The following is a 218,816-nucleotide window of genomic DNA, read 5'->3' on the forward strand; positions in this document are numbered from 1 at the left end:
GCTCTTGCCACTTCTCAGAAAACTCAACATTGTCTCTCGCAAACTGTCCTTTCTTGCTCTAGCAACTACAACATCTTCTCAATCTAGGCTGGGCATTCAGAAACTACTTCCAGATGTTGGGGAGGTGTCTGATGCCCTCCTGTCCCTCCTCTGTCCGGTAATTGCACAGAAGAAGACCAGCTATGTTACTTAGAACATATCACGGTGGAATTAATTTAAACCATTGCTTCAGAATGAAGAAGTGGGTCTGATGGGGAGGTTAGGCTTCCAGTAATCCCACCCCTGTAACTCTGTGCTGTTTAGTCTCTTATCTTGTTTTTTTCAGAAAAGAAAAAGAAAAGGCAGGAATCAGATTAGAACTTAACAACATCTTCAGTCTATTAAATTTCCTATTATTGCTGTTGTTATTTTTAATAATAATAATAATAATAATAATAATAATAATAATAATAATGCCATGTGGTTTTTTTTTCAAAGAAAACCCAAGCAATTAGTTACTTTACTGATTTACATTCAGAATCCAAGAGGTTTTGTACAGGAGGTGGAAAAAAACAAGTTGCAGAAACATTTGAATATTACTCTAAAACCTTGGTAAAAATCAGTTCATCCCAGTCAAGGCCTTCTCACAGTTATTGCAATTGTGCAGAACTTGTGAGATTCCTAATGATTTTAGGTGAAAATTAACAATGTGCGGCCAGGTTGCACCACTCAGAGTCTGAGCAAATCTTGCTGTTGTGCATTGCTCACCGTTTGTATGGACTGGGGGATCATATTAATACTGTAAACTAAATAAATAAATCTTCCAGGTGTGCATCAGGCCTTCTGAAGACCCCCAAGGTCCATACTCCAAAGAAGACTGGACCTCAAGGTCTCTTTATTTATATATTTTCCACAATTTTTTTTATTTTGGTATCTTGTCCATTGTTTGGATGTTTTATATTCTTATTAGCAAAATTGGGGAATAACCCAGTCTCCTTATCAAAAAGAAGCTGCAGGCTCGCAGGGGTTCTTTGGTTTCATAAGTAGAGACATCGACTAGAAGAAGAGAAGGACAAAGCAGATCCATAAGCTGCCTAGAAAACTCCATGGACAGGTCTGTAAAGTCACTGAAAATCCAGCTGGCCTAGAGAAAGTCTTCTTAGCTCTCTTTTCAACGTTGTAGCTCTCTCTACTGATAGAAAATAATACAGCAACCTTTTTCTAACAGAGGAAAGGAGTGGAAGAGGAGTTTTAGGCTCTGTGGGTGTGTTTGGACTAGAGTGGGGTTTAAGAGGCAAATGGATGCCATAAACCTTGCAGAGCCATTGAATAACCACCATGCCCCTTAAAATAATCCCCCAAAGAGGGGGAAATGGCCCAATTTCTTTGAGATTTTTGTTTTTAATGTTAAACGGTATATTAGGTGTCTTAAATCTCTGCAAGTCGTATATGTCTTGAATTTATCCATTAATTAAGCATCCTTATGCCTAATGATTTTTCTTAAATAATTGTGCTGATTATGAATATCTCTGGACATAGATAAATGGAAGTCATTAAATCTTATTCTTCGGGGTAGAATAAACACTCTTAAAATGAATGTAATTTCTAGAATACTTTATACTTTGCATGGAATTCCTAAATACATATCCAGAATTTTTTTTCAAAAACTGAGTACAATGTTTCATACATTTCTCTGGGAGATCTTTGAAAAAAGATGGAATTGTTAGTTAAAGATGGAGGTCCTGGTTTTTCACTTCTTGAATTATAACACCATGCATACTTTTTGACCAGTTCTAAATTTTGGGAGCCTTCACTTAAGCCAGTGTTGTCCAAACTTGGCCACTTTAAGATGAGTGGACTTCAACTCCCAGAATTCCCCAGTCCACTCATCTTAAAGTGGCCAAGTTTGGACAACACTGACTTAAGCAAATTCTCCTTTCTGGAATGTTTTGGAACATCCATACATAACATCTTTACTTAATTGCATTGTTCAGGGTTCAAAATAGAACTGATTTGCTTTATCTTATGTTACTATCATTTTGATATGAAAACAATGGTATATTGTTTTTGGAAAAATGTATTTTGATCCTTTTTCTCAGTGGATGTTGGGATCTTTACATTAGATGAACTAAGGAATGATAAACAACAGTTTTTATCATCTTTTTTTTTTTTTAAGTTAAGAGATAAATGCCACTTGTCAGTTGCCACCCCTGGCCATCTTTACAATTACAACATTTATTTGCATTTTGATCTGGACTGATATTTTTACTCTCAGAGACGCCTAAATTATTGGATGGGATCTTTAAATCTTACGAGACAAAAAAGCCCACAATCAGTCATCTGTTATCAATAAATCAATTGCATGCTTTAAAGACTGATTAGAATAAGAACCTGGAGACCCCATTTTGCCTAAACAATGGGAAAATGTTTTACCATCAATACCAAAATCTCAATAGATCTCAGATTATGCTTCATGTAACAAAAAGTAATATTTTGGACTTATTGGACCCCACTGAGTTTGTACAGAAAAAGAATGAGTAAATCATCACAGTGCTCAAGCCTCACTTAGAACAATGCTTCATTAAAATATAGATTTTTGCAAAGGCCTAAAGTAGTGTTGTCCAAACTTGGCCACTTTAAGATGAGTGGACTTCAACTCCCAGAATTCCCCAGCCAGCCATGGGGAATTGGCTGGCTGGGGAATTCTGGGAGTTGAAGTCCACTCATCTTAAAGTGGCCAAATTTGGACAACACTGGCCTAAAGTTATTATGTTCTGGGAAGAAGTCATTACATATATTAATTTGATTCTGAAACAAAGTTTAATGTTTTCTGGATGCACATATTCATTTGTACTACATACTTACTATGTGGAAACTGAGAACTGGACAGTGGAAATAGATTCTCCATGCTCTTATTATTACCAAGTAATAGTTCCTCAACATTGGAAAGGCAATGGCCCCAGTTATCCAATGGATTGAAGACTTGATGTTATTTATGCCCTATGAACGAGTTGCCTGCAGACAAAGATTATACATCTGGACAATCACACTGAAAGATGGTTAAGTTTTATTGAAACTGTTACATTAAACATTCATACATGTACACTTATATATGTATGAGAAGCTCTGATGTATACAATTCATTTTCTTATAATTGCATTGGGTTTTTCCCCCTCTATTTTTCTTGTTTTCGTTATTCTTCATTATCCATCCATCCATCTCCAGAACTTTCTTTTGGAGAGGGGTCCTCAAAACAGCTGCCTTTCTTAAACCACCTTTCTTAAGCCACTTATCTTAAACCAGTTCTGGCCAGGCATTAGCACTCTGAACCCATTAAGGTTTCTGAAAGGATTTTATTTTATTTTTTTTAGAAAATGATTTAAGGCAGAAATCAATGCCAACATTTTACTGCTTATATGCATTCAGTGATGGGAAAGCATTATCTCTTCATCTCTGCTTTTTATGAGTTGGGGGCACTGACATTTTGCCGTGAGGTGGGAATGTAATTGAGATGGCACACATTACATGCATTTTTGCTCCACTTCTTGCTGTGGAGTTCACAGAACTATCAATCAGTTTCCCTGCTCTGTGCAGTTGATGAGAAAAAGCACCAATTTGCACCAGGAAGAAGAGACCTGATTTCTCCCCCACCTATCATTTCCTTTGCGTGGCTTTGATTTTTTTCAAGCTTCCTACACTGTAGAAAATCCAGCCCCAAGGTTTTTACCTAATCTGGTTGAGCATATTGTACAAGCTCAGTTTTCTTCTTTTCACCACTGTGGTTAAGAACGCAAGTATATCCAGACTTAATTTACACAACACACATATGCATAATGCGTTGTGTTTAGTTTTTGTTTAGTGCAAGATGTGAACCCATGGATAACCAGGGGTTATGGTTTCAGTGTTGGCCGTTGTAGCTTGTTTAGCAATTCCGGTTTAAAACAAACCATGGCTTAGCAGGGCATCTGAAAGGTTTATCTCCTAGCACCCTGTTTCTCACAATGGCAAACTAATATGGTGCTTAAGCTTCCTACCTAACAGTTCTCTTTTTAAAAGTTGGCCACCTCTCCAGTTCTGCTTTGCAGATAAAGATCCTACAGAAGAGGGAACAAGCAGAAGGGTAGAAATTGGCTGTTCATACCAAGTACCTAGACAGCAGCTCATACAGACTGGCACACAGTTGACCTGTTCAATCTTCCTCACTGAATATTCTGTTTCTCTGCTATTGATTGTCAGTACTTCTATTTCCCCCACAGTGTGTACTGTCTCCCGGCAAGAGTTATTTCTGTATAAGGCATCTTGCTGGCCAGATGCATGCTACAAAAGAAACAGATACGTTTCATCCCTGTTCTCCCACTCTTCCATGTGAATTTTCAATGCATACTGTGAAAATGTGTAGATTGTGCTATTTCTGGTCAGCTTTCCTCAGTCCTGATACAAGGGGATATATTGGCTGAGAATGCTGGGAGTTGCAGCTAATCACAAAGACCTGCAAGGGTCACCATGATTTTCATTAAGTAGCCACTAACCTCTTTAAGCTGCCTGCCTCTTTTGTGTTTCAAGAAGAGGCAAAGAAGATGAATTACCTTGGGATAATAATCACCCGTGTTTGATGGAACAGCAGGATATGTTCTCAGGACCTCTCAAACACAAGTGATTTTCAACCATTCATGTGTCTTCCCAATCTACTAAAGCCACAGCAACATCTCTCTTCCTATTTTGACATGTCTGATTGATGAACAAGACCTGGGTACCTCACAGTTTCATGATACCTTATTCTGCAAGCAGATTTTATATATTAACACTCAATAACCACCTTGGTGTGTTTCTTTGAGCATTAGCACACCAGGACCGAACCCAGACTCAAGCTGGGACAACATGATGGGTATCTCTTTTCCCCTGTGGCAATGAAACTGTGATGCAGAGAGGAAATACCATAGAAACAGAGAGTTCTCTTTTGTTCCAAGTTATAAAATAAGCATTAAAAAGTGTGGAAAATCCAGCAGGGATGCAGAACCTTGAGCCCTCCAGAACTCAATAAATGGCAGCTCTCAGCAACCACAGCCACAAAGGGTGAAAGATGGTGTGGGTGAAGAGGTAACACCAGGAACAGCTGTGCTAAAAAGAAAATGCATGGAGAGGCCAGCTGGAAGTATGAACTATGTCTTAAACCAGGGCTGATGGAATCTATGATGTTCCAGTTGTTGATGAACCAAACTCCCAGCAGCCTTATCCAACAAGGCCATTGGTATGTAAAGATGGGAATGCCACAGGTTCCCCACTATAGCGTAACATTGTATCAGTGTTCATTTTTGTTCTCTTCGGTAGAAGAGAGGCAGGATTTCAGTCCAGCAGTTGATGAGAACAACAGTGAATCCAGGCTGATTTCCAAAGGTTGGGACTGACAGTCCATATCATTCCAAAGTTCAGGAGACGCACAGAAGTCAAATGCAAAGATTGAAGGACCATGGACAGTTCATAAGGTGCTAGGAATTTGCTTCAATGAAATCCAAATTCCAAAATGACCCCTTATTATCAGCCTTTCATGACCTGGCTGCCATCCAAACAAATCAAGCTACACCTAGTGTGATCATGCTATCCAGGGATGATGAAAGTTGTAATCTAACACATCTGGAAGGCACCAGGTTAGAGAAGACTTCCTTCCCCTCCCAATTCGAGTACCCTTTCTGGAGTCTACCTTCTCCATCTTCCTCCACCTAGGGAATGGAGAATCCAAAATATGGAACAAAATCTTTAAACTGAATGTTTTGCTATACCAACTATTATTAAAAACTAGAGACCACAAGATGGACTCCACAAGAGAATAAAAAATGTTGTGAATGAGGAGCCTATTTCTGTGATGGAATGTGAGAGTGGCCTTGGAAAACAGAGAGGCAGGAGGGAGAGATGCTGACTAGGGAATGATCAGATAAGAGGGGTATGGCCCACAGCTGCATAACAAGCAGAGAAAGAAACTCAGAAAGGAATTTCCTTAACTTAACGGGCCATAAAAGAGATGGTGGGAGATTTGTACTTTCAGACTTGCAAGATTCTGTTAGTGTAGTCTTACAGTAAAGTAGAATTAGCTCATCTAATTGTGTTTCCTGTTTTCTGATCCTTTCCTTCCTTATTTCCGATGCATCCACTGCTTAAGGAGTAGGATACCCTGCACATTTAACTGTGCCCAGTTTAAGAAATGCAATATGATCAAATAAAAGGGGTTAGAATGGCAGATTCCAGTCACAAATTGGTTTCCCTGATGTAAGCCTCTTACAGTTTGCACAAGGAGTTCCATAAAATTACATTAATATCCCATCTTTCCTCTAGGATGTTAGGGTGCCATTATATTTCCCACCCTGCCATTATTTTTGTCTTCCCAACAACTCCAAGAAGTGGGTAATGCTAAGATATAGCAACTGGTCCAAAGTCACCCATGAGTTCACATTTGAATGGGGACTTGAACCTGTATTTTTCTCATCCTAGATCAACCCTCTAAACTTGGTGCCACCTTGGCTTTCCTCATATTTTTAACAAAAATTGAATATTCAGCCTCACATCCAACCATTAGATAAAGACACCCCTGAGTTGAACTTGATTCCCCATCAAGGTTATAGCCCTGGGGTTTTCTAATGGTCTTTCTCCCAACTATTAATCAGGTCCAATCCTGAGTCACATGCTATTGTCTAGTCTATACTACTTCTCACTGCAGTTATGATTGAATGCCTTGAAATTTAGAAGGAAGGAAGGAAGGAAGGAAGGAAGGAAGGAAGGAAGGAAGGAAGGAAGGAAGGAAGGAAGGAAGGAAGGAAGGAAGGAAGGAAGGTCAGTTGGACAAAGTCTGGAAATGCCAGACTCAGGCAAAGTTTGTGTAATGAGCTGTGAGAATAACCTTGGGAGACAGGAGGAAGGGTGACAACCAAGGCAACAGTCAGACAAGAGATATCTCAGCCCACAGAAGGAATGAGGGTGGAAAAAGCATCTCAGAAGGGACCCTCCCTAGTTGTCTGGAGAGTGAAGGCAAAGGAAGGGAGAAATGTTTTCAGACTTGCAAGATTCTGTTACTGTAACCTTACAAGAAAGGTAACTCATGGTTTTGGTTTCTTGTCTGGATGACCTTGAAGGGCTGACAATATGAATTGTTCTACCCTAACATCAGCTGCCAAAGAACTTTAAATCAAACTGCACAATAGATCCTTGACATAGGATTTTTCTTTTTCTTTTTTGCACTGTCTGAAAGTGGTTATCCAAGGATTCAAATGATTTTATTCTGAGTCATATCCAGAGATGTTGTATATCAATTCTGTAATGTGTGGGAAAACCTGAGTTCAACCCTGAGCTTCAACTCTTTCCCTAAAGCGAATACAATTCATCTATATCTTGACAATATTTATTTATTTAGCATATTTATATAGCTGTCCACCTTACAAAAATGTGACTCTGGGTGGCATACAAACATAGCTACAGTTAAAACTACATAACAGTCTAAAAGCAATGAAGCATAAATTAAAAAAAAAACATAAAACCCAAGACTGCGGAAGAACAACAGTCAATTGACCTCATACAGCCACCTGGCAGGCTCCCCGTGAGATCCCCAAGGCTGATAGAAAACCATGTTTTAAGGGTCTTCCAGAAGGCTAACAGAGATGGGGCTAACCTCACCTTGGGGGGAATGATGCTCCAGAGGGCAGGGGCCACAGCAGAAAAGGCACACTGCCTGGGTCCTGCCAAATGGAGCTCCTTGGGAAACAGGCAGCTATCTTAGTGGAGGATAACCTATCTGATCCCCATTTGATGCATGAGAAGGGGCACATTTCTCTGAGGAATGTGTGAAATAGTCAGCAAAAAAGGATTATCCTCCTTGCTCATTAGCCATGAAAAACAGTGGTGTATAAATGGAAGAAAGTTAGTGTTAAGCCCTTAACAGCTGCTGAGAATAAAAGGCAAGTGTATTTAGCCTCCTTATTGAAAGAAATAAGGAATTAGCTTACAGAAATCTTGGCCACTGGGTATGTTTGCTTTAGCACTCCATTACCTCTCAGTTCATTGGGGAAATTTTCTCGATCCTCTTACTAATCACCTTTGATGCACTAGAGAGGTGGCTACACATTTTCGTGATAAAGAAACAATGTGTGGTTGTAAAAGTTTGCAAGCTGCTAACAGTCTTTCTTAGGCTCCAAGAAACCCATCACAGATAGAGGTTTAATACTTCCTCAAAGACTTCTTCTGTGTAATAGGTATATGTGAGAATAATATGATCTATCGTAATTATTTCACATTAACTTCCTCAGTCTTTCAGATCTTACATGCCTTGTGGCTGACCAGTGACTAAAAAGCACAGGAGTCCCTTCCTCAAGATGAACTTTGATGGAATGGAAGATAAGACTTCAGATTTCTCTTCCATCCAACTGTCTCTAAGGAACAATGCTTTATCATCTATCTATCTGTCTGTCTGTCAAATTTATAGGGCCACCCATCTCACAAAGAGTGACTCTGGGTTGTATGCAACAATTAAATAAAACAATAAACATACAAAAACATCATTATTAAAAATATTAAGCAGTCTTTATTAAAATACAAACCAGCAGCCACAGGAGAGAGTAAATATTAACCATATGATGAAGGAAATATTAATTATATGATGGAGCCATCTTAGAACGTTGCTGCCCCCCTGGGGCCCCCAGGCCTGATGACATAGCCAAGTCTTGAGGGACTTAAATTAGCAGGGATGGAGCTAACTTTGGGGAGGGGGCAAGAATGTTCCACAAGGCAGGTGCAATGGCAGAGATCTGCCTCCAGGCACCCACCAAGTGTAAGTCCCCAGCAGACAGGACCCATAGTTTGCCTCTTCTGCTGGATCTGATGGGATGGGCAAATATAATTGGAGAGAGGCGGTCCTGCAGATAACCCGGTCCCAAGCCATGAAGGGCTTTAAAGTTTAAAACCAGCACCTTGAATTGGACCTAGAAGCAAATTGGCAACCAGTGCAGCTCATGTAGTAGAGGTGTGGCATGTGCTGTTTTGGAAGCATATATAACTGCCTGCACCACTGCATTCTGCACCAGCTGAAGCTTCCAGATATTCTTTAAGGGCAGCCCCATGTAGAGTGCATTACAGTAATCCAATCTGGAGGTGACTAGGACATGAATGACTGTGAGCAGCCACGACTGCCACCTGTTCCTTGAGCAGGAATCGTGAGTCCAGGAGATCCCCCAGATTGCACACTGGGTCTGTCTGGGGCAGTGCAACCCCATACAGCACCATAGTGCCAGAACTGGCAGGCCCCAAAGCCACCCAGTCTTGCCCGGATTCAGTGAAGCCTGTTGTTCCCCATCCAGACTCTCACACAGCCTTCAGACACTAGGATAAGATGTTCATGGCATGGCTTAATTCCCCAGGGGCAGAGATATATTAATTGGGTATCATCAGCATACTGTTAATACCTCACAAGGTATGTGAGAAAGACTTTGAGAGATGGGACAAAGAGATGCTGCCTAGGGAACAGTCACATAAGAGAGGGCACAGCCCACAGCTACATAATAGGCGGAGAAAAAGGATCAGAAGGGACCCTCCCTAACTTTTCAGACTGTAAAGGAGACAGTGGGAGATTTGTACTTTCAGACTTGCAAGATTCTGTTATTGTAGCCTTACAATAAAGTAGAATTAGCTCATCTGGTTGTCTTTCCTGTCTGGTCTACCTGGGAAGGCTGCCAATAGCAGAGGAGAGAGCACTGAACTCCTGTCTGGTCTGTAAGGTTTAGCCCATTCAGCTCCAAAGAAACTCTTGTGACATGCAAGTTCAGCAAAGACGTTTACTGGAGTGTAACGTAGGTAGGTACAGACAAAGCCAGGGTTGGCTTGGCATAACTTACATGGTGTTTTATAGTTTCCCTGTTCCCGCGCTTTACCCGTTGCTTAGTTACAGATTACCCGCAGTAATCCCCCCTTGCCCAAATGGCAGATTCAGAGTGGTTCTTTTGTCTTCTTGATTGCCGTCTATTGTTTGTGTGGTTGTTGCCTTTGTTGGGCTTTCCTGTTGTGTGTAAAGCCGGGAGTTCTCAATCATGCGCTGATCGCTGCGCTTCGGAGCTGCTGGGCTTCCCTTTGTCTGCAGCGCTCGAGGGAAGCTGGCGATGATATAATGTATCCGCTCTCGGCTGGAGTTAACTGCCGCCACCTGTCAGCAATTAGTTCACAGTTTGGCTAACTTCCCCTTTTCCGCTGCCAGCGCCTGGGTGGTGAAATTGACTAGGTGAAGCTGAGCAGCGTGTTCGCTGTGCCGCGCCGGCTGAATCTGACATGGTCTACCTGGTAAGGCTGCCAATAGCAGAGGAGAGAGCACTGTGGCACACCACATAGTAGGGGGCGAGGGCAGGACCTCTCCTCCCCAATAATCACCAACTGGAATCAACCCTGGAGAAAGGAGGCAAACCAGCACAGCATTGTGCCACCTACCCCCTGTCCTCTGAGCCAGTCCAGAAGGATACCATAGTTGATGGTATCAAAAACCATAGAGAGGTCAAGTAGGACAAGGATGGATGTACAACCCCCATCCTGCCCATGTCAAAGGTCATTGAAAAGCATGACCAATGCTGTTTCCATCCCATACCCGGGCCTGAACCCCAGCTGAAAGCGATCCAGATAATCTGCTTCATCCAAGGTCCTCTGAAGCTGCTGCGCAACCCCCTTCTCAAACCCCCTTCCCCCCAAAGGGGAAGTTAGATACTGGATGAAAATTGTCCAGTATGGTGGGGTCCAGTGATGGCTTCTTGAGGAAGGGGCGAACTCAGGCCTCAGTAAGAGGTAAAGGAACAACCCCCTCAAAGAATTCACCACTAGAACCCACTCACACGACACCCCCCAGCTCACTTTAACAAGCCAGGAGGGGCATGGATCTAAAGGGCAGGTGGCTGAGCTCACAGTCCTAAGAACCCTGTCCATTTCATCGGGTCTGCTGAAAACAGGCTGTATATTAAAAACGTGAGGCTTCAGCAGTTCATAAAAATGTTGCATGGCTTCAGGGAAAACATTACATTGGCTCAAGGAAGGAGAACATCCGCTATATTTAGTAACAGGCAGCCCATTCGTAAGTATGAATTGAATTTAAGTTGGATGTTCTTAACCCAGGGACTTCCTGTGTGTGTGTGTGTAGGGGAGAGAGAGAGAGAGAGAGAGAGAGAGATGCTTAAGGGCTTTCTTCTTTCCCTACTGAAATTTGAAGTAATCACCCACCCAATTCTTCCTACCACAAATTGGGTAGAGAATTTTAAAAAGCCTTTTGTGTACCCAGCAGTAACCTTAGCCATTCAGATGTCTTCTGAATCTCAGCAATTTCCTTTCTAGCTGGGAATTTGAGGAATTGAAGTCCAATACATCTGGATGTCGCCAAGTTGAGGAAAGCTGTAACCCTGAGCCTCTTTGGTGCACAGGAAATAGACTATGTACAGCGATTTTCAATCCACCTCCATGAAGTAATGAGATACAGGCTCTGCTCCTAATTCTAGTTTTATTCTAGCCTTGTTTTATTTGAGTTATTTCCAAAATAGCATGAATAAAATAAATGAGAAGGAGAAAATTAGTTGGATAGCTTGCTGGGGGAGAACACCCCACCTTACTTTGATTAATGGTTAAATAAATGTTGGCAGATGGTAAACTTGGCTTTTCTCAGCACAATTCCTCTGCAGCGTCATTGCAGTCATTGGTATGAAACAAAGAGAGACTTTAAAACAAGAGAGAGCTTGTTGGCTGCCTTGAGATCCCAGAAGGTATCCAGAATATAAAGGTAACTTAATTAATTCCTTTAGAAGAGCAGAATTCAGTTCTGTAGTTCCATTAAAAACAGTAACAAAAGAAACCTTTAGGTAGAGGAGGAGAAGACTAAGGTAGAATGCAAAATAGGAAGTATAAACAATTATTCATCCATTATTACCTTTAGTAGTTCAGTTTCTTTCCATTTCAAGATCTTTGTCACCCAATACATAAATATAAATCTTAGAATGTCAAGAGTTAGCTGTGGAAATCATGCCTTAAAATAGCAGAGTGACCTAAGCTGGAAAAACAACAGATATTCTTATGATGCCTTAAAGGCTAAGAAATAAATTAAATGCCACAAGATTTTATGGTCCTCTTAAAGCTATCTATAGTCAGGGAGAGACACAATTATAAACTGTAAGGGAAACTGAATGCCAAAAGGATAGATATTATTTTTCTTGGAACAGACGGATGTCGTTGCTTTTCTAGAAATTAAGAAAAAGAACCACCCTTGAAGATTTCACAATCTGCAGGAATTTCTGGGGCTGCAAAATCCTAGGGGATTCAGGATCACATGTATTCAAGGTATTCAAATCAATTTTTACAGAATGAGGGAATAGATAAACTCAAAAATAGGTTTGAAAGCTGGAACAAAAGAGAAACAATTCTTTACATATGCATTTATTAAAAAATATATATATAGTCCAATCATGTGCGGTGCTAGTTGTTGTCGGGTGTTGGTGAACACTGGTGTATCACCCAAAATGTCATGGCGTGTCATCTTTGACACACGTGTCAGGGGTTTCCCATCACTGCATTAGAACAATTGAATCAGACAACTGTTGTATAACTTTAGATCCATTCAATTGGCTGTGTGGATCATATACAACATTCAGGTCAGCATTGCTAATGGCATTTGTAATGCAGTGAAGAGTGTTCTCATTAGACAACCCCCCACCCAACACACACACACACAACATTTTACTGGTAAAGACTGTGTTAATCACAATTTTGCTGGGTTTATATACTTCGACTGAGTTCACATGTTCTTGTCTGTGACTTAGCAAGCAGTGTGAACCAAGCCATTGTGGCCTATAAATTGTGGTTTATAGTAAATCCAACCAATTGCTTTTATTCAACAAACCATGGTTGAAGAAACCTTGGCTTAATGAAATATGCAAACTTGCTTTGGGATTAGATGTCATGCTAACCTATAATGTGTGTTTTTGAATTTGAATCTTTATCAAATATGGATTTGTACATTATGGCTGATATATTTAAAGAAACTGGCTTATCACTCATATTGTGATTATGTTTAATTACTTAAAGATTTTATTTACTCCAGCTGGCAGTGACAACATAATGTTGAACATGTATCTGTTACAGGAAAAAATCTCACATTAAGTGGAATATATACCAACTGATGAATATTGCACTCCTCCTTATATATCAGTTCTGAGGGCTAAGAAACTCTCCCTCGGCCAATGGGAAGAGGTCCTATGCTCTTAAGACAACATGGACATTGGTCTTGTTATAAGCTGAAGGGCCAATGAAATGGTGGGTTCTCATTTTACCACCAATCATCTGAGAGCTGGTGTGGAGTACCTCCAACTAATGGGTGAAGCCCCTGAATAAAAGATGGGGTAGATGTCTCTCTGGATGTAGTCAAGGAAGTTGTAATTTTTGTAGAGAAGAAACCTCTTTTGTTAAGGGTAAACCCAATATGACTGGATTAATCCAATATACCAAGTTCTTATTTATGTCTTAGTGTGTTGTGTGAACCTAAGTGCTTTGAATTTAGTAGACTACCATTATGCCAACTGTAACTTGTGTAGGGTGAATTCAGCTTTTATATATAAAAATTAAGTTAGAACAAGAGTGAGAAGCTTTCTAAAATGTATCTGGGATGTTGAGAGTAAGTTTGGGGTCTGTTCTCAAAATGTCTGCTGTAATAAGGCTGGTAGGAGCACCAAATGGTCACCAGTGTGCAAAATGGATTCACAGATGAGGATGGTGAGTTGAAAACTTCTATTTACTAAATGGTGAATGTGTTTCCTGTCATTTTAGAGAATTAAAATACCCTTTTCTCTGGATTAATGGGGTTTAAAGGTGGAGAAAGTACCACTGGATAAAAAATGAAAACTTTTTAGCTTTGTTTTATTCAAATTTGGTCTGTTCTTTTAGATATATTAATGAAATAACTCTTTGGAAATTACTTCCATCTATTCAAGGGTCCTTTCAGGTAGAAATATTGAATATGGAAGTTGAAATTATGGTTTCTCTGATAGATTACAATTGTATCACATGCTAGGCCACAAACTAGTGAATCAGGGTTAACTCTAAGCAAGTTAAGTGTGTAATGCATATGAATTCCTGATCTGGTTAAGGAGGTTGTGTGAACATGCAGCAAGCTTGATCACTCAGTTACAGTTGGAGACTGGTAGTTTAAACATAAATGACAGCTGAATCAGTAAATAAATAGGAATAGATAGGAATGTGCACACCACATTCTATCAAGTGTAATCTGTTAGGAACTGAAGCTGTTAGTTGTATAGATTAAAATCTAGTTTCTGTCCCTCCCTGCTTTCTCTGTATCAATACCTGGCTTTTTACAACGATCTTGTAAATCATTTGATTTTGGCTTAGCCACTGCAGTTTGCGAACAATCATTTATCTGTTTTGTGAACTTAGTTTTCTATGATTGGACAAACCATGGCTTCATGCAGGATTGGACAAACCATGGCTTCATGCAGGAGTGGAAAACAGCCTGTGGGCCCTTTGTAGTACCCAATGCTGTATTTGGTTTTTTTAATGAATTTTTATTAGAGATGTTTTTTACAGAATAACAATATAATTTTAAAGAAAAAGGAAAGTAAACTAAAAGAAAATGATAAGCAAATAAGAAAGATGAAAGAGAAAAGAAAAAAAGAGTGGCTTCTGATCTTCTTTACAGCAGTTATAAATGCATTTATATTTTATCCTTTCTCAGGTTACATCATGGCTCCCTTCTTTCCATATTCTCCCCTTTCTAATATCAAACCCATAAATCACGAGTTTGTTTTTTCCCATTCTCACCATAAAGGGTTTCTACTTACTAACAAATGTAGTTATTGTCTTTTCCCTAATCAGACAAGTCAATTTTGCCATCTCTGCAAATGCTGTCATCTTCGTCAACCACTCCTCCATTGTGGGTATTTCAGAGCTTTTCCATCTTTGCACCCAGCACTGTATTTGCAGGATCCAAGATACGTTACTATTTTTCAGCTGTATGCGAAATCTAGACTGAAGAAATGTGTTCACTTTTAATCTTTGAACTGGCCTTTTGTAGATGTAACAGAAAGACTGATCAATATGATTTTTTCACACTGCCATGTTAAGTTGCTTGACTCCCAAACATCTGGAGATGAAGCTGGCTTGAGAAACCCCTTTCTGGATTTCAACCTCTTCCTCCATGAGGCTGGACAGAAGGAAGAAAAACTATGTTGGCTCTTTGGGAGCTTTGTTAATTTTTTCCCCCAGGGTTTTAAGAGAGGGAATGGGAGGGTGCAGCCTCTGGGACTCTGTCTCCCCTCCCTGCCAATACTCAAATGGACTAGAAAGAAGGAACAAGCTGCTTTTTCAAAAAAAAAATAAAAAATTGAAATTCAGTTGCAGGTTCCTCCCTGTATCCTAGCATAACCTTTCAATACTATTTCTCTGCTTTTATTAAAAGAGTTAAGTAACCACCCCAGTGTTGAATGCTATCTTATTACTTTTCCCTTTCTGGGTGAGCTGAAATGTGAGGAAGCAGATATTAGAGAAGTTGGGGAACTCCCTTGTAATCAGTGTCTGATCATCTGTCCTCGTGAAGTCACATGCTGCTCCTTCAGAAGGGCTGTGCATTTAACTTTCATTATGCAGTGCGATGATGCTGACAATGATTGTTGCAGTTTGGTAAGATACAAAGCTTGAACTTTTTCCCTTCTACAGTGTGGGAAAGGAAACTATGGGTTTTGTGGGTGGTAGTACCAATGCATTACTACCTGGGAGGACCTGGATGAAGGCCACTGCTGAGAAATACCAGAGAGAAAGAGAAGGATATATGAACCAGAACATAGCTGCTCTAAAGATTCAAATAAATTAAACATAGAGACAAAACAATAATTAGATTCCCAAGAAGTCCTCTGTTTTGTGTCTTGGAAAACAGGAGTGGTCACAGAGTAGATCAGATCTGCCAGTAGAATTCCGGGTAACTTTCAGGAAGCATTAGAGATCTACATTTTGATCATATAGACAGGGTTAAATTATTTGGTAGGATTTCCAAAAGAACACTATTTTCTGTTAGCTGGCCCTTGTTAGAGATGCTGAGAGTAGTACATGGGATCTTCTGAAGGCACAGCCTATGCTCCAGTCATGTATTTGTTTTGGAGAACTTGCTGAATAGCCTACAGATCATAGTTTTAGAATATCAGCTTAGGACTGGTAGCTGATCCAGATCTAGGACCCTGACCCAAATAAGCCAGATGGTTTCAGGGGTCAGAATTGAGGAGAAGGCCTTGCACTTTAGAAAACTCCCCAGTCCTTGATGTCCATTTTTCAGTGTGAAACAAAATATTCTGGGGAGTATGAATCAGAGCCACGAGCATAGAATGACTTCATCCAGGGCATGTTGGTTCCTCAATTTATTATGCATGGCTAAAAACACAGGCTGAATATGTGCGACCCTCCTTAGAGGTGGGATTTTGGAAGAGAGATTGGCTTATCCAAGTCCCCAAGCCCCAGATCAATTCCTTATTCCTTAGGCAAAGCAATAGATAATTCTGATTTCACATTCTGAGATGGGAAATGGATGGAAGGTTTGAAAGGGGAGATCCCTGAAGAGAAAGCATGGAAGAATTTCATTCAAGGTTGAGAACATGTGGCTGAATGTTCCCAGCTTTTAGCACAATGTATGACTTAGAAGAGAAACAGATGGAAGCTTTTGTCATAGGCACCTCCAACAATTCATATTAAGGATAGTTGTTTTTTTTTGGGGGGGGGGTGACCTACAACCCTGGTGTTTTCCCTGTTAAATAAATTCCTTTAACTTCCACAAACATTTATGCTATAATGTGTTTGTTAAAAGTATATCAAGAATCCTTTGTGTTTTTGATGCATCAGATTAACACAGCTACAGGAGTTTCTTGTCAGGTTCCAGGTTTTCCACCAACAGAGAAGTTAAAAGCTGAACAGAGATGGAAAAATATCTCCAGTATATGCCCTTTCCCCCAGTTTTATGGACATTTATTTTATTTTTTCTTTTCCTAAAAATTGTATACGTACAGTTAACAAAACAATCTTTAAACTGAAAAAAAAATTCACCAGAATGATAAAACAGACCACCTTGTACTAGAAATGCAAACAAGAAAAGGAAAAAAAAGCTATGTTTTATATTTATGAATAGTTACTGCTTTGCTAACAAACACATTAATATCAGTACAAAATATTATTGTAAAATATCACAGTGTCTGCTTTGATAAAACATATTGCTGCATCCTTTGATGAGAAGGACATAGTGCCTTTTATAAACAATTCACACATCCCAAATAGATGTCTACATAAACATGCAAACACCATTTGCAGCCTTTGTACAAATCTTCAACAAAAAGTTGCGCAAAGGTTTTTGTGAAACTTAAAAGACTAACACGTTTATTACAGCGTAGGTTTTTGTAAAGTATCTAAGTATTTTGTAAAGTATCTAAGTATTTTGACTGACATTTATGCCATAATAAACCTCTTGGATTTAAGATACCATGAGGCTTTGTTGTTTTTATATAAATATCATGTGCCCCATTATATACTGATACTTATCAGAATCCATCAAGCTGATAGTGGTTGAACACAGGCCAATACATCCATCCTGGGCATAGTTGAGGGGTAGACATTACATTAGTTGCATGATTAATATAATTACTGTGCAGGTTTTAACCAAGCTAAATCTGGAGAAATGGAAGAGCTGCTCTTTCTAGCTACAAGCTACCAAATCACCTCTTTGAAAGTGTGGTTGAAAGATTGTGCCCCTTCCCCCAATTAATGCAATGGGAACTCCAAGGAATTACAAATAATGTTTGAGAGGGGTTTTGTCCCCCCCCCCCCCCCGGTGATCTTCAGTTTGTTCAGGTTTCCCCATAGCATCTCTTTAAAGATGCCTATGGATTTCATTCACACAATTATCTTTATGCATTTCTCAGATTCCAGTCCCTGCTTCTACCCAAACCCTCCTGTTTCTGGTACAGTCCTCTGTTCAGAAATAAGTTTTAGATGAATGTTGTGTGGTTTGCTTTCAAGGAATTGTAGAGTTTTCTCCAATCTAATGCCCTTCAGATGTTTGTTAACAATTCTGGGAACTGTAATCCGAAACACATTTGGAGCACAACAGATTGAGGACGGCTGAGATGTAGGATGACAGTCTGAGTGAATGCGGGAGAATTTGGTGTGAGTTCAATTCCTACAGAAGATGTAAGGTGGGGAAAATCCTCTGGAAGAAACAATTATTTAACATATGCTTGTCTGCCCAATAACTGCATAAACTCTGAAATGACCTTCTGTGGAAAGCCATCTTTGATGACATAGCAAAATGATTTAGATGCATGCAACCACCCTATTCCTTTTTAGATTTTAGACATGCTTGTGTAATCTGTTTTTCTTAACTGTTTCTGTTTCTCGTGTATTTGTATTGCTTCTTTTCTTCCATTACATTTTGTTAGCATGTTAGGACGTTAGCACTTAATTGTTCTAAGGTTGTTTCAGATCCTTTCTTTGCAGTTTTTTAAATCAAGCTTTCTACAAACATATATCCTCTGAAACCATTGAAGGAATCCTCCCATTCCCTCCCACCCTGGCTTCACCCCATCTTAGGAAAGTTGTTTTGATCCTGTTATGGTTTGCCTCAAAAAAGTAGATTATTACAAGGTTTCCCAGTCTTATGAGTTTCCAGATATGTGGATTTCAATTCCTACAATTCTCAGCAATAGCATGGTTGGGAAATTCAGAAATGGGGATGCTAATAAATGATGTAACAAAATATATAGGATCTTATAGGCAGAGCAGAGACAGTCAAAGTCTTACCAAACAACACGGGAGCACAATCAGTTGTTTGCTAGCTACTTTATCAGAACATCTTCTTCAAGGTCACCCACACTTCTATTTGCAGGCACTCAAGAAAGGAAGAAAAGTAGATGAGAGAAAGAAAAAGAAGCAGGCAGGTGGATAGGAGGGCACTGGGAGATTCCAAAAAGCTCTTTTGGGGGAATCTCAGATTTTCCCACTCCATGCTTCCATCTTTTATACTATGAGCAGGTCAGGGTATCTGGGCTGGTTCTTATAGGTTTTCACAGTTGGATACATCATCCCCATTTAGTAAATTATTTCCTTCATGGTACAGAATAAAGGTGGGATCATCCAGTGTTCAACTTTCCATCTCTAGTTTACTGCTATTTTGCACATAAAGGGATTACTGTAGTCTGGAATAATCAAAGCCTATACCAATGGAAGTGAATATGTGTAGCTCAGGGTTGAACTGTGGAGTCCTTGGGGTTCGCTGAGCTTGGTTGTTTTCTTGCAAACGTTCCATTACCTGGCTAGGGAACATCTTCAGTGCTAGCAACCAAGCTCAGAGAACCCCAAGGACTCCAAAGCCCATACCCTTTGGGACTATCTGTGCTAATGACCCATGGTCTGGTTTCTGGTGGCTTGGAAAATTTCTGTGCCTTTTGATGCAGATACGGAGACATACAGATCATGTTGTCTTCTCCCTGCTTTTGCTAGACTTTCAACCCATTTTACCAGTTAACTGGATTTGGATGTTTGGTGATGTTTAATAAACATCAAGCTATGATTTTTGCTAGCTGAACTGAGTGGCATGTGGATATTTGCTCTGATCTGGATATAGGGGTTCACTGTGAATGTGCTGGGTACAACCTAAACAGGAAATTGCTCAGTCTTTTCCCAACGTTCACATTTTATTGTTGTTGGTTGGACAGTCAGCCAGATGTTTAGACTGGATCTGGCATTTTTATCCATCTACCAAGTCCTTCCCAAGGACCTGGGATAGGCAGATGTTGTTTGATGGTGTTAAAAGTATTGTTGCAGGATGATGATGATGATATTTTATTTCCTCCCTTCCTTCCTTGTACTTTTCCTCCTTGTTTTGATTGTCTCAGTTCCTTTCTCAAATAAACCAACACATGTTTATTAGTTCAGGCCATGCAATCATGACAGATAGACTTTTCTATAACTTGTTTCAGTCGATCACCTCTAAGTAGTGCCAGTTGATAGTTTAGTCTGTATTATTCTCCTTCCTTTGCCCTCCTTTCTTGTCAGCTGGTAATAGAAAGATCCATTCTGAGAACAGAATAAAGAATGAAGGTATCATGTTGCCACTATATATTTCATATTAACAGCAACTCTCCAAATCCTTCACCACGCTGATGGAATATTGTGCCTTCATAACAGTTAGAGAGCCAAGGGTTCCCCCTTTCAATTAAAGTTTCAAATGAACTTTATAAATAATAGCAATGAAATGGGACTCAGGCAGTAGTTTTCATGACAAAAAGAAAAACCCAAGAAAACTTCTTTCATTGTCTTTGTACTGCAAACAGAGGAAAGTGTTGCAATTTTTTTTTAGAAGAAAGAACATTTGTTGGCATCTCTTTTTCTCAGCAAATGCTTTTTTTAGCCCTGATCTTCATACACGTATCTGTGGGCAGGATTGGAAAAGGCATTCAAAGAAGTTGGACCTCAGTTCTCCCTTCCTGAACGTGACCAATTTTGGCTTCAAATGTATGAAAATTACAATGTGATGAATCGACTGCCTATAGGTTTTGTATGTCGTAAGTATTAGTCCTGCCTAGAGAAAAATCCTTCAGTAAGATTCTGGCAAAGTTTCAAAGAGATGTGAGTGCGTATTTTCTGTGTGGGACAGATTCCCAGTAATTTCCATGAAATGTAATTTTGGATATGACCTGTCTGTGTTAAAAAGCTTGAGAGCAGCATATATTGATTTCATAGAGCCACAGCATGACTGTATCCTTGTTTATTTCTCTTTTTCTTCCTTTTTCAGCAGTAGGCAGATTGTGTAAAGACTGATAGATTACCTCTTTTCACTGTGTTTGAAACCCTTTGCTGCAGAGTCTCCCTGAGCTTGGGAGAAACCAGAGCTCCTTTTTATCCAAGAAAAAACATTGGAGTCATCTCATTCAGCTGACCAGCTGGTAGACCACCTTGGGATCCAATGATGGTGATGATTCTGGGGCTACTGATCCTGCTGGCTGACATTTTGGGTTCCAGAGCTGCTGCTGAATCCTTGACAGCCGAAGTTCTTGACCTCATGAAGGCATCCCCGTTAATCGATGGGTATGTGGAATTCCTTGCTCCTAGGCATATAACAGCAAAGCTGTGAACTGAGCAGGGTTATATTCTAATAACTTTTCCTCTTCTCTCTTCTCTCCTCTCTCCTCTCCTCTCTTTATCTTTTTCTTTTTTGTGTGTCTTTGTATCAGTGTTGAGTAAGTCAGTGTTGACTCCTGGTGACTACCTGGATGAGTCCCTGAAGCTTTTTCAGAAGTGGTCTGCCATTGCCTCCTTCCTAGGGCTGAAAGAGAGTGACTGGCCCAAGGTCACTCAGCTGGCTACACTAAACTGGCTGTCTTTAATACTCAGCTTTTACTGAAGGCTACACATGTCAGTTTCAATAGGGTGATATAATAGCAGTAATTGTATTGAGAGTCAGTTTGGTGTAGTGGTTAAGGTACCAGGCTAGAAACTGGGAGACTGAATTTTAGTCTTACCTTAGGCACGAAGCCAGCTGGGTGACCTTGGGCCAGTCCCCCTCTCTCAGCCCTAGGAAGGAGGCAATGGCAAACCACTTCTGAAAACGCTGTCAAGAAAACTGCAGGGACTAGTCCAGGCAGTCACCAGGAGTCAACACTTAGTTACTATTTACTCAACACTGATGCAAAGAGACATATGGAATGGAATGGAATGGAATGGAATGGAATAGGAAGGAAGGAAAGAAGGAAAGAAGGAAAGGAAGAATCAGAATACAACTTGTCCAGGCAGACACCAGGAGTCAAGTCTGACTGGAAGGCCCCCCCCCCCCCAAAAAAAATTGTATTCTGCTAAGTAATACAGCTTTAAGATCTGTCTCTGGAGCTTTCCCTCTCTACTACTAAAAAATTTCTCAGTCTATATAAAGGAACATCTCAGATAATCACCTTTTTCAGAATGGTATTCTTGGCTTCCCTGAAATCAAGCCTCAACCATCATAACACACCCTACTTCCCAAATCTGAAACAATTTGTGACATGCCTTTCCCCATTTTTTGTCTTGGATATTGGAGGCTGGTGTGGGCTACAGTGTTAGTGCTGGTAAGAATCAGAAAGTATCTCCTTAATTTTTAGGGAGATGAATGAAAATGTCCAGCTTGCAGCTCTTTCACGTAACCATTTCTTGTACTATATTAAACATTCATGTGCTGTAAAAATAGCTCATCAACCCAAGGTCAGCCCTGAATTCCTTTCCAAAAGATGACATTACCCTGTCTTGCCTTTCAGACACAATGATCTGCCCCTGAAACTAAGATGGTTATACCAGAACAAGCTAAGCACAATCGATTTGAAGACACTCAGCGCTACAAACACAAACATTGAGAAGCTCCAGGCTGGCCATGTTGGGGTGCAGGTAAGTACCATCTGAGTTCCAAGCTTACCAAGGGGCCAAGAGGTAGGTACATGCCAGAATGGAGTTTGGTCAGCAGTGGTGATAGCAGTGGTGAAAAACCTTGGTGCTTCACATGTCACAAAGAAGTGAAGTGCTTGATTAAACTGATGTAGCAGTTGCCATCTTCATCTTTCCAAACTAACTTTCTGAAACCATACTGAGTCAGAAGGAGGCCATCAAGCTGAAGAAGGTTTTCCTAGGGGTCAAAGAACTGGGCAGGCAAAGTGGACATCCAGGTATTCAGTGACGTATAAATCAAGCAGAATTTTAAGTATCTAAATCTATGCTCAGGAGAGACATATATTTGAAATTCAATTTTTAAGCATATTTTCTAAATTTTTCCAGTTTTGGTCAGTGTACGTTCTCTGCGGTGCACAGGACAAAGATGCTGTCCGTTTGACACTAGAACAAATTGATGTTGTCAAACGGATGTGTGGAGACTATGAAGAATTGGAACTGGTGACATCATCTGCAGGTAAATTTTGTTTCATTTCCTCAATAAAAGAAATATTAGACAAAAGTATAAGAGGTAAGGAGCATGCATTCTTTTCCTGTGCATGAAAAACAACATATTTGACATAACAGCAAGGGGATGCATTTATCTGTAAGCTTAGGAATACTTAGCAAACTCATTCTTCTACAATTCCTTGGGTTAATCATTAAAATGGGTTTATTTACAGTAAAAAGAAAAGTATCTGCAGGCTCAGAGGAATATCAAAAGACAACTTTAGAACAAGGACAGGGAATATTTTTCCAAAAACCTCCCAGTGCGTTCACAGGTGAAACAGGTGCAGCCAGAAATTATAGCCCACAATTTTCATTTAGGGGGAAGATCAAATTGAAGGGCATTAAGCCTTGCAAAGGGCTGCAGAACAAGGCTGGGGATACACATAAGGGTCTTGCACCATGAGTTGCTTGCCCCTGCTTTAGGAGAAAAACTGTGGGGATGGAAATCATAATATCCCTTGGTTATTGTGACCATGGAGAATACTGGATGGATTTATTCATTTAGTGTGGAATGCAGACTTTTGAGAAGGGTAAACAGAAGGAGAGATGAAGCAACGTACAGGCAGTCCTCGACTTACGACAGCAATTGGGACTGGAATTTCTGTCGCTGGGTGATGGGTTGTAAAGCACAACCACATCGCTTAGCAACAGCAATCCCTGCAGTCCCAGTTGCTGTCATTAACTGAATCCCATGGTTATTAGGCAAGGCAGCTTCCTGCCAGCTTCCCACAACCAAGTCAGTGGGGAAGTCAGCAGGAAGTTATAAGTCTCAGACGGCTTGCAAGCAGGCTGGCTGGCAGGTAAGTGGCTGCTGTTGGGTGGGGGAGGGCATGAGGGGGTGCACGAGGGTGCGCCAGAGACATAGGGTTGGAGAGGGTGTGCAAGGGTGTGAGGAAGGCTCAGGGAGGGTGTGCGAAGGTGCAAGGGAGGCACAGCGAGGCTTGGGGAGAGTGTGCAGGGCTGTGCAAATGGGTGGCATGGCACAAGCACAGAGGAGCAGGTGGGGAAGACTTACCCCAGTGACTTGTGACCTTCCCTGTTGGCTTCCCCATTTACTTTCTGGGGAAGTTGGCAGGGAAGGTCACAAATGGTGGTCACATGATTGCGGGGTGCTGCAACTAGTTGTAAGTGCAAGCACCCAGATTATGATCATGTGATTGCGGGGGTTTTGATACAGCCAGAACTCAGAGGACCAGTTGTAACCATCATTCGTTCAGTACCGTCATAACTTTGAACAGTTGTTGAACAAATGGTCATAAGTCAAAGACTATCTGTATCCTGGGAAAGGGCACAGCTAGCTGCAGTTCTCAGCAAAAACACTCAAGACGGCAACGTTTTGATCAAGGTCCCGCTTGTATAGATAAAGGTTGAGATCTATTTCTGAAATCTCACCCTATTGGGATTTGTGATCAGATTCTACCTCCTGTTTGTCCATGATACAACTATGTGGTCTTCACCAATAGCATGGAATAGCGATCATACAGGATATTTGTAGCTGGGCTGGGGATACTAGATGGAGGACAGGAGTGCTGAGTGGGTAGGGAGAGCAAATCTATTCATGCTCCTTATCCATGTGATGTGTTGGAATTCTAGGGGTGATGGTGATAAATATCTTCTTATGCAGCCTTATGTTCAAATCAACACATCTGGCAATACCCATACTGAAATTGTTGTGCTAGTTTTTATAGAACAGTCCCTAAACTATAGGTTTACTCTGATGATCTGCCTTTTTAACCAGAGTGCTATCTTTCTGTTTAAAATTCAGGCATTGAGAATCTTGGCAATGGTAAGATAGCATGCTTGATTGGCATTGAAGGTGGGCATTCCATTGACAGCAGTCTGGCAACCCTGAGGATGTTCTATGATCTGGGTGTTCGGTACATGACTTTGACGCATACTTGCAACACTCCCTGGTAATCAACAAACGTTCTTTCTGAGATGGATTGTTTTGATAGTAGCCACTGTTGCTTTAAATAATACGGTGTTTACGTATTTCAAGAAAATGAATGTGATAGTGCAGTTAGGGATAACTGTACCAGGGAAGATTAGGGAATGTAGCTATTGAACAGGTGAAGAATTCAGCTTCTTAGTGGTGTTGTTCATACAACATGCTTGACCTGGTTCTTGATTTAAACCCCTTTTCTGGACTTGCAAGATACACTGAACCATAAAGTAACCCAATAGGTTCACAGTACAACAAAGCACACAGGCGGGCAGCCAGCTGGCCAACCAAGCTTGTAATGCCAGCGTAGGCCTAGGTCTTTGATTGATCTGGCTGAGCATTGGAAGAGTTTTGTCTTCTTCCCTTTCCACTATGCAAGATGAAAAGTAGAAATGGTGAATACGGCATGCCAACTGCAGTGGCCGCATAAAATTCAGTCTTTAGTAGATCTCAAGTCTTCTGGAAACTTCCTGTGTTGTTTCTTAGCATTTGTAATTTTTAAGACTTTGGCAGCTTTAGGAGATCTATTAGAGAAAACGAGGTCCAGTTTCCTGCTTAGTCAAGAAATTCACAGTTCCTCTTTGTATCATGTGCTTAATGGTTCGAAAAGCATTAAGGTTAGCAAGTCATGTCACTATTATAACCTGATTATCACTGGGGCAGAGGTGTGGGTGTTAGTCTGAATCAGCTAGTAGCATACTTGCTGTCTCCCTACCCCCACCCCGCTCCAGCTCTACAAGGTTTTCAATGAGCCTTCAGGACACGTAGTATCTATATGAGCTGAATTCACAGATGACCACAGAAAGGGCCACAGTTCTTCCCGCTGTTGGCACGATGTCCTATCAGAATGTCTCCATTTTACTTTTCTTCCCCCCTTGACCTACCAGGGATGGGGGAGAATGAGGGTGAAAGGGGTCAGAAACACTTTTTGACCATGGTATTTCATGTTGTATGCTATCAGTTATGGCCCTGTTTCCTCAGGGATAATGGGTGACTGTGTAAACCATGTAACACAACTAGTAATTTAATCCAATCCTATTTCTTCATCAGATAACATAAACCAGATCCAAAGATTTTGGATTTCTGGCTTTCCGTGATGTGGTGGATCCAATTTAAACAGTGGTCTCAAGAGCAAATAGTCTAAAAGACAAGAGACCGACATTCTTTCATTGTGCTTAAACCAACCATGACTTGAACTTGCTCTTTTTCTCATTTTTTTAAAAAAAATTTACTTTCTTATTCCGTAACTCTTTAAACCTTTCTGGGATCCTCTTTGGCTGAAGAACAGGGTATAACATTTTAGATAAGTTAAATGGAAGCTGTCTGGAGTTCTTTGGAGGAAAGATGACATAAATAAAAATATGATTAATATATTGTGACTGTTATACATGTATATTTTAAGAATACTCTTCCTGTTTAAATTTTGCAGTGTTTCCATGAGAGTTTTACAACATCCTTCATTTGAATAATATTCTGCAAATATGACAATCTCATATATTCTGCATCTTTGGTTTGTTTTCAGGGCAGAAACTTCGACAAAACACATACATAGTTTCTATCCTGATGTTAAAGGCTTGAGTCCTTTTGGCAAAGTAAGAGAAAGTTCTAAGTAAAACTTGGCAAGTGACTTGAGTTGATATTATCCTCTGAGATTCTCTTAAATAAGGGAGATCTGGGAATTAAACTACAAGGGTCTGTTCTTCTGTCTTGATGAGAATCCACCATAATCAGTGTTTAATTATGATGATGGTTACGTGCCATCAAGTTGTTGACTCTTAGAGACTACATAGATTTTCTTGATGATCTGTCCCTAACCTGGTCATTCAGCTCTTCCAACAATGCATCTATTGCCCTTGTAATTGAGCCCATCCACCTTGCTGCTGGTCGTCCTCTTCTTCTCTTTCCTTCCACCTTTCTCAGCATCAGAGCCTTCTCTAGAGAGCTAGGTTTTTGCATAATGCATCCAAAGTAGGATAATTTGAGCCTGGTCATTTGTGCCTCTAGTGAGAACTTTGGGGTGATTTGTTTGCTGATCCAGTGGTTTGTTTTCTTGGCTGTCCATGGTATTCTTGGGAGTCTTCTCCAACAAAGAGCTTAAAAAGTCATATACACATGCAGATACATTGAGCAAAACTCATTTTAAACCAATGTTTCTCAATCTGCTGGCTTCCAGAGATCTAGGATTGGGACTTCTATTAGCTCCATCCAGCACAATCTTTTGTGGTGGGAATTTTAGTCTGAAATGTCTGGAGAACTGAAGGTTGGGAAACATTGCTGTAAGCAGACAAAAAAAAGTTGTGCATTATTCTGGCTGCCATAAGCAACTATCTAAATGCTGGCTTACTGAATAAGCAAGAGTGGTTGAGTACATATAAAATGCTAAACCATAAGCTGTAGCTTATCAACCACAATGGCTGGATTCACATATCCATCATGTTGTCCCTTAGCATGATGCTTTAAGCCTGCCTCTATCTTTTGGTGCTTCAAAGAGTTAGGGGTGGAGGCCAGCCTTCTTTGATTGGCTGTTCTCCAAACAGAACTACAACTCCCAGAATTCACAGCATTTGTCTGGGAATTTCAGAGACTATAGCTTCAAGACATCTGGAAGATATCCTATTAAGGAAGACTGGGATAAGTGATCAAAGAACAGATCCCTGGCGGGGATGATAGGAAGGCAGGTGACAATTATCCAGAAATCTATTCAGACAGATCTTTCTATCCATGCAGAGTCCTTACCACCATCTGCCCAGTAGGAAACACCCTAGATATTTTTTCTTGGTTTGTGTTTAAGAATGTATGTTACACTTTTTAAGAATTGGTCCTATTGATTGAAAGTCTCTTTGGAGGGATTGTGAGCTTGAAAGGCAGGATAAAAATAATTTTAATTGAGAAATAAACAAACTCTTGCAGTATGGGTTTCATAGTTACCTAGAATTAATAGCAAAGTACTTATTCCATTTATACCTAGGAAACATTTTTTACTCTTCTCTTTAGCCAAACAAGATCAAAAACACCTCATAAATATGAGACCGTTCCTGTCATCAGGCTTACAATCTATTTCATTGTTGTTTAAGGAAGAATTAAGCCCAATCTTCCATAAGCTTGAGTTAAAGCTAAATCCATTCCCCATCAGGGAACCTTGCCTTCCTTCCCTCTGCCATCTTTCTTCTCCCACTCCTGGTTGTCAACAATTCTTCCTCCAATTTCTCCCACATCCCTTAGCAATCTTTACCCTAAGTCAGTTTTCCCCAACCTTCTACCCTTTAGATGTATTTGATTCTTTCAGCTATTCCTGCAGAAGAAGATCTGCACATTTGCAGATATACCTTGACCATCTTGTCCCCCAAAGTTAAATGAAGATTGGACACACTAAATAGTCTTAGAATTTCTTTCCAACAGAGAGCAAGATTCAAGCAGCTAGATTCTATGGTCAAATACAGATGATTCCATCAAGTGCCATATTTTGAGAGAACATGTGCTTGTGGAGCATCAGAAACAGAAGACATTGCACATGTCCTACTCAACTATCAATTATATGCTTCAGCAAGGGCTCAGTACTTACAGACACTACTTAATAGAACCATATATTGGGACTCTAACAAAAGGTTGTCTTATTTCTTTCAGGGCACAAACATATATGTAGTCACTAGAACTGCTAAGTTTATAGTCAGGGCTGTCCAACAGAGAACATGTTTTATAGAACACATGGGGGTTGCATGCAAAGGTGATGAATTCAGCTAAACATATACTGTTTTTGAATTTTAATATTTACCTTATTATATATCTCTGAATTCTATTTTATCTTATACTCTTTTATCTTTAGTTTATCTTACCTTACTATATTTTATTCTATTTTATCTCACCATAGCCTATTTTATCTCATTGTATCTCACCTTACCTCATTTTACTGTATCTTATTGTGATGTCAGTGTAGCACAAGCCACAATATCTACCATATTTTTCTTAGGAAGTGGTGAAGGAGATGAATCGCCTCGGTATGATGGTAGACTTATCTCACACTTCTGATGAGACAGCAAAAGCAGCTCTTGGGGTCTCCAAAGCACCCGTCATTTTCAGCCATTCTTCTGCCTTCTCCGTCTGTAACCATTCCAGGAACGTTCCAGATGATATTCTCCTACAGCTAGTGAGTCTTGTTTTTCAGATCATCATGCACTAAAGGAAGGTCTTCTTCAACCTGAGATCCATTCAATGTACTGGACTTCCATTATTGCCAGTCAGCATGGACTTAATTTGCATATTCCCAAACAAAACACTTGCAACCACCTGGTCGTCTTATTTTCAGATAATGCCTAAGATTGACATAAGACCAAAGTCATTCTTGGAAAGAAAGGTGATGGTAGAGAGAAGTGGTTTGCTTTGCAGCATGCTTGCTTCTCTAATCAGGTGGGACAGGGAACTTGATAGGCACCAAGAGAGGCTTCCGTAGCACATGTTGCCTAACTCTGGTTTAATGTTTTGCTGTGGATCCTGTTCCAGGTATCTTCCTTTATCTTGATCCTTTTATTTTCCCCTACCCAATTTTCCTGAGAAATGGCACAGCTATTTGAAAGAGTTCCAGACAGTTGCTATATTTGCACCCCCACGTGCTTCAAAGCAACTTTTTGGAATAAAATCTGAAGCACTGCACAGCCCCCGGAACTGGTGATCTGACTTACTTAATTTTTCTTCTGTTTTAGAAAGAGAATCGTGGAATTATAATGGTGACACTCCCTGTGAAGTTTCTGGCTTGTGGGAATGAGGCCATTAACATTTCAACTGTTGCAGGTTTGCGGATATTATGCTGTTCCTGTATATATTTCACTCTAGGAGTACTAACAGGATCACTTTTTTTCCCACAGGCTTTGAACTCTTAGTACCAGCCCAATAAATTCTCTGTTGAATCCAATGGACAAAACCTGTTTCTACAGTTCATGCTTCTCTGCATGTGTAAAATCTCCTTCACCATGTAATGCATGCATAAAATCCCAACTGGATTCAACAGAGGTGGTTCCATGGTCCTCTGAATCATTTATTGGACAAAGTTAATGGTCCATACAACTGCTGAAGCCTCCTTTGGCAGGAGGCAGTTTTGGTAGTTCCTAATTAATTAGTTTATACCAAGATCTTCCTATCCCAGGAAAACTATTGTGGTCTGTTTTACATCAGGATAACCTTTTCTTCACAGTAGAAAAAATAAATACTAGATTTACCATGAAGATCCTTTTTGTACAGTGGAGAATGGACCCTTGACTTTTCAGGGGGGGTTGTTAGTGGTTTAGTGGTGTTTTTCTCTCTTTAACATTGTCTTGGTATCTTCTTAGGATCTTCTTTGAGGTCTTTTTAGTTTGGTTTGTCATTTGCAACTAAGAGTGAGTTCTTTTTCCCACTTTGATGAGGACTGGTCATTCTAATCCTGCCTATCAAAGAAAGTGGGAGGACTAAACCCACAAAAAGAGATCCTCTTTTACTATAGAAAAGGGATCTTCATGGTAAACCTAATGGTCCACTCCAAAATATCTAGACCAGTGTTTCTCATCCTTGGGAACTTTAAGATGTGTGGACCAATTCCCAGAATTCTGGGAGCTGAAGTCCACACATCTTAAAGTTCCCGAGGTTGCAAAACACTGAACTAGACAGCACTTGGCAGGGGAAACCTACAGTGAGTAAAGTTTATGTCTTTCAGTTATGTGAATCATATGAGTAGCATTGGCTTCCACTCTTCCTAGGATCACTATCCCTGCTTTTCATTGTTGCTAGTTGTCCAATCTTTCTCCCTATGTACAAGCATTTTAGAGATTGGTACTTTTTCAGAAAGCAGGTCAGTTCAGGAAGCAGACAGACAAGAATATTGGCCTAGCAATATACAGGTCATCCTTGTTTAGCAATTACAATTGGGACTGGCTACTTGGTTGTTAAGTGAAGCAGTTGTTAAGTGAAACCATGACTGTGGTTACTATATTCCTTCAGCTTTCCTTTGCTTTACAGATGTGCAAAGGTTGTAAATGTGAGGATTGGTTGCAAAGTTACTTTTTCATCATTGTTGTAACTGTGAACAGTCACTGTATGAGGCAGTCACTAAACAAGAACTACCCATAAATGTACTTGAAATGTGAAAGTCAATAGGATTGGTCCAGTTAGACTGGAAACTAGCTGCAGTGTGAAAAATATCTTCCATGTAATGTGCAGTCTGAGCCTTTAGCTGAATTTTTAGGAGAAGGAAATATGTATGTGTTAAAACATGATACCATTATTCCAAATAAATATGGATTCCAGCAATACAATGTCCACTCACCACTTAATTTGTCCATTGAAGAGGATGTTACATATATAAATATCAAACTGCCTACATAGCATTTCCCCTTTCTTCCTGCTGTATACTTATGTTATTTCATCTTCTTTTTTTCTTGAAAAAAAAAATATTCCAGATCACTTTGATCACATAAAGAAAATTGCAGGTTCATTTTCAATAGGATTTGGCAGTGACTTTGATGGAGAAAACAGGTTAGTATGTTGGCACGGTATTATTTGGTGGTGTGCAAAACATTTCCATTTCAAACCATTTTGGGCTTGAAATGTAATTCCTATTCAAAACAGGCCATTTCAATCATTTGAGAAGTGTTTTGAACTCAAAATAATTGTGTTTTGGGCCTGAAATACTTCAAGCAACAATTGAAACAGCCCAGTTCAAAAACAAAACCATTCTTTTGAAAGGGGAAATGGAGCATTTCAAATTCAAAATGACTTACATTTGAACTTTTTTGCACCTTAGTATGTTTTTCACAAGTGCATGGTCTTGGGTTCCAGGTCTGTGGCTCCTGAAAGCCTTGAGGAGGTGTCTCAAACTGCCACTTTTAGCATGCCCAAAGAGATTTAATATTTTTAATTTGATAATTATGTGAACTGCATTTAACTGATACCCTTTTGATTAAAATTTAAGTGAAATTACATTTGAAAAGCCCACTGCTTTCTCCTGGTGCCACCCACGTTTGGAGGTTTTGCCCCATAGCCTGAAACTCCAAGGCCAAATGAAATCTTCAGTCCCCAAAAGAATGCAGATCCCCAGGGTCTCTTTGACTCTCTAGGCCAGTGTTTCTCAACCTTGGCAGCTTTAAGCTGTGTGGACTTCAACTCCCAGAATTCCCCAGCCAGCTTGCTGGCTGGGGAATTCTGGGAGTTGAAGTCCACACAGCTTAAAGCTGCCAAGGTTGAGAAACCCTGCTCTAAGAAAAGTTATGTCAAAAAGGAATGAGCTAAAAAGCCTCTAGCTTCCTTCACAGAAGGTCAAATGACTCATTTTGACCATTTCCTAATGCATTTCTCCACCACCACCAGTAGCAGTTAATTATATAGTAATGTCAGACTTCAAGGTAGATCAGCCTACCTGGTTTAGCCTGGCCATTATGAGGGGTGAGCTCATCATTTTAGGAAGCAGGTACAAAGCTCCCTGACCTCTCCCATTCTTCTGAGCCCGTAGGTTACCTTGGATTGGCTGTTTTGCCTAGTGATCTGTCCCAATTTCTTAGAAGCTCTGAAGCTGAGAAAGAGCTTTGACCAAGCAGGCAAAGAGTTGGACCAGCAGATCTAAGCTACAAAATGCCAGATTATCATTTGATGGCAGAAAGCTTTAACTCTATTGGGGTTAAACCTGGCTATCAGGTTTTTGTGGCCCAGACCTAGCTGTCCTATTAGGGAGGGAGGGAAGTATTCTTTCCTAAATTAGATAGCAAGCTTTGTGGTGCATGCTGGCATCACCTTTGAGTAAACAATGAGTAATGGCTAAGCAGAATTGCACATATATGACAATCAGCTGTTGACTATGATATTCTATGTCCTATCAGCAGTCTTGAATTAAGATTCACCTACTACTCTGATAGCTTTTTGTATCTGCAAAGGCATCTTTAGTCCTTCCCCCACAGAGTAGATATGGGGAACAAGGCTAGTTATAGCATTGCTATAACATTTTTCAGGAGAATCCTTCATTGACTGAATGATAGTTTCATGGTGTGAGAATGTCATGCAGATCTTTAAATCACTGGCCTTGTTCTACTCAGAAGGGACCCCCCCCCCGCGTTTGGCATATCATTTCTAAAAATCATTTAGATCCTATGAACCATTCTATTAAAAAAATGTCAAATAGTATAACTGGATGAAATTATTGGAGTTATTTGTAAAAAGCTTGTGAATCTCTTATGAACAGCCATTTTACTAGTAGCAAAAGATGACAATGAATTTAAGTAAAGAGAGTTAAATAGAGTTCCTATTCTGCCTGTGTTTTTACTAAGAAAGATATATTTAGTTCGTGTCAATCACGTTTTCACCCACAGATTTCCTGCGGGGCTGGAAGATGTTTCAAAATATCCAGCTTTAATTGAAGAACTGCTGAGGAGAGGTTGGACCAAGACAGAACTTCGTGGGGTTTTAAGAGAGAACTTACTTCGAGTTTTCAAGGAAGTAGAAGATGTAAGAGTTTTTCCATTGCGAGAGATATTGAGTTTTAGTTTTGCTCTTTAGTAGTGTTAATTATTGACGATCTAGGATATTGGACATCCCCAAAGATCTTTGAGTCTGTGGTAACAATCTTAAATTGTCCATCAACATCATGAAATGCAACTTCTATTAATTCAAGAATGGCAGTGAGCTTGGTGTCACATGAAAGCCCTACTTCAAAAATTGACTGAACCGGGACATATTTGAGATGGGAGCTTAGCAGTTCTAATGGATGAATTTAGACCTTTAAGCATCTGCACCCATTTTTTCTCCCCAAATGCAAAAGCGATCTCCAATTTTTAGACCTAATTATTAACAGACATTATTAATTATGTCTGAGGGCCAGAAAATGATGCTGGTGGTCTACATGGAGTCTTTGCATCTCTTAATTGATATCATCTGTCTTTAACTTGATGACCTCCATCTGTTAGGGATTTGGGGACTCATATTCCAGCACATTTGGAGGGTAATTATTATTGTTACCTACCTTTCTGCCAAAAGGATATTAAGCTAGCAAGGTTTAGGTGTAAATAATGAATGGAAATGTATGAACAATTGTGTAGATTGCTCAAAGTATATGCAGAGTATTTTGAGGAAATAAGAGGGGGAAAAAAATTGCCCTCAGTGCTCAAAGATCACAGGATTCAGAGAGAGGTATGGCTGTTAAGATCACCATCCTTTGCTGTTTGTCCCTGACAGTGGTTAATCAGTGATATACTGCCTTTGACTAGAGAGGTTCCATCTGTGACAATCCAATAGAAGAGATTATATGTAGTTCAGGATTGAACTGTGGAGTCCTTGGCGCTCTCTGAGCTCAGTTGTTTGTTTGTAGCCATTTCATTACCCAACTATGGAGCTACTGTATATAAACAGGAGCAGAACCCCACTCTTACTCGCACTGCTGATGTTACCCAGTTGGGTAATGAAATGTCTGCAAGCAGTCAAGTTCAGACAGCACCAAGGACTGCACATCTGTGACAATCTTGGCTAACAGCAGATATAACCACAATACAAATATACATTATGTTGCACAAAAAGATTCTGCAATGAAATTCTGCAGCATGACGTCCTCTTCATTATAATTCTAGTCAGGTTGTTATGCCCCTGGCCAAGCTATTCCATCCCATTCACCGCATTCCACCTACCCACCTATATACATGCACAAGTATACGTGCACGCGCGCGCACACACACACACAGATTTTCTTGGTTTCTGCCTCAAACAATCAACTAGCATGACCTGTTTTTATTAAGCTGCTCTGGCCATTTTTATTCCATTACATTTTTCTCCCTAAAGATTTTTGGAGAAAGCTTGTTGTAAGACTTGTTGCTCCAGAGTGAACTGATCCCTCTCTCTCGTGTGAAAAGGGCCACCTTGGCTGCATAAGAAGTGATACACAGAAAATGTGCTGGCTCTCTGAACAGGATCTTTTCTTTGATCATTTCGCATACTTGACATCCTGCAAGATTTTGGAGACCAAAGACATCACCCTAACCAGCTCAGCTATATTCCCCTTCCCTGGCTTGGTACCTTGGGGGTTCTAGTCCAGCACATCTGGAAGGTGTCAAGCAGGAGAAAGATGACCTAGAGTTTAGGTAGAGATCTTAATGAGCAGTAGGGCATTATCAGGTACAGTAGTAGATCTAGACATTTCAGATATTTGTATTTCATACAAAGGGATTTGTGGGTTTTGCCCTAACTCTGAACTTTCCTAGGTGAAGAAGAACTTGCAGGAGAAGGCAAGTGAAGTGGAAATCCCATTTGAGCAGCTTGATCAAACCTGTCACTTACAGCTAAGCCCCCCAGCCTCAGCAAGGAGCGGCACCTACAGAGTGCTATTTGGGGGGGTACTTGAGAGCCTCGTATTCACTATTGGAATGTGCATGATGCTACGCTGAATTTGATTCTGACAACAGCGCCGAGGACTGCTTCTTCCAAAATTAGGATAGATATTGAAGAACAATGCAACTCAGTGTGCCACTAAGTCTGGAACCATCAATGCTTCCTGTTTCATTTTCACAGAAGGCTAAAAGAATAAGATGATTTCGGGGTACCAAAGGAAACACTGCCCAAACAGAGCCTTAATTTCCATAAACACCACATGACCGCATGCATACGTACATGCTCAGCCCAGAATGAAATTTATTCACACACACATCCAATCACTAACAGCATAATCTGGTGCATATTTAATTCCTGTTAAGTTCAGTGGGACTTCCTCCAAGATTTTTCTTTGAGTAAATACGAATGGGATTGCACTGTGAATTTCTTATCCCTTGATTATTCCATATGATGGCCTAAGGAGATCCCCATGACAGAAGGTGCTGTGGAAAAAAAAAGTTTATTGCAGATATTTGAAATGAATTGATGATGGAACCCTGAAAATGGAGAGGGACAACTACAGTGATGAGAAGTCCCCCCCTGTTCACAGTTCCCAAACTAGGTGCCCCCCAGATCAGGTTTAACACTGAGGTTAGAGCATTGTCTGAAGACCTCAAGAAACTCTCAGAGATTTCTTTTAAGTAGTCTTGACTTAAAATGATACTGCAATTACACCTGTTTTTGTGAATCAGATAATCAATAGGCCAACATCTGGAGATCGCTGGGATGGAGAAGCTGGGATAAATTCTTTATAGTCCATCTTATCTCTATTTACAGAGGTGTTCTGTTAGTTTTTAAAAAACAGTGTTTTAATAGTTTGCTGCCAGCTGCTTTGGGCAATTTTAGCAGAAAGGTAAAATGAAGCACGTGTGCAATAAATGTCAGTTGAGAACTGGATTAAGAAGCAAAATTTAAGAGCATTTAAGGGAAGGAATGCAGGAACAGGTAAAGTGTGGATGCAGGATGGGAAAATGAAAGTATTTGCCTGAGCATTTTGTGATTCCATTGTTTGTGATATCTGACACACACTCCTAGCCTTTTAATAATAGTTCTAATTTTTGTATTTGTTGAATGTTTTTTAAAATAGTTTTTATGGAGGCCACCCAGAGTCGCATTCTGTGAGATGGGTGGCTGTATAAATATGATACATACATACATACATACATAAATCTTTGTTTCCTTTATACTGGAGAGAATTCTGAAAATGAGGAGCCCTAATCAACATGTGATTGTACCTATTTGTGATGCTACTCTGGCAACCAGATCCAGCATAATCTTAGCAAATTAGGAACAATTCAGGTGTCCTAATCCAGCAGCAGTGCTGTTCTAAATCTTGGGTAAAGTAACATTTTCTAGAGCTCATTCAACCTACTTAACTAGGACAATTTTAACCCTACTAGATTGTTTGTATACAACCTTTGCTTCCTGCTAACCTTATATAGTTTGGGTAGCTTGGATTGAACACTCCCTAAAGACTTCCCCCCACCCCAGTCCAGAGGCTGTATTCACACATCTCTCTAAATTATAACATGGTCTCTTTTGGTTTAGTTTAGTATGTTGTGTGAAAACAGCGATTATGATTTGTACACCATACTTTATGGGTTAATGTGATGCTTGAACCCATCCATTGTGGGTTTTTTCAACAAGCCTTGCTTAAACCATGCTTTAGCAGACTGTGTGAATACAGTGAGTGGAAAATGCCTGGGATCTTTCAGTAAAATATTTATTTTAAGTATTGCTCTGACTTCCTTTGGAATAAAGTTGGTATTATTACTTGTTATTCATCAAGGTATTACATAATACAACAAACAAAAAATCACATCTTTGACTGGAAATGCGAGTCGGAAATGTGAGTTCCAGCCAGGAACCTAGGAAATATCCAAGCGATATTGTAAGATTGCCAGCAAAATGAGTTTTGGGGTTGTTTTGGCAATAACCAAGTATTTTGTTTTTGTAAATGTGTTCAGCCTGTTATTCTGCCAAATGTACTGATAACTGTAAGGATGATTTTGCAAGATCTTTTCTGTTTTCAATCTATTTTAATAGTTAAATATCTATATTTTATAACTTTTCCCACTGCTTTTCTTTTATTTCTGTTGTTCCCAGATACAACTATAAAAAATTACTATTTTCCGTTATATCTGCTGTGTTCTTTTCCAGATAACTGTTTGTATATGAAAACCTCACAAAATGTTAACATTTTCAACAAGTTTATTTTGGGATCATACCACATTTGGGAAATGATAGTTTTACCACAAATACCAGTGGCTCATAATGGCTACTTTGCTATGACATTGTTTATAGACAGCCTGAATTAATGTTGCATCCATTAATGATGTAATCCACGGTTTTATTTTTTTTTTACAAAAAAAGTCTGCCTTTGGTGCTGATGAATCCTTGATTTCATCAAGTTTGTTTGCAATGCTTGTTCTTGTTTGCAGAAATTAAGCCATCCATTTCCTTCCCGACAGCTATTGACAATTCCTGGTCTCGCCCACTTTGTTTTCAATTTTTTTTATGCATTGGCCATGTTACAGTTTTCTTCTCCAATTTTCTAAACAGTTTTTCAACTGTTCATTTTGATGGTCCTGTTTTGCATATGCCATTTGAGGATGTTTTCTTCAGTGAGCATCTTCTCTTTGTTTGCTTGATGTAATCATTTAATCCACATTTTTCTTCTTCAACTGCCTGCTTTACCTGCAGTAAACCACAGCCTCCAATTTGTCCAGTCTACTACATCATCAGTATATCTGCTTACTGGTATCACCCATGTATTTAAGGATTTGATTGTATTTCCACTATTTAACTTTGAATTTAAAAAGTTTAGCATTCATTTTAAATGTTCTAAACTGGTTTTCTTTTGAACTTCCCCATGCAATATGTTGTTTGATCCGAGTGTTCCTAGATATTGCTAGCTTTCTTCTGTGGCAAAGGTTTAACGAGATCCCCATTTTTGAATTTTACCCTTTCATTGTGTTCAATTTTCCTTTCTTTATGCTGAGCGTTGCACATTTGTCAAATACAACTTCCATTTTGATTTCCTCAATAGATAGCCTTACATTTTAAGTAAGAATTTTATTTTTTTTTTCCCCCTAGAGCTTCGAATCACATAAGCATAACAGATGGGATTTCTTCTGTTTGCTTTGAAAGTTGATATCCAAGTTTAGTTTTATTCAGGATATGAGTAAAGGGTATCACTGAGATGGTAAAAAGCAATGGAGTCAATGAATCCCCTTGAAAAAATCTCTCCTGATGCTTACATTTCCAATTTCTTTATCATTTTACCATCAACATTGCTTTCCATTTTTTTCATTGCTGCTTTTCCAGAATTCTGGATATTTGCACTAGTGCCAACTATTTCCAAACATTTCTGTATCCAACAGAAATCTCTCTGAGAGGGAATCAGATACCTTTTTTAATCAATCCATTGGTATCTCTTCACTTGGAGTTGTTTATTACCATTTTAACATTTAGCAAATGAGCTTTTGCTCTGCATAAATATTGGCAGTTACCTTTTTGTTCAGGTGGATACAATGAAATTTTGAATATGTAACTCAGTCACATTTATTAACATACCAATTAGCAGTTTGCATGCTGGCAAGGAAGCAATTGGTCTGTAATTGCTTCCACTTACACCCTTGTCTTTTATTATTAAAAATGTTGTATTAAATTGAACATTTAATTGCATAGCCAATCTTTCATGGAGAGTCATCAGATGTTTAAGTCAAAATCCATGTATTTCATCTTGGTGCACTCCAGTTCCTCAACCTCTTTGCTTGTTTTTTAATAATTTATCATGTTACAACTTTAACATCCATTATGATGGAGCAAATGTTCTTTTTATTTTGCATCTTTATTGTGTTCTTTCTGATTATCCCAGATGTTTGTTCAAAATTTTGTTGATCCATTAATCTCTGTTCACCTTTATCATGACAAGTATCTATGTCTGTAGTATTCCTCAGTAATGCTGTATAAAACAAATGCTGGCTTGTTCAAAATGGCTAATGTTGTCAAAATTGATTCATTCTAAATTATATAATTCAGTTTTTGTTTGAAATAGGCATGACTTGCTATTTAATTCTTCTTAGATTTCTGTAATCTTCTTAGTGTCAAGATTATATCTGTAAATTTTCTTTAATCTCTTTTGTTTTACTCTTCAAATTCTTCAAATTGCTGATAATCAGCTTGCAATGTATTGAATTTTCTTTCCAATCAAATATTTCATTTTGTGATTGATTTTGTTGCTTATATTTCATAACATTGTATTCCAACTCTGATGTTATCACAGCTGCTGTGCTATGAATTTGCTGGTTCACTTCAGCCAAGGTGTATGTTTCAATATTTTCTACTGCCCAATATTTCTTCAAAAATTTTGATAGTTCTGTTTAGTCATCTTTTTCAATAGTGGAGACCTTTCCCTATGATTTGAAATGAAATAATTTTATTGGGGTCATTAATCAGCACAGGCTATGATTTTTAATTTTTCATATGTTCAATAATTTTCCTTTCAGTTCCATTGACCACCCAGAGAACAAGTATTTCTCATTCCTTTGCTCAGTGTTTTCATATCTTTCCCCATCACTGATATCCATCTCAGAAGTTAATAGAATTTGATGTTGCTCTTCAAAAATTCATTCATTTGATGACCTTGTGTTGTTGTGATCCATACTACCAGCTTTTTCAGCTAGTTTTTCCAATTCTTGCAATTCGTTATTTATAAAAGCTTTTTTCTAAGAGTAAACCCTTGTTGGCCCATGAATTGCTCCTCATAGGTTTTTGAGTCTAAGTATCTATGTTTCTAAATTTCAGACGTTCTGTTTTGAAATCTTTCATGATTGCTTGGTTTTTCAAAAGAAGCCTTTAGCTTTGCTGGATCTTCCAGCTGATTTTCAGCTGACCACCCTGGCGGCCAAGCAGGACAAGCCAAATCCTATAGCCTATTTATCAGCTGATGCCAGGAGCAATAGAACCAGATGTGGTCTTTGTTAACCTCGGTGATGACTAATCTGGTCTGGAACTTTTCTTTTCTGTGGATCTGGCCCCTCTACCAAGACCTGTCTGGTATGGTTAAAATTACCAGAAATGAAGCTGCCACCAACATAGGTCCTAGGTATCATTGAGGCACACAAGCCCCCTCACCACAGCAAGGTGGTAGTTGTTGTTACAACATCAGCTGCCATCTTGGAAATTATAATTTGATTTCTATTTAACAGGCCATTTAATTTTACCATACTAAGGTTTTTCACAGTGACATCAGCAGGGTAGCAGATGTGCAATGATGAAAAATTTATTGCACACTCATGATGGGAGCTTCACCTCTCTTGTACAAGCATGGGGCAGCAACACGCGCACCAAGGGGCCGAACTTGCATCAGTGTGGCACAATACTGCTTCAGTTGTTTTGACAAAAACTTGGGATCCTGCAGATGCCTCTGACTTCTCAGAATCCAAAACAAGTTTATGGTTTTACAGCAAGGAAAGGTGAAAGGGATTAACTCAAGCTACAACAGAAATGCAAAGACCCTTTTGGCTCAGAACAAATGCTGGTTGCAGGGAACAGTGAGATAGACCCAAGTGGTAATAAATGACAAGGAAAGAATTGTGGTTTTCATCTGTTCTTTCCAACTCCTGATGCCTGGCAATTACGTCTTCCAATGGAGGGTTATTTGGACATCTGGATCTTGTGGGGAACTTTGGGATCTCTTTAGAACAGGCTGCACCCAGGCTTGGCTAAGTGCCAGAAGATTTTTGGATTTAAGCAGCTGTGAAGTAGATGATTACAGCCATCAGCCTGACTGAGCAATCAATGCTCAGCAATGGAGGATACATTAAAAGGGCTAGAGTGACATGCAGGGTGGAATAAGGCCCTTGAGATAGGATAATGACAATTTCCTGGCATCTAACATTGGGATCATGGAACAGGTACGACTGATTCCATCTGACTCGCTCACGCTGGCAACAGAAGATTAAGGAAGCTGATATTTGTTCAGCATACTCATGCGGTTTAACTCAATCCAATTTCCTAACTTTGTACGACACAATGAACCATAAGCTCACCTCACAGACCATGTTCATACAATAAACTTGGTTCAAATGTGGTTTGCTGGTTTGTGTCTCAAAGGGTCATGTAAACTGTAAGAGACCAATGTTTCCCCTAATGGTGGCATGGATTGCTGTAGGGAATAAACCTCCCTGGGATTATGTGAAAACTTGCACATTTCCAGACCACCATCTTGCACACTACTTGAGACAGACTCTCGGCCTGCTTGTTCTCTCAGTGTCATTCCCTTTGGGAGACATGAGTTGATTTGTTTCTGACTCTCTCCCAGTTGATTGGAAACTCTGACAAAACCAACACAGAACACACTTTTCCTTTGATTTATGAAGTTTTCCGCTTTTGTGAGGAAGCTCCAGATACATTTCTGCACCCTGTGTGGATGGTCTGGGTGCCCATGGGTGGGAATCAGTCCCTTGCCTTCCTCCAGACTCTTCCACTAAAGCCATCCATTATTCTTCCTCCCCATGCCAAAGTTCGGTGTCCTCTTCCTGGAGCTTTCAATTTCTCATTCTGTATACGTTATCTTTTGTGATTCCCCACCCTACCCCTGAAGCAACATGCTACTAAAAAAACAACACCCAGTTGCAAACTTGCCCCTGCAGCTAACTTCACCTTCACAAGTTCCCAGAGCATTTTAATGCAACAGAGAAATGGCTGCATACCAAAAAGGAGGAGTTTGAAATACTTGCCTGCCTGCCTTCCCTCCCTTCCCTCCCCCTCCCTTCCTTCCCTCCCTCCCTCCTTTTCCTCTTCCTCTTCTGATGTACATCTTCTACCCATACTATTTATTACCTTTCAAATCCTATAATCCTAGATTTTAAATTATATATTGATTTCCTTCCTTCCTTCTCCCTCTCGCCTGCCTGCCTTCTTTCCCCCTCTCCTTCCTTCCTTCCTTCCTTCCTTCCTTCCTTCCTTCCTTCCTTCCTTCCTTCTTTCCCCCTCTCTCCTTCCTTCCCTCCCTCCTTTTCCTCCCTCCCTCCTTCCCTCCCTCTCTCTAGTAACTGGTATGTTTTTGCAAACCAACGGCCAAATGTACATGCTGGGAAGTATGGCTAGGGCAGGGGGTGCAGCAATTCATTTATTTCATTTTCGTATGGGGTGGGAATGGTAGTTTACTGATAGCTTAGGCAGTGGGATAATGATTAGCTTTATAGTCCCCTTTTGGCCAGCTGGAGGAAGAGAGGGTGAGTGCGGAGTGGCACGCAGTGTTGTCTCGGAGCACCGGACTCACTAATCTAGAGACCTTGCAATGCTCATGGGGTTTCAACAATGCACAAACAGGGAGGATGACCAGGGGCCAGTTTCCATTTGCTTTGTTAATGGCTGGAGGTGGAAATACTGCAGGCGTGAAAATGCCCCTAGCCAAGGCTGCCCAGTTTAAAAATGCATAAGCGATCCAGCTTCTGCAAAAAGTCACATACGCTCCTTTTGCTGATACAGTGTAATAGAGCTGAAAAAGAACATTATGATTCATTGATTTAATTAGTCTGAAGCTCATATCTAAGACGGCAGTGCCCTCTTGTGGATTTTACTAAATAATTATTTTATTTTATTCTGTAACTACTATATTATCCCAAACTCTCCCAGATGAAATGTTCATTGTACCACAGCACTGCTGCTTTCATGGAATTTTTCAAAGATATGGACATTTTTCTCTTTGTAACCTCTGCCATTTTTTGAAATAATTATATTATTTGTGCGATGTCTTACTGTATTTTTGCCTGTTGCCTATTGGAGCTTCTATGAACTATCAAGTGTGGCATGTTTCAAAGTTGAAGTACGTCTTACTGATTTTACTTGAGAGATCCTATGCTACTGGGGGGAAATCGTCCATTAGGTATATAGGAAGAGAATATCAAGGTAGAGATTGGCTGGAGGGGCATTATGAAATTGACTACCAGGGATAATGAAATTGACTAAATCAGGTATGGGAAGATCAGGTTGTGAAACTGACTGGAGAGGAATTAATGAAATCTACATAGGTAGAGGGAGGATGAATAAAGCATCTCTATTTGCTAGTTAGTCTGGGGCTGTAGTTACAACATACCTGTGAAACGTGGTTATGTACAATTTTAAAGCTGTGTTTACGCAGAAATCTCCGTAATTGCAAACAACTGACTTTAAAGAACATCACCCCGTTGTTGCAATTCCTAATCTGTTATGATTTATACTGTGCTGATTATTGCTATTAATATCTACAATGAGGCAAAAAAGTATTTAGTCAGCCACCAATTGTGCAAGTTCTCCCACTTAAAAAGATGAGAGAGGCCTGTAATTTTCATCATAGGTATACCTCAACTATGAGAGACAAAATGGGGGGGAAAATCCAGAAAATCACATTGTCTGATTTTTAAAGAATTTATTTGCAAATCATGCTGGAAAATAAGTATTTGGTCAATATCAAAAATTCATCTCAATACTTTGTTATATATCCTTTGTTGGCAATGACAGAGGTCAAACGTTTTCGGTAAGTCTTCACAAGGTTTTCACACACTGTTGCTGGTATTTTGGCCCATTCCTCCATGCAGATCTCCTCTAGAGCAGTGATGTTTTGGGGCTGTCGCTGGGCAAGACGGACTTTCAACTCCCTCCAAAGGTTTTCCATGGGGTTGAGATCTGGAGACTGGCTAGGCCGCTCCAGGACCTTGAAATGCTTCTTACGAAGCCACTCCTTCGTTGCCCGGGCGGTGTGTTTGGGATCATTGTCATGCTGAAAGACCCAGCCACGTTTCATCTTCAATGCCCTTGCTGACAGAAGGAGGTGTTCACTCAAAATCTCACGATACATGGCCCCATTCATTCTTTCCTTTACACGGATCAGTCGTCCTGGTCCCTTTGCAGAAAAACAGCCCCAAAGCGTGATGTTTCCACCCCCATGCTTCACAGTACATATGGTGTTCTTTGGATGCAACTCAGCATTTTCTCTCCTCCAAACACGATGAGTTGAGTTTAGACCAAAACGTTCTACTTTGGTTTCATCTGACCATATGACATTCTCCCAATACTCTTCTGGATCATCCAAATGCTCTCTAGCAAACTTCAGACGGGCCCGGACATGTACTGGCTTAAGCAGGGGGACACATCTGGCACTGCAGGATTTGAGTCCCTGGCGGCATAGTGTGTTACTGATGGTAGCCTTTGTTACTTTGGTCCCAGCTCTCTGCAGGTCATTCACTAGGTCCCCCCGTGTGGTTCTGGGATTTTTGCTCACCGTTCTTGTGATCATTTTGACCCCACGGGGTGAGATCTTGCGTGGAGCCCCAGATCAAGGGAGATTATCAGTGGTCTTGTATGTCTTCCATTTTCTAATTATTGCTCCCACAGTTGATTTCTTCACACCAAGCTGCTTGCCTATTGCAGATTCAGTCTTCCCAGCCTGGTGCAGGTCTACAATTTTGTTTCTGGTGTCCTTCAACAGCTCTTTGCTCTTGGCCATAGTGGAGTTTGGAGTGTGACTATTTGAGGTTGTGGACAGGGGTCTTTTATACTGATAACAAGGTCAAACAGGTGCCATAACTACAGGTAACGAGTGGAGGACAGAGGAGCCTCTTAAAGTAGTTACAGGTCTGTGAGAGCCAGACATCTTGCTTGTTTGTAGGTGACCAAATACTTATTTTCCACCATGATTTGCAAATAAATTCTTTAAAAATCAGACAATGTGATTTTCTGGATTTTTTTTCTCATTTTGTCTCTCATAGTTGAGGTATACCTATGATGAAAATTACAGGCCTCTCTCATCTTTTTAAGTGGGAAAACTTGCACAATTGGTGGCTGACTAAATACTTCTTTGCCCCACTGTATATACCACTTGGATTTTAATATTGATTGGTACTTTTGAAAGCAATGTAATATATTCAGTTATCAAATTACAGTAATGGAACATTGGGGAAAAAATACCTAATTTTATGATGCTTGCACGGTCTCTGTTTATTCAGCTTGTGTTTTCTATTTTTGCCTCTTTTTCTCTTCTTTCTCTTTTTCCTTTTTTCAATGACGCTTGATCGAATTATTATTATTACACCACAGCAACCGATGCATGCTACTTTGGCACTACAGTATAGCTCTAAGCAGACACGGGTTCTTGCACATCCTCCTTCTTCCATACTTAAAATAGCGAAGCCTCTGCATGTTTTGCTCCTACTCGGTCCTCTTTGAAATGCGCTTCAACTGCAAAGACTTTCTTGAGTTGCTCAGTTCCAGATAAATTCATGGGCACCTCTCTCTAGCACAGGCAGGCCATGATTAGTGCCTGTTTGAATAATGCCATGTTTGATTTAGCACAAACTGTAAATTAATACCAGGTCGTGTTTAAGGCAACCCCAAATTCAGTTAACGCGAGTCACACGTGGACACAGCGGAGGCTAGCACACGCGCAGCTGCAGTTGAGGGTTTAGACACTGCTAATCCTCCCATGTGCAAAATGGAGAAAAGGAAGATTCCATCACAGGAAAACAGTACTTAAGTTGTAAGTCTATTCTTTTAATCTTTTACTGTTATATCCCATTAATAAATATAGAAAATTTATGATTAAAAATTTTCATTGCCTATTTCCATTGAGTTGGAACCCATTACCCTGTTTTCTACAGAAATACCACTTCGAATAGTGCAAATTCCAATCATGTGTGACCATTTTCTGGGGTTCATTAACCGCAATCAAGACCTACCTGTATTCCTGTCAGTAATATGGAAGATTGTCTTTGCCTTTCAGCATAATCTTTTTTCCAGCTTTCCAATCTAGTCCGGACCAAAGGACTTCCTGGGGGAGTGACGTGCGTGGTCTCCTAGCCACATACTGACTAGACCCGAGACCTCAAAGAAACCCGAGACCTCAAAGAAACCCGCTTTCCTGTTTTCATTGTTGTTCAAGGAAGGTTAATCTCTTTTTTCCAAAACTGTAAAAGCTCAAAATTTGCCAGCTTCAGGGAAAAGCTGCTCTCTTTTTTTCCCAAGCTCTCTGAGGCAAGCCATGGGGACATTTTTCCCAAATAAAAGAGACCCTATTCTAGGGGGGGGGGGGGGGGCTCTATTGCAAATTTAGGCAAAATCCTTTCGCATGAGTAGGCTTTGAGGTGGGAAAGGGAGCAACAAAATATGTGTTGTGATGCAAACTCTTCTCCTTACATATTTGCATGCAACATCGCAATGCAAGTATGAAAGGGCAGAGTTCACATTGTGGTATTACAACACATGTTTCAGCATCATTGTGGTTAGGAATGGGTGCCTGACAACAGGGTTCCTCAACCGTGGCAACTTTAAGATGGATGGACTTCAACTCCCAGAATTCCCCAGCCAGCAAGGGGAGCTGGGGAATTCTGGGAGTTGAAGTCCACCCGTCTTAAAGTTGCCACGGTTGAGGAGCCCTGCCTTACATGATTGGAATTTTGCTATTGTCTATGAAATGAAACCACCTCATCTGCCAGAAGTCCAAAGCAGGAGCCCATTCTGGGGGATAAGGTTTGGCAACCACTAAACACCTGAGGTTGGTTTCATTTTTATATCGGATCTGGATAGTCCCAGCTCTCTCCAGGGTACGTACATGGGAACTGAAACCACATAATTCAGATGACCATCTTGGGAGCATTAATCAGCACCAGTATTTTCACCCTAGCCCTCAATAGAAGCCGTCTACCATGTATCAACACCTGCAGGATGAGCCCCACGGTGGTGGTGATAGCTTTTTATGTTTATCCCAGGTTCTTCCCAGCATAATAAAGGTGGTAGGAGCAGAACATTCATGGTGGAAGCACCCCTACCCCCACTTCAGTTTCTGCCAGTGCCATTGCTGTCTGGGAAGTGAATATCTTGCTCAACCCCTTCTGGGAAAGTTCCTCTTTTGGGTGATAGCAGGTGGTTGCTACATTGCAAAGCTTGTTTCTGCACTGAGTGATGGCCTCTTTTCCAGGGAAAGTGGTTTTATCTGGGACAGTCAGCTGGATTGCTGTGAAAAAACAAGCAATACGTGCACTCAAGTTCTTGTTTTCATCTCCTCCCCTAAGAAAGAAGGAACCCCCTGCATGTTTTCAATCAGAGCTTTCCATGTGGTGTTACGCAGTTCTTCATCATCTATATTGACTGTATCTCTGTTTCCAGATTCTAATCAGAGTGCTGGTTTCAACCTTAAAGCCCTAAATAGCTTGGGACCAGGTTATCTGAAGGAGCACCTTCTTTCCTAAGTACCTACCCAGATCTAAAGATCATCTAATGACATCTTCCTCCAGGTCCCCCCACCAAAGAAGGTGAGCTGTGACTCTACAAGGGGGAGAACCTTTTCTGTGGTGGTACCCCATTTACGGAATTCCTTTTCCAGAGAGGCTCAACTGGCACCCACACACTTTTGAGGTGCCCCCAAGGCATGATATCTTCCAGCCTCCTTCCCTAACTTTAATCCTGCTTGTAGGGGCCAAGAATATGGTCTTAGAAACAGGATTCTGAACACCGTGGGCCTATGATCCAATCCCCAAGGGCTTTTCTTTCCTCTTTTTAACTTACGTATTTTATTACAAGTTTGAAAAACAAAACGAAACAGAAAAATACAAAAAGCAACCAAGTCACTCCAAAGAAATACAAAAAAGCAATCGAGAAATAAAAATTAAAAATATAAGAATAAATAACAAATGGAAAAAAGAAAACTACAACAGTCTAAACGTATCACCTCTGTAACAAGCACTAAAGCAAGTGTGAAAATTTCAGATGTACAAGAAAACAAGTCTCATGGTAAAATACCATGAAATCTGGGCCAACGGGAAACATGTTGCATCATTTTATGGTGAGCAGCAAAAATTACCTTTCTGAAGGAAACAGGTGCAGAGTAGCCAATGCCATTTTAGCCTATTTGACTGGGTGAATGCAGAAAATTGGAGTAACTGAATTAACCATGGTCAGGCAACTCCCACTAAGATCTTAAGGCATGACTCATACCCAAAGTCTTCTGCACACTCTGCTTTGGCTTTTGACAAGATGAGGAAGGGAGGTTGAGTTCAACTTCCTTTTTAATTTCTTAGTAGAACCAAACAGCTGCCTCTTGAAAGAGCCCACAAACAGCTAAACAGAAATCTTGCATTGTTCTCTGCTAGGCCATCCGTCATATTCATAATAAACATTATTAATATTTATCGGATAATATATATTATTTATTAATATCTGAAAAATATTAACAGCATTTATCAGAAGCACTGTATCCCAGAAGAATGGAATAAGGGCCAGTCTGTCCCCATATTTCCCCATTCCACCCTGTCCCAAACCTGTTTGCCTCAAAGTATTAAGGAAAGGCTCCTTCAAGTTGAGTTCAATGTGATCTGCATTGATGCAGGATTTGGGGCAATACTATGGTTTGCCATTGGGTTCTTCTGGAATTGTTTTTCCTGAGCTTCCCAATCTGGTATTCCCAGCTGGTCCTCTGTCCAATACAAGCAGGGCCTCCATGCACAGCTTCCAGCGTTGGCTCCATGCTATTGCCTACTTCAACTAATGCTTGAATTATCACTAGTCAAAGAAAGTGGAAGGAGGCTGAAAAAAGACAAGAGTGTCTCGGGGGGTCAAAAAAGCCAAAAGAATGTCCACAGTCAAAGCAACTGAAATCTTGCCTCTCTTTACGTGTGTTGCAGCCATCATAGGAATTATGTTAAGATAATTAAAAGGTAGCTTATTAGTACTACATAAAATCAGTATTGAGCTTTTAAATATGGCCTGTAATCCCTCTTCTAAAACTAGGAATGGACAAGGCAGGTTATTTCTACTCCATCTCAGTTGTGCATGAATCTAGATGTTAGACTATTCAATCCAATGTCTGCATAGCATTTAAATAAAACCTGTATGAAATCCTGAATATTGTTATACTCACATTGTTAAAATCATCTTGGATTTACCATTGTAGGAGGTATGAAAGGCAGGAATAGAAAAGATTTGTGGATGTGGAAAGAGAAGAAAACCGTCCAGGGGTGCAGGACTTTAATTTCCATCAAATATATTTATGATAAAGGCTAGAATAGAAGCACAGATCAAGGAGGAAAGAGACAGAAGGGGGCAGAAGCCAGGACCGAACATAAATCAAGAGAGGCTCCCCGAAAAAGCAGCTTCAGGTTAGAAATAGTTCCATCAACTTCCAAGTTTGATCTAATTTACCATACAGCACAACAAATCAAAATTAACTTTAACTAGGAGCCGGAAATAAATCTTTAATCATGCATCTGGAAAGAGGAAGCAATTATATTCAGGAAGCCAATTTGTTTGTGGACAATGAAGGGCAAAATGAGACTGAAATCAAACGTAGTCAAATGCTCAATTTGGGCTTCCTGACTAATCTGATTTTGGACTCTGCATTTTATTTTAAGGGAATGTTCTCAAAAAGCCTGAGAAACTTCTTCATGGGACAGGATAAAGTTTCCACTATCCTTTTCCTTTTAAAGAGCATATCCCTTCCCAATTAAAATATATATATATTTTTTACTTTAGGAATGGAGCTACAGTATGCTACTTATCAATTATATAAGGGATGCCTTGCGAACGGTCACTCATGCCCTCGTTATCTCCCAGAAAGAGTACTGCAACACGCTCTACATGGGGCTACCCTTGAAGAATATCCGGAAGTTGCAGCTGGTCCAGAATGCGGCCGCGCGGGCGATTTTTGGGGCCCGAAGGACCCATATAACACCTCTGCTCCGTGAGCTGCATTGGGTACCAGTTTGCTTCCGGGTCCAATTCAAGGTGTTGGTTATCACCTTTAAAGCCCTACATGGCATGGGGCCAGGCTACCTGAAGGACCGCCTTGCCCTCACGATCTCTACCTGTCCCACCCGATCTCAGAGAGGGCATGCTTCGGATCCCCGCGGTAAAAGAACTCTGATTAGCAGGGTCCAGAAGGCGGGCCTTCTCTGCTGTGGCCCCCACCCTCTGGAACATCTTGCCCCCGGAGGTGAGACAGGCCCCCTCACTGCAGGCCTTTCGGAGGGACTTAAAGACATGGCTTTGCCATCTGGCCTGGGGCAGGGAGGGAAGAAATCAGAATTGGGGTTGGCTGGCCTCTTAGTGGTACGCTGTGGCCCCAGCGGCCTCTTGGATTTCTTAGCTTTTTTATCTTTTTAATGTTTGGTTTTATAACTTTTAACTGTATTCATGTTTTTTAGTATGTTGTAAGCCGCCCAGAGTCCCCCATTGTGGGGAGATGGGCGGGGACAAATTAATTAAATAAATAAATAAATAAGATTTGGGGGAAAGAGAGAGATTTTTAGGGAGCATTAGAGGATTTCATCAGTTTTAACCAAATTCCATGGGAAGTTGGTCAGTTTCACCGAGATCTTGTGAGTTTCACCTTCATCTAAGGAGAAGATGAAAGTCCTTCCAAAATAGCTACAATCAGATTGGGACCTTTCTGAAAATCTGTGGGCCATTCAGCATTTCTGTGTGCAAAAAAAGCCCTCATATTTTTATTATCATTTTTTCGTGTAAGGAAAACAGCAGGATGGGGGAACACAGGGGAAGAAAAGTTATTTGCTCTATATTTGTTTTTATTATGTTTTATCTGAGGAGGAATAAGTGAAGAACTTGGGTACACTGAGAATTCTTTATGGCACATGTATTGTCTTGATTTTCTATTTAATATCTAGAAACTTGCATGTTTTTAAACATCCTGCTGTATTCCACATTCCTGTTTTCTGAAATCCTTCATTTTCCCTTTCCATCCAATTTTTCACCCCCAAGTTTTCCTTTATTTATGATAAGCTTTGTTTACCAAAATAACCCAAATGTTATTGCATTTCCACAATGCATCCAAGTGACCTCATTACCTGGATTTGCACAAGAAGAACCACAATGAAACAAAACAAAGTTAAAATTACTCAAGTTTGGCCTGTTGTACAAATACACCATTGGTTGAGTCTTATCTGCATTTAGTTGTATAGGTAAGCGTTAATTCAGTAGGTATAATCAGCCACATTCATTCTCACATCTCTTCCAGGCAAGGCAAAATGTTAAACAATGGTTTCTCTTCCAAGCCAAACAGAACATTTCATCCTGCATTAATGTTTGCTATATGCACAGCAAACAACTATGACTTGTTCCATGAATCACTGATTAAAAATCTTGGCTTAGTGTTATGCACAAAATCAACCATTGTCTGGGCTCATACTTCATCCTGAATAAGCCACAATGTTCTATTACATGAACTCAGTCCGTGTCCGTCATGACGTTCTCCACATTTCCCTTCCAATCCTCTTACCAGTTTGACAGGGTGAGAGATGAGCTTTGCATTCCCCTGGGCCATTCAAGCCAAGTTTGCAGAAAGCTTAGAAGCTGAGAAGATAAAGTCAGACAAGAGTCAAGGGACTGGATTCAGCCCAAGTTGCATTCAATTACCCTTCAAATCAAATCCAATTTACAACAGCTTTTTGGGGGACGGGGGAGCATGCAAAGAAGGTACCCACTGATCTCAGTGGAATGTGAGTGCTGCTGTTTTATTCTGAAGGCAACTCAAGGATTTTAGTCTTTAAAAGATAGTTTAAAACAAATCTTACAAGGGGAGAAGCTGTCTGGCAGCCCGGTGTGGTTGATCAAGGAGCAAGTTCGCTCTCCTTGCTTTCATCAGTAATGTCACCATATGGTTCCTTCTCCTACATTCCCTCCCCATCTTCCCATTTTTCCTGGTTTTACCATTAACAAAATTTTCCCTCTTCCCTGCACGCCACTGGAGAAGCCTCAGCTTGTATTTTTTTTCCAACATTCTGGTTCTACAATCACCACACCTTCACCTTTCTCCCTTAACTGTTGAAAGGAATTTCTGCAGGAACAAAATGATCTGTGGGGCATTTTCCTGCAAATTGGGGGAGGGGGGGAAATTTTTCATTTTTTGACTCTCAGTCAAGCTGGCTAAAACTAGCCTGCATGGCTTATCAAGCAGGGTATCCCTTGCAGAGCGAGAATCATCTGCTCTATGCAAAGAATCCAGGATGAACATTCCCAGTCCAGATTCATATTACCAAACTACAATGCCCAGCTTTTATCACTGATCTCATTGCTCGAAGGGATGTTTAGAATGAGTCTAGGTGAGTGCAAACCCTTTTGCATTCCCCTCTCCAGTCCAGTTCAGACCAGAGGAGATTCTGACCTGGTTCACACATTGCACTAGATCATGGTTTATTTAGTAAACCACATTTGGCTGCTTTTGTAAATGCACAAACATGATTTACCAACTGTAGTGATTCTGCCCACAGAGGCTGCTGAGCCAAAACTATTAACCACATGAAGCCTCCATGCAACCCATCTAAGTTTGGTTTAAGAAAACACAGGTAAGCCCAGTGTGCGACTCAGCCTAAAACTAGACTGACCTTGCAATCTGATAAATATTTACCTAGTAGTCAGTGTGAAGACATGGAAATATCTGAATAAACAGAACCATGTTGCTACTGTAGCAGAATTATTGGCACCTGCACAGAGGCTGAGTTCACACTTCGGAGTAAGCCATGGTGTGCTGAATAAACCCCAGTCAGAAGAGAATATATGTAGCTCAGGGTTGAACTGTAGAGTCCTTGGTGCTCTCTGAACATGGTTAACCTAGTCGTGGAATGAAACGTCTGCAAAAAACCACCACGCTCAGAGAGCACCAAGGACTCCACAAACCCCAACCAGTTGCATTCATACAACAGGGCACACCAAACGAACCAGGGTTTGCTTTGAGGCAGGGGCGTGCAACTTCCACCCGGGGCTTTGCGTGCTAGGTTCAGGGCTGCGCTCCAAAAGCGAGCACGGTCAAGTAACGGGACGTGTGAACCCAGCGCGCAGGGATCGAGGGGGAGGCGGGGAGACCGCCCGGGGCAGCGTCGGACGGCGAAAAACTTTCTTCTGGGGCCAAAGCCGAGAGCACGTCCGCAGGGCGTGCGAAGAGCCTCCGGGCGCGCACGGGGGCTGCGCGTCGTAGCCCAGCGGGTCCCTCTCGCGCGAAGACGAGCCAAGCCCCCTCCCCAGCGCCTGGGCGCCTCCGGAACGCCGGGCAGCGCTTGCCTCCGCCTCGCTTTGCAGTCCCTCGCAGCGGGAATGGGGGGCGTCGCCGAGCCGCGCTTCCTGGGAGGAAGTGATCCAAGGCTGCTGGAATGCCAGCCTGGCTCGGCCGAGGCTGCAGCGCCGCGTCTCCCGCTCGCGCCGTCGCACCGCTCCGGCCAAGCCCCGGGCGCGGCGCGGGGAGAACCAGGCGGCGGCGGCGGCGGGCGGGGGCCGCTGCTGCTGCTGCTCCTCCGACGGCCCGCCGAGGCCATGCCGCACTTCACCGTCGTGCCGGTGGAGGATAAGCCGCGGGCCGGCTACGACGCCTTGGAAGGGCTGAGCTGGGTGGACTACAGCCAGCCCGGGGCGGACGGGGCGCCCCGCGCGTCCTGCCAGCGCGATCCCTACGACTCGGTCAGCTCCGACGGTGAGTGGCGGGGAAGCGGGCTGGGTTGGGCTGGGCTGGCTCGGTTCCCAGCGCCCGGGGGCCCCGTTCTGCTCTCGGCGGCGCAGAGGGCGCTTGGTGAGGCGCGGTTCTGCTTGGCGAGGCGCTTGGCGAGCGCTGGAAGCGCTGCCCGAGGTGGCTTTCGGGGTAGTGAGCGCTTGAGCCCGGCTGGAGACTAGGGGGCAGGGGGTCTCTGACCACGGGCAGAGTTTTCGAAGTCGCCCAGCTGCAAGGGAGGCGAGGAGGCGCTTCGTTGACTCCAGGGGTATTAATGGCCAATGCGGAGCGCGTTACACTAAGGATGGGGCAGAATTGAGACCCGCCGCCGCTGCTGCTGCTTCTAGGACAACCACGCCAGAGTTTTTCTAAGCCAGCGTCCCCACTCTTTTGCCCTGCCAATGTTCTGGACTACAGTTCCCATCGTCTGGGAGATGCTGGGTGGGTCGGTGCGCCCAATACCTGGAGGGGAAGCTGGTCTTAGGAAGCTGTTTGGAGCTAACAGAAGTTACCCTGTTTTGTTTTGTTTAAGGTTTAATGCTTATAGTTTTGATTTTAACAGTTTCGCAGAGGGAGGAGAAGGAGATAGGGAGGAAGAAAAGGGGGGGCGGCTAAGGTGGACTGCAGGCAATATAATCCTCCCTGCCCTTCTAATGCTGGCTGGGGAATTCTGGGAGTTGAACTCCACACATCTTCAAGTTGCCAAGGTTGAGAAACACTGGTTTACACCAAGGGATATGGAAAAGGCAGGGCTTACAAAACTCTACCCAAACTATACAAACTACATCGTGCGCCTTAGCGTGGATGAGTCACAAAGCTGGAAAGGCCCTTGAGTCCCCCCATCTCCCTTCCCTGCTAATAAAAGAAATTAGGGATGGGCTAAATTTGTTGATCTTGAAGTGATTCTTTTTGTTTCCAGACCATGCAATTTGGGGAGCATTTTGGCAGGTTTGGATATAAATCCTTTGAACCAGAAGCATCACCATTTCTGAATTTTACACATCTCTAAAAGAAACTCTGAGCTAGAACCTACTCAGTAGAAAGGTGGTTCGTCTTCTGCATAAAGATCTCCACTCCCAAAGGGTTCTGATGGGCAAAGTGTTCGTGTTGAACTAATGTAAAGTTAGCTTAAGGCAGTGTTTCTCAATTTTTTTGTAATCATGGACCATTAAATAAACGTTTTAAAAAATAAGTTCACTAAATAAAAACCTGCACAGGAATTCCATTTTTCATAAAATAATCACACTTGCATTCGCATATGCCTCCAGTTTTAAAGGCTGTTTAAAATTAAAGTTTGTCCCCAAAAGTTACCCCCCTTAAGTGTTTATTTGCTAATTCAGTTATGTATAGATACCCCCATGCCATCAAAGCAGCAACTCTTAGCCCAAACTTGCTTGTCCAGAATGTTCTTTGGTAGAAATCTAAGTACGAAGTAGCTTGGGGGCGAATAGCTCTCCAGTCCAATGAAATCCCATATCCACATGTCCATTGTCCTATTTCCAAGTTGCGTTTTTTGTGTGGGGTTGCATATGTGAAATCACACTCCACATAGCCCAGCACATGTGGACTTGTAGTCAGTAACTGCTTTCAGGACCGGTTTGCCCTTGTCCATTTTCTGAGTGTTAGTAGTCACATTGCTACTTGTAGTATCCCTTGTATGCTTCAGTGAATCCTTTTGGCTAGCCTTCTGTTTTATTGAAACAGCTGATTGGCAGTGAGAGTGGAAAAATGGTGGTTGAAGCAGTGGGTGGGCTTCCCATGTTTACTGCCAACAATGACTAGCAATGCCTAGCAGTAAACATGGAAAGGCTTTAGTGGACCGCCTGATGGACCTCCACGAACCACTTGATGGACCTCTGTGGACCACTGGTGCATTTTGAGACAGATAGAATGATTCTTCCAATGTTGTATAATAATTTGACTACGCCTCATGAAATGTCCTTAATTCTTGTTGTCTTGATGCATTCCAAATATTGGGGAGGGAGCCAAGAAGAACATGAGTTCTTGATAAGCGACTTAAAGTGGTTGATCACCCTGTGAATTTCAGACCAAAATGTAGCAACGGTAGGACACCACTTAATTTTTTAAAATTGTTCTTCTTTCTGCTCAACAGGCAGATAAAGGTCATTCTGGCTGCATCAAATTGGAGGTGCTGCCAAAGCAGAATTTTGCTTAAATCAAACAAGGAAACCAGTAAGCAGAACAAGAAGCAGGCGTTTTTATGTACTGTATGCCCCCAGAATTATCTGATGCTAGGAGGTATATTACTCTTGGAAGTGGAAGCTCTGTTTTCTGTTCTAGCCAAATAGAATAAGAACCTCTGAGTCCATGAATTTGTGAAAGGCAAGAGTTAGGACAATAGCCAGTATAGTTTTTCTTCATAATGAAGGTTGCTGAAGAATGACTGGAGTTTGGGAGAAATCAGGGATAGATGTGGGGTGTGGAAAGAGTTAAAAGTTTAGTTCTGGTGCCAATTTCAGATTGTTGAGGAACCTCATTTCTCAGTTCTTAGTATACAGCTGCCTGTCTAGGGTCCTTCCAGCACAGGGACTAAAGGCTTGTAGTATTAAAAATATGATTGACTCTGGAAACCTGTCTGACACATGAAATCAAGGGCTGAAGGTGACACTGGGAAATTTTTTTAAAAAATCTCAGAAGAAGGCTGTGGAAAACCAAGAAAACTACTCAGATGTTGTGGTAGACTTCCTGAACGTATCCAAGAATTGGGTTTGATTTGAAAAGTTGACTTAGCCTGTCAGGATTTTCTCATGGGAAAGAAGTTCATCCCGTTATCTGTACAACAATATTATGGCTATATGAGTCTTGTGACAAAGTTGTTATTGTTAGTGTAACTTGTGACTGGGTGTTGTGCACGTATACTGCTATTTACTGCCACCTATTGGCGTGTGTATGCTAGTTACCCAGTGGGTGGGCATGGAGTGCCAATATAACTGGAGCATTGTATGCCCAGCTTTGGCAGTTGCAGTTGTAGTTGTAGTTGCAGCCACTATGTAGATTTATGGATTATGTAGTTGTAACTAATAACCAAGTAGTGTACCTCTTCTCTGAGAGTTTTTGGCTAGAGACTTTGTTTTTGTGGATAAGTCTTGGATGCTGAATATATGAGAAGAAGTGTTTTTTTCTATATTTTGTATGCATTTTGTATTTTATGGAGTTTTGCATTTTTATCAATAAACAACCAGATAGTATATATTTTCTGGCTGAGTTTCTTTGGAGAACAAGATATGGACATTGCAGTTTGCAAACCTATCATGCTGGTATGTATTTTTTCCCTGGGCAAAGGGTTTCTGGGCGCACTGCTGTACTCTGCTCAACATAGCCCAGAGAGTTGAGACCATGTAGTTAACTTTGGCTTATCTTGAAAAAGCTAAGCAGGGTCAGACCTGTGTAGTACTTTGGTGGGAAAGCTGAGAATTTTTAGGTTGGCCTGAGAGGTAAAATAAATGAAAAATAAAACCCCCAGAAGGGAGTGCCAAACCACTTCCGTATTGTGTCCGGGAAAATGACCGTTCTAATGAAGAGGGTAAAAATGTTTTTCAGTGGCCTAGCTGATGAATGGGCTTTTAAACAGATTTTGTCAAATTGGTGTCTGCCTTTCTTCTTTCTCCAACGGTGAGCAGAATTAGGAAAGTCTACGTTCAAGTGTAGTGTGTCTCTAAAAACTAAAAGTGGGCAAGATCGGCTCATGTTGCCTTCTTGAAAGCTTTGTTTAACTCAGTGTTTTTCAAACTTGGCAACTTGAAGATGTGTGGACTTCAATTCCCAGGATTCCCCAGCCAGCATGCAGTGGCTCACTGCTGTTTTAGTTCACATCTCCATGAATGGAGAGAAGTAGGAACCCTTAATATGAGCAATGACAAAGCCCAGCTGTTCCTTTCACTGGATGAGGTGGACTTAGGAGGAATTTCTAACAAGTCATCTGTAGAAAAATGGTCCTCTTAGAGAAACAAAGCAACGCTGGAAAGTTTACATGACTGGCAGCATGTTGAATTATTAGGAGCAAGAATTACCATTTTGGGGAAGCATTTTTTTACCATGGGGTTTTGTTATACTTTTGTTAACATGCAATTAAAGTTACAGGGATTTGGGGATAAGATGATTGCGGATCATGGTTGAACAGTGGACCTGCTTTGATTCTCTAGTTAGAATCTAGAACTGGACACCAAAACGTCTTCACTGTGTTGAGGCGTGGATCAGTCTGAGGTTTGACATATAAAGGTTGGTTTTTTTATGAAGTCTGCCAAGTCTGCTAAATCAAGGTGTATAATTTCTCATTTGCACGTGATTTGCATGCCTGAAAATTTTGCTTGTACTTTGCTTGTTACCTGGTGCATACATGGCCTAAACCAGAGATGGGGAAATCTGTGACTTGTGTTTGCTGAACTACAGTTCCCAAGCTCTAGCCAGACTTGTCAGTGTTAAGGGACACTTATGGGGATCTCCTTAGCAACTTATGGGGGGGGGGGTCTCGGTTTACCTATTCCTGACATCAGTAAACACCAACTTTTCTTTTCTCTCCCATCCTTTGTCCAATTTCCAACCATTGTGCTTGACGGTGGATTCCTAGAAACTCCGAACCTTATGCAATATTTATTCAATTCATATCCTGTCATTTCATTAGTAAATTATGAATGAATGAGCTGCCTGGAGTCCCCTAAAGAAAAGGTAGAATATGAGAGCTACTGTTTTTAAAAGAGATACATATGAAAATTGAACAGAAATATGAGTTTTGATTCACAGATCACGCTAAGGCACAGCGTGGGTCAATTTAATTTAGGCTAGAATGTGTAAATCCTGTTCTTTGTTTGCAGATTATGGGTTATGAGGGTTATGCAAACCCAGCCATTAGTGATTTATTCAGCAAATCCTAGTTAACCCAGGCTTAATGTGGGATATAGCAATATATGCTCCACCAAACTGGCTTATGCTTTTTGTCAGACATTTCGTTTAGGTGAAGATCAGCATGTGTATTTACTGAAGGATGAGACGGGGGTGGGTTCTTTTTAAATAATGACATATTTTGGTCTAAATGGAAAAAGCAACATGTAATTTCCGGGCTGCAAATGCTGAGTTCTCAGTGGTTTGGTAAGTAGAGCGTGGATTCTCTTTCCACCGAGGGATCACAACAGCTTAATGTGGCTCTTTTAACGAAGAGGAAACTCCTGAGAATGGCTTCTGGAGTTAAGCACCAGTGCGCTTACTACGTTCCCCACCAAACCTGGGGGCAGGGAGATTGGGGAGCAAAATTCTGTAGAAAAGGAGAAGGAGAAACTTCGAACAGTTGGACTTGAGAAAACCCTTAGGACAGTGTTTCTCAACCTTGGGAACTGGAAGATGTGTGGACTTCAACTCCCAGAATTCCCCAGCCAGCCATGCTGGCTGGGGAATTCTGGAAGTTAAAGTCCACACATCCTACAGTTTCTAAGGCTGAGTAACACTGCCTTAGGCGTTCCCTCCTATTTTCTTTTGGGATTTCCTGGAAAAGTGGGAGGCAGCAGAAGGCTGGAAGGATTATTGCCCACAATAAAAGACTTTCACACAGCCCTTGGCCAACTCATCACAAAGTAACTGCAAGAGAAGCACACACTACTCAAGGACATTTTCTTCTCCTTTGAAACTTTTCAAAAGCAAATTCCATGTCCACTTTGAAAGAATGCTTTAGAACAGTCCAGCCAGATAATGAATGATCTGGAATTAGTTACTTTTTTTTAACTGCAGTTATTCTGAAACGACCAGCATAGTTTAGAGGAGATTCCATTTTTAAAAGTGCTTGAGAACATTCTGAGTTTGCTGGGCTGGCAGCTATTTTTAAACGTTTTGGTTCCTTTTTATTTTCCCAGAGCTTACGATTTCATTCCAAGGACAAAAAAGTCTTTATATGAAACAGTTTTATATTAGACAGGTCATTTGTTTCATGCAACTCTAAACCTAACATTCTCATCTGAAACCTGTTTTTGCAATTATCAGTGTATGCTCTTTTCTCTATTTTGCGTCATAGTTTTCTGAACTGAAAATGTACATAACGGAGGAATGTGTTTACATAGGTACTCATCCTTGTACAAACAGCATACAAAATTGTGCATTAGGAGGAAAATTGCTTGCCCAAAGAGGCATATATTAAGAAAAACAGGAAAGTGGGCATAAAACAGGGAGGATGAATGTTTATTTTGTTGTTATGAATGTGCATGAAAGTTTATTTTTTGTGTGTGTGGACTTTAAAAAAAAAAAGAATTGTAAATTGTGGCAGGAACAGGTTGGAAAGAAGTTTGAGTGAAAAAACGGAGCAGAATTATTTGCCCATCTGTATTACCTTCACTAACAGATAATGATCCAGATCAGTTTTTCCCAGCATTGTATCTTCCAGGTATCTTAGATTCCAGGCAACTGTCCTGGTGGGCAGTGCCAGTAGACTTAGCATGAGATCTGAAGAACCTGCTTAAACCATTTTGCTGTGAATCCACGAATGTGCTTGTGAAGATCTGTGGGAATTGGCTTCTTCCAACAGTGGTTGAACACTGTATTGCCATATTTAAGAACCAGATTCTACTTCCTCCTGGTTCACTATAACTAAAAACACCACGCAGGATATACACTATGTTAAAATAAAGGAATCCCCCTGCCCAAAAGGGGGTAGAAGTCATGTAAAACCTTGTACCTGGAGCATGTCATAATGGAACATCTGTGTCTCTCTACTTGGATTGCTTAAGGGATGATGGATGTATACTCCATTCTGATGGATCCTATCTCGACCAGAAAGATCTGCATTAGATGAAATTCAGAAGCCTCCTTTTGTATAAGTAGTATAATAATAGTGAGAACAATTCATTTCCAAAAACTGGGGCAGTTGAGCTCCCAAAGAGCTTTTGGAGCGGTATTTCTCAACCTTGGCAACTTTAAGATGGGTGGACTGCAATTCCCAGAATTCCATTGATGTGCTGGCTGGGGAATTCTGGGAGTTGCAGTCCATACATCTTAAAGTTGCCACGGCTGAGAAACATTGTTTTGGGGTCAGAGCTTTTAAACAGCAACAATGCTTGTGGCTTCTTAAATGTAACGTTTTGGGGGGGATCCACAGAATTTTATATGATAAATGTTAGTTTTGCTGAAAGAAAAGACGTTTCCTCTCTAGAGGTAACTACAATGTAAGAAGGAAACAAAAATAAAACAAAGTTGTTTTGTTAATAAATCTTGAGCTACTCTCTCCCGCCTGCCATCCTCCAGCAGGTCTTTCCACAACTTCCAAATATACTTTTTGGCTTGGAGGAAAGAGAATGCTAGAGAAGACGGGAGCCAAGATCTGAGAGCAGTGTGTTTGATGATTTTATTCTGGTTTAACTGCAACAAAGAGTGACTGATAATGTCAACATTTACCTAAGTGCTTTCTCTTTAAACTAGGTGTTTGCACTTAAAAAAAAGAAAACAGGCTCTGTGATCTCTGTGTGTTCGTTCTTCTTTGGCTGTTTGCAGTCTTTGAATGTCTTTCTCTGCTCTCTCTCTCCCCACCCTCCCCGTTAAGCAAATCAGGGCTTAATTTGAGGCATAAACCTAGCCAGAAGGTTGCAGTATTGTTTCCAATGGTTTTCGCCCTGGTTTCAGCCATGCAGAATCTTTAGGTCGGGATGTGTATGCTCCTCTGAGTTGTTCACAGTCAGAGTGGTCTATAAACCCCATAAAATAAATATACATGGGCAGCCTTGTTGCGTGTGGAACAGTGGGCAAGATGTCACACCTGTCATAATGTCATAGCAAATGGACACAATGATATTGTGCCGAATGTGACCTCAACGTGGGTTCTTGCAAATCCCTATGCTTTGGCATAAGTCTGTTTGATGGATGATGGAGCCAGGTCCTTATAATCTGGGTGTGCCCGTCTGGGCTGAATGTGTGTTAATGCACCCTTTTAAATTGATCCTAGGTAACCATGGTCCTATCCCAAGAAGAGAGAAGTTTTGTTTCCTGTACATATAAGCCAATAAAGATAGCTTTGTCAGGTTTCTGCACTTTATTGCTATTTTACTTTTTGTGTCCTTTTGGTTGTGATGCAAAAAGTAAAATAGCTAAACTAACTATCCCTAACTATGCTAAATCCACTTTAAGCATAGTTTAACATGTGTTAAACCGTACATCCAGTGGCCACTTTTTCTGGAGGGTTCTTGGAGACCTTCCAGTGAAAGCAGTAGGCCTAGAATTTATAGCCTGTTTGTTCGGAAGGGTTAAGGGTGAAAACAAGAATGATAAATCCTGCAATTCCCACTCTAAAACCTACTTCATCCCAAGAAATGCCCCCAATTGCACTCCCAGTGATGGCTTTGCGTTGCCAACCATCAGAATTCAGACCCCAACACCACAGTCTTATTATGAGATGATTAATTCTTCCTGCACAAGAGTTGGAGAAAGTTAAGAGTCCCTATAAACAACATTTTGGTCTCTGACAGAAAAGTAAGGCTTTTGGTGTTCTGCAGAAAATTGTGTATCTTCAGGTGATGTTTCTCTCTAAAATCACAAATGAGGCGAGATGTTGTTAATCTAGTTTGGGAGGCAGCTACTGTTGATTTTACCCTTTCTGCTTGACAGCAGCCATATAATTTGGATGATGTTTGTCAAGGTGCTGGCATGGCATAATCAGATATGCCCTGCCAAGAGACTGAAGGTTGGCATTGTCAGCATGGAGGTTAAGTGGATTCAGATTTCATTGTCCTTTAATCATTTTGGATTAGTCTGGACTACTGTTTACAAATGATTAAAAGGTACCAGTTTCTTACTCTGAGGACAGAGTTTGCAGAACCTGTCCATACACGGTGTTGGGCTGTAGATCATTGGTTTGCTCAGAACTGAAATTTAAGTGGAAGATATCTTGAGGATAGTCAGATTGAGGAAAGCTGGTTTTGTGTTCCTTTTAATATAACTGGAGTGAGATGCATCTCCTTGTACGTTGCTTGGCCCCAAACCACTGTCTGAATGCATGGGCCAAAGAGAAATTCAAACTCTGAGCCCTTGCTGTCCAGTTTGGTCTGTTGTAGCAGTAAGCAACCAGAGCTAACACTCTAAAAAAATTGCACACATAGAGGGATATGATTACTTTTTTATATATATGAATGTTATTAGTTTTAAGAAGAAAAGAAAAACAAATGCAAAGTAAAGAAAGGAAAAAAGAGAAAGAAAGGACAAAGATGCCAAAAGAGAAGATAAAAAGAAATAGAAAGAAGCAGCTTCCAATTTCCTTTGCAGCAAATACAAGTATGATTACAAAATTATCTCTTATTCTATAGCACTGTTTATCAACCTTAGCAATTTTATGATGTGTGGATTTTAACTCCCAGAATTCCCCAGCCGGCATGGCTGGCTAGGAAATTCTGGGAGTTGAAGTCCACACGTCTTAAAGTTGCTGAGGTTGACAAATACTGCTCTACAGTTACAAAAAAAGCTCTTTTTTTCTAATATCTATTATTTATTAATCATTAAGCCCCAAATCAAAAGTTCATTTTTTCTGTCTCATGCAAGTAAATGTAGATGCTGTCTTTTCTCTAATCAAAGAAGTCGATTTAGCCATCTCTGCAAGTTCCACCAGGGATGTGATTACTTTTTAATGAACAGCTTAAACCTGGATGTTTGCAGCAATAAACCCCATGCCAAGTGGAGATTAAGGCCCTTTGCCAATCTGCCAAATACGGCTGGACATACCGAAAAGTTATTCTTCTCATTTTTTTCCTCTTCCCCAGTTAATTTCCTTTTCTCCTCCCCTTTAATATTCATCATTTCCTTTAATAACTTCAATGCAGCAGAATGGGAGACCCAGAGAAGTCCTGCACAATAATTTCAAGTAGTGGTAAGTGCTCTTTATATGCTGGGATTGAGCGAACGAAGGAGAAATCTTACAACAGATTTTCAAAATGTTTTCTAGTTTTACTGCAGTAGATTGACTTGCCAATGGGGTGAAAGGGTCTGTTAGATACATGGCAGGGAGTCTGGTTCAGAATTCTTGGTCATTTCATCTTTCGATTTGGTGTGGACCCCCCTCCCCGATGTGATGGCTTCATGTGAGTTGGATCCAATGCCTTCCTTGGTGCTGGCATTTGAAGAAGAGAAACATAGATGAAGCAAAGTCCTGGTTCAATCTCTTTTTGCTCCTAAGCATGTGATATAGCTCCTTCTTTAAGGCAGGAGAACGCAGCCTCAGCCTCTAAGGCTTTCATTCATTTTACACGACTCTGTTTTATCACTGATCACCGTACCTTAGCCTTAATATCAACAGTAGGTATAATTCTTATAGTTAGTGTTGAAATGATTAACTTGTGTGCATATGTGTATTTAATCCCTGCAACTTGGATCTGCTATTCTATACTTTAAATTCTTATTCCGCCAGTGGTTGTAATTATACGTATTTTATATGGGGTTGAGGACAGAAATAAAGATAGATGACGCTGATGTTGATGACGACAATGTGTTTGGATTGACCTCCAAGATGGGTATTTTAGGTGTCGTGCATTGTGCATAGAAAGTTGTATGTTGGCAGTTTCTGCGTGGGGTGTGTGTGTTAAATATCTCAATGGAACCTAATGGTTTGGGGTAGGTGTTCAGAGGGTGACTCTGGTTTGCTAGAGCCATACCAGTTTTCAGCAGCCCCACAGAATGGCCAAGAGTCAACATGAGGATTTATGTGTGGAAATTTTGAATGCAAAGCTCATTTTTAGCTACAAGTTGTGGCAGTTCTGCTAGAAGCTCATGTGCTGGACTGATGCTATGCGGAAACTCCTGGATTCTTTGGGGGTATTCACATGAATAAACAAACAAGAGTAAACATCTGACATCAAGGTTGACACCGTTACAGTTCCTCTATGTATCAGGTGTTTTCCCCCCACCTGGTGTCCTCCAGACATGCAAAACTATAGTTCCCATCCTTGACCCAACTGGAAGAGATGGGAATTATTGTCCAGGCCAACTGGAAATGAGCAGGTTGGTCTTTGTAGGAGGACAGCTGTGTTAGTCTATGGTAGCCAAAAATCAGGAAGCGTCTGGTAGCACCTTTTCTGACTAACAAATGTTATTAAAGGGCATAAGCTTTTGTGAGCTCCAGCTCATTTCATCAGATGCATGGAATGGCTAAACCATTGTTTCTCAACCTTGGCAACTTTAAGATGTGTGGACTTCACCTCCCAGAATTCCCCAGTCAGCATGGCTGGCTGGGGAATTCTGGAGGTGAAGTCCACACATCTTAAAGTTGCCAAGGTTGAGAAACACTGGGCTAAACTGATGTTGGATTTAAATTGGATAAGGAGGGAGGGAAAAGAAGGAATGGGCATGGTAGTAATTAACATTCAATTTGTATCTGCATAACCAACCTGCCTTCCTCTCCCCTCCCACCTCCTCATCCCAATTTAAATCTTACATCAGTTTAACCACTCTAGCATCTGATGAAGTAAGCTGGAGCTCATGAAAGACGACTGTATGTCTTTTAATAAAACGTGCTACCAGACTCCTCCAGATTTTAGTCAGCAGTATGTACTGTATTTCCTTTGATCCCAATGACTAAAAAGACATTCAGTGAGAATTACTGAAATCTTAGAATGAAGGAGCAGTGAATGATTGCATATGCCCCCTTCCAAAGGTGTTTTCCAAAGCTCTCCTTTAGTTTGGTCATTGAAGGAGAGGATGAGAGATCCATGCAGCCTTTACATCTTCCCACCTTATTGGGCATGCTGGATGTTGTGAAACGGAGGGGCTAAAATGCCTAAAACAGCTTAAATCCATGTGTCATGGCAGAAGTTGAAACAATCACTCATATGCTCCTTCATTGCTGATTTATCCAGATGAATGGCCCAAGGTAATTTTTCCTTCCTTAGCAAGAACTCCAGCCTGAAGATTTTTATGTAGCCTTTCTTTGAGCTGATAAGAATAGAATGCACGTAATGTTGCATGTAGCGTTGCCTATAATGTCAAATTTTGCTTTTAGAACACAGCAGGTGGTGACTTCTGGCATCAAAATTACAATAGTTACTAGTATCGTTTTAATTATTTATCTCTTTTAGGCATATAGGTTTATAGAGATGTCGATGTTTGGTTCGTATGCCTGCTTATTCGTTTCTAAGTGTGCTAGCCTCTGTTACACACACTGCTCCCAGGTTCGGCTTATGGTCACTCACTCACACACTCACAGCCGGCTCTTGTCAGCCCCCCTTGCTTTCTACCTGGGTTTTCCAGATAGGTGCGGCTGGGGCAGACAGACACACAGCCCTGGTCAACAGCGGGGAAATAATTAGGGATACACACAAATCACTTCCAACCAAACAGTGAGGCACAAGAGGTTCTTTGTAATACACGGAGACTCAGTGAATTTAAAGTAACAGCAAAACTTTACTGGTTGCAAAGTTCATTTGCTCTTTCTCATACACACACACACTTACCCACGTCCTTCCCAACTAGGCTGCCAGGCATTAGCTAGAGGGACGGAAGCCGCCAAGTCTGGATCCAAAGGTGACTCAGACGACTCAGAGTGGGTGGGCTTTGGGACCCCTTTTATCCCCAAAAGTCCTTGCTGGGCTGATTTACAAGTTGATGGGATTGGGGTGAGGGCTTCCATGTGCTCAGGCCCAACTTCCTTTTTCTGGTTCAGGTCCTTCGTTTTTTCCCTAACGACTTGCTTACTTCTTATCTACCTCCCTGAAGGGATCTCATAGATAAGTTTCCTGGCTTTTGTCCTCTCTGCTTACCTGGCTGCTTCATCTTTAGGTTATGGCAGCTTCAGCCTAGTCTCACACCTCAAGCCATTGTTAGAATGCAAACTTACGAGGTTTATCTTGAGCTGCAGGTGGTTGCTTGAAGGAAAGAGAAGACTTTTTCGGAGAGCCAGATACACAAGTCCATCAGCTGTCAGACCACACTCAGGGCTTCCCAGGAATCTCTTTTATAGGGAAGATCCTTAAAAGGTGCAAAGGGAAATCTGCCCTCTAGGATTTCTTAGAAAAGGTAATTAGCCGGGATTCCAGGGGAGGGGGCATTAGGTGAGGGTGTAATTGACTAGATCTTTAGAAGGGGTGTTCTAAAGTCAAGCACCCTACTGCGCTCCGGTTTCCTGTGTTTTCCTTATCTGGTATTGTCTAATTCAGGGTTCCTCAACCTCAGCAACTTTAAGATGGGTGGACCTCAACTCCCAGAATTCCCCAGCCAGCATGGGAGTTGAAGTCCATCCATCTTAAAGTTGCTGAGGTTGAGGAACCCTAGTCTAATTGGAATATAAATCTCTTTTGGAAGAAATCTCTTTATGATTTGATTTTTGGGTTTAAGGAATGTTGGCCCTTCCTGCCAGATCTTTAGTTATTTAATTTTGGGGTAGGGTGGAGGACTCTTGATTCTTTCTGTTGTGTTTTAATCTTTTTAGGCGAGCCCATCCATTCTTACCATAATTTAGCCCTAGGCTTTGATTGCTGTTTAAGATAAGATAAGGGTAGGGTGAGACAAATGGGAAGTTTTAACTTCCTGCTAACATGGTGGGGGGGAGGAATTTGTTTTCTTTCTCACACCATAATAAAATTGCATTTGAATTTGAGAAACCCACATAGTCTACACACAGGGTCCTCTGCTGCAGAAAACTGAATGGTGACCGCTGGCTAATTCTGCACCGAGATGTTGCTCAGCAGACGTGCACACAGAGCAAGATAAATGCTTATGCTCCCCTCCTGATGTGGCTGAACATGTTCCCTCCACACCAGATTTGCATCTTCCTAGGAAATGTGTTCAGCATGAAGTACCCCAGAACACACATGCCCCCCCCTCCCTTTGCTGGATACAAGCTCTCAAGGATCAAAGCTTCACTTCACATTTACATTTCAAAAAGCAGGGAATTGAAGCCAATTGTTTTGCTGTGCTGTTAATTCTTTCAGAGGGCTAACTTGTTGAGACTTGCCATAGCATACTTCAAATTGCTGTTTGCTGAAATACGAGCTGAGACAGGTATCTATAAAAAAGGGTGCTGCAGTTAACTTCAGTTATCCTCTCTGACACTTAAAAAACTTTTCTACTTCCCCATAAAAACAGTGTCTTTAGTGGAGAAAAATGGAGGAGGATGTTTTAAGTAAACTAGTCCACACTGGGGTCACAAGTAGGACTTGTCTGACTTACTGTTTTTTGCTGGGGCCCTGTTCAGCTGCAATATCCTCAGATTTGTTCTGTGCTTACCCAACACTTGATTTCTCTGCTGCAATGCACTGCTTCATCAAGCAGTGATCAAGAAGATCTTCATCAAGAATGGTAGTGCAGAAGTTATATCCGGGACATCAAAACAAGGATGGCTCATTGGTTCTTGCAAGCCATGTCTTTACGTCAGGTATATTCTGGTGTGAACCTGCCTCTCCTGATCCAGACCTACAGAAGCTACTTGGGGAGAATTTTTTTTTTTAACACTATCTACTTCCATGGAATACTGAAGCCAGATGGATGGAACTATATGGACAAAGCAGACAGAACCCTTAAGAAGGTCATAGAGGGGCAGCAAATAAACCCCACAGGTAGTTAAAAAAATTAAACAATGGGTATTCCATTGTCTTGTTAGGCAGTGTTCTCATCTGCCTAGAACAAAAGACACAGTCAGCGGTGATTGTAGAGAGCATCCCAAGAAACTAGAAGCAATGATGTGGAATAGGTGTGTTGTGGTCGGTCATCACCATTTTGTGAAAGTACCCATGACTTGCTTTCAAAATTCAAAGCGTACCCATGAGCCCAAAAAGGTTACGGACTCTTCAACTAAGGCACAAAGAAGTGGTCCTCATGTCACCTTCCTTAATCTAGGAAACAAGATTCACATGGAGTTTTTTAAGACATTGTAGGAGCAGACTACAATTGTTGGTTGATCTCAAAAGGTCTCAAGAAACTCAATGCGTTTTTCACACATTACAATTGTTAATCGATAAAGCAATTGTAATCTGTCTCACAGATAACCTGCATCTGTATAACCAATCTGTCTACCTCTCTCCCCCCCACATCATCCTAATTTAAATCCTCTATCAGTCCAGCTACTCCGTGCATTTATGTTTACTGTATACCTTTTAATAAAGTCTCTTAGTTGGAAAAGGTGCTCCCATACTCCTCATTTTTTGAGGACTTTATGAGTTTTAATGCCAAGAATTAGGGATTCACAACCTTGAGAACTCGGGTAGCATCCTCCAGCCTTACTTGAGGAATGAGTTCATTAAGGTGGGGTCTTTTTGAAGCTTTTGAGTTTCTTTTTCCCAGGTTGTTTGCATGAAGGGCTAAGAATCTGTTTCTTTGATAAGCCTGTAACAACAACTCTCTCCTGCTGATAGTGTCTAGAGATATTCCTCCTCTCTCAGCCTCAGCACAATCCCAGCTCAGGTTACAGCCTTTTCACATATTAAATCACAGCCCACATATTTCTCAGCTAGCCCAACCTTTGTAGAACTTCAGCAGCCATGCAGACTTCCATTTGCACAGTGGTCTATGGTAACTCAAAGGAGACCTCCGATAACCAAACTGGAAAAGCAATTTGCAGTAACTCCAAACATTGTTTACTTAGTTTAGGTGTCAGGCATCAGAAATAGTTGGCTGTGGCCCCTTTTGGACTTTTTGCAGGAGACAGAAAAAGATGAAATTATGATTTGTGGATTTGACAATTAGTTAAAATAATAGGTTATACAAAATATGTATGTTAAGATGTAGTTTTAGAGTAAGAGGTCACTATATGATTTATTTATATCTGCTGTATAAGAAGTTGGAAGTCATTCTTTTTGTAATTTTTCTTTTTTTCTCTTTACTTTTCATCACCTTTCTTCATTTCTCTTGTTTTCTATTACTCTCTTTGATTATTAGTTCTTGTTTGCTTTTATCTGTATACTTTTTATAACTTCATAAAGTTCCTATAAAAAAAAAATACTTGGCTGTGCAAGCTGGGAACTTTTAAAAAAAATATATTTGTATTAAACATTTCAAGAAAGAATATATGAACAAGAAAGGGGAAAGAAAAAGGGATAAAAGACTAGGGTACAACTGAATAAATGGGATGTACAAGTAACCTAGAAATTAAAGTTTTTCAGTATTTCATGAATTGATTGTAAATAACTGAGTTTATTATTTATTCAATTTGTATTGTATTGCTTTAGAAACTTGAAAATAGCTATTGAACTCTAAGCAGAATATAAATGTCAGGAACAGCATCCAGTGTAGTATGAATCATAAAATGAAATTGTAAACTACAATAAATTCTGCCCATATTACCAGAAGTCTGTTCTAGTTTAAGAAATCCTATAAAGCTGAAATATTTATCACTTTATATAAAGAGCTGGGAACTTTGAGAGTTGTAGTTTCAATGCATCTGGAAGATACCCCAGGATGAAGTCCATTCTAAAATGTCCACCCTGTTGAAGAGTTTCAGTTCTCTCACCAATTATCCCCTCCAATCTTCCATGAATTTTCCTCTTGTTTAATTGACCAGAAGCAGTGCCTCTTCTCCATGCTGTTTGGCATAAAGCCCAGCCAGGGATTAGCCACAACCCCCCCCCCTTTTTTTTCCCACTTCATGCTGAAGAACAAGGAGGTCTGTAAACACATTGGTCTTCCGATTTCACCACACATATAGAAGGAAAATGGGCATCTGTGGGGCACAGAAGGATCTTGGCAGTAAATGCCATCCTATGGGGTAGTGGTCTGAACCTAGGAGGCACTGTATCCTAGGGCCTGACAATCTAGTGCCCACACGGTGTTGGAGTTCTCACTCCCATCAGCCCCACCGCTTGCACCTTGTTGCCCATAACAAACATGTCCGTGAAGTCATCAGGAGTTGAGCTGGTGACTTCACTTTAATCCTCCTGTCCTTCCCAGCTTGTATCTCCACCTTTTTACTTGGCTTTCTGGAGCTTCACCTATTTTCTGGACCGGGTACCAACCCAAAACTCCCAGAACTCTTGCTTCAGCAGTTTAGAATTTTGCAAGTAGGCTCCACACCTATTTTAGAATGGATTCCTCCACTTGGAGCAGAACAGGAAACTCCTTTTGGTTTTGACCATCTGGTTTGGGATTATGTTGGCCAGGTCTTCTGAATACATGGATCTCAGGGGAGCTCAGTAAGCAATCAGAGTTCCTAAAAACTATTTTAGTTTGCAAAAGATGATGAAGACTTTCATCCAGGAGTACAACTGGAGAAAGTTATTACACAAGCAAATATTCCACTGCAGGGGAAAGAAAAAAGAAAAACTAAAGAAGGAAAATACTTTGAAGCATACGTCTTCCTTTTTCTCTTTTGCTAAACCAGAGGTGGTCTTCTCCTTTATCTCCTCCTTCCATTAGTTATTCTAATCATCAGATTCTCTTCTCTCAGAATCTCTCCCCTCCTCCTTTTCTAGCATCTGTTGGGAAAAAAATTAATCTTGTAATGGTTAACAGACACCAGAACTCCCAGCCAGCATAGTAATGGCTAGAGAGTAAGAATTGTCCCAAAATCTCTGGAGGCCCCCAGATGGCCTTGTTCTAAGTACCATATTATGCTATAGTCATGTTTACACTCCATCTGTGCTTGGGCATTATATAATTCTTTTTTTTTTTTGTTAGCCTTTATCCCACTTTTCTTCCAGGAACTAACACATAACATCTGACAAGCTGCTCACAACAGACTACAATCCACGAGAAAGATGCCCAGTGAATATTACGTTTATTTTCCAGAAGATAAGGGTTAATATGTGGAATCTTGGATATTGGATGAGCCTATCCCTCATCTGTTAATGCATTCATTCAGACAGGGGCTCTGAGGGTTCTTTGACTCTCTTGTTCCCAGAATGCCAGACTGAAGGACTAATGGTCCTTGGTCCAGATAAGGCTGGCTCTATTCATCTGCTCCTTATTAATTATGTTTTGAGATGCTCTTCTTTCTTTCCAGCCCCAGAGATCTCATTTACACCCTACAATCACAGCCCTGTGAGCAAAGTGGGTTGAGAGAGAGCACCTGCCCCCAAATCACCCAGTGACCTTCCATGACTGAGGATGGACTTGAACCAGGGTTTCTCCAGTCCTAGTTCAGCAACTTCACTGCTGCTCCACTGCTACTCCCTCCATCACTACTCCACCCACTCCTTCTTATTGATCCCTACCATCCAAGAGCAAGAGTATGGTGCACCAAAAATCAGGACTGCAATGCTAAGTTGCCCCAGCTCTGCCTCTCTCATCCATACCTCCTCATGCCCCTCTTAAATACCAGCAGTGTGTCTTTTATGAGTAAGCTGCTCTGACATTTTATCATTTCTCGATGATAACGTATTGTAAGGATATCAAGAGTCAGCTGCCATAAATATAATGAGCGAGCAATATCTGATTTGCACTGGTACTTCCAGGACTCTGCCTTTTCATGCTTTTTATGGCATCTCTTCTCACCATCTCTTCCTGAGATGATCTGATTGTGGGGAAGAAAAGGTACTCTACTTTCCCAGCTCCATCAGCTTATATTATGTTTGCCTGTTGTATTCCCGCTTCCTGATCAATACTGTGAATCTGTGGCACCAGAGCGTGGAGTGGGTTTTCCAGAGGAAGTTTTTGTCTTGTTCTTGGAAGTAGCCAGTTACATCTGTCTTCCTTGTTCTCGGCAACGTAGCGCATTGTTCATCTCTGCATTCAGCGTGGTCTCAAGGGCTGGATGAATAAGGTAGAATGGTGAGCCACACTGCAGAGAATAGGAAAGATTTCTTATTCAAAGGTAAGCTTATTCCTTGACTTCCAATCATAATTTTGTCGGTCCCCTTTGTTTTGCCAGTTGTCAAAGCGGTGATCAGGTGCCCAGGCAACTGGTTCTCTTCGTTCTTCTAGATCCAGAGACCATGAATACACCAGTACGTAAGGAGATTTAAAGCTTTATTGTTAACTCTAGCAAACAGATTTAAACAGGAATACAAGAGCTAAGATAGAATTAAACAGAAACACATAAGCGTAGCATAAAAACAACATACCAAGCAAGATGATAATATTCTTCCCCTACTGTGGGGAGCTTCCATAAGGCGACAGTGGAGAGACCCCAAGATGGTTTAGATAGCACAGTGCCTAGCCCCAAAGCCTGTGTCCATGCTCCAAATTCCAGAAGCAATGCTAGGGCTTTCTATTAAAATCTGGCACTGCAATCCCATGACTCTGTTTTGGAGTCAGGGGCTTTGAAAGTGACCTCGACCAGATGCAATACCTGCTCATCAAAAGATTCCAGAGCCTGAGAACTGTACAGATAAGCTAGTGCTTAACCTAAACAATCCTGAAGGTTTTCCTCCCGCCCACCCCACTTCTAAGTAAAAGTAGGGGGGGAAAAGCCAGCTAAATTTTATTATGATTCAAAGTGAGCTTTCTTAACTTGTGCAGGAGAAATCAAGCTATGCCACCTAAACTCTTCGAAATAGCAATGGTCTTCTGCATTGCCACCACACCCTTGCATTTTATGTTGTTGGACAACCTATAAAGTGCAATAGACTGGACGTTCCTTTTGTTGACCTTCTGTCTTTTGGAAATGCTTAATTTCATAAAATTAGGCAGTAACAAAACAAATGAATGCTGTTCTAGGCAAAAAGGATGTTGGAATGGATGAGGTGTGAGCCAGATCTAAAATCAAAACTCTTTTTTTGAAGTGAATATTTCTGGGGAATAAGCTGAATGTGTACAGGTTTTCAGTTGAGTTAAAGGATGCTAAATTGGAAATGCCGTACGTATTTTCCCCTTAAGATACAAATATTATAAAGAAGATGCATGCTGTTAAACTGTCAAAGTATTTACAAGCACTTCAGTACAAATGATTTGAAAGAAACCCTAGTATGACATAAAATATAAGTAAAACTTTGTTTGAACATAGCATGTATGCAATAAATTCTATTGAATTAGGTGAGGACTTACTCTGAAGAAAGAAGGTAGTGATTGCAATCTGAGTTCATTTTATTATAAAGTATAAATAGTTCTGCTACTTTTGCTTTTTGGGGAGCTCAGTTGAGGTATTTTTGCAGCATCTAAAATTAACATGGCAGGCTTTTTTCAAATGTTTATGAGATGTGAGCCATTAAATATTTTAAGAAGCAGCTCCATCCGCTTAGGGCAATGGAATGTTCTCCTGTTCTGAACGTCAGGAAAATCCAAATGTGTTTGTCACAAGGGTTGAATTGGTGGTTGACAGAATAAAGGGGCATCTGCTCGTCTTAAGTTAGCCTTCGCCAACTTGGTGCCCTGTAGCTATGTTGGATTTCAACTCCATTTTTCCAGCTGCTTTGGGAAATCAAATACAACTGGTCACCAGTTGGGGAAAGGTTATAAGTAGTCCAGGAAGATGGTGAAAATAATACATGATTATAATACAACAGAAGGGCAGCAAAACTTCATGATGTTTATTTACCAGGTTTCTCAAGATTTGGAGCAAGGGCTGGAAATGGCTTTCTCTCCATCATGAATGAAATCAGTAAGCCTGTCCAAACAGGCAACATGCATTTTTTCTCTCAGCAGATATCCTGGGGGTTTTCCTTCATTTGTGAAGACTTGGCTGTTCTGGAAGACCTTTGAGATGTGATCAGCAGAGAATTGTCAGTGCCAGATATAAAACTCTCAACTGTAATACAGGGTCATTTTAGGCTCATTGTATTTCTCTTATTTGCGCTGGCTTGTCACTGTGGCTCCTTGCGCACCACCTGGAGTTTTTGGGGATTGATAAATGTATTGATAAATAAAAAATATGCACCAACTGGTATTCTAATAGGGGAGCGTTACTCCTGTGTAAGGTACAGTGGAGGCTGTATTGGTTCAGCATCAGCAAGGAGTGAGTGCTGATCCTTATCCCAAGTGAAGCCAGATTTTTTTGGTGGGGGGATTTAGAAGCCAGCATTCTTTGCTGGAACTCCTTCCTCTAAGACACCTTAGCACCAGAAATAAGACCCTTACCCTCACTTTTGATATTCATGAAAGCTGGCATTTTAAAAGAGCATTTGGGGACTGAGGTGTATCTGAAATGGTTGTTGGTGTATTGAAATGTATGCCATCAGGTCAGTCTTGACTCCTGGCAACTGCCTGGACAAGTCCTTACAGTTTTCTTGGCATGATTTTCAGAAATGGTTTGCCCTTGCCTTCTTCTTAGGGCTGAGAGAGAATGACTGCCCCAAGGTTATCCAACTAGCTTTGTACCTAAGACAGGACTAGAATTCATGGTCTCCTGGTTTCTAGCCTGATGCCTTAACCTCTACACCAAACTGGCTCTCTTGTTAGGGTGTTAAGGTGGCAGAATTTCAACTTATTACTGATTTATATGGATATATGAATATCATTGCTGTATTGGTGAGTGGCTTGTATGCTGCTTAGAGTTGAGTGATGGGAGAGGTATAAAAGCATTTATAATAACAATAATATGAAATCTACAGAATGTTAATGTGCTGGGGATTTGAGGAGGCAACTGCGAAAATAGATATGGTAGGTGACCTTCCCGGATGCAGGAAAAATTCTGGTTAGACTCTTCATTTTTTAAAAAAAATTAACTATTTACATGATAAAATGGTTAGCAGTTTTTTAAATACACAGGGCTGCTTTTGAAAATGTCTTTGGTAGTATGAAATGAACCTTGGGCTCACCAGTCCAAGTTTAACACTGCCATTGCTCCTTTCTATACCAATATATTTCATTGTGCTAAATTGATCTTACTGTGATACAGTAAGAAAATTGTTCACTGTGATGCAGCTCATGAAACCAAGATTAAACAAACTGGTTTTGAATGAACCCAGTTATGCATAGGTATGATCCAGTCAATAATTCCTTCCCCAACTTTTGTTTGGGGCAAATTGGAGCTTAGTAGGACAGCTTACTAGGACAATGTATGGCTGGTGTTTGTTTGCAGTTTGAATTTGGAAGTACTATAGTGATACGTCTGAAACTAGAGGGAGGAAGGGAGGAAGCCATGATATGTGGGAGAGGGAATATGAGGGAGGAGGAAGATGCATGTCAGAAGGTTGCTTATGACACATTATGGTTGGTGTGATATGTAAGCTATCTCTTAGTTTATGTGAAAAATTTAAGAATGTATTATGTTCCATTGTAGTAATCAATTTTTGTTAAAAACAGTGTTGGAGGGAGCAGATGATTTGTTCATGGGGTGTTAGCTGAGTTTTGACTGTGAAGTTCAGGCACAGAAGCCTGGGGCTTTGGGGAATTGATTGACCTCTTCTGGAAATAAAATTCAATATGGTTAATGACAATCAAGTTCTTGACCTCATCTGACTTCAGAGATATACAAACCTTGCTGTAGCTGTTGGAATAATTGGTCTGCAAGAAACCTAAACTGAGGGAAAGAAGAAGACATGAATTGCAAAAAAGAAGACAGGAAATTGCATTTTCTATAGCAGCAAGATGGAATATCTTATAGAAAATATCTTCACCAGTTGCTAAATTTAATTAGATTAGCCCCTCAGAAGCTCAAAGCAGTACATGGTGTTCCTACCTCCTATTTTCCCTCACAACAACCCTGTGTCATAACTGGCCCAGAGTCAGCCAGAGGCCCTTCTGTGGCTGAAAGTGGACTGAAACCTGGGTCTCCCTTAACCTTAACCACAACACCACCTTTCATTCAGGATCTCAAGTGGCACACACACCACTTCTTCCTTCTGTTTTTCCCCATGACAAACCTGGGAGGTGCATAAGAACATAAGCAGTGCCCACTGGATAGGACCCTTGGCCCATCTAGTCCAGCACACTGTTCTCACAGCGGCCAACCAGCTGCCCAAGGAAGTCCACTGGTCTCCCAGCAGATGGTCTTCAGAGACAGTCACTTTCCCATCAAGACTAATAGCCATTGATCCCCATGACTTCCACGAATTAGTCCAACCCGTTTTTGAAGCTAGTGAAGGTAGTAGCCAGGACCATATCTCATGGTAGCAAATTCCAAAGTTGAATTATGCATTGTATATATATAAAAGAACCCTTTTGCCCTGATTCTTCCAGGATTCATTTTTGTTGGATAACCTCTGGTTCTAGTAAGTTAGGAAGGGGAAAGTAACTTCTTCTTGTCTACTTTATCCACACCATGGATAATTTTGTACACTTCACATCCCCTTTCATTTGCCTCCTTTCTAGACTACAAAGCCCCAAATGTTGCAACCTTTCCTCATAGGGAAGCTGCTCCAACCCCTTGATCATCTTCCAAAGGTCTTCCAAAGATGCTCCCATCACCCTTGTAACCGAGTCCATCCTTCTTGCTGCTGGTTGTCCTCTTCTCTTTCGTTCCACTTTTCCCAGTATCAGCCTTCTCCAGAGAGCTAAGTCTTCCGATAAATTTATATTTTATTTATATAAATATCTATATACCTGCTTACAAATAATTGCATTGTGCTTATACTTTACAATTTCTACCATTTTGTGGGAAAATAAGCTTTAAAAATTAAGAGGGTTTAGAAAAGCTGGCAGGGAGAGGGGAGTCCTTAAGTCAGTTACTTTTAAAGTTATGTACAAATGATAGAAGGTAGGAATTTGGGCTCCATGGTCCTCTGCATTGGGCTGAATGTGTGTGGCCCTTGAATTGATTAGGACATCATAATTTGCAAAAATGAGAAAGTTCTAGGAACTGTTAGTTGACAGAATTCAGCTAGAAGACCATTGTAAGGATGTGTACAAATCCACAGGAACTAGGAATTCTCTGATTAAGCAAGGCCCATTTTTCAGGAGAATTTTTAATTTTATTGGCAATGGGATACAATTTTTTATAAAATTGTTTACATCTGCCCACAGGTGGCCTCTAGGCTCTGTGGCTTGGACAAGTAGATTTCCAGAGAATAGTTTTACCAATGGTTATTAATCGTAATGGCTAAACAGTCTCCAGGATTAGAAATTGTATATCAGTTGAACTCCACTGGGAGACTGTTGACTTCATATTTTGTGAGTTTTCTAGAACATCTGGTTGGTGATTGTTGGAATTATAATGTTGGGCTAGCACCCAGATTAAGAGTAAATAACCTAGTGTTCTTCAAATGTTTTCAATTACTAGTTCTATCACAGAGTGGCAGCTCTGGAATGAGATGCTTTTAGTTTCCAGAGCAGTGTTTCTCAACTTTAACAACTTTTAAGATGAGTGGACTTCAACTCCCAGAATTCCCTAGCCAGCCATGCTGGCTGGGGAATTCTGGGAGTTGAACTCCACTCAAAGTTGCTAAGGTTGAGAAACACTGCTCCAGAGACAACTTTGGCTGAGATTTGAAATTCAGGGAATGAGAGATCTTGGGTGATTGATGAGACTACAATTTCCAGCTACGATTCCTCCATTGAGGAGTCTGAATCTCTGGAAGATGTCCAGTACAGATCCTCAGACTTGGAGCTTAAGGGTCCTCTCTTCTTCTGGCTTGGCTTTCCAATTCTCCCAAGAACTAGAAGGTGTCCTACAAATAGGCTTCTTGGCCTTTACCAACAGAGTCACAAAGTGTACCTCACTAAATTTTTTTCTCCTTCTTCCAAACTCTCAGGTATGTGTTAGAATTGAACAGAAGATGCTAAAAGGTACAAATAGACACGTTTCTATTTCATTAGCCAAATGCTTTCCTGCTGGCAGTTAAATACACCTAGTCACCTAACAGTTATAAAACCCCTTTTTTTCCAAATTGCAGTTGTCCATAGCACATGAGAAAAATGAGTTGTAAAGCATAAGAGAATGCACTTGGAATACAATGAAAAGCTTGGTACCACATTTTCCCGAATCAGCATTCTCCAGATATGTAGGGATTACAACTTAAAGAATCTCCAGGCCAGCTGTTGACCATGGAGCTTGGAGTTTTGGGAGGGGCAGTGGCAGCCATCTGGAGAGTAGAGGATTGGATCAGGTTAATTTAAGGTTTATGAGCTGGAACAATATGAAGTGCCCAGATTTCTCAGAACTTTAGATGAAGGTGATCTTAGGAAAGAAATGGAGCAATGATGCTCTATTTTCACAGGGACTATAATAATGGCCAAAGCAACATATTGATGGAGATAAAAATAGAATGTCCTTGCAGTGAATTTGAATGTAAACCTTTTAGAACATCTTCTGGAGATCTTCAGGGTTCCTGGGAATAATAGGACAAGGGCACCGTGTTTGGCCTGCAGTTCTCATCATCCCTGTCACCAGGGCCTTTGGAGAATGGCTTCAGCAGCAACCCTTTGTGATATCTATTGTTTTGGGAGGTTTTATGGAATATAGTAAGGGTGAACAACATTTTTTCAATCAAGGACCAGCTGCTACAGTAGTAATCTCTTAAGAAGCTCCATCATATATCAGTGGTGGAGCAAATATTTACTGTAGTGCTTTCTATAGGTAATTGTCTACATTTCTCTCATGAAATGAGAGACTACATTCTTTGGCTGTTCAACCTTCTCCTGCTATCTTCACAATAAGAGCGATGGCGATTTTAGAAACTTGCCAACAGAATAGAAAGACAGGTTTCTTTTTAGTAGCATTTTGATAATCTGTTTGCATGGCATCTTAACATCTCTTGCTAGAAGCCTTCGGAAATAATCCTAAATAGATTAGAGAGATGTTTCTTAGTGTAAGCAAAGCTTTTTAGAACATCAAGTTCTCTTGATATTCCATTAACCAAGTAGAAAGTAAGACTGTCTGGACTGAAACAGAAGGGGACACTTTCTTCTTAATTAGCATTATTTTCCTAATTCTAGAAATAAGGACCTCTAAAGCAAAATTACTACCGTGAGAAGGTTGGTTGTGATCTGCAGTAATGATCTATAATGCAGTCGTGACTTAAAAGGAAATAGGATTTGTTTGTTCCTTTTACTTTTAACTCTTTCCATCTCAATATTGAATTTGAAATGTTGGATATATTTGAAATTTATCTGGTCCTCACTCAGGTCGTCTTTCCTTTGAACAACATCCCATCAACAAAGCTTTCTAGATGCACCTTTTGCCCTATTAAGTGGAGGAAACACAATTTTAAGTGGAGGCTGCAGGGGAAAATGTTAATTGTTCTCCTGCTGTTTCTCCACACAGATTGCCTCATCAGTATTTCACAAGGCAAAAGAGGGAGCAAGTCCTAATTCCAGACTCATATTTACTGCTTGTATTTATTTATCATTGTATGTATTGTTTTCAAGTCAAGACTGTAACAGATACAAGAAGATCTGTTTTTAAGATGAATTCCCTTCGCACCCAGAAGGGGTGATACAAAACACTTTCCTTTAATGACTGCATTTTTAGTATATCTAAAAGGATTCTTCCCATTTTAAAGGTGAATTATTTGGAATAGCCTACATTTCAGCTGAAGTACTTTTGTATTGCCCAGTAATAGGAGTACTCTGGGCAGTGTACAATCAGTTAAAACATATTGTAAAAAAAATAAATCAGCATAAAAGCCCACTTAGAGGAGAGCACAATAGATGAAGTAGGTAACAGGGCAGAATTGCAGTGCCGTGGAGATGCTACTCCAAATGCTACTCTGTACTTCAAAACACCAATGTGAGTCTTAACATGCCAAGGAAAAGGGATAGGTCATCACTTGGTGTTTTCACATTGTGTTTGGAGGAACCCAGGAGTTCTTAGAAAACTTAGCAAATGCTTGAAAACTTTGGAAATGCTTCTCAGTTGGGAGAAAGAATTTCCAAGGAAGAACTTTGGAAAAAGGCCCATCTTGTTCCTTCCCATCTTCTCTTGTCTGGGCAAGACCAAGAAGGTGAATGCCATCCTTGCAGGATATGTAGGACAGGCTACATGTTATTTCCACCTCCCATTTCCAGCCCCAAAGGCCTCCTCCAGAGTTTGGGGTTTTTTTTCCAAATATTCACACCTTTTTAAAATTTGCATTTTTGTATAGATTGGGAGGGAGGCTTTGGGAACCTTGCAGAGGTCTGAGCCAAACATTAAATGTTGAAATCTCCCCCCAAATGAGAACCATGTTTCTAAAGGGGGGGTGGGGGGCCTAAGCAGCAAAATCAACACCATAAGTCTTTCCAGAAAAGCATAGAAAATGGCCTTGCCTTTGTCCCTTGCAGCCCCCTGAGAAAATACAAGTGCAGCCCCAAAGCTGAAAAAGATTGTCCCTCTCCCCAAATAACAAATGAATAGGGAACAAACAACCTTGTACATCACCAGTTCCCTGCTGGTTGTTTTTGACCAGGGCAGCAAACTGTAAGCCTCCCTCTCAAAATTGGGCAGGAACAGGACAACAACGAAACACAAATAAGTTGAGACTTAAATGGCATTACAATTTTATTACATTGTTTAATTTCAGTGAACATTTTTATACATGCAAGATGCAATAAGGTCACCACGTCCCACTCTGACTTTAGGATGGGATGTGTCTGGAGTTGGGGCACTCTGACTGCAATGTGTTTTGCATCACTCTAGTTTTACACAACTCCCATATCTTTAAACATCTTCCCCTTTTATCCTGCTAAAACATATAATTCAACTGCAATTTTTGGTTGGCTTTTTTGGGGGGGGGGCAGGAATTTATTCACTATTGGTGTGGACATTGTCATGTGCCAATGCTGATTACATCTGCCCAGCATGGCTAATAATCAGGATCCTGTATTCCAGGCAGATGGTTCCTTAGGGAAGGCTCGTGTTCTGCAGGGACTGAAATTCTGGGGAGGAGCATCTCCAGAGCTGGTGGGGGTAGAGGGTGGGATAGGGAGGTCCTCAGCAAATAAATCAAGAGTTCCTGAAAATCCAGTAGAGGAGAATACTGATGAGGATGATGATACCTAGATCTTCAACCAAGCAACGAAACTCAGAGAGCACCAGGAACTCCACAGTTCCTGAAAATTTGCATTGTATACATTTGAGACTAGTCTGGCTGCTTGATGTTATACTACAGTATAACTTTATAATGATGTTATTGAATCAGTAGTATTTATTTTTATTTTTACTGATAAGTTTAATTTGATTAATTTTGATTTATTGCAAAGGTACGATATGCATTCAGTGTCACGCTAGTAAGCTGCTTAACTGAAGAGACCTAGAGGCATTTGTAATAAATACATTTTCTAATAGCCACTTAGTAGAAAGCCAGAAATGATTTGCTGATATAAAAGTCAGTGCTTTTATGCCACTTCAGTTGCCTGACAAGCCATGACTTAAAAGCAAGAATACAAGAAGCCACCAAGTATCCAAAAATGATCAGTAATAATCTAATTTACAGTACTGTAAAATGCAATGGAGGGTAGTTCTCTTCAATTTCTCAGGATTGCCCTGAACTTCCCTTCCTGAAATGATGTCTACCCTTCTTCTTTTTCTTTCAACAGGACATGGCAATCATAAAGAAAGTAGTCCCTTTCTCAACAGCTCGGATCCAGGCAAAGGAGATTACTATGACCGAAATTTGGCCTTATTTGAGGTAATAGAGCTTGAAATTTCATTTCCAGAATGCTCAATTTGGCCCTTGTCCAACAAGAAGAGTATTGAAAGACATCAAAGAGGTCCTGGTTCACTTTCAACCATGAATGACAAAGATCCTTGACTGTTGTTGTTTTTTAATTTCTTCAAAAAAACGTTGACTCAATACAAGGAACCCATTGCAGACCTAAGTGTACCAATTTGATGGTAATCCCTCCAAGACAGGCTAGAAAAATTTCAAAGTATACAATGTCATTTTAAAGGGGTGTAGTGTTACCTGTGAATTAGTTTTAAGGTTGCATCTGTAGGTAATTTGAAGAAGAAGGTAGACTATATCTCAGCTCTACGCTTTCTTTGTCTTGTTTTTGACTCTAGTACAGTATTTCTCAACCTTGGTAACTTGAAGATGGGTGGACTTCAGCTCCCCGAATTTCAATTCTGGGAGTTGAAATACACCCATCTTCAAGTTGCCAAGGTTGAGGAACACTGCTCTAGGGTTTCACTTGGAACTTTGGGTCGCATCATAGAAGAGAATCAGTGACCTGGGTATGAGCCCAGAAAAGAGAATAGGGCTATCCATGGGATGAGATGAGCATGTCTTATAATAACTCCTGGGAAGATGGCTGCTCACAGGTTTGGGATTCTACTCTTGATGTTATCTTGGCAGTGCAGTTCTAGCTGGCTGAGAGAGAGGGGACTAGCTTAATATGGAAGAACAGGAAGCTCCTTTTTTGTGGAAGCTGCTGTATTGGACAGGATCCATGACTCTATGGCAGGACCTTCCTTTTGTATTCAAGAAAGGCACAAGAACAGTGTTCATTTAGAAGAGAATCAGGAGTAGCCTCCAGTCAGAGCAGAGTCTACTGACTTAAATGGACCAAATGATCTAAATTGGGGGTGGGCAGGCGATGTGCTTTCCATCTTCTGAGAGGAAGTCTTCCTGAAGCAATAGAACTTACTGTTGAATAGATATAGATGGGATTGTCCTGCAAATGGATGGAGAGATTAAACTCTGCAACCCTAATTAGCATAGTTGCATTTAAGAAGGCAACTGCATAGCAAATCATGTGATGCCTTATAAGTTTCAGTGGAATTATTGAAATGGATGTAATTTTCTTTGTTTGCATTTTTGTTGATCTATGACTGAAATAAAGATTTATTGGTATTATTGTTGTTACGTTGCCCCAGAGATAGATTAGTTTATTGTCCATTGCTTTTGTGACGAACAGCAGATTTGATCTAATTGATGCAGTCACGTGTTGGATGGCCTTCTCCTTCCTCTGATATGGAGAGCTGCATTTAAAAAAAATCTAATTATTATAAGGATGTTTTCGGCAGTATGTTACCAAAATGTTTTCTATTATGTGTTTTATTTTAGAGATTTTAATGTACAGATGTGCAGCCATTTGGGGGGGAAAGAATCACACTTGAACTTTGAGTTCCATGCTGAGTACTGTACAGACAAGGATTAAAAGTAAACTGTTAGTTGATATGAAAGGCATTTACAGAAAGAAAGAAAAAAGGGCCTAGGATGAACGCTTCCAGTCACTTTTCTGGCTAGCAGCCAGGAAGCTGGAAAATGGCCAAAGTTCGGTGTAATTCTCTCTCTCTCTAGAATTGTATCACTATACCATCTCAGGGCATTGTTAAAAATGAGATGTTAGGCAGCCTGGCTTCTCCGTGGGTTGCAGCGAGGTGCTCCATTTTGTGCAACTGGTTTCCATAGAGATGGCTATAGAGACCTGCTGCCGTTACCCCAGCAAGCCTGCTCGGTTGGTTAACCTCTTCAGAAGTTGGCTTGGTTGCAACCAGGAATGTTCCCCTTGCTCTGGGAGGTCAAGCCCCCTCATCCTTTGGTTTTGTTTCTGCCCGATTTGTCGGAAATGCCAAGAAAGGGTGGTGAAATTGAGCAATAGGGGGTAGCTTGCTTTCAGGCCTCCCTTGAGAGAGCATCCTGCCAAGATCTTCCTTTGATGAAATGTCTCTTTATCTCCACCAGGTTGCTGCTCTCTGCTTCCTCCTTGACCAGTTGGAGGGCTGGGAGGATTCTCTTTCCAGAACAGCCTCTAATCCAGTGTTTCTCATCCTTAGCAACTTTAAGACGCGTGGACTTCAACTCCCAGAATTCCCCAGCCAGCCATGCTGGCTGCGCAATTCTGGGAGTTGAAGTCCACGCGTCTTAAAGTTGCCAAGATTGAGAAACACTGCTCTAATCAGACATGGAGGAGGGATGAAAAGGGAAAGATTTCACAACAGATGGAACCAAATGCAGACGACACAAGGTGGAAGTCAGAAAGATTAAATTTTAATCTTTAAATTTTAAACCACAGTTGGGACCTGTGGGTCGCATGTGGTCTCCTGGTCCTTTTTGTTTTCGCTTGGTCTTCTTTTTTAAAAAGCTACCCAATAAAAAGCATTAAGCTTCAAATTGACTCGATGCGTTTGTTTTCCTTTTTTTTTTTTTTTGGGAAATGTCCCCTCATCCTCCTAAAATTTTTTAAAAAAAGCAGAGGAGGACTGGACCAGCCCCTCTGTTGATCCTACTGCCGCAAGAGCGGAAGTCCCTGTGAGCTGAGAAAATTATAAAGTGCAGCCTAGGTTTGGGAAAATGTGGTCCTACTCTTGTGTTCCATTTAGCAAAATTAAATGGAGGCCTCCCACTTATCTGTTTTCAATCCTGTATATTTTACAGCGGCTGCAAATGGAAAACTCAAAACGCTGAAAGGATCTCAGGTTGCTTAGCCTTAGAAAGAGAGCCAATTTGGTGTAGTGGTGAAAGGTACCAGGCTAGAAACCGGGCGACTGTGAGTTGCAGTCCTGTGCTAGACGCAGAGCCAGCTGGGTGACTTTGGCTGGTCCCTCTCTGTCAGCCCTAGGAAGAAGAAGGCAAGGGCAAACCCCTTCTGAAACTCTTGCCAAGAAAACTGCAGGGACTTGTCTAGGCAGCCCTCAGGAGTCTGTGCCTGTAATGACTAGGAATTATAGGAGTTGAAAGCTAATGCATCTGGAGGGCACATAGCGAAGAGCACTACTCAAAATATCCACGGAGGGAATTTTATTTATTTATTTACGGCCAAGGGTTGACATCTGCCAATGATAAGTTTGTTAGAACCTTGAAATAGTGAAAACACAAAAGCACCAGCAGTTCTCAAAAAACAATTCACCAAAAAGCAACAGCCCACAACATTTTAGATTGTCCTTTTGGTTGTTGAATTCCAAAGGAGCAGCTCCATCTGTTTGTTTTGGCACCTGGGCAGTCTTGATTCGGCTTTGAAGTTAAACAGAGTTGGGCCTGGTTAGTATTTGGATGAGAGAGACCAGGAAATCTCAGAGCTGGAGGCTAGATTAAGATATGGAATAAGAAAGACTTGTAGAAGAGGGCAGCAGAAACTCTTTCTAGTCAAGACTACACGGATGTGTTCGTGAAGTCACCAGGAGGGTACCTCATCTTAATTTATGTCTTAGCCCTCTTGCATGAATCCAACTTAAAGATGCTAATTGTTGTATGAAAACCACACAAGAGAAGTCATTTGAGTGAGATCCTTCAGCAATATTTGCTTACCAAAAATGCTGTCAGTTTTCTAACTTAGCAGAGAGGTCAGGCAGGCATCCTCATGGTGTTGATTGGATGCAGAATAAATGTCTTCCACAGACCAGGGGTGAAGAAGGGAATATACTTGTTAGCAGGGTTTCCCATGAGAATGGAAGCATTATAGTGGCCCGCTGGTTGTATTTTGATATAATGCAGGTGAAACAATCGAAGCTTTCCAGGACATGAATGCTCAAATTTTACTGTACCTGTTGACCAATGTAATCTTGCCTATTTCCCTTTGTAGGAAGAACTGGATATTCGTCCGAAGGTGTCTTCTTTATTGGGCAAATTGGTCAGCTACACAAATCTCACTCAGGGAGCCAAGGAACACGAAGAAGCGGAAAATGCTGAAGGCTCAAGAAGTAAAGTTTCAAAAGTAAGTAGCTTTCTTCAGTTTGTGTTTTTTTTTTAATTTTCATGTGAACATGGAGCATCTGGAATATGAAGCCCACCCGTGGGATCCAAACATCAGCTTTCAAACAGTAAACAAATTCAAATTCTATCCATTCTGCAGATGATCTAGAATTGGAAGATGGAGGACATGATTGAATTATTCCTTCTGTGTGTGATATATGATGCAAAAAGGCAAGAGTACAAGACGTGTCAGAGTTAAAATAACGTGCAACCTAGACTAGAGAAGTGCATCTTCTATTGTGCACACCCTAACCCATGGATGGACAATGTCTTGCAGTTGGGGAGTGGCAAGTGACTTCATGATGTTAGATGAATGAGTGGGACCAAAAATGGCAAATTGGGAGAGTGGGTGGGGTTAAGAGGAAAAATGGATTCAGAGCCTTAAGCTCCTGTTTTGCCCTTCAGCCCCTCAAAAAGTGCGCTTTAAAATATGCCCGTGCTCTGCAGAGGCTGCAGAACAGATCCTGAGGATTGACCTGCCATCACAGACCATGAATTTTTACAACGTTCTGCTTGATACTGTGTGGCTTTCCAGAGCTGATGAGGAGAGTACAGGCAAGGTGAAATCCACATGAGCAGCTGGCACCTATTAAAAGCGCGATTTGTTTTGAGATGGACATGATTCATGTAATCTCTGGGAGTCAACACTCAGTTCAAGGCATGCTTCATTATCTGTATCTTGGAAGAATAATCTTTTTACTGTTTATCCCTAGAAAACTCAGTACATTTTAATTGCCAAGCAAAGGTGATTGATCTTGTTGTAGATAATGGAAGTTTTAGTCAATTTTGACCCCTGGGTCAAATTGGAGCCTGTGACAGATTAACTGTGACAGATTCTCCACATTAACACAGGCTGGTGTTATGACGGTTGGTAACTGTTGAACAAGAAGTCATTTCGTACTGAGAAATCAAAACACTGAAGTTGCTACCACATTTTAATAATTTTACATTTTAAAAGAAAGATGCCCCTTTCATCCCCTCTGGGTGAATGTGTATGTTTGCTTTGTTCAGAAATTCTCTTCGTTAATCCTTCTGTTCTGTTGGGTGAGGAATTTGCCGTCCTCCAGATCGTGTGGAACTACAAGTCCCAGCAGATCATACTACCGTGAGAGATTCCTGCAGCTGTAACTTGTAGTTCAGTAACATCTGGAGGTTCACAATTGCCCATTCTTCCCACAATCATTTCAATATATCAGAGGATGTGAGGAGCATATCTGGACCTTGTACCATGTTAGATAGGTGCAGATATATTTCCTTAACAACAAGAATTCTGCTTCTGAGTGCATTGGACTAAGTGTGGGTATTCTTTTTACCTTTACGAGTATAATTCTATGTGTTGTTTGAGAATGTGCAAAGTGAAAGCAATAAGGGAAGGGTTATCTGACATAAAAAATGCTATTGAGGTAAGAAAATGTCAGCGCATGAAGAAGGAAGAATTTCTGATCTACTCATCTTTCCCAACTTTGTGCTGTGATGCTCCCTAAGCCACGGAGTCCTCCATGTAAGGTTTGTAAAGCCAGCTCTGGAATGTATGGGTGGTTACCTCTTTTCCTGAAAGAACAAAATATTAGGAGTCCTTGTTTTGTGCGCCTGAGGATTAAACTTTGCAGTGCCCAGCCAGCCATTTAGATGAGCAAAAAGACAGTGATTGATTAACCCCATGAATTGTAACCAATCCCTTGGTTAAATCTTTAACCAAGCACTTTCAAGTGGCTTTTGGAAGAAAAGGACAAGGTTTGGTTTTAGATAATTAATTTTTGTCACAGGAGATGACAGCTTGGAAAAGAGGCATGCCTTGACAGAGAGCATTAGCTCTTGTCCCATGGTCTTTAACTGCTATGTCATGCTACTGTACTGAGGTAACCTCTTCTCTTTTTCAGTCTCCCAGCATGGGGACCCTGATGGGCGTCTATCTGCCATGCATGCAGAATATCTTTGGGGTCATCCTCTTCCTTCGGCTGACATGGATAGTGGGGACAGCAGGTGTTCTCCAGGCCTTCCTTATTGTCTTAATCTGCTGCTGTTGTGTGAGTACATGGCCTAGGGACAAAAACCCATTAGATGTCTCCTACTTTCCTTTCTTCCACCCATGCCATGCCTTTTTATCCAGAATCTTCCTTACTTGCATATCTCAATGCCCAAATTCATGGCTGGATGAAGATTCCGGCTGTGTGGATTTCCCCCCTATATTTTCCTTTATCATTCATTCATTCGTTCGTTCGTTCGTTTGTTTGTTTGTCTACTTATTTTTACTAGAATCCTCAAGGCTTGCCAGTTGCAAACTAGCACTCCACAGATTGGTTGGGTAAACATGTACTTAGAATTAAGGAATTCTTATTTTAGTACCAAAGTTGAATGTCACGTTCCATTGCACACTCTTCTAGTTTTGTGCTTTTTCCATTCCATTAAAGTAGCCCAGTTTGATGGGGTTGGGGGAAACTTGGCAGGTCTGTTGACCCCTAAAATTGCTAGAGTTCCCTGTAATATTGAGCAACCTGGGTTCCATTTTCATGTGTGAACTTACTTCCTTGCCAGATTTGGTGTATTTCAGTTTGCTGATTCCTATAGTCATGTTTCTTTAAACTTTGTTGTCATTCACAGACCATGCTGACGGCCATATCAATGAGTGCAATTGCAACCAATGGTGTTGTTCCAGGTACTCTGTGATTTATTTGGTATGGATGTAATTCTGAAGCTCTTGGGTCCCTGTGTGAAAGAAATGTCTGATTGATTGATTGATTGATTGATTGATTGATTGATTGATTGATTTGCCATCAAGTTTTTGTTGACTCTTAGTGACTACATAGATAGATTTTCTCCAGAACAATCTGTCCCCAGCCTGGTCCTTCAGGTCTTCCAGCAGATATTCCTATCACTGCTCTGAGTTCTTCCATCCTGTTTTTGGTCTTCCTCTTCTTCCCTTTCCTTCCACCTTTCCCAGCATTATAGAAAGCAAGTTTTCAGAGATAATCTGCTGTAGTAGCCCATCAACATCCTGACATTCAGTTTTCCGGAAAACTTTCTGCTCCTCTGCACTGTGAAAGCCTCCTTTACAAAAGAGGGTACCTTGATTTAGATTTTGCTTTTTCAAAGATCCTCATCTTGGACACTTGTTAAATTTACTTGATTAAAAAAAAATATTTCACATTTGTTTGTTTGTTTGTTTGTTTGTTTGTTTGTATGGTAGCTGGTGGTTCATACTTCATGATTTCAAGATCACTGGGTCCTGAATTTGGTGGTGCTGTGGGACTGTGTTTCTACTTAGGAACAACTTTTGCAGGTGCTATGTACATCCTGGGTGCCATTGAGATCCTACTAGTAAGTAGCAACAGACATATTTCCAGAGAAGTCACAATGTATTAGAATTACTGATGAACATGTAGAGAGATTAGTTAGGAGTATTCCAGTATTGCTTCTGGTAATTGAAGCACATTATTTTCTTAGAACTTCAAAAATGTATCTGGTCTTACATGCTGCTCTTGGAAATATTCCCAAAGCAGGGGTAGACAACTGATGATTCTTCACTTCTTGTTAGATTCCATCTCCCATCATATTTTACTCATGGCCATGCTGGATGGCACTGACTGGAATTGATGTGGAAAAGCATCTGGAGGAGAAAACTGTTGCTTGTCCTCCTCTGTTTTATGAGAATCACACATTAAAATGTTGGGATTGAGCTGAATGGAATAACATTTCTTGGTGTTTCTGCATGAGATAGACCTGGTGCCAATCATTTTAAAGGCAAAATGTCTTAGGTTTTTGTTGTGCGGACCTGAGACCAGGGAGGAGAAGTAGGAAACTGATTCTGGCTTCTGGCTTTGACCGTGGGATTTAGTGGTAGCAAAAGGATATATTTATAAATCTTACATAGAAATCCATGACTGGGAGGGAAAGAGTCATCCTCCACCACTGAAGAATCTCTTGCTATAATTTCCTCCCTATTTTCTTTTATATCATATCTACTAGATTTTGACATAATAAATGTTACAATATTATAACATTTATAATAAATGTTATAATAAATACTAAATGTCCCTCTGGAACATTCTCCCCTCAGAGATTAGGATGACCCTGACCTTTTGGCCTTTCATAAGGCCCTAAAGATCTGGTTATATGTGTGGGCCTAGGGCCCCGTGTGTGTTAAGGGTCCCGTTTCTTGGCCATTTTTATAATTATAGGATATTTGTTCTCAGCTGCCATATATATGTATTTTGTGTTGTACTGTACTTGTTTTAATTGTTTTTATGATTGTTCTCTGCCCAGAGTCACTTGGTTGGGTTGGGCGGCTATAGAAATTAAAATAAATGAATAAATGAATAAGCTGTAGCTTCTTATCTCTCAATGTCTCACACTTAGTAAAGTGTAGGCACATTGTAAGTGGTGATGATGATAATGATGATGATGATGATATCATGCCATGTGTGATATGTGTGTTTATTGAGAACTAAGACCCTCTGAGCTCAATGGGACATAATCCCAGTTCAGTTAGCATGGGTTTACAGTCCATGTTTAAGAAATAAACGTGAAATTCTATGGGATCCTTTCTCCCTAGTAGGATCTGTTGACTATGTAAAGGCATCTCAGTTGCCAGCCTTCCCTTAACCAGTAGCTTTTCAGATATGTTAGGATGACCATTCCCAGAATTCCCAGGTCCAGCAGGTTCAGAAGTCTTGGTTGAAATTCTGGGAGTTGTGTATCTCTTGAATTCCCAATGTGTGTCTTGGACAGCTTGTTTTTGTTGCCAACACTAAAGTCATGCTCTTACTCTTTCAGATATATATTGCTCCCCAGGCTGCCATTTTCCATCCAACTGGGGCCCATGATACTTCCAGTGCCACGCTGAATAACATGCGAGTCTATGGGACCTTATTTCTGACCTTCATGGCTCTTGTAGTTTTTGTAGGTGTAAAATATGTTAACAAGTTTGCTTCTCTCTTTTTGGCTTGTGTCGTCATTTCCATCTTATCCATCTATGCTGGGTCGATTAAATCCATCTTCAGTCCACCTTTTTTTCCGTAAGTAGACGTGCTTGGGAATGCCAGCTTATAATTCCAGTTGGATGTTAACTCTCATGGTAGAAGCTCCTCACGGTAGACCTATCAGTGGAATTCTAATCCCTTCGGGGTTATTTGATGGCTTTGCTTTTGTCGTCAGTGACACTGAGTTTTATTTTAGAAAACTGAGAAGTCACTGGACTCCTTGTTTCTTTGTTTTTCCTGCAGTAAATTAATATAGCAAGCCCTCTGGAATTCTTTCCAGAAGACAACCTTGTGAGTTTATTGAAGTAAAAACAACAAAGACTCTGAATCTTGAAAGTTACCAGATGATTAAGGCATCTGCTTAGAATCTGTTTCTCAGGGCAAAATGTACAAGCAGTAAAGTTCAAAAGGAACCTTTTATTATTTATGTATTTATATTTATTTATACAACACTATAAATACCACAGTACCCAGATAAGGTAACATACTACTTGTGATTTATAATAATACAATAATACAATATTAAAACGAAAAACCAAAAAGGAAGGACATATAAAGGGGGCAACATATGCCTTTGTTTCCCTTTGGCTTGATTGCTTAAGTTCTCACAAACACAAGTGTGCCATTGTGTGTTTGTGATTCTGTTAAAAAGTGCAAAAGATAGCCCATGGAATGTTTTCCCTTTGTATTTTCCCCTCTATGATTGTGCCTAAATATATGTTGTTGTATTTATATCTCTAGCCTGTAACTTTTGGAGGGGTTGGGATAGAAAACTTTTGAACTCATAATCCAGGATTAGAACCTTAATTTAAAAGAATGCAACTTATAAAGAAAGGGTGGGAAGAATTTTTTCCTCCCTCATTGCTAATATTAGAACTTGGGATCAGGCTCTGAAAAGTGATGGTGATAAATTTAGCACGGCTAAGAGAAAGGTTTCTCATCATATACCATCAAATGTTGCTGTTCTCACACTCAGCTGTTATGTGCCTGGTTACTTACTTTGGGAACCCGGATGCTGGATTTTGTCTTATCCCTGCTGCCTTTGTGGTGTTTATCAAAAGGAGGCCTAGTAATATTAGAAATAAAGACATATCCTTCCCTTTTTCTTTTAAATGAACCATTTTCGGCACCTTTTTGAGAAAAGTAAGGGTAGTGTGGGGGGGGGGGTTGTTTCTTTGAATAGAAATACGCAAATCTCAGCACGTGGTGAAAATGTTGATGTCCTTTCTCCCTAGGGTGTGCATGCTAGGCAACAGGACTCTTTCAAGGGACCAATTTGACATTTGTGCCAAAACGGTGGTGGTCAACAACGTTACGGTCCCCACCAATCTCACCGAGCTCTTTTGCCCAGGTTACAACATAACCTCTGGACTCTGTGATGATTATTTTCATTTCAATAACGTGACAGAGATTGTTGGTATACCAGGAGCTGCAAGCAGAATTTTGAAAGGTACTCTTAACACCATGGCATCACTTTGGGATTAGGAAATAAGAACATTGATCAACACAGGGTTTCCGTCTCATCAATTCCATGTGCAGTCTTGGCATCTCCATGGAGTACGGGGAAAAATAGTGTCTGAACCCCTGGAGAGCTCCTGCCAGTCAGTGTATGCTCTATTGAAGTAGATAAGGCAGGGGATGGAGTTGGTCTGTTTTCCTATTTAAATCAATCTGTTAGATAGAACCATGAGTATTCTCTTTATCTTTTAAGGAAAGAGGCTATTATTCAGGGACAGAATGCGATTTGCAGGCTGAAGGTCCCACATCCCATATCTGGCATCTCCCTCTAGGGCTAGGAAAATCCCCATTCTGAAACCTTGCACAATAATTGTCAGTCAGTTAAGGGGTGGGCCACCTCATGCTTTTTAGATGCTTTGGATTCCAACTCTCATAGTCCCTGGTCATTGGCCTTGTTGGTCAAAAACAATGTGAGGGCCCAAAGTTGTCCTCTTATAGTCCGAACGGTACAGAGCTTCTTGATCTACATTTAAAGATAATGGAGACCTTGTGCACTGTGCCTTGTATAATACAAGAGGATAGGGTCCTATTCCAAGGAGTTTATAGTCTTAGATAAACCCAGTGAAGGTGGGGGGAGGGAAGGAGGAGGAGGAAGAGGAGATGATGATGATGATGATGATGATGATGATGATGATGATGATGATGGCGGCTATATCTGTGGCTTTGTGCAACATTGATGAAATGTGGGAATACCAAAATGTCATGGATTCTTGCAAAAAAGAAAATACAGTGGCTGTGACTGTACAGTTGAAGCTCATCCCTTTTATGTAGGTCATCAGGGGTGGAACTTCATGTTGTCGTGGCTGCCGTCTTGACTGTCTTGTCTCCCCCTGCAGATGCCCTGCTTGTTGTCCAGTTGTTCATGGTTTTTAAGTATAGAATCTACCACAGCGGTTAGCATAATCATTCTGTTTGGTAAAGAATGTCCTTATTCCTGAACAACCGAAGAGGCCAACCTCTCTTGGCTATGTTCAGTCACTGTACAGAAACTATGCTTAGTGCTTAGTAAATGTTGCAAGCCATTTTTTCGTTTATTCTACATTCCTGATGATTCTTGCTTCCACCTTCCCAGATAACGTCTGGAGTAATTACTTGGAGAAAGGAGAGATCCTGGAGAGAGCGGGCTGTCCTTCTGTTGACGTAGCTGGAAATAAGAACAACCTCCACTTGTATGTTTATGCGGACATAGCAACTTCCTTCACTGTACTTGTTGGCATCTTTTTCCCTTCTGTGACCGGTGAGAAGATACAAAGGCTGAAGTCTCTGGGCATATTTTGCTGTATTGGGTTTTGGGGAAGTATTAATCCTATCTGCATTTTTGTTCTCCTTTTAAGGCATCATGGCTGGCTCCAACAGATCAGGAGACCTCAGAGATGCCCAAAAGTCTATTCCAGTGGGAACCATCCTTGCTATTGCCACCACATCTCTTGTCTGTATCCTTTAAATCAGTGTTGTCCAAACTTGGCTACTTTAAGATGAGTGGACTTCAACTCCCAGAATTCCCCAGCCAGCATGGCTGGCTGGGGAATTCTGGGAGTTGAAGTCCACTCATCTTAAAGTGGCCAAGTTTGGACAACACTGCTTTCAATGTAGGTGTGTACGTGCTATGGTTTAGTAGTTCAGAAGCTTCCTTTTTCTGGGTCAGACTGTTGCCTCTGAACCAGTAACATTTGCTCTGACCAGCAGAGATCCTATGCAACTTGGAAAGGGAAGAGACAGAACAACCATCAAGATTCCTTTGACATAAAGGATGGTGTCCCTGCTGGCTGTATATGTGCTTTCTGAAGTCCTTGGGGTTCTCTGAACTTGGTTGTTTTCTTGCAGATGTTTTGTTACCTAGTTGGGGAATGAAACATCTGCAAGAAAACAACTAAGCTCAGAGAACCCCAAGGATTCCACAATGCAACCCTGAGCTACAGAGATTCTCTTCTATTTGTACATGTGCTTTTCATTTACCTGTTTTTGCAGCTCCAAAGCATTCCTGCATAATACTGCTGATATTTGGAGGCAAAACCACTGGGTTTTGGGAACCTACTTTTTGCTGTTTCTTGCCCCTCCCAAAGGTATAAAAATAGATGTGTTAAGCACCTGTCAGGTTTTTTACACTGATTTTTCATTTTCAACCCTTTCCCAACTTCTCTCTTCCCCCCAAAACATAGAGGCAAGTCTTTTTTTGTTTGTGATCTCATTCTATTGAGGTCACATTTTTTGGCCTTTAAAAGCTAGACAAAGACAGAAACAAAGAAAGGAAGTCCACCTAGTTCTAGGTAGCCATCTCAGGTGTGACCTGGAGAACTTCTTCTGCGTTATCCCACCTGCTACGCTAGGCCAACCAGAGCATCATGTTAATTAGTGTATTATGCAAACACAGCAATGGTGTGATGTTAACTATGATGATGGCCTTTGTGTGTCAAACAGTTGTTGAACTGTGGTCCATTCTTGAAACACTGCAGTTGACTTGAAGGATCTTTTAGCTGCATGTTCTCCAGATGCAATAATTTAAATGTTGTCCATATGCTGAAGTAGAGAAACATCATTCTGACTACCATGCATTATAAATATGTATGTATTAACCCTAGGTGCTGCAGTGTATTTAATTTCTCCCACCTACTTCCAAGTGTTAAGGAAAGTATGTGACAAGAGGAATGTCACCCTCCTAGAAGATAGAGAAATGACCTTTGTGCTATCCTGTTTGTTGTGGTATTTTGCTTTGCCAATTGTATTGGTAGTGTGTGACTATTTTTGTGACTTAAGAGAAGATAAGTGGAATATTTGTGGCTGATTACTAGAAGTGTAGGAATTCGTTGTGTCAAAATTCTGGCTTCCTTAACTGGATTTGCACCTCCCAGATTTCAGCTGTGTATTGCTGTTTGGAGCTTGCATTGAAGGGGTTGTTCTTAGAGACAAGTAAGTAACTCTTCCAGATTTTCCTTTCATGGGAAGGGAGTCGCATCTTATTCTTCGATTGCTGTTGCTGCTTCCTTTCGCAGTTTAGCTGTCTGATTTTATTTTTTTCTCTCTGGCCCACTACATAAATGTATTTTTTCCTATTGAATGCTTATTATGACCAGCTCTTAACACATGGAACTATTACATGCACAATGTGATTTTGTGCAAACTTTAAAAAGTCCAAAACCCTTAGTAATGGCTACAGCTTAAGCTCTAAAACCTCACTTTCCTTTTTTTAAAAAGCAATTTTCTAGTGCTCCCTTATGTATTTATTCAGCCTTTTTAAATTAATTATGCTCTTCCTCAGAAGAAGTGTGGTGCTCACTCTACGGCAGGTGAGGCCAAGAGATACTGACTGGCCCAAAGTCACTCAAGATTCTTCAAGGATGAGGGGGGATTTGAACTTTGTTCTTCCTGACCTTAATCTGAAACTGAACCCACAACACCCTACTGTCTCCCATGGCTGGGTTGGTAGCTCATAGCAGGATAATCCATGCAAATAATTCATCCTTGTTTTGCATGCATTATTTATATCTTGCATCTGGCACTATCCAGATATCTTTCACCTGGAACTCCCAGAATTGCTTAGCCAGCATGGACGTGCACAATTACCATGCTCCTTCCAACACCTTTCTATGATTGCATGAGAAGCATTTGTATGTGCTTGAATATGCTGGTCTTTGACTGTAATAAAGATTTGATTGATATGCTTGAAAGTCTCTGAGCCATTTCACAGGGGCAGCGCTTGTATTCGTTAACCAAAGCTTTACAAAATAGTCGTAGACGTTTACGTTTCCAAAAAATTGTTGTCGGATAATATGCTTAGAAGCCAGGAAACAGATGGGAGAAAGGAAAAAAAAAACTGGCTGAGTCACATTGGGTATTATCTTACGTTCTTAGATGGAGAGAATGGGAACTCTTAGACATTACAGTGGCTATCAAATTGCCTGTAAAGACTCTAGATGCTGTCCCCTGTGAAATCTAAGAATAAAATGGTATTTATGTGGTTCTTTTTTTGGAACTTAAAGGAGAAGACTTTCTTGGAACTTAAAAAGTTGAGGCTATTTTGTAACAAATGAGTTGACCTAAAAAAAAGGATTACCTCTTCTGAATTTATTTGCTTGTGTCTTGCACTTATATTCTGCCTTTTCTCTAAGAGTTTAATACAGTATACAGCATTAGCCCTATGTGGTAGGCTGGACTGAGAGAGAGTAACTGCCCCAAGGTGAACCCTGGGGTCAAGTGGTGACTTTAACTATAATCTCTCCAATCCAAGTCCAGCACCTTAACTACTAGACCATGCTAACTTTTATACTATTTGGGTACTATTCCTTTGTATCAGGGATTTTCAAACTGATGGGGTTGATGGAGTTCTATGAGAGAATAAGGTGGTGGTGGCGACGAAGGAGAATGAGGAGGAGGAGAAGGAAAAGGAGATGGAGAAGAAGAGTTGTCCAAGTTGTTCACTTGAATGTAGCCAGTTTGATTCAGGGTTTTTGGGATTATTTTTTTTACTAACAGGTTTCATGGTCTGAAAAAGTTTGAAAACCCCTGCTTTATATGAGGAGTAAGTTAACCTGACCTTGGAAAGATAACTTAAAATCAAATGGAAATACCAAACAAAAGTCATGTCTCTTTTTAAATGGCAAATTCTGTCCTCCTCATAGGTATGGTGATGGCGTGAACAAGAACTTAGTGGTGGGCACGCTTGCCTGGCCCTCGCCATGGGTCATAGTGATTGGGTCCTTTTTCTCTACATGTGGGGCAGGTTTGCAGAGCCTCACTGGAGCTCCACGACTCCTTCAAGCAATTGCCAAAGACAACATTATTCCATTCCTCAGGGTTAGTACAGTTTTTTAAGAGCTAAAGCTGGGATAATTTGATGGGTAGAACTTGGGGATGCGGAAACTCCCTGGAAAAAAAGAGATTCCTCAGTGCATGTTTCATCTTGAGAATTTGTGCTTCCATTACTTTTGAAAAAGCAAGCATGTAATTGCCATGAAAATGGCCCAAATACTTAACAGATGGCAAACAGGGAAGCCTGTTCACAGGAATGGTGCAAGGATCGCCATTGTTTTGAACCCAAATTAATTTGCAACTAGACATCAAATACCAGATTTTACAATATAATATATTTCTGTATTATTAATTTATTGCACTATAGACTCCGCATCAAATTTTAGACTTCAATAATAATGTGATCCCCCCCCTTTCTTAGCTAATTTTAACTTTTAGCTTTCAATCTTAGTCTTCCTAGAGCAGAATGCTGCTCTTTATACTTAAGTACGTTATTCTACTGTGGCTAGATCTTTTTATACTTTCTTTCACACTGGCCATTGACCAAAGTAAAGTTCTCTATCTGTATCTCAAACATTTTGAAGTGATAACTTCTCCATTTTTATGCCAGTGTATTCTCAAGGGCTCTTTTGCTCCATTTTAACATCATTAATGGCTCAGTTTGCAAAGAATCTACAGCTATAAATGGATTCCACTAATGTCCACGAGAAAGACAGTTTGGTGTAAGACACCAGGCTGGAGACCAGGAGATCAGGAGTTCTAGTCCTGCCTTGGGCACAAAGCCAGCTGGGTGACCTTGGGCCAGTCAGTCTCTCAGCCCTAGGAAGAAGAAGGCAAGGGCAAACCACTTCCGAAAACCTCACTAAGAAAACTGCAAGGACTTGTCCAGGCAGTCACCAGGAGTCAAAAACTGACTTTGAAGGCACAGCAACAACAACATCCATAAAACTGTTATGGGTTCTATACAGTTTGTGATCTTCTGGTTTATAATAGTTTTAGTTCTGAACTTATTTTCCAGTGCTCGCCTTGACTCCCAGATATGCTTAAGCTGGCTGGGAATGAAGAATATTAGAGTCTAGTGCAATGGGAAGGCACTATGTGTATGAAGGCAGAGATTGATCTCTTGCAGTCAGAAGCTCCTTCCCTGTAATTTGGATCTATTTTATACCAAAACATAAGCAACATATGCTGGATTCCAGTGGCTTTGCTAGAATGAGTTCTCATGGAGGCTGAGCTAAAAGACTGTGAGAGAATAACTTCTGAAACTGAACCCAGGGGAAGTTTTTATACCCCTGAGTATGAAACTCATTCTCATATGCCTATAATACCAAATGAAGAATAAAGAACACAGATGTTACTCTCAGAAGTGGGGAGGAAACAACTATTTTGCCCAAGCAGGAGATTAACTTTACTGTTTCCTTATTTATTTAAAATATCTGCATCTTGCCATTCTGTGTGGCCACAGGCCCTTGAGGCAGCTGATAATAAGTAAGAACAAATGCATAATTACATATCATAGCTCATAATGTTCTTTTTAAAAGCATGTTTGATCTAGGGAAGCTCAACAAGGGTTGGACCAAGAGGGTGGGGTGGAAAATGGCTTCTCCAAACTTCACATCAGCCTTCCTGGACTTTGTATCCTTCTGATGCATTTGACTATGTCCCCTGTTACCCCAAACCAAGATAGGGATTCGTTTGGGTGTCCGCAGGGTGTCATCCCCCAGAGATCGGATTGGATGGACCCTGCTGGCCTTTCGCAAACACAGTTTGGTCATCGGACTTGGGGATCCGGGTGTGTGGCAGAGCGTGTGCAATGGTTATGTTGATTTGTTGGTGGTGGTCCTGTTTTTTTGTTTTTTGTTTACCTTGACTACTGATTGTCCATGTTGTTTTTATAGGTACGTGTTTTATGATGTTTTTAACTGTTCTTAGCTGCCCAGAGTCATGAATATCAGATGGGTGGCCATGTTAATTGAAATAATAAATAAATATTGGGTGGAGCTTTGATTGTACCATTGTGGCCACTGTCAACTTTTTTTTTACTCTACCCTGAGATATCCCTGGCTTGAGACCCACAGACTAAGCAGGCACCAGGTTGGAAAAAGCTGGTTAAGATGCTCTGGGCAATGGGGGTGTTTTAGCTGCTGCCCTGCACTCTTCCCACCATAAAGGAGAAACTAGTCTCAGTTGAGGCTTCCTAGCAGTTCTAGGTACTGAACAATTCCTGGTTCTTCCTGCTAGGAGGATAGGAACTGATGAAGATGAAAGGAAGGGACAGGTGTGGACATACTGAAAGTCCAGGCCTTAATTTCCACCATTGCACGTCATCTTTCCACAGTCTGACACTCCATCATTCTATTCATTGAATATACCTGATTGGGAAAGGCTGGTCTGCACTGTCAAGTCATCCCAAGAGGAAGCATTGGCAGGGGAGGAAGACATGGGAGGATGAGTGGTAACAATGGGAGGACTTAATGATACCTGTAAATGGGCACTGAAAAATGAAGATTAGAACATATTACTTACATCCATGGACTTAACTGAGAAAAGGTGAGCTAAGATTTTTGGATCTTGGCTAAGTATCCATGACTGTTGTTGGTGCTCTAATGGATGTTGCTTGGGGAGAGAGCAGAGAGTGTTTGTCAGAATGGCCCTTTAAGTGCACAGATCCCCCTGCCCTTGCTCGCTGTCTCTCTTACACATTCACAAATACATACAGTATACCCAGAGTTTACTTTACATAAAGAAATGCCCTAATGGGATTAGCTTCTTTTCCCCAAATATACCTTTTTGATTCTTTAAATGGTGCTCAGTGACTCATCATGAAAGGATGCATATTCAAACTATTTTTGTTCTTCAGTCTCTCTTCCCCCTTCTCTCCCCCACCTTTTGCAGGTGTTTGGCCATGGAAAGGCAAATGGAGAGCCAACATGGGCTCTTCTGCTCACAGCCCTGATTGCCGAGTTGGGCATTCTAATAGCCTCCCTTGATATGGTGGCCCCAATTCTTTCTATGTAAGTTTGCAAGATATTGTTATTAGATGTAAGGGGGATTTTGGCCTTCTGGCAAAGCACACCATGGTTGGTCCAGATTTGCACCTCCACAGCAGCCTTCCCACTTGAGTTGAGCTGGAATTTTTGAAAGTTTGTCCTGAATGATTGGGGATTCCCTGATGAAAAAGACTGAAGCAGCCTCTCTTCTCCTTCACTCTTGGAGAAGCTCAGGATGTTTTTATGTGATGATTGAGCATAGTTTTTGGAGTATGATAGGGAATTAAAGATGAGAATATGCTACCAAGAGAGCATTGGTGAGATTTCAAATCCCCCTCTCCAAAAAGACCCCTAGAAGATTGCTCATTCTTTCAGCAACTTCTTTACCATTTCTCCTCATATTGAATAGAAATTTTAGGGCTTGAACTGATATATCTGGAGGAATCTAGGTTGAAGGAAGCTGACGTAAACACTAAGAAACCTTTTAGTGTCAGGAGCCAAAAAATGAAAACTGAAATTTAGAAATGACTGAGAACTTCAGTGAAGGCCAACATTTCATTAGATTTCAGCCTTCTCACTCAAAATCTCTTGACAGCTTATGCCAGAGCTCTGATGTTTCATGAGATGTGGCAGTCTTGTGAGGTTTCAGACGCTATTAGTATATTTTGCTCTATTAAAGACCACCATTATTTAATATCCGTGGCACATAGACTGTTCCGGAAGACTCACTAGGTTCTAATGGCTGTCAAATGCAAAGAAACTATCAGTTATACTGAAGAAACTACCAGGGGCATTCTTGATAAGTTGCTGAGTGTTTCCTGGGATACACTTTAAAAGTACCACAAAGTGTTGCAGTCAAAACAAGAAGTTGATTGTGTGTTTTTATTCTTTTAGGGGCCTATTGCAGAATGTGAGTTTTGACTGCCACCTGGTGTTGATTCTGATAAACTGTTAAACAAAAGAAATCTGCCTGTATACGTGCAGTGACTACTCATTCTCTACTATTGTGACAATCTTTCAACCAAATCTAATCTTTGGTAACTAAGACTTAGACGGAAGACTTTTTCATTCTTCTGTTATTTTTTTTCCCCCTTTCCTGCATTTTCACTGCAGATCAGGCGCATCAGCAGAGTATGCTTAAAAAGATCAAGATGGGGACCACAATGATGCGATTGAAGCAACGCTTGGTTTTTATGTGCATCACACATGGAAAACCAGTGGAGCTTTTATCACACCGTTATGGCCATCCTGACATTTTTGACCACACCGTGCAGATACCCCTGCTACAAATAGTACGCAAGATGAGTTGTAACAATAAAATGCCACAGGAAGCAGAAATACGTTGAACTGAAATTCAGAATGAAGAAATGGGCAACTGCCAACTTTCATACAATGTTCCTCTCTCTCTTTTCTCTTTCTTCCCCTTTTGCCACCCAAAATTAGGTTTTTCCTGATGTGTTACCTGTTTGTCAACCTGGCTTGTGCAGTGCAGACACTCTTAAGGACTCCAAACTGGCGCCCCAGATTTAAGTATTACCACTGGTAAGAATTTTTAGAATAAATGTGCTAGGAGGACAGGGTTTCTAAAATTGTCTTCATGATCATGAGATGTTAAGCGTCAAAAGCTAAAAACACTAGAATTTGGGAACTCTGTGAAGCCAGAAGTGCTTGGAAAATGTCTTTTAGCCTACTATGCCTTCCTGTCCTGGTTCATACATTATTGTACCATGTTGATAACATCTGTAACCTGAATGTGTGAATAAACAATTGCAGAGACCACGACAATGGGCAAAATTCTTGTATTGCCACCAACACAGTCTTGTTCTGTGGAATCTTTTCATCCTTCTAGCTGCCATTCTTCAAGAAATACTTGTGTATGTATGAAACCAGCCCTAATAACCTATTGACATTTTGAGTTTTAATTTCTTCAGGGCCCTGTCCTTCTTAGGAATGAGTATCTGCCTTGCCCTGATGTTCATCTCCTCCTGGTATTACGCTTTAGTGGCAATGCTCATCGCCGGCATGATATATAAGTACATTGAATATCAGGGGTAAGTAAATTCATAATGAAAGTAACCTGATACAAGATAGCTGGAGGGATGGAATCGCAAAACTGGGCCTTTAATCCTCCATCCTGGTTCCATCTAGATGTTTTGGGACTCCAGCTTCCAGAATACCTTGCCAGCAAAAGGTAATTCTGGCAGAGCATTCTAAGAGTTATATCTAAATAGCAACACACCGGGAAGAAGACACTTGTTTTAATTGATGCTTCCCTGGAAATACTGGAATTAGATCTTCCAAAGAAAGTTTGGACAATAGCTATAATAACCATTTCCCAGTGTTTGAGAAGGTGCACCTTCCATAGTCACACACTGCTATCCACATTAGCTATGACTTAGGAGAGCCTGTAGTCTATACAATCTAGAAGACAGCTTCTCTTGAACTAGAGGTAGGACTGTGACCCAAACCAAAGCAGTTGATGTTATGAGATTTCATTTAAATGTTAGAAAGAACTTCCTGGTGGGAGGAGCTGTTTGACAAGAAGTAGTGAATTCTTCCCTATATCCCAGGGATGCTAGAGAAGTAGAGTTTCTGCACCAGAAGAATGTTGATGTTGAACTACAGGTAGTCCTCATTTAGTGACTCCCTCGTTTAGCAACCATTTGATGATGGTGATGAAAAAGTAACTTTACGACTAATCCTTGCATTTATGACCTTTGCAGGTATGAAAAGCAAAGGAAAGCTGAGTCACGGTTTCACTTCGCAACCGCTTCACTTAATGACCAAGTTGCCGGTCCCAATTATGGTTGCTAAACAAGGACTACCTGTAGATGATCTATGTGTTCCTTTCCTATTCTGAGATTCTAAACCTAATTTTCTCCTTTAATGGCAGAGAGGTTTACTTTAGATGCAATCAGCTAGTGAATAGTCTGTCACAGAGTTGTTAGTACTTAACAGTATGTGGGTTGGGATGAAATCAGTGCTTGGAAATTGCATTTAACTATAGAGGAGCTTCTGAAGTGTGAGAAGATAGAGGCATTGGCAATTCAGTGAAGTATCACAAATTAGCCATTACTGCCAGTTTATATTATGAAGCATCAAATTGACCCAAGTGTTGGGTCTCTGGAAAAGAATAGGGTTCTGAATTGACTCCATTCTGACATTCTCTTTTCTAGGGCAGAGAAGGAATGGGGTGATGGGATCCGGGGGCTGTCTCTAAGTGCTGCACGATATGCTTTGCTGAGATTGGAAGAAGGGCCTCCCCATACCAAGAACTGGAGGTGGGTTCTTTCACTTTTCACTTTACCCATTGGTTTTTTTCCCCAATGTGCATACATGGGGAAGTCAGTGCATTCCTGACTTTGCAAGCACTTCTCTGTGATTTAAAATGAGGTATTTAAACTCTTTTTGGGGGCAGGTTTTTCTGCAGTTGCTAAACTTTGAGGCACCCTGAAGTCCTAAGAATATACATATGAAAAGGAGATTCCCAGGATTACAGAATATATTTGCAGCACAAATATGATGCATCTCAGAGTACTTAAAAATAAAACTCGTGCCTTCTTTGCATCGGATTTAGCTGTGACCAAACATTCTGCGTGAAGCAAATTGCAATGAGCCAAACCCCTGGGGCAAAACATTCAAGTGACTAAAAAACTATTTGGAAAAGTAAGGCGGGAGCATAAAGCTGTCGAGTCCTCTGTAGAATTGCTTAATTTATTCCAGTTAATTGTTGGAGGGAGTGACATCGGTCTCCTCGAAATGCACGGTCTTTTCTCTCTCCTCAGACCCCAACTGTTGGTGTTGTTGAAACTGGATGAGGATTTGCATGTGAAATACCCCAGGCTCTTGACGTTCGCATCACAGCTGAAGGCTGGAAAGGGATTGACTATTGTTGGGACTGCAATACAGGGCAACTTTCTGGAAAGTTATGGAGAAGCCCAGGCAGCTGAACAGGTGAGCCATGGCAAAGCCAAGCGTAGAGGGTCCTGTCTTCTGGTATCTTTGACCAAAATGTTTACAACATTTCCCAAAAAACAAAGCAAGGACTCTTTCCAGGAAACTCTTTGGTAGATGAACAAACTCTTTTCTAGCCAATGCTTTCAGAAAATTTTAAGCTATACTTTTCCTATCTGGTACCCTCTAGGTATCTTGATAAATTCTGTCATTTCTCTCTGTGTTTTCCCCTTGTAAGTCAGCTGGTCATTCCGTCATTCGTTTATATCATCTCTATGAAGGAGAAAAATAATAGAACCCAATAAATAAGTAGCAGGGATCAGTTTCTTGTTCTTTAGCTCAATTCTGCCCAGGTTTTCTAGCATATTAGTTTAGCTAGTTTTGAACTAAAATTAAACCAACAAAACTAAATGCAAAGAAACCATCAAAAGCAAAAAAAGACCTTGGTTAAGGTAAAACATCAGAAAAGATTTAGTGTGGAACAAAGACCTTCAAGTTTAGCCAGATACAAAATGGGCCTGATTTTAAGGCAGAACCCCCTAAAAGAAAAATCATCTGTTTCTATTATAGCATTTCAGAAATTCTAACATAATCTTCCAGTTTTACTGTTTCAATCATTTTGGGCATGAATTGAACGTGGAAAGCATTTCTGGTTGGAACTGATGCCATAATTTTACTACTGATGATAACCTTGCAGCAAGAGAAACTGAACTCTGTGGCCTTGTGTATTTCTCAAAGGTGCAGAACTTCAGAAATGAACAGTCAAAGCTACTGCAAACAGATTTATTAAACCCTAAGTTGAATATTTTAAGCTCATCTGAGAACTGCCACAGATGTAAGTTTTGTGGTATAATTTCAGGGGGCAAACCGTGACTAGCTTCTATTATTATTATGAGTACAATGCACATACATGGTTGAGTAGTCTTTATGTAATCTGCATTCAATTAAGTCTCCTCCCACCCCACCCCCCAAAGCTATTACGACCAAATAAATGGCAATAGTCTTTTATACATTATACATTTTATACAATCATTGGTTTAAAATCTTTGTACCAGTAGTCACATGGACACCAATAAGTGTATGGAAAATGCAGTTTTCTTTATCATGTAAAGGGACAGATCTTTCTGTGTTTTTAATGATCTATTGACTGGCTTCCCATAATGATGACCCTTGGTTCTCCTTGGTTATCTTCCAGACCATCAAGAATATGATTGAGATTGAGAAAGTCAAAGGATTTTGCCAAGTCGTTGTGGCTAATAAAGTCCGTGATGGCATTTCCCACTTGATACAGTCTTGTGGATTGGGTGGCATGAAGCACAACACGGTGGTTTTGGGGTGGCCCTATGGCTGGAGGCAAAGTGAAGATCCTAGAGCTTGGAAGACCTTTATAGGTAAGTTCAAAGGAAGTTGGTTAGCATCCTTCTTGTTTCTTTCCAAGCATAATTCAAGCATTGTTTCCTATGGTGAATAGAGTGTGTAAAACCATCTATTTAGGGCTGTTCTGCTGCTCAAAAGAAAGACTTAGATGCTGTTCTGAGCTTGCAAGGACCTCTGGCGAAAACTCTAATTTGGATGGACTTCATCTTACTAAAATTTCCGTCTCCTGTAAAAAGAGTTTCTGCATGTTGAATCCTTCTTCTGCCCTCTATTGTTTCTCTACTTCATGATTTCTCAGTAGTTTTCCTCCAAGGAACAAGGGGATACAGTATGATCTTGGGATATTATGGCTTGAATTCAACAAAGGGCTGTTCTCATTATCATTCAGAGTTCTTACATTAATATAGATGATAATGTGGTTTATGTGAACTTTTACAATTTCATTTTTAAAACTTTGGAAACTGCCTTTTATCAAGTCTGGTTATTATTTTGAATAACTCATATTTGTCAGCATTGATTGGCTACACTGATAGATCAGAGTTTCTTTGGGGTTCCAATCGAGGACTTTGCTTAGATCTTCCTGGTAGGGCCAAAGTCTTCTGCATGCAAAACATCTCTTTTGTCCCAGAATTATACTCTTCCTGATTAACAACATTGTCAATTTGAAATTGATGAAATGCTGTTTCGGTGACTTTAATTAAAATATTATTTGAGTTTACCTACAATAGTGTTTGTTTGTTTGTTTGGAGGCGATGCACCAAAATTCTTTAATTCTTCTCCCTACTTCCTCTTCTTAACTGTTTGTAGCCAATCCTGCTTGTCTTTCTGCATCTACCATTAGCTTGGTGGTGACCATTTCCTTCCAGTTCTGTTCTTCTTCCAGTAATCTCCACCAATCAAGAATCATATATGAGATACAATTCCAGTCCTATAGCCAATTGGACTTGACTGTCAGCCACAATGTCTTTCTTTTTTTAAAATTTCAGACACTGTCCGCTGCACAACTGCAGCCCACCTTGCCTTGCTCGTGCCAAAGAATGTGTCCTTCTATCCCAGCAATCATGAGCGTTACAATGAAGGGAACATCGATGTATGGTGGATTGTGCACGATGGAGGCATGTTGATGTTGCTTCCATTTCTCCTCAAACAGCATAAAGTAAGAATGCCAGGAGCTAGCTAGAATTGACTGGGCCTGTCCTGTGCAAACTAGCTTATTCTGAGCCATTTATAGCATCTATTGATTGATCTTGCCTGATACAGTTGAGAAAATTCACAATTTCTCCAGGGTATTCCCCCCTCCCTTATTTTTTTTTTTGACATCTCTCTATGTAAGACGATGGATATAGCAGGTTAACTGTATAGTGACCTATATCAAGTAAGGAGTTGATGGGTTCTTATATGTATTTCTTGGACTATATTCCCAGAAAGAAAAGTTCATTTTTATTGTAATTAGAGGGGTTGGTGGTTTTCTCCCCACCCCCATAAAGTGACCAACCTAGTGGTCTTACTCATCCATGTGGTCCAGCAGCCCAGATGATGGAGGCAGATACCCCATGGGCAGGAGATTGGGGGGAACTATAGGTGACCCATGACCCATGCACCTGTTCAAAGAGCCAATTCATGGAAATGTTGGTGTTTCCCAAAGTTATTTATTTATTCAATTTGTATGGCCACCATCTCAAACCAGTGACTCAGGTCATTGCAGAGATGGGCAGCATTGCAGTTCTCAAATGCTGAGAATTGTGTAGTCTTATCCTTGCTTACAGACTAATATATATATATGTGTGTATAGAAACTTACCTTTTCAGAGATACATGCCGTTTATGGGCCTGCATATATTTGCACAATTGTATGGACTTGTCAGATAACCCTTCTATAAAGGTGTGCTTTACCAGATTCATTGGAATTTGTAGAGAGGACTGAAAGTTTTGAGAAAATAAATGTTTTCCCTCCGCAGGTTTGGCGAAAATGCAAAATGCGAATTTTCACTGTGGCCCAGATGGACGACAACAGCATTCAAATGAAGAAAGACTTGGCAGTCTTCCTTTACCACCTCCGAATTGAGGCTGAAGTAGAAGTGGTGGAAATGGTAATGGAGTTCTCCTGTCCTGCAGTGGCTGGTCTATATATTCTGGGCATGGTTCCAAGATTGTCTTTTTCCTTTCTTTAGCAAAACAGCGATATTTCAGCCTACACTTACGAGCGGACCTTGATGATGGAACAGAGATCTCAAATGCTGAGGCAGATGCGGTTGACCAAAACAGAAAGAGAGAGAGAGGTATGTCTTCTATTTGCCATTGCAAAATGGTGGTGGTGACCATCAGTTTGGTACCTGGACACTAGGTGGAATCCAGATTTGGTTATGATTGAAGCAAGCATGGTAAAGTGAACGGGCTACAAGATCTCTGTAGGCAGCCAGGACAAGCCACAGTGAAGTCAAAATGATGTCCTGCATTGTGTGATTTTGTAAGTCCTTGTACGAAATTGAAAATAACAATGACTTTTGCAGGTACATAATTTGTGTGGTATGCCTCAGGCATATCGTCACGTGCCCTCCCTTCCCTTTCCCCTTTAGACATCTATGAGTTAGTAATGGCTAAGTGGCCCCATTGATTTCAATAGATCTAAATTTGGGGGATGCTGGAAAGTCTGAGACACGTGTCCAAATATTATTCGTACATCTTTTCATTAAATTGTAATGTTTCCCATTATAAACTGCTAAAGGGAATTGCCAAATATTTACGTTTAAAAGAAAGACTTTTGCTTATTCAGCTGGCCAGCCTTGGCAATTGGATCATGCACACTTGCTCTGTTGTTGCAAGGGATTTTCTAAAAATTTGCTAAAAATGTGCAATGCTTTTTCATGGTCACGGCCAGATTTGAATGATGGACGGTAAGGCAAGGCGTTCCTAATGAAATCCACATCACCCATCCCGATTTTTCATTTATTTTCCATAGTAGTTTGCATTCTTGCTCCCCCCATCCCCAATTTATATTAAAAGAAATCCCTAATCTTAGGCATTATAAAATGTAAAGAAAAGGATCTAGGAGAGAATAGAAAAAAAGCACAACAGGGTGATGGTGGTTCACTTGTTCAGATGGCTGGAAAGTTCCATTTGTTGGTTTGACTGGGCTCCAGTTTGCACTGCGTTGGTTCTGTCTGTGCTCTGCTGGCCTGTTCTCCTCTCGCTTGTTCCTCTTTTTATTCTTCTCTTCCCCTTTGGCTTGCTGTTTCTGAGATCAGGCATCATCTACAATTTCTCTTTTTACCTCAAGACAAAAGAGTTCCTCAAAAGCCCCTTTGGCAGTAGTTGGGCAAAAGAAGTTTCCTCCATACAGAGTGGATGTTTTTGCTTCGCTCTTCTGGAGAAGGGGGTTTCTCAAAATTTTAAGACTGGCCAACAGTGGTCCTTCTAAAGGCTTCCATGATCTGTAACAAACAGTGAAGGAATCAGGGCTCTTTTTCTTCTTACAATTTAAGCTGTGCTGCCCTGGTTGCACTACCAGTCAATCATGATATTTTGCTCATCCAAGATACTTCCAATTTCTGTCCCACCAGTGATTCTCCAAGCAGACAACAAGCAGCACTTCACACTGGAATAGCAGAGCATTGTCCTTTGGAGATTAACCATTTTCCACCATTTGTTCTTCTAGGCTCAGCTGGTGAAAGACAGACATTCGATCATAAGGTTAGAGAGCCTTTATTCTGATGAGGAAGATGAAGGGGAAGCAGTGCCAGAAAAGATCCAGATGACTTGGACAAAGGATAAATATGACTCTGAGAATCAAGTCGGTAATAGTGCGGTGGAGAACTTCAAGGAACTTATCAGTCTTAAACCGTAAGTGTCCAAGATCTTTGCTGGAATGAAAACTTTGACCTTTTTACATTGATGCAAGTCCATCACATTTGTAGTGTTGCAGAAAATCTTGCTTGGGTTGGCTCTCTGTTCATTCTGGTGCTTTTATTTTTGCTTGACGTTATCTACAGTATTACCATTATTTTCTCCTGAACAAAAAAAGTCCAGCTGGAAGTAGCCACTGCTGCTGCCAAGAACAAAAGACAATAATTAGGGAGTGATGCATGCTGTCCTCCACTGATTAAATAGTAGGGAGTTTCCAAAAGATAGGGTGTTGCATTGTCTAATTAAGTACCACCATCCCCTTGATAAATGGAAACAGGAAATGTTTTTGTTGACAAGAGACTTGATGAGGAAGCAACTCCAAGTGAAAATTATCTCCATCCTCAGACAAGTCTTAAAGTTCCTGGTAGTAACAGAGCCACAAGCCAAGTCTTGAGTCCTTTCTTTTGGTCTACCTTGTATGCTTTGTCTTGCAAACAGAAAGCTGAGGTACCCCAAAGTAGGTAGTGTGGAGTTTCTTTAAGCTTGTTAGGATGAGTCTTTTTTCCTTGGACTTGATCCTTCATTCAGAAACCTACTAGATCTACTGTCTATCTACATCTACACTTTTATTCCGGCATCCAGAACTCTAGCTTACTGGGGAGGTTAATGCATTTATTTATCCAAACACGTACCTGCATGCTCCAGAAAAGCGAGCAGGGTGTCAGAACTTGCATCAACCAACAATTGTTAATTTACAAAGCATAGCAGTCAATGGGAGTTTGACTGATTTGCTTCTGCCAATTGTGACTAGGGAGGGGGGCTAGTAGTTAATGGTTGTAATTGGAGTAGTACTGGGAGATGGTGAGGAGCTTAACCTTATACGGGCAATGAAGCCGGACCTGATCGCAGGCAAGGCCAGTGGGGGCCTGATGGCCAGGAAGGAGCTATGGATCCCTGGGAGGAAGGAAAGAGGTCACCACCAGGTGAAGAGGAATTGAGGCGCCAGGGCAACAAGGAGAGGGGGGATAAATAGAGGGAAGTTTTTCAAGGCTTTAGTTTTAGCAATGTTTTGTTTCAAGCTGCATGTACCACCTAATAAAGGAGCATTTATCTGAACTGGGCCTGGTTTCATGAGAATTCTTCTGAATTGGGGTTTGGACTTTGTGGACTTGACACAGAGGCTGTTTCCCTGATCCAAAGAGGTCCTTAACATATGCCCTCTCCCCTGAAAAAGCATGTCCTGAATCCAGAATCTGGTTTCATGACTGGGGCAACCCTAAATGCCAATTCTGAAGTAGCGTATACCCAGCGTTGAGGTCACAGTTTCACTGTGCCTACTAGCTAAGAGCCTTTGCTAATTAGGATGATATGTTTATTCTTTAGGGCTTTGTGATCCTTCTGAGGATAATTGCTTTGTTGCACTTGCCAGTAATTGCTCCCAGAACACTATTTAGAATGCATGTGAGAGAGAGAGAGAGGCCTTCTCTAAGTAAAAGTTTCAGGCAGTCTTAAATCTGGCTTCCTCCTTCTCCTCCCCCCACTTCCCTTCCCTTCCCGAAAACTATGGAACTGAGAATCTGAAGGATGACATATAGGTAGTGAAGACTTTGTTTCTACCCCATCTCTGGAATAGATCATTATAAATCACTCCTGCTCTCTTTTGCTTTCTTTTTCATCTCTATAATCTACAGTATAAATGTTGCCTCCAAACTTCCAGTTTTCGTCAGCAACCAAGTTTAATGTTGGTACGCATATAGCATCCAATCTGTGTACATACAATATCCTGGTGCCAGCTTCCATGTCATATTTGTTAAACACTGCTTCCTTTCAGTCCTTATTTTAGAACTGGTCTGCTGGTCTTTGTGCTAGTGTGTGCATGATTTTCTGTTCTATACAATGTATGCTTTCTTGTTTACGTACCTGATATAATATTACATGCTTGTGTGTGTATGTATGTGTGTCCTCTCTTTGTGTCTCCTGTATACTTACAGGTTTATAACTTTATTAACCTATTTCTAGAGTTAAGAAGGGATATGCAAAATGTGTTGATCCAGGAATAGATCATTCCAGTTAAGCCTAGAACATTGTGTTTCCTTCTGGAGCATACTGAATCTTCTCCAGACCATGCAATTCCAAAATAATGGTTCAGCAGTCTCCAGAAGAAATCCTCCAAACCAAAACTGGAGCAAGATGTCCCAGACAGAATATTCCAGGTGAAAGAAATCTGTTTCAGGCCCAGACCATCCTCAGAGCCCTTAGGACTGCTTCTACATTTCTGGAACTGGTCCATTCCCAGATTAACAGGAGGTACAGATCTCTGGATCCACAGTACTAAAGCTCTTTTTCCCAGTTGTTTGAGTTCAATTGCTTGTTGAACTGATCCCCGTTAATTGAGAGCTATATATGCATTTGAGCTGATTTTTTTGAACTAGGTGAAATGGAAAGAGCTATTCCCTGAATGACTTTACATATGTAAATGGAGATGGAAGACATTATTGTAACTATCACTGCCATCATTTTTGGCATTTTGTTTTGAATGCACAACTGTTGAAATTTGAACAAGGACTTTTTAATGAGGGGATGGAACTCATACACATGTACACTATGCACCATTTTCAAGATGCTGAAAGGTAACCCTTTGGGCAGAGAGGTATTCCAAAACATTGTGTGTTTTTATTTTTATCTATCTATCTATCTATCTATCTATCTATCTATCTATCTATCTATCATCCATCCATCCATCATCCATCCATCCATCATCCATCCATCCATCCATCCATCCATCCATCCATCCATCCATCCATCCATCCATCCATCCATCCATCCATCCATCCATCCATCTATCTATCTATCTATCTATCTATCTATCTATCTATCTATCTATCTATCTATCTATCTATCTATCTATCTATCTATCTATCTATCTTCAGGAACTTGTCCAGGCATTTACCACCAGGAATCAAGACTGTCTTGAAGGCACCAAACAGGTGTGTACATGTGCGCGTGTGCACGTGTATGTGTGTGTATATATGTGTTTGGTGCCTTCAAGACAGTCTTGACTCCTGGTGGTGAATGCCTGGACACATTCCTGAAGTTTTCTCAGCAGCATTTTCAGAAATGGTTTGCCATTGCCTCCTTCTACCTGGGGCTGAATGAGAGTGACCAGTCCAAAGTCACCCAGCTGGCTTTGTGCCTAAGGCAGGACTAGAACTTATGGTCTCCCAGTTTCTAGCCTGGTGCCTTTAACTACTACACTAAACTGGCTCCCAACAATATTTCTGTGGGTATGCTGTTTTCCACTTGTTGATTTTTGTGTGATTTTGACCCCTCTAGCAACCAGTCAAATGTCCGAAGGATGCACACTGCTGTGAAGCTGAATGAAGTCATTGTAAATCGATCCCATGATGCCCGACTTGTTCTTCTCAACATGCCCGGTCCTCCAAAAAACATAGACGGGGATGAAAACTGTATCCTTTTCAATGAAATCCATGATTCCATGTAAAACATGTAGAACCATCTGAACTTACAGCCTTGTGATGGATTCGTCTAGATTTGGTTAGGTCTCTGCTAGCTAGTTGTTGTTGTTGTCGTTGTGTCCAACTCTTCGTGACCTCATGAACCATATCGCGCCAGGCCTTCCCGTCCTTCACTGCCTCCCTGAGTTTGCTCAGTTTCATGCTCATTGCTTCAGTGATGCTATCTAACCATCTCATCCTCTGCCGTCCCCTTCTCCTTTTGCCTTCAATCTTTCCCAGCATGAGGGTCTTCTCCAAAGAGTCCTTTCTTCGCATTAGGTGACCAAAGTATCTGAGTTTGAGCTTCATTATCAATCCTTCCAATGAGCAGTCAGGGTTGATTTCCTTTAAGATTGACTGGTTTGACCTCCTAGCAGTCCAGGGGACTCTTAAGAGTCTTCTCCAGCACCACAGTTCAAAGGCATCAATTCTTTGGCGCTCAGCCTTCTTTATGGTCCAGCTCTCACAGCCGTACATTACTACTGCTAGCTAGAAAGCAGTACAACTCCTATTTCTTGGACTGTCCAAGAGCCTGAAATAACTTTTCTAAGGAAAAGGATTAATTTTCCCATTAATACAGACCATATTTCAATGGGGTGCCGTCAGTCCTTGTGAAATATTATGTATCTCTTACAACCTGATTTACATACTTAAAACTATTCCAGGAAGCCATCACTCCAAATATAAAAATGCCATCTTGATTTGCAGTCCAATTTACGTTGCAGTTAAGTTTGTTTCTCCATTTCATGGCATGGGCATATAACCAAAGATGTATTTGAGGATCACAGGAAGAACATGTAGACTAAACTGCAGCATAAGATGTTTCTCCAAAATGAAATTCAGCCCAGAGGAAAATTTTTCAAATCTTACGGGATAGATACTGATGCCAGAATTCTGCAAATGTCGGCAGCAATAATTCTCTGGCTTTCTTGCTGCAAAACAGGCTGGTTTTCCAAGTGAATTGTTGGTTTCATCTGAGTCTTAAGGTCCATGTAGCAGTTTAGTAACAATCGATCTCACAGCTTGGAAGCACAAGTTGTCAACTGCATCAAACTGTGTGTCATCGCACTGTTGCAAAGCTTGATATTATGAAGACCATTTAACAGACTGGATCATCCTGAATTCCAAAAAGGCATGAGGCTCCCACAACCATGGCTGGCTAGGGAATTCTGGGAGTTGAAGTCCACATATCTTCAAGCTGCCAAGGTTGAGAAACGCTGGCATAGAGAACTCAACAATTAACTTGGGATTGTTTACAAAGAAGTAGATTTCTGCCCTTCAAGAAACCTCATGTTTTGTTTGATATCTTGCCAAAATAATCATGCTTCTCTTCTAGATATTTGGAGCTTATTAATTCTGTGAAGACGCAGCTGTATTTTACTTCTACTGGGGTATATTTCTGCTCATTTATTACCTCTCATTATTTGGACTGCCGTTTGCATAATGTTTTACATAACACTAATTACATTGTGGATTTCTAAAGTAAAAGGTAGATATAAATACCTTAATAAAATTAAGGTGCAGGCAGTCCTTCATTAATCCCAAGGGAAGTGGTGCAACATAATAGCCCAAACTAGGTTCCAAACCAAGGTTTAGCTTCCAATACAAGGGAATAGATCCTACAGTGCATTCATTAAACCAATTTCTTTTCTTCTCAACAGTCTCTTATACACCAGCTAAAAACCATAACCACCTACAAAAATAGTTACCCCAATTAGGGGGACTTTGCAAGAAATGGACGGACAAGACCATTCTTCATTTTCACCAGCTCATCTAATAAAAGAGCAAATGTAACCAAATGCATTTCGTCAAATGCAACCAGCAAGTCATGTTTGCAGATTATCAGTGCAAATTCTCCGGCTGCAGTTGAGTCTTCAAAACTGAGAGCCCTTAATTTTAACAGAGGAGTTAAATACATGCGTGATCCATAGCATCTCCAATGCTATGCGTGTGCTTGTTTCATGAATATATTTGCCAATGTTTTAAATGTATTTGCAGTCCTAGAACATTTGCAGTCCTACGTACATTTGATGTTCTGTAGCAGTTCCATGTCAAGCTGACGTTTCTTGTCCTTAACGCTCTGATCCAGATATGGAATTTCTTGAAGTTTTAACTGAAGGCTTGGAGCGCGTATTGCTGGTCCGAGGTGGTGGTCGAGAAGTCATAACTATTTATTCCTGATCCCAGAAGATTGGCTCTAGCTACTACTTTACCCTCTTCATGAGAAAGGACATTCCAGTTCAAGATGAAGATTTTGACTTTGCTTTTTGTTGCTATGTTTTCACAAGTGTACCCCAATACACTACAGATGTGAATGCAAGTTCCAATGAATTTTTCCATTTGCCACATATCTGTTTCAGAGTATTTCTGCCAAGGACACGTTTAATCGCAATGCTGGGATGTCAGTTTGCTTCTGCTTTTCTATACTGGCAGATGTGTGTGCAGAACATTTTCTTTTTTTTTAAAGAAAAACCAAGTACGGGATTTTAGTGAGCATACATTGCTATAGGAGGACTGAATTTGGTTATTAGATAACAGGATTTACAACAAACAATTTCTCAATTAGGATTTAAGGGGGACTTTTACAGAACAGCTAGTTTTTGCTGTTGCCTCAAGATTTTCTAAATGAAGAGAGCCCTGCATTGTTTAAAATGTGTGTGTGTATAGTTTTTGTAAACCCACCTTCACAGCCACAATTTCAGTGCGGAACACGAATTTATACTTAACAGATTTTAAATTATAACACTATGGTTTCTTGCAGTGATGCATACAGAACTCTGGGTCTCAGATTAAAATAGACCCTCCATGCCCCCTATTTATTTTTTTTTCTCTATTTATTGGTTAGAATCAGTGGCAATAAAAAGATCACCAAGAGTAATTTGTTGAGGTTATGTTGCTCCACTAAGATAGCCTTCTGGTAGCTAAATTTGCGACTAGAGGTTTTCTTAAAAGGTTATTATCTAGCTCTGTTCTCTTCCAAACTACAGGCAAATATGTAGGTCATACTTATCAAAACTTTTAAGTACACTCTTGGGCAATGTGCTGGCTACAGATTGAAGAGTGTAGACATTAAGGGAAGGGCATTTTATACTAGAAACTCCAGGCTTTTTTGCATTAGTTTTCACATCCATTCATTTGTACTTATTGTACAGGTCTGTATCTCTTTTTTCCAATAAAACATTGCATACATTTGAATCCGTATTAGGTGTCTTGAAGTGAATGAAACTATCCATCATGGTAAGGTAAGTATTTTCCCCCCATTATCTTGACCTGTTTCCCAACTAGTTTAACGACTACTCCAGAAGAGAGCCTACTGCCCAGTCTGATAACAGCTGTATGACAAACTGGGAATGCCGATCACCATTGTCCAGCTGTGGGCTTATCAATCTAAGGTAGCCTTTCTAAAATGCTTGTCCCATAACTAAACTGTTGTATAACTCCCATGATCCCTGTCCTTTGGCTAGAAGCCATGAGGACTGTACTCAAAAACATCTTCGGAGCACAAATTTGAGGAAGGTTGATAAAATTTCAATCTTTCTGCTTGGTTTGATTATTAAGAGATTATATTAGCAGTTGTCCAATGCACCCATGAGTTAGATGGTCTTCTTCAAGAATATAAGAATGTCACAAGGGGGTGTATTTAATATGAAGACTTTCATTAATATGAAGACATTCATTCATATGAAGACTTTCATATGAAGACTTTCATTTTCACCCATGAGTTAGATGGTCTTCTTCAAGAATATAAGAATGTCACAAGGGGGTGTATTTAATATGAAGACTTTCATTTCTTCATATCCTTTGATGCCATTAGAACTTGGTGCTTGAAGAAAAAGTGAATTCAATAATAAAATAGGACAATCATTTTAATGTGTGTCAAGGCCTTCAAACTCACCACAAAAATAGCCTTTTTACAAAGTCATCCAGACAAAATATATACATTTATAGTTGACACTTTTTAATCTCTTAAAATTGTACAAATCTATGTAAATTTGGTGCCATTCAGCCTTATACATACACTCATACCTTTGACATACACGTACATTTAAAAATAAATAACGCTTCAGCCTCATAAATCAGAAACTGATTTTACGACTTTTAAAAAATCTATACACACAAAAAGTTGTTTTTCTTCAGAATCTGACATTTTTCAGGCTGTTGCATAGGGAAAACCAGGCATGGTCCATAATGCAGCTGGTGGTTTAACCTCTTTTGCTCTTTAGGGTGTCATTTCAAAAACTTTTAATCCAGTTGAGGCATGCTGTAGACGTCTTCTGTTCCAGAAAATGTCAGGAGAGCAATACAGTTTCACCTAGCAAAGTCACAAGAAAGCATAAAGTTGTGTTTCTCTGGGTTTTGGAAAAGTTTAACAAAAACTGCTGGATTGGGGTCAATATCCTGTAAACAAAGGCCACAATTTAATCATTAGACTGCCCAAAAATCATACAGTATGTATAGTTAAGGTCAGGGTTCTGTAACTAGTTTTATGTTTTAAAAAGGAAGTTTGGGCCTGGCCATGGATCTGCAGTGTTCAGGTCTGATATTTTTATCTACCATGTATCTTGGTAAATGTTTTGCTTGGAACATAGGATAATACAGCTAGACTGTCTTCTCGTTGCATCTTGGAAAACCTGCTAGAAAATTATGTGCTTTTTGACAACTTCCATGCCCCAGAACTTCTAATCTAAGCAATATTTTCAGGGTAAGCTAGGGGTTCTTACCAGGTGGCTTTATAAATAACCCACCCAAGGGAACTCAGGTTTCTAGGAATAGAATTTGCTGTTGCTGACTCGTTTCTCTCTCAATCTGAAAGAAAGCAAAGGGGGGAAAACAATCAGCTACAAGCTTAAATGCATTAGTTCTCTTCTTCCCTAACATAGCCGTTTTCTTAAAATTATATTTATGCATTTAAATTCTTGCTTAAATACAAATAATTCAAAAAGAAAGGAGGTAATATTTGTAGATGGCACTGTATGCTTTGGAAGTCCCATTGCTTTCAGTGAAGTTATTTTAAGCATGCATGCATGAATTCTTTTTATATAGCCATCCACGTGACATGCAACTTAAGGTGGTGTACTCAATTAAAAAAAAAACAGCAAATAATATTTGCAATATAACAAAGCTTATTGTATCAGAGGTAGTTCAAACTGCCAAGGATAATCACTCAAGACTAGTTCACAGGACAACCTGACCCAATACTGGTGGGAGAACCACATCTTTTGAGCCTTTCATCAAGCACTGAATCCCATCCAGGAATGTGACTGGTTTTTATGATCTTTTTATTTAAATACCCCTTAACTGTATCTCAATATGGGTCGCAGTAAAAAACAAAGCTGTAAATAAGGCCTGGTGTTCTCTGGCTTTCTAAAAATAGGGATTTTCAGATGAATGTCCTCTTAAGGATGGAGCTGCAGAATTTGCTATCATCTAGTCATGTTCCAATGAAGATAGCCATTGGGACTCCATTCTATCACCTACTTCCTTCAGTTATTAATCAGTTTCTTTAAGGATTCCTTAATAGTCGGTGTGGTTCCCAGCATACCTCCGGTTGCAGGTTTCCTGATAGACCTGCAGCTGGCCCTCGTTTGCACTGAACTCTCTCAGCAAAGCATCTCGATTGGGACCCCTGGCGTTTCGCCGGGTGTCATACAACTGATTGTTCAGTTCCGCTTGGCGCTGACGCAGCTGCCGGAAAGATGAATAGAGATCTTCCTCGCTTTCCTTCAGAGGAGAAAGGAAAGGAAAGGAAAAGGGATTTTTTTAGGCAACAGTAGAACACAATTTGTAGAGAAGCAAAAATCAGATTTGATGAACCAGCCAGAGGTGATTTTAGAGTCATCTGCATGTTAACTTAAAGTAAACTTAAATCATCTAAATCTCTCCCATTAAGTGGTACCAGACATTAGCTGGATTGAGTCAGTCGTGGAAAGATAGAAGCTTTTATTTTAAACAAAAATATGAACAAGTATGGCTCGCTCTCTCACTCCATGGTGTATCACAGCAGCAAACACTAAAGCTGGCTAATGGGGCATTAGGTATTTGCACCACCTCTTTCCCAGCAGGAGAATCCTATCCTGGATCCCGTTAATTGTCCTACTTGCCTCTGTTCCACCATAGCCGAATCAGGCTAATTTTTCCCCAGATCCTCTCTTCCTATTGAATTGTACTTTGTCAGCCCAAGTACAGAGGTCTGCATCTTACTTTCACGTGCAGTGCTACCAAACCTCTCTTACAATGTGGTGGCATCAGGGGAGATGACTAATTAAAATAAAGGGCAGTGATCATGCATGTATTAAAATGTCCCGCTGCTGTCACATTTTTATTGGCAATGTGATCAGTGTTCCTCCATAGCCTAGAGGTGTCTCCAATCAGTCCCATGGAGAATTTGGAGGAGGGGAAAATTGCAATCCTGAGCTGCAGAGTCATCGCTAGTAGCAAGGTTCTGTTTTGACACACTTAAACTTCTGCTTACCAAGATCTGCTGCGTCTCGCAATATATCAGAAGAGAAGCCAGCTCTATATCTTCACTATATCCATTTTTGAGGGGGACTGACCGATAGCCTAAAGGGGCAAGATGCAAAGCGTTAATTTGCACTTCAAGGCGGTCTCGGGCTTAGACACCTGATGGAACAGAGCGAGGCTCACCTGTTCTAATCTTGAAAGAACAAAGCTTACTAGGAAGCAGCAGGCAGAGCAGGAAAGACAAGGCATCGTGAAGAATCACAAGACAATCATATGCCCCAGAGCTGGAAAAAAACCACAAGCTGCCAAAAGAGATCTGCACTTCTGCAACAGGTCAAAAAGCAAAAGAAGAATCAAAGCTAGCCAGGCATTTTTTAGCAGGAACCAAGTTCAGAGTTTGGTGGAGCCCGGGCCTGGATGGAGTCCACAGTGACCAGCTTTCTTCCTGAGGTCGTATAGATCAGCCTTATGTTGTAGACCCTATCATGCTGGCTGAGTTTTATTCAGAAGGAAGATTGTATGAGAAGACTCCAGACATTTAATTGGCATTTTCTGCCTTCCGTCATGAAGGAGTATTATGTTGCTTTGCAAAACCAGTGAATATAATCTTGCAAAATGTTTACCTAGCCAAGACAAAGACAACACTAAAACACCATTCTTCAGGATGGCAGAATGTTAATAGCAATGTGGAGGTAGGAAAAACTGAGATCAGGAGTTACTTGTAATATTCTCAGAATGGAAGACTATCATGAGTTTTAGAATAAACAAAGCCTATTAAATATTTAGGGAGATGAAAGGTAATTGGAGGAATTGAAAATATTACCGGACAAGGGATTTTAAATCGATTTTTCTATTCCGTCTAGAGCAAACGTTTTAGAATAAGAAGAGCCTTAGAAATAGCTTGGAGGTATGTGTTATCTAAGTACTGGATAGATAACTACAAATCAGGTGAGGTACAGCCAAAAAAAATAAAAATCCTCAAGTAGGATTTAATACAGCCAAGTGCAAAAACAGAACTTGGCTTGTATTAAAAACTCACAAGCAAGAACAATCAAGTTTGTACTTAGACCTATATCCTGATTAAACAGCAAGGATAAGCTGAAAAGAAAACAGTAAAAAGTTATATAAGCGTTTACTACATAGATAAAAGATTTGAGAAAGTGTTTGAGATGTCACAAATAAAACTTGAAGATCAAAGACTGCAATTTAATTCTATTATCACTTCTAGTTCCCCCATCTGAGCTAGGAGAGCAAGCTCGTTCTCCATTAGAATCACAGTACTGCATCAGTCAAACATGTTACATGAAATCTGAAGGTCACTATAATGTGCAAAATACCATGTTTGTTGTTGTATTTGATATCTACCTGATTTGACTCCTTTGATTGGAAAAGTTGCATGTGCTAAGAAGTTGGGGTCACTGAACATGTCTTCCTCATAAACAACGAAGCGCAGAAATGCTGTGTTAGGGTCATAAATTTCAAATTTCACTTGCTCCTGAAATGCCCAAACTGGATTAAGGCCATTGTCATCTGTAACAAAATGAATTTTTTAATTTAATTTTATTTATTTATTAAATTTTTCAACCGCCCATTTCCCCCCAATGGGGAACTCTGGGCGATTCACAACAAACATTAAAAACATAAATATATAAATACATAAAACCTTAATTAAAATCATTACTAAAAAGGAGGAGAGACCAAGAGGATGAAAAATCTGAGGCTGAAGGCAGAAGGCCTCTATGGGGCTAGCCATCCCCATGCTTGAGGTATTCCCACCCCACCCCAGGCCAGGTGGCAGAACCAGGTCTTCAAAGCCTTACGGAAGGCCAGGAGTGTGGGGGCCAATCGCACCTCCGAGGGCAGAATGTTCCAAAGGGCAGGGGCTACCGCAGAGAAGGCCTGCCTTCTGGACCCCGCCAGTCGAAGTTCTTTCACTGAGGGGGTCCGAAGCATGCCCTCTGTGTGTGATCGGGTGGGACGGGTTGAAGTCAGAGGGGAGAGGCAGTCCCTTAGATAACCTGGTCCCATGCCATGTAGGGCTTTAAAGGTGATAACCAACATCTTGAATTGGACCCAGAAGCAAACTGGCACCTAATGCAGCTCGCGGAGCAGAGGCATTACATGGGCCCTCCTTGGGGCTCCAACAATAGCCTGCGCGGCTGCATTCTGGACCAGCTGTAGCTTCCGGATACTCTTCAAGGGTAGCCCCATGTAGAGCGCATTGCAGTAGTCTATCTGGGAGATAACAAGGGCATGAGTGACTGTTTGAAGGGCATCCCAATCCAGGAAAGGGCGTAACTGATGCACAACCCGAAGTTGTGCAAAGGCCCTCCTTGCTATGGCTGCCACCTGCTCTTCAAGCAGGAGCCGTGAGTCTAGGAGGACCCCCAGATTACGCACTGGGTCTGTCTGGGGCAGTGCCACCCCATTGAGCACCAGAGATGACAAAGTCCCAGATACAGAGGAGCCATTAGCCCACAGCCACTCCATCTTACCAGGGTTCAGCCGAAGCCTGTTGTTCCCCATCCAGACCCTTACAGCCTCCAGGCACCGTGAAAGGGTGGCCACGGCATCACTTACTTCACCAGGGATGGAGATGTATGGCTGCATATCATCAGCATACTGATGATACCTCACCCCATGATGACGGATGATCTTGCCTAGCGGTTTCATGTAGATGTTGAAAAGGAGTGGAGAGAGAACCCTGTGGCACCCCACAAAGGAGGGGCCGAGGATGGGACCTCTCACTCCCTATCACCACCGATTGGGATTGGCCCCAGAGAAAGGAGGCGAACCAGCATAAGACCGTGCCACCCACCCCCAATTCCCTGAGGCGTCCCAACAGGATACCGTGATCGACAGTATCAAAAGCCGCTGAGAGATCAAGGAGAGCAAGGATGGTCGCACTTCCACCATCCTGCTCCCGCCAGAGGTCATTCATAAGTGCGACCAATGCTGTTTCCGTTCCATATCCAGGCCTGAAACCTGACTGGAAGGGATCCAGATAATCCGTTTCCTCCAGAACCCTTTGGAGTTGTGATGCCACCACTTTCTCAACCATCTTCCCCCAAAAGGGGAGGTGGGAGACTGGACGAAAATTGTCCAGTACGGTGGGATCCAGGGAGGGTTTCTTGAGGAGGGGGTGCACCAATGCCTCCTTAAAAGCAGCTGGAAACACTCCCTCCTGCAAGGATGTAGTAACCATCGCCTGGATCCAACCACATGTCACCTCCCGACCTGCTTTCACCAGCCAGGAGGGGCATGGGTCAAGATGGCAAGTGGTGGCCTTCACAGTCCCCAGGATCCTGTCCACTTCCTCAGGAGCAACAGGATCAAATCGTTCCCAGATAACTGGGTAAGAAGAGTCCCTCAGTGTCTCCCCAGACCCTGCCCCACGCTCAGAGTCTAACTTGGAACAAATCCGAGCGACTTTGTCCTGCAGATGCTCTGAAAATTCCTCTGCACGGCCCTGCAAATGAACCCCCACATCCCCCTTACCAAGAAGGGACCTAGTGATCCTAAACAGGGCTGCCGGGCAGCATTCTGCGGGCGCGATAAGGGCGGAGAAGTAGAGGCGCTTCGCCGCTCTTATTGCCACAAGGTAGGCCTTGATAGCGGCTCTAACCTGTGTTCGGTCGGATTCGGTCTTTGTTTTCCTCCAGCAGCGCTCTAGAAGTCTCTTAACCCTCTTCAGCACCCTCAACTCCTCCGTGAACCATGGGGAGTGTCAGGGCCGATGTGGCAAGAGAAGTCGCATAGGCGCGATCCTGTCCAAGGCCCCGGCCACTTTCCTATTCCAGGCAGCAGCCAAGGCCTCCGCTGGACCGTGCAGCAGATCCGTGGGAATATCCGCCAGCTCCTTTGAATTAGATAACAATGTTTTGTTATCTAATCGAGTCACACAGTGGTTTAAAGCAAGACCTGAAAAACTGGATATCAAATCAAGCATTGTTGTCCAGCCATGTACTGTGACCTTTCAAGAGTTTTATGTTCCTCTTATTTTTATAAAAATAATGAACAGCTTTGTGGCACTTTAAAGATTAACCAGTTTATTGTAGCATGAGACTTTGTGACCCCAGGTGCATTGAGTGCAGTCCAAAGAAAGGAGAATTCTTCCTCCTTTTGCTCTCAATAGAAAGATGGAAGAAGGGATAAGGCAGTGTTATCTGTAGATCACTATTTCTAAACCTTGGCTATCTTCAGTTGTGTGGACTTCAACTCCCAGAATTCTCAATAATGGCCATACTGGCTGAGGAATTCTAAAAGCTTACCAACCACATTGGAGGGACTGCAATCACAGACTGAGCAAATATGAGGTCTTCCTTAGCGGTTCTTCTAGTTGAGACCTGAGATGGTAATCCAAAACAGGATTTTCTGTGGAATTCTTTTCTCAGGGGAACTAAATATTTGCTTGGAAATTTTAGGTGTTTTGAGATGCTCTTTTAAATGCTTTTAAATTTTGCCTTATTTGACACTTGTTTTATTGTTTCATTATCATGTGTTACTGGTGCCTTTGTGGTTAACTTTTAAAAGTTTTTGAGCTCTGACCTATTCTGAGATCTTTCACACTGAAGAGCAGGATATAAACGTCTGAAATAAGGAAGCAAGGAATTCTGCTAGTTTGCTGAAGAGGGCAGATCCGCATATGCCCAATAAACTCTTCTGAAATAATTGGTTGGACATAACAAGCAGCATCTTACAAAGGAATACCCATGGTTTCCTGAAACACTGATGTAGAATAATGGAACTTGTGACTGGTTCAATTAGCGCTCCTTATTTTTTCACAAATAAGAGGAAGAATGTTTTAAATGGTCTTTCCCATCCCTTAGGGGATGTATAGACTTTCCTGCTGCTTTTTGTTCAGAATAATTAATTCTTTTAAATATATGTGGTCAACATTCCTCAAACCTAAGCAATCACATGCTCAGGAATCACAGATTCCTCAAATTTTTGCAGCAATTATCAAGTAGAGACAATGTGGTTAAGGTGCTGGTTCATCTCTGACACCATGAGAAGTCAGCATTCCATCTCACACTGTGCCCCCACCACCCACCCACCCTGATGCCTCTAGGAAATCCACAGATAAGTGACTAAAGCCGTCCTCCTCTCTAATAGTTGTTCCTGTATACCTACTATCTAGAGATGAACTTCTCCCATGCTTCAAGACAGTGCTCAGTTATCAAAGCTAGCAGATATTGGTAGACCTATCCTCAAGAATATGTCTAGTCTTGTTTGAAACCATCTAACATAGCAGGCAACACCATACATTGTGACAGCACACTCCACCTGTTGATTACTTGCTGTGTGAAGAAATGGCTCTTATTAGTTTTAATTCTTTTATCAGTCAGTTTCATTGGGTGACCTCTAGTTCTAGTATTATGGGAAAAACTTCTCCATGTTCACCCTTTACCATAATTTCATAAAACTCATTCATAACACCTTGTAAGTGTCTTTTGTCTAAGCTAAACAACCCAAACCATTGCATCTTATCCTCATAAAGTATTTCAGCCTCCAATCATTTTGTGACCTTTCACCTTCTCCAACTCCACAACGTCCTTCTTGAGATGTGGAAACCAGAATTGTGCACAGTATTCTAGATGTAACCCTGCCATAGATTTGTATTCAGGCATTAAAATATGCTCACTAGGTTTCTTTGGACTAATCACCATTTTAGGAGGAGAGAGGCAATGAATACTGCCTCAAGTTCCTGGCAGGAAGTTGGCATGATGCCACCGGTGAGTACCTGTTTTGAGTATTGCCATGTATTTGTTTGCAATTAATTTTCACAACCACTTAACTACTCTGCAACAGTGTAGAACAGACTTTATCCAGAGGTCATGAGGTTTGGGAACAATTAGCAATCACCAAAATGGGAAATGCTGTTGAAGTAACAACTTTAGCAACAACATGTTTTTCTACCTTAATGAGTGGCCTTGTAAGTTACTTGAGAACAGTCAAATTTCTGAATCAAGTTTGACTCTTGGCAGCAACATCCAGCGGAAAGCAGGACGTGTATTGCAGCATTCCATTTTCCATCTTGCAGATTTTGATATACCGTATTTTTCCATCAATAAGACGCCCCCATGTACAAGACGACCCCCACTTTTCCAACCCAAAATTAAGAAATCAATATTTTAAAGATAGTGCAGAACACATTTTTATTTAGTAATTAGGTAACATTTGCCCGATAGACTCGGTGGGAGGAGGTCCAAACCGTCTCTCTGCAGCTCTATTTCCATGCTCTTTTGCATAACTGATTACATTCAGTCATGAGTGAAACTGCCGATAGCTTGTCTCTGCAAACAGACTTCCTCCGATTGGTTTGTTCAGCATCAGCTGATGTCAGTTACATAAGGCTCGTGATTGGAGGAAGTCTGTTTGCAGACTCAAGCTATTTCACTCGTGATTGGAGGCTAGCAATAGGAGGAAGCCTCTTTACAGAGACAAAGTATGGGCAGTTTTGCAACCGCGCAGTTCTCTCCTCAGCTGACTTCCTTGAATAAGACGCCCTTCAATTTTTAGCGTAAGGATTTTAGAAAAAAGGATCGTCTTATAGTTGGAAAAATACGGTATACACTCTCTCTCTCTCCTGCAGCTGCCACTAACTCCTGGTGACTTTATTGACAAATCCATGAAGTTTGGAAGTGGTTTACCACTGCCTTCTTCCCCAATAGGCTTTTGACTGCAGATCTAATGTTAATCCTTAAGCTCTTTTCAATGCAGTGGTACCTACTTCTGAACAAACAGAACTTATAACTGCAGTACAAACATCCCAAATTATTCAGAGCATAGTTTAACCTATCGCTTTTTGATTTTTATTGGCATGCAAAATAACACATTTCTCCCCAGGTGCTGTTCTGAAGCATCACCCAGATTTTCAAAAGCACACAGGAACAATACTGTGGATGTTCTGATCATTGATGCACTTTCTATGTCCTTAGGCTGAAAGAGAGCAACTATTCCAAAGTTGTAACATCCGTATTACTTTACTCAGACAGCTAAGAGAAAGTGGATTGTATAGACCATTCGGATAGATTCTATATATCCTTTTCTGCAACGCAGCTGAACACCAAGATCGGGATAGCTCCTAAAGTGAATATGTCATATACTGTCACCTAAAGTGCAATGATCCAACATTACCCTGTCAGCTTTGCAGCCTGAATTTCCATGACCTAATATTCTAAATTGACATGGACAAATCCTCTGGAAGTTAATGGAGAAACTTAATGATTTTGGTGCATTAACTGGATTTAAAATTAACAAAGAGAAAGCTAAAATATTAACAAAAAATATGAGTATAGAAGATCAAAAAGAATTGACTGGGAAAACTGGCTTTCAGACTGAAAAAAAAAGTTAAATACTTGGGTATTAGTATATGTATTATGAATTGTATGTTATTTCAGAATAACTATGTGAAGGTATGGAATGAAATTAAGAAAGATTTATTAAGATGGGGAAAATCGCAACTGTCATTGGTAGAATTTCTGTGATAAAAATGAATGTATTGCCTAGAATGATGTTTTTGTTTCAACAATACCAGTCTTGAAAAATGATGCACATTTAAACAGTAGCAAAAAGATATATCCAGATTTGTGTGGCAAGGCATGAAACCAAGGATCAAATATAAAATTCTGCAGGATACGAAGGACAGAGGAGGACTAGGTTTACCTGACTTTAAACTGTATTTTGCAGCCTGCTGTTTGGTTTGGGTGAAAAAGTAGGTGTTGCTGAGAAACAGAACAATGTTAGAATTGGAGGAACATAACCTGAGGTTTGGTTGGCATAAATTTGTATGGTATGATAAAGTTAAAGTTAATGTGGATTTTAAAAATCTTTATGTGAGAAGTGCCACAATTAAAATATGGAACAAATACAAACCCAGGTTGTGCCCAAAGATACTTCCTGGGCTGAGACCAATAAAGGTATTTTATAGAAGAGAAACAGCAGATAAAGAGAAATGGCTAACATATCAAGGTTTACTAATTCAGGAAGATGGAAAACTTAATCAAAGAGAATAACTGGCTGCAAGAGGGACAGAGTTTTCAATGGTTTTCATATGCACAATTAAAAGAAAGATTTAATATAGACAAAGGGGTAATTGGAATTGAAAAATATAAAACAATGTGAAAATTAATCATGTACAAATGACAAACATGTAATTGCAAAAACATATAAACTTTTGTTAAGCTTTGAAACTGAAGAACAAGATTGTATGATAAAATGGGCTACCAATTTTGGTTATAATATATAGATGGGAGACAATGTGGGTAAATGGGATAAAATTTACATTGTCTTATAACTTAAGAGAAAGTTTTTATAAAATGATGTATTGATGTCTCTCACGACATCAGAAAAATGATCAAAAATGTAAAAAGGTATCTCAAATCAATGTTGGAAATGTGAAAAACATGAACATTTTATCATGCACGATGGACTTGTGAAAAAGCTAAGAAATTTTGGATATAAATACACACACTGATACAAAGAATTTTAAAGATTAATATTGCAAAGAAGCCAGAACTCTTTCTCTTGGGACTTATGAATAGGAAATTAGAAAAGACTCATGGAAGACTGATTTTGTATAGGGTAACCACAGCAAGACACACAATACACACAATGATGGAAGAACGCTGAAATTCTTACAATGGAGGAATAAATGGAGTGTGAAAATGTCAGAATTAGTGGAAATAGCAAAACTGACCTATTTGGTCAGGGAGAAAACAATAAGTACTTTTCTTTTGAAAGACTGGAAGCCTTTTATGGAGTTTTTGCTAAAAGAAGAAAAAAGTAAAATGATGATTTATGGATTGAATGATTGAAATGATGAGGATTAAATAAAAGGCTGAAGGAATAGTTAAGAGGGATGATAAATTTGTTAATATCTGCTGAAAAGAAGATCAGAAGTCATTTATTTTCTATAGTTATCTTTTTTCTTCTTTGTACCTTATTCTCTTTTTTCTTTTGTTTTTTAGATTCGTCTTCTACTTATGAAAAAATCTTTAATAAAAATTATATATATATAAAAATAAATTAAAAATTGCCAGGGATGCCCCTCCCCCCCCCCCCACTTGATCACTATGTGGGAGCCACTGAAAGTAAAATGTAAATATGAGCAGGGCCAACATGTTCAATATTTTTCTGCATTTCACCCATTTCGACTCTTAAACTCCCTCCAAACAGAAAAAAAAATAGCTTATTAAGAAGATGCAGATGCAACTTGTAGATTCTCAACCCATCCTCAATCATTTACACCACAATCGTTCTCTTTGACATTAAAAGGTGGAACCCAACTTTCAAGGAACAGCAAACAGTACTTACTCACAACAGTTGTCTTGAACTTATTGTTGTCATATTCAGCCCCGCAGATCTCCACCTCTACAAATGGACATGCGATGCTTCTACCCGACTTGGGAAGATGGCGAGCACCAATGACCTGTTTCAAGACAGCATCCAATATTCAAATCATTCCAAATAATACCAAGTTACTGATGCATGTATCCAGAAGCTATTACTCAAACAAGATCATAATGTAGCAGCTTCTTCCTCCAATACGTATAGCACAACTGATTCAACAACAAAGATTCAGTCACACCCATTCATTACAGTTTAGCTAAGCCCTCACCTCTGGCTATACTTTTAGTTAAAGCCAGATTTTAGTAATAATTTTAATTGTATTAACCACACTGAGCATACAGTTGAGCAGTATAGGGTACTACTATTACCCTGTAGTAGGCCAGGTAACAATTATTCAAGAAATCAAAGCAGGGAAACTTGCTTATAGCAAAGTATATCATTGTTTTAGTGGTCAGAACAATGGCAGAATCAGATGACGATGGTTTTACAAAAAGGCAACTTTGGTTTAGCAAATTTATAACCAGAAAGCAAGCTATCTGGAGCAGGCAATTCTGGGCTATCAAATTGTTGGCTTGCATTTGACCAGATCACTGGAAAGTGATGTTTTGACTACAGTGCTCCGTGAAGTACAGTTCTCATATTTGTTCACCCATATGTTAACGCTAGTATTTATTGCTATTTTGGGCAGAAAACCCACAGGCTGTTGGCAGATACTACAAAAGGTCTTCTCTTAGCCTATGAAAGGGCTCCAGTCCACAAGCCATATTCCCAAAAGCTCTCGTCTAACAACACTGCCAAGCATAATTCATATTAAACCTCTTAGGGGCCCCCCAACACTCCTTGTCTGTAATTAATATTCAGGAAAAACATTTACCCTCACTGTCAAAATCATTTGCAGTTTCTTCTTGGATTCATTTGGCACCGGGTCATAGGCCTCACTTCTCATGCTTTCTGGCTGGAGCACATACCCAGCCCAACCATTCAGTGAGAACAAAGCTTGATTCATTTGCATGTATTTATCTGAGAAGATTTGGAATGGAAAAAAGTCATTAGCTAGTTAGTTATCCAGAAAACGAATGGAAAAGACTGGCAAAAAGCAAAATCTCCTATATAAGAAAGGGATTCGAGCTTTTCTTTATCAACCTAGGACTAAAATGAGCTTGTGGAGCAATCCAACTGTGGGGGTCTTCCCAGTAGGATGCAGCCCTCTTCCTTCTCAAAGGAAATGAAACAACTATAATATAGCTACAGTACGACGTTGTTCCTGCCCTATTAATTCCAGCAACTATTTCTGATGGCAACCAAGAACGATCAGGTTTGAATTCCCCTTTAATACACCTGGAGATAAAACTGGAGGTAACGTTCTCCATTATATCCCAAAATACCAAATTCCAACGTGAAATGTGGGGGAAGTGTGTGCGTATTGAAATTGTAACAGTATTAGTTGGATTTATAGAAAACTTATTTTTTCTTTTGTTACAAAGGTGTAACAAAATACATCAGTGATGTGATAATAAAAAACTACATAGGTGTCAATGATTAAAGTAAACATTGGAGGAAAGAAGAACCTAATAAAAAGGAAAAGGAAAATATGGGAAAAGATCCATATAGTATAACATAAATTTAATTCAGTCCTTAAAGAACTTATTACACCCAGGCCACATAGATATTGCTCCAGTTTCTCATTTTGAAAATGACATTTCAAAATTGGATAGAGAAGAATCGTTTATATTTCATAGAGCACTGACTAGCTACTGGCAACTCCAAAACTAACAGACTTTCAGCATTTGCACGAGGCTTAAATTAACAAAGTGAGGTAAAACACACAAACACACACTTCTGTTTGCCTTCCAATATTAACAATATTTAGCAGGAGATCTCTCTCAACATTCAGTGGGAACATTTCAGACATTTCCTATTAAGTATGATACATTGACGAATGGTTGCTTATTTATAAAAGGAAGTGGCGAAGGGAATGAGAACTCTGTCCCTTTTTTTACCTGGTGTCTGGTAATTAAGAGCCACCATCTGTACCCCACAAAACCAGAAGCGAAAAGGTTCATAATTTGAGGAATCCACTCTTTGCCCTTTTGGATAAATTCGAGTCAGTCCCTTCTGGTTGTATTTTAGTAGGTCAACTGGTTTCTGCTTGACAATACTTTCTGCTTTGGTTTCCACAAAAGAACGAATTTCTTTGAAATCGGGATTATCTACAAAAAGGAAGTGCAGGAAGAAGCTATTTCATAAAACTATTCCACATAACTGACTGCAGAGTTGCAATTCCTTCACATCTAAAGACCATTCTCAAAGCATTAGAGATGTGACTTAAGAGCCAGCCCCACTGGTCCTGGTGCCACTTTGAGAAAGATCTGGCTGTATGATCAAAGAACACATTGAGGACAGTTAGAAATTTCCAGTTGGGAGCACAAAGGGACAAACATTCTCAGTAGGTTTGGAACAGACCATTTTCTCAAGTGTACTCTTCAGATTCTATTTCAGTCTCGTCTCTGAAAAAATTACACTACTTGTTTAAGGTTGTCTTCTATACCCATAAACGGAACTTCTCATTCGAGCAGTATATAATGTAAACAAGAGCCATTAACTGCTGTTCGTTAGAAGCTTAAGTTCAATGGACCAAGAAGAGCAACTTAAATTGAGAAGGCAATTAATAGCACAAAATGTTGCCCTTGTTCCTAAGAACAAGGGGGATGTTTGCTGGCCAGTACAACAGTATATCGCATACACACTTCACCCACCTACCCAAACCCAGTGCTGTCTACCCTAATCCATTCACTTTACACATGTCAAAAAGATCAGGAGGTGAACTCCAGTAATTTCTCTATCTGAGAAATTGACGTTATATATCTAAATTGCCTTCAGCAAAGATGATTCATCCATAGCTTAGCCACTAGCATTCCATGATATGGAATCACAATTTCTGATCTGGACCGCTAAGTGATCATTGTTACAAGGCAAATGTGGGGTCTAAATAAGTAACTATCCCGTTTTGGTGAAGGAATATGCTGGTTGCAGAAGGTTGCAAAGTAGATCACATCATACATGGGGGCAGGAAAGAGGTTTTTTTAATAGTGATAGGACTACCAGGGACTTATACAACAGCTTCCATCTGTGTCTCACTTCAAATAGAGGGAAATTGCGCTATCAGCTTTTAGCAATCGTAGAAGGGGCTTCAAAGACCCTTGTGTTGCAGATTTCCCACCTCTGCAGTATTGGCAAATATGCAAATATCAAATAAGAGTAGCTTGATTTTTTTTTTAAAGACACCTCTCTTCCCTAAAATCAACAAATGTTCTTTTTCGTTTAGCAAGCTAACTGATGGATTAAAAATGGGTTACCGAGGTTGTCCTTGGTTTTGCTTGTTGGTATGCAATAGATTACCAAGTCAGATAATTCCATGGCAATTAACTGCTTCTTTTCCAAGTATCCCTTTAAAGTTTTCTGTATTAAGATTTAATAAAAAAAGCAAAGTTCAGAGAATATATATTACATCATGGCAGTTACCCAACAGGAAAAGAAACCTCACACAATGACTCATTCGTCTTCAACTTTAGGGTAGCTCTACACAATTCCTGTCAAAACAAGACCTCCATACAGTCTAACTAGCATTCCCGACTATGAAAATTCAATGAATGCAGACTTTTTTTCAAAACAACAACAACTCCCTCCCAATTATCTCAAAACATACAGGTGTTTATGTTATTTGATCTTCAGGTAAGATAACCATAAGTTTACTGTCAAAAATGTCATGCTGTCATTGTGTGACAAGAGTGACATTTGGGAATAAAAGCTAATTTGGAAAAAGTAAAGTAATTTAAGGAACACTTGCGTGATTCTGAACCATATAAAGAAAATGCTCCAATAGAAGAGAATATCTGTAGCTCAGGGTTGACCTGAGGAGTCCTTGGTGCTCTCTGAGCTTGGTGGTTTGCTTGGAGTTGTTTCATTACTCAACTAGGTAACATCACTGATGATGCTACCTAATCAGGTAATGAAATGTCTGCAAGCAAACCACCAAGCTCAGAGAGCACCAAGGACTCCAAAGACAATGTTCTCTTCCAAGCCTTTTTGGCTACTGGCATAAGTGGTTGGAAAACTGGTCCTTTCAACCTCTGTTCAAAGACTGAAATGAATGGCTGAACAGTATTTGGAGAGGGCCAGTGCTTCTACCTCTTCAGCAGTTCTCCATGTGATTTCCCTGATGCTCTGAAACCACTCAAACCACTCTTCCACTTTATCGGTGGCAAACTCAACAGGAGGGTCGTCAGGATTCTTGGGTTCTAGGACAAAGACAAAACTCTTCCCATGGTTTCCTTGAGGCATTTTCACTATTGGAAATGAAAAAACAGAAACAGAATCAACATTCCTGGCCAAATGTTCTACAAGATGTTTCCCATCATCAGGGCTTCTCAGCAGAACTTTATCATGCCATGAAATGCAAACTCTATCATTCAAAGATTTCTCCACAGGGAGTGCATTTATTAGCTTGGAAGCATTGTTCAGCATCTGGAGCTGTGAACAGGGTAAGGAAAAGCTACAATACTGAGCTAAACAGATCAAAGATCCATGCTGAAATCTGGATGTGAAGCGGAAAAGGCGATTTTGAGTGCTGGGGTGTTTGTGCTTCACCTGTTCCCAAGTCCTTAGAGAAGCCTAAGTCTTCTCTTAGGCTCACGTAGCAGCATGGAAAGACACATCTGACTGAAGGACATGCTCCGGCTCACCTTTTCCTCTTCCTGACTGGTGCCCACCCTTACTTGATAAAATAAGTTTGTGTTGTTCCAGTGACTTAAGCAAACATGCTGGCGAACACATCCCAAGTGCTCTGCTTCAATACACATCCCTCCCGGTCTTTGCTTTTCATGTGTCATCCAGTGATTTTCCATAGCTGAGAGTTCATCTGAACGTGGGTCTCCCTAATCCCATCATTTTAGGAGTTTGTTTTTGTTGTTTTAAAACTGAGTTTGGGATTATTCCTCTCCCGTTTATTGCAGTCATACAGACTTTTAATAAAGAGTGAAGTGGAGAAACCCTAATGGAGCCACATGTAAGCAAATCCTTCCAGAAATCCTAGTTAGAAAGGAAACAACGGTATTGCCCTTCTGAAGGAGCTTACTGTATAACGACAGGAGGAGGAGGAGGAGGAGGAGGAGGAGCTGATAGAAACTGCAGAATGACGTATAAGCAGAACAAGTAGTATTCTAAGGTTTTCTAAGGGACAGATCTGCATTTTTTTTCTTCCACAACTGCTTTTAATTTAAAGAGCAAAGAAATTGGAACCCAGCATCTACATACCTACTGTATATAAATTGAGATCCAGAATACCCCGACACAGTGACCCTAAAGGATTGTCCTCAAAGATCTGGAAAGAAAAGATTTGTATTTCTTTATATTGTTTTTTTTCTAACCTTTCATCTTCAGAAGTAGAAGTACAGTAAAAAAAAAACCTGATTCCCACACGTCCATTAAAATTCCAAAAGCAACATTTTAAAATAATAAATCTTCACCAAGGAATTTGATCACTGAGAAATTATCATCAATGAGTTTAACTAAAGTTCTGGGTAATTAATAATATTTTTTCTATTAACTAGATAGCTGTAATAGGAGAGCTGGCACATATTTTAGATGGACCTCTGTTAATTTGTTAGCTGTAAGGTTTTTTAATATTTTTATTTTTTTAACAAAACAATATTTAATCTTAAAGAAAAAGAAAAAAAATTTACAGTACAAACTAAGAAAGAAAAGGAAACAAAAAGGAAAAAATCTATCTTATATTTTATACTTATCAATAGTCACTGGTTTACCTAGCTGTACATTTACTGTTATAGCATACAATTTAATATAAGAGCAATTCCTAATATATACAGTTTTTCTATTACTGAGTGGTATTAGCAAAGCAGAACAAATAATTTGGCAGAAGAAAGAAAGAAATCTCTTTACTGCCCACCTTACCCACCAGCTTGTAATTATTTAATTCCTAGTAGCTATATTTCTTTAAATTTATCAGGTAGAGCTGGGAAGTTCAATAATCAAAGTGCACAGCTATAAAATTCTAGTTACTCAAATGTTGTCTGTTAAGATTTTGCAGGTTTTTCAACAGCAAAAGTATGCATTGCTTCTCCAGTTGTGTACATGAATATTATTTCCTGGATTTGGCGTACAAAGTTGATGTGTCAATATTCATATCAATAAGCAGAAATAGCGTCCAAGCATACAGAGGGAGAGACAGAGAAATCTAACAAAGATGCTCTTCATATGGAAAAGTATTAAGAATCATAGATGGATGACTCATTCTGTATACATGTGGAGCATGATTTTGGAGGTTATCTTAAAGGTAGAATTCAGGTCTGCATGCTGATAAATCCTTTCAATGGATTTGAGGAACATCAAGAATACATTCTAGCTTGTGGATCACAACAAAAACTCTCCCCACCTGGTTCTCAAGCTCCTCCGTGCTATCGTATGACATGTCTTCAACATAATTGGATGGAAAATAATGTTGGACCTTGTACCCATAATCACCTTTCCACCTGGTTAAAAAGGAAAAAGAATTAAGGAGTGGGATTTGAATCATAAAAGTAACTACAGTAATACCTCGGTTCACGAACGCTTCTGTTCACGAACAATTCGGTTCACGAACAGCACCGTTCGCAAAATTTTGCTTCCGTTCGCGAACTCCGCATCGGGTGACGAACATGACCCGCGGCCATTTTCCCTGCTGTGACACGTGGTCAAGGCTTCCTGTAGGGAGGGGACTCTCCCTCCAAACAATAACCGCCTCCCCACCCGCCTTCCCGTCCTCCACGCCAGAAGTCGCCTCAAGCAAGGTTAGTGTTCTCTCTCTTCATACTGTACTGTACTGTACTTTGTTTCATATTTTTGTGGTTTAAAAAAAAATACATATGGTTCAGAACGGATTAACCGTATTTACATTGAACCTTATGGGAAAATTTGATTCGGTTGGCGACCAAAATCAGTTGGCGACCACATTTGTAGGGGTCAGAACGGATTAACCGTATTTACATTGAACCTTATGGGAAAATTTGATTCGGTTCACGATCAATTCGGTTTGCGACCAGAGTCGTGGAACGAATTAAGTTCGTGAACCGAGGTACCACTGTATATGCAAATTACCAATCAAATTATAATCATCAAGCAACTGCTTATTAGACCTCAATCTTTCAAAGCTGCCCACCCTCAAAAGCCCTCAAGGATGCTTTTAGCAATCATCACACCTAATCATAAAATAAAATATGCAGTCTCTAAAACATAATGCCTTCAGCCAAGCAAAGATAAGATGTTTAATATAATCAGAATAAAACAAGTGAGAAAAATTTCTGGAGAAGATAATTATCCAGAAGAACACAATTTCAATGGGGTCGTGGTTAACTGAGTAGCACTTGTGGACAGCCACCACAAATTATGCATAATTTCAACTACCGGATAACTAATTTGAAATAGTGCCATCTACATTATTTACAATGTTCTTTGGTTACTATAAAATGCTTTGAAATCCGTGAAAGCCAGAAGCATATGTAGTTTTTGACTACGTTGGGTGGGCTAGCAGAGAGGAACTGTCAGAATCCTCACAACCACCCCTTCGCACAACTGCTTCATTGGCTGTGTTTCTGCCATTCTAGCAGATTGGGGGGGGGGGGGGTCAGAGCAAGGACTGCTGGGCACTGATGAGCCATTTCCTAATCTTCCAGATTGATTAAGGGCATAGCAATGGAGGAAATCTGAGAGTCCCAACAACCTATGCGGGAAGGATTCAATGCTCATGGAGGAGGGGGTAATGAAGGGACTTTAAATTGGGGTTAGCACATGGGAAATTTAGTTCCAGCTATTTCTCTGTGCCTTAGAGCTGTGTACTACTGTTTTCTCAATAAATCTCCTTGTCTCTGACCACACACTGGTTTCGATGAGAGTTGCATTTGTTGAGGACTGAGTATAGCGGTTCTTAGAGGAACAATGAAGAGGAAGAGGGCAAAGGAATCTTTGCTGTCTGATTTTGCATGCTAAAGATGACACACAGCTACCTCTGCAGATCTTTCCCAGGCCACTCAAAACTGAACAAATTAGGCTGGACATCTTCCAACTCCAATAAAAGCATTCTGCATCATCTTAGCACCATTTTAAAGCTTTTGTTCACAAATTCTCTGTAAGTTTCGCCTTGAAAGGAAACACCACAGCATTTTGCACAAAAGCATATGAAGAAACCTATCATTAGAAAACAGCTTAAACTGGAGAAGGGGGTTTTAACTGTTTTGTGCCCTCGACCCCTTTCAGAGTCTGGTGGAACCCACGACCCCTTCTCAGAAAAATGTCCTGAAATGCATAAAATAAAATGCAGAGATATAGATTGCATTGCAAAGGAAACCAATTATGCTCCCATAAAGTTATCAAAATATCCAAAAATAATATGTAATATAGAAATATATGTGCTGCATTATCAATCCATGAAATCAATAACAACCCAATGCCGTTTTCTAGGGTATAATAATTTTAGATAGTGAGATTTACTGAAATTAACAAACATTTTTTGGAGTCTAGAGGCCATAAATTACTTTCTTGCCTACAGATGTTATGGAATGAAAAGATAAATTTCAGTTAGAGGTAGTGATAACAAAGTTGCAATTTTTTTCCCCATCCAAGTCTACAGACCCCAAGGGATCCATAGACTCCAGGTTAGTAAGGACAACCTGCGTTCCCCCAGATATTGTTGTATTTCAACTGCTAGTCACAATGATGAACATTTAGTGATGCTCGAAATGGCTGTTTATCAAATCCTGAAGGGCCACAGGGGCTGATCATTACAGTCTATATAACAGCTTCAATAAAAGTACAAAAAATTCTAAATCTTACCAGCCACCACTTTCTTTGGAGATATTATGAATTAAGGCTCCCCGACAGAACGTCAGCTCATCATCCCTCTTAGCTTGATAGTCATACAAGGCTTTAACTGTTCTCTGGGGCTTCAAGAAAGAAGCAGTGGAAAAGCGTTTCAGATCAACAAGTGAGCTGAGAAATTCTGAGAAATGCTATTAAAGCAGAAACACAACCCTGAAGCAAGCACAGACTGTTCCCCATCTCCCAACACCATTTTTCATTGAGATGGACTGTCCTAATTTTGGAATGGAAAAATTAAAGATAAAGGATATTAACTCTCCATTCTTTTCTGCTAAGATCAAGATGAACTTTGATGCAACTCACCACAGAAGGTGTTATTTCGGTGGGCTCTACATACATCTTGACTTCATATAAAGAGCTAGGATCTTTCTCCTAGATTGAAAATCAAAATAAAATAATTACCATCAACGTCTTGAGTCTTAAGCATATTATCTTGCCTACATTATCGTACAGTAACTGAATACTGTTTTACTGGATTTCCCCCCCACACACTTTTGGAATTTCCCTCTCCTCCCTCCCCCCCCAAAAGTCCAGCACTATTTTGGCAAAGTTTGGGGGATCTTTTTTAATATTTGACCTAGCTAGAAAATAGAAGCTTTCATAATGATTGATAACTTCAGTGTTTTTAAGACCTAAAAGCAGTACTTTTTTCTTCTTAGCCTTTTGTTCAAAGAAAGTACCTGATTTTATGTTCAGAACCATGCTGCCTAGACTCCCCCCTTAAGCTGAGCCATAATGTGACTGTGGGTCCTGATTTGGTGTGTTGTCTGATGGCAGCCACCGTGGTATGTAGCACACAGAATTGTAATGGTCCAAGGTAGAACCATTCATCTCCCCACACGTTTATCTTCTGATATAGCCACAAAAGATTTTGCTGTGGCTTATTTTTATCTGCTTGGGATAGAAGACAGTTGGGTCTTTTAATCAGAGTCTGAAGTTGGCTGGATTCAAATCCCCAATTCCCTCACTTTTCAATCAGGAGCCCACCAAGTGCCCTCTGTTCAATCAACAGTGTAAACACAGCTGTAGTGAACACTAAGAGGAAAAAGAGGAGGGGACTGTGCTCTCAGAATAAGCGACTATATGATTTCATGGATGTTTCTGAAGTTATGAATCGCAACTAAAGGATGCTGCATGTTTATGGCAGTTCTAGAGATTCTTACATTTTATGTATAACAAAAAGACCAACACTTTAACTGAGCTGGACAAGCATCTTTGCTATATGTTCTTCTGACCAATAAGTATGTTATATTTTTAATTATTATTATTGCTGTTACAATTATTATTATTATTATTATTATTTAAAATTCTTTATTTAACCTTATTCATAATACAACGAAGAGAATACATACAACATTAATTAGAGGGTTAATTATGTAGGAATTGGGGAGAAAATAATCATTATGCCTGTTTTCCGACATATTTGGTGGCTATACATCCTTGATTGATTATTAAGGTGCAAAAGGTTTGGTGAGAACCTATCTGATGTAGTGGTTAAGGCACCAGGCTAGAAAGCAGGAGGCCATGAGTTCTAGTCCTGCCTTAGGCATGAAAGCTGGCTGGGTGACTTTGGGCCAGTCACTCTCTCTCAGCCCTAGGAAGGAGGCAATGGCAAACCACTTCCAAAAAACCTTGCCAATATTGTATATGAAAACTGCAGCAAGATTATTGTATACAAAAAGTTGGAAAAGCAACAAAACGCCTACCGTGAAGATTGGATTATAAAATTAACTGAACTTGCAGAAATGGTGAAGCTAGCCAAAAACAACAATTTTTTTTTTTGAAAGACTGGAAACTTTATATGGACTTCTTGTTGAAAGCAGAAAAGATCAAATTGATGATTTCAGGATTCAGGGATTAAAAAGGGATGAAGAGGATGGGGAAAAAATTAAGATGATAATTAACTGACAGAAAAATGGGCAGGAGGCATAATTGTATGTTTTCTTTTTTATTTCCTTCCTTCTCCTTCTCTTCCTTTCTATCTTTTTTTGTTTGTTTTGTATACTTTTATTATATTGAAAAACTCTAATAAAAATATACATAAAATAAAAAAAACCTTGCCAAGAAAACGGCAGGGACTTGTTTGGGCAGTTGCCAGGAGTCAACATTGACTCAAAGGTGCACACACAAAGGATCTGCCCATCAAAAATTGTGTTGAATAAACTCTTGCTGAAGGAAAACATACGCACATATATAAGAGGTTTCTGAAAGTCACAGAATGGCCAATGTTAGATTTTCGTAAGGGGGTTTTAGCCCCTAGGTTAAAGAGAGAGACTTGCCATGCTATAACGCTCCAGAAGTTCCTCGGTCACCGGATAGCGCAGCTTCATCTTCCTGTACAGGGGGTGCTTCTCATAGTAGTTCACTAACTCCACTAAACTCTCAAAATAAGCAGAGGTTCCCAGGACAAAGAGACGGCCTTCTTGCTTGATTCGACAATGCTTCACTTTCCCCTCCGCTCTGGGGAAGAAACAAAGATGACCTTTTTAAAAACAATCTATTAGTGAGCAGGAACGGCCCTTGGACTTCCAGGCTATTTAGCTGAGCTTTTGCAAAAAGAGATGTTTCATTGTTTATGGATGCCCCCATTTCCTGGCATCCATTAGAAGGGGTCTTGCAATCCTTGAAAAGGAAGTATTAAAGGATCTGTCGCCCCTTGAGATAGTCCAGACAAGAAGAATAAACCATGAGTACGAACACTACCTTTATTGTAAGGTTACAGTATCTACAGTTCTTGAAACTCTGAAAGCACTTCTCCCCTCCCTAACTTTTACTTTCCAGAAAACTAGGGAGGGTCCCTTCTGAAACACTTCCCATGCCCCTTTTCCTTCTGTGGGCTGAGATATCTAGATGATGGTTGTCTAGGCTGCGGCTCTTCCTCCTGTCTCCCAAGGTCATTCCCACAGATCATTACAGGATCTGTCCTCTCCTTTAGCTTGTCTGAAGATGTTTCCAGTCCCTTTGCTCTCCAATTGCCTCCAAACCCTTTCCTACCACACTAGACACTAGGTTTGTCCCTCTGCTTTTCTCCCTGGCAGTTGGGACAAGCTGGATGGGGTAATAATCAGCCATGTTTCTCAGGTGCTGTCTTAACAGGTTTGGACTGTCCAGGGTTAAACAGAACTACTTTCAATTTTAGAGAAGAAGAGGGAATCTGCTAGGCTTAACCTGAGCATTATCCAGCTCTGCGGGTTTGGGGCTTGACAAAGGACATTCTGTAATTCAAGAATCCATGAGACATGATGCTAAAATATTGTCATCTGATTTATCTAACAAGGGGCTCTTTGGAAGCATGTGCTGTAATAGATGAATTAGCCTTCCAGATACCACAAGACTCTTTCTTGTTTTCTTCTGTGAAGACAAGCACAAGGCCCCTCTGGCAATTAATCTTTGTGCCACCTCAAGTTTGTATCTTGCCTTACCTGAAAGTCATGGCATACGAGTCTGGTTCATCTCTCTTCCTTATCAAAAACGCTCCATCCCTTGGAATGCGCATCAACATGTCTTCTGCTTCTCCACGACTCAGGTTACTGTAGTACCAACTACCAAAAAGAGAAAAAGGTGATTGCAACCTGAAAGCTAATCTCATTAATAAGGGATGAAGGTGTATTTTCAGACACCGGATGCTGAAGGAAGCACAGAATTCCTCCTTTCTGCAATAAACAAGTTATTCTTGAATGTTGATACTGTCAGGGGTTTTCCCCTTCCTGCTGGGTAAATCCAGTCCTTTAGATCTCCAAATCAGTAGCCAAATAAAGGCAGGGAGCTGGTGTAAATATAAGCTTTTCCTGCCAGTTCAGTTTAACTGACGCGGAAGAAACAATCCCACCAAAACTTACACCCTTAAGCCCAATTTCAGAAGTGAAGACAGAAGCCCTGTAAGAGTTAATTCACAGCAGTTAAATAGAGGGCCAGATGAAGATGCAACACTGGGAGACCCATGTCCATCTCCATCACCCAGAGCACAGGTCTGTGATTTAGAACGAAGAGAAGCACGGGGTGATGTAAGGCTCTGACTGCCATTCTAACCTTATAGTTTTTCCTTCAAAGCATGTTTCATTAGAGCTGAGCTGGAAAGTAAGTTCTCAGAAGATATCTGCTTGTGAATCCTCTCAAAGCCTCCAACCAAACTGTGGGCAGATAAGCTGCACCAGGATGGGGAACTTTAGAGCATTCATCCTTTCCCTAAAATCAGATTCTCTGATCTTGTTTCACACAAGACTGGAGCAACTAAAGGTTTAAATTGGGGAGGGGGGGGGGGACTGGCAAGCTGTAGACAGATTGCCTGGCCCATCGGTATAGGTCCCAGAACATGCTATAACATTCAGGTGACAAAGCTGTTAATTTTGGTAGCCCATATTATTCTGGTTTGGGCCCCCAAAAACGAACTATGTGGGCACCTCTACCTTAAGGCAACATTTCTCCACGTAAAGCCACTCCAACCAGACACTCCTTGGGCTGCTATAAAAGATGAAGTGGTTGCCTCATGGCCATAGAAATGACGAAATCACCCACTTTCCACCCTTCCTTTGAACAAAAGGAGAAGGGCGTGTTGAAAAGTTGCATCCCTCTCTCGGACCCCACTCACATACGAAAGGGAGACAGACAGACAGACAGACAGAAAAGGCTGTTGCTTCATGTGCCTAGCCAAAGAGTCAATACCAAGCTATATTTCTCAAAACACTTTTCTCAGCTAGAAAATCCAGCTAAAAAAAGACAACAACAAAATCAGCAGGATAAACTGCAACACAGATGAAATGCATCAGTGGCAAGTGCCTGCAGTTTTAAAAGTAGATAAAGCAAAGCAAGAGAACCCAGTTCAATTAAAGCCTCCCGATTCTATCTTGGACAAGCTACTATCTCAGAGCTCCTTTCTCCAAAAAGTTTCCAACTCTTTCCAGACTGCTGAGTTTGAAGGGTATATTCAAGGCATAACTGAACATTGTGGTTGGTTCAGCTGACTGTCCTTGTTGTTTTAAATCAAATTCTCCATACGCCACGGTAGCAAAGACTAACAGAAAGCTTTGGTGTTAAAAATAGCATTTCACCCCACCCTGGAATTTCCTCTTGGCTATACGTACTTCTTCGATTCATGAGGTCTGGGATTCGGTACAGCGTCGGTCAAACGCAGCTCAAACTCAGCACATCGCAAGTGTGCTTCTTTATAATGCTGGATTAGGTCACAAATGCTATCGAAGGTGAGGTTGTCAGTCAGGTAATATTTTATGTTCTCTCCATCTGAAGAAGAACGGATACGGCAGTGTTGGACTCTACCTGATCTCCTAGGACAAATGAGGGGGGGAAATGTTAATTTTTTAAAGAAAACATTAAAAAATCTTGTTCTTCTTTCCATTTGTGAAATATAACTATTTGCATGAGGAAAGGAGAAAGGAAGACCGAAGGAAACTGGGTCTGTTCAATTACACAGAATAGGGCTTAAGATTTTATGACACCCCTGCAGCATGACAACATTTGAGATCAGTCTCAGCATTTTAGCTGCCATCTGTATGGGCATTTCCGATATAACATTTTTCGGTGCAAAATCCATTCGCTTACATGTTTTATATGTTTTTGCAAGAGACTCCAGCCTTGGAAATATATAAACCTCCAACTAAGTGATGCTATTTCATCATTAATCTCAGTTATTGCTAGTTGTGAATTAAAACCCAAGATCTGAAATGGTCTGGAAACACTGGCTTGGTAAAAAGAGTCATGTGGACATAGGTGGACATAGTGTTATAGGCTGATTAAATCAAATCACAAACAGGACGAGGAAGATGGGGGAATTCTTGAATCTGTGGCAAACTTATCTCACTATGGTTGGGAAATTGGGGCCGCCTCATTTAACTGGGCCAACAGAGGACACTTGAGAGCAGTGTTTTTCAAACTTGGCAATTTTAAGAAGTGTGGACTTCAACTCCCAGCATTCCCCAGGCAGCACGCTGCCTGGGGAATGCTGGGAGTTGAAGTCCACACTTCTTAAAATTGCCAAGTTTGAAAAACACTGCTTTAGAGTGCTCCTTAAACTTTTTTTTTAAGACGGCCAAAACTTAAGAACAAATTCAGGAAACAGCTTGCTAAGTTCCTAAACAATGGACACATCTAAATCAGGACGTTTGTTTTTCCACTTCCAAATAAGCATTACATTTCATAACAGGTTCAAAGAATGAGCAGCATTAAAGCACTGGTTGGATCTTTCACGAATTATACTGTGCCAGATTCAGCCCTGCTAAATTGACTCCTGTCATCAGCAGTAGTTTTATTACGGGTTTTTTTTTGGTCTCCAAATGCAGCTTCTTCCCAAAGGCAACAAAACTTGATTCGTACACCAAAAGCTTGTTCCAAAGTAGTCCTTACCAGAACGAGAGGGTGTAATCATTCGGATAGGCTTCACTCTCCCTCACTAGGAAGGTCCCATCCTTGCCACCCATTTCAGCACAATATTCTTGCAGGAGCTTTTCTGCTGTGGTTCTCCCTTCTTTCATCTTCCCATGGAACCACTTCTCACCATAGTGCAGCTCAGTGTGTTTCACTTCCTAAAATATAACAAAGAAGACTTCATCCTTCTTCAATTTGTCACGGCTATTTGACCCCGTACTCATAGGCAGCTTGACCAGGTTCGGTAGGAACCATGGTTTGCTAGTCATTTTCAGTGCTGGCCGATATTTTACTTTACAATACTTTACTTTACAATACTTTAGCACTGGGGTAGCTGACTCTTTTAGTTTTGAGGGTCTTTCTTTTTAACTTGAAAGAAGAAGGGAAAAACAGCACTTTCTGGTGGACTAACTGGGGTCATGAGTCCCCACACTGCCCGGGTTTCCTGCCCCCCAATGCCACAGGGATGAAAATAGAGCCTGGAGCAATGGTGAGGCTGGAACAGCTCCATTTTGTGACAATCCTCGCCACCCAATTCAGCATGCTAGGCTGCGGTAAGTAGACAAAACATGGATAGAAATTGTGGTTAGATCTCTTCTCCTGAATTTTGCATGTCACACTTCTCACCAGGTGGTGACTTATTGTGGCATAATATTTGAAGGGCCCCAGAGACCTGGCTCTTTGCCCAGGCCTTTGGCAAGTGTGATCAAAGCCCCCTTTTCTTCTTTTGCTTTGTTCCCATCTAAGTTAGTTATCTTTGCCATGTTTGCTCTTTTTTGGCTTTATGTTATTTTCTTGTTTTAATTAAAAAAAAAAACATTCTGTAAACTGCCCAGAGTCACTGGGAATCAGGCAGCATATAAATTAAATAAATAAATAAATGTCAACTGAGTTTAGAGAGAGTTCATCATGATGTTCTTCTCTGAAGGAACAGTGCTGGGGGGTGGGGGGGGGTCACAAGAAGAAAAAATCTTTCGGAGCTCAAGCAACAAACCCTGCTAGACTCCACACCTTAATGCCAACCACTTATTTAAGCCGAGCTGTGCAGGGCTTCAAATTCAGCCTCCAAAGCGTTTTCAGAGCATATGCAAGTGTGAACGTAGCACATATCTTCAAGCAGCTGCATCTTCTCCTGAAATCACACAACTCCCCTCCAAAGATGCCATGTGAACCCAGGAAAAGATGCAGCTGCTTTAAAGACTAAGGTTGCTACCTCTATGCTCTGAAATTCCTTTTGGAGCCTGAATCTGACCTGAATGCATACTCTTATTTTTTTAAGGACCCTCACCATCTCTGGATGTCAAAGGATCACATATAGCCAGTGAAGCCCAGCAGAGGCTGAGTGCAAACCAGGAAAATCCTGGTTGACATCTCACCTCTGCACAAGCCTATTATGCTGCTTAATTTGAGCATTACTTTGTGGAACATAAAATTCCAACCTAATAGAAACTAATTCTGGACTTTTTTTTTAATGCTCCATTATAAGTAAGCCCATACAAGTTATATATTTCTATACTGAAAAAAGTTTTTCAAATAAAATACATAACAATACGAGTTTCAATACCTTTGATGGTTCTTCCTCGGTATTCTGTTCGATATCATCACTGAAGGAGAGTTTTCCACTGGCCACAGCACAATAATGACGAGTCCATTTCTACAATGCCAAAAATGGTTTAAAGACAACTTCACCCCCAAATCGGAGAAAGATGGTGATAACCTCCTCAGAATATCTCTTCCCCTCATTTCTCCATGATGAGCCAGCCAAACCAAAGAAGTAAAATAATTGGTTTACCTGGTCAATGGTGTCCCACATGTAGAGTTCTCCTTGTTGCTTTTTTTCTTCTTTCTTATCTTCTGTGTTCACATCTACATCACCTTTTGGCCCCAATTTTTTATGCTAATATAAACGAAGAAAGCAGTGATGAGAAATGAACACCTTGGATGAGCCTCCAACACCTTTCCAATGAGCTTCTGCTCTAAAAGACAACCTTAAAGAAGACAATGTCCCGTTCGAAGGGTATGAGCAGCATCAGGAGTCTTCTACTCCAAGTCCAAGACCAACTGCTTTCTCGCTTTACTTTCCCACGATAATGACTAACTTCTGATTATCTATGTTGCTGCTCCACTATTGACCAAGAAGGATCATGTTAGTGGCTGACCCATTTTGTAGCATAATTTAAGGGCTGGTACTAATATGTAAACACTATCTATCTTGGGATATGTGGGTCTGAAGTATCACACTGTGTGTGTGTGTGTGTGTGTGTGTGCCTTTGAGACATTCTTGACTCCTGGTGACTTTTCTTGGCTAGATTTTTGGATCAGGTTTGCCACTCTTTCTTTCTAGGGCTGAGAGAGAGGAACTGGCCCAAGGTCAACCAACTGGTTTTGTGCCTAAGGTGGGACTAGAACTCATGGTATCCCTGTTTCTAGCCTGGTGCCTTTAACCTCTACACAAAACTGGCTCTCTTATTTGAGTTAGTTTTGACTCCTGGTGACTACATGGGTGAGTTCCTGCAGTTTTCTTGGCAACCTTTTTGGAAGTGGTTTGCCCTTGCCTTCTTCCTAGGGCTGCAAGGTAGGGACTGGCCCAAAGTCACTCAGGTGGCTTCGTGCGTAAGGCAGGAGTAGAACTCATGATATGGTATTTATATATACGGTATACTCTCCTGGTGTTTAGCCTAAAATCACCACAACAAACTGGCTCTTGAAGTATTATTTACTCACACATAAGCCCACCAAGACCCATCTTCTGAGATTCAAGGCCACTTGACTTTGAGTCACGATTCTCTTAGTATGTGAGTTTATAGAAAGTCCCCAAGCAGAAGATAATAGTCTTATTTATTTTGGGATAAGGAAGGTTTCCAATATTGAATAAATTGGTTTTATCTTTGATTATATATATATACGTGTGTGTGTGTGTGTGCGCGCGCCCAGCTGTTTTAAATTGATTTTAATTGTTTAATTCTAATTACAGAAAATAACTATGAGGGGTCTAAATTGTTCAAGAAACCTACACAGATTTACTGAAAAATCAACGTCTCTGCCTAAAACCTGATTGCCTACCATGTCCTTGCTTTGGAAAATTCCAGTTTCCATTGTCTGAGGGTCTCTGACACTCTAGATTAACATTACAACAGTGTGCCATGCTCAACAATTCAACACTGAAACATGCAAATACAAAAGTCAGTTTCCTTTGCTACACCCAGGGAAATATTTTCTGTATTTCCAGGAGTTGTTCCTAAGAAAACTATCCCTGCCAAGATGTACACCTGCTGCCTTGCTTGGAATGATTAAGCACCGATGAATTGTTTTACAGTAGGCGTTGGTTAGAAATGAAATTATTCTAAAAAATGTTCAATCCTGATCTGGCTGAAAGCTGGCTTTTAACTGTGGAAAGTTTAAGGAATACTGCTTCTGTTTAATACCAATCACGGGCTATTAATATAAATTAATATCCAGATACTTAACAAAGAATGCATCTGTTTAAAAAAACATACACAGGACACTTTAACCCTAACTCTACCCACAGAGTTATCACAGCTTAATAAAGCTGCTGCACTAATTGCCAGCTGGCTTCCAAGTGTAATCCAAGGTGCTGGCTGTCACCTATAAACCCCCCTGTGTCTCAGGGCCTGGAAATCTATGGGGCCACTTGTCTCCAACTGTTCCTGCCCATCCTATAAAATCTGGCAGGGTTGGATCCTGTCAAAACAATGTCATCTTAGCAGACGCAGACACAGGCCCCTTTTGTCTCCGCCCTGACCTCTGGAACAGCATTCCCCCTAAAGTCTGCATGGTCATGCCCCGGTATCTTTCAGGAACACTTTAAAATCCCAGCTCTTCCAGCAAGGGGTGTGCGAAGCCCTGCGTCAGATATGTGATACTTTAATTCTTTCTGTAGATTCTCCCCACGGCCCACTGTTCTCTCATTAGGATGTCTGGTATCTTTCTGTTTGGTCTGAAGACGTGTTTTCAGCGTTTGGTAGGTCATCTTGAGTTGCTGTGCAACTAGATCAGCTGAATGAATGATGTGACTTGTAACATACACAATAGTTACCTTTAGACACAGATTACGGATGAACGGTTATAATGAAATACAGTTATCCTTTACTGAAACTGCTCTGTAAAACTCCACACATTCATTTATTATGAAACCAATTCATATAAATATATGAGAAGCCCTTCTGTATAATCCTTCTTTTTACGGTGTTGCTTTTTTAAAATTTTCTTTTGTTATTGTTCTATTCTTTTTCTCTTTGTTCTGTTTCATTAAATCAACTTTTAAAAGGATGGATGGATGGATGGATGGATGGATGGATGGATGGATGGACGGATGGATCGATGGACAGTAGAAAGCCAACACCATACCAAATCCAAAGCTGAAGGAGGAGAATAAAAGGCTTTCCCAGGCATTTTCTAAATGTTATACTTCCTATCATCCAGGGAGAGTCATCAAGAATAGGGAACAACTATCTCAGTTCTCTTCAAGACGGCAAGACGAAGGGAGACCTAGCATCCATACATTTTATTGTATCCTTTTACTGCCAAATCAAACTTGCCTTGATGATAAACTTTCCTTTCAACTGAGTTGGGGATGGTAGCTGATCCGCGCTGGCTTCAACGGGCTTTGTTAGAAGCTGGTCCCCAAACACGTCCCTAAACACTTTTGCAATGTGACGTTGCTGCTCCACGCTGCAGTGCTCCTCGATTGACAAAATCACTGGGTACCTTCAGAAAAAGGGAGGAATACTAATGAAGAAGGTAATAAGAATTCCTCTAGGTCCACCATGACTGTGTTGGACTAGGTTTAGCCATTACAAGAATGGGTCCCCACAAACCTTGAAACTATAGTTTAATCAACTTGGAAAGTGCAGTTAATGGATAGAGAAGCTGCAGTTCTGAAATATCTCAGAAACAGGGGCTGAGCCCAGAAAGAGGTGATGCATCTTTTACTAACCCCCAAATACGAACCAAACGATCAACAGGCTATCCAGGTCTTCAATGCACGTGTCTCATATGACCTTAAATTCACCATCCCAGTTTGACAAAGGGGGCTCCATACATGAGCTATGAACTGTTAGAAGAATCACTTTTCTTTGTCTGCCTTAAATCTACTACTAAGCAATCCAATTAGATGATCCAGACGTCTACCTGGATGAAAAGGGGAGATATTTCTTTCCATGCATCTCTTCCACGGGCATAATTGTGTAAACCCTTGCACTCAAAAACTCTAGAATGGTAACTCTGGCTCTTCCTGTAAGGAATGGGTACGTTCAGAGAGTCTACAGCCTTGGAGGCAGGAGGGAGGGAGAGAGAAATGTAAAGCTAGAATTGGATTAGTTAGAGGTAAATGTAAGGAATATAGTAGATGGCTTTGAATCTGTTTATATATCTGAGAATTCTTTACTAACAGAGCCAATTAATTGTCAAAACTGGTCACTTATCTATTTTCAATTAATCTTTAGCTGTGTGTCATATGATTCTTTCAGTAGACAATGGCAGCTCAATTTCTGAACTGGTGATCTTTATACCAATATTGCACTAAGGAAATGAAATAAAGCTTTTCTAGCAAAGCAAGTAAGTCACTTAAAGCAATTGGAAATAGCCATGAGGTCACCCTGGATCCTGCAGTAGGAATTCTGTGAAGTCTCTTCTAGTCTGTAATACAATGTTTTAAATGCCAAACACGCTTGGAGGGTTAGAAGAACAAAGAGGGGAATACGGAATTCAAAATATTATATCTATTTTTGGAGCAGAAAATTCTGAAAAAGATTACTCTTGGGGTAATTAAAAATAATGAACTCTTACTCAGATGTTACAAATGCATAGTCCTTGATTGCTTGCACAACATCATCAAATTTAATTTTGGTTGTCCGTGTCCATCCATGATAGATAATGGGCTTCCCATCAGGACCGTCCCAGCAATCCACTAATACAGGCAACAAAGGGGACATAAAGTAAAATATTTAATTGCCCGATAAGTAAGTGTCAGTGACAAATTAAATACTTATCAGCTATTAATTTGGAAAAGCAAAACAGCTCTTGAAGTAGAAGCTCTAAAGATACTAGAAAGGAAAGTCTTATCGCTTCTTTTCCGCTTCTTCATGTCAGCCTGATTTTTTTAAAAGCAGAATTTCTTATTTGAGGAACAAAAAGGCAGCTGCACAGACTGGGAATCTGGATTTGAACTACAAATTTCTGCACCTGACTTTCTGCTTTTTTGATTCACCATTTTTATAGGACTGCTTTATTAATCAAAGCAAAGAACTTCAGGGCCAGTTTCTTGATATATCAGATAAAGAAGGAGTACTCCAGTGTTGTCCAAACTTGGCCACTTTAAGATGAGTGGACTTCAACTCCCAGAATTCCCCAGCCAGCCATGCATGAAGTCCACTCATCTTAAAGTGGCCAAGTTTGGACAACACTGGAGTACATAAACATTCACTACAGTGGCTGCCACGAACAATAAAGTCCTGAGTAGCTCAACAGGAAATTCATGAGAACTGATGGTAATCATTTATTTTAATTGATGACTTTAGTATCTGTGATTTTATCTTTCCCCTCTGAACCGCAGGTGCATTTCAGCATCAAAAGTACCATTAGTTTAATAAACAAATAAAGAATAAATTATAAGGCTCCTCTAACAAATATAACTTCTCCTAAAAGGTATAATTTAAATTATTTTGTATGGAGTGAATGAAGAGAGAAAGAGCTTACTCACATTCAATACAGCGGCACCCCATTCGGAGACATCTGATGTAGGCTTCTGTGGAAGATTCGCTACGAAGCTGATCCCCTGTGAGATACCTAAGACATAAAGAACAGCATGTAAAACTGAAATGAAGCTTTCCATGTTTTCAAGGGTGAACAATAAAAGACTGATAACTTACGTATTATGAGAAGAAGAAATCCAATAATGGGACAAAGGGTTATTCATGTCTTGTGGGTCTACTGAGGCACACTTCTCATCCCAAATGCTGTTTTCTTTTGAAAAAAGGTAAGTAAGAAACTATAACACAGGAAGACAGAGAAAGAAAGAGGGAGAGAGAGAGAGAGATGTAAATAAATGGGTCAATTCAGTGTTCACCCCATCATTTCCCATTTTCGTTTGTGGATGTGTTGTTGTTCTAAGAAATAAAAAGGCAAACAGATGTCAAGGATGAAGGAATTTTGGAAGATTAGCTTGGCAAGCAGGGAGACAGAAAGACACCCCACACAAATTCATTCTATTAGATACTTGGCCAACATAATAGCTGGGAATGTTGGCAGATATAATTTAAAAATATATATAAAAATTCTGTCCTTTCTTTCATCTGATCACTCTCAAAGTAAAAGCAAGAGCATGAACTTGGCTAGTAAAAAGAAATCACTATAGCCATTCACATGTTAACGACCTAGTTAAAAATGGGTCCCAAGCATGAAAAAATTGAAGGTTTCCGTGCCCAAATATTGGAAAAGTCTTTGGGATATCTTTTCTTAAGATGCTTGCTGAAACCACTTCCTGTGATTTTTTTGGGGACACTAGTTGAAGACCTTTCAATATGCTCCAGCTTTGAAAATATTCTGATGTTGTTTTATAGTACTGCTATGGATTTTACTTCTGGGATGTCCAATGTATCGTTTCATGGATTATTGTTTAAAATTGCCATGGCTGCCCTAAAATGGCAGCAACTAAGATGATTTTAAGGGCAAATGACCAATTTACCCAGAACAACTTCAGTAAAGATTTTTACATCTTGATGACAATATATTTATGCGTACGCACACACGCACATTGTGTGTGGGTGTGTCTCTTTGTGTGCACTATGCACAGGAGTACACACAATATACCTCATGGGTGCAAACTGACAGTAGATAGGAGCTATTGTGGTGATATAATTGTTGTCTAGACTCATCAGATTGGCACTATAGAAACTGAGACACAGGCAAATTTAGGCTTCGGTTGGATTCTGGAGCCCCATAATATTTCTTATGGGAGAAATATTGCAAACAAATAACCCTATTTACCTCATCAACATAGAGGAAAGGTTCATCTGTTTCTCTCATAGTGTCATCTATAAACTTGGACATCCGTTCTCTTACTTTACTAAGATCCTGTGCCCAAGATTCCTGAAATTACAAATAGCAACATCAAACATGTCTGTTCATCTCCACAGTTGATATAATGTATCATCTTTAAAAAGAAACAGTGATGCCATAGCAGGTGAACACTGCAAATGTGGTGCAATGGTTAAGGTGCCGGACTAGGAGTGAGGAGACCCAGGTTCTAATCCCTGTTCAGTCAACAGAAGCTCCCCCTCAACCCAAGGGCCAGGGTGGTGTGGTCGTTGGTGAAGATACTGGACCAGGAACAGGGAGACCTTGTTTCTAGTCCCCCCTCTGCCATGGAGGCACTCTGGGTCAGTCCCTCCCGCCCAGCCTAAAAGCCAGGATGGTGCAGTGATTGGCAAAGGTGTTATACTAGAAGCAGGGAGACCCAGGCTCTATTCCCCTCCCCTCAACCATGGAAGCTCCCAGGGTGACTCTGACCCAGTCCTTCCATCTCTGCCCAAAAGCCAGAGCGTCAGCCTTCCCAGGTAGACCAGACAGGAAACACGACCAGATGAGCTAATTCTACCTTATTGTAAGGCTACATTAATAGAATCTTGCAAGTCTGAAAGTACAAATCTCCCGTCATTTCCTTTACATGCCTGAGAAACTAAGGAGGGTCCCTTCTGAGCCTTTTGCTCTGCCCACTGTCCACTGTGGGCTATGCTGTCTCTTATCTAACTGTTCCCTTGGCAACATCTCTTCGCCCCATCTCCCAAGGTCTTTCCCACATACCATTACACACGGTGATATAGGGGTGAAAGAGTTGGACTAGGAGTAAGGATACCCAGATCTGAGTTCCTGTTCAGCCACAGAAGCTCCCTGGGGGACTTTGGGCCAGTCATAATATTAGCAAAACCTATCTCACAAGGGAGTTGTTCTGGGAAAAATTGGAGGAAAGACTACGATACTCACACCATGAGTTCCTAGAAGAAAGGTGGGATGTAAACCCAAATTAGTTCATTAATTAAAAACATAGGCCCAAGAAAATGGTATGAGCTGGCAAGGGCTGCTATGCTGATAAGTGAGCCATGAAAGTAAATCACTTGAAGGAATTTCAGACCCACACATAACCCAACTAGGTTGTTCAGACAGATGATCAAGTATAGTCAATGTCTTCAAAATCTTCGCAGCTGCCTATATTTTTTAGTGTCAATATTTACAGTCACCCAGAACTGCAGCTACAGCTTATGAATGGTTTGAAATCCAAGCTTAATCAGTCAATATGCAAATTAGCAAAAAAGAACTAAACAGAAGGTACCATTTTAACATTATAAAGACATCAACTCTTGCACTCTGCACAAATGAATGTATTTCAAAGAAGGGTAGTGACGAAGAAAATATTAACTTCACAGAGGAGAATGCATGGAGCTTTATGTGATAAATTACAGATAAAAATAAATGTAGACATTGTAGGAGGAGAGCCATGATAGGCAAAAATCAGAAGTCTAGTAGCACTTTTGCAGACTAACAAATTGTATTTAAAGGCATACCCTATCATGAACTCATGAAAGTTTATGCCTTTTAATAAAATGTGTTAGTTTGAAAAGATGTTACCAGATTCCTTCTGAAATCTGATCTAAAAATGTGTTGTTCAAGGCCAACTTCTGGAATAAGGTGGCCGCCTAACCATTACTCTTTTGCTCTGACATGGATCCAACTGATGGGCCCTACCATAATTTACCGCGATGTCATCCATACATACACCTTGAAAAACAAGAGCTTTAGGCTCTTCTCACCTGCTGTTCATGTAGCAGAAATCTCTGAAAATCATGCAAATGTACTGCTGATGCATCTGGCCGATCTGTGTTTCTGCAACAGAAAGTTAAAGCAATTTGGAAAATGCCACACTGGAGGAAAAATGCACAACATTCAGTATGTATTCTGACAACGCTGAGACCAAGACTTGGCAAACAAGAACAGCCTTGTCTTTAACCAAAGGCAACCGCAGCAGACTATGATCTGAGCTATTTACTGCTTCAAACATTTTGAAAAAAGGATTTAATTATCATCATTTAAAAGTAACTGTCTTCTGGAGTCATTTTCCTTAATTTTTTTCCCCTCCCAAATTGTGGGGTAGGTCAAAAAGAAAAATAGTACAGTAATATCAATTGAGAGAATGGGACAGATTTAAATGAAAACACTGGACAGCAAAAGAAGATACAGAGAAAGAATTATTATTGGCTTAAAGTTCCTTTACAAATCATGGCTTATTTGGTTTCAATGAACCATAATCCTGGGTTCATGTAAGCTATATCAATATGAATAGGATGCATACTCCAGGAGGACGTTTGCTCACAGTGTGGTTTACTAAACCAGGATTCCTTAAAATAATACACAAACAGAGTCAAACTTGCCTTGTTAGTTAATCTACTGTGACAAACAGGAACATGCAACATGATTACATCTCAGAGAAGATTCTTATCAAAGAACTTTAGATACAGATGTGAATAAAATTGCTTCATACAATATCTCACCCTAAAAGGAACATAGTAGAATCCTTTTTGAATTCATCAAGTATCTGGGAAGAGAAAAGTGACAAAAAGAGGTCAAATAATGTTTTCCCCATAAAACAGTTATTGCCTGGGGAAGAATATATGGTCAAACAACTGAAAATCATCAAAAGCTTTTGTTTACGTCTTTCCTATTTTTGAAAACATGCTCCTTACCTCTTCTCCCAAGCGACTCTAACCTTATTTTTTTAATAACAGTCTCTTATAGTTCTGAATCTACCCAACTAAAAGTAGGGAACTTTGGTATCTTGCTTGCATAAAGCACAAGACTGAAAACATGCATTCTAGCCCAGTGCTATATTCAGGTTACAACACATAATGACACTCTACATATTAAGAGGAAGTAAGATAAGAGCAGAACATTTACCGATTTCTGTTGCTCAAACATAATCTTCTTGTAGAAAAGATGAAATTGCTCAAAGCTAAGTTCTTCTTTAGCAGCTTTTATTTCCTGTGAAAAAACAAACAAACCATAAGTAATGAGGCAGCATTTGGATTTCCCCAAAGCTACATCCACCCCAAAGCCATCTATCCTGTCCCAGAGAGAAGGAAAGGTAGGTAGTACTCATGAACCTAGCAGAATGACTGCCCTGCACCAAAATTACAGAGATGAAGATTTTGTGTATGTGCACAACTGGGGAACATGGCTACTATTTATTTATTTGTATAAATGTGTAGGCTGTCTGGTTTCTAAGCCTCAGAACAGCTTACAGTACTCACAGATGAGAATCCGTACGAACTCAACAACCCAGATAAAAGATATCAGAATGCAAGGAGGACTAAATAAATAAATAAAAATGGCAGGCCGGCCTCACCTTAAAAAACAAGAGGAAGCCAATATCAAAACTCCCACCAATCCAACTATCATCTTGACCATCCTATGAAAGGCTAGTAACAAAACTTCCTGGCGAATCTTGGGGCAGAAGGTGCTTTCTAACATTGGGGCCATCACAGAGAAGGACCACCTCCGGGCACATGTCCCCTTGATCTCTCCCAGGGAAAGGACCCTAAGCAACTCCTCCTTAAAAGTGTGGATTGGAGAAGCAGACTTGATTAGAAGGAGTCAGTCTATAAAGTACCCTGGAGCAAATCTGTAACAGCTAGGTTGGCCAAAACCAACATTTTGAACTGGAAACCTATTGGTAGCCCACAGTTGTTACGTTACAACACTGGCTCTCATCTGCTCTCATCCTTGCCACTACATTTTGCACCAACTGCTGCTTCTGGGTCATCTTCAAGGACAGCCAGAGATAGAATGCATGACAGTAATCTAACCACAAGATGATGTGGGCATGAGTCACTACGGCCGGGCCTCTTAATCTAAATGGGGTTACGACTAGTGCACCAACCACAGAGGGCAACCCTTCTCCTGCTGTTCCTAGCGTTAGCCAGGAAGAAAACAGCACACAAACACTTACTGTTTCCTAAAGATGCCATATGAGTTGAGTAGGAAGGCTCTCTGAAGGTCATGGTGATTGCAGTGTACATATTGAAAAACTCAATTTACTCACCTTCCCCGCACCCTTTGAACAGCAAAGGGGGGAAGGGGCCCTACCCTCTGCCACTAACAAGATCCCAAGAGGAAAAAAAATCTGTGCTCCAATGAAACACATTCTAAGTCTTTCCAAGAAAAGGAGCTTCTCTTGTATTCGGTAACTTGTAACGCAAAGGAAATCTAGTTTACAAAAAGTAATCTCTGCCCAAGAGAGAATGCTTACCGTACTTATCTAGCAGGACCCCAGTTTTTAATTTTTGGATACGGTCACCCACGAAAATTGATTATTTTGGAACACTGTAAAGTGTATGGTAATATGTGAGTCTAAACAAATACTTACTGCAAACTTATCTTTCAAGTACTTCACACTGTTCACTTTGAAGTTTACTGATGGAAGTATCGTTTTCAACTCTCTAAGGCTGATGCTGAATTTAAGAGAAAAGAATAACAAGATCATTTTTACAGACTTGTATTTCACCAGCAGGAACCTAAAAGTTCAGGAAAACCAACATGAGCTCAGGAAGAAGGCCTGGCTCAGAGGCTGAATGGGATACGCACGTTCTATTTTACAAAGAATGCCATCTCTATTTGAATGCTGATGAATCTAAGTCCAATTTAAAGATCGCCAACCCTTAGAAAGTAGAACAAGGGCAAGGAAGTTGCTTGTCAACAGATCATACATAGACAGGATATGTCTATGGATAGACACCAGGATATAACTGGTGTAATGGTATGTGGGAATGATCTTGGGAGACAGTAGGGGGAACCCCAGATGGGACTCCAGCATGTAAAAGATGTCTCAGTCCACAGAAGGAGGGAGGGTGTGGGAGACGTTTCAGAAGGGACCCTCCCTAGTTTTCCAGAGAGTAAAAGGAGAGGAGGAGAGAAAAACTTTCACTCTTCCAAGATTCAGTGTAACCTTACAATAAAGACAGAGCTCGTACTCCTGGTTGTGCTTCTTGTCTGGACTACCTCACAGGGCTAACAATAGTTCACTGGTCACTGTCTTCTCCATTAACATAAGAAAACCTGTATGTCTATTTGTATTACAATACATATGCTAAAATATGTGTTTATTGCTATCAATTAACACATGCAAGACACTCTGCTCTTTTTCAAAATGCATTTCCTCAACTTTTGGGAAGGTGGAAGTGTCCCATTGTAGAACACACAGAGTTTACACGCAAAAAGACGTTCAGCCTTTTGCATCTCCACCTGAAAAATTATGGGATAAGAGCCACTACCAGGATATAGTAGGCTGAAAGGATTGATAATCAGATTGGACATGATGCAATTGTATTCATTACCTGACTTATAAAACGCAAGCTGTAAGAGATGTACATGTTCAAATATAAGTAAGTACTCATATAAAGGAATTAAAGTAAACGAAACACAAAACCAGAATAAAGAAAAAAAATACAGCAACACAGCATGCATACAGCCTCAATAGAGACAGCTAGTACAGGTAGTCCTCACTTAGCGACTGCTTCATACAGCGACCATTCACAGTTATGACAGTGATGAGAAACTAATTTTACGACCAATCCCTACATTTACGATCTTCACAGTTCTGTCAAGCAAAGGAAAGGTGAGGTAAGATCATAAGCACCGTTGTGGTTTCACGTAGCGACCACTTTGCTCAACATCTGAGTTCCCAGTCCCAATTATGGTTGCTAAACAAAGACTACCTGTGAAATGACGTGCATATGTCACTAAAAAAAACTCAGGAAGCCAAAGGACTTTGAGACAGGCGTCAGAAAGAGTCTTCCCAAATCAGGTTGGTGAAGAGTACATTTCAGAAATGAGGGATCACTACTGAAAATATAGACTCCTTTACAACCCTCAGACCTTCAGAGTGAAAAGCCATAGAGAACAGCTTTCTGCTGACGATTCTGAGTGAATACATCTGCTTCAGGCCCAAATTAAATAAAGCAGAAGAACCACCTGGAACTTTTGCGTGTTCAGAAACAGCAAAACACAACACCAATGAAACCAGCCCAGAGGTTCATGATGCTGGTCAGAAGCAGTGGTGAGAGAGCTCCATGACTTCCACCTGCCCTGGCAAAGCGGCTGTAGCGTTTCGTGGCTAGAAAAACAATCTATGGAAAAATCCCCGCTTAAATGAAAGCTTTGGTTATGTAAGACAGGAAGCGTTTGTGTGCTTCTCTGATCTCACTCTGTGAAGGAAAAACATGCGTAATGAACGAAAAAGTCTAAAGGCCATGCTTAATTACAACATTGTCAACACTCTGCACAGTGAGAAACGATGGATGGTGCCTTGAACTCACACAGTGACTACATTTGACAGAAATGATGAAGTACACTCTAACATACAGGAAAGGTACACTTTACTAATTCACTCGTGTCAGTTGCTACATTAATAAACTGTCTTTTCATTATACGACGTCGTATTTTAGGAGGAAAACAGTCACTTGTTATTCCGTTGCTTAATTCTTTCCATCTTGGAAGCGTACTGCAAAAACAACTTCATACCATTCTTTCAAAATGGTATTTTCCAAAAAGATCTGCCCAAATATCTATCTATCTATCTATCTATCTATCTATCTATCTATCTATCTATCTATCTATCTATCTATCTATCTATCTATCAAATTTGCATGCCGCCCATCTCATTGAGGTAGAATACCTAAAGCAAAGATTCCCAACCGTTCTGCAAAGCACAATATCCAAAGCTTTTGCCAACCTGCACGCAAACTGTCGTTTTGGATTCCTGGATTGTAACTGCTGAATATGCCAAGAATACAAGTTCCCACTGTCACGTAAAAAAGCAACTATTTAAATTCAGATAATTGGGGGGCAGGGGGATGCCTTCAAGTCAGTCTTGATTCCTGGCGACTAGCCCCCGCAGTTTTCTTGGCAAGGTTTTTCAGAACTGGTTGGCCCTTGCCACCTTCTTCCCAGGGCTGAGAGAGAGGGACTGGCCCAAGGTCCCCCAGCTGGCTTTGTGCCTGCAGCAGGACTAGAACGCACAGTCTCCTGGCTTCTAGTCGAACACCTTCACCACTACACCAAACTAGTTCTCTTGTTTCAGTTAGTCTTGACTCCTGGTGACTACATGGGTGAGTCGCTGCAGAGTTTGGAAGTGGGTGGCCCTGGCCTTCATCTTCCCAGGGCTGAGAGAGAGGGACTGGCCCAAGGTCCCCCAGCTGGCTTTGTGCCTACAGCAGGACTAGAACTCATGGTCTCCCAGTTTCTAGCCTGGTGCCTTAGCCACTACACCAAATTGGCTCTCCAGATAATGTTATTTTATACAAATATTGGTGAAGTTCCATTGCAAATAACAATGGCATGTTGAGTACGGTAGATGAGAGGGAATATTTTATCTTGTTTTAGGGATGCGCAGCGCTTCTCATCCGAAGCTGAAAAGCGGCTTCTAAGAAGGAAAGGGTTAGGGTTATCAACGCTTCCAAGAAGCAGGAACTTTCTTTGGGTTGCCCAGGAGCTGCACAATCCCAGGAAAATACATGCACGCTCAAGCCGACTCCAAAGCACTTTGTTGCACTCTGTTGGTGCTTCCTGATCTCAAAGATGTATTTCCCTGGGGATCCCTTCCATGTCAGCCCTGGAAAATAAGCCGTTTCTTTAACCACATGACTAAGCAGGATGCAGGTGCTCAACCCTGCCCTGAAGCACCTTTTCACTTCGGATGCAAAGTGCTGCAGATCCCTAATAGTTGTTTCCCACAGGAGCCACAAAGACGACAAGTGGGGAAATCACAACACCGTCAGACTGCCAGGAGAGGGAAGGGCAAGTAAAATTGTCAGCTCTGGTTTGAAATTTTCTCATGTGATTAGCTAAAGGAATTAACTGCAGCTAGAAAGTCCTTAAAATCGCTGGGAAAGATGTTTTTGAACCTCACTGATGAAGATACTTCATTTGTGAAGGTCAAAAGTTGAACCTGGGTTATGTTTTTTTACACACACAACACATGTGCATGAAACCTACCCTTCTCCTTCCAAGATTCTCAAGAGGGTCAACTCTCCCCACTCCAACAATTCTACTGAATTTGGAAAGTTAGAAGCAGCACCCTCTCACTTCCTTAATCTTGAGATAACACCAGCTGTGTTACTATTTGGTGTTATGAACACAGTCGAGAGGCAGCCAAGGTCCGATGGGGCACAGTTAGGGCAGCAACAAAGGTTCTGCTGCCCCATGGATCTCCCATTCATCACACTCTTTCTTTATTGTACTGTTTCTTATCTAAACACAGGTGCGAGCATAATGTTGTGAGCTAGGATCAAATAACAGGATGGGCTGGGCCTTTCACCCTTCTCCTGAGACTCAAAACTCAGTCTAGGTCACACCAGTTCAGCTCCTGGGGAAGCTAATCCAGTTCTTGACCTGGCATCTTATGACTTGATACGCAACAATAACACAGGCTGAAGAACCATTTCCACAGACATGGTTCCTTGCCTTTTTCAACCAGTTTCTTTGTCACAATCAAAATTTGCCTTCAGGCTTTCTATAGCCAGCTTGGAACTAGAATAACTGCACTGAGCCAATTAAGAATGAACATGAATATAAAACGAGGTGCTTTGGGATTAAATGCTACATGATAAGCAGCAACTTTCCATAGGAAGCAGTTTTCAGTTTCACTGAATTGGTTCGCAAAAATAAAACAGTGGTAGGCCACAGCAGAATATGGAAACCCTGGATTAAAAAAAGGTGTGCTAATGCTATTGTCATGCTCTGCTTCAAGATGGCCCTGAGCTAAGCCATTTGCCATCAGATACAATCATGAAATATGTATGACTTTCAGAAGTGTACCTCCAGGATGACATCAGCCACCTAAATGAGACTCCTGGAAAAGTTTTCCCTGGATATGGAGATTTATGCCAACTCCATTACACGTAACACTTTTGAGGGGCAACCTGCTTGACAGAGTAACTTCTGTGCATGCAAATATTCTTGGAGAACGTTGATTATCCCGACCCCTTTCCACCTGGGTTGAGGACTGGTTTGTCACCCCAATGTCACCTCTTGCAAGGAGAGAGTACTTCTCCACAGATTTTATTTGATCTTGCAATCATTTTAAGACTCAATGTTTTTTAAGGGAAGGGTTTTAGTGAAAAAGATGTTCATTACATCTTGCAAAAGGTTTAGATACTTATCTCTCCCTTTCTTCCCATAAACTCTTTAAAAATGCAGTGTAGTAAATCAATAACTTTTTTGCCAATTATTGGTGGCATTATTTTCAACATTTCTTAGGGGTTTGCAAAAGTGGGCCTTAGTTGTCATTTGTTGAATCCCATTCCATTCGTTTTTATTATACTATATTGTGGAGGCATTCAGATTGTGCGTTGTGACCCGTCCCCACCCCCACCCCTGGGGAGATTGCTAGAAACTTAAAGGAAGATTACTTTAGATTGAAACTTAAGCAAATCTATATAGCAAAGCAGGAGTACCATCAGAACTCATTCCTGCTTTGCCTGGCCAAACCCACAGTGGGCAGATTGAGAATTTCTATGATATATACAGGAAAAGCCAAATATTACAAGTGGTATATTTCTTTCTTGTCCAAACACAGTCCAAAGAAACCATTACTTTTATCCATGGGGGAAGTCATGAAAATTCATTCATCATTTAAAGAATGACAGAATTGCAGTTTGAAAATCCCAGCTGCATTGGGCTGACAAACCACAATGCTAGCTTCAGACATCATGGTAAGCTGAAACCAGACAAGCCACATTATGGTTTAGTGCAATGTTTAAATCCAGACAGAGAACCTGTGACAACCTATCAGCAGAATATTATGGGATAAACTTTCAAAACTCTATGGCACAGTGGGCACCACAAAATTCCTTTGGTGATCGTATCTTCATGACCTTTGCCAAGAGCCTGGAGTGTATGTGTTTCTTTCCCTCCCTCCCTCCCTCCCCCCCCTCACACACACACACACACACACACACACACACAGAGGGTATATCAAAAAGTCAGGCTCCAGGGATAATTTATTATATAAATTACATTAAATGTTCAAATTGGTTTCCATTTTCTTCTAAGCACTTCCTTACTTAGTTGATGCATGACCTGTGAATACTACTAAGTACAGTAACATTTTCTCTGAAAAAAATCATTAATTAAATTAATAAAACATTGTGATTAGCCTATGGGGCCTGACTTTTGGTACACCCTGTGTGCAAGTGTGTGTGTGTGTGTGCACACGCATCCCCCCCTTCTGATATTTATTCCAATCCTGCTTGCACAGTTGAGCTTCAACCTCAGTTCTTTTTTTTTTAGTATAACTTTTATTAAAGCTTTTAAACAAGAAGATAAAAACTAACACAACTAATATAAAGTAAGGAAGAAATATAAAGAAATCAAAGAAAAGCAAAAAGTGCAAGTAAAGAAAAAAGTTGAGGAAAAATAGAAAAGAAAGAAAAAAGGTATAAAAGGCTTCTGATATTCATCATAGCAGTTATAAGTACAAAATATTTAACCTCTCTCTACTCTAATTACATCGTATTACTCTTCTTTCTATAATCCATCCTGTATAATCATCAAAACCATAAATCACATGTTCATTTTTTTCATTTTTACTCAAAAAGTCCATAAGAGGCTTCCAGTCACCAATAAATGTAGATGGTGTCTTTTCTCTAATCAAAAAAAGTCCATTTATCAATTTCAGCACAATCTGTCAACTTCACCAACCGTTCTTCCATATGGTTAGTGTCAAATCGTTCCACTTCTATGAGCATCATCATTAGTTCTGAACACCAAAGCTCCTGACAAACTCTAGGTTAGGCTTGGAAATTACTGTCAGGGTTCCCAATACTGTCTCAAGCTTTATTTGCCTCACCTACATTCGTGTAGTTTTTAAATCAGAAAAAAATTGATCCAGTTTATGAACCAATATAGAAACTGCTCCTGACTCAACCAAACTTTTCAAATCACAAACTCACAGAAGGCATAAATAAAGGATTTATCTAAAAGTAAACGTAGGCCTATTCACATCGGGTTTTAGGAGAGGTTTTTTTAAAAAGTTCTGATGACTTTATTGCAACAAAAACACACATAGAGAAAAAGAGAGCACAACTCTGAAACCTGAAATGAACATGTACCTGTTTCTTCTGGATTGATCCACCGAGTAAATCAGCTTTCTGAGCCAGCTTTAAAGAACAAATAAAAATACAGCATGGATTAGTTTTGTAAACAGATGACTAGACTTAATGATATGTTGTAATTTCAACACATAAAACGTAAAAACAGAAATAAATGCTTCTGCTTCAATACATAATATTTTATGAAGAGCAAAGAGCACCAAAGTATCTTTTTCATGTTTCCATGACTGTGGGACAGATTCTGAAGAGTATACCTTACATTGAAGCATCAAACGGGATAAAGTATGAGTGTGAAAAATGCACCTTTTATGACTACAGAGATCATTCTGGTCACTTTTAGCGTGGAGCTAAGACTAGTGTATCATCAACAGCATGCTCAGAATTGCCTCTGGCAATCAGTCATGGATTTGGGGCAAAATGCCCTTGCTGAAAAAACCATAAGTCCACCAGCAACAAATCAATGATACAACCTGTGTTCATCCAAAGGTTATTAAAGACATTTGGGGTGGGGGGGTGCCTTCAAATCAGTGTTGACTCCTGGCCACTGACTGGACAAGTCACAGTGGTTTGCCCTTGCCTCCTTCCCAGGGCTGAGAGAGAGGGACTGGCCCAAGGTCACCCAGCTGGCTTTGTGCCTAAGGTGGTGCTAGAACTCAGAGTCTCCCAGTTTTGGGCCTGGAGCCTTAACCACTACACCAAACTGGCTCTCAAAGACATAGTAACACCCAACTATTCCAGATCTCAATGGAAATGGCCACAGCCCAATAGACATACACATTCTGCATGCCAAAGATCCCAGATTCAGTCTTGGGCAACTTCAGATAAGATTGGTAGTCTCCTCTTAGAAGCTACTGCCATTAGCCACTGGAGGCAGTAGTGAGCAAAGCACAACTTCACTTCTCAGTACAGGTCTGACCGTGAGCCACAATCGGCAGCCCATCAACACAACTGCTTCTTTCATAGCTCTTTTCATGGCCCAGGGACATGGCACTGGGTCTGCCATTCTCGCAAATGCTGTTCAGTTGTAGACTGCACTGCTGCTCTTTGGGGACAAAGACAAGGGGACACTTATGTTGCGATTAAGGAAGAGAACCCTTTCCAATGAAAAGCATTTTAGGTAGCTCAGGCAGCAATAAGAAACTTCATTTGTTACTCCAGAGCCACTGGCAGTCCTGGAATACAAAATATTTATCTATCTATTAGTGTCAATTAAAGTTATTTCTCGAAGCTGAACTGCGATATAAGGTGGTGATTTTCATAGAGAGAAGAAAGAGCCAGTCCTTACTGTAAGTTATAACTCATCTCCATATCCCCTTTCAGGAAGGTTTATTCAGATTTCTCAGGAAGGAAGAAAGAAAGAACGAGAGAAAAGGAAGAAGAAAAGGTGAAGAAGATAGAAAAAGATGGAAGCTGGGAGGAGGAGGAGGAGGAGGAGGAGGAGATGGAGATGGAGATGATGATAAGTGTGCATTCAAGTCCAAAGTGGATGAAGGTACTTCAGATCCATTAAGGGCACATCACTCTACCTATCAGCAACTCTTTGAACCTTTCCCTAGATTTGCAAAGTAGATGCACGAGCTCTGAAATATATGTGTTTGAGTTAAGGTGGTTAAGGAGGCAATGATCCTGACTGAACAGTTAAATGATCTGAGTAGGAGGGCCTTCTCTTGGTTGCACAGTAGTTCCTGGCTTTTGATGGAGAGAACAGTGTCTCCCTGCTCCATGCTATGGCTCATGAAAAGATGTTACTCAGAGAAAACCTCCTCCTCTGCTATGGTTCTGAGGGAAGAGCAGGAGAGGCAACCACAGTTCCATGGGGAGTCTAATCCTGGCTCCTTTCTCTTTCCCAGCTTTCTCTGACTCTTTCAAGCTGCCTTGCTTCATCTCCCCCTCCCCAGCATCTCTACTGACAAATCTGCCTATTCTTTCTTCATTCCATGCAACTTATCCTCTCCCTCCTCTTCACTCCTCTTGAGCTCCTATTCCTGCCACCAGCCACCAATTAACCCTTCCGAAACTGAATCACAATCTCAGCAGGTACCAGCACCTAGACAACCTTCTCAGGGTTCAAAGCTAAGCAGGGTCGTGCTTGGTTAGCATTTGGATGGGAGACTCCCAAGGTATACCATGGCTGTAAGCAGGGGTGTCAGCAAGGAGAGGGTCCTCCTTGTGTGGCTTTGATCACATGGTACGGCCACTATCTTGACTTTTTCAACCCCCCTGTTTTTTATGAGTGTCACATTGTTGTGGCTGCCACCTTGACCTTTTTTAGCATAACCTGTAGCTACCTTTTTTTTTTTTTTTTTATCTTGTGAGGTTCTGCTGATTTAGAGGGATTAGGGGCAAAGTAATTGAAGTAACTTATCTGGATATATGATTTGGATAGGAAACTAATGGGTTAGCAAGCATTTCCTTCTCCGTACTTTAGACTATGCCAATTCCATGTAGTTTTTTTAATCCTACAACCATTTGCTTTGCCTACCAACGTCACTGCATTTGATCAGTGTCTCAGCCTGCTGTAGAATTCCTTCCAATACGCATAACGCTGAGGGAAAAGATGCCCTTAGACCAAGAGTCCCCAAACTCTTCAGCTCCTTCATGAAGTTTCAGATAGTTCATCAACCCCCAAAAGTTTATTATGTGAAAATAACTTAATACATACGACTTTAATAGTACTATGAACAATAATAACAACAGCAACAACAACACTGTCCCCTTGGATAGCCCCATCAAACCTTGGGAGTCAATATTGACTACTTTGGAGATCTTTGCCTTAGATCAACTGGAGAAACTCATTTAAAAAGATAAACCAGCCAATCCTATATAGGGAGTAAGGGCAGCAGTGACTGTAGACATCTGGTCGAAGTCACAATGACATCAAAATGACCTCATCATATTGATGACATCACACTGTGCATGTAAACCACCTGACCTCCTGCCCCAAAGGATACTTATGGTATTACATATCAGCCTTTAGAGGACCTCAAATTACCATGAGTAATTAACCCTACTTAAACCCAAAATTTCTCACAGGCTATCGTAAAAAAGAAAAAAATATATATATACAAAAATACAAAACAGTTCTTCCACATACCTCTCTGTAACTGCTGGGGTGCCTGCATTTATAGCTTCTTGATGCAAAATACTCAACCCACAAAGCCATTTGTCAGCCTCATCCTTTGAGTCAGCTGCAAAGGGAAGGAAATGTAAAGTTACAAATTAAGAAGCTGCCTGATGCAAAAAAAAAAAACCAGTGTGAAACATCTGTTATCCCATGGCATAGCTTCACAATGCCAAGAAATAAACTGCATACTTCTGAAGGAAAGCAAAATGCCTTAAAGGAATTCCTTGAATTAAAAAAAAAGGCATTTTAAAGCTTTAGACCAGTGTTTTTCAAACTTGGCTACTTTAAGGGGTGTGGACTTGAACTCCCAGAATTCCCCAGCCAGCCATGCTGGCTGGGGAATTCTGGGAGTTGAAGTCCACCTGTCTTAAAGTGCCAAGTTTGAAAAACACTGCATTAAACAAACCAATTTATTGGTTTGAAAAACACTGCTTTAGAGGAGGCAATAATAGAGATGCACAAATACTTATAATCCTATATCAGAAATTATACCTATATCCTCTCTTCTTTCTAGCTCTTCCACATACCTATCTGATCCATTTGTTACCCTTTCAGGTCGCACCAGTCTCCTTGTATTAACTTTAAAAATATTTGCAGTTGGGAATAAGGATTAAGAAGATGTCAAGAAGCATTTGGAACAGTGTTTCTCAACCATGGCAACTTTAAGATGTCTGGACTTCAACTCCCAGAATTCCCCAGCCAGCCAGAATTCTGGGAGTTGAAGTCCAGAAATCTTAAAATTGCCACCGTTGAGAAACACTGATTTGGAAGGAATAAGGGTGCAATCCCAGTTTTTAAAGAAGAAGTTTAAATATAATATGTTTACCTGCTAGACTTAAAGTGTTGAGAACAAACTGAGTACCATATAAAATGGTGAAACAATGTTCCTCTTTTTGACGCGTGGCCTTTCCGCGCTCAAAATCCTTTGCATTTTTCCCCGGTCGGATTTCCTTTATTTCCATTAAATCCACTGCAAAGAAAAATGAAAGAAATCCAAAATGTAAAGGTTATTTCAACATAAACCCATTGCTACAGGATGGCGATTGTATGATGTTTCATAAGCAGACTGAAGTGTATAATTGATATAGCAAACTCATTTGGGGCTGTAGCAACAGCACAAAAACATTACCATCTAACAAACAAAAAACTAGAACAAGTTAATTGGTAGTAATTCTCACTTGGTCACTAGGGTGCAACTAGAAGTTTGCATTTGTTGTTAAGGATCGTTTTCATACCTGCAACTCAGAGCGTCTTCCCAGAATCACTCAACCATCATTGAAGTGATATAAAGCCTATCCTCATTATTATTTTGGCACAAGATGGTTGAATGACTCTAGAAGTCCTCTCTGAGATGCCACCAGTCTGCTGGAATAGCCTTCATGCTGAAATAGAGACCACCCCAACCCTGCTGGCCTTCTGAAAGGCCACGAGGAGCTGGTGCTGGGGCCAGGATGTTAATGGAGCTCTGGTGTGGGTGTGAGGGAGTCTGGATGTGTTAGCATGGAGAGTTCTTAGGGGGCAATCTAGTTTTTGACTGTTTGTAAGTCTGAATTTTGTTTTTATCTTTGTTTGGTGTCCAGAGTTCCTATGATGGATGGATAGCTATATAAATTTGTTTAATAAGTAAACAAGCAAACAAGCAAGCAAACAAGCAGCAATAAGTAAGTCACTAGGTGTAATGGTACGTGAGAATGACCTTGGGAGACAGGAGGAAGAGCCACAGATTAGGCAACAGTAGGACAAGCAGCAGCTGAGCCCGTAGAATTAATGGGGCATGGCAAATGTCTCAGAAGGGACCCCCCCCTAGTTTCTTGGACTGCAAAGGTGAAGGGAGAGAGATGGACTTTCAGACTTGCAAGATTCTGTTAATGTAACCTTACGTTAAAATTAGAGCTAGTACTTCTGGTTGTGCTTTTTGTCTGGGCTACCTCGCAAGGCTGCCACCATGCTAGATGTGACCAAGAGGCACAAGTATCATGGATGTCTATCTCTGCACCTTTCAAAAAGCATCAATTTGATCACAGGTAGTCCTTTTGCAGTAGCCCTGTTCCAATAAACCAGGGAGTTCATTCTCATCCACCAGCTATTCTACATCTCAAAAAACCAGTATTTGCAAACACAAAAGAGCTTTTTCTAACAGACGGTGACGATTGCTACTCCAACAAGGGCAAACAGGTCACAGCATTAGAAGAAAGGCTGAAGCTTCAACCTTGCTAAGTGATGTTAAAAAGGGTGGCAACTCATCATAGTCCCCCCAAATTAGCTGAATCAAACCCCACCGATATATTTACCAGTTAAGCGAAGGGCAATAATGCTTTCATGTCTGACTAAAAACCTTTTCATTTGAGTAAATTACATTCAGGTAATCTTGTTTTCATTTGGAACAACTCTTCATGAACTTCTTCTAAAGACGTTCTTTGAAGTGGAGACCATATATAGTGAAATGACCCTTGTAGGACTGATGCTTCTGTGAAGATCTCGGTGTTCAAAATGATCCTTGGCCTGATAGTGGCCAAGGGAGGCATCTGCTTTGTCTGGTTTATATTTTTCAAAGGTTTTGGGGGGGTTTTCCCCCATAAAAAATAAATGGGAAGTTAACATGCTGTAAGCAAAGCACCAGTTTCAAGTATCAAGTTTATTTCCAACCATGCTTCTGAGCCAATATCGACCACATGCACATTCTTAGAAAATGGGGAGTGGTTGCAACCCAGCGTTTTGTCTGAAAGTGTGCTCAATTTTTCCTTTTTCATTTGAGAATTGTGGCTCTATCTTCCCTGCCTGTGTTTGAAAATGCTTCCTCATGCTCAGGTTTTATGAACACAATTATGCTGCATGGAACACAAGGGAGGAAAAAAATCAACTCTATCTGAAACGCAAGTAATGTGCATTCTTTTGATAAAACACTGACTCAAAAAGAGAGGAAGTGGTTTCATTCCACTATGCAAACTGGATGTAAGAACAGACAGATCTTCCTGCAGGTCAAGGGTTAGAGTTTGAGCAGCAATCAATAAAAGAATATTTCAGTCTGTAATCTGAATTACCTTCCATGCTGTTTACATGATATGGTCATAAGCAATTTACTGATAGTAAACAAGTGTTATGTGTTTGTGTGTGTATAAGTATACAAATGCACATGCACGCTCACACAAAAATACATACATCCATGGATGGATGTATATAAAAACCCCTTGTCAACTTTTAATGGGAAATCTGCAAACTGTAATACTGGGATACTGCTGATATTATGAAGAGGAGAAGGGAGAAGACAAATACCTGTTTGCAATGCTGATCTCCTTTTTTCTAGACCAGTGTTATTCAAACTTGGCAACTTTAAGATGCATGGACTTCAACTCCCAGAGTTGAAGTCCACCCATCTTAAAGTTGCCAAGTTTGAAAAACACTGCTCTAGACCCTCCTCCTCATGTCAGAAATAAATGGAATAAGATCAAGTTGCTACCTCTGGGAAAATTCGGGTGACGGTGGAAGACCTTTGTGTATAGGAAGCAAACTGTGTTTCCCTTGGAGCGTCTTCTAGAACAGAAGTTCAACACTCTTAATTTCAGAGATACCAGTTAATGGAAGGGTCTTTTCCAGTAGCCAAATTGAAGCACTCTCCATTTATCCATGCATTGAAGAGAACACTACACTAGCATGATATTTGCTGTCCTTCATTGTTGATCCCTAGCCTGTCTCTATTGTATTTATTCTGAGTCAGTGTCAAGTGATATTCTCCTGATTACGTGCACTCAGGGTAAGATGACTGATTCCTCCATTGTCCTCTCTATCTTAACTGGAGGACAGGATATCAAAATGACAAATTAATTTTGATGTCAGCGATTGCGAAAGGATGTGTACCAGGGAAACAAAAACCATTCTGATTTAATCTCTGTGTTAATGGAATATGAGCTGTTAATGATTAACAACAACACGAAAAGGGATCAAATGATTGTGGTGCATATGTCAGGATAAATACTGGCCCAATATGCAACTCATGAAAATGAAAAAAATATCCATGTTTAAGAATCCTTAAGAATTTGAAAATAAAACTGCTACCACTACGAATATCCTTCGTACCTCAAAAAAGATATTGGACCGGTGAAAAGCTTGCAGAAGAGTTAGAACAACTTACCAATAGGGAATGTTAGGACTCTGAAGCTTATACAAAAAGGCTAAGTAAACAGAGGGGCATGTACAAAATTCTGTATGGTGTGGAAAAAGTGGATGGGATAGGATACTTCCATCTCTTGTGTAATATAGAAGTTCATCCAAAAAACCTAAAGGATAGGAGATGCAGCAGAAGAGATTAACTTCTTCTGGCAGTAATCAGTTCAAACTACAGACTTCACAAGCAAGCAATGTACCAATGGCCATAGTTTGGACTACTTTTGGAAAGAATTAGACAAACTCATGAAAAACAAAGATAAGAATAACTTAGAAGCCAGAGGACTATTTTTTGTTTGTGGATATCCTACAAAGACACATAAAATGCCATTCAGTCATCTAGGAAATCATCTTGTCCCACTCTCTCTGTCAAGGGATAAGAAAGTTCAAGAATATCTCTGCCTGGTTAAATTCATGAGGAAGGAGAAAGAGCAATGGAAATTTAAGATATCCATGTAAACGTATCTTGGTCTTAGTTAACAGAAGGCACAATTAATTCTGCATTTGTGGTCTGATCCAAGCTTTTCTTATGTTTTTAAAATATGTTCATAACAGGGCCTGTCCTAACTCCAGAAATGTCTCCAAAAACCCCAAGCACCAATACAATAGCCACCATTACTACTACTGTGCCTAGAAAGTCTGTACAGAAAGTCTGTAGAAACAGGGAGGGGATATACACCAAATCTCTTACAATACCCCTTTCCATCTCCAAGCATCTCCAGACTTGAGCATTTACGTAAAAGGCAAAGCAGGGAGGTAGAATGGGTTCATTAGATGTTTATTTGTAAAGGAAAATTGGCCCAACGTTCAATGATTAACAAGGAGAAAGGAAGGGGAAGGAGAAAAATTGGCTCAAGATATAGCTGAGGAATTTACATTAAGACTATAAATGAGAAGAGGGTGTAGGCATTCAAATTAGTCTCTACCCATTTTTTTCTCCTTTATAGCATTTAGGGAAAAGCCTAAGTGCCACACAGAGTCAATATTGATTGCAGCAAGATATAAACACTATTAAATAAATAAAACAGGTGCAAACTGAAACAAAGGATGGCTGATTCCATATTTTGGAAAATACAAAAGACAGCTATTGTCCGAACTCTTTCCATCCGTATGCAAAATACAGGGGGAAAACAGAAGAACTGAATGCAAATATAGACAATGGGATTTTGTTCTTTTTGGAACGTCAACATGACCAGTATTTTCACTAATCAGCCTCTGATATGAGAAACAGAAAATTTAAAAAGCCATTGTTTCTTTTGCAAATTTGCCTCACTGACCCTAAACGGTGAAACAATAGCTTAATTTTTGTTTCACCTTGCTTGGCATTGTGCTACATATCGCCGAAAATGCAGCTGAGAATTTAGTACATCAGTCTGAAAAAGCTTTAAGGTCCGAGGATCAGCTTCATTATTTTTGCATATCTTACTCCAACTCAGTAAATTAAAAGCTAAAAGGGATACATCTCTAAACCATAGACATTTGGCTGGAGGAATTTCACAGATCGCAAATACGTTCCACAGCTGTAATTTTTCTATCATACTTTAAAATTGAAGATCTTTTTTTTTTTTTTTGGCTTTACTAAATATTTATATTTATTGATTCCATGGTCTTCATCTGCATGGAATCAATGAATATAAATTTTGGCTCAAGGACAGTGAAGTCTTTAAACTACCATTATACAATGCTGTTTTAGTTTTCCGTTAAGATCATGACTTACCTTCTTTATACAGATCAATGTAGGAGAGCCTTTTTTAAAAAATTTGCACCTGCAAAGATCTGCATTGGTAGCAAAAGTCTCTAAAACTCAACCTATCAGACTGTATTACTGTTGCTCAGCATTACTAAGAAAACATTAGCAAAGAAGAAGGAAGAAACTTCAGTATAAACTGCACGAAACAGAGATAGGTAGAACACCCTTGTTTTTCTCATAATGACAATAGAAGGTAACAACAGAACCCACTGTTGATATTTGAACTAAACTGGTTTTCTCTTCTGCTGTATTTTAGCATCTGCCATCAAAACACCCCCTACTGTCAGGTTCACCAATAGTTTATTTATTTGCAATATTTCAGCACAAAGGCCTGTATTCCTTATGGTTGTGTAAAAGGCTTTTAAGAGGGAGTATCTGGAAGGAAGCATTATCTCGTGCTTATGGAAACATAACCAACATGGCAGATATTCCTCCTTAAGGACTGTAGATATTCCATATCATTTGTACTACAGTATTCCTTTCACAGAGAACACTATTAAGATTAAAACCACATTTTATAAAAACGAGGATGACTTCTTCAAGATTGCCCACCATCTCATATACATGACTCTGAGGGGCTAACCATTAAAAACAGAATAAAAACAGCATAAAAACAATAACCAATGATCCTTCTCCAACCTGACTGCCCACCAGATGTGTGGATTAGCTCCCAGAATACTCAGCCAGGTTGGTCACCATTGAGAAATCTGGGAGTTGAGGCCCACATGCATGGAAAGAGCTCAGGATGGTGAAGTCTGATTTTACGCCACTTCTACTAATATTTTCTTTAAAAAATATATGAAAATTATATTTTATATTTTATAAAACTAATAAAATTAAAATTAAGCCCTTAGTAATATGGCAAGAGATCATAGCTGGGCCAGGAGAGCTTCAGCCATTTCAACCCAATCATGCTATAAAGAAAACATTTTCACAGGAAATATATTTGAATATAAACTCTGACTAAGAAAAAGATTTAGAATTCCCTCTCACTACATGTCAGCTTTTAAAGAGAATAACAGCTCTCCAAGGAGAACTTCACCCCAAGAAAATTATTTCTCAAACCTATGGTGGTAGAAGAAGGCTATTAAAAAAAATATTGAGAAAATCCTAATATGTAAAATTACTATGTCAATGGGGAGATAGCTTCCCTAACCTTACGTAGTAGGTAGGGAACAGCTTTTGGAAATGGGCTCTTTCCTCTTTCCAGGGTAAATCCTCCCCCAGTGGACCATAGTACATAATACAATACAATACAATCTCTGTAAACATACTTCAAATTCTAGTTTCAAATACTGCCTGGTCAAGAAGGGAACCTCAAGCACAACCCAAATTATGGATGAAGCCTACAGAAGAATTGTGGAAGAATACACCATCCTACTGTCCATAAACATGGTTAATTAAATGCCTGGCAGGTGGTCGTCAAAAGACAGGGGTATGAATTTTGTAAATATAAAAAAACAAGCTGCAGTGCAAAGTACATTCAGAATAACAGCTTGGTTAATTTTGTCCTTTCTCTGAATGGCCTTAAACAGGATGTCTGGCCTAGTTAAGTTACAGTAGTATTAAATGCAGAGGAAGTGAAGAGCTGAAAAGACCAGAGACCAGTCAGAAGGCCACATAGATACTGAGCCTTTACTATGACCACAGAAAGGAAATTCTCAATACTCAGCTGAAAAAATACAGAATAGTGCACCTAAGATATCCCACAGGTCAGAACTAAAACATGTATGCTTTGGAGCTGAAAACAGAAGCTTATTAATGTATCTTTGCAAGGATAGCTTTACTCAAATAAAATAACTGATATTTGGGGCATATGAAGAACAGATCCCGGATCCCAGTGATTTAACAAACTGCTAAGAAGACATGATTTGTTGGGTTAGAACCTAAAAGCTTCTGTGTCTTAATAGCTGAACTATATCTTTATAAATAACAGGCTTCTGTACCCACCATGAGAATAAGAACTGGAAAAGTGCTTCCAGGACCAGGAATTTGCACAGATATCAAGCAACATGATCTTGAAAAGCAGAACGCATAAGATACTCAATTTTGTGGTTAACAGCTATGATGTACCAATTTCTAGTCCTCATGCCATTTCCCATTCTCCATTCCTTAAAATGATCTTGTATCATCCAGGAGAGACTTCTGCAATGGGCTTTAGCAAATTTAAATTTAAGCCACTGGGCTAAATTAGATTACATTCAGACCTCTGCACATTAAACACTGGACACTTCCCTTCCTAATCAAAAGGATATAAGATTTTAGAAATAAAAGGGAAATGCTGGTAAGGTTTACAGTATCTTCATTCCATCAATGCTTCACCTCCAGCCTTGTTCTCAAACTCCTAGAGCTTCAGGGGATAGAGCAGAAAAGATGGCATTTTTCACTCAGTTTTTTAGTTTTCAAAGCTCAGACCCCATCACCTTCTTTCTATACAACTGCTGCAGTTTCATGTTTGAATATATTAATCTGCCATTACTTTGTCTCTTCCGGCTCTCTGTCAATTTATGCAGATGTAAATACAGATCAATTTCCATGTTCTTTTCCCTGTCACATATTCCATCTAGAAATTAACTGATTTGAACAGATATGGAGTGCTGTTGCAGGATCTCAAGATATCTTGCTCATTCTTCAAAAAACTATACTCCATTCTTATTTTCGAGGCCTTCAATAACAAGTTATTTACAAAATGTTAGGGATGGTAGCTAAGCATCTTTTGATAGGCTTCTGTATGCAAATACTGTAGTTGTAACATGTGAATTTTAATTGAGGATGACTGATGAAATTTTCTACTGATAATGAAGCACCACTCTACTATTTAAATATGGATTCTTGTTAGAAACAGGAGAGATGATTATTGGGATAAAACAGAGAAAACATTTGTATCCAGATCTACAGTAAATAATTGAAAGGGGAAGGTAGAATTAGGTTAAGTAAACTAAACCAATTACCATACTTTGGACACATTATGAGAAGACCTAGCTCTCTGGAGAAGTCTATAATGCTTGGAAAGTTAGAAAAAAAGAGAAGAAGAGAATGACCAGCAGCAAGACGGATGGACTCAGTTACCACAGCAATTGATGCACCATTAGAAGACCTGAAGGACCAGGTTAGGGATGGATTGTCTTGGAGAAAGACTATTATGTGGTCACTAGGAGTTGACACAGACGTGACAGCATATGATTAAATCACATCAAACTGGAACCAAGGATGAAGCTTTGGGACTGGCTGGCAATAGCCACTCACTCAATGAGAATCAAGTGAAATATTAATGGTTAGGTTAGACAGCAACAAGATCATCCAATGTTTTTACAGTCAAAGGAAAGGCAGTGGGGTACTACCTCAGTACATTTCCAGTTCCCAGTGACATCCACTGTATATTAGAAAGGCCAGAGTGAAACTACTGTTTCTGGGCTAAATTTAGGAATACTGACTGACACAGAAATCTGTAACAAAAACCAACACTGCTATGAAAGATAAGGGGGTTAAAGATGACAGAGGAGCACCAAATTTATTTTTCTTTTCTTTTTTCTTTTCTTTGCACCTTAATTTGAAGTGGTGGCCTATGAAGTAAAAGTGAGAAGATCATCTAACATTCGTATAGGATGAAGAGTTTAGAGTTTTTGTGCACACTGCATGAAAAAGGATGTTGAACAGGATGACCTTTTAGATGAATCCATCCCCATTCCGCAACTGTTTTCTTTTCTTCCTCCTCCTGAGACAATTGATTCTCAACAGGTTTAACTCCCTCCCTAGAGGGTAGCATCTAAATTAGACAGGTGCGTGAGGGGAGATAAATTGGTAAAAATAGGCAGTCAGATGACCGTGGAAGAGGACTTGTGACTTCCTGCGTCATGCAGCCCAATTATGCAAATATTCACCTGTGTTTCCATATAGGTGAAAGTAACTAATTTTAGTCTTTCACTTTGGCGTAGGAGAGAAAATCAAAGAGTGGGCCACAACTCCAAGGTCTACTTAACAAAACTACATTTTCTTCAAAGGGGCAACAGCAATGCAAGATTGACCGAAATGAAAGCGGCTGAAAACATCTTGCCTATTCATGTTGGGCATCCTAAGGTTAAATTGAGATAACTGAAATTCCACCGAGTTGAGAGTAAGCCCCGTTAAAATCAACAACTGAAACACCGGTATAAGATGCAAGAAAGCATAATGTGTGGCACTTAACCTAAATGTTGGCAAAGGTTTCTAAATGATCCCCCTGTTTGTTATGTCACTAGGGCCTTGGAACAGCTAATGTATAATAAGCAGTCCCCAAAGGTAGGGCTAAACAGAGGGCCCCAATGGAGGAGGACTCTACCAGAATCGGAAAACACATCTGAATTTGCTACTGCAGTGTTTTACAACGTGGCCCAGAGAGCAGCAAATACTCAGTCACATCTGCAGTGCACTGCAGGGGTACTGTGTGGAAAAAAGAGGAAATGGATGCTTTGTGCTATGTTAGCACATAACATTAAATATAGTCCAGCTGTCTGCAAAAGTTAAACTGCCCATCCAAAGGGCACCCAGCAAATAACACATCTGGTGCAACAGCTGGTTGCATGGCTTATTTCCAAACAGATACACCAAAAAAGAGAGAGAGAGAGAGAGATGGGTGGTGACCCTCTGTTGCCCACTTCATGACACAGTCATGACGTTAATTTTAAGCAGTTAATGACACCGCAGATGAATAGCAACTGAAAGAAGCGGGGGGGAAGCATGCTTGCGTTTAAGAACTGTAAAAGCTGCGATTCTCTTTGAAATGTCTTTTAGACTAGCATCATTAGAATATGTTTGTTTGGGTGGGTAAAACAGAGGTGGGAAGGAGCCCCTCCCAACCTTGGCTGACTTTCTAGCTAATTGAACCAAACGTTGCCGCTCTTATAATGGAAGAGGTAAAAGGGCTTTTGCAAAGTTGCTAATCCTGACCAAAGAGGAAGTGCCAGTGAATCAAATAAGGGCAAGTCTGCTCTGTCATGAATCACCCATTAAGGCAGAAGTGACTGTTCAGTGATAGTGCAGGAAAATCAACAGCTTTCTCCTTCTTGCCAACCAGCAACAATTTTATTGTGGACCTGTCTTGGGTAGAGATAAGGAACACAGAGGGTTGCCTTTGGCTGAAATCCACGGCATGGACTTCATAACGAGTCAGCCAGAAGTCACGATTTGGAGTGGCAAATGAATCTCTTCCCTTTGTGTGCTGTCGGGAGGCTGGAAAAAAAGACAAATTGTCTTTGAATTGCAAAAAGTACAATTCAACCTCTAATATTGCCAGCGTGGGATAGCAATTATTACAGGTTGAATGCCCCTTTCTGCAATATAAAGACAGTTGGTCTCTTTTCGATAGAAAAGATGGCCTCTTTGGGAGGCGAGACATTTTTAATATAATCACTTATGCAATAAGGTATTTAATTTATTCCTGTTTAGTTTCCAATTATCTTTATACCGTTATTTTATTGTTGTGTTTTTAAAATGATGCAAATTGCCAGGAGTCATGAGAACTGGTGATAAATAAACTTCGTAAAAAAATAACGTAAAATAAACCTAAGTCAGTCCTTCGATTACTGTAGTATATAAGCAATTATGCATAACAAGGACCTTCCATGCATAGTGTGTTCACACAATGCAGCAACAGATGAAAGTGAAAGAAGAGAAGCACTGTTCCCTCTCATTTTCCTGCAACTTCTAAAATCAGACTTGTGGACACATTTCAAATCTGAGAATCTGCTCTTTTAAAATTCCCCACTGTCTTTATAAGAAGGACAAGGTGGATTGTATTGCTTGGCAAACCAACTAAGATTATTTTATCAGTTTACCTCACTTAGGGCACTTCCATACAGCTAATTTTCACACACACACACTCACACACACTTCAGAAACCTTTTCAAAATGGATTGCAATTGTCCTCAACACAGGGAAAACCCTAAATCAGCTAACCAACACTTCTTCTATCTGACCAAGAGGGGAGTGCAAAACTTAAGACTCCTTGTCTCATCACATCACTGTTGTCTTGTCTTAGCTCATACTTTGCAGTTTACCAAAACACACACAAACACTGAGATTGATCACTGCAACAGTAAGCTGCAAAGCATTCTCTACTTCAATGTTTCTCAGCTTTGGTGACTTTCAGATGGGTGGACTTCAACTCCCAGAATCCTGGGAGGTGAAGTCCACCCATCTAAAAGTCACCAAGGTTGAGAAATACGGCTCTACTTTGTCCACAAATTACTGATTAGAGCTGCGATACCAAGCATTCTGTATACAACAGACTCATGTAGCCAGTATCACAGATGAGGCTTTTCCTAGCTGTTCTGCTGTTCTGCCTCTTCAAGAAATACCTCTTCATGCTGCATCAGGACTGAAAATGCTACAGAGGTCACCTTCTTAGAAACAGAGGCCATTCAGAATCATGGTGGTTTGGACCACCATAGGCTACAGAGCTCTGCAGCAGAATCAGAAGGAACATAGGCTTTGCATGTTTCATCCCAAAGTCCCAGTTTGAGATCTCAAAGTCCAAGGACAAAGCTTCTGTGGGGACTGCCTGCAAACAAATGTTTGTTAAAATCATGGAAAAGACCTGAAATGGAAAACAGAGGAGTCTGAATGGAGAATAGCTAAACCTTCTCCATGAGTTTGATTCACGTATAAGGGAAGCTTTAACACATCAGCAGATGTTTCAAAGACAAGACACGCAACTGTCAAATCATGCAAACTAGAAAGCATTAAGATATGAAGCAAGTTCCCTACTATTGGAAAGATTAATAATATTGGGCAAGTAACTCATCCAGCAGTAGAAACCCAACAGTGGATGGGTTAAAATAAATAAATAAAGCAGAGAAGGGGGAGCAATGATGAGTAAAGACTTTTTTCCCAACCTTTACTCTACCATAATGTTACTATACTTACTCAACTCAGAGGAGGCACATGATCTCTCTTGCATTTATAATTCAAACTATATCAGCAGCATCACAGCCAACCACAGAGCTATAAAAATATTGGCTGGAAAGCTCAGATGACAAGATGCAAAATATAGACTTGTCTCTTGCTTTCTCACCATAGTTTTGCTTGCTTTGAATACACAAGGGAAGACTGTGTTTTATGGAAGACAACTATGGGGAAAGAATACATACACCCAGAGTTGGTCCTAAAATTGTAACCGAGGAAGGAAAAGCAGATCCCTAACCCTTCGCTTTTCAAATTCAGAACTGCCTTCAGGACTCAACAGCAACCCTTGACAAAAAGCCAATTCACCAGTAGCAAAGAAGTGTATTTTAAGTGTGATCCCTCCTGGCACTCACTATTACCACCACCAGCCCCAACCTCACCCAACTTGTAACAACATGGAAAAAGGGAGGACCTTCCACTTGCAGGTAAGTGCTCTGTTAATACATAGCCTTCTATTCCTGCAAACATTGGCCAAAGACTCAGAATCCTTCTGCTTTCTGTAAGTGTAGCCTCTGCACACAGAGCAGAACAATCAGCATGACAGCAAGGAATCCACTCCAATGTTCTCCTATGGAAGGGCAGCAGCCTCTTAACCCTTTCCTCCTCACCAAGGTTGAAAGATAAGTACAGAATGAAAACTCACTTGGCAGGATGCTTGGTCCATCATTCACAAACATCTCCCGAACACCTAAAGCTAAGCATCTGGGGCCCAACTTAACCTGTTATGAATTCAGTTTATTTGTTCTTCTAATTTATACATGCTGCCCATCTCACTGACACTCTGTTCTGGTGTCAAGTAGCTCTCTTCAGGCAGCTCTCAAAAAATGGCAGTTCTAAATTGGGAATTAAAGTTATAGAGTTGGGAGGTTCCACTGGGGCCACCAATCCAATTTATAGCACTCCAGACAGATGGCTGCCAAGCTTCCATCTAAGCATATCCAATGAAGGAGAACCCACCAACTCTCTGAGTTGTTTCACTGTCAAATTGCTCTTAGCAAGTTTTGCTACTATTCCATTAGAATCTCCCTAATATTCAACCAGAATTGGATTCTATTATTCCAAGTCTTGCACTTGGAATGAGAGAGACAAGGTCTTGATCATATTTTATGTGATAGTCTTTCAGGTATTTGCTTTTATATCCCCAATCAGCCATCTTTTCTCAAGACTAAACATACCCAACTCTTTCCATTTTTCTTCGCTGGACTTAAGTTTCTAGTCTTCTCATCATCTTTGTAGACGTTCTCTGAACTTCTTCCAATTTCTCTAAATCCTTCTGAAAGTGTAATGCCCAAAACTGGACACAATCTGACAGTTGTAGACCCAACACATTGCAAGTACACTAGGTTGTTGTAATAAAGATTACAGCAAGGTCAACACTTTCTACCAATAAGTTAGGGAATATGGGGAGAATAGCCAAGATTCCTCCTGCCATAAACTTACTAGAAGACATTCAGCAAGTTTCTCTTTCTCTCAGCCACAAAGAGATCATTAAGATCTGAAACACTTATAAACAATATTTAAGTGTTAAATATTTTGATCATTTGGTGAAGACATGACCAGCATGAGCATCGTGTGATGGGATATACGAAGCTTGAGGGGCTGCTTTCTTTCATGCAATTTTCAAACACATAGCATAGTATATAATCCTATTTAGCTATTGTTTCCCCAATACATTCCATTTTAAAGACTGCTCAAGAAAAGCTTTCACGTGACCACAGGGTTCCCCTCTTTGTTAGTATAATTAACAAAGAAGAATTGATTCCCCTCTTCCTTGGTTCCAAATCCTGGTTCTTGGTCACCTCAGCAGGCTTTAACAGGTCTCGCTTGTTGTCCCATTGCAGTTTTCTTCCAGTGACCTAACAGCTGTGGCTTCTATAAGCATGTAATTTTGGCTTCCTTTGCTTGTCCTTGATCTTCCCTTTCATGCCTGGAGAAAGGCTGTCTTCTCTCCTTCAGACCGAGCTTTCCCCGGATCTGGACTGGATCTCTTGTTACCAAGGTTGCTACTTGGGTATCTTGCCATGCCCCCATTCTTCTTCCTCTTCCGTAGAGTTGTCAAAAGGAAAATTATTAGCTATGGGAGCCCCTGAAGTTTATAGGGCTTACTGGAGGTGCTCCATTTCTCATCTTTTCTTGCTGGTGTTACAACTGTTTACTCAGTAGAAGGACTACTGGTGACTTGGTGGTGTGAGTAAGGCCATTCTTTGCATTGACAAGTCCCTACAGAGGTAACTCTGGGGAATGCTGGAATGTATTAGTGACATCATCGCAGACACTGAGAAAGCAGTAAGTGGAGTTCCCAGATGCTCAGACACCTGTCCTTAGAGGTGTGCAAAATGCTTCTTTCCAAAACATTTCATGTGCAAAACTTGAAGCACACCCAAAAGTTTGAGAAGGAACATCCTTCCCCCCTTCCCTGGCATTTTTGTCTTTGCCTCACTTTTTCGGCGTTACGCTAACACAAACTAGTCATGACACAGCAAGGCCATGAGACTGCCTGATAATTCTGCATTTCAAAGTGCTCTGTTACATCAGATCCCACAAAACAGATGGCTAGGAGAGCAGCAGCAGCAGCAACAACCTGACACTGGATTCAACAAAAATGCTTACCCGAGAGGAAAAAATGAGACAGTAAAAACAGAAGTTACGGTGGACTTAGAAATTCTGAGCAAATTTAGAAACAGTTTAGATGCAAGACTTGCATCTAAGACAAAAGGGAAAGGGAAGAATCTACAACTTTATTCCATAAGCCATCCAAAAACATAATGATGTTTTGGAAATACAGATAATCCCCTACTTACGAACAGGTTACATTCTAAGAGGCTGTTTGTAAGTCCGTTTTGTTCGTAAGTCCAAAAAGAAAAAAGAAAAAAGAAAAGAGGTAGAGGCAGGAGGCAGGAGGCAAGGCCGGTGGGGCATGGCGTGCTCCGTTGCCAGGCAAGGCAGGAGACCTCCGCCCTCTCTCCCCTGTCCTCTGCCACCACCTCCTCTCCTGCCTTACCCGGCACACCGTGTAAACTAACCCTTTCTGGGAACTCCAACTTCAATGCAAACCTCAAATGCAAATGGAAGGCTGGAGAAGGTGGGAAAGGGTAGGTTTGCAGTGCACTGGAAACTAACCCTTTGCGGCCTTCTCCCAACTTCCAGCTCCAATTTTTGGCTTGACTTCCAGTTCTGACTTCCAGGTCCATCCTGTTCATATCAGTGAAAGTTTGCAACATGAAAATTCGCAAGTAGGGGATTGTCTATACTGGAAAGCAGTAAAATGTATACTTAACCATCGTTAAAGGAAATCATGCAGCTTCTCTTGAAACCTAAGAACAATGAACCATCAATGTTTTCTTTCGTGTGGCATAATTCAGGACTACGGTCACAAGTGCAGTGGTACCTTCTGAATGGATCCAACACAATAGCTATTTGTCATAAACAGTTTTATTAACTACAGCAAACAGTTACGTTTTGTCTGGGGGAAAAAAAGACAAGCTGAAATTTGCACTGAACCAGTTAACAGTCTGCCTTGAAAAAAAAAATGGCATGATTCGACCCTATATTTGTGGCAGGAAGGCAAAACCACAAACTGGAATGGTACAAGTTTTGCACATTTTTCAGAATGCTGGGCCTCTGGACATCAGCCCTGAAAGAGATGGAACATCTGAAAGAAGTCTAGGCTGCAATGCTAGGTCCCATTTCTTGGGAGTAAGAGCCGATCCATTCAATTGACTATTAAGCAGTAGCAGTTTATTTCAATCAAAGATCGGATCGTATAGAAAAATCAGGTTACAAAAAAGAATAAAATTAAATCAAAGGAAGGACAAAGAACATCAAGCAGCAATAAGCAAGAGCACAAACTAAATATGCTTTGCTCTAATAAGTTATAATGCAATCTTATAATATATCAAAGAGCTTAAAGTAATGATGCCAATACAGTAGACCAGTCTTTCTCAAACGTGGCCACTTTAAGATGTGTGGACTTCAACTCCCAGAATTCCCCAGCCAGCTGGTTGGGGAATTCTGGGAGATGAAGTCCACACATCTTAAAATGGCCAAGTTTGAGAAACACGGTAGTAGCAATCAATTTAAGACTAATAAAGGCGAAGGAGTTCTATTAAATAGAATGCCCATAAAATGCAAATGAGATTTTATACATATTTAAGTTCAATTATTTTAGACACGTGCAAAATGGGAATGGGATTATACATATGTATATTTTACACGTTACTCTTGCCTGTTGGGTTATAAAGGTTTCTTTCTTCTTCTATTGACACCTGTTCAAAGGTGTGTTAAACTTTTATTAGTCTTCTATATAATTTTTGTAACTTGGGAACTTTCATTTTGACTTGTAAAGTATATGATTTGTAACACGCTGCTTTCACTATGAAAACTGCAAATTTTTCAGCCACAAAGCTTACTGTAATTAGTTTAAGCTTTTACTCCTAATAATTTGAAATTACCTAAATGAAAGCCAACCACTTCCAATAGATTTATACTGATACAGTACACAGGATAAAAATGTAAAACTCCATACATTTTTCCACAAGCGGTCTAGAAAAATTCAAAATAAAAGTAAAAATAAAAACTTTTCCTAACAGGCAATAAAAATGTTTTTTATTCCTGCCAGAAAAGATAACAAAATTCTTGCAATATAACTTATATAATACTAGGTTCAAAATAGCTATTTTAAAATCAACATAAGCACATTTGCAACAATTGCAAAAGAAAATTCACTCTTACTAGTATGTTAACACTGAAAAGTTATTTTAAGCTACAGTTGTACATGAAACCAAGGAAACTTTACCTTCCTGCTTGCTCATGAAGTTACAAAAAAAAAAAAAAAATTCTGGTTCAATATAAAATCCCTCTTTGGGATCCACTTAAATTCCAGGCCATTTGACTCAAAAAGAAATATATTCATTTAGAAATGGTAGAGGTAGTCCTCGGGTTACAGCAGCAACTGGGACTGATTGCCGTCGCTAAGCAATACAGTCTTAAAGTGCGATGTCATGTAATCGCATCGCTTAGCGACGACAATCCCAGCAGTCCCAGTTGCCATTGTTACCCCAAGAAGCGTAGGTCATTAAGTGGGAAGCAGTGGGAGTCCCAGGTAAGGAGCGTGGGGGTGCCGTGGGGAGTGGGGGAGGCCCTGGGAGGCACTGTGCAGGCCACATGTGAGTTGGGAGAAGCCGGGGGAGCAGGGTGCTGCAGCACTCTGTGAATGCAGGAAGGCTGTGAGTGGAGGGCACAACGCAGCACGAGTGCAGGAAGGCCAAAGGATGGAGGGCGCAGTGCCGCACAAGTGCAGGGAGGTCATGGGTGGAGGGCGCAGACAAGTACAGAAAGGTTGACGGGTAGAGGGCACGGCGCAAGCGCAGGAGAGCCAGGGCAACTTTCCAGAGCTACTTGCTGGCTTCCCTGCTGGCTTCCCCATTGACTTTGCTTGCCTACAGCTCTCTGCAACATCATAATCATGAGCTGGGCACCCAAATGCCCGGCTCGCAATCATGTGACGGCAGGGGTGCTACGAGGGCCTGAATTTTGAGGGTCAGTTGTACATCCATTTTTTCAGTGCGCCATAATTTTGAACAGTCACTGAACAAATGGATGTAAGCCAAGGGCTACCTGTAACACATAATTCCTTAGCTACCATTTTAAAAACACACTGGACATAACCTCTAGTCTCCAATTAACACACTTCCATGCTGTTGTGGCAGGTTAAAAATTGAATGGAATGAATGGATGGATGAATAAGCAAGCCAGCTATATACAAATGTCATCTGATTTTGAGACATTTGTGCAAATATGGTGAACATCTTATCAGTGTGTCATTATTCTGATCTTCTTGAGATATTAACAGCTGTGCTAGTAATTGTGAAAAAGGAAGTTCTTCTTTACTGCTTTCTATTCTATTGCCTTTCCAGTTCATATAGTAAAACAACTAACACACCCATGCAAAATACGTTTTACATCTATAGCCACTGATTAATCATTATTCCCACCAGTTAAAGGAAGCATTAACATCATAGGCTTCCTTTATGGAGATTAACTATGTGATGCATTGAACACTAAAAATGTAAATGGACAGCTTTACTTAGTAAAGCTCACTACTACATAAGTTTAACAAACACACAATTGGTTTACTAACCTCAAAACATGGCACAAATATCTTAGTAGCAAGCAAAACAATGAAGCAGTTCCATTCAGATGCCACACTAAACTATGATTTGCAATAGCTATGGTTTAAATGCCAAACTATGATCTGAACTTCCAAATGAACTCCAGGAGAACTATGATTTAGCCCTCCTTTTCCATTTCCTATTTTCCTCTTTCGGGCCTGGTTTGTACCTCACACTCAGATATGGATTGTTCAACCACAGCTTGACTGAATAAATCACAATCTCTCAAGATATGCAGTTTTGGAGGCAGTTATGATTTCTCAATTTAGATTTCAACCCAAACCATAAATAAACCTACTTAACCATGGTGTGGTGCAATAGCTGGGCTGCACTAGTGCATTAAGCCACTTTTCATAACACATTTGTTATCACACTAGCATGAACATACTGTATTTCAGTCTATTATTTATTAGGGCTGCACAATGCTTTCAGTTTGATTCAGAAAAGGTGCTCTGGAACCCACAGAAGCATGAACACAGAATTCAGAAAGCTGCAAATGCACAACAGTGTCAATTCTGGAAACAGATGTATAATGAGAGACCTGATCTTGGGGAAAATTCACTTTCTTGCTACCTGCTACCATACCTCTATGCTAAAGGACAGGTAGCTTAGGAGCATGAGGCTGGAGACCACAGAGTAACATCTAGGGTCTTCCTCTCATCATTTCCAAGAATGCTTGCAAGTGATCAATTCCAATATTTGCAATGATGCCATTAAGCAGATACTCACAAAATCCTTCTATCTTGTCCGCTGTTTTACTCCAAGCTACCTGCCTGGTTTCCATAATGACCTGAATTGTTCTTCTCTCTGGATTACTTTTTTTGAGGCTGTACACGGTCATAACAGTCCCCAGCTCCAAGGTCCTTTTAATCTGGCTTTTCTCATATTCCGGGAGCTGTCCATACTCAAGATTTCTGCTGGACATTTTCAGGTTGAAGAAAGCAGGTCTTCAGAAGCCTGGAAGAGAAGCAGGGAGGAAGAGAGATGTATTATTTTAAACCTGGCCCTCTTTTGTTAAAAATGATTTTGCTGTAGTTTCCTTTTAAAGACAAAAGAATTTCAAGAAGTGAAACTAGGCTAGCGTGAACCAACTGCTTCTGAGGTCAAGGTACACAGATCTCCACTAGTCCCTGGTTACTTCAACAAATCATTTTACCTAAATTCAGTGGTATAGAAAACACACCACACCAACACCTTGCTGTTGTAGAAGCAGTAGTGAGCAAATCACTAGCTAACATAAAATAATTATAATCCTGATTAACAAGGCCTAGTGTGAAAGAGAAGCAGCCTGGTCATTGACAACAAGCTGAACATGAGCCAGCAGTGTGAGACAGCTTCTAGAACAGCTAACACAATCCTGGAATGAATCTGAAGAAGCATTGTATCAAAGACACAGTTCTTATTCCTCTATACTCTCCACTGGTGAGACCAAAACTGGAAAACTGGATACTATTCTGGGCACCCCATTTCCAGAAGGATACTGACCGGTAGAACAGGTCCAGAAGAAACCAACAAAGATGATCCTGGGATTTCAGGACATGCCCTATGAGGACATAGAACCTGAGATGTAAAATCTGGCGGGAAGATTCAGGGGAATGGGGGAGACATGGTATTAATGTTCGGCTACATAAAAGAGTATCACAGGGATGATGGGCGGGAACTCTTCTCCATTGCCACAGAAACTGGGACCAAAAGTAACAGGTATAAGTTGTAGCTACCTAGATTTCATTTAATTTTAAGGAAAGACTTTTTATTGTTTGATCCATCCACAGTAGAACAGTCTACCTGTGGAGGTCGTGGGTTCTCCACCTCTGGAGACTTTTAAGAAGAGTCTGGACAGCCACCTCTTCAGGATGGTTAAAATGGTTTTCCTGCACTTTTCAGAAGATTGATCATCTTTGTGGTTCCATCCAACTCCACAATTCCATGATTCTAATTTACGAAAAACAAAATAGAGACGCCTCTAATTTATCAACTAGTAATTGAAGAAAATAACTATTCATAATATTTTCACTCCCATCTCTCAAATAGATATCAAATAGGTATCTCCTCCAGGTGTCCTGGCTCAGCGGTAGTTTCTGCATCAAAATGTCTACAGCAAGTCAAGAGAAGAATGACTGTGGTCCTATGGAAGCTCCCTCAGAGTGAGTTTTACTGAACGAAGTGGGATTTTTTGAACTCTCAGCCAAAATACCTGCAACTCTCCACCTGTCATGAAGCCTCTAATTGTACAAGGGAATAGGACTTGTAGTGCTTCCAAGTCAAAGGCAAAAGGGCTCTTCATTGAAGCATGGTAGAGTCCTCACACACACTGTCTCCAGCTCCTTAAAGCAGCTATGTCTTTCCCCCAGATCATGCAGCTGCATGAAAAAAGATGTGTTTGGTTTAAGAGATTGCAAACTGCTTTGACATGTGTCCCCACCAGTCTTTCACAGCACCTCTTCCCTTTGGATTCTGAAGTATCACACAGTCCTATAAGATCAACAAGACGAAGATCACAGTAAGGATGGATCTTAAGAATTCTCCACAAGAATTACTGACACCCTGTACACATGGTGTGCTGAGCAGTGTATGAGAGATATAAGGTTATTTATCACGCTGGTTAAGTTTCTCTCCCAACTCATTCCCCCAACAGAATCAGCAAAACTATGTCACCTTTATTAGTTAATGTGTATCCTGCATTTCTGATTAAAAAACAACACAAGTGACAAAAATAAAGCAAAGAAAGATATAATGCTCTCGGCTTAAGTGCAGTAAATGCCTAAAATGGCAGAATTAATTTTTAATCATGTTTTAGAACTCTTCATTCAAACAAGGAAAGTGCTAACATATTGTGCTTATTAGAATTATGTACATCACCCAAGTCCAAATACGATTGCCCTTTCCATGCATTGCTTTAGCACAGTTTCTTTCAATCGTGGTTATTGCACACTCTAGTTCAATGAAGTATTACTTATTTTATTTATTTGTGAGATTTATAGCCTGCCTTTCTCTCATGAAATCAAGGTGTTTACATGGGGATCTCCTTTTAATTTATCCTGGGTCTCAGTCCAACACTTTAACCACTACACTACACAGACCCAAAGAGAAAACCCTGGCATTTTTAACTAGCCAGGATGGGAAAGGGCCATATTTGATAACGGTATACTAAACTTGGTGTTACAATTTGAGAAAGTACTGTAATTACCATCTTCCTTATTCTAAATGTATGCAGATGTAAGCCATTTTATTAGTAAAACGATTAGAAGACTGAACCTTAAGGACCAATGAAGATGCCATTTACTAGAATGCAACAGATCTCCTACAACTACAATAGGTCTACAATAGCCAACCTGGAGCAGATGCCTGGGCAAGAAAGAAATCTGCTTTTGTTCCCAACTTCACTGCCCTAAAATGGGCAATAGCCTATACTTGGTTACCTTCATCTACTCTTCAACCCCTTGCATGCCAGCCATTATCTCACAACTGTTAGCTTTATTTCTTCAGAAAATCAAGAAGATGGCTGCGTGTGATGGTTTGGAAGAGAATATTCAGGCTTGGAGTATAGACTTTATCACCCCGTTTCTTTATTGCCAGGCACCAACAAGACTACCGAACATGTTAGCCAGAAGATCTTCATTCCAGTTCATCAGATTTCCAAGAATGAAGGAGGTCCCTCAACCCAGCAGGGCTCTGATGAAAACCCAAACCAACAATATGCTAAGACCACAAAACACCAATCAAGTGTACGCCCAGCAACATGAGTCAGACTAAATAAAAATATGAGACAAACCCATGGTTGTCATAGAAGCCAATAAATCTGGAGCCATCACAGACAAGTCAACCTCAGCAAAAATTCAGAGGACTCTCAAGTCAAAGTATGGACCCACAGGATTATAGGTTGCATTTTGTTCTGGAATGACAAAACTGATGTGGAGTAGACATGGTTACTTATTCTCCTGCCCAGCTAAGGAGAAGCCTTGTCTCCTACACTGGGTTCCGTACGAACCCTCTGTACGTATTTTCCTCTCATGCCTGTTATGAAATATTTAAAAGTGGCAAGCAAAATTATAAGCAGCTGATATTAGGGCTTCCCAAAATGATACCCCCAAGAAAATTACAACAAAATTCTTCAGATCATGCTTTAAAAAAAAGAAAGAAAGAAAGAAATGTTTCCCACCTTTATTGTAGTGGGGTAGGTCAATAATACAGTGCTAAATTTTTCTCTCCAGGAATTTCATGATTTAGGAAGTACAGTATTCGGGTTTTTTTAATGCTTGTAGTTAACAATAATGATTCCCCAAATACATACCGCTTTTTTTTAAGGTCACCTCTGGACAAAAATAGTTTTCTATCTATCTATCTATCTATCTATCTATCTATCTATCTATCTATCTATCTATCTATCTATCTATCTATCTATAGCAATTTTTAAAAAAGAATACCGAGGGAAAAAATATACAAAAACAAATTACAACAGCGACATCCAACAAGTTAAGTAGTGATGAAATGTAATACCAAAACAAAAATGAAATAAAAAAATAAGATAAACAGCAAAAAGCCTAAAAAGCAACATATTAAATTAATATAAATCATCTAAATACATCACATATTCATTGAATCATTTAACAACATTGTATCAAATGATGCATTAAAATTGCTTATTCCTCTAAAATACTATGAAATCTATGCCCAAGAGAAATGTATTGCACTTTTTTTTTTTAACAGAGGGGAAAAAAGTATTTTTAAAAATGAATAAATTACATATTTCTTGAATCCAGCCTTTGATATCTGGAGTCATACAGTAGTACTTTTCCATTCTGTCAATATAATTCTCTTGGCTATTCCCCATGCCCAAAAAAACAATATTCAGTATATATTCTAGTCTTTTCCAAGGGACCATATATTTCAATTACCTTCCCAAGGAAAATGTTTATTATACCTTATTAACAAGTTTTGGGAAGGACACAAAACAAATTTGCTACTTTTGTTTTGAGTCAGAGAAGGAAATGTGGAATGTTACATGTTTTACAAACAACTTCCACAGAACTAATACACAAAGTCAATGGATATTCTACATTACGCAGATGGTTTTATACATTCTAGACTGTGTCTGTATTCAAGCTGATATGGGCTTGAATAAGATCCTTCTTTAAAAAATCACTAGTTTTCCCCACAAATTGTCAGGAAACCAAATACATGACAAATTAACTATATCCACAGGTTACTGAAATACTATAATATGAAAAAAGCCGGAATATTAATGCAGCATATTCTACTCTTAAGGTTAATCATTGCCTTACACACACATACCTCTTTTACTAATCTTAATAAAGTTTGCAAGTGAAATGTTCTTAGCCCATCAAGATAGGAGGAATAATTGAGAAAAGAAAATGCATTAAGCTTTTACAAGTTTTGCTTTCTGCATCCTCAATAGCACTTAAAATATCAGTAAAGTCTAAGTAAATGCAAGGACAGAAAGGAGAAATCCTACCCTCATTTGATTTAAATTTTTGCAAACAGCAGGGGGAGTGGGGTTTGGACCAGGACTGCGGGACACCAAGGAGCTGCTTAATCCTCCTTTTTACACTTCTTGATCCAACAAAGTCTCTGCCTCATTCTCGCTATTAGGAAAAATGACGATGTATATATGTGGTTCTCTGAACCGGGGAAATAGTATGAAGATTGTAATTTTAAAAAGTACAGAGAGTTAATCTCCTACACACATCAAATCTACATCCCACTTCTCTGCCCCACACAGACCATGGATCTGAAAATAATTAAAGAATGGAGATGCAATAGCTCCATTCTGGATTTTTATTTGGTTGTAAAATTTTAAAAACCTTTGGATGTTGCAGGTCACTCAATTTATATTCTATACTCTGCACGTGCAAGCCTCTTTCACTAATTAGGAGTTTGTGTAAAGGTTCATACATTTTTAAAAATAGGAGAAGACATGGTTATAAACAGGAAAGAGACATGCTTCAGAGGATAAGTTAAAACATATCAAACAAGAATCACTAACTGGAAGCTCAATTTATACATCACTTAATCTGGGAGATTAAAGTAAACCTAGAAGATTAAAGTAAATCTAGAAGATTAGGGATTCGCTTTTAGAAGCGGTTGTATTAAGTGAAATACAAAATATGTTTCAGATTTGGTGGGAGTGTTGGAAAGCTCAACCATTTTGGAAAAACGATCTATGCACCAAATTTCAAAAGTTGAATTCCCATTACAACCAGTGATATTTTCATTAAACTTTATTAAACCATACATCCTTTCAAAGAATACTGAATTAGCTTTGTATATGTTAACTATCTCAAGGATACTATAAACTTCTTAACAGAAAAATTATTTGGTTCCCTCCTTAGGAGAATGGTTAACTAAGTTATAAGAATATGCTTCAATGCTCAGAATAACTTCATACTTAAAGAGTCAGTCTGACACAGAATTCAATTCTAAGAGGAAAGCATTACTGGTTTACATCTTATTACATGGATTTGTATCTCTTCCAAAATTATGGGTTTTTCTATGTAGGGAGTCATGGGATATTCCAATTAGAATGGAGTCTCAGCATCGATTCAATTTATTATAGCTTATAATTTTAGTTGATGATTCATACTGTGTTGACCATACTTCCTAATATGTATTCTTAGTTTAAAATTTCATGACGATTCTTACTTTTTCAAAGTGATATAATGTACGGTGTAATTCATAATAATGTATGATATACTGGAAAACTGTAATCTTCATGACATTTTAGATCCCTTCTTTACTTATTTGTGTTTTACTCTTTTATTGTTACGTGTCTTTGTTTATACTTTCTCTCTATAGCACGTAATTTTTAAAAAATGAAATACAAAATGATAGCAACAGTAGTCATTGACCAATCATTAAAACAGAGCTTCTGAACCTTAAATGAATATGTACATATGTGTGTACATGTAGATAGGTAGATTAATAGACAAATCATGCTACTGTAAAGTTCTCAGAATGTAAGAAAGAAAGAAATCTTTAGGTATCTCTAAAGCAGTGTTCCTCAATCTTGACAATTTTAAGCTGTGTGGACTTCAACTCCAGAATTCCCCAGCCAGCACTTCCACACAGCTTAAAGTTGCCAAGGTTGAGGAACACTGCTCTAAAGAAACCAGCTCCAGTCTGAAGCTCAAAAGGGTACGTGCTGCTAACCATGATCAACAGAGACAGGGAAGATTCTGACCCTTCAGATACTGTAAAGCTACAACTTTCATAATCCACGACCATAGCTCTGCTGACTGGGCCTTACAGGAGTCAGTCTAACATCTATGAATTCAAAGATAACTCAACTGTATAGAAGTTAATATGAACTGGTAATACTGATAGATCACTGTGCAGGGCAACTGGTGCCTATTGACTTGGCTGACTCTCAGATAGGAGCACCCAAACTTTTAGTAGTCTTTAGAATTATTTTACCATATCCAAGTTTCTTATCACTACACAGTCAACATGCTGATCTCAGCTCTAAGATCCAGAGCTCTTTCTGGCTGGATCTTAAGACTACAAAAGGTGATTTTAGAGCATCTTTGAGCATGAACATAGCAATTATCTGCCATACCTGTCTTTCTTCCCAGAACAGGCCAGGGAAAGACTGCTTTGCTATTTAGATATGAGCACAGCAGTCCCACTCAGAGGTCAGGCCTCCTGGCTCAGCGTTGCTCTCTTTCACAGGTAGGAGGTTACCAACATTTCAGACAAGGATCTCTCAACTAAAGATGCCACAGGACTGAAGTGGAAGCTCTGTGCAGGCAAACATGTGCCCTAACTGTGGAATTACAATCCTGAAAGCAGAGATATTAAGAAATCTGCTTGCATTCATGATCACAACAGAAAACACCACACCGTGTTCTGGAACCATAGCCCCCACTTACTTGGCCACACAACAAGGTCATAAAAACGACTGGAAGAGCTCAAGAACATTTCTACCACAGCATTTCCCTTACTTTTTTTTTTTCATCTTCTTTGCCCACCACCGTTCATGCTTTCCTGCAATCAACTTCTTTCAGTTTCCTTGTTAATAACCAATCCCATAATCTACACTTTCCTTCCTCTGACCCTTAACTTCACTCTAATTCTTTGCTTTGATTGCCCTTGATTCTAAACAAAACAAAACAAAATTTGGGGAAGGAAAAAAAGTCTATCTGCCTTACTGTGGACATAACATTTTCAGAACTTTAAGGCAACACATAAGCCCACAAAGATGTTTTTTTAACAAATATTTTGCTACCTGGTGGAGTGGGAAGATAGGAAGCAAACCAAAACAATACTCATCTTTGTCTTCTCCATTGCAAATGGCCATCAGGAAAGCCGACAAAGCAGCATTCTCAAATCTTCCTGGACAAAGAACATCTTATAGTGAAAACACAACTGTCTTAACTCTATAGTACAACTCATTATAGAAGCAGCCTTTAGCCTTCAAAACTTTAGCTCTTCTGTCTCTTTGGATAGCACACCAGAAAAATTTACTCAACGCCTGAAAAGACGTTTGCGCTCTAAGCAGCAGACACAGAACAAACCTAACAGTTCATACAGGATGAACATCTGGCAGCAGCTAACAGAACCACTTGAGGGGCCACAGCAACACCGTGGCCTCAAAAGAGGCAACTATAGGTTGAATAGGTTAAGAGAAAAACAAAATTGTCTGCGTTCGGAGATGAGACAAATGGTTGGGGACAGCTGCATAGTAAACTTCTCAAACCCATTTCCATCAAAGTCTGGACCCCTGTCACTTTCTTCATCCCTCTGCAATTTAGAGTAAATTAGGTCATTTGCCTCCTGTAACTCCCAGAATGACACCACATTCACTTTTGTTAAGCATCTTATTCATTTGCATTGCAACCTAAAAATACCGCAACTCAGGGAAATGGTCCCGAGATGATAGGAAGGGTCCAGTAAGCGCAGCACACCAACAGCAGTAAACAAACAAGCAAATAAAAAATTCTGAAAAGCCATAGAGGAGACACCCAACCACTTTTCCGATTTACTCGGTAAAAGAAGCTTACGTGCCACTCTCTCACCTGTGTAGGTATCCACAGATGCAAACAGCGTGATTTAAATAAGCTTCTGCAAACTTCTGCATGAAAGCAGGTACTTTGAGACAGAACTCAAACCGTGCACTTCCTAAAGCACCATCTTTACAAGGGGTGAGTGGCTATCCCGCCATGCCATTCTTGCAGGCAAATCCATGTTTCTCAATCAGTAGCTCTTCAGCCTACACCAAGTCTGAATGGTGGCTTGAATGCCCGTCTCAGCCGCTAACTGTAATTTCCCAGGATTTCTCAAAAAGTGAGTGTGACCCTTTCACCTGTCAAGTTAAGCTTGTAACTGAAACAAACCAAGGGCGTGCGCCCAGATGCAGCATCTTCCTCTAGCAATCTGCTCCTTCTTTGATATGAATGAGCTTAACGAAGTTACCTTCTCGCTATCTTTGAACGAGTAATGAAGGTAAACAAGCCAGGATTTGTACCTCAATTTCAAACTTCGGGCTACAGCTTGTTTCCAATCCTGGCTTGTTTGGGTAGGATTTGGGGGCAGAAATCAATGGTCCCACTCACCAGAATGAGTGGATGGGGGTTGAGAAAACAAGATTTGGATACCGTATGTGAAGTATTATCTTGCAGGGTGAAAAAGAAATAACACTATTAAGGCCAGGACCTTAAATGAGCTCCTTGCCCCATTCTCATGTTGTTTGGAAAGGCCTGATCCTGGTTTGCACATTAAGTGCAATTTCCTGGCTAGTCTTCCTGCTCGTATGAAGAAGGTGCAAAACAGAACTTACAGGTTCCTGCACATTGGTGATGAATGCTAAATTCTTTATAAAACCAGCCTTAACATGGCAACCACCATCTCTTCCAAGCAGGTATTAACTCTTGAAATGATGGAATAATTTCACAATGTATAATTTTCCTACTATAAAGAATGGTCTTCCCTTACCAGCCTTCTAATAATTAATTGAATTCAATAGAAGTGTTCAGGGACGACGGGTCAAAAAGTCCAAGATGATGTCCTGGAGTCACAAAAAGGGGCAGAGCTTTGATCACACAATTACAGCTGCCATCTTGACTTTTTTAAACCCCCCCCCTTTCCTGTGGACATTTGTGGAACTGTAGAAGCTTGAGCTTTTGACATCTCATAGGACAGATAATAAGGTTTCTGAACATCTCTACTTCAGGTGGTGTATCAATTATGATCCTTCTTGGGACAGGAGGACCTAGCTGCAGTAACTCATGCCCTTATCATCAGCCAGCTAGACTACTATAACAAGCTGTACCTTAAAAACTCCTTGGAATCTACAACTGGTCCAAAATGCAGGGCCCCACATACGTTCTAACTTCCGTCGTTGGCAGCGTATAACACCAGTTTTGCAGGCCCTGAACTGGTTGCCAATTGGTTTCTGGGTACAATTACAGGGCTGGTTTGAACTACCATCTACTCCAACCAGTACCAGCCCAACCAATTTGATCATCCAGACACAACCTGCTATAGGCCCCACATTTTCAGGAGGTCCAGTGGAGGTTGAAGCAAGGAGATGCTTTTTCATGGCACCATCGCCCCCGTGGAACAGCCTCCTGGTGTTGATCAGGTTAGCTCTCCTTGGCAACATTTCACAAACTTCTAAAGACCCAATTATTCCAGAGAGAATCCTCCTGATACTATTATCTTTATTTTCTATTTTTATTGCTTGTGTTTTGGTTTTGTTTGGGTGGTATTATTTTACTGTTTTACAACTGTTTTAATGTGTTTTATTTGGTTGTATACTTTATGTAAGCCACCAACAGTCTGTGGAGTCCTTGAGGTTCCCTGAGCTTCTCTAGATTGTGGTGGGGAAGAAATGTGGACAATCAATCAATTAAAATAAAGACTTACTTACAAATCAATTATCATAAAATAAGCCTTTTTTTAAATAATAACTTTATTAAATTTTTAAAAAGAAAGAAAATCTAACCAGAACTAATAATTAAGAAAAATAGAAAAAAGAAGGAATAGAGAAAAAAGAAAGAAAACAGGGTACAGAAAGAAAAAGAAACAGAAATACAAAAAAAATGACTTCTTTTACATCAGACATAAGTAAAACTTACATTAAACTCTTATTCTAAGGTTACAACATAAGATCCATTTCTTCTATTGTCTACTAGTACTGTACTACTAATTATCACATCCACATATCATGATTTCATTTTTTTTCTGTTTTCCGCAAAAAGTCCAAATAAAATAAGCCTTGATAAGAAGAGCTATGTCAGGCCCAGCCCATACGAGTGCCATCTTATAGTCCTGAGCATCTATCAACTGGTTTCCTATATCACAGATTAATTCCATGAAGAAGAATTCTCCTTTATATCTAATTTAACATTAAAACACCTCAACAAAAGCCCAAGTCCTGTCTGGGTTGACAACAGAAATTAGCCTAACAATAAAGATAGCCAAGGGAGGACCAGTTTGGGGTTTAGGTCTAGGAGCAGGCTAGAACTAAGACAGAGCTGAAATTAGTAAAGAACAGAAGTATTGTTATTTATTATTTCAATTTCTATGGCCGCCCATCTCAAGGTCATGACTCTGGGCAGCTAACTGTGTTTAAAAAGTATAAAACCATAAAGCAAAAGCAGAAACAAGCATAACATAGATAGAACTTAGGAAGAAGTCAAACAGAAGTTAGAACCGATATAAAGAAAGGAAAAGAACAGAGTTTAGGAAGATTAAGACAGCCTATAGAAATAGGAGACGTGGGATTAAAGCACTGTTTGTAAATTAGAAAGTGATAGGGACTCTGTCCTTTGTAATGAAAAACAACCTGATTTTATAATAAAAGCCTTTCCAGGTGATGTGCGTGCATGCTGTTTGAGAAGTATGCCATTCTTGACCCTGTATCAAAGTTCAACAGGTAATAAATATCTAAAGATCTTAACAAATTACTTTGGGAGTAACAGTTGATTACCACAGTTCAGCTTCATCATCCTTCAGTCTGCTAATACATCTAATGCCTCTGAACTGACTAAGCACCATTATTGGCATGAGTGAGAAGAAATAAATGATATTCCTTGTTTAGTTCAAAATCAGCTACCTGCTGTCAGTTATTAAGAGCTTTATATGAAAAAACACAGACAAAACTCCTCAAACACCAATTTCTCTGTTGTGTTGGATCTTCTCACCTAACCTACACAAAGACAACACATAACCTTTTAAATTTCAAACTCTTTTAAATAAGAATTTTAAAGCTGAGGAACAAATCGCACGTGGAACAATATTCAAATGCTCTTGTTGTTGAAACCTGCCAGAAATTATAAAAATGGATAGCTCAGGATAGAATAGAAATATACCTAAGCTGTTGAGATTGTTTTACGATGGAGACAATGACTGTAGTTAAAGAAAGTAAAAAGAAATGGGGCAACAGCGTCCATTGGGTGTGTCAAAAGCCCCACCTCTTTTGTGTCACGTGCCCAAAAGGGAGGGGCTTCAATCACATTGCCATGACCACCATCTTGACTTTTTCGACCCCTGGACACCACTGGAACAGAGGGAAAACATAGATCCCAACATGTAAAGTTGTTCTTGCATCAAAGCTGGCATGGGAAGGACTCTGTAAACTAATCATGTATTTGGCAGGAGATAAGTTTCAGATTCTTAGGTGCCAGCCAAAAATCTGGAGTCTGGTAGCACATTTTCGGATGAACACCTTTCGTTAAAAGGCAGAAGCGTTTTGCCTCATCAGAGCTGGAACTCACAAACGTGTGTGCCTTTTAATAAACTCCTTCTGATGTTCAGCTGCCCCAGGCTATCCCACCTCTCCTCCCACACATCTTAGGGGCTCAAAGTTGAGATTTCAGCAATATGTATTTTGGAGCCAGTCCTATTAAACCCAGCAGATTTTCTTCTGAACAACTAGCCGGGCACACAACTGCACTGCTATGTGTCCACCTCTTTCTACACTTCCTTTAAATGGGATGAGTCCTTCTTAACATCTCTCCAACTTGCCTGCCATTCGGGGACAGGCAACGTCCGACGTGTCTCTTCTTAGACTTTTTTGGGACACCTACCCAGTGACGTTGCACGATAAACTCCGGCTTTTCCACCTTGAAGGGGATGAACAACAACAAAAACAACCCACAACAAACCGTACCTCCATTCATTCCGCCCCCCAAGGCCACACGCTTTCGAAACGGATTCCAGCCTCTCTGCCAAGCAGCTACCTTTCCTTACTACACTCGACTTCTCCACTGGCATGGCTGCTAACCCACTCACCACCTGATTGGGGAAAAATGCAGCAAGGAAGGTAGGGGCGGGCAATTGATTTCCTTCCCTGTTTTTGCAGGCGCTGGCCTCCTCGGCCAAGATTAGAGAGCGGCGTGAGAAAACCGCTCTAGTGCTAGATTGGGCCGCAGATCAGCTGGACAAGGGGCTAACTAGCCAAGCAATCAGTGCATGGCCTCTCCTCTCAAGGAGAATCAAAGCAATGTCCGAACGGACTGCAATGCGAAAACACGCTAAAGCCCCAAATAAAATAATCAGCTACATCACAGAGCCAAGAATGAGCCCCACACCTGATAAAATAAAGATACCATTCGGATAACGTTCTGCAAAGAGCCAGCTTTAGCTAAACAGCGAGGTTGTTACCGAGGGGGTCCGACTCCCGAGAAAGGCCCTCTTCCCTCCCAAAGCCCCAGTCTCATGGAAGCCCTCCCCAAGAGGCCGGTTTCGTAGGGGCGGATGCCCCTGGGCATGTGCTGAGCGCTCTCCCTTCCTCTTTGAGCCTTTTCCAGCGAGAAACCGCAAAGCAGGGAAAGTGCTTCAAAGCAGGGATTGTTCCTCCCCTGATCAATTTAGGAATCTGAAAGAAAGCTACTTCCTTCCTGTTAGCTGTAAAACCCAGGCCTGTTTCAAATTCAGTAGTGAAACAGGCAAGCATCTACACCCCATGGAAGGATGGAGGGTAGGTTCCCCTGAGCATGAGCAGAGTGACAATTCCCTGGCCCGCAGAGGCAGGCCCAAGAAAGTGCCTGCAAGCTTGTTTTGGCAGGCCGCCGTCAGCAGCAAAGAGAAATTAAGAAAGGGAATAACCAGAACTGGACGTAAATGCACATACCGTACAACGCTTACGGCTTCCAACGTTTCATCATTCAACTGCTTTCGGGTTTTCTAAGATCAGAGTCTCGGTTTTATTCATTCTGGCTATATTTGTACAACGGGCTCACTCATGATTCTTGAACCCTGTTTCTTTTTTCAACAGCTCAACGGACTGGATGTGCGTTACACGGTGGATCCAAAGCTAACCGGAACCAGGAGCTGGTTTTGCAAAAGCATGTTCAGGGGGGTTGCCCCCCCTGTGCAAAATCTCCCTTTGAGCAGGGCCTGGTAGAGACATTTCCGGAACAAATGAATCCGAGGGGCTGTCGCCCACAAGCAGAGTTGGGTTCACCCAACGCCCCTAGCCCCAAAGCCCAGGGGCTGCCCTTCCCACCACGGCGCGCTACATTTGCCTAGTCTGAACTCCGGTTCAGCGCGCCAACTCCGGAAACGGGCGAGTTCACCTAAGCGCCCTGCAGAAAAACGGCGCGTCGTGCGAACCCAACCAGAGCCTGCACTTCAGGAAGGGTTCGTTCTCCCAGCTCCTTCCTCGGAAGCCGGGGAGGTCCGCCCGGTCGGGGAAAGGCGCAGAACCGGCGGCGGCGGCGGCGGCGCACCTTTCCCGCCGTGGGAACCCACCAGGCTGGCTGAGAGCCCAAGCGCGACGCGAAAGGAGGCTCGTTCCGCGTCTCCCGGTCCCCAACACGGGCGTGACCCCTCGAAGCCTCCCGGACCGCCCGGGGCGGCGAAGACCCCCGAGCGAGCAGGTCCAGGAGGCGACCCGACCGCCGGGGAAGCCGGCCGGCCCGCCTCCTCGCCCCTTCCCCGACCTCCCGAGGCGGGCAGGCGGCGGGGCGGCCGGGGGCCCGCGGGCGCCCCTTCCCGGCCGGGGGCCCGCCTGGCCCGGGTCCCCTCCTCACCTGCGCCCCTTCCCGGGCGGCCGTTCCTGCAGACGGAGCGCGCTCGCTGCGCGGAGAGCGGCGGACTGGCCCGGGGGCGCCGGCTCTCCACCCGCTCGGTCGCTGCTCGCCGCCGCCGGGCTCCACTTCTGCTTCTCCGGCGGCGGCGGCGCGGCGGCGGCGGAGGTTGGCCCGGCGGGCGGAGGGAGGGCCACGTGACACGCCGCGGAGGGCGCAGGAACGGCCGCCGTCTCCCCAGCCAGGGGGCGCCCTTGGCGGCCCGGGCGCCCGCGCGGGCAGGGGCTTTGCAGCCGGGCGCCCGGGGGCGCGCAGGAGCCTGGCGTCGCCCGGGACCCCTGCGGAGGGTACAAGATGCCCACGAAGGATGCGGGTGCGGATCGCGGAGGACGTTTGGAAGGAAGCGGGCTCCGCGCCCGCATCCTCCCACGCAAGGGGCGGCAGGAGGGCCGGCAGGAGGGCCGGCGCGGGCAGGGCAAGGCGTTGGACTCCAGCGCCCATGCGCCTCAGCCCGTGTGGGGCCCGTGGTAAAGGATGCTGGGGCTGTAGCGCGTATCCCAGTCTCCCGCGGCCATTGTAAGGAGGAGAAGGCTGGGGTGAACAAGAGCTGAAGAGCCTAGAGGGCTAGCCTGTTTTCTATAAGCCACGCTGGCTGAGGCGCATGGGCGCTAGAGTCTAAGCTCGCTGCCAGAGCATCTCTGCTCTGGTTTATTTCCCTCTTGCTGGCTGGAGCAGCAAATCTCAGTTTGGGATTGCTTTCCCGGGGGGCGCGGGGGGAGAAAGGATTTGAATTTTGTAAAGCTCGAGAAAAAAGGAAAGAAAGAGAGAGAGAGAGAGAGAGAGAGAAAGAAAGAAAAAGAAAGAAAGAAAGAAAGAAAGAAAGAAAGAAAGAAAGAAAGAAAGAAAGAAAGAAAGAAAGAAAGAAAGAAAGAAAGAAAGAAAGAAAGAAAGTCTACACACACTTCCTTTCTCATCCCAACAAAATGAAGCCGATCCGGTTTCTCGGGAATGGCACCGACCCGTCGCCAACTCGCGCAATAGATTCTCGGGCTGCAAGATCAGCCTGCAAGATGTGGGTGAAAAGCAACGTCGGATTTAAAACGTGCCCAAGCAGAAGCAGAACGGTGAATGGGATTTCTCGGGGGAAAGCCCAGCGTCGGGGAATCCGCCGTTCCTAAAAAATAAGACTTCAACATAGGCGAAATGTCCTTTCTCAGCACTCAAGCTGCAGCTATTTTGATTGCCTTGGATTCGGGGACGCCGTGCGCACCTACCTACCGAGCTTAACTCCAATTTGCTTATTCCCACGTGCCTGATTCACTTGCCCCACCACGGACGTCAGCTAAATTGCACCTTAAAGGGAGCTGCTACCGGTTATAAAGTTAGCAACCATAAACTTTATAGATCCAGAAATACAGAGAGCCCTTTGCACGCCAGAAATACTGTTTGTGTACACACAATTAACTTTTCTCATGAATATCGTCCCAAGCCCCTGGGCGCTCCAGTTGATCTAGGAAGAACTGAGGTCAGGAACTCAGTTAAAAGATGAAAAGGAGACAACTCCCGTAGCTGTAACCAATGGTGGAGCTAGGCGGGATTTCATTAAGCTTCAATTAAAGGCAGAGGGCAAGGCGCTTCCCATCCTTAAGGTTGCCGCGTCTTGCGACTTGAAATAAATGAAAGAATCAGAGAATCCCAACTTGGGCTATAAGTAACTGTGTACTTGCAAAACTTGGAACAGGATGCACAAGGTACTTCGAATATTTTAAAGCCCAGGAAGGATAGGCATCTGATCAAGAAGTTTCCATTCCTTTTGGAAACCCACGAAGCCCGTGGCCAAGTAACTCACAGCTTTCTTCAAACAGCAGCTCCTGCTGGGAAACTTGTGAACGGGTCAGAGGAACCAGCAATTAATTTGCTCGCGATCCTTTGCCCCAAAGGTGATTTTCTTGGGGGAATTAGAAAGTATTAAATCTTGTGGAGGGTTGAGTGACTGTGCAAGGGGAAAAAGAAAAAAGAAAAGAGCAATCTGAGCAACCGTACAAATTCTGTGGGGCTTCCTTTAAAGTTTGGGTGCTTAGAAATATTTATCAATCAATCAATCAATCATATTTATATAGCCGCCCATCTCACACAAGGTGACTCTGGGCGCCATACAACAATGAAAAAAGAATACATAAAAACAATTCCACATAAAAAACTGTAAAAACACACAAAATAGGAGGGGATAAAATGAATAAGGGAGCCATCGTGAAATCTCCCCAGCATTTCTGTACACACAGAAATGCTCTGTGGACAGAAAACAAGCAGTAGAGGCAGATTCAGGTACACAGGAGGCAGGTCTCTGATCTTAGGATAAGGGACATTTACCCCAGATGGTGAAATAACTTGATTTTGGAATGAGATGAACAAATTCCCCATAGACTCCTCCTGTGGATGACTAGCATGAGGAAATTAGGTCAATATTTAATTATCTCATGTGCCACACCTTGATTGCACCACACCGCCCATCCGAAGTAGCAAATAAATGTTGGCAGTTTTGTATTGAAAGCACTGTTGATTTTTATAGCTTTCCCTTTTCTCTAGAGAAGATAAGCATTGCCCTTCTGGAGTTTTAGCATCTCTTATTTGAGAATCTGAGCTCAGTTTCACATCCAGCTTCTCATCTCTGGCAACGTTCCTGAGCTTTTATCAGCATCCAGTCACAGAGAAATGTAGCTTTTTCTATTTATTCCTTGCCAGGAAAAAGATTTGTCTGCAATATTTCTGTACTGCAGGGAGTTATTCAAGAAGTAAAAGTAAGAACAGGGGAAAGGTGGTAGTTATAAAAGCTTAAGATGCTCTATGTGTACGGTGACCATATTTTCTTGGAAAAAATAAGGGACAAACCTGAAAAAGGGGTAAATCTGAAAGAGGTTCATAAGGATAAAAAATTGTAATGGTTTATGTTTATAACTTTGCTTTACAAAGGAAAATCCGAGAGCTAAACCAAGAAAAACTTTACAAAAGCACATATTTAAATAAAAATATCTAAAATCAAACTGTATGTGTAAATGTATTTTAAAAAGACAATTCAATTTCCATGTTTTTCACTTGAGTGTGAAAGACTGTGCATTAAGGGGTACCATTCTGTACGGTAAAAGTTAAAGGGTCAGAATAAAGGCAAGAGTGAGTTTTTGGGGAAAAAAATCAATCTAAAGGACACCTTTCTGAAATAAAGGACCGTGGTGTGGTCACAGTATCTCTGTGTCATGTTCAACAGCAGTGCCAGACCACACAGAAGAATAGTGTCAAGGGTTTTCCCAGGTTATCTATGTGTGCATGGACAAACAGCATTTGAAGCCTGCCTCTGGCAGAGTGACTCTGTGTGCATTGAGAAGTTTCCAAAGCACCCACACAGATCTTTCAGAGGACACATTGTGCACCAGGATGCTCCCCAAACATTCCTCCAACTGCTTTGCCCAGCCTGATTCAGATTTGAGTCTTAAAAGAGACCCAACGGACTTAAATTCCATCATATTCCCATGGAACCGGAATCAAATCTGGTTTTTCTCCTGGTCTTGGACACACCTTTTTGGAGTGTGGGTCCCTAATATTCTATAGGCTGTCCTCATTTAGCAACCACAATTGGGACCGGCAACTTGGTCATTAAGCAAAGTGGTTGCTAAGGGAAAGCACAACTGTGCTTATGATCTTCCTTCAGCTTTCCTTGGCTTTACAGCAGTGTTTCTCATTCTCAGCAACTTTAAGATGGATGGACTTCACCTCCCAGAATTCATACTGTCTGGGGAATTCTGGAAGTTGAAATCCACACATCTCAATGTGGCCAAGTTTGAAAAATCCTGGTTTAATGTGACTGGGAAAGAATATAAATTTCTAAAGACAGGTGTGAGATTCTTCAGTTACATCCTTGCTGCATAAACGATTCCTGGATATCTCCATTGGGCAGGGGGTTCTACTAGACGTTCTCCAAGATCCCTCCCTCCCAATTCTTGTAACCTATGACTCTACACTTCAAACCTTCATGCTTATTGCTCTTTGAGCAACGGACTAAAAGAACTTGCCCAGATCTAATGCTCTGAGATGCCTGGCCTTTCCCTTGTGGATTTGACACCGTCTCCAAATATCGTGGGTTCTACAGAAAACAAGATGGGCACGAGATTTGTGGTCCCTAGTGGTGATCCCTCTTCTGCTTCCAGGGGCACCCACAAAAGAAGTCAAGAGGGCAGTGCCAGTGAAGCTCTGCCTGCTTTTTATGGGCCAAACAAACAGACCTTTGATTGTACTGTTGTGGCTGCCCTGTTGACCTTTTTGACCACCCCATGAACCATCCTGCTGGCTTCGGCTGCCTCTGTTCCCAGGCACTGCAGCAGTGCTTCTCAACCTTGGGAACTTTAAGATGTGTGGACTTCAACTCCCAGAATTCCCCAGCCAGCCATCTTAAAGTTCCCAAGGTTGAGAAACACTGTACTGCAGTCTCCTGATTTCCCACCCAGGAAATCGGTGATCCAGCCTAGCCGATTTGATGTTGCCCAAGCCAGTGTCAGAATCAGATGGAAACACAACTTTAATAGATGTTCAGGACAACTTAAACCTGACTCCACCATGGGCTGGGGATGAGACAAAGGCAATATCGGGTGGAAACGTTCCCCAGGGACTTTGGGGCCCTAATTAGGTGCAAGGGGGGAAAAGCTGATCATGACTAGATGATTAAGCGAAAACATTATCATTGTCCACTTTTCTCACATTAAAAATAATGCAATAGCAAGTTTTGCCATAACCAGCCTGGGGCCTTGATGTCCTCTGGTTGCATACACCAACTAAACATTTTAACGATTCTGGTCTATTTAATCATGATCTGCAGCCCTCCCTTGAACCAAATCTTTCATCCAAAGCCCTCCCAGCATGGTAGGTATATTGAGGAAGTTCTGTAGATGTTTCTCATCTGCATAGATTTGCTTAACCATTTCTCAGTCTGAGCAACAGTGTATTATAAACATTTCCTGAGTGACCCCTAATGCGAAATCCGTCAATCATTTACTAATATATGACTTCGATATGATGAGTTTCTTTCCAATTCAAAAAGCCTAGATTGGTCAAAATTTAGGATTTAAACTGTCAATGAACTTCACTAATAGCTTATAGTGTTACTTTAATATTTCCCTTTACAGAGGATGTACTCAGGACTTACTTTTGCATTTATATTCAGCTTTTTTTTTTTTTTTGGCACGTGTCTCGTGTGGTAGATAGACGACTGACATTTATGCAGATGAAAAATTCTCAGGAATGTCCGCAAAGAGTTGTGTGTGTCAAAAAAGTCAATATGGCTGCTACCATCATGAGAATGACTCTATTTCTTTTATGTGCCTTGCAACAATCACTGCAGCTATCTTGATTTTTTTTTCTTTTTTTACACTCCCCGCCCTTCGCAACCCTCCTGGGAAATTTATGACATATCTCTGAGGAAGACTTTGTCAAAATATTTGGTTTGAGGGAGTGTTACACATCATGCTATATAGTGTTTCCAACATTTAGCATGTTTTGTTTATATTAATACCATCATACCTATTATATTTGGTGCTTTGCATTTTTTATATGCAGTTCCAGGGCCTTGGAAATGTTTTGGACTGCAAAGGATCTGATGCCTTTGAAATGTTTTGGCCTGTAGCTCTTACCAGCCCCAGCCAATGTGGCCAATGCTCAGGGATTAGTCCAAAATGTCTTGAAAGTATTAAATAGCCTGGTCCCGTCCACTTCGGTCCTAGATTTTAAATATAACTTGAAAACTACTATATATGACATAGCAAGACATCTAATGCCCTATTTTAGCTACCAAGCAAAGAAAACAGCTAATTCTTATTTAAAAAGAAGAATGTTTTAGGGTGTTAACCCTTATAAATATGCCAGATTTGAATCTGACATTAGGGAAATGAAGTCTGTCAAACTGAGCTTCAGGTCAGTTCTAGCTTCATCTGACTTTGGAGGAACCAAACAAGGACAAGACTGATCTGAGAATTTAGCTTCTCTGTTGCAGGAGTGGAAAAATCAAGAGAGGGCCAAATATAGATGTTCTCGGTGATCCTTCATCCTCTTGGTAGACACCTTGGAGAGAGCAGGCAGGCCTCCAGAAACCCCAAACCTTTGCCCTCAGCCTACATGCAATCCAATTTCTGCAACAGCCAAACAATGTGGATCTTGACTACAGAATTGGGAAATTCTAGGAGATTCAGTTCTGAAAAATGCCAGGGTAAGAAAGCCTGTCCCAGAGAATTGACTCAAAGTGTTTATCATTACCGTGTGGAATGTGGTTGTGTTAATACTCCAATTTTCTTTACTGGCTTTGCCTTGCCACGTAATTACTGGAAACAGTTCAGCTCCTTCCTTCTCCTCCCAAAACTTATGCCAGCCTCTGAGCTAATCCTATCAGGCACTTGAGAACCTGGAGATGGATCCAGGGAGCACCCTGGACTCTGTGGGTTCCCTTAACTGTGTCAGAATGCCCAACTGCCCATCAGTCCTGTCCATCACCCCTCCATCTGACTTGTGGTGCCTTCCTGCTACTGTGATGGGAAAGGAACCTGTGGGAGTTAATGAGCAAAAGTTACCAGAGTGTGGTTTTGCTGATGAGAAGGAAAATTGTTCTTCTTTGCCATTCAAGCTGTCTTTTGTTTGCTTAAAGGAGATAAGCTCATTAACAAGACAGCCTGAACAGTATTAAAGGGTGAACATAATTTCTCCTGCCCACGCAGTCTTCGTTGGAAGTTTGAATATCAAATGTTCACAAGAGGCATCGTCATTCACAGAGAAGATTTGCTTAAGCGGCAAGACCATCTTTTGAATAGCAAATTATGGTTGAGATCGGTTCTCATATTAAAAGGGGGAAGAAGGGAAATTGCATAAGTCTATAAATGCTTGAATGGTTTTACTCTATCTTCTTTCATTCTGAGAAGTGAGTAGGAGATGCATGTTTCATTGTGAACCTTCCAAGAAGCACACAGTACAGGAAGTAAAGGCTGCCAAATCTAGTCTGCAAGGATCCAGATGATCATGAAATGATGCAAAAAACTCTTAAGTCCTGGTCAAGTCCCCTGCTGGCTGGGGAATTCTGGGAGCTGAAGTCCACACATTTTAGAGCTGACAAGGTTGAGAAACACTGGTTGTAATGGGAGTGGATTATAGGGGTTCAGCCAGTAACCAGGTTAAGTAGTTTGTGGGAATGCAGCTAAATTGATCACCCTGCAAAAACTGTTGGAAGAAAAATCACCCTTCTCTGTTCAGTTCCAAGCTGCAAAAGAAGATGCCAGATGACACTTGTGGAAATTAGGTTTTTCTTTATGAAAAGAGCCCAAACACAGCAAGTAAGCAGGGTTGGGTGGCAGATGCGCAGGACCACTGCCAAATACCCCACTTTATACTTTACTTTTTATATTTTTAGCATGTGCATAACAGTAGGCACATACTTGCTTGGGAATGGCTTTGTCTACTTTCTAGCTGACTACTTGCTTTTTTATCTTACCTCCACTCCAATCTACGTGATCCTCTCACCGCGCACAAATGGGGGTTCTACTCCTTCCGTTCTAAAATGGCATTACTTTTGTTAAGTATTCTAACAAAAGCTTCCAAATTCAGCCCTTTCCAGATGTGTTGGAGCTGAAATTCCCAGAATTCCATGTCAACACATGCTAGCTTAGACTTCTGGGGCTGGATTCTCAATGCGCTGATGGCAGATTAAAGACAGATGCTGGATTGTAATAAATGGAAAAATCAATTGCCTTTAAAGCAGTCTGCCCAGATTGGGAGCAGAAAACTCAACCCAACCACCAGATGGCAGCAAAAGATACAGGATTATCCTTTGCTGCCATCTACTGGTCATTTGGATATTTCCAGTCCAGATTTGGTAGCACTACAAGGGTGGAAGGAAGGAGGGAGGGAGGGAGGAAAATTGCTGGAAATAGTAATTCCATTAAAATATTCACCTGGAAGCCAGGGCTAAGAGGTTGAAATGACCAAACAATTTAATCCAAATGTTGTGAATTTTGATCAGAGGTGACTGGTGACAGTGCAAGTTCAGAATACAATTAATACTGATGAAAAATAAAATCAAATTCATACTGTTTCTTTTATCAGGAATTCAAAGAAACCAAAACCCAAACCAAAACTCAACTAAGTTGTCGCTCTGTCCAATTAATAATGCCACATGTCAGTGTGTATTCAACATCCATATTTCACCCCAGTGAGCACTCCAGGCATGTTTTTCCAACCCGCCAGTCTCTCCATGTCTGCTTTCACTAAAAGAAATCCCAAAGAGACTGAACTTAATCTTGCAAGAAAAACATGTCCGCGTGTGCAGTCCTCTGAAGGCTGTGCCTCTGCCAAAGTGAGCGTAGTGGTTTTATTATTGTTACTGTTATTGTGGTTGGTTGCACAGTCAGCCAGATGTTTAGACTGGATTTGGCATTTTTATCCACCTATCGAGTCCTTCCCAAGGACCTGCGATAGGCAGATGTTGTTCTTTGATGGTGTTAGAGGTATCATCGCAGGTTAGAAGCTGTTCCAAGTAAAGCTGCCTTTTGCAATTGACTGATGGTGATTTTGTCAATGCCGATGGTCTTCCAGTGGTGCTCCAGAAATTTTTGGATTGCAGCCAAGGCACCTATTACTATTGGTACTATCTTTGCTTTCTCTTGCCATAGTCGTTCTACTTCTATTTGTTTATTTATTTTTATTGCTTGTTATTATTATTTCTCCCGTGCAGAAATCACCAGATTTCTGGCCAGATGCATCTTTGGGGGAAGGAATGAAAACTGGAGGACATGTCTTGCAGGAAAAGATCCAAGATTTGATGCTGAGGACTCAGATGCTTCCTGATCAGAAATTCTGCAGAGCTGAGTAAAAACAATGGAAGCAGTTCTAGTCCTATTAAGCAGATCGACAAGCTTTTCAGGAATCTTCATGCACTGTTGTCCAGTAGCCTGGGTGCCAAGTTTAAAAAATAAATAATAAAAGTCACAATCTTGCAAGGTTCTGGCAATCTTCCACTGAGATGTCATGTAAGACTACCGAAATCCTTCAGGATTTTTTAAAACAGAGTTTTGCAGAAGTTTGCAGGCTACATCCATGGGCACCAGGTTGCTGATTTCTGCAATAAGGTAAATCCAGAGCTATTTACTCTTGCATTTCAGTAATGGCCCATGAAAATAGCAATTTGGACTATGTATTTCAATCTAATGCTGATGCACTTCTTTACCTTCAGAAATACTTTATTTTCCTTTCACTTTTACATTCTTTGAAGCATACATTGTCAAGAGGTGAAAGAAAAGTATTTGGTAACTGGTGCTCAACCTTCTGGAAGGAGTGTGTTAGGAAGTCCTCAATGAATTTCCAAGCCCTGTGCTATGATTTTTGGAATTTTTGCCAGATCAGCCTATAGTCCCTCAGTTCAAAACTGATAATGACATACAGTAACATTCTCTTAAACGGAACTCTCCTGCAGGTGACTAAATAAAAACGCTTTATGGAGCAACCAGCCGTGGGTGAAGTGGTGCTAACAAAAATACCAGGCATAAGCGTTCATTCACTGTTTACCTCCGTTCAGCACAGATTGCAAATTTCACAATGTCATTATGAGTCAAGGGTGTCTTTAAAAAAAAAAAAAAGTACAGTATGAAAGCCCTCAGTATTGCAAGGCTCTTTCGTGATTATCTGTAACTTCCTGCTATCTTTTTCAGCAATGGGTAACAGTGGGGAGGAGTGATGTAGTTAGAGAACGGTAGAGTCTCAACACAATGTCTTAACCCAGTTGAGATGACAATGTCTATTATGTTGCTTGCTTTTAGATGGGCAAGCCAGATCTCCTAATTTGGGGACACTTCCCCCCCCCCACCTTCTCTCTCCACTGAATGAATCCTAAAGTTCTGTCCTGATGGCCCCATGGACTCATCAAGGTCAAAAAGATGAGTTGGAATAAGTGAGGTTTTAATCTGGAATAGGTATCACCCTTGGTAACATTTGTGTCTTTGTAAGAACAGAAGGTAAGTAGGTGGCTAGGTAGGTAATAGTGGCTGTTATAACAAGTTCTATTTGAGATTTTTATTTTTTTTTATTTATTTATTTATATTTCGAATTTAGATACCACCCATCTCACGAAGAAGAGACTCTGGGCGGTTCACAATAATCTCTCTCTCTCTCTCTCTCTCTCTCTCTCTCTCTCTCTCTCTCTCACACACACACACACACACACACAAACACTCAGCATGGGGGGGGGGGAACTAGTTGATGAGAAGGGGGAAAATAAACCCAGGAAATCAGGAATAAAAAATGACCCATTTTCATCCCTTTTGATATATTTCCACCCGCACCCTTGTAAATGGTTTTCTTTACAGGAACTTTAAAATATCCCATTAATAACAATGCATTTTAAAATTAATTCATGTGTTGCATCAGAATCTTTCTCATGTCTTTCTCTAGTGAAACATCCATTAAGTCGTACAAGTTTATTTGAGATCAAAATTCACAAGGAGAGTAAGTAGGGGTGGAAGATCTGTGTACAAAAAATAAAATCAACCCTTTAAATCCAAACAGAACATTCTTATTCTTCCTTCTCTCCTCCTTTTTTTTTAAAAAAACTATTTGGTTGCCCGTTTATTCTTTCATTATCATTTTTCCTCCAACAGACTTCAGTTTGTACTTTTTACTGTCTTCTGAGGAACCAGGGAATTTTGAAAGTGGGAAATCCCAAAGTATTCTGCCCCAATTTCTTTGAAAAGTCACTGTACTACATTTAAGAGATCTCATCACCTTTCACAGAAACACGGTCTTCGGCTGCCCTCTTTTGAAAGAAACCCAGAATACACCCATGGCCTTTTTTCAAAAACTAGGAAAACGGAAAGCGCTGCAGAGCAGGTGGGGACGTTGTTGCTTCTTCTGCAAAAAATCTGCCTTGTTAGGACAGGAATCCCCCATTTATTTAGCCTGATGGAATTTGACGAACGTGCTTTCCTGGGTCAACTGGCCGATGTGCAAAATAATGCCATGTCTAAAAAACAGTGTCTCTTCTGAGCAGCCTTCCTAATGGGTACACAGACAGGGACATAGTACTGCTTGTTGGCCAGCACTATAGAAGTCATTTACCATCGCCTACTTTCAACTTCTCAGTGTAGCCTACAGTATAGAGGCCTCCCATCCAAACTCTCTTCAGGTCTGATCCTACTTAGTTTATCAAAGTCAGCTAAGATCAGCTAGTAGCTTCTACCTAGCTAGGCTATGCATGGGATCTAACCAGTTAAAACAGCCAGTTTGGGGTAATGGTGAATGCACCAGGCTAGAAACCAGGAGACCGTGAGTTCTAGTCCTGCCTTAGGCACGAAGCCAGCTAGGTGACCTTGGGCCAGTCCCTCTCTCTCAGCCCTAGGAAGGAGTCAATGGCAAACCACTTCCGAAATCTTGTCAAGAAAACTGCAGGGACTCATCCAGGCAGTGGCCAAGAGTCGAGACATTCCCCCCTCCCCCAATTATCTGAATTATCTGAATACAACCCATTAAAAGTCTTACTTTAGCAGAATGCCACCATCTTGAGCCAATCCTTCCTTCTCCTTAGTATACTCTCAACTACCCATGTCGATAATAGTCCTTTTTCTAGGCAGGCCTACTTCCATGTAAAGCCCCGAGTTGCAGCACACCATATCTACTTTAGAAGAAACGTAAAGAGCTCCTTTGGGTCCAGCAGCATTTCTGAAAAAAAATTTTTTTTTTTTGTCTGCGCTCAGTCATTGCTGACCCTGCAGTGACTGCTTGGACAAGTCCTTGCAGTTTTCAAGGCAACTGTTTTTCGGAAGTGGTTTGCCAGAGCCTCCTTCCTAGGGCAGAGCCCAGCTGGCGAGCGCAGGAGGCGGGGTTTCCATTGCTTCGCGCCCTTTTCGGGCACGCGCGGTTTTTCGCGCTTACCAGCAACTGCTCCCAACTCCTTTTTTGCAAGGTGCCGCCAGCATTTTTCCTCCCACCAGAGTGAGAGTACCCATTTATCTACTCACATAAGTTTTCGAACTGTTGGGTTGACAGGAACTGGGGAGGAAACAGGAGCTCACCCTGTTTAATGCGAAGGCTGGACTCGAACCGCTGAAGCGTCGACCATTTCTGGCCGGCAACTTTCAGCGTCATTAAGCCACTGCGCCACCGCGTCCCCTCTGAAGAAATAGATATTGCTTGGGACTTGTGCATTGGTTTGGAGGAGGATAGCTTCCCATTTTCGGAAAAATAAAAAGGATTTGATGGATAGGTTTTCAAGATGTTGTTATTCTGTCTCACAACAATACATTCAGAATAACATTCCTGGAATCCATGCTATGCCTGTTTCTTGACCTGGTGTAGAGAGTAAGCAAGATGACCATGATGGAGATATGTAAGAACTGTTCCCTAGGCAAAAGGGGCTGAAACATTTTTTAAGTCCAGAGCAACAAGGCAACATTGGAAAGCAACTCCTCCCTGATTCACTAAAGTACAAGAAGAAGGGAGGAGGTATAGCACGATCAGACTTGCAAGATTGAGGTCAGCCCTACTAGGTAGATCAGACCAGGAAATCAACTCCACATGAAGGCAAGAAACATTTTTATTTTTACTATAATAACAGTATCTTGCCGATTTGGAAGATTATGGTATTTCTGTAAGGATGTTAAAAAAAATTGTTTTCAGAGTGCCGCACAACATAAACGGATAAGTTGTATGACATTTTATTTTATTGTGTTTGATCTGCCAGAGTCATGTACAAATTGCAAAGATTCCACTTGTCAAGTTAGAATGAAGCTTTACCTGAAAATAAGCATTTGGTTGTGGAAATATTATTGGGGGTAGGGGAGAATGAGCCTTTAAAGGTGTCTAGCCATGTGCCTCCATCTATAAAAATGTTGAAAAAAAATACTAGGAAAGGAAGGGGCAATGGTGAGAAATAGAGACTTCAAATCCAAAAAGTCCAGCTGGCCCACAGCATCTTAAAGTTCAGCCAGGCTTCATTGCTGCTACTTTTATGACCTCAACAGCTGGTTGATAATTTGGGAGCCCTCTGAAATGTCTCTGGGGATGCTAGTGTCTGGAATGGGCTGTGGACATGAAAGGAACAGTTGGGCGCGTCAGACCTACCACTTCAAAAGATTTCTGGAAATGGTGAGTTACTACGTGTGCCTTAGTTCTGATCTCCATCACATTGGTGCAGGCCGCTCCCTGTACCAACGGTCTTGTGGGAATGGAAACCCAGCCAGCCTCTTTCACCGAGCAAAGGGCATCTGTTGCAAACTGCACCAATTCAGCAAAAGCTCACATCCTTCCAGAAGAGCCAGAAAAGAGTCTGGCTGGTTTGAATCCATAAAGAAGGAACCAGGAAGGATCCTTGTTCAGACACTGGAAGCACTGTTTGGTGCCAGAAGATGATGTTTGTCTTGTCACTTGCATCCGTCTCCTTGGCAGTTGAGCATCTTGGTGAAGATGCAGTTACCACGGCAACACTGATGTCATTGCCTTTGCAGCAGTACAGCGGTGGTAACCTCAGGTGGGAATCTTCCCTCCTTTCTACATGCACGTTTGCTGGATTCCAAAACGGAGAATATCAAGCAAAGCTGTACAAGGCTGGAACAGCTTGGCTGAGTGTCTTGTGCATCGCTTTGTAGGCATCCAGGTTCACAGAATGAGCAGATGCAAATGCAGGCAGACCATTTAGGGAGGAAGAGTGCATCTGCTATTTTCTGTCTCGGTTGATTATTTTTTGCCACCTTAGAACTGGGTGCATCTGGTCAACTTCTAGCTTAAGATGCTTTCTTGTACTGTTTGATTTTGGGGATTTGCTCCCCAAGATAGATTCCTGGAGCAGCTGATTAACAGTTGCTTGATTGCTGGACTTTGGAGATATATTCTTCGCTGGCTACCACCACCACTGCAAACCTATGCTCATCTGCTGTAATGGTCTGTGGGAATGACCTTGGGAGACAGGAGGAAGAGCCACAGCCTAGACAACCCTCACGCAAAAGGTACCTCAGCCCACAGAAGGAAAATAGGCATGGGAAGTGTCTCAGAAGGGACCCTCCCTAGTTGTCTGGAAAGGAAGAGTTAGGGAGGGGAGAAGTGCTTTCAGACTTGCAAGATTGTTACTGTAACTTTATAGTAAAGACAGTGTTAGTACTCATGGTTTGTGCTTCTTGTCTGGGCTACCTCGAAAGGCTGACATCCATCTTGCAAGTCTCAAGGCACTTCTCCCCTCCTTTCCTTTTACTTGGGAAGGACTTGAAAGGCAGATAAAAATGCCAAATCCAGTCCAAACATCTGGCTGACTGAGCAACCAACCATGATGATGATGATGATGATGATGATGATGATGATGATGATGCCAAGCACAGCTTTTAGCCCAGAGAAAGTTGTGCAAAGAGACCGTCAAGTTCTTGGCAACTGCCTGAAGCTCATTCTATTGTGAGCACAAGTCTTGGAGTTTTCTTTAGTGAGATTTATTGAGATGAATGAGATGGAGCAATTTCAGGAATTAATTTCGCATCTAAAACCAATATGTCTGTGTGTGTATTAGGCTGGAGATTTTCTTTCTAAATGACTTCCTATAATCTAGTGATTACAAATCCATGTGGGTCCAAATAAATTCCTGCCCAAAATCCAGGAGAAAGTTAGCAGTAAGTTAATGGAAACCAAGGTCTGACTCAATACAAGGCAACTTCCCACTGCCTATGTTGTAGCAGCTGCTAAAAAAATCCAAGAGATACATATGACCTATATTCAGTCTTATTTTAAATACATGCCTATTGACATTATCTTGGCTGATATTTCTGATTAGCAATTAAGTCTTGTATCATTTTGGGCAGGCCTTTAAATTAAAGCATTATTGTATGTTCAAGTCATTTCCATCCTGATTGTAAGGTGTAACATTTAAAAAATAAACTCACAATATTCACACATTAAAAACATTTATAAGAGCCTTCTCCCATGAAGATACAGTGGGTAACAAGGAAAAAATTTAACAACTGACAGAAAAAAACTCAGAGAATGATTAGAAGACATTTTTTAAACCACTGCAATCAAACACATAAAGATTTTATTACACAACCACAGCAAATCACTCGACTTTCTTGTGTTAAAATTCAATGAATTGCAGATATGTGTTACTGGAATATAATGTAATAAAGAGGTAGAAAAGTGGGAATAGGTTTTCATCAAGCATTATTCTCTGTTGAGGATAAATCCTTGACCCAGAAGAATTCATCCAGATGGCTGATATATTATTCTAACCCTCAAATCTGTGTTCACACAGCCCAGTAGATGGGCTCACATACTATGTTGTGCCCAACACACAAACCATAACATAATTTATACTAATAGCCTGTTTCATATAATATATGAAGGCCATGGATGGACACAACACGCTGAGCTAAAGTTTACATCCCCCCTTTTATTTTTCAATTAAAAAGCCAAAGCCCACTGTCTCTACATTTCTTTAGATTACTGGCTGGAAATTCTCAGTGCTGCTGTTCCAACAACATCTTCAGGGCAACGGGTTAAAGAAAGCTAGCTTGGGCAACCAGAAATGTATGAAATTGTAGAAAAACCAGTTTCCCACACTCAGTCCCAGTCTTCCATCATTCTGTCACGCTGTCTCAGGGCCAAGAACTTAGAGCCCTCACAAGAAAGCTCCATTATCTTCTCTAGTGCAAGACAGACAGGGTGCTCATGCCGCTAATAGGAAATGGGTCTCCCCAGAATTCAAACAATTATATTGAGTCTCAATACTGAATACCAGTTAAAATGGCCTCTGAACCCCTAAATGGCTTAAGGGTATGGTATTAGGGAGCCATCTCTTCCCAAACCCAACTGAATGTCAAGATCTCATAAACTATGTATTGATTCCAACTTGTTTCTACAAAGGATGATGATGATGATGATGATGATGATGATGATGATGATGATGATGATGATGATGATGATGATATCCATTCAGTCTTGTCCAATTCTTGGTGATTCTATGGACCAGCTCTCTCCACATTTTATGATCACATTTGCTTCTTTCCGTTGTTTTATGCATCTGTCAACTTTGCTGGTGTCTAGCCACCATATCTTGTGGTGGCCTTGTTTCCTTTTATCGCTGTCCATACCAAGCATAGCTGCCAAAATAAGTAAGGTGGAATTTTGTGATTCTGCCTTCAAGCAATCTATTTGGTTTTATATGCTCCAGAACTTGCTTGTATGTCACTTTTGCTGTCCAAGGAATGCACAGGAGCCTTCTCTATCACCACAGCCCAAATGAGTTGATTTTCCAGTTTTTTCATGGTCCAACTTTCACAGCCATAGGTAGCTATGGGAAACCCGATAGTGCAGACTAATCTGCATTTAGTTGCCAGGCTGATGTCCTTACTTTTCCACATTTGATTCGTGCTCTTCATTGCTGCGTGACCCAGTACGATTCAACACTTTATTTCTGGACTGCATTCACTGCTTTGATCAATCTGTGATCCTAGGAAAGTGAATGCTTGCACACATTCGATCTCTTCACTGAACTGCTATTTTGACATTTCAATTTCCCATAGCGATCATGAGCTTGGTCTTTTTGATATTCAAGAAGCGGCCAAATTTCTCACTATCTTCTTTAATCCTTTTGATCAGATGTTTCAGGCTTTCTTTGGTTTCTGAGAGGAGAGTTGTGTTGTCAGCATATCAAAGATTGTTGATGTTCCTTCCTCCAATCTTTACTCTGATTGTTGATTCTTCAAGTTCCAGCTTCCTCATGATCACTTCAGCATAGAGGTTGAATAAGAAAGGTAAAATAACCTTGCCACATTCCTTTCTCTATTTTGAACCAATCAGTGTCTCCATATGGTATTCATACAGTGGCTTTCTGATTTGTGTACAGTGACTACACCAACTTGACCAGATGTGTTGGCACCCCCAGGTCTTCTAGGGCTCTCCACAGCTTGTCATGATCCACATAATTGAAGGCTTTCTTGTAGTCAGTAAAGCAGATGTAGATATTTTTTGGATATTCTTGAGATTTTTCCATGGTCCAGCATAGATTTGTGAGATAGGCGGCTATATAAATATGATAAATAAATAAATAAATAAATAAATAAATAAATAAATAAAGGTAGGTAGGTAGGTAGGTAGGTAGGTAGGTAGATAGATAGATAGATAGATAGATAGATAGATAGATAGATAGATAGATAGATAGATAGATAGATAGATAGATTTGCAATATGGTCACAAGTGCCACAACCCCTTCCGAAGCCAGCTTGAATTTCTGGTAATACGAATTCAATGGTTGGTGCCAGACTTTGTTGTATGATCTTAAGAAGAATCTTGCTCACGTGAGGGATGAGGGCAATTGTGCGGTAATTGGAGCAGACCCTGGAGTTGCCCTTTTTTGGTAATGGAAGGATTGTTTCCAATCCTGTGGCCATGTGTTCATTTCCCAAACAAGGCTGTGACGGTTGTGGGTGGTACAAGCCACAGCAATTCTGTGGGGATGGTATCAACACCTGTTTGGCAGTTGCCTCATGGCCCACATGACTTCTATTTCTGCTTCCCTTTCCTCATCAAAGGCTGGGCCTCTTCGCTGCTGGCATATAGCTCTTCTGTATATTCTCACCATCTGTTCTTGACACCTTGTTGGTCAGACAGTTCTTTCCCTTCCTTGTTTTTGATGATGCTTCTATGAGCAGCAAACGGTGTTCAAATCCTTTTGACTTGCGCAAATGCATTCCTGAGGTGGCCCTTCATGCAGTCTTCTTCTAGCTGCTTGCAATGCTGGTTCCAGTAAACTTCATTGTGCTTCCTTGCTGCTCTTTGGAAATCCGGATTCAATCTCCTGGCTTCCTCCCATTTGCCTGCTGCTTTGGCTGTTTTTCTTCACTCGACTATTCTGATGGTTTCATCTGAGAGCCACTTGTGCTTTTTACTCCAGCTTCTTGTATGGTATGTGTTCAACTGCTGTTTCAATGGTGGTTGATCTAATTCCCTGCCACAGTTCGTCGGGCATCTTCTCAGCAGCATCCAGCAGTTCAAACCTATTTTTCACCTCAACTGTGTACATGGAAGGGATTTTGGTGATGTCAAGCTTCTTTGGTGGTGCTGTCTTTCTGATGTTGCACGATTTGACTCTGATCTAAGCCACCAACAATTCATGATCCGAACTGTAATTGGCACCCGGATATGTCTTGACATCAAGGACAAAACCGGTCCATCAATGGCTGCATAGGACATAGTTGACCTGATTATGGTGCAGTTTATTTGGTGAGGTCCAAGCGTATAAGTGACGCTTGTGCTGTTTGAACCAGGTATTCATGATTCAAAATCGATTTTCATGGCAAAAGTGTACCGAACAAGCGCCTGCATCATTCCTCTCCCCGA

The 218,816-nt window shown here is 40.8% G+C and overlaps 3 protein-coding genes across 6 annotated transcripts; 2 read left to right on the top strand and 1 right to left on the bottom strand.

Annotated features, from left to right (window-relative positions):
* Nucleotides 1-15,565: 15,565 nt before the first annotated feature.
* LOC103050374 (dipeptidase 2) lies at nt 15,566-40,830 on the top strand. Of its 4 annotated transcripts, none has more exons than XM_007426071.3 (11): nt 15,566-15,660; nt 20,875-21,099; nt 22,299-22,425; nt 22,810-22,939; nt 24,737-24,884; nt 26,436-26,505; nt 28,881-29,057; nt 29,611-29,698; nt 31,339-31,414; nt 33,238-33,373; nt 35,116-40,830. In XM_007426071.3, exons 2-11 carry the CDS (start codon nt 20,978-20,980, stop codon nt 35,296-35,298), a joined length of 1,257 nt encoding a protein of 418 aa, XP_007426133.2. In that variant the 5' UTR covers nt 15,566-15,660; nt 20,875-20,977; the 3' UTR covers nt 35,299-40,830. The 4 variants fall into 4 exon arrangements, with proteins under 4 accessions (XP_007426133.2, XP_087992104.1, XP_025021093.1 ...); XM_088135978.1 differs by having other exon boundaries at nt 15,573-15,660; nt 20,807-21,099; XM_025165325.2 differs by having other exon boundaries at nt 15,630-15,660; nt 20,810-21,099.
* Nucleotides 40,831-53,335: 12,505 nt separating this feature from the next.
* SLC12A4 (solute carrier family 12 member 4) lies at nt 53,336-116,193 on the top strand. Its single transcript, XM_007426063.2, has 24 exons — nt 53,336-53,738; nt 81,981-82,072; nt 85,908-86,039; nt 87,958-88,104; nt 88,679-88,733; nt 89,265-89,395; nt 90,851-91,092; nt 92,292-92,506; nt 93,647-93,811; nt 93,909-94,007; nt 95,424-95,481; nt 97,191-97,365; nt 100,216-100,334; nt 101,754-101,852; nt 102,242-102,361; nt 103,487-103,591; nt 104,096-104,264; nt 105,460-105,655; nt 106,628-106,797; nt 107,599-107,730; nt 107,812-107,919; nt 109,296-109,480; nt 112,817-112,950; nt 115,088-116,193. Exons 1-24 carry the CDS (start codon nt 53,366-53,368, stop codon nt 115,177-115,179), a joined length of 3,513 nt encoding a protein of 1,170 aa, XP_007426125.2. The 5' UTR covers nt 53,336-53,365; the 3' UTR covers nt 115,180-116,193.
* A 653-nt stretch (nt 116,194-116,846) lies between these two features.
* PLCG2 (phospholipase C gamma 2) lies at nt 116,847-200,610 on the bottom strand. The gene is made up of 34 exons (XM_088135979.1): nt 200,439-200,610; nt 186,175-186,402; nt 167,249-167,392; nt 166,393-166,486; nt 163,299-163,346; nt 156,557-156,641; nt 155,089-155,172; nt 154,686-154,729; nt 153,948-154,020; nt 152,128-152,229; nt 151,011-151,129; nt 150,842-150,927; nt 149,929-150,049; nt 148,680-148,848; nt 145,913-146,017; nt 145,685-145,774; nt 144,100-144,278; nt 142,824-143,024; nt 141,165-141,284; nt 140,022-140,202; nt 138,046-138,114; nt 137,698-137,807; nt 135,266-135,362; nt 134,128-134,194; nt 133,003-133,160; nt 132,171-132,273; nt 130,815-131,024; nt 129,689-129,834; nt 128,779-128,893; nt 120,826-120,990; nt 119,471-119,559; nt 118,541-118,719; nt 117,720-117,804; nt 116,847-117,310 (listed from the first exon to the last, which is right to left on the bottom strand). The coding sequence occupies exons 2-33, from the start codon at nt 186,368-186,370 to the stop codon at nt 117,762-117,764; spliced, it is 3,792 nt and encodes a 1,263-aa protein (XP_087992105.1). The 5' UTR covers nt 186,371-186,402; nt 200,439-200,610; the 3' UTR covers nt 116,847-117,310; nt 117,720-117,761.
* Between the last annotated feature and the right edge of the window lie 18,206 nt (nt 200,611-218,816).

This window comes from Python bivittatus, unplaced genomic scaffold (genome assembly GCF_059951505.1).
Source record: "Python bivittatus isolate LINGU-HERP-01145 unplaced genomic scaffold, Pbiv_v1 ctg000190_np1212, whole genome shotgun sequence".
Lineage (NCBI taxonomy): Eukaryota > Metazoa > Chordata > Lepidosauria > Squamata > Pythonidae > Python > Python bivittatus.

Coding starts and splice junctions, on each gene's coding strand:
- LOC103050374 (XM_007426071.3), top strand. CDS start 20,978: ATGATGGTGATGATTCTGGGGCTACTGATCCTGCTGGCTGACATTTTG. Junction 22,426..22,809: donor CTGGCCATGTTGGGGTGCAG/GTAAGTACCATC, acceptor AAATTTTTCCAG/TTTTGGTCAGTGTACGTTCT. Junction 29,699..31,338: donor TAACATTTCAACTGTTGCAG/GTTTGCGGATAT, acceptor AAAATATTCCAG/ATCACTTTGATCACATAAAG.
- SLC12A4 (XM_007426063.2), top strand. CDS start 53,366: ATGGGGGGCGTCGCCGAGCCGCGCTTCCTGGGAGGAAGTGATCCAAGG. Junction 91,093..92,291: donor TTCAGTCCACCTTTTTTTCC/GTAAGTAGACGT, acceptor CTTTCTCCCTAG/GGTGTGCATGCTAGGCAACA. Junction 93,812..93,908: donor CTTTTTCCCTTCTGTGACCG/GTGAGAAGATAC, acceptor TCTCCTTTTAAG/GCATCATGGCTGGCTCCAAC.
- PLCG2 (XM_088135979.1), bottom strand. CDS start 186,370: ATGTCCAGCAGAAATCTTGAGTATGGACAGCTCCCGGAATATGAGAAA. Junction 154,021..154,685: donor TCTACTATGTTCCTTTTAGG/GTGAGATATTGT, acceptor TTTCTGTTGCAG/AAACACAGATCGGCCAGATG. Junction 140,203..141,164: donor TCGTATGCCATGACTTTCAG/GTAAGGCAAGAT, acceptor TTTCTTCCCCAG/AGCGGAGGGGAAAGTGAAGC.